General features: G+C 43.8%; 3 protein-coding genes across 3 annotated transcripts in view; 2 read left to right on the plus strand and 1 right to left on the minus strand.

Annotated features, from left to right (window-relative positions):
• The window catches only part of Pex16 (peroxin 16), a 178869-nt gene extending 101615 nt beyond the window's left edge, over positions 1 to 77254 (plus strand). The window contains exons 5-7 of the mRNA XM_068389898.1: positions 4741 to 4898; positions 5761 to 5864; positions 76878 to 77254. Coding sequence (XP_068245999.1) covers positions 4741 to 4898; positions 5761 to 5864; positions 76878 to 77118 — 503 coding nt within the window. The 3' untranslated portion in view covers positions 77119 to 77254. The remainder of the gene's footprint in view (positions 1 to 4740; positions 4899 to 5760; positions 5865 to 76877) is intronic.
• Positions 77255 to 91853: 14599 nt separating this feature from the next.
• pch2 (pachytene checkpoint 2 protein) lies at positions 91854 to 242534 on the minus strand. Its single transcript, XM_068389899.1, has 9 exons — positions 242398 to 242534; positions 228201 to 228366; positions 203783 to 203968; positions 174405 to 174510; positions 145588 to 145709; positions 118489 to 118682; positions 112137 to 112290; positions 93407 to 93519; positions 91854 to 92572 (listed from the first exon to the last, which is right to left on the minus strand). The coding sequence occupies exons 1-9, from the start codon at positions 242457 to 242459 to the stop codon at positions 92413 to 92415; spliced, it is 1263 nt and encodes a 420-aa protein (XP_068246000.1). The 5' UTR covers positions 242460 to 242534; the 3' UTR covers positions 91854 to 92412.
• A 14737-nt stretch (positions 242535 to 257271) lies between these two features.
• LOC137655770 (serine/threonine-protein phosphatase 6 regulatory ankyrin repeat subunit B-like) overlaps positions 257272 to 263269 on the plus strand; it is a 226132-nt gene continuing 220134 nt past the window's right edge. Inside the window, exon 1 of the mRNA XM_068389900.1 lies at positions 257272 to 258199. Coding sequence (XP_068246001.1) covers positions 257540 to 258199 — 660 coding nt within the window. The 5' untranslated portion in view covers positions 257272 to 257539. The remainder of the gene's footprint in view (positions 258200 to 263269) is intronic.

The following is a 263269-nucleotide window of genomic DNA, read 5'->3' on the forward strand; positions in this document are numbered from 1 at the left end:
CACTCAACAAGTTCATGGAAAACAGCAAGTTCAGGATGTTAACCCTTCAACACATGAGGACCCTGTTACCCAAAGGGGCGTTCAGTCTCGATAGACCTGGCAGATGCTTACTGGTACCTTCCAGTCAGTCGCCCCCTCTCCTCCTACCTAGGATTCAAGTTACAGAAGAAAAAGTATGTCTTCAAAGCCATGCCCTTCGGACTAAACATAGCCCCAAGGATCTTCACGAAACTTGCAGACGCAGTCGTGTAACAACTACGCCTAAAATGTGTTCAGGTAGCAGCGTACCTGGACAACTGGCTGGTGTGGGCAGCATCCGGAACGGCTTGTCTGCAAGCATTCAAGAAAGTGATCTAGTTCCTAGAACATCTGGGATTCAAGATAAACTTCAAGAAGTCCCAACTCTCTCCAGCTCAAGAGTTTCAATGGCTGGGAATCCATTGGAACCTGAGGTCACACCGCCTCTCCATTCCCTCAGGGAAGAGGAGGGAGATCGCAGGATCTGTCAAGAGACTACTGAAATCTGACAGGATCTCAAGACGCCAACAGGAAAGAGTACTGGGCTCTCTCCAGTTCCCAGCAGTAACAGACCCAGTGCTAAGAGCACAGTTGAAAGATGCGTCAGGAGTCGAGAAGATACGCATCAAACGCTCGAAGAGATCTAAAAAGACCGATACCGACTTTACTACGATCACTTCTCAAGCCGTGGTCGAAGGCCAAGAGCTTAACGAGGACCGAGAGAAACTTGGGAGAGCACCTAGCTTTAATGCTACGTTCAAAGGAATAACGGACTGTAGTAGTACAGGGAGGGGGTCCACCGGGTACCTTGATAACGGATCCCCTTCGTTCACCACTTCCCCCTCAAAGAGTAAAATCTATTCGGGGTGAAAATTGCTATGTGTCGTATCAAAAAATACGTCCCCTGATATTTTGCGATATCCTTAAAGATATATTAAGGATACTCGCGCCAGGAGTTAGAATTCTGGAGACCTATGGTTAATTCTCTGGGAGTATCACTGTAGCAAAATATCCCTCAGAAAGCTACCTTAAGGAACCTTCCATCAGGACGACATGGCTGAGCCCCCCAAAAATTTAGAAAAGATTAGATTTAAATTTTTGAAAAATTAAGGAAGCTAAGCTCAGGTAAGTGTTGCAACACTTAGTGTAAGGAAGTGTTAATACTGTACGTGTACAATCCAATTCTCTCCTCCCCTTCCCTCCTCCCTCCTCCTCCGCATACACCGCTGTTAGTCACTACATTCTGTCTTGAAGGTAAGAACTCCATAAAAAGCCACATTTTATTGCAGATCACAGTCCAGCAATTATTTATGTCATTTTATGTGTATGCAAAGTATTATAGCAATTAAAAACATGTTTTTTCATTGTTACATCATGGATTTGGGTAGTTTTTAAAAGGGCGGGCACAGATTAAATTTTTTTCAGTTATTTTATATCAGAAAAATTGACTTGGGACAGAAGTGCATTGACCTAAGAACTCGGTCCTGGAAGGCATTACGCTTGTATGTCAAGGTATTATTGTAAAAGGTTTCAAGAAATGCATAAAAATTTAAAGAGAAACTAAGACAATTTGCTATCATTAAAAAAAAATTGTAGTACTTTACATGGTAATAAGAAAACTAATAGGATGAAATAAAATTGTAGTAGCCTATTGGAAACATCTCTGCCTCACAATCTTCTGGATGGGGTTCAAGGCATACTCAAGTCTGATAGTTTCTACTAGCGTCTGTAACTTGCCATCCTCTGTTACTAGTCCACTGCAGAACAAAGGCCTTAGACATGGCCCTCCACTCACGTTTGTTTATGGTCTTTCAATGCCAGTTTATACCCACAAATTTTCTTAGTTCGTCAATTCACAGTCATCCCTTTCTTACCCAGCTGCTTCTGTAATCTCTAGGGACCCATTCTGTTATTCCTAATGTCCATCTAGCAGCATCTATTATCTGTCATTCTCATTTTGTGTCCTGCCCATGTTCATTTCTTTTTCTTACATGTTAAAATATCCTCGTTTCCTCACGTATCCATGTTGCTCTTTTTATGTCTCATAGTGTTAATCCCATCATTATTATTTCCATAGCTCTTTGAGTTGTAACTAGCTTGTGTTCTAAGGCTTTAGTAAGGCTCCAAGTTTCTTATGCATAAGGTAATACTGTCAGGACCATGTCATTAAATACTCTTCTATCTAGAAAAAGTGGTACTTTACTCTTCATAATCTCATTTTGTTCTCCAAAAGCTCTCCATCCCATGGTTATCCTACTTATAATTTCACTATCGTGTCCTGGAGAAACGCTTACTGTCTCTCTTTTGTATAATCATTAACAATCTCTAGAGGCTGGTCCACAATCACTATTTGTTGTCTCTGCATTTTCATTGAACATTATCTTAGTTTTACTCATATTCATTTTCAATTCTACATTTCTGCTTTCTCTTTTCAAATCTACTATAATCTTTTGCAATTCCTCCCATGGTTCACCAAATAGAATAATGTCCTTTGCTGATTATCTGGTCAGTCTTTAGGGCATTGCCACTGTCCCTTCCCTCTGCCATTTGCTGATTATCTGGTCAATCTTTAGGGCATTGCCACTGTCCCTTCCCTCTGCCATTTGCTGATTATCTGGTCAGTCTTTAGGGCATTGCCACTGTCCCTTCCCTCTGCCATTTTCTGATTATCTGGTCAGTCTTTGGGGCATTGCCACTGTCCCTTCCCTCTGCCATTTTCTGATTATCTGGTCAGTCTTTGGGGCATTGCCACTGTCCCTTCCCTCTGCCATTTGCTGATTACCTGGTCAGTCTTTGGGGCATTGTCACTGTCCCTTCCCTCTGCCATTTGTTGATTATCTGGTCAGTCTTTAGGGCATTGCCACTGTCCCTTCCCTCTGCCATTTGCTGATTATCTGGTCAGTCTTTAGGGCATTGCCACTGTCCCTTCCCTCTGCCATTTGCTGATTATCTGGTCAGTCTTTAGGGCATTGCCACTGTCCCTTCCCTCTGCCATTTGCTGATTATCTGGTCAGTCTTTAGGGCATTGCCACTGTCCCTTCCCTCTGCCATTTGCTGATTATCTGGTCAGTCTTTAGGGCATTGCCACTGTCCCTTCCCTCTGCCATTTGCTGATTATCTGGTCAGTCTTTAGGGCATTGCCACTGTCCCTTCCCTCTGCCATTTGCTGATTATCTGGTCAGTCTTTAGGGCATTGCCACTGTCCCTTCCCTCTGCCATTTGCTGATTATCTGGTCAGTCTTTAGGGCATTGCCACTGTCCCTTCCCTCTGCCATTTGCTGATTATCTGGTCAGTCTTTAGGGCATTGCCACTGTCCCTTCCCTCTGCCATTTTCTGATTATCTGGTCAGTCTTTAGGGCATTGCCACTGTCCCTTCCCTCTGCCATTTGCTGATTATCTGGTCAGTCTTTAGGGCATTGCCACTGTCCCTTCCCTCTGCCATTTGCTGATTATCTGGTCAGTCTTTAGGGCATTGCCACTGTCCCTTCCCTCTGCCATTTGCTGATTATCTGGTCAGTCTTTAGGGCATTGCCACTGTCCCTTCCCTCTGCCATTTGCTGATTATCTGGTCAGTCTTTAGGGCATTGCCACTGTCCCTTCCCTCTGCCATTTGCTGATTATCTGGTCAGTCTTTAGGGCATTGCCACTGTCCCTTCCCTCTGCCATTTGCTGATTATCTGGTCAGTCTTTAGGGCATTGCCACTGTCCCTTCCCTCTGCCATTTGCTGATTATCTGGTCAGTCTTAGGGCATTGCCACTGTCCCTTCCCTCTGCCATTTTCTGATTATCTGGTCAGTCTTTAGGGCATTGCCACTGTCCCTTCCCTCTGCCATTTTCTGATTATCTGGTCAGTCTTTAGGGCATTGCCACTGTCCCTTCCCTCTGCCATTTTCTGATTATCTGGTCAGTCTTTAGGGCATTGCCACTGTCCCTTCCCTCTGCCATTTTCTGATTATCTGGTCAGTCTTTAGGGTATTGCCACTGTCCCTTCCCTCTGCCATTTTCTGATTATCTGGTCAGTCTTTAGGGCATTGCCACTGTCCCTTCCCTCTGCCATTTTCTGATTATCTGGTCAGTCTTTAGGGCATTGCCACTGTCCCTTCCCTCTGCCATTTGCTGATTATCTGGTCAGTTTTTGGGGCATTGTCACTGTCCCTTCCCTCTGCCATTTGTTGATTATCTGGTCAGTCTTTAGGGCATTGCCACTGTCCCTTCCCTCTGCCATTTTCTGATTATCTGGTCAGTCTTTAGGGCATTGCCACTGTCCCTTCCCTCTGCAATTTTCTGATTATCTGGTCAGTTTTTGGGGCATTGTCACTGTCCCTTCCCTCTGCCATTTGTTGATTATCTGGTCAGTCTTTAGGGCATTGCCACTGTCCCTTCCCTCTGCCATTCATGAGTAACCATTATGATGATATTGAATCTTTCATGGTAGAGGATGGCTCATTCTCCATGGATATGTTGTCTGGTAATTAAGATGGAGACTTGGATTTATATGCATTCACTAGTTTTTAATTGATTTTATAGTTATAGTTCAACCAGTAAAATGTACTGTGCAGTTAATTTAGAATTTGTGGCACTGATGATACACTTTATATCATATAGACTCTTTAGAAAAGAAATACATACTGAAGTTGGCTATAAATTGATTACAATTTTTGTTTAAGATGTAGATTTATATATTCTACCAATAGATTTTATGAAATTAATTTTACTTGCAGAAGTAATTAGATTACCTCAGTCTGGACGCTTCATGAGGACGTTAGCTGGAGCTCCACCTAGTCACCAACGAACGTTTACACCTCCAAAACCACCTAACAATAATGAAAATGAACCTTCATCAGTGTTGGTAGTTTCTCAAAAGCATCTAATCGCAGAGGTGAAATTATTATTTTGTCTTCTTAATTACTTTATGCATTGATAATTTCCATAGATTAGCAACTATAAAGTGTTCAGTATACTGGTAGCTATTAGCTGTAAGTGTTCCAAGATAACTCCTTACTTTATTCAATATTCTTTGATCTGCTGGTAATGGTAAAAGTACTTTACTGTATTCATCCAAAACTGAGGTCACTGCTTTTATATTTATAACTTTTGGTAATCACTAATTGCCCTACTTCTTTTATGTAAAATAAACGAATCTTGGTGAGCAAGAGGAGACTTGAAGGTAAGCACTTATTTTGATGGAAAGGTTTGCATGGAAAAATTAACTTCACATTAAAAAACATAATTTATTTCATGACAAAGCCAATATTCATAATTAGCCTGACACTATTTTTATGGTAAACCCTCAGTACATTATAACAAACCTTTATACAGTGAATTTTGGATAATATTGTTCTTACCATTATACCACATAATAACTACTGTACAAAATCAATCACTCTAAAAGATTTTATTGTAATGGCAACAAAGAAGAATATTACAAAGATATCCAATCCTTGTATTGTGCTCAACTGTAGGACAGTGAAATTTAAAGGTGCTGGAATGTGAGAAGGATCACATACTAGTAAGCTGCATTACAGTGTTTGAATTCTGTTCCACCAGGATTGTTGAAGGAAGTTATTTAGAAAAAGGCATACATTTTTGTTTGTAATTTGATTTCACAGTATTTATAAAATTGTGCCTTGTATCCATGAAACAAATTCTGTTAAAACTTTATTACTGTTTCATATGTTTTCCATGCATTGAAAGTTACAGTGGATAGCTTTCATTGACAAATAATTCTGTTTGTATTATAGGTGATTCATATATTACGACCATTAAGCCATCTCAGCAGTCTCTATGTATTTGGTAAGCAATCTTGGACCCCATGGCTACTATCTCTTGGATTGGACTTAGCAAGGTTAGTAGTGGGATTTAGTTACAGTTTTTATTATAAATCTTGGGTTCCCATCACAATATATGAATAAATTACTGTATTATTTTACTATTAACTAACTTCATTTATTTTACCAAATCAGGAGTTATGGTTTGTAACAGAATGATCAAATTAGTTTTGAAAAAGTGAAGAAATTGAAACCTTTCCTGAAGAAGGTACAGCTGTATTTATCCCTTAAAAAGGGACTATTTAAAACCTCTTGAAAGGTCCTCTTCTCAGTTTAAGAGTTAATTTGCCCATCTTAACTTTGGCCTCTCCCTTCCATGATCGATCCATCTTCGCAAACATGATCCTTTTCTTTTTGCATAACATGACTAAACCACTGTAGTCTTTTTTGCTCAACCTGTGATAATTCTAGTGTTCTTATAATAAAAAAATTCAAGATAATTTACACAATCATCTAAACATCCTCATCTCTGCTACTTCCATTTCTTGGTCTTTCACCTTCATTATATTTTCTGCGTAAACCATTTCTGACTTAACTTCTGTAATTCATCCAAGGACTTTGCATTATTTGGTTTATTTCTCTTTCTTGTTATATTAGATCCTGAGTATTTAAAGGTCCCAACCCTCTTGATATCAAAGCCCAACTTTATTGTGCCCAGTAATCCTTTTCCCATTAGTAAATATTCTGTCCTTGACCTGCTTAGCTTTAGGCCTTGATGTACAAGTGCTTGTCTCCAATTTTCTGGCTTCAACTGAATTTCTTCTTTAGTCAAGTCTATCAAAGCAATGTCATCAGCAGACTGCGCTCTACAAGGGACCTTGTCTCCGGCATCCGTCATGAGATCAAAGATTGTGGGAGCAAGAGCCAATTCTTATTGTAGACTGACTGACCCTTGTTCTAAATTTTCTTGTATCTATAATAGAGCTTATTATTATGGCTGCCTTTGCATGCATTTCTAGAATCGTTTTAACATCTTGCTTGATGGTACACTTGGGCACACTATTCTATCTAATTTCTCTTCCTCATGTTTTGTTAAAGTTTTTATGGTTTATATAGGGGATATTTATTTTAATACTCTTAAAATATTTATTTTTTCCTTGTTTTCTTTCCTTACTGCTATAAGCCTCTGGGCTTATAGCATCTTGCTTTTCCAACTAGGGTTGTAGCTTAGCAATTAATAATAATAATAATACTACTGTATTCAGAAATACCCCTCTCTAATGTACATGTTGCCTTGAGACCTGGACAGATTCTTTTTTTAAAGGTTAGTAAATTAATAAATACCATTGTTCTCCACCATCTATAATTCAAAAATAGCATCTACTCTATACCTTTCCCTGGCATGGACCATTAGGCAGTTCATTCTGCTATGCAAAATTTGTTCTTGGCAATAGATCTTGCATATCATGTCCCACAGTATATCAATCTCTTCACTTCCCAAACATAACTGTACTTTGACTGGCACGCCAATAGATCGTAAAGAGTTGTTGTTGATGCGCACCATAGTGAATATAGGAATGTAATATCTGGTGTCCCTCAGGGTAGTGTTCTTGGTCCATTACTTTTCATACTATATACAAATGACTTGTAGTTTGGCCTAGAAAAAAAAGTTTGTTGCATATGAAGATGATGCTACACTCTTTGCACCAATTCCATCTGCTGAATGTAGGTCTGGGGTTGCTCAATCCCTTAATAGAAATCTAACTAAAATTAGTGCATGGTGCAAATTATGGGGCATGAAGTTGAATCCTAACAAAACTCAAAGTATAATTGTAAGTAGGTCAAGGACAGTGGCTCCTAAACATCCGGATCTTGGCATTGATGATGTTCCTTTAACTGTTTATGACTAAAAATTTTAGGTGTGATTTTCAACAGCTAATTCACTTTAGAGAAACACATCACGTCTTTGTCTTCTTCAATTGAAGAAAAAATGGCTTACTGAAAAAGTCTTTTAAGATTTTCAGTGATCAATCTACTGTATTCTGAAGTGTTTTAATTCTTTCATTCTACATTGGTTCGAGTATTGTTCTCCTGTCAGGTCTTTAGCTGCTGATTCTCATATCAGTTTGTTGGACAGGAACTTACATTCTATTAAATTTCTTAGTCCCGATCTAGATATCTCTGACACTGTCGTTCAATTAGTTTGTTATGCATGTTGCATAAGATTTTTCATAATTCTAATCATCCTTTACATTGAAATCTTCCCTGACAGTTCCTGTTCATAATACTAGGCTTGCAATTATATTAATAGTCAGGCCTTCTCCATCGAGGTTCAATACTACATGAAGTTTTATTCCAGCTGTGGCCTACTTTTGGAATTATCTTATTAATTATTATCATTACTAGCTAAGCTACAACCCTAGTTGGAAAAGCAGGATGCTATAAGCCCAGGGGCTCCAACAGGGAAAATAGCTCCGTGAGGAAAGGAAATAAGAAAAATTTAAGATTTTAAGAACAGTAACTAACATCAAAATAAATATCTCCTATATAATCGGGTATTATTATTATTATTACTAGCCAAGCTACAACCCTAGTTGGAAAAGCAAGATGCTAAAGCCCAAGGGCTCCAATAGGGAAAAATAGCCCAGCGAGGAAAGGAAATAAGGAAATAAATAAATGATGAGAATAAATTAACAATAAATCATTCTAAAAACAGTAACGTCAAAACAGATAACGGATTTTGAGCGAAGCGAGAAATCTATTTTTGGGTGAGACAGCCATGTTGTCCTGATGGAAGGTTCCTTCAGTAGCTTCCTAAGGGTATATATGATTACAGTAGATATTCCCAGAGAATTAAACTAAAGGTTTCACAGAATTCTAACTTCTGGCGCGAGTACCCTTAAGGTTTCCCTTTAGGATATCGTATAATAACAGGGGACGTATACTTGACACGCCACATAGCTATCTGCACCCCACATAGCGTTTACGCTTCGAGGGGGAAGTTGGTGATAAGATATGGGAGGAGCCGTTACAAAGTTATCCTCCTCCGTTACTGTTATGGTACTCGGATGACGTCATAAACACCACCATCTTGGCTGAAGTCATAACCGCCCGCATCCTCATTCCTTCTGGCGTCGAGGCCAGCCCCCATGATACAGCAAGATTGGGAAAGAGAAAAGGGCGGGTCCATCAGGAAGACATGGCTATCTCACCCAAAAATAGATTTTTCGCACTGATTTTTGGGCTCAGGCCATTTTGTCCTGATGGAAGTGTACCAGAGAATCAATGTATCGTGGATATTTACCTCAGTAGTGCCTTCGACTTCTAGACAATATTCCTTTGGTCTAATGACCCCAGAGACCTTGTGACATTACCGGTATATGTCACCTCAGATAAACATGTACTATGTTACCGCTTCCGGCAGGGATGAGTCCTATTGGACTTATGGAAAGTCTCGAATTTACTTGATAAAGAAACTCACCCAGCATTAGGAAGTACCTGCCGGTCCCAGAGCGAGGTAGAAGATAATGTAAGTATAATGTGTTGGAACAAATTACCTTAGTCTAGATGAGTTTGGTTAAATGGATGAACCATAGTATTTCATTGTTCAGATAATTGTATACAGTATGGAGGGATATTAAAAAATCTCAAACAGTATTTTATTACAATATTAGGGCGAAATAAGACGCAAGAGTACAGCAAATTCTTTTATTTGGGCATAAATAAGAATTAGCATACATAAAATAAATAGATGTAAATTGTAATGGAATGCAAATTAGTTACATAGACTTAGGACATTAATAGAAATAGATGTGGTATCTGAAAAGGAAAACTTGCCATCACACACGTTAATTCCATAGGAATTATAAAGTCTTTCTTGAATGTCTTATATACACTTCATGTGTAGAACATGTGGCACAAGTGTTTTAGTCTATGTGACTTCACCTTAGTAGAAGAACATTCGTAGTGTCACTCGGTGGCACTATTTTCACTATGTTGCACACTAGGGTCAACACAGACACCCTTAGAGTTAGAGTCCCATATAACTCACTGTTCATCGCAGCACTAACCAGCAGGTTTTAACACACTACCTGCAGCTACCATGAAGCGTTTCAACTCTTGCACCTGCTTCGCATAGTGTTTGAAGAACACTCTTGAAGACTTCCAGCCCGTGAATGATCGAAGACTTTCGAAGTCCATCGACTGGAAGAAATTCAGGGAAGAGGCGACTTTCCTGGGATCGTGACCTGCGGGTGTACTGTCAGGATCCGCTCTGCGAATAAAGTAGGTGATCCTCGCCCTTAGTTGTTTAAGTGGCAAGTCAGAACCTGATGTTTCTCCTTTAAAAAGCTGTCCTCCACCGAAGTCCGAAGTTCTTCGAAGATAGACCTTTAAGCTCTCCACTGGGCACTGGGAGTTATCTTCCTTCAGAGGGCAGATTTTCCAGGGACCCCACCTTTTGGTGGGCAGCTCATTCTTAGCGAGAAACGTTGGGCCAGGAAAGAGGGTGAGCTCTCCTGTTTTTGCGAACTGGATCTGGCCTTCTTCCCCTGATAATGCCACAATTTCACTGACTCTGGCCTCTGAGGCTAGAACAAATAAGAAAATAACTTTTTGACTGAAATCTTTCAGAGGGCAAGTTTCATTGTCCAAATTTGTGGCAAAATGGAGCACCCTGTCAAGAGACCAGGAGATGGGTCTCGGAGGGGGTGCGGGTCGGAGTCTAGCACATGCCTTTGGCAACTTGTTAAAAATGTCACTAGACAGGTCTATCTGGAAGGCATATAGTAAGGGTCTTGTCAGGGCCGATTTGCAGGTGGAAATCGTGTTGGCTGCCAAGCCTTGTCCATGAAGATGAATGAAGAAGGACAAACAGAAATCCATTGATATTTCCTTAGGATTTCTGGCCTTGACAAAGGCCACCCATTTCTTCCAAGATGACTCGTATTGCCTTCTGGTAGATTTTATTTTATATTCCTATAAGAAGTCTAAGCTCTCCTTTGAGATCCCAAACCTCTTCTTGACGGCTAGGGAGAGAAAATCATGAGATGAAGGTCTCGGGTTTTCTTTGATGAAGCGAAGACAGTCGACTTCTGGACTTGTTGGGTTAGAACTGGGTCCGACAGGGGAATTAGCTTGGGTTGTAACTCCAGGATCAATGGGAACCAGTTGCTCCGGGGCCACTTGGGAGCCACTAGGGCCGCTATTCCTTGGAAGGATCTCAGTTTGGTGAGGACCTTTAGCAGAAGGTTGGGTGGAGGGAACAGGTAAATCTTGGTCCATCTGTTCCAATCCAGGGGCATGGCGTCCACCGCTTCCGCTCTGGGGTCCTCGTATGGGGCCACGTAGCGAGGAAGTTTCTTGTTGTCGCTCGTTGCGAAGAGGTTGATCTGCAGTTCTGGGACCTCTTGGGAGATGAAGGAGAATGAGTCTGCATCTAGGGACCATTCTGACTCTATCGGGGCTGTCCTGGATAGAGCATCCGCCGTCACGTTGCGGAATCCTTGTAGATGAACTGCTGAGAGGTGCCATCTTTTCTTCTCCGCCAGGCGGAAGATGGGCAGCAAACCTTGGTTGAGTTTGGGTGATCTTGAGCCCTGACGGTTGAGACATCTGACCACGACGTCGCTGTCCAGTGTCAGTCAAATGTGGACTGACGGATGTGGGGACAGCCTCTTCAGGGTGAGGACTGCCATGGTCTCCAAGATATTGATGTGAAACGTCTTGAATAGGGGAGACCATGTTCCTTGAACTTGACGTTGATGGGAGTGACCCCCCCCATCCTTCTAGCGATGCGTCCATATGGATAACGACCGAGGGAGGCGGAAATTGAAGAGGTACCGATCTTTTCAGATTTTTTGCCTCCGACCACGGCTTGTGGAGTGAGCGTAGCCGGGTCGGCAGAGGTCTCTTGAGATCTCTTCGAGCGTTTGATGCGTATCTTCTCCAGACTCCCGATGCATCTTTTAGCTGTGCTCTTAGCACTGGGTCTGTCACTGAAGCAAACTGAAGGGAGCTGAGCACCTGTTCCTGTTGTCGTCTTGAAATCCGTTTGGATTTGAGAAGTCTCTTGACAGATCTTGCTATTTCCTTCCTCTTCTTTAGAGGAATGGAAAGACGGTGTGACTGAAGGTCTCAATGGATACCTAGCCATTGGAACTTCTGAGCTGGAGAAAGTCAAGACTTTTTGGTGTTGATCTTGAAGCCCATATGTTCCAAGAATTGGATCACCTTTGTGGAAGCTTGCAGGCATTCTTCCTCTGATGCTGCCCACACCAGCCAATCGTCCAGGTAAGCCATCATCCTGGACGCCTTTTAGGCGTAGTTGTTGAACGATCGTCTCTGCGAGCTTCGTGAATATCCTTGGGGCTATGCTTAGCCCGAAGGGCATGGCTCTGAAGGCGTACTGTCTTCTTTGAAGCCTGAATCCTAGGTAGGAGGAGGTCTGGCGATTCATTGGAATGTGCCTGTAGGCATCCGCCATGTCTATCAAGACTGTGTATGCCTTTTGAGGCAGCAGGGCTCTTATGTGCTGAAGAGTCAGCATGTTGAACTTGTCGCTCACTATGAACTTGTTGAGAGGGGAAAAGTCCAGAATGACTCTGAGTTTGTCGGAGTCCTTCTTGGGAACACAGAATAGTCTTCCTTGGAACCTGATGGAATTTACCCTCTTGATCACCTTCTTGTTCAAGAGTTCTTGGACATATTCTTCCAGAACGGGGGTGGAGTGTTGGAAGAATTGGTGGAAAGCTGGTGATGGTGTTTCCCAGCTCCATCCTAGTCCGTTCTTGATGATGCTATGAGCCCAGGGATCGAAGGTCCAACGATCCTGGAAGAGGCGAAGTCTTCCTCCCACCAGAAGCATCTCATTGCTTCTGGTTGCCCGAGGGTTTACCACCTCGGCCGCTTGCTCCCTTTCCTCCTCTCCCTCTGGAGGGACGTCGGGAGGAGTCTCTGCCGGTGCCTCTACCTCTGGGACAAAAGGTAGTCGACTGGCTCTCGTAGGCGGGCGTGAAGGCTTGTGACTGAGTCACCACCGGCTAGGGTACCAGTTGGAAGGTTCGTTGGGGCTGAGCCACCAACTGGGGAGCAGCGGTTGCCGGAAGCTGATGTTTAGCCTGACGCTGCTGTGGTCTTGGCTTGTTGGATTTCTTCTTTGGTTGGGGGCCCTCATCCTGAGAAGATTTTCTTTTGCCTGACATGCCCCACTTTTGGAGAAGGTCCGATTCTCCGTGGCGGCCTTGTCGACGATCCCTTTCACGAGATCATTGGGAAAGAGATCTTTCATCCAGATATTGGAGGAAATCAGCTTCCTTGGCTCGTGTTTTACGGTGGCATTCACAAACATGAACTCTCTGAAGGCTCTGTGCCCTGACAAAGCTATAGAAGTCTTTCGTCAGGGTAGCGAGGTGGGTCTTGGTCAAGACCATGTAGACGCCTGGGGTCCGCTGTTCCTCAGCCATTGTCTCCATGAGCACCTGGAGGGAAAGGGAGGCGGCCAGCCTCTCTTTCGTGTCCTGCTCCCGACGAAGAAGATATTCGGAGAGCTTCGGGAGGTTCTCACTGAACTGACGTCCAGCGATGTCGGCCTCCAACTTTCCCACAGAAAAAGTTAACTGGATGTCCTTCCAGTTCTTAACGTCGGGGGTAGGGCGAGGGAGAGGGGCCTACATTCCTCCAATGTAGGACAGGGTTTCCCTTCCTCCACCGCCTTTTAACACCGCTAGAAGGGACTTCTTTGTGAAGGAGAAGACCATGGTGTTTGGAGCAAGAAAAGATGGGTGTTTCTTGCTCAGACCCGGCACCTTGGAGTTGGTGTAGCCCTTGTCCTTCAAACAACGGGCTAGCAGAGATTGAGCCTTCGCGTGGTCAAACACAATGACCTCCTTTGGCTCGGTTTCCTCCTTGGAAACAGGTTCAGACTTGAGGCGAATGTAGCAGTCCGGGTACGCCTCAAAGCTAGGCCAGAATTCCATCTCTTTAAGGGGGACAGCACCTAGCTTGTCGTTCACGAAGATCCTGCCACTTGTGATAGGCATGTGCTCGGCATGCCTCCAAGGGTTCGTCACGGAGCAGGTTGGAAGGTCCTTCCCATTGATCTTCCTCTGAGGTTGCTTCGTCAAACGGAGGATCTCTTTTTTGAAGTCCTCGTCCCTCTTGCGGAGCCTCTCCTCGAGGACCGCTATCATGGCCTGGAAGTTGTCCATGGAGTCGTCCCTCTTGTGGGCATAGGAGTGGACGATGTAGAGGGGACTTGTTCCGAGATGACTACGGAAGCGATAGAGGGTGCAGGGGCGCCTTCTTCTTCGGAGTCAGGAGCCTCTGTAGGTTCCTCTTCTTGACCCTCGGCCATCAGGGTCCTCTCGGTGGTGTCCGACACTTCTGACATCCTCTCATCATCATCGAGATGGATGTCCTGGAGTGCGTCCGAAACGTCAGGGTCGACCGTCTGCTGGACGCAGGTGATCTCCGGTTTGGGGATGACGGCATCCACAGATGCCTTAGGGAAGAGCATAGCTCTCATCTTCTCACTGGGGAGATAGCTCCCCGTGGCGTTCTTCTGGAAACCACGCATCCACTTGCGTAGTTTCTCACGAGGGATGTCCCTTGACTCCGCCGACTGGGGAGCCTCGAACGCCTCGTTGAGCAGGTCCTTGCAGACAGTGCACACCGGCAGGTCCCAGTACCTCAGAGATCCCTGGGTGACGGAGCAGCTGGCGTGGGTTCGGCACGCCAGGTGGCCGTAGAAGTCACGGCGCCGAACGCTGCAGAAAGCTCTCTCACACCGGATGTACTCCTCCTGTAAAGAAGAAAGGGGTACATGAGTATATGGAAGTCTATAATGATGGACTTATAGTAATATTAGATTAGTCTTAAAGTAATATTAGATTAGTCTTAAAGTAATCTCAATTACAGTATAAGATTCCTTTCCTAGTGTAAGCTTAGGATAGGTAAGCTGGAAATGAAGCAGGAAAGACACATACTTGTAAATCCCGCCCAGCCAATTGCCGCGACCTTACACCAATACCAACTCTAGGGCTTTCATTGGGAGAAGCCCGAAGGAGGAAGCTATCCAGTAGGGATAGAGAAGCATAGCTAGTGTTTCCTCCGAGGTGTTAGCAGTGGTGAAAGGGAGAGAGCTGAGATCATTCAGCATAGGGAAAAGGGGAAATAATTATCCCCAATTCGAATAGGTCCCGGCAAGGGACTGCGCATGGATGCACAGAGTATGCTAGAAAATATCTACTGTATTGCATAACTATACACCATAGTTTTCTGTCTAGGGTATGTACTATACCACAGATGTACTGGCTACCGTGTACAGCCATACAACAGACACTGCCGGCAGGGTTAGAGAAAGGTGACAGCCCACCGTCGTAATATGAATTAGGTGGGGCCGGCAGCCTGCCGACACGTCGGAGGCACACCGGGCACCAGCGGGTCTCCGATTGAGGGTAACCCCTTCCAGCCATCAGTCTATGTGGCGGGGAAAAGGAGATGACCTCAGGAATGATGGAAGATTGCCGACATGTCGGCAGGCAACCGGCTGTAGGTACTCCTTCCCTGACATCAATCTTTGAGACTGGGAGGAGACCTAGGCTACGCTGTCGGCTGTTGCCTGCAGAGTTGTGTGCCGGTGGACTGGCACTTGATAGAGAGAGAGAAAGCATAGAGGAAGGGAGAGGGAGGGGCGGCAGCTCACTACCCCAACCTCGCCTTCCTCGAGAAGGAGGGTTCAAATGGAAGGAAGAGTGTGATCAGGCTTCCATCCAGCTGCAACTCAGCTGGCGGTCAGCTAGGGTTGCGGGTGGTGGTCCAAGGGAGGACCGAAGAACACTCAGATAGCAGGGAGGTCTCCCGCCGGCAGACCGACCTGTCGTACTCTATCCCATAGTTCAACTATGTGCAGGAAGCTAAGCAGCTCGGACTAGCAGGCGAAAGGACCAGGCCGACCCCACAACCTGCCGGCACTCGTTCGAGTTGTAGGACGGTGGACAGAGGTGTGATGGCTAGGCCATCACCAAAGGACAGAGGGGGAGGGAAAAGGGTTCTGAGAAGGAGTGTGGGGGTCGGTGTGAGCCTTCCCCGACATCGTAAAGGGGATTCTGTTTCAGTACTGGTGCCATCCCAGGTATAGGAAGAGTTCATTCTCCAGCCTAGGGTGGGTTAGTACAGTAAAAGAATGGCATGGTCGTGCCGTCCTAAAATATAAAGAAACAGAATCCTAGGGTCTGCCTAACCTAGGCTAGGGAAAGCATATCCCCTAGCCCGGAGAAGGCAGGCGTAGGACAAGTCACTAGGCCACAGGGAGGAAGGGTCATAACCCTACCAGGTGTGGCCTAGGGCGGAGGGCAGAGGCCCCCCCCCCCCTGTTGCCATCCAGCGGAGACCCAAAGGAGAGTTCATTCACCTAAAGGGGTAGCTGGGGGCAAACGACTGATACTCTGAGGTTCTGACCCTAACTCAAAGCTCATGAACTATGGCTTCTGGACAGGGAAAGAAAATCCTAGCCTAACCTCACTTGAGTACATTCAAGATAAGGAGGACTAGGATGTAGCCTAGGCTACCTCAGAGGGAGGAGAGATTACCTTAGGCAAAGGTAACCGGGGAGGTGTGAAAGTATACAAAAGCCCCTAAGCCGTAGGTTAGGGGCAAAGGAATCGACTACCAAGATCATCAAAACTCCTTGTATACTTTCGAGAAGGAGAAAAACCCATGTGCAATCACTGAATCTTATATGTATAAATGCCTAATATCTTCATTTAATAACACCAGGAACACTTATTATATCATGCATGAAAGTAAACTAAAATGCCTAGGCTATCGAGCCTAGGGGACTGAGCTAGCATCTCTAACGTCATAAATTCGGCTACCTACACTCGCCGAAATTAAAGAATACTATCGGCATAATATAACTAATTCCTAGCAATGAAGACTAAATAACTAATACTGATAATTAGTTAAGAAACCGGGATGGTTGTTCTGGCTAACTAAATAAAGGATGTGAAGTGAACATCAGTGTCAGGGATGCCTCCAGTTAGGCAACAGCTCTGCCACAAAACTCAGTATTTAAAGATAAAAAGGCGTTAATTTACGGCCAGAGCTGATTTATACAATATAAGAATATGGTACTCAACTTTCCAGAGGCAGAAGAAGCTGAAGATTGCAACATGCTGGCAGTAAATAGCTAACAACTGGGAAAAAACACCTGGTCATAGACGCTACTAGAGAAGGAATGAGGACGCGGGCGGTTATGACGTCAGCCAAGATGGTGGCATTTACGACGTCATCCGAGTACCATAACAGTAACGGAGGAGGATAACTTTGTAACGGCTCCTCCCATATCTTGCCACCAACTTCCCCCTGGAAGCGTAAACGCTATGTGGGGTGCAGATAGCTATGTGGCGTGTCAAGTATACGTCCCGTTATTATACGATACTGTATCCTAAAGGGAAACCTTAAGGGTACTTGCACCAGAAGTTAGAATTCTGTGAAACCTTTAGTTTAATTCTCTGGGAATATCTACTGTATTCATATATACCCTCAGGAAGCTACTGAAGGAACCTTCCATAAGGACGACATGGCCTGAGCCCAAATATGTCCTATATAAACTATTAACAACGTCAAAAACAGATATGTCATATATAAACTATAAAAAGACTTGTCAGCCTGGTCAACATAAAAACATTTGCTCCAACTTTGAACTTTTGAAGTTCTACTGATTCAACTACCCGATTAGGAAGATCATTCCACAACTTGGTAACAGCTGGAATAAAACTTCTAGAATACTGTGTAGTATTGAGCCTCATGATGGAGAAGGCCTGGCTATTAGAATTAACTGCCTGACTAGTATTAGTTGAATCGATAGAACTTCAAAAGTTCAAAATTTCAGCAAATGTTTTTATGTAGAACAGGCTGACATGAGTCTTTTTATAGTTTATTTATGTGATATCTGTTTACTGTTTCCAAAATATTTTATTTTAATTATTCATTACTTCTCAGATCATTTAGTTATTTCCTTATTTTCTTTCCTCGCTGGGCTTTTTTCCCCTGTTGGAGCCTTTAGGTTTATAGCATCTTGCTTTTTCAACTAGGGTTGTAGCTTAGCTAATAATAATAATAATAATAATTAATAATGCCTTCTCCTCTTTTTTATAAGTAATCTGGTCACTTCTTTTTTACTGATATCTGTAACTAATATCACTTGTGGGTTACCATATTGTTCTTTGAGGGTTTTCTTCATTTAATAAGTTTTCAGAATATTCCTTCCTTCTTTGACAAAATATGACACTACACATCGGAAGTTTAAATTTTTTTAGTAAATGACCAAGGTTCATCTATTAGTTGAAGTCTAGCTTTGAAAATAATCAATAAAGAAATTGTCATATTTTTTACTATATAAACTTTGTTTCTTATAAAATTTTTAGATATTTGATTAAAACTTTTATTACAATGAGGAAGCCCTATTAGACAGAAATTTCAACTTCTTTACTTTTTAAACTTTGTGCTTGTTATAAGATTTGTGAATATTTCATTAAACTTTTCATTTCAATTCAAGAGCGAATCATTATTGCCAGCCCTATTAGTCAGAAATTCATACTGAGTGGTCTGATGTAACCTATTGCTGTAATATTAAGCTTAGTACCTCCAACTTACTTGCTTAACCTCCATTTATTTACCTAATTACCAAAGGCTTTAATGATTGCATCCAGCTATTTCTGGGAAGTCTAAAAATGAACATTATATATTTAAGAAAAATAAATTTGTTTCGACGCTACAAACCTTACGCTACTTATTAAGCATTATCTTTTGGTGAAGCTGGAAGACTAGCCATTAAGAATTTTAAGTGAGGTAGCAACTACCCAACCCACTAGTTAGCCGGGGTGTTGCCAGCTACCCCTCTCACTCACACACCATTGTATTTGAGCCACTTTTTCTATTGGCTTTTAGTTGAACGGACATGTCCGCTCTGTGCTTCCTCTAAAGACATGGCCATTGATTGTTTTTCAGATACTTTTCCTTTTCAGGTGTGCGTGTTCCTTCTGCATCCTCATGCCTACTTTTCCAGGGCCAGAGGGCCACTCTTGCGGTACCTTCATGTCCTTGGTCGAGACTGACCCCCATTCGTTGTGTCTGACCTGCAGGGGACTCTGCTATGACCAGAGTGACACCTGTGAAGAGTGTAGGGAGTGGTCTGCCTCCCAGTGGGAGAGATTTGGGCATTGGCACAAGAAGAAGTCCAGTAGGGATTCTTTGTCTTTGGGGTCTTCCTCAAGGGCGAAGAAACTTCGGACATCTTCCTTGACCTCCAGGTCTCTTCCCGAAGCTCCTGCTCGCTCCACCTCTTCCGAGGGGCAGTGGAGTAGGAGCGTAGACCAACTAACCCCAGGGCAACCTTGGGGTTCAGGGGACATTGCTGTTTACCCCCTGCACTCGGACGAGTTGCTCACTTTCTGATATATTGCAGGTTTGTCTGTCACTGGGTGTTGCAGGGCGTCCTTCCAAGGATGTTCTGGTAGAACTTCTGCAGAGGGGGCCCAGAGGAACCCTCTGGGTCTCCGGTGTCCTTCGAAGTAAAAGTCCTTTCTCCATCAGGTGCAGGGATTGACGCTCTTACTGTCTGCGAGGCCCACCTCTCGCCTTGTGCTCCTGCTAGTCCTATGTGCCGACAAGACCAGCGTGTCCCCTCGCCTCCCCAACGCTGACCTTCCACTAGCAAAGAAGTCTCCCACATTCCTAGGATCTCTTCATCCTCATGGCGTGCCCGGACGTTCGCCCTCGCCTTCTGTCAGACAAAGCTCCAGTTCTAGAGACAGACGATCTTCTTGCCATTCTCCTGCTCATGATCGTCACTCTTAGTGATTGTCATTTGCCTGCTCGTGATCGTCATTCCCCTGCTGGGTGCTCAACCTCTGCTCGCTGCTCTCCACTTTGTGATCACTCATTTTCTTGTGATCTCAGCTCCCTAGCGCACTCCTTTACAGCTTGTCATTCGTCATCGTACAGGCCTCCAGCTCCTTCGCCTAGACGGTCTCCTGCTGGACAACACTCTCCAGCCCAATGCTTGCCAGTGCACCACTTTCCATCTGGTCACGCTCCAGCTCACTACTTGGCAGCACGACGATCTCCTGTTTGCCACACGTTGATCTTTGGGCTAGCATCACATCACTTGCCGATCGCCTACGTGTTGCTTACCAACGCGCTGCCACTTGCGTCTCGCGCTCGCCTGTTCATCGATCTCCAGTTCGCCAGGCGTTGATCTTTGGGCAAGCATTTCATCACTTGCCGATCGCCGACGCGCTGCCGCTGAGGTCTCGCGCACGCCTGTTCGTCGATCTCCAGCGTGTGATAGTCATTCTCCAACTCGTTGGAGGTTTCCGAGACCTACCCTCCATTCTCTAGCGCGCTCACTATCTCCTGCGCATGATTGGCGCACATAAATCTGATGTTTCCATGAATGCTTCCCATTTTTTCACACTGATTTCACGCACTCTCGGGAGCAGTCAAGGGACAAGCCAAGTACAAGCCTTTCAGCAGTCTTGGAGCTGTCTACACCTCGTTAGGCCTCGCCACCTCGCCAGTAAGAGGTGGCCGTCCGGTTCCCTTCCCTGAAGGGTTCAGGGAACCTCCAAATAAGTTTGCTGAGGTTCTCATCACCCATGATTGCCCCAAGAAGACCTGCAGATTCCTGTACAGATTGAGAAAGGTAAGCAATTGACCTGGTTCAACATCTTGATCAAGACTGTCAGGCAGGTGGTTGTGGACACAACCCAGCAAGGGCAGAAGTCTGTGCCCCCAACACAACCTCCTAGGCAGAAGTCGGAAATGGCTTCTACCCCTAGGATCCCCTTCGAGAAGTCTGTGTCCTTCTCCTCCTATTATGCTTTTCCAACGGACCCTAGGAGGAGACCTGTCTCTTGCATGGCCCCCAGATCCCCACATGTTCGTCTCTCCCATCAGGAGACCCTGTGAATCTGTGAGTGGGGGTGCCAAATTTCAGCAAGACTTCTCTTGCCTGCAACTAACTTTGATCCTGTATATGGGACCTAACGACCACCTAAGGCCAGTGCTGCTCTGCCCTGGTAGAAGGGATTGACAGCAGTAAGAAAGACATTCTCGCAGATTGCTGGCTCCTCTACTCGCTTTGAGCAGGCTCGTCCTCCAAACTCCTCCCACCTCCCTTAATCCAGCAGAGAAGATATTATGAGGTCATGGACAAGCCCCTTCCATATTTGCCTCTTGATTCTTCCGTATAAGCCCTCTCAAGGGAGGTTCTGTTCAAGAAGCTTTCTGGGCTCTCTGCCTCGTTTTTGGTGTCTGAGATCATGAACATGCAGAAGGTGGCAAAGTTTGCCTCGCAGGCTTCTTCATGGTTTGATCTGTGGTTGGGATTAGTGGGCCTCTGTGTTAGAACCCAGGATTGGTTCCAAGGAACCTACAAGGAGGTCCATGGAAACCTTTTTCTTGTCGAGCACTTGCACCTTGGAATTCCTCTCCCACCAGGTTGTTAACCTATGGGCGAACGCAATTCTGAGGAGGGGGATGTCATGATTGAAAGGTTTCACAGGCAGGTCTCCAAGGCTGAGATAACAAAGCTTAGAAACTCCACCCTTGACGGCTTAGCGCTCTGTAAGCTGGGAGAGGTTGAGCAGGATGCCCACCAAGGACTCCCTTCTCCATAAGGCCCCACCACCTACCAGGAAACAGCCGCAATCCACCAGACCCTTGACCAGCAGAACAGCAGGGTCGTCTAAGAAAGTGTCGAAACATCCCTTTCCTGCCAAAGATCCAAAGGACTCCAAACCATCCAGAGGAGGTAAGGATGGTGAGGGAAGTGGCAGAGGCAGCTCCCGCTAGGGAGGGCAATCCTGTCCCCCTACCAGTGGGGGATGCTCGCAATGGTGCTGGCAGAGGTGGCTGCAGGACGGTGCCAATTCTTGGAAAGTCTCTGTAATTTGCTTAGGGTATTGCATCCCTTTCATTCAATCTCTCACTCCACTGATTACGGATCCATTTCCATCGAGCTCCTACGCAAAGTGATCTTCAAAGGAGTTGGCCCTCTGGGCCAAAGTCCAGACCATGTTAGAGAAGGACGCTCTCCAAGAGGTCCTCGATAGCTACCCAGGCTTCTTCAGTCAACTCTTTCTTGTGAAAAGTCGTCTGGAGGCTGGAGACCAGTCATTGATCTCTCAGCTCTGAACATGTTTGTTCTTCAGACGTCGTTCAGGATGGAGACAGCAAGCACAATCATACAAGAGGCAAGACCACAGTACTTTCATGTGCATGCTGGATCTCAAAGGCACATACTTCCAGATCCCAATCCATCCATCTTCTAGGAAGTATCTTCAGATCATACATGAAAACAGGCAATACCAGTTCAAGGTGCTGTGCTTTGGTCTTTCCACGGCACCCCAGGTCTTTACGAGGGTGCTTGCCCTAATGTCATTTTGGGCTCACAGGATCAGCATTCATCTCCCAAGATACTTCAATGACTGGCTGATTCTAGCAGATTCGGTGGCAACCCTTCTTCAACATCGAGACAGACTGCTTGTGATAGACCTCGAGAAGTCACCCGTGCTCCCCTCTCAAAGACTGGTATACCTAAGTATGATTAGAGACACCAACTTACAAAAAGTATTTTTATCAGATGACAGAGTTTGCAAGCCTGTTCCTCATACGAGAACTTCCCGCCCAAAAGTGGTTGTCTCTTAGGTCACCTAGCATCCCATATCTGTCCAGTGCCCACGGCCTCCTCGGATTTTGATCTCTTAAGTAACAGCTGAAATCCAGGAGGAGCAAACATACCTGCTCTCCGGATACGTTAGTTCGTATGGGATAGGAGCAACTGACGGATAAGTGGTGGATGACAGAAGAGAACCTCTGCAGAGGGACAGACTTTATATCTACACAGATGTATCAAAAGAAGGGTTAGGGGCCCACATGCACCACACGACTTCAGGGCTATGGTCCTAGTCCGAAAGGTACCAGTACATAAATCTCTTAGAGATGAGGGCAGCCTTTCTAGCCCTAGAGATTAGGGCAGCCTTTCTAGCCTTCCAACATTTCCTGGTTTCAGTGTCTCTATCAGCTCGCTTCATTCCGGGCAAGAGGAATGTGCTCGCGCACAATCTAAGCAGAGCAACTCAGATAGTGGACTCTGAATGATCTTTGAATCATCTGATAGCCAACAGTCCTGACTTTGTGGGGTTCCCCAACTGTAGATCTGCTCCTGACGTCCCTGAACTTCAGGCTCCTGCTCTACTGTTCCCCAGTCCAGGCTCTCTGGCAAGATATATTTCAACAATGGTGGGACAACATCAATGTGTATGCTTTTCCCCCGTTCTATCTGATGCGAAGGGTGTTCAACGAGACCAGAGCATCCAACAACCTCACCATGACGCTCATGGCATCACGCAGAGTGGTTCCTGGACATTCTGCAGCTACTGAGAGAACTTCCTTCATGACAAGATTTGCTCAGACAACCACACACAAACATCTACCATAAGGCAGTAGCTTCTCTTCAACTTCATGCTAGGAGTTTATCCAGCATCTCCTCTTACAGAGAGGCTTTTCACAAGTTGCGAGGAGGATGTCTGGATACCTATGAAGATCCTTGGCCTCAGTCTAAGTGAACTATCTTCTATGGTTGGTTTCGTGGAAGGAGTATCTCTCCCCTTGATGCCAGAAGTAGTGGAGTTCCTTTTACAATAATACCTTGAGATACGAGCATCCCAACATACGAGAAAATTGAGATACGAGGAGAGCTCCGAGTAAATTTTTGTCCTGAGATACGAGGAAAAATTTGAGATACGAGTTAGTTCCCTATGCGGCCGCCAGGTGGCCGAGTGTGCGAGAGGCTGCTCACCAGGACAGCATTGCTTGGTCTTTCCCGTTGGATCTTCGTCGCGTAAAGTTATCTCCGAGCTTCGGCCGTGGTGTTTGCTTTTTCATGTGTTTTTTTGCATTAATCAGTGCATAATTAATCAAATAAGTAATGGGTCCAAAGCAAGCTATTGCAAACAAGGGTAGTGAAAAGAAAAAGCGTAAGATGACAATGTAGATGAAGCATAAAATAATTGAAAAACACGAGAGTGGCGTAAGAGTGACTGAGCTAGCCCACCAATATGAGAGAAGTACATCGACTAAATGTACCATCCTCAAGCAGAAGGACGCTATAAAGAGCACCAAGCCTTCCAAAAGAGTGACCATCCTTTGCAAGCTGCGTAGTGATATTCACGATGGGATGGAGAGGCTCCTTTTATTATGGATAAATGAGAAACAGTTGGCGGGAGATAGCGTGACTGTCTCGGTCACGCTATCTCCCGCCAACTGTTTCTCCTTTATCCATAATAAAAGGAGCCTCATCTGTGAAAAGGCCAGCAGAATCTATGATGACTTGAAAGGGAAGCAAGCAGCCGAGAGAGGGGAGACTTCGACGCCAGCAGAAACCTTCAAAGCCAGCCGTGACTGGCTGGATAATTAAAAAAACAGACTACGATACTCGGTTGTGAGGCATGGGGAAGCAGCAAATTCCGACTCGAAAGCCGCGGCGGAGTTCGTCACAACCTTTGCCTCGGTTATCGCCCGACATGGCTTCATCCCCCAACAAGTCTTCAACTGTGATGAAACTGGCATTTTTTGGAAGATGCCCAGGAGGACTTTCATCACGGCAGAGAAGAGATTACCGGGCCATAAACCCATGAAGGACCGGTTAACTCTAGCCGTGTGTGCCAATGCCAGCGGTGACTGTAAGGTCAAGCCACTGCTGGTGTACCACTCTGAAAACCCACATGCTTTCAAGAGCCAAAGGATCTCTAAAGAAAAACTGCAAGTGATGTGGCTCGCTATTATTATTATTATTATTATTATTATTATTACTAGCCAAGCTACAATCCCACTTGGAAAAGCAAGATGCTATAAGCCCAAGGGCTCCAATAGGGAAAAATAGCCCAGTGAGGAAAGGAAATAATGATATAAATAAATGATGAGAACAAGTTAACAATAAATCATTCTAAAACAGTAACGTCAAAACAGATATGTCCTATATAAACTATTAACAACGTCAAAAACAGATATGTCATATATAAACTATAAAAAGACTCATGTCAGCCTGGTCAACATAAAAACATTTGCTCCAACTTTGAACTTTTGAAGTTCTACTGATTCAACTACCCGATTAGGAAGATCATTCCACAACTTGGTAACAGCTGGAATAAAACTTCTAGAATACTGTGTAGTATTGAGCCTCATGATAGGGAAGACCTGGCTATTAGAATTAACTGCCTGCCTAGTATTACGAACAGGATAGAATTGTCCAGGGAGATCTGAATGTAAAGGATGGTCAGAGTTATGAAAAATCTTATGCAACATGCATAATGAACTAATTGAACGACAGTGCCAAAGATTAATATCTAGATCAGGAATAAGAAATTTAATAGACTGTAAGTTTCTGTCCAACAAATTAAGATGAGAATCAGCAGCTGAACACCAGACAGGAGAACAATACTCAAAACAGGTAGAATGAAAGAATTAAAACACTTCTTCAGAATAGATTGATCACCGAAAATCTTAAAAGACTTTCTCAATAAGCCAATTTTTTGTGCAATTGAAGAAGACACAGACCTAATGTGTTTCTCAAAAGTAAATTTGCTGTCGAGAATCACACCTAAAATTTTAAAAGTCATACAAATTTAAAGAAACATTATCAATACTGAGATCCGGATGTTGAGGAGCCACCGCCTTGACCTGCTTACATCATACTTTGAGTTTTGTTAGGAATCAACTTCATACCCCATAATTTGCACCGTGCACTAATTTTAGCTAAATCTCTATTAAGGGATTCACCAACCACAGATCTACATTCAGGGGATGGAATTGATGCAAAGAGAATAGCATCATCTGCATATGCAACAAGCTTGTTTTCTAGGCCAAACCACATGTCATGTGTATATAGTATGAAAAGTAATGGGCCAAGAACACTCCCCTATGGAACACCGCTTATCAAATTCATATACTCACTGTGGTGTCCATCAACAACAACTCTTTGAGATCTATTACTTAAAAAATCAATAATAATGCTAAGAAACAACCCACCCACTCCTAACTGTTTGAGTTGGAAAATAAGGGCCTCATGATTAACACGGTCAAAGGCAGCACTAAAATCAAGGCCAATCATACGAACTTCCTGACCACAATCAAGGGATTTCTGTACAGCATTGGAGATTGTAAGAAGGGCATCACATGCTCCAAGGCCTTTACGAAAACCAAATTGCAAACTAGGGAATAGATGATTACCTTCATCAAACCTATTAAGACGTTTTGCCAGAAGACGCTCAAAAACTTTAGATAATATGGGAGTAATGGAAATCGGGCAGTAATCAGTGGGACTTGAGCTACCACAAACACATTTAAATAGAGGAGTAACATTACCAATCCTCCAAAAGGGCTAAAAGCTCCTCTTTTTGCTAACTTGCGCAAAATAACAGATAACTTTGGAGCTAAGAAATCTGCTTTCTTTATAAAAAACAATGGAAAAATACCATTTGGGTCTACACCTCCATAAGCATCAAGCTCCATCAATAGAGCTTTAATTTCACGAGATCGAAAAGCTAACCTAGTTAGTTTAACCTCAGGAAAACATGAATGAGGAAGTTGAAGTTTTTCATTACTCTGTTTACTGTCAAAAACATCAGCCAAAAGGGTTGCCTTTTCCTTTGGATAGTGAGAGACTAAGCTATCTGGTTTAAGTAAAGGAGGAACTGTTGCATCTACACCAAAGAGTGCAGATTTAAGGGTAGACCACCATTTATGTCCCTGAGTTGTACCAGAAAGGGTTTCTTTTATGGTTAAATTGTACTCCTTTTCAGTTGAGGCATAAACTCTCTGAGCAAAAGCTCGAAGCTGAGTATAGTTATTCCAGGTCAAATCTGATCTGTTACCCTTCCAAAGATGATAGGCCTCCTGCTTCTCCAAATAAGCACATCTACAATCATCATTGAACCATGGTTTATCCTTCACTCGGTACCTTAGCACACGAGAAGGGATACGCTTATCAATTATGTTGACTATATTCTCATTCAAAGGGACAACAGGATCTACACTACTATATAATCGTGACCAATTCAAGCACAAAAGATCATGCCAAATCCCATTCCAGTCTGCTTGGGATTTCATATAAATTTTACAAGAGTATGATATATCAGGGACAGGCTGCTCAGTCTTCACTACTAATGAAATTAAGGCATGATCAGATGTCCCGACTGGAGAACCAACCTTACTAGTTATAACGCCAGGGGAGTCAGTGTATACGAGGTCCAAGCATTTACCAGACCTGTGGGTAGCTTCATTTATGATTTGCTCACAGCCTGATTCAGAGGCAAAGTCTAAAGCTCTTAGGCCATGGCGATCGGTAGGAGAGATAGAACTTAACCACTCCCTATGGTGAGCATTAAAATCACCAACAAATACAAAAGAAGCCTTTCTATCATCTTCTTGTATCTTAGCCATTATGGTAAGAAGACAATCGAAGATAGAATCATCCATGTCTGGATTCTGGTAGATCAAACACAAATAAAAGTTGTTATGCCTGCCACAAACTTTTATTACCTGAGTCTCATGACATCCACATTGATAGCAGGACTTATGAGAAGCAGGGTACTCAGTCCTAATATACACAGCCATTCCCCTGGCCCTAGGGATGGCATCACGTTTCAACATTATTGGCTTCTTAAAACCAGTTATAAGGAGCTCAGATGAGTGCCTCACACAACTGTAAGGTCTTGAATATTTGCATGAAGACCACGAATATTACAATACAGAAGACGACATTGATGAAATCTAGGACGTACTGGTCCGAGATTTCTCTCAATGTCTCCAGACAGCATAAGAATTAATAGAAATAAAAAAAAGAGACATCTTGATTAACAAGAATTTTAACAAAAACAATATGTACTGAATTATAAATAAAATGATTGATGAAACCCCATAGACTTTGGTAAAAAGTCGGAAAAACTGGTCAACATGGAGGAGCCGATAAACCATGCAAGGCTAAATACCCTCCAGGATAGCCACTTCAACTGAAGGGAGGACAGTAAGGATGGTTTTGAGAAGAGAAAGAATCAGAAAAGGAAAAGACAACCTCTTGATAAACCACCAGGCATCCATGGCCCTTCTATTAAGCCTGCCCAACTCGCCACTTCAAAAAAACAAGAGGAAGAAAAAAAAAAATAATAAGATAGAATAGTGTGCCCGAGTGTACCCTCAAGCAAGAGAACTCTAACGCAAGACAGTGGAAGACCGTGGTACAGAGGCTATGGCACTACCCGAGACTAGAGAACAATGGTTTAATTTTGGAGTGTCCTTCTCCTAGAAGAGCTGCTTACCATAGCTAAAGAGTCTCTTCTACCCTTACCAAGAGGAAAGTACACTGAACAATTGCAGTACAGTAATTAACCCCTTTGGTGAAGAAGTGTTTAGTATCTCATTTTTGTCAGGTATATGAGGAAAGGCGAGAATATGTAGAGAATAGGCCAGACTATTCTGTGTAAATGTAGGCAAAGAAAAAATAAGCCGTAACCAGAGAGAGGGATCCAATGCATTACTGTCTGGCCAGTCAAAGGATCCAATACCTCTCTAGTGGTAGTATTTCAACGGGCGGCTGGTGCCCTGGCCAACCTATTACCTATAAAATGCTAATGCTAAGGCTTGGGTTACCCAGCATTTCTTCACAGAATGGGTTAATCTGTGCTTTGGTCTGGCAGTCAAAAAATATTTGACCATGAAAAACCTGCCAATGAAATGTCTCCTGGTTCTTGCCAATGCCCCTGGTCACTCTCCTGGTCTCAAAGAGGACATTCTTGATGAGTTCAGGTTCATCAAGCTCCTTCATCTCCCGCCCAACACCACACCACTCCTACAGCCCATGGACCAACAAGTTATTTCTAACTTCAAAAAACTGTACATGAAGCATTTATTCAAGAAATGCTTCGATGTCACAGACAACACCAATCTGACCCTTCGTGAATTTTGGAAGGAACATTTCAATATTGTTTATTGCTTAAAAATTATTGACGATGCATGGCAGGGTATCACAAGACAAACTCTTTATTCAGCATGGAAGAAATTGTGGTCAGCTTCCGTCACTGAAAGGGACTTTGAAGGGTTTGATACGACAGACCCTGATGACCCCGAACCTATTGTGATAGATGGAATCGTGTCTCTTGGAAAGTCCATGGGGCTGGAGGTAGACGAGGCAGACGTGAAAACGTTGTCGAGGAGTATCAGGAAGAGCTCACGACAAAGGAATTGATAGAGCTTCAGGAGATGCAACATTCAGAGGTGTTGCAGGAGCTCAGTAGTGAGGAGGAGGTGGAAGACGAGGGCTGCCTTTCTACTGCAGAAATCAAAGACATGTTAGTGGCAGGAGTTTTCTAATTTCATGGAAAAGAGGCACATGGACAAGTTGGCGTGTGGTCGTGCGTTAGCCTATTGTGACAACACTTGCGTGCGTCATTTTCACAACATTTTGAAGGGGAGACAAAAGCAAACACCCCTAGATAAGTTCCTTTTAAAAAGGCCATCAAAAAGTGCAGGTGAAAGCGAGGCAAAAAGAACCAAGCCGGAAGAAGAAAAGTAAAAAAATAAAAATGAAAACAAAATTAGAATTAAGTTTAGTGTAACATAAGATTAACATTTTATTTTTAAGTGTGTACAGTAAGCTAATTTCATTTAAGTTAGATTTAAAGTTAAGGTTATGTTACGTAGTGTTACAAAAGTGTTGTGTACCGAACGTGTTGCCGTCAAGTCTCTTTCCTTCCTGTCCTCTTTCCCTCCTCCTCCTCCGCACACACCACCATTAGCCGCTACCGTCTGTTTCGAAGGTAAGAACTCCATAATAATGTTACATTTCATTGAGCATCATAACCAGTTCATAGCTATTTGTTATTTTGTTAGCGTAGAAAGTTGATTACAATTAAAAAAGGGATTTTGACGAAGGAAAAATCTATTTCTGGGCGAGAGACCTGTGCCGCCCAGTGAAATACTCCTAGAGCACTATTTCTAAGGAATATAACTGCTATATATTACCAGAGAAAAAAAGCATAGGAATGCCAGGTTGAACCCAGCTCGCTCACCTATATAAGGTGTCGGTATAAAATACTGGGGCGTGATAATTCACAACCAGAGGTCTCGCACTATTTAGATATCTCCTCTTCAAAATCCCCGCCACAGCGAGGTGCCGTTCAACACTACTACCACTAACCCAACCCACGCCAGTGACGTCACTCCTCATAGCACCCAAGGTTTGGGGCCCATGTTGGGAGGGAAGTCAAGGGAGGGTTCACTGGGCGGCACAGGTCTCTCGCCCAGAAATAGATTTTTCCTTCGTCAAAATCCCTTTTCTGGGCTCCGACCTGTGCCGCGCAGTGAAATAGTACCAGAGAAATGGTCCCAAATCTTGGAACAATACCTGAGGAAGTAAAATAAAATCCAAAATAACAGGTAAGAGGATAGCAAGACATAGTTGATTAAGGTTCACTATGTTCAGGAGGAATCACATTCCCTGCTGCCACTGTAGCAAATATAAGGCTTCCAGAGGTTTTAAGCAGTGGCGTTTAAATACTGTTGGAGACTTCCGGCCTATATATTTAGTAAGTCCAGTGAAGTTCATAGTAATTAACTGAGGTAGCTACAGCTCATATATCATGGACGTGAGGGAGTGATGTGGGAATGATTCTAGGTAGCCCGTTAATGAAATGCAGAATCTTCTGTCTGAGTCCTTTCAGGATGATGGTTCTTCACCTTCTCTAATGGGTAAGGGCCCCGAGGACTGAACGGGAGATATGTTTAAGTAGGCTTCCAGAGTGTTTACTGGACATAAAGATGGGTCCTGCGGAAGTGGGACAATCTTCCAGGGGAACCGTCTGTCCTGGGGGTCCTCATTTTCGCTAAAAATCTTTTGTCAGGGGAAAGGAGTACTTCCCCTGACGAGAGAAATTCAATATGACCTGGATCTCTAGACAAGGCTGAAAGTTCTGATATTCTGGCGCCAGAAGTCAGGTTCATTAAGAACAAGGATTTCCTAACCAATGGAATATAATGGCAAGTCTCGTTAAGAGTGTCTGAAGCCAACTTAAGTACGTCATTCAGAAACCAGGAAACTGAGCTAGGGTGAGTTGATGGTTTCAATCTGGCGCAGGTTCTCGGGATGGATGAGAATTATGAATCTGTAAGGGCAATATTAAAGCCAATTGTAAAACCTTCAAGGCTGACTTAATTTGTGGTAATAGTACAAGTCGCTAAGTCTGATTCAAATAAAATTCTGAAGAAGGTTACTCTCAGATTCATAGTCATCGTCTCAACCTTTGAGTCCCTTAAAAACTGGCAAGTTTCATAACAGCCGAATCATACTGTCGAAGGGTGGATCCCCTCTTATCTGATTCTAAAAATAACGTATTTGGGGATCAATATCTGCACCTCTTGAGCTGCAAATTTCATAAAGTCCAGAAAGGTAGGGCATTCTGAATTTGAGGAAGCTAACACACAGCGAGTTGTACTGCTTGTGTTAGTATTGGATTGGGGATCTGTCGAGGTGGAGACCCAGTTCCACCAGAAGGGGAAACCCGTTGTGCTTGGGCCAGATGGGGACTACTAGAGCAACTTGGCCTTTGAAAGTCCTGAACTTGTCTAACACTTTCATCGACAGATTTATTGGTGGGAATAGGTAAATTCTCTCCCAAGTGTTCCAGACTAATGATAGTGTGTCTGTGGCGTAAGCCCGAGGATCCGGGCTGGGAGCTACGTAGCACTCCAGTTGTAGTTGGACTTTGTTGCAAACAGATCTATCTGGAGATCCGGAACCTGAGAAAGAATCCAACTGAAGGACATTGGGTCTAGTGACCACTCCGACTCCAGCGGAGTTGTCCTCGAAAGTGCGTCCGCCACTATCTATCTAGAAGAAACCTGATATGTTGGTTTTTGGCTGGAGCCGGTTGCTTAAGGTCAAAAATACCGCCATGGCCTCTAAAACATTGATATGAAGTTGGCGGAATATTGTCGACCATAGTCCCAGGACTTTCGTGTACTGAGAGTACCCCCCCCCCCCCCCCGCCTGTTAGGGAGGCGTCTGTGTAAATGACGAGCTTGGGGGTGGATATTGTAAGGAAACGGATTTGCCAGATTTTGACCTTTGTCCATGGTTGAAGTCTTTTCTTCAGAATTGGTTGGAGTCGAGCCCTTTGTCTCGATATTACTCGTTTTCCTGGAGCACCATACTCGGCTTATATCTTTCAGTCTGGCCTTCAGTAGTATATCTGTTACTGAGGCAAACTGGAGGGCACCCAGGATTCTCTCTTGATTTCTTCTGGAAGACAATTTGTCTTTGAGAAAACGTATTGTGTTTTGCTATATCGTTCCTCTTGGCTGTTGGGAGACAGAGTGTGGGAGCATAGAACCCATTGAATCCTAACCATGAAACTTGTCCTCGGGACCAAACGAGATTTCTCGAAGTTGATTTGGAACCAAAACTGTTGTAAGAGATTATCACTCTGTAGTTGCTGTGAGGCAGTTTGCCTAGTTGAAGCCTAGAAACGGACGAAAATGCCTTGCTTTCGGAACATGATAGCAAACGTCTGCAAGATCCATAGGGGAGGTGACGGCCCCACAGAGAAGCAAGGTCCGCACCTGAGAGATGGTCAGCATGTGAAACTTGTCGCATTAAATGTAAGAATTCAGAAGCGACAGGTCTAGGATTACTCTTTTTATTCTGAGTCTTTCTTTGGCCCGCTGAACAAGTGATCCTGAAATTACAAACGATTTACTTTCTTTATTGCTTCCTTTTGCAATAAATCGTTTTCATATAAGACTAGCTCTTCCGTTGGATGTTGATGAAAACTGGTTGGTGGAGGGGGCCATTCTATCCAACTCCACCCCAGACCTTTGGAAATTATACTGAAAGCCCAAATGTTGAACGTTCAACGGTTCCGGAAGATGTAAAGTCCTACCCCTACCTGAGAACTCCCAATGATTTGCTGCGGATTTACCTCCTCGGCCTCGAGAGTAGCTGTTGCGAAAAGTTCCTCTCGAGCTAGCGCCTCTGGGGCGCTGGTAACCCTGGAAAGCACCCTGAGTTTCAAAGGTGGGCCTAAGGGCTGGGGAAGTAGCATAGGAGGTAGTTGCTACTTGGGACTGAGGAACCAGCACGTATTGCTGTTGGGGTTGACCCTTCGAAGTGAAAGGTTGACTCCCTTGTGCCACCGGGATGGTTTGAACCACCTGTTGGGACTGCCGGTTTGGAAGGAATGGAAAGATCTCAGACTCTTTCTACCTCGAGATTGGTTGCTGGCCGGTTCGAACTTGTGCTTGGGGACTAAGCCCATCGAACCTTGAGGCTCTGATTGACCCTAGCAGCTCCAGACTGGGGCTTTAATGAGCTTGTTAGGCTCATGTCTGATAGTGGCCTCAGACAAGACATGCCTACAGCAACGACGTCTGGCCGCAAAGAAGTCGTAGGAATCAGACAGTAAGGTTTGAAGTAATGACTTCGTCAAGACCTTAAAAGGTGGTGGTTCTTCATACATTAAAGAGGTCTTTTCTGCCATTGTAGCCGAGTTGATATGTCTACTCAGGCGCATACAGGCTTCGAGCTCGAGGCATATCAGAGATTCCGGAAGCCTGGGTAGCCACTCACTGAACTGAATGGGAGCACAGTCAGCGCTTAATATACCCGATGTGAAGGTCGCCGGGGCGTTAGTCCAGCAATCGTGATCCCCCAGGGACAGGAGGGAGGTCGGATGCGTTTCCTTCAGCTGCGGTAACGGCTTGTCCTCGTTTATTGCCTGCTGAGCAAGGTCCGATATCTTAGTGACACACGGAGTAGGGGTTTACTCCTCCACTAGAAACATCGTGTACGGGCTCTTGTGAGGTGTTAACGTAGTGTTAACACACTCCCACTCGTTTAAGGGCCGGACCCAGGTGGACTGAGCCTGCCCCTTTGGGTACATTTTGGTTTCTTTGGGGACCTTGTCAAACCTTACGAGTGTCTCCTCGGTAAGGCATGCGAAACCAGAGAGAGGGAACTGTAGACCCGGCGGGTAGAATTCAAAATCTTCTACAGTCCGGGTGCCAAACCCTTCGATGGTTAACATACCATCTTTGAAGGGAGAGCGCAAGGCCCCCTTCCACGGATTGCTTTCGATGAATTCCGGGAGCTTAGAGGCATCCGGGATGATATATTGTGCTGTTGAGGTAGCCCATAACAAATGAGACCCTGTAAGAGGCTATCTGGTTTAGCACTCTCTCTTCCCCCTAATGGGCAATAATTCCATTCAATTGTCAAGTTCACAGAGGCACCAGGAATCTTCCATCCTATAATTCGTGGTGACTCGGTATGTGACACGAGGTTTGAGCCAGTGAGCTACAGAGGTCCGTAATTTATATATATATGTATATATATGGATAAATATCAGCACAACATCGTGTTCAAATAGAAATAAATTTCTACCTCATCCCTGGGATCGGTCGCTGGCCTCTTCTAATGAAAGGTCAGGTTGAAACTAACCATGCCACGAGAGGCCATGCATCAATCTGGAAAGGGTTGCCGGATCGAAGGGAGCTTCCGGGGTCGTAGGTTTCAGGCCGGGCTTCGCTCTCGACCCAAGAGAAGTCTTAACTGGTTTGGTGATTTGGAAGACCTGTGAGTCTTTGGTAGGGCTGGCAGGTAGCTTTAACTTTAGGGACAACAGGACGTGGCCCGACATCAGCCACGTGCTTCCTTGAAAACCCTAAAAGGAAGAGACACAGGGTCTCTTTGCCCTGACACTCCAGGCAAACCCGCCAACCCAGATCTAAAGAGTCGCCAAGGTAGAAGAGACTGCGAACTCCGAAAGAGGGTATATCGTTACTAATGAACAAGGTAACTCCGTTGGGAATGTAAAATAAATAGATCGAGAATAAATGTTTAAATCGATCAATCACAAAGGAAATAAAATGAAAATCCCAAAATAATATATCCGAAGTTATAATTATAGATAGTAACGACAGGGGCACCTACAGTGTCCCATAGTAGGGTAGTAACCCAAAAAGATCCGGGTGTTCCGAATTCTTAAAATAGACCGGTATGAAACCGGGACAAAAGGCTATGAACAAAATTTCGGACCGGTATAATAACCGGGGAGAAAACTTTCATAAATTAACTGACATTGTCAAAATAATTCCATAAAAGGTGAAGATTATCAATGAAATAATATTGTCATAGCGCGAAATATACTATCCCGTCGGTACTGGGGAAGTATAGAATAACATAAAGATACATAAGTATCCCATAGCAGGTCAGTAACCTAAAGAGATCCGGATGCTCCGAATTCTTGAATTAGACCAATATGAAATCGGGACAAAAGACTATGAACAAAATTCAGATCGGTACAGTAACCGGGGAAAAACTTATCATAAATTACTGACTTTGTTAAAACAATTCCATAATAAGTTAAGGTTATCAATGAAAAAATATTGTCATAGCGAGAAATATACTATCCCGTTACTACTTGGGAAGTATAGAATAAAATAAAGATACGTGAGTGTCCCATAATAGGTTAGTAACCTAAAAGGATCCGGGTGTTCCGGGTTCTTAAAGTAGACCGATATGAAACCGGGACAAAAGGCTATGAACAACTCTAGGACCGGTTTAGTAACCGGGGAAAAACTTATAAATAAACTGACATTGTTAAAACAATCCCGTAATAAGTTAAGGTTATCAATGAAATAATATTGTCATAGCTTGAAATACACTATCCCGTCGCTACTTGGGAAGTATAGAATAAAATACAGATACGTGAGTATCCCATAATAGGTTAATAACCTAAAAAGATCCGGGTGTTCCGGATTCTTAAAATAGACCGATATGAAATCGGGACAAAAGGCTATGAACAAAATTTCGAACCGGTATAGTAACCGGGGAAAAAATTATAAAAATTAACAGACATTGTTGAAACAATTCCGTAATAAGTTAAGATTATCAATGAAATAATATTGTCATAGCGAGGAATATACCATCCCGTCATTACCAGGGAGGTATAAAATAAAAAGGGATGAAAAAGGATGCAAAAACAGTGATGAATAAATATAATCAAAACTAGTTCCGGGGCCGGGGAACAGGGTTGGTAAAGTAAACTTAAAGTAACTCAAAGTAACTTAAAGTAAACTTAAAGTAACCGAAGATACATCCTTAAAATACATAAATAGAAAACTCCAGTTATGATCTAAAACTAATGTCTGTAATTGAATAGGGCTCCCGGAGGGAGGATATTAATCAAAACTGTGTCAGTGTCAACAGATCTTGTATTTAAGAGCCCGAAGGCTCCGATGTCTGATGACGATGGGTACCACGGGAGAGCGCGGGGGGAGCCAATGGAACCCCCACTACCCAACCGGAGGTACCGGGACGAAGGTAATGATTCATGTAGAATATAATATAATGATATGGGATATTAATAAGTCCTATGCGGACGATAATAGCAGGAGGTACCGTAGGTGGGGACACTCCTAATATAAGTGCTCATTCTTACAACCATAGCTAAAAGCAAAATTTACACCAAGGTGCAGTCATACCGACTAATCACGTGTGATAGTCCCCGGTGGTCCCGGCCCTCCCCCTCCCCCGACCGATGGCCAATCGGGGCGACGGGAGGGGGGGAGACGAAACCGCCCGGTATGAATGAATGAGACTAAGTCACACCCCGTGGGTACACTCAGTCCTCAATATGTCGGAACGTTGAGGGAAGACTGAGGAACAAGCATACTTGACCCGTATGTCATAACCAACAACCATCGAGTGAGAGGATGGGTGTACACTGGAGGAGGGGGGGATGGAATAGCCTCCCCAACCTGTGGGGGGGGGGGGGGGGGTATGGTACCGGGGAATCACCAGTGCGTAGTGGTAGACAGGGCTACCAACTGGAGATCCCCTCAACATGACATGAAAATCCCAAAAATATGATCATAACGGAGTAAAGCAATAAATATAATATCAATGCACAAATACATAAAAATAATTAATGAATTAAAAGCGAAATCACGTAAGTAAGGTTAGGCATGCAGAAATAATATGGCGAGAGAGGGACTCGGGCGAGTGGTAAGGGAGGAGCATGACGCCATCAGCAGATGGAAAGCAGGGGTACCAACCTAGTTACTGAAGCGGTAGATCGAACAGTAAAAACAACAAAATACGCGAGAGTCCCACTCGAACCAAATGTAAAACTAGGTGGAGCGTAATAAAACTAAAAGGTTTAATAATAATAAGTGAGATGGTCGTCTTCCTAGAACTAGCGAAACAATCTCAAAGGTGACGCAATCCACCAACATGCACGAATGCAGGCATACCAACATAACCTACTCCTTGATGAAACGCTAACACTGATATCATAGGATAACTTAAAATTAATGCTAGATGAAAGCATAAAGATGGTGTACTATATAAATGTAAGGAAAAAACTCCTAAAAGTTCGAACAAATATTAATGACGGACGAACTAACGAGAAAAAGGGCAGAGCCGAACCATGAACGGTAAGAACGGGGACGCCGTTCATATATAAACACTTCTCAATTAATAAAAACAGAGGTTACACTGCCCAATCTCGCTAAAACTCATGGATAAAGTACTTAACTTCGATGGGGTATCATGGGAATCGGCCATCGATTATAAAATAATGATAAATCCAAGGGTAAACACAAGAAAAAAACATGTTGGACTTAATAACAACAAGTGCTATAAAGGAGTGACGTCACTGGCGTGGGTTGGGTTAGTGGTAGTAGTGTTGAACGGCACCTCGCTGTGGCGGGGATTTTGAAGAGGAGATATCTAAATAGTGCGAGACCTCTGGTTGTGAATTATCATGCCCCAGTATTTTATACCGACACCTTATATAGGTGAGCGAGCTGGGTTCAACCTGGCATTCCTATGCTTTTTTTCTCTGGTAATATATAGCAGTTATATTCCTTAGAAATAGTGCTCTAGGAGTATTTCACTGCGCGGCACAGGTCGGAGCCCAGAAACTTGTTTTTCCACTGTAATATACTGTACTATTATTAGGGTTTTTTTCAGAAGGTAGGAATGGATTAATTTTTTTTTAGTTATAGGAAAAATTCATGAGATACAAGCAAATTTATATACGAGCTCAGTCCAGGAACGGATTAAACTCTTATCTCAAGGTATTACTGTATACCTTCGGGAGGAAAAGCTTCTATCTGTCTAGGTGCTGAAAGGCTAGTGCTCAGCCTTAAGCCTTGCCTTTAGACTGAAAGGAGTTTATCTTTCCTATTCGTTGGAGTTGTCTCTCCTTATACAAAGTTATGAGCTCACTTGCCCTCAGTCGGAAGTTAGACCTCCTTCTTGGAACTTGGCTTGCGTCTTCCAGTCTCTTAAAGGGTGCTCCCTACGAACCATTACACCAGGCAACAGATCACCAAGTCACTTTGAAGACGGTGTTCTTACTCGCGTTGGCTCCGACCAAAAAAGTCAGCGAGATTCATGGTCTACCCTATGACATCGCCAATTCAAGGGGATGGGGGGAAGTGACACTTCAGCCACGTCCCTGAGTTTATTGCTAAGACTCAAAATCCGGGAGTAGCGGATCCTAGATTCGGGCCCTTTTGGATTGCAAGTCTTCGCTCTGTAACCAACTATCCAGATAAGTTGCTACTTTGTCCTGTGAGGAGTTTGAGGTACAGTAGGTCCTCGGGTTACGACGGTCCCGACTTACGCGGTTTCGCCGTTACGAACGCGCCCCATAAAAATATAAAAATAATATTAAGCGTCGTTCCGTCTTACACCGTTAGCGTCGTAAGCGACGTAAACAATTGCGAACTAGTTTCTAGCGCGCGGTGGATGAATACGCTTTGCGGTGGTTGTGGGCGAGGAAGACGGCGTCGCTCAGTTCCACTCATACGCCATTTTTGGTTGTGATTGCCTGTTCTTTCTCTCACGTGTTTGATCGTTTTTTTGAACTTTTTGCCCTTCATTATGGCTCCAAAGCGCAAGGCAGATTCTTCTGATGGTAGTGCATCGAAGAAAAGGAAGGCCATCACCATGGAAGTGATATTAGACATTATTAAGCGGTCTAAAAACGGTGAAACGCCAACGAACATTGGCCGATCGCTTGGCCTTAGCCGTTCGACCGTGGCTACTATCCTTAAAGATAAGGAGCGCATTGTTGAACACGTAAAAGGATCTGCTCCAATGAAAGCAACAGTGATAACGAAACAGCGTAGTGGTTTAATTATCGAAATGGAAAGGTTATTAGTGCTTTGGTTGGAAGATCAAAATCAACGGCGTATTCCAGTGAGCTTAATGGTTATTCATGAGAAGGCTAAAAGGTTGTTTGAAGCGTTGAAAAAAGAAAGGGGGGGGGGGGAGAAAGTGAAAGTGAAGAGTTTTCGGCTAGTAGGGGTTGGTTTATGCGATTTAAGGCTCGGGCCAACTACCATAATCTTAAAGTGCAAGGTGAAGCTGCTAGTGGGGATGAGAAAGCAGCAAGTGAATTTCCTAAAGCGTTGGCTGAGATAATTAGGGAGGGGGGTTATTCTGCTTATCAGGTGTTCAATGCGGATGAGACAGGTTTATTCTGGAAGCGCATGCCTAACCACACGTACATAGCAAAGGAGGAGAAGTCAGCACCCGGTCATAAAGCAGGCAAGGAGAGGCTAACTTTGCTTCTTGGGGGAAATGCTGCTGGCGACTTCAAACTGAAGCCCATGCTGGTCTATCAGGCTGAAAATCCAAGGGCACTCAAGGGAATTTGGAAGAGTCAACTCCCAGTCATTTGGAAGGCAAATAAGAAGGCATGGGTGACACTTGCAGTGTTTGAAGACTGGTTTATCAACCATTTTGTACCTAGTGTGGAGCGGTATTGCGCCCAAAAGGGTATCCCCTTTAAGGTGTTGCTATTGCTGGACAATGCCCCTGGACACCCTGCCCAGCTGGGAGACTTTCACCCTAATGTGAAGGTGGTTTACCTTCCACCTAATACCACGGCCCTTTTACAGCCTATGGACCAGGGAGTGATTGCTTCATTCAAGGCCTACTACCTCCGAAGAACAATTGCTATGGCATTACAGGCAACTGAAACGAAGAAGGACTTGACTCTGAAGGACTTTTGGAAGTCCTACAACATCCTTGATGCTATTAAGAACATTGCTGATTCCTGGGAGGAGGTGAAGGTTACAAACATGAATGGTGTTTGGAGGAAGCTATGTCCTCAATTTGTTAATGATTTTCATGGGTTTGAGGACACAGTTGACCATGTTATCAAGAACATTGTTGCCCTGAGTAAGGAAACCGATTTGGAGATGGAGGTTGATGATGTTACGGAGCTGCTAGAATCTCATGGAGAGGAGTTATCTGCTGGGGACTTGATACAACTGGAGAAGCAGATCATAGAGGAAGAGGAAGAAGCCCCCACCCCAGACCCTAAGGCTTTCACAAGGCAGGGCTTGTCAAAAGGTTTTGCCGAGATACAACAAGCATTGGCAACTTTCGAGGCTCAAGATCCCAACATGGACAGGTTCACCAGGGTTTCCAGAGGTGTCATGGACTTACTGCAGTGTTATAAGGAGATTTTGGATGAGAAGAGGATCCTCTCTGTCCAGTCTAACCTGGAGCGGTATTTTAAGAAAGTAGAGAGAACTGCACCCTCTACATCAGCTGCCTCTACTACTCCAGATTTGCCTGCAACAGAGCCTCTACCATCAACCTCAGCTGCCTCTATTGCTACAGAGCCTCTGCCATCAACCTCAGCTGCCTCTGCTTCTCCAGCTTCTCCACCACCTCTTGTAGGCTCTTCACCTCCAGACTCGCCTGCCCCAGCTTCTCCAGCATCTTCTGTCTCACTTCCAGAGAATCCTGATTCACCTGCCCCAGTTTCTCCAGCATCTTCTGCACCTTCCTCTCCACAATAAACCAGTCTCTCCGTCCCTTGCAACATCCCTTCCAGTGTGCAAGCCAACCATAGGAATAAGGTAAGGAATTGTTCTCTTTTTTTTTTTATTGATATTTACTTTAATTCATGTGGTAAGGAATTGTTTTCTTTTTTTTTATTGATATTTACTTCAATTCATGTGGTAAGGAATTGTTTTCTTTTTTTATTGATATTTACTTTAATTCATGTGGTAAGGAATTGTTTTCTTTTTTTTTATTGATATTTACTTTAATTCATGTGGTAAGGAATTGTTTTCTTTTTTTATTGATATTTACTTTAATTCATGTGGTAAGGAATTGTTTTCTTTTTTTTTTATTGATATTTACTTTAATTCATGTGGTAAGGAATTGTTTTCTTTTTTTATTGATATTTACTTTAATTCATGTGGTAAGGAATTGTTTTCTTTTTTTATTGATATTTACTTTAATTCATGTGGTAAAGAATTGTTTTCTCTTTTTCTAATATTGTTTTTATGTCATTTGATACATTTTATTATAGTACAGTATACAGTAATACTTTACAGTACAGTACAGTACGTATATTTATGGTGTTCCGACTTACACGGAAATTCGGGTTACACCGCGTCTTAAGAACGGATCAGCGTCGTAACCCGAGGACCCCCTGTATTACCTTAAATGCATTGCAGCAGCTCATTCTCAATTGTCAGCATGTGGAAGGTCAAGAGGAGGGTCACAAAGAACACCATCTCAGCCTGGATTCGCAGGGTTATTGACCATGCAGTGAATCCCGACCCTCCTCCTGCTCGTCGACCTAGAGCTCATGAAGCCAGGGTCATAAGTGCGTCCATGGCATTTAAATGTTATTACAGTATGACGCAGGTATTACAAACGGGTGTGTGGAAGTGTTAAATGACCTTCACCACCTACTATCTGCAGTATGTGACTCACAGGAGAATGTGGACATTCTCCATGGGTCCTGTGATAGCTGCACAAAAATTTGTTTAGAATCCCGCAGGCTCCTTGATGGATAAGTGGCAAATGGTTGAGGGCATAGGTTACCTGGGATTAGTCTGGGATGAATGTGTAACAATGACTGGTGCTTTTTTTTTTTTTTTTTTATCTTTCCCTCTATTAGGGAACAGCACCATAGGTACTCTGCACGCTGGCCTCACCTATCTGCAGGTAATGACCATTTCCGTGTGTAACTTAGAATAGATTTAATACTTGTCCATGTCCCCAATACTCCTAGCTAGGTGGGTATTGGGAAATGTCTGTGTGATATCACTATTTCTATTTAAATCTAAATATTCTTACCTAGACAGTAACATTGCTAGTTTTTTCCACATGCACACAGGTTGTTCAGGCCACTATCCGTGCATTGCACTACATTGTAGCCAGGTGTCAGGGATTTCTCAGTACAGGCCAAGCCTGTACGAGAAAACCCAGGCAGGGTCAATAGCCAAGGCCATGTTCAAACTTCCTTTCTCGTAATGGGCGAGTCATCCCTAATAAATAGTGTAAGGTTTATAGTGTTGGAAGAAATGACAAATTTTAAACATAAGACTTACCCGGTAGTTATATATATAGCTTACGTCCCCGACGTCAGCGGCAGAAAATTCGAAACTCGCGCCAATCACCGATTGGATAGCCAGTGTACCACCCCTGCGCCCTAGCGAGGTACCTAGGAACCATTCCAGGAACCCCCATATATTCCCTGCCGTGCTAGCGGCAAGATGTTGGATTTTTCACTCGCTGTAACCTGTATATTACAGTTATTTTGGTGATGTACAATTTATTTTTAACCTTCGCTGGTTGGATTTTATTTTTACTGAGTGTTAGTGCTTTAACTAAGTTTGTATCTTAACAGAGGTAGGAATGGGAGTTTTTTCCCCTTACTGTAAAACTAACGAACCTACTCTTTTAATATGGTGGCGGAGATCGTTCCACCATCTCTATGACGTCACAATCGTGTGACGTAAGCAACATAGTACTACGTAATATGTTGCATAATTATTTTCTTTGCCTTTTCTTGTAAAGAATGAAAAGGAAGTCTAATAATAAGTATTTAACTTTTAATATAAAAAGATTATATTAATTTTTAAGAAAATATTTGTCTTTTTAGTATTCGTTATTTAAATCATCGATACTATTTTCAAAGATTAAATAGAACTAGCGTATAGTTAATTTTCGCTGCGTAGTCCTCATGAAAATACGATGCAGTTCAAACAATTCTTGATATCGTTTATTTTCTTTCAATGTTGGGATTCTAGTATTATTCGTATATTCACATATATGCTCCAATTGTAAAGTGTAGCAATCCACTATTTTGGAAACCCTTAAGATTTAAGAGTTGTTTACATATATATATACGTTATTGCGATATCTGTTCATTTTAATAATAACATCACTATTTTTGGGAACCTTTAAGAATTAAGGGTTGTTTACATTTATATATATGTTTTTCCTATATCTGTTCTCTGTTCATTTGAATCATATAACATGTAACTTTCCCGGTAGTTGTATATAACTACCGGGTGAGTATGTATAACATTTATCTTTACCGGTAGTTATATGTAACTACCGGGTAAGTGTATTCAAACATTTATTTACAATGAAAATATCAGGGTAATATTTTGTTACAATTTTATATAGCAAGAACTAGAAATGAATTTGCATTCTCATTCAAGCCCTTGGCAGTAGAGAAAGATCTATCACAACGGGCAGGACTAGTTTTGGTCTTTTCTGTAAGAGTTTAAAAGTGCAAGTTTCAGTGCTAAATTAGTGCAGTGAATTTATTCAGCACAGTGGACGTTTTTCCTAGCCTTAGACCTCTTCCAAGCTCCCCAACCCCTGGGAGAAGGAATGTCGATCGGCCAAAGGAAACGAGAGGCATTAGCTCACGAGCAGACGTCCTCTTGAGCGTTCCCGTTGACATTCCCAAGAATGCTTGCCCTTGCCATAGGAAAGCAAAGAGCGTTGGATGTTAAGCTACTAACATTGCTGTTAGAGTCTTGCATTGCATCACATTTGCTGATAATAGCAATACTATAATGCTTATGAACCAACATAGACACGGTTTTTATTCCAGAGCGCCAGTCGGCCATGAGAACCCTCTGATGAACCGAACGCGCCGAGTGACGTAATGAAGATCATTTTACGCTCGGCGCTAAGTCTTTCAGGACAATCGGCGCCTCGTCTATCAGAACGGTCTGCGCCACGTCTTTCAGGACGTTCGGTGCCACGTCTTTCAGGACGCTCGGCGCCACGTCTTTCAGGACAATTGGCGCCTCGTCTTTCAGAAAGCTCGGCGCCACGTCTTTCAGGACGTTCGGCGCCACATCTTTCAGGTCGCTCGGCGCCACATCTTAAAGGACGATCGGCGCCTAGTCTATCAGGATGCTCGGCACCTCGTCTTTCAGGACGTTCGGCGCCACGTCTTACAAGATCTTTGTCAGTAGAAGACATTGGTGATCACTTTTCTCCTGTTGAATTTGAGATTCTCAGAAGGAGAAGATCCTTATTCCTTTTGTCCTTCAGTTGATTTAGAAACTCATGAAAGTTTTTATGATTAGTTTCCAAATTATTTTATGCCTGTTGAATCATGTTTGCCACCCTCTGAATTTACACGTGGTCATAAATGAAGCTTTAAGGATGATAGGAGACTGTAGATAGAGTCTCGGAAGGACCAAGGAGAGACAGCTTTCTTTTTTCCTCTGAATTGCCTGGCCTCTAGATCTTGTATCTGGGGTACTAGATTATTTTTATTATTGTCTCTAGCCAAACTACAACACTAGTTGAAAAAGTAAGATGCTTTTAGCCCAAGGGCTCCAATAGGTAAAAATAGCCTAGTGAGGAAAGGAAATAAGGAGTTAAATAAATTATGAGGATAATTTAACCATAAATCATTCTTAAAACAGTAACAACGTCATAACAACGTCTAAAACAGATATGTCATATAGGGTGGAGGTCTAGCCACGTTAAGGTCGAGGACCTTGTGGCAGCCCCACAGAGACTGTTACAGCCCTCTGGGTGGATTGCTGAGTCTCTCAAGGAATTCAGGTAAATGAGGCATATAAACCCATGAAGCCAGCTTCCTTATCAGGTATTCCGGGATAGCAAGGGTGGAGGTCTAACCACGTTAAGGTCGAGGACCTTGTGGCAGCCCCACAGAGATTTTTACAGCCCCCTGGGTGGATCACTGAGTCTCTTAAGGATTCCAGACAATGGGGCAGGATAACTTTGAGGTCCGTGCTATTCCTAAAGGATGGATGCGAAATCTTTTTCCTAGTGAAACCTCCTTTGTTAGTATCTCTGATAAGACCTCTCTGCAAAACAATCTTTGCAACATCAAATGTCTCTCTTTTGGGAGAGGGAGGCTTTTATCCGGTCCTGGATGTAACTGCTCTCAATGCCTTCGTTCAGAAGTCAAAGTTCTCCATGGAGACATTGAAATCATGAACTATTTAAAGTCTCATGTCAGCCTGGTCACAAGGCGAAGCAGAGTATGACTGTTTTCGCCTTCAGGCAGTAGAGCCAGACTACATAACTTCTGGCAATCTTGGGAGAAGAGGGGAGCAGACCTTTGGTCAGTACATCTTCTGAAGGAGGACTACAATTTCTTTTCATAGGGAAACCTCCTTTAGTTTTAGCTCCATAAATCTCTCTCCCAGATCTAGAGAGGAGTTTAAGAGGCAGGCTTTGCAATTAAACTTTTGCTAATGTAGCAGAATACTGCACTTAAGAGACATCAGATCCTCCCTGTATCTGGATGATTGACTTACCAGAGCTCTTTCTTACGATCTTCATGAAGGATTTTCAGATAACTTTGAACCTTTCAGAAGAATTGCGTATTCCTGTCATCAAGACGAGTCTCTTCTGACACCAGGACGCTTAGCACCACGTCTTATAGGACGTTCGGCGTCACACCTTCCAGGATGTTCGGCGCCACGTCTCACAGGACGCTCGGCTCCACGTCTTACAGGAAGCTCGGCTCCACGTCTTACAGGATGCTCGGAGCCTCGTCTTACAGGAAGCTCGGCGCCACGTCTTACAGGACGCTCGGCACCTCGTCTTTCAGGACGCTCGGCACCACGTCTTTCAGGACGCTCGGCACCACGTCTTTCAGGACGCTCGGCGCCACGTTTTACAGGAAGCTCGGCGCCACGTCTTACAGGACGCTCGGCGCCCTGTCTTTCAGGACACTCGACGTCGGAGATCTAGAAGGAGGCATGACATTAAACATGAGAACCTCGGACTTCGTGGTGACACTAGTCGAATCGAATGTCGAGATCAAGGACGTCTTAGTTCCGATCTCTTTGATCACAAAAGTTTTTTGTCGAGCGTCTAGCCTTAGTACAACGCAGCGACATAGGCGGTGATCTGGGTTTCCTTGACGCCAGGAGTCAGGACCTTAATAGATGTATCCTGATAAACACAACGTCACTAGTTCCGTTAGATCTTCTGACACCATCACAGAAAATACTTTATTTAAGGATGGTGATTCAGAGTCAAGTTTATTCTCTCCATTTCAACCTCAATCATTTTGGGACAAGGAGAAGTTCTTGAGTTGATATGCATCTCTTTTAGGATGCCATAAGAAGTTTCCTTCAGTGGTGGTTCGATCCAGTCAAACTTCCAGAAGGTCACTCCTTTTGAACAGAGGATCTTAGACCTTGTGCTGTGTCCTTCACCTCGGATTCGGGGTGGGACCAACACTAGACAGTGTGAAGCTTTGGGACTTTGGACAGAGGATCAGAGGAGCTTCCTCATCACCCAAAAGAACTGTTGGCAGTCCAGTTGGCTCTCAAAAAGTTTTGAAGGATCAGTTTGGAACAAAGTGGTGCAGGTCTATGCCGATCACACCACAGATTTGGCTTTCATTGCCAAGCAAGACGGAACCCACTCGAGGTTCCTTTACGGGACTGAGAGGAGTCTTCTCATCTGGGCTTAGGAGAATGTTTTCCTTCTAACAAGGTTCTTTAAAAGAGAAGAACTTATGGCAGAACAGTCTCAGCTGGAGAATGGACACTCCATCGAGAAATCTGCAAGAATCTGTGGCGACTTAGGTGTCGTTCTTGTATAGTCCTATTCGTGATTTAACAGACAAAGAGACTAGAAACTTACTGCTCTCCAGTGCCAGATCTCGAAGCAGTCCACATAGACGCTTTCCTGTTAGTCTGGTCCAATCTGGATGTGTACGTTTTCCTCGTTCTATTTCCTTTACAAAGTGACACAAAACTTTGTGTCGCACGAAGGGACCAGGTGACCTTAGTGGCCGCCTTTTGGCCCTCAAGAGGATGGTTCACAGAGATACTGGAATGGATGGTGGACTCTCCTAGAAGTCTTCCATTAAGAATAGTTTTACTCAAACAACCTCTCGTGGAAAGTTACCTTTCTAGTCTCCAAGCTCTTCTTCTAGCTACCTTCAACCTTTTGAAACCTCACAGGAATAGAGGTTTTCGAAAGAGGCAGCTAAGTGTTTTACAAGAGCAATAAGAACTTCTACCATCAGGATTTATCAATCCAAATGGGAGGCTTTAGAGAATGGTGCAGAGTCAACTCTGTTTTCTCTTCCAGTATCTCTACAACTCAGATTGCTGACTTCCTGTTTTACCTTAGAAGGAAGCTCATTTGTTCATCCTCTTCCATTAAGGGATACAGGTGTGTGTTAGCGACTGTTGTCAGACACAGTATCTTGGACCTTTCGATTGATGAAGTCCTACAGGAATTTCTCAACTTGTTTGTAACATCAAACAACCAGGATTCACCAGCTTGGATCCTGGACTCAATCCTGAAGTTCCTTATGAGTGACAAACTTGAGCACTTGCTTTCATCTTCATTTTAAGGACCTCTCGATGAAAACTATTTTTCTTGTTAGTCTTGTGACATCTAAAAGAATCAGTTAATAAATACGTTTTAGTAAAACGTTGGCTTTCGAGATAACGAAGCTATCTGCTCATTGCAGTTAGGTTTTCTCGCCAGGAAAGACCGCCTTTCTCAACCTTGACCTAAGGCTTTTGAGTTTCCGAATTTTTCGGATATGGTTGGCGAGGAGTTGGAGAGAGTCCTGTGTCCAGTAAGAACCCTGAAGTTCTACCCAGGCAGTATGAAGGGTTGCGAGGCAAGTCGAAAGCTCTTTGGTGCTCGATTGAGAAGCCCTCGTTTTTCAGATGTCAAGAATGTCCTTCCATTCTTCATCAGACTCTTATAAGAGAGGCTCATACACATTACAGTGAGACTGGCCTGAAGTTTCTAAGGTCAAGACGCATGAGGTTAGTACTATAACAACTTGAATGACCTTCAAGCAGAATATATTGTTGTGGAGCATTATGGACACAACCTTTTGGGGGAATAAATCTGTGTTCACTTCACACTATTTTAATCGTGTCCAGACTCTTTATGAGGACTGCTACATTGTGGGACCATTCGTGATAGCGAGTGCAGTAGTGGGTGAAGGATCCACCACTATGTTCCCATAATCCCAATAACCTTTTCTTCTCTTGGAACTTTTATTTGTTTTTATGGTTGTTTGTGGAGACTGTGTCAGTTTTCCAAAATCATTGATTTTAGTCAGGTGGTCAATTTTGTTCCTTGAAGAGCGCCCGGAACTGGTTATTGGAGGAGGTTCTGTCATAATGAGGTATATACACCGGTTTGACAGTCCCTAGGGATCTTCAGCCCCCTGGGAGGATCGCTGGATCTCATAAGGCTAGCAGACATAATGAGACAGAAAATCATTGAAGTCAGCTTCCTTATCAGGTACGAACCCTTAAGTTTGTTTTAATAACTCTTGAGAAAAATTCCAGATATACTAGCTATCTCTAACCCTCCACCAAAGGTGTTAATTGAGAAAAATTCCAGATATACTAGCTGTCTCTAACCCTCCACCAAAGGTGTTAATCAGCTATATATATAACTACCGGGTAAGTCTTATGTTTAAAAATGGTATTTTCATTATAAAATAAATTTTTGAACATACTTACCCGGTAGTTATATATAATTAAAGTCCCACCCTCCTCCCCTCTAAGAGACTAGAGGCATGGAATATATGAGGGTTTCTGGAATGGTTCCTAGGTACCTCGCTAGGGCGCAGGGGTGGTACACCTGGCTATCCAATCGGTGATTGGCGCGAGTTTCGAATTTTCTGCCGTTGACGTCGGGGACGTAAGCTATATATGTAACTACCGGATAAGTATGTTCAAAAATTTATTTTATAATGAAAATACCATTTTGAAAGTAATTTGTATTTTTCCTAACGATACAAAGCTGTAGCTATTTATACAAATTGTTCTGCCATCACCTGTCCCCCATAGTAAGTCCTGCCTTCAATCACAAGCTCAAATACACTGGTGTGTTAGTGAAAGGGGTAGCTAGCATCAACGCCTTTGCTCGAAAGGTATTGTCCTGAACTTGTGTTTAAATATGGCTTGTAAGATCCTGCTAAGTACCTAATAACCATTGGCAGGGCGAAGGGAAATAGCCCCGGGGATTTACGCGCATCTGAGGTGAATATTGTTGACTCACATGTTTTCTTTATAGTCAGAAATTAGGTTTCATCAAAGGGCTATCTCTGAAGGTTTTTGTCATTTTTTTAGTGTTCCTGAAATAGCCAATTGCATATTGTCAGATGAAACCTCATTTCTGACTCCAAAAAAAAAACACAAAAGAACCCCCACTAGCCCTCACTAAGCCCTCCGCTAACTAGAAGGTTGGGTAGTTGCCACATCGCTTAAAAGTCTTCATGGCTAGTCTTCCAGCTTTGCCATAAGGTAATCCCTAATAAATAGCTACAGGTTTTTATTGTTAGGAAAAATACAAATTACTTTAAAATTCATCATTTTACAGCACTGAATAGAACTTACATATGTAATTTTTTACTAGGAAAAAATATTTTCATCCTGTTAAAATTCAGCTGTACTTCAGATACAGTGACTTCATTTGTCATGTGATGTATTTAGAAATTCATGAATCCATCAGTATAATTCATAGAAATTGTGTAAAATAACAAATTTGGAAATAATTTTTATCTTCCTAACATACAAACCTGGAGCTATTTATAGGTTACAGTATTACTTTCGGCAATGCTGAAAACCAGCCAAGACAATTTTAGTGAGGGATAATTACCCCATCCGCTATTTAGCAGGAGGGGGTTGGGGTAGACTGGCTACCCTGCTCACTCACACCTGTCGGTTGAGTAACCACTTTTGCTTTTTGGCAGGACTTCTAGGGGGATAGGGTGGCGGGCCAATTTGTATAAATAGCTCCAGGTTTGTATGTTAGGAAAAATACAAATTATTTCCAAATTTGTTATTTGTTCCGACACAGATAAGGGATTTTGACGTAGGAAAAATCTATTTCTGGGCGAGGGACCTGTGCCGCCCAGTGAATAAGCTCCTGTTAGCACTTATTCTTAGGTAATTTACTGCTAAATATACCAGAGAAAAAATGTAAAGGAGTGCTAGGTTAACTAGCTCGCTCACCTATTGGTGTCGGTATAAAATTGGGCGTATAATCCAGAGGTCCCGCACTATTTAGATTCATCCACGACAAAGACCCCAATAGAGGAGAGCCGTTCAACCTCACTCGGCACCAGCAACTCTGCATCCGCTCAGAACCCAACTCCTTAGCACCCAAAGTTTGGGGACTCCAAGGGAGAGGAGCTGGGAGGGTTCACTGGGCGGCACAGGTCCCTCGCCCAGAAATAGATTTTTCCTACGTCAAAATCCCTTTTCTGGGCTTGAACCTGTGCCGGCCAGTGAATATATACAAGAGAAATGTCACCAAACTTGCAAAATAAAGGAAAAACATAAACATAAGGGAAATACAAGTTGCTTTAATCAGAGATGAGTGCCAAAAACAGCTATAAGGGTATCTTAAAAAGAACATAAATCCACTTGGTAGAACAATTGACCAAAAAAGGTAAGGTATAATAATGCCGTGAGTGATGATATATACAGATACTCAGGAGTCAAAAATTTACAAATATAATAATAGTAATCAGGTGCGAAACCAACGAATACAAATAGGGTATAAATGAGGCAGGTAAGGGGGAGAGATAAAATAACAAGGAATTAACATATGAGTTACTTGGGGGTAACTACGCTCCCTGCAGCTACTGTAGGAAATTTAAGGGCTTCCAAATGTTTAAGGTAGTGTTTCTTGAACACTGAGGGTGACTTCCACCCTGTATACCTGGAAAGATCCGTAAAATTCATGTGGTGAAAAAAGTTCACCGAAGTAGCAACCGCTCTGATATCATGTGCAAGAGGAAAAGAGTCAGGGCTAGCTTGTTTAATAAAATACAAAATTTGTTGCCTGATCCCTTTAATGGTAATGGTACCGCCTTGTTCTCTAACGAATAGAGGCCCCGAGGAGTTAGAGGAGGTCCGGGATAAATAAGACCTAAGATTAGTAACAGGGCACAGAGACGGATCTTGCGTGAGGGGAACAATTTTCCAGGAGGACCATCTGTTCTGAGGGTCTTCGTTCTTAGCTAAAAAAAATTTGTTAGGTGAAAGAAGGACCTCTCCCGAAGGAAGGAACTCAATATGACCCGGGTCCCTTGACAAAGCTGCCAGTTCAGAAATTCTTGCCCCGGAAGCCAAACTCACCAGGAAAAGTGTTTTCCTGAGAAGGGGAATGTAATCACAAGAACTGTTAATGGTATCAGAAGCCAATTTGAGTACATCATTAAGGAACCAGGTAACCGGGGTAGGACGAGTAACCGGTTTCAGTCTGGCACAGGCTTTCGGAATTGAAGCTAACACAGAGTCGGTTAAGTCTATGTTAAAACCCACTAGGAATATCTTTTTCAAGGCAGATTTAATAGTGGTGATAGTATTGGCTGCCAGACCTGATTCTAATAAAGTTCTAAAGAAAGTGACTGTAAGGTTCAAGTTCATACAGTGTACGTCTGAGTCTATCAAAAATTTAGCCAACTTTTTAACCGCAGAATCATATTGGCGGATGGTGGAATCCCGTTTATCTGATTCTAGGAACAGGGTGTTTTGAGGATCGATATTGGCACCATGCATGGCCGCAAACTTCATGGAGTCCATAAAGTTAGGGCGCTCTGAATGTTTGAGAAAGCGTACTATCTGAGACAGAACCGGATTGGGTATCGGGTGAGGATATAGTCTCAACTCTCGCAGGAGAGGATACCAGTTGCTCTTGGGCCAGTTGGGTGCGACCAAGGCTACTTGTCCCTTGAAGGATCTCAGTTTGTCTAGGACTTTCAGTAAAAGATTCACCGGGGGAAAGAGATAAATCCTTTCCCAGATGTCCCAATTCTGTGACATGGCGTCTGTGGCGTAAGCCTGAGGGTCTAGATTGGGAGCCACATATACTCTCAATTTGTGGTTGGACTCCGTGGCGAAGAGGTCCACTTGGAGACCGGGAACCCGAGAGAGAATCCACCGGAATGACTTTAGATCGAGTGACCATTCCGATTCTAAAGGGGAGGTCCGGGACAAGGCGTCTGCCACTACGTTCCGGACTCCCGCCAGGTGGACAGCTGAAAGATGCCAACGGTTCGAGGCTGCTAGGGAGAATATGGCTACTAGAACATGGTTCAGAGGCCCTGATTTTGACCCGCCTCTGTTGAGGCAGCGAACCACCACTTCGCTGTCGAGGACCAGACGAAGGTGTTGTCTCTTGGGTAGAGCGAGACGTTTCAGGGTTAGAAGAACTGCCATGGCCTCCAGCACATTGATGTGAAATTGGCGGAATAAGGGAGACCAAAGACCTTGAACTTTCCTGAGCTGAGAATAGCCGCCCCAACCTGATAGGGATGCGTCCGTGTGAATGATTAACTTCGGAGGCGGAAATCGAAGGGGAACTGACTTTGACAGATTGTTGGCTCTTGTCCAAGGAAGAAGTCTTTCCCGTAGAATGGGAGGAAGGCGGACTTTCCTGTCCCGGAGCTTCCGGTTCGCCCTCGAACGCCAGACACGATTGATATCTTTCAATTTTGCCTTCAGAAGTAGATCCGTCACTGAGGCAAATTGAAGGGACCCCAGAATCTTCTCTTGGAGTCGTCTGGAACTTACTTTGTCTTTGAGAAAGCGTTTGGTGTTCCTTGCAATCTCTAACCTCTTGGGTTTGGGAAGACACAGAGTATGAGATATAAGATCCCATTGCAGGCCGAGCCATTGGAACTTTGATTTCGGAAGAAGACGGGACTTCTTGAAGTTGATCTGGAAGCCTAGAGATTGAAGATATTGGATGACTCTGTGAGTGGCTTTTAGGCAATTTTGGGAGGTGTCTGACCAAATGAGCCAGTCGTCCAGATAGGCTACTACTTGAATCCCTTGATTTCTGAGTTCCTGAACAGCGACTTCTGCTAACTTTGTGAAGATCCTTGGGGCGATGTTGAGCCCGAAAGGCATCACCTTGAAGGAGTAATTTTTGTCCCCTAGGCGGAAGCCTAGATACGGACGGAAGTGTCTCGCTATCGGGACGTGATAATAGGCGTCTGTAAGATCGATAGAGGTGGTGACGGCCCCACGGGGAAGTAAGGTCCGCACCTGCGAGACGGTAAGCATTCGAAACTTGTCGCATTGAATGGACAAGTTGAGAAGGGATAGGTCTAGAATCACTCTTCTCTTGTCTGAATCCTTCTTCGGGACACTGAACAGCCGACCCTGAAACTTCTGGTGTTTCGTTTCTTGTATGGCGTTCTTTCGTAACAGATCCTGGACAAATTCGACTAGGTCCGGAGTGGAATGTTGATGAAATTTGTTCGGAGGAGGAGGCCCTTGAATCCAACTCCACCCCAGTCCCTTGGAGATGATACTGAAAGCCCAGGGACTGAACCCCCATTTGTTGCGGAAGACATAAAGCCTCCCCCCTACCTGCTGCACCTCAGTATTGGCTTGAGGAGTTGCCTCCACGTCCGCCTCGGAAGTTCTTTCCCTTGCGAAAGAATCTTCCTCTACCTCTGTTCTGGTTTGAACCACGGTGGTAGCCTCTACCTCTGTTATAACTCTGGGAAGAGCTATGAGCCTCATAAGACTGGTTAAAGGCAGGAGAAGTGGTGGAGGCACCGGAAAGCTGGCTCTTAGGGAGCAGAACGGTGACATAGTCGTCCGAAGGAGCCTGAGAGGTGGAAGGCTGTGCAGGAGCAACGGGAGATGGAGGAAGAGGCAGTCGGAACTTGGACGAACTACTCTGCTGTTGCCTGAACTGGGTGGAGGTATACGGGCGGAGCTTCTTCCTACCCCGGGCTTGGTAATTTGCGGGGTCATATTTCCGTTTAGGAGTCAAACCCCAACGGGCTTTAAGGCTCTGATTGACTCTAGTGGCTTCTGCCAAGACTTCCTCTACAAGATCCTCAGGGAAGAGATTTGAACCCCAGCAGGAGGACCGGATAAGCTTATTAGGCTCGTGCCTAATAGTCGCCTCAGCCAGGACGTGTTTGCGACACCTACGTTTAGCAATAGCGAAGTCATAAAGGTCGTAGTATAATGACTGCAACGTAGCCTTATTGAGAGACTTAAAGATACTCTCAGTATCATACGTTAAGGCTATCGACTCCGTGGACGTGGCCAAGTTCAGAGTACGGCCAACACGTAGGCGGGAATCATACTCCTGTTTAATGAGGGATTCCGGGAGACGGGGAAGCCGCTCACTAAACATAACTGAAGCACAGTCCGCTGATAGCTTGCCAGAGTTAAAAGTGGTATGGACATTGTCCCAACACTCAATGCCAGAAGGAAGAAGGAGGGAGATCGGATCCACCTCTCGGATGGGAGGCAAGGGCTTCTCCTCCAGAGCATATTGGAAAGCAAGCTCTGCTACCTTATTGACGCATGGAGTCACGGTGTTTCTGTCCATTAAGAACATTGTGAAGGAGCTCTTATAAGGCGTCAACATGGTGTTGGTGCAACCAATGTCATTCAGGAACCTAGCCCAAACAGATTGGGCTTGTTCTTTTGGGAAGATGACAGTCTCTTTGGGGACCTTATCTAACCGAACCAGAGCTTCCTCGGTAAGCCTGGCATAACCATGAAATGGAAATGCCAGACCAGGAGGAAAGAATTCAAAGTCCTCTAGAGGACGAGTGCCAAGACCTTCCAAAGTTAACATTCCGTCTGAGAACGGGGAATGAAGAGCCATGCGCCAATGATTATTCTTGGTAAACGGCGGGAGCTTAGAGGCATCCGGGATGAGAGAGCTTTGGACTCGCTCCGGAGCACCTTGCTCTAATGCCCCAAGTCTCTGACCGATGTTAGAGAACATCGTGTCCATCTTGGCCTGCATTTCCGACACCAACTTAGCTTGCATCTCCGACACAATGCGAAGCATGGCTGATTCGGAAAGGCCCGGGCTAGGAGCAGGAGTGGTGGATTGTACTCCCAGGTCGTGAGACTTAGAGGAGGAGCCAGAAGCCTTAGATGACGGGTTTGTATTCAGCTTAGAACTATGGGAAGCCTTGTGGGGCTTACTAGCTTTTGGCAAAGTCCTAGATATAGACTTATCTTTGGGGGGAACCGGGTGTGATCGGTGAGACGAATCACGGTCCCCAGAAAGACCATGGAAAGAAGAGAGATCAGATGAAGAAGAAAGAGCGGGGCTGAGGATAGGAATCTCAGCGCCGGTAACACCTGCCTCACTTACCACCCTACCTGCATCCGGATCATCCAACAACATAGGTTCGACGTCCAAGTTCATGGAGGCAACATTGTCTTCCAGATCTCCGGGGGCATCCAACGGATCTTGTTCCTGGTCTATGAATCCCGCAATAGTGGCATCAATGTGGGCAATGATGGGTGCCGCAACATGCCTAGCCACAGCGGCTGAAGACTTGGCGTTAGGGTAGATCATGGCACAGTAGTCTTCAGACAGGATGTAAGGCTGTTTAGTTTTGACGTTTCGGGCAAATCCCCTAACCCACACTTTCAGTGTGGCCCGAGCCGCAGTCTTCTGCTCCGGGGATGCCTGAAATAATAGTGGGAATTATAAAAAGGAAGATTCCCGGTGGTCCTTCAAGGCCATAGAAATCTTACTAAATAGTGTATATATACCAAAAAAGGTAAAATAATTAGAAAGGCAACATAGCCAACGGGACTCACCGAATCAGATCCAAGGGTGGTGATGAGGTCAAAACAGACCATACAGTTATCAGGGTGCCAGACCACTATGTCCTCCAGCTGAACTCCGCAGAGGGCGTGAGACCTACATACGGTATGGCCACAAGGCTGATGAAGAACAGCCGCACAGGCCGTCGTCTGACAATGCACCATCTATAAAAAGAATAGTATATGAGAAACTGTAATTCTCTTAAGTAGGGGCGGACCCGGGCCTTAACATAAGTCTAACTTAAGACTAGAGCTTAACTGTAATACTCTTAAGTAGGGGCGGGTCCGGAGGACCTGGGCCTAAACATAAGTCTAACTTAAGACTAGAGCTTAACTGTAATACTCTTAAGTAGGGGCGGGTCCGGAGGACCCGGGCCTAAACATAAGTCTAACTTAAGACTAGAGCTTAACTGTAATACTCTTAAGTAGGGGCGGGTCCGGAGGACCCGGGCCTAAACATAAGTCTAACTTAAGACTAGAGTATAGCTATCCATTCCGGTCGAGGCGGGATCATAAAAAAGGATGCAACAACAAAGAATTAAGACACATGGTGTCTGATTTCCCGGAGCGAGGTTAAGCCCCGGGCCGGGAAATAAAGGTATATCCATAAACCAATACATATAGGAACTCCGGGATAGTGATCTGTCATATATAATCCTATATAATCATAGGAACTGTTATAAATTAATAGGGGGGGCGGAACTGTAGATAAGAACCGCCAACCGAACCCGGAGGGTTTCGTATAACATAATAAAATTGTGATAGGTGAATATAAAATAGGGTGCACCGGGATCCTACTCTGTTGAAAGGTGGCCAACCCGTCTAGACAGAGACGAAACCGCCGGGACACCCGGAGGACAAAGTCCATAAACACTGAACTACCCCCTCTAAAAGGAGGGAAGGCAACGGTCCCCTAGGAGAGGGGGGAGAGAAGCCTAGCCACCAACCTAGCGAGAGGGGGAGCTTGGGGGAGGATCACGTGATACGGAGCAGCAGGGCTACCAACTGACGATCCCCAAACACTACCAAAACAGATCATACGGAGTAATAAGCACAAATATTCATTATAAAAGTAATAGCGTTGAAAAATATATGAATATACACATAAAAAATTAGGGCAAGGTATGCAACATAAATAAATCCCAAAGGACAGCAACCTGATGGCTTAAATAATAAAAATTGCCGCCCAGTAACGAAGGTCGGCAAGCCATCTACGATACGTAACTGATATCGGCCCTAAATATGAACCACAAGGGTTCTAAACGCTAAATAATGAATATCCACAATAAAACATATAAAAATTTAATTAATAATAAAAATAATACACTTAGTAACACCGTGAGTGAAACTAAAAGCTCTCAGAAACTAAAAGCTCTCAGAAACTAAAAGCTCTCAAAACAGGAGTACCAACTGTAAGCGGAATCAAGCAAGATCGATATGATCGAAGAGAATAAACTCCTATAATTTAAATATTAAACAATCTAGATTGCTCAAAACACAGCAAAACATAGCTTGGTACTCAACTTAGACGGTGTCTCCTGGGAAACCGATGAAGAAGCCATAATCCAGTGGAAAATAAGCAAAATACGAGAGCACAAAAAAAGCGGGTTACAACACAGGCGTGCTAAAAAAGGAGTTGGGTTCTGAGCGGATGCAGAGTTGCTGGTGCCGAGTGAGGTTGAACGGCTCTCCTCTATTGGGGTCTTTGTCGTGGATGAATCTAAATAGTGCGGGACCTCTGGATTATACGCCCAATTTTATACCGACACCAATAGGTGAGCGAGCTAGTTAACCTAGCACTCCTTTACATTTTTTCTCTGGTATATTTAGCAGTAAATTACCTAAGAATAAGTGCTAACAGGAGCTTATTCACTGGCCGGCACAGGTTCAAGCCCAGAAACAAACCTTTGCTATTTATGGGTGACTTACTCTTAGGAGGGAGGAAGTTCTACCAACTGGCCTTGGTCATGACCCGGGGTTCCCTCTAATTGATCTTTGATCTAATTAGTAGGAACCCTACCCTCGCTAAAATCAAAGTATTTTCAAGGTAACTCAATGATAAGGGCCTGCATTAGCTTGTGTGAGAGAGACTCGTGGCTTGACTTTATGTAGGAACTCAAGGATAAGCATAAGTTCTAGACATATCCAATACCCTCCCTCACGAGGTATTGGTGATGTAATAAAGTATTTATTCATACTCAGGATGCACAGGGAAAATGAATCTTACCTGCAGAGGGGTGAGGTCAGCTATGCTTCGGTCTTGCGGAGCTGTTTACCCAGGGGGGGAGAAGGTGAAAGAAAGAAGGGAGCCAGACATTCTTTTCATTCACCCCAGACTAACCCGGGTAACCTCAGCCCTCAACCCTCTGCTACTTTTCTATCAAGGAGCTTTAGGCATTAGATCACTTGTTGTGCGGCCACCACAGGACCAATGGAAAAGTTTTCCATGCTCCTGTAGGTTACGTCTTTCAGGTGGTGGGCTGTGAAGGTCGCTTGACGCTTCCACATGCCTGCTTGCAATACCTGTGCCATGGAAAAATTCTTCTTGAACGCTAGAGACGTTGCAATGCCTCTGACTTCATGAGCTCTGGGTCGGTTGGACAGAGGAGGGTCTGGATATAGAGCGTATTCGATTACTTTCCTTATTCAGGAGGAAATAGTATTCCTTGTGACCCTCCTCTTGACCTTCCTCGTGCTGACAAAAAGTGCTTGTACACGGGGGCGAGCTTTTGCTGTTCTACTTAAGTAACACCTCAGACTCCTTACTGGACATAATAACAGTTGGTCTGGATATTCGGTTACAGAACAAAGACTCTCTATCCGAAATGGGCCGAACCTGGAGTCTGGCACACCCGAATTTTGAGTCTTAGCTGTAAACTCAGGGACGTAGTTGGGGATTACTTCCCCCCATCTCCTAGAGTGGGAGACATCAGCAGATAGATCATGAAGTTTGCTGACTCTTAGCCGAAGCCAGAGCAAGCAGGAACACCGTCTTCCACGTGAGGTAGCAATCGGAGGCCTGGCATAGTGGTTCATAGGGGAAGCCCTACAGAGACCTGAGGACCCGAACCACGTTCCAAGGGGGAGGTCTTAGCTCTGCCTGGGGACAAGTAAGCTCGTAACTACGTTGTAGTGGTTTGCGGACAGTGGCCAGAAGTAGCACCCAAACTGCCTAGTGTCCGAATGCCGACTACAACCCAACGTTCACTACACAAAAAATATACGACAGTGGAATACCCAAAAATCTAGATAACAGGTCAAGAGAACGGAGCACTGGGCACCACCCCTTGATTTATACTGGGCAAAGAGACTCAGCTAGAATCTTACTTCCTTCTTAACTTCCCTTTCATTGGGCTAGCTGGATAGAAGGACAATATAAGAACATTAGGTGAAAGGGACAAATTGTTTGTACTGATAACAGGACACAGAGTGGGAAAAAATTATGATGAATAACTTACTAGAAAGATTTAAAAAAACAACTGCTACTAAGGAAAAAATAATGGCTAAGAAGGGGACACCATGGTGAAAGGTTATGGAATTAAATTCTGTCTTTATAAAAACATGAAAAATATTTATTTGAAAAAGAAAAAAACTGTTAGGATTACATTAACATTGTTTTGTCAATTCAAATAAACAATCAGAGGCAAAATGAACATCCCTTCACACTCCAGCCTGAGGATAACAAGATAAAAAAAAGATTTAAATAAAAAAAAAATAAAAAGAACTAGTCACATGCTGGACAATCACAAGTTTTCCTTTAACTATACTAAATCAACCATCTACAAGAAAATACTGTACTGCAATAATTTTCCCTAAATCTATACTGTCCGTATCAATATCTAGTCTACCATTAGGCTGCAAAATTTCTTAAAAATTTGTGGCTTCTGAACAGTATGGCCGCATACAATGCTGTCCGGGTCTCTGTGGGCTTGGGCTTCTGATAGCAATGTCTAGAAAATCTCCAATTGTAAACCTGCACTGTGATAAGGTTTCATTGTCATCAAAACTTTTCTGACCAACAACAATAGTGTCTACATCTCTCATTCTTGGAAGGGGTTTTTATAATTCTGGAACAATTCAGACTAAACTCGAACACAGTCACTCTCCTCCTAACATCTGAATTCACTTCCCAGGCCTACGACCAGATATGCCATTTCAATAGCTCCTGTGAACCATTAATGTTTATGACACAATCTTATATAACAAGATTCTTCCTCGTTACTTCACACATTGAACCTGTTTTTACATTCTTCCTATATGTCAGAGACTAAAATTTTTACAATCCTCAGTGATACACAGTATGCTATGTTTATTCTACACCCATGAAAATGGATAAGAGGCTAGAACAGTTCTAATAATCTAATGAGGCCCCTCTTCATTGCAAAGTCACACACCCACAAAAAAAATCACAAATTTTAAATAATTTGTATTTTTCCTAATATACTTACCTCGAACTACTTTCTTAGGAGTACCTGGGATCTCCTCCCATCCGTTTTCTGTGAGGGCTAACCTCAGGCGGATAGATACGTGCCCTGAGGCTAAGCCCGGGTCAGGGAGCGTGCTAGCTTGAGTCTCGACCCTCAGTAAGTTCTTGGTAGTTTAGTTACCTAAAGGGTCAGTAAGGCACTCGGGGAAGGAAGGGCGGGCCATTACCCGAAAGTAGTTCGAGGCAAGTATGTTAGGAAAAATACAAATTACTTAAAATTTGTGATTTGTTCCAACACGAGGTACTTCCCTCGAACTACTTTCTTAGGAGACTTACACTTTAGGAGGTGGGAGTGTCCTTCTCGAACCATAGGCCTAGCTAAGCAGGATGAATGGAACCTAGATAGGGGGCTAGGTTCAGAGCTGATCAGAAAACGAAACATAGGAGAAACTACACAAAGAGCTCATGTTAGTGTCTAAGTAACTCACCTGTGCAAGAATTCTTCGGATACATGTCCTCTCGATGATTACGTGTCTTGAGAGCTGGCTCAGGGTCTACCCGAGTCTATCCTAGAGCGGAATAGGGAAGGGGGGAGGAAGAGCAAGGGTTTAGGGAAACGAACCTGTGTCTCTTGGTCTTACTACCCACGATTGTACCTGGGGCTATGTCGTTAAATTGCTTGGAACGCGGAGATGACTGTTCCTATTGAGAACTTGTCTAGGGACTTCCTCGAGCATTCCTTCAGATAGTGAGCCGTGAATGTAGATTGGTTAGCCCAGGTGCCTGCATTTAGGATCTGGCCCACTGCCATGTTCTTCTCGAAAGCTAAGGAGGTACTTAGACCCCTAATGTCTTGGGGCTTGGACTTACCCGGGAGGGGAACGCCCGCACTACTATAGGCCCTGATAATTACCTGTCTCAGCCAGAAGGAGATAGTGTTCTTCGAGACCGGCTTTTTCACTGGACCTGTGGAGACGAAAAGGCTCTTGATACGAGGGCGGAGTCTAGCAGTCCTCTCCAGGTATTTCCTTATGGCTCTGATAGGACACAACTGTAAGTCCTTCGGGTTGTCTGAACGAGGAATTGCTGGTATTGAGAAGCCCTCAAACCTGGGATCCCAAACTGCTGGATTCTGGGTCTTGGCCACAAAAGCCGGGAGGAACTTGAAGGAAACTTCACGCCAGCCCTTCGAGTGTGAGACCTCGAAAGACAGTCCATGAATCTCGCCCACCCTTTTTGCTGAGGCCAACGCTAGCAGAAAAACAGTCTTGAGGGTGAGATCCCTGTCCACGATGTCTTTCAGGAGTTCGAACGGGGGTTCACTTAACATCTTCAGGACCCTCGCCACATCCCACTGCGGCACTCTGACGGCTTGAGGGGGGCATGCTTGCTCGAAGTCTTGATGAGCATCGAGATATGTCTCGAGGCACCCAGGTCGATGCCCTTCAGGAGGAAGACCTGGCCTAAGGCCGCACGGACTCCCTTGATGGCTGGAATAGACATACCGACTACGTCCCTGAGGTGTACCAGGAAATCCGCAATATCAGGAATGGAGGCCCTCAGAGGCTTGATGTTCCTGGAGGAGCACCACTTCATGAAAGTGGCCCATTTGGCTTGATATACTGCTGCCGATGAACGCCTCAGATATCCAGACATCCTTTCTGCCGTTCCTGCTGAATAGCCCTCCTTCCTCAGGAGACGCTCGATAACCTCCACGCGTGAAGGCGGAGGGACCGAAGGTTCTCGTGGAACCTTTGGAAGTGGGGCTGTCGGAGAAGGTCCAGTCTGTCCGGGAGTGGCCACGGCGGAAGGCACGCTAGTTCTTTTAGGTCCGCAAACCACTCTCTCTCCGTCCACCAGGGCGCTACCAAAGACATCCTTAGGTTGTGGGCCCTCCTTACCCTGTTGAGCACTTGTCTGAGCATCGCGAACGGGGGAAGGCGTATACGTCTAGGTTGTCCCAAGGATGTTGGAAGGCGTCCTCTAATGCCGCTTTTGGGTCTGGGACAGGAGAACAGAATACGGGGAGTTGTGCATTCAGTCTTGTTGCGAAGAGATCCATCACTGGCGAGCCCCATTTCTGGATGATGAGCTTGGCTACCTCTGGGTGCAGGGACCACTCGGTTCCTACCACTTGTCCCATCCTGCTGAGGCCGTCGGCCAGGACGTTCTTCTTTCCTGGAATGAACCTTGCTGCGATGGTGATCTGCTCTGAATCGGCCCACTCCAGAAGTTCCAACGTGGGATCGCACAACTCCCTCGATTTCAGTCCTCCCTGCTTCTTTATGTAAGCCACCACCGTGGCGTTGTCGCACATCAGTGCCATGGTGTTTCCCCGGAGCAGATTCACGAACTGCAGGCAAGCCCTTCGAACTGCCCTCAACTCTAGGACGTTTATGTGCTGGGCCTTTTTTGCCTCCGTCCAACTGCCCTCAACTCTAGGACGTTTATGTGCTGGGCCTTTTCTGCCTCCGTCCAACTGCCTCTTGCTGACTTTCTGAGGAGATGGGCACCCCACCCCTCCTTGGACGCCTCTGTGAACAGGAGCATCTCGGGGGGGATCGGCTGCGAAGGGCATCCCCTTGAGGGTGTTCTTTCGGTCTTGCCACCATTCCAGGACTTCCTTCGTTTCCGGGAGAACAGAAACCACCTTGTGGGGGGACTCTCTCTGGTTCCACAGTCCCTTCAGATTCCATTGGACGTTTCTGAGTTTGATCCTCCCTTGGAGAACCAGTTTCTCCAATGATACGAGGTGGCCTATTAACCTCTGTCAGTCTTTCGCCCTCCTGGGCTGTCCCCCTATGAATGGGCGGAGGATCTGGTCCAAGTTGTCCAGCCTCTCCGCCGACGGAAAAGCTCTTACCAAACGGGAATCTAGAACCATCCCGAGGTAGGTCATCCTGGTGGAGGGTGACAGATGAGACTTCTCCAGGTTGATGGTGATGCCCAGAATCCTGCAGAACTGCAGTAGTTCCGCGCCTTGTTCCCTCAGTGCTTCCTCTGAGGATGAAAGCAGCAACCAGTCGTCCAGGTAACGAATCAGGCGGATGCCCCGTTCGTGCGCCCAAACTGAGACTGTTGCAAAGACCCTCGTGAAGACCTGAGGTGCTGTGGACAGTCCGAAGCAGAGGGACTTGAACTGCAATGTCTGGGCACCCCATTTCACCCGAAGGTACTTCCTGCTGGAGGGGTGAACTGGAATTTGGAAATATGCGTCCTTGAGGTCTATGGACATCATGAAGTCCCCTTCCCTCAAGGATTCCAGGACCGACTTCGGGGTGCCCATCTTGAAGTCGGTCTTGCACACAAACTTGTTGAGGGCTGAGAGGTCTATGACCGGTCTCCAGCCTCCCGTTGCCTTCTCCACCAGGAAGAGCCGACAGTAGAAGCCCGGGCTTGGTTCCTGTACCGTTTCCATTGCTCCTTTCGCAAGCATCGCTGAGACTTCCTCTTGCAAGGCTGTGTTCTTCAAGGGGTCCTTGGGAGCTAACCACTCCGCCCGAAGGTCTGGAATTAAGAGGCGGGGGTTCTGCTAGGAATGGTAACTGTACCCTTCCTTTAACGCTGTTACTGTCCACGTGTCTGCCCCGTGGTTCTTCCATGCTTGCCAAAAACGTCTGAGGCATCCCCCCACCTGAGGCTTGGGCAGGAGTAGGGGGCCTCTCCCCTTATCTCCTTCTGGAGGATCGACCTGTACGTCCTCTACTTGCGGCCGAGTAGGAGGTCCTGAAGGAGGCCAGGGCTGATGCTGCTCCCCTACGGGAGGGCTGCGAAAACTGCGACCAAGGAGCTGCTGGGACATCTCTCCTGGGCTGGCTAGGCGAGGCCCGAGGAGGAGGAGGGACATCAGATGGAGGTCTTCTGTAGATGGGTCTCCGTAGTGACTGGGATCTAGGTTCACCCACGTCTTTACGCTTTTGGACCTTCTCCATAATTTCTTCCGCCGCCTTCAGGGGGAAGAGAGTGTCGTCCCACAGAGGCAGGCTCCTCAAAGATCTCGCTTCCCTGTCCGGAATCTTTCTGGACAGCTTATTCAGGACAGTGTCCCGCCTTCTAAGAACCCAGTTGGCTGAAAGGGCTAGGGACTGGTATGATAAGAACTTCAGAGCTCTACCACCCGAGATAATTAACTCCTTCAGTAGAGCCTGATTCCCCGGGACAGAGAGGTCGTAGGAGGACTGGATTCCTACGAGGGCGGACGCCCACCAGTCCAGCCAGGAGGAGACGTTAGCCAGGTCCTTAGCCATCTCCTCCATCATCGTCGCCTCCGACTGAGAGAAGCAGACTGGGGCAGACGAGGCTCTGTCTTCTGGGGCCCCTTGGCCTAATACTTCGAGGGAAGGCTCCATCTTGCAGGCCCCAGGTCGCTGTCCCTCTGGGAGGTAAAACTTGCTCTGGGACCTCATTCCCTGGAGCAACTTTGAGGAACTCTGTGATTTAGGGGCCTATGCATTGTTCGCCACTATCTTGTTGACATGAGCTCTATCGAGCCTCACGTCTCTGGCTACCGGAAGCGCCAACGAAGGCCTCTGCTGGACGGGGTCCTCCATTAGCCTATTGAGGCTGGAGCGCCAGGCATCTCCGGCGGAGGGTTCGGGCTCTTCTATCCTGTGGTGTCTCCTGATGAGCCATATCACCCTCCTGTACGCCGAGTCCTCCGCTGCTACGCCCTCTACATTGTTGTCCGCGTCCTCTGTCTGGCGGCCTGTCTCTCTAGACGGAGCTCCGCCGACGGGTGCCTCCGTGTAGGGTTCCTGACGTAGGACGGGTATTGCCGTGGCGGCGCGGGCCTCCGTCCTAGGTCTGTCCTTTGTTGTGGAGGACCATGCTTCCGTGGGCTTGCCCGACGGAGGAAGCCGTCTCTCCTTTTCTAGGGGCTGAGGCGCTACTTTGGAGGGCGAGACGAGGCTGCCCGACCGAAGGGGCGACTCCCTCCGCTGGGCGGAGTGAGTCGGGACCTTCGCGGTCTTACGCCTGTCCGCTGAGGTCAGCGAGGCCGAGTCCTTCCGTGGTTCGAGCTTGTGGCTGGCGGTGAACCTTTCAGGAGACCTGTTTCTAGGGCGCCAACGCGAAGTGCTCGGGACCGAAGTAAGGTCCAAGAGCTTACTGCGGGGAATGACCACCCTATCTTCACCTGGAGATCCGCTCCTCCTAAATTTCCTCCTGCGGGACCTGGATCGTCTTCTTCCGTGGTGAGAGCTGGAGCGTGAGCGAGAACGGGAAGGCCTTTTCCGGGACCTCTCACACGTCCGACGGTGTTTCTTCCGGGCTTCACCTTTCGAGGAATTTGAGGCCCCTGCTACCGATGAATCCGAAGACCCTGCGTACCCCGTCCGTGGGGCAGGGGTGTGGAGCGCCGGTGACTGAACGACTTGATGGACCACGGAGGGCGTAGGCTGCAGAAACTCGTCCGGTAATGAAGCTGACGGCACTGGGGGAGAGCGTGGCCGCTCTACGTTGGGGAACCATATGCCAAGGCCTTCCTCCAACCTCAAGGGAGACCTGTAGGGCATCCTCGGAGGTATCCATTCGCGGGGGTCTGACGTCGGTGAATTTTCCTTCCCGGGGTCGCCTTCAGCTGCTGAGAAACCTGAAAAACATGCCCATGATGCAGGTGAAGAGGCAGGGACATTTTTACTCCACATGGGGTCATCTGAAGAGACGTGACCCGCGAGCACTGAGGCAGCGTCTCTAGGACCCCCACTAAACTCACCTTCAGGACCCCACTTGCCTGGAATGAAGCTGCTACCCCACTATCATGAAGAACAGACACCTGGGGAAGAGCCACTGGCTTCTTCCCCGCAACGAACTTACCTCGTCCCCTACTCTGGGTAGGGGAAGGTGGTAGAGAAACTCTTTCTGAAGCCTCTCCTGGTGACGTCAAGGGAGAAGAGGTGCTAGCTTTCTTGGGCGACCTCTTGGAAGACTTCTTTTTAGTACCGAATCGTACCCACTGCACCTCATTCCACGATTCGCACTCTGGACACGTGTCCGACGGGGAACACACTCTGCCCCTGCACGACGAGCACAAAGAGTGAGGGTCTACCTCCGGCTTGGACAGGAACGCACCACACGACTTCCCGGCCATAGGCCCAGGACACTAGCAATATACTAGCAATACACTAGCAATACACCGCAAGACACAGGAACGTAGCGGGAAAGGATAAGGAAGCACGAGGTTAACACGTGAGAACGCGGAAACACAAAGGGAAAGCACAGGGTTAACACGCGAGACCGTGGGGGCACAAAGGGAAACCACAGAGATACCACGTGGGGACCACACGGGACACAAAGGGTCGCACTGAGATTAAGGAGAGCGTCGAGATGATATCGCGACGCGACCAGAGAACTTACTGAGGGTCGAGACCCAAGCTAGCATGCTCCCTGACCCGGGCTTAGCCTCAGGGCACGTATCTATCCGCCTGAGGTTAGCCCTCACAGAAAACGGAAGTAGGGTAAACTACACAAAACTCTGGTCGGATGGGAGGAGATCCCAGGTACTCCTAAGAAAGTAGTTCGAGGTAAGTACCTCGTGTTGGAACAAAATAAGATTCAGTATAAGTTTTCTTCCACATAAAAGATACTACTCCCCATGCAAACCTGCTTGTAAGTCTTCACCAGGCTGACTAGCAACATAAACAGGTGCAGGATGATGCAGTACCCTTCCAATTATTTTTTCAATTACCAAATTCTAGTTGCCTCTTCAAACCCTACAGGGAGTAGGGCGTGCTGCAAAAAAAAAAAAATATTGTTAGACAAGTTGTAGGACCAAAAATATAACAGATAACACATATGTAATGAAAAAGTGAAAAAGTTGTATTTTTCTTAACTATATTATTAATTTTTCCACAATGTATGAGCAAAGAAAAGTTCCAACGAGGAGGAAATATCGACTCCTTTCAGTCTAAAGGGAAGACTCAAGGCTGAGCGATAGCCTTTGACTGCCGAGACCGAGAGAAGCATTTCTTCCCGAAGGTATAGGCCTACAAGAAACTCTGTTATAGTTGGAACAGAGGCATCGAGGGGACAGATACCCCTTCCACGACACTAACCACAGAAAACTGACCACTTCGCCTGGTAGACTGCTTCTGTGGATCTCCTGAGGTGTCCAGCAATTCTTTTCGCAACCGGTTGCGAAAAGCCTCTCTGTGTGAGGAGGTGCTGGATAGTCTCCAGGCGTGAAGTCGAACCGAAGCTACGGCTTTGTGGAAGATGTTGGCATGTGGTTGTTTGAGGAGGTCGTGCTGTGGAGGGAACTCCCTCGGGATCTCTGTGAGGAGATGCAGAAGGTCCGGAAACCATTCTGCGTGATGCCATAGCAGAGCTATGAGGGTCATTTGAAAATTGTTGCTTGCTCGTACCTGGTTGAGGACTTTTCTTATAAGACAGAACGGGGGAAACGCGTAAGCGTCCAGGTTTATCCACCGTTGTTGGAAAGCATCTTGCCAAAGAGCTTGGGATCCGGGAATGGGGAGCAGTACAACGAGAGCCTGAAATTCAGGGCCGTTGCGAACAGATCCACAGTCGGGGAACCCCACAAAGTCAAGATTTTGTTGGCTGTCAGAGGATTCAAAGACCACTCGGTGCCAACTATCTGAGTCTCTCTGCTCAGCTTATCTGCTAGCACATTCCACTTGCCTGGAATGAAGCGAGCTGATAGTCACTGAGTTGTCCTCTGCCCATCTGAGTATCTCTACTGCAAGTTGGCACAGCTGCTGCGAAAAGGTACCGCCTTGTTTGCTTAGATAAGCTACTGCCGTGGTGTTGTCGCTCATCAACACCACGGAGTGCCCCACCAGGACCTGATGGAACTTTTTGAGGGCCAGAAAGGCTGCCCTCATCTCTAAGAGATTTAAGTTCTGGTACCTTTCTGATTCGAACCATTGGCCGGAGATGTAATGGTGCAGCACGTAAACCCCCACCCTTCTTTTGACGCATCCGAAAAAAAGCATAAATTCCAGGGGAGAGACAAGAAAATCGATCCCTTTGCAGAGGGTTCGGGCTCTTCTATCCTGTGGTGTCTCCTGATGAGCCATATCACCCTCCTGTACGCCGAGTCCTCCGCTGCTACGCCCTCTACATTGTCGTCCGCGTCCTCTGTCTGGCGGCCTGTCTCTCTAGACGGAGCTCCGCCGACGGGTGCCTCCGTGTAGGGTTCCTGACGTAGGACGGGTATTGCCGTGGCGGCGCGGGCCTCCGTCCTAGGTCTGTCCTTTGTTGTGGAGGACCATGCTTCCGTGGGCTTGCCCGACGGAGGAAGCCGTCTCTCCTTTTCTAGGGGCTGAGGCGCTACTTTGGAGGGCGAGACGAGGCTGCCCGACCGAAGGGGCGACTCCCTCCGCTGGGCGGAGTGAGTCGGGACCTTCGCGGTCTTACGCCTGTCCGCTGAGGTCAGCGAGGCCGAGTCCTTCCGTGGTTCGAGCTTGTGGCTGGCGGTGAACCTTTCAGGAGACCTGTTTCTAGGGCGCCAACGCGAAGTGCTCGGGACCGAAGTAAGGTCCAAGAGCTTACTGCGGGGAATGACCACCCTATCTTCACCTGGAGATCCGCTCCTCCTAAATTTCCTCCTGCGGAACCTGGATCGTCTTCTTCCGTGGTGAGAGCTGGAGCGTGAGCGAGAACGGGAAGGCCTTTTCCGGGACCTCTCACACGTCCGACGGTGTTTCTTCCGGGCTTCACCTTTCGAGGAATTTGAGGCCCCTGCTACCGATGAATCCGAAGACCCTGCGTACCCCGTCCGTGGGGCAGGGGTGTGGAGCGCCGGTGACTGAACGACTTGATGGACCACGGAGGGCGTAGGCTGCAGAAACTCGTCCGGTAATGAAGCTGACGGCACTGGGGGAGAGCGTGGCCGCTCTACGTTGGGGAACCATATGCCAAGGCCTTCCTCCAACCTCAAGGGAGACCTGTAGGGCATCCTCGGAGGTATCCATTCGCGGGGGTCTGACGTCGGTGAATTTTCCTTCCCGGGGTCGCCTTCAGCTGCTGAGAAACCTGAAAAACATGCCCATGATGCAGGTGAAGAGGCAGGGACATTTTTACTCCACATGGGGTCATCTGAAGAGACGTGACCCGCGAGCACTGAGGCAGCGTCTCTAGGACCCCCACTAAACTCACCTTCAGGACCCCACTTGCCTGGAATGAAGCTGCTACCCCACTATCATGAAGAACAGACACCTGGGGAAGAGCCACTGGCTTCTTCCCCGCAACGAACTTACCTCGTCCCCTACTCTGGGTAGGGGAAGGTGGTAGAGAAACTCTTTCTGAAGCCTCTCCTGGTGACGTCAAGGGAGAAGAGGTGCTAGCTTTCTTGGGCGACCTCTTGGAAGACTTCTTTTTAGTACCGAATCGTACCCACTGCACCTCATTCCACGATTCGCACTCTGGACACGTGTCCGACGGGGAACACACTCTGCCCCTGCACGACGAGCACAAAGAGTGAGGGTCTACCTCCGGCTTGGACAGGAACGCACCACACGACTTCCCGGCCATAGGCCCAGGACACTAGCAATATACTAGCAATACACTAGCAATACACCGCAAGACACAGGAACGTAGCGGGAAAGGATAAGGAAGCACGAGGTTAACACGTGAGAACGCGGAAACACAAAGGGAAAGCACAGGGTTAACACGCGAGACCGTGGGGGCACAAAGGGAAACCACAGAGATACCACGTGGGGACCACACGGGACACAAAGGGTCGCACTGAGATTAAGGAGAGCGTCGAGATGATATCGCGACGCGACCAGAGAACTTACTGAGGGTCGAGACCCAAGCTAGCATGCTCCCTGACCCGGGCTTAGCCTCAGGGCACGTATCTATCCGCCTGAGGTTAGCCCTCACAGAAAACGGAAGTAGGGTAAACTACACAAAACTCTGGTCGGATGGGAGGAGATCCCAGGTACTCCTAAGAAAGTAGTTCGAGGTAAGTACCTCGTGTTGGAACAAAATAAGATTCAGTATAAGTTTTCTTCCACATAAAAGATACTACTCCCCATGCAAACCTGCTTGTAAGTCTTCACCAGGCTGACTAGCAACATAAACAGGTGCAGGATGATGCAGTACCCTTCCAATTATTTTTTCAATTACCAAATTCTAGTTGCCTCTTCAAACCCTACAGGGAGTAGGGCGTGCTGCAAAAAAAAAAAAATATTGTTAGACAAGTTGTAGGACCAAAAATATAACAGATAACACATATGTAATGAAAAAGTGAAAAAGTTGTATTTTTTCTTAACTATATTATTAATTTTTCCACAATGTATGAGCAAAGAAAAGTTCCAACGAGGAGGAAATATCGACTCCTTTCAGTCTAAAGGGAAGACTCAAGGCTGAGCGATAGCCTTTGACTGCCGAGACCGAGAGAAGCATTTCTTCCCGAAGGTATAGGCCTACAAGAAACTCTGTTATAGTTGGAACAGAGGCATCGAGGGGACAGATACCCCTTCCACGACACTAACCACAGAAAACTGACCACTTCGCCTGGTAGACTGCTTCTGTGGATCTCCTGAGGTGTCCAGCAATTCTTTTCGCAACCGGTTGCGAAAAGCCTCTCTGTGTGAGGAGGTGCTGGATAGTCTCCAGGCGTGAAGTCGAACCGAAGCTACGGCTTTGTGGAAGATGTTGGCATGTGGTTGTTTGAGGAGGTCGTGCTGTGGAGGGAACTCCCTCGGGATCTCTGTGAGGAGATGCAGAAGGTCCGGAAACCATTCTGCGTGATGCCATAGCAGTGCTATGAGGGTCATTTGAAAATTGTTGCTTGCTCGTACCTGGTTGAGGACTTTTCTTATAAGACAGAACGGGGGAAACGCGTAAGCGTCCAGGTTTATCCACCGTTGTTGGAAAGCATCTTGCCAGAGCTTGGGATCCGGGAATGGGGAGCAGTACAACGAGAGCCTGAAATTCAGGGCCGTTGCGAACAGATCCACAGTCGGGGAACCCCACAAAGTCAAGATTTTGTTGGCTGTCAGAGGATTCAAAGACCACTCGGTGCCAACTATCTGAGTCTCTCTGCTCAGCTTATCTGCTAGCACATTCCACTTGCCTGGAATGAAGCGAGCTGATAGTCACTGAGTTGTCCTCTGCCCATCTGAGTATCTCTACTGCAAGTTGGCACAGCTGCTGCGAAAAGGTACCGCCTTGTTTGCTTAGATAAGCTACTGCCGTGGTGTTGTCGCTCATCAACACCACGGAGTGCCCCACCAGGACCTGATGGAACTTTTTGAGGGCCAGAAAGGCTGCCCTCATCTCTAAGAGATTTATGTTCTGGTACCTTTCTGATTCGAACCATTGGCCGGAGATGTAATGGTGCAGCACGTAAACCCCCACCCTTCTTTTGACGCATCCGAAAAAAAGCATAAATTCCAGGGGAGAGACAAGAAAATCGATCCCTTTGCAGAGGTTCGGCTCCGCCAGCCACCACCTGAGGTCTGACTGTTCCTCTAGCCCTATGCAGACTAAGTGATCCCGGGAATCGGATTGTTGGTTCTAATGGGATTTTAGTCGCCACTGGAGAGATCTCATCCTGAGGCGACTGTTGGGGACCAGTTGAAGAGAGGTGGCAGGGAAGACGAAGCTAATACTGCGCCGGGAGGGCTTCCCAACTGAGGAAGACCTGTGCTATCTCCCTCAGTTTCTGGATCCTTTCGTCTGATGGAAACGCTTTGTGCCTTAGGGTGTCTAATTGCATGCCTAGGTTTACCAGTTCTTGAGAGGGGAGCAGGTGAGACTTCTCGAGATTTACCACGATCCCCAGATCCTGGCAAAACCTTAGTAGCTCGTCTCGGTGGCGGAGAAGGGCCGCCTCCGAGTCTGCCAGAATCAGCCAGTCGTCCAAGTATCTTAGGAGACGGATGCCGACTCTGTGAGCCCGAGATGATACTAGGGCAAATACTCGTGAATACCTGGGGTATTGCTGAACTGTTAATGCTTCCGATTGAACATGAATCTCAGATACTTCCTGGAAGACGTGTGAATTGGGATCTGGAAGTATGCGTCCTTTATATCTAGAGTGCACATGAAGTCATGGGGTCTTATCGCTTGTCTGACTGTGTCGGCCGTCTCTATCCTGAAAGGTGTCTGTTCGACAAACCTGTTCAGGGCCGAGAGGTCGATGACTGGTCTCCAGACGCCTATTTCACACAAAAGAGTCAACTGTAAAAGCCTGGGGACCTGTCGAGGACCTCCTGGAGAGCGTCCTTCTCCAACATGGACTGGACTTCTGCCCTGAGGACAAACTCCTGTACGGATTCCTTCGCACAGGAGTTCGATGGAATCGGCACTCGAGTCAGTGGAGGTGGAGGTGGAGAGCGTGTGAACGGGATATGATACCTTTAACGAATTGCTTCGACCGTCCAGGGTTTGGCCCCGTGGTGAAGCCACCTCTGCCAGCGTCTTTGCAGGCCCCCCCACAGGTGGGCAAATGGGAGGATTGCCTGTTCTATTGGGACCAGCCTTGGCCGGATCCCTTCTTACCCTTTCCTCCACGAAAGGACTTTTTGCTGTGAAAGGCCTGCTTCGCACCCTTTTCACCCTGCTGTTTTGGGTCTCTAGCCCTTTTCGGTTGCGGGTTTTGCTGTTCTTTCCGCTGTGGTTGAGAGGGGTAAGGTCTAGCTGTTAAGACCTTTTGGAGGAGGGAGTCCTGGCTGGACTTCCTCCACCTCTCTGCCACCTTCTCGACATCCTCGCGATGGAACAAAGAATTGCCCTCGAAAGGAGCATTTCTCAGTCTTGCTACTTCGGCCTGAGGGAGATGTCTATGGAACTTGCCTATAACGGCATCTCTCCTCTTCAGGATAGTGTTGGCCCAAAGGTTCACTACCTGATGGGAGAGGAACTCGATGGCCCGAGTGCCAGACAGTAATTAAGTCTCCAAAGGCTTCTGGAGCACTCCCGAGACAGGTCCTTAGACCGCATCAGTTGTCCTAAGGATCCTAACCAGAAGTCTAGCCACGAAGTAGTCTGCATGGCGTACTTCGCCACCTTCTCCTGGTTCAGGATTTCGGAGGCCGGAAAGGAGACTGTGGCCTTCGAGAGTGCCTCTATAGAGTGGTCGAGAGGCAGCGTTGGAAGAGATTCCCCCGAGGATCTCTCAGTACCTCATCTGAAACACATACGTAGGAGGTAATAGCTTGGAGGACGAGCTGGAGCGGAGAGAGGAGGTGGACCCAGTTGCCTGGGACACTACCTTTTGTTTGCCACTCATCAACCCCATTGACCAGGGCAAAGCTGCACTGGTCCTCTGAGGTTTCTGAGTGCCGTACAACTGGTCAAGGACCGTTTCTTTTCCATTTAGAGGGGCTGCCAATGGATCTGGTAGTCCATTGATGGAATGGATGCAGGCTAGGACCTGCCAGAAGGCATGTTCCGACTCCTTCCTCTCATCCTCCGTAAGCTTAGGGCTAGCGGCTGCTAGCAGAGCGTCGTCCTCGAGATCGCTCTGCCCTTCCACGTCCGAGCTCTCATCCATAGGAGCCCGGAGTGGGTCGAAGTCGTCAACTGGATAGACTAGGGATAGGGAGACTGCCGAGGAGGTGTTCATTTCCGGCTGCCTGGGAGGCAGTGAGGAAGGAAGCCTGGCCGAGGATTTTGGGACGGTGAACAAATCCTTCAGTTCCCTCCCACGAGGGCGGAGGTCCTCTGTTCCCAAGGGCCTAGAGGGCTCTGTCGGCTTACGGGTGGAATGTAAGTCCGTTGCCATATGGGGTGAGTCCCGTCCGGTCGCAGGTCGTGCCTCCTTAGGCACTACTGTATCTCGACCGGTGAGGGACGGAAGGAGTCTCCATAGGAAGTAACCCTATCCTCCTTGGGAGCGAAGGACGAATCCTTTTCCTTTTCCCCTTTGGTCTGGCCTGTGGCGTCTCGAACTGCAGGGGGCTACCATGAGGTTCATGCCTAATCTCCTCCAGAGGTCTTTTGCGAGGGGATGACTGTCTCCCCTTGCCAGAAGGACCCGCCTGTGTGGAATCTTTCGAACTCCTCCTAGGATCAGAAGGAGGAGAGGACCCTGGGAAGAGAGGAGGCGATAAAGGTATCCTAGGTGTGTCACCTAAGGACTGGGAGCGGGGAACGACTCCTTTCATGGTTTGGTGCATTACATTGAATAAGGCGCTAAGCCACGAGGGTCATGTGCTCCCGAGGAACTAAGGGAGAGTTCCTTAGGAAGGCACTGCTCCTTGGGTTTAGGAACCTAGGGAGGTTTCCTAACCCTCTTGTCTGAGGGAGGCTTCCCTACAGGCAAGATCGGCACAAGCCTACCTTTAGGGATAGGATCTGGGCTCGGTCACGCAGGTGACTGTTGTCTCTGTTGAGGCCTAAGAGGCTTGAGAGACTCAATGTGACCGCCAAGATAGTCGCGCGCTCGTTCGGCGAACTCTTGGTAGGCGGAAGGGTGCTCGTGCATGTGCCCTTCCTGAATGCGCGCATAAGGTTGTTCGCACGTGCCCTTCCTGATTGCGCGCACCTTTTTCGTGCTTGTCGCGCGCATAAGGTTATTCCCGCGCATGGCGCACAACAGGTTGTTTGATTGCATGCGAGCAACAGAATGTTTGCGCATATGGCGCGCCATAGGATGAACCCGCGCCCCATGTTCACCATTTTGTTTGCGTGCGACAAGCTAGTCGTGCGCGCGATAGCTCTCAGGTTGGTGAGAGAACACACTGCTACACTCACCCGAAAGTTCACGATAGCTTGTGTTGTGTGAGCGCGAACAATCATCACAACGAGAGTTTTAAAACTCTGTCTAAAAAGAATGACTATGGTCATGAGAACCCGAAAGGTCAGCGTGAACTGTGTTGCGCGAATCCGAATGATTAACGCAACGAGAAACTGAAGTTTCTCTGTCATGAGACCCCGGAGGGTCAACGTGACTAAGGGTATGAGTGATCAAAGGCCCAACGTAGCCTGTGTTGCGAGACCCTGAAGAGTCAGCGCAACGAGAAACCGAAGTTTCCCAGTCACGAAACACCGAAGTGTTAGCGTGACTAAAGTTACGAGAGCCCAAGAGTTCAGCGTAACTCAGGTTATGAGACCCCGAAGGGTTAACGTAACGAGGAACCGAGGTTCCTCTGTCATGAGACCCCGAAGGGTCAGCGTGACTGACGGTATGAGAACCCGGAGGTTCAACGTTACCATTGTTACGAGAGCCCGAGGGTTCAGCGTAACAGAAACCCGAAGGTTTCAAGTCGCAAGAGCCCGAAGGTTCAGCGCGACTGAGACCCGAAGGACTCCTGCTGTCAGGAGAACCCGCAGGATCAACATGACGAGAGCCTGAAGGCTCACGATCACGCCAGCTCAAAGCGTGATCGTCACGAGACCCCGAAGGGTCAACGTGAGGAGAACCATCAGGTTCAAAAAGACGTCTCCTCACAGCCCGAGGAGGAGAACGTCCGGGGTGGAGAGGGGTCACCCACCTCTCCACTCTACGAACCTCCGGAGAGGAACGTTCAACAGACTCTGCCCGAGGGGGAGACTGATCAAGGTCTACAGATAATTCCTCCGCAGGGGAGGAGAGTACACCCGAAGGAGAACTACGCTTATAACAAGGTTCTCTTTCCGCCCCTGGAGGAGAACCAAAAGCGTAAGGAGATTGCCGATGTAAAGAGACGATCTTTTCTCGCGAACGAGAGATATGTTCCCTGAAGGGGAAGCTTGCCTTGGAGAGAGCCCTGCCACCGCCCCTGGTGGGTTAGCTAACTCCTCGGCGTCGGAACCAGACTCTCGGCCTGACCGACGGGCAACAGCGCCTGCGCCCACAAGAGGAGGATCAACAACAGCGCCTGCGCCCACAAGAGGAGGATCAACCTCCGCAGAGGAAGGAGATGACCGCCTTCTCTCTGCTCCCCTTTGAAGGAGTTCGAGGAGAACTTCCTTCCAGCAATGCCACAAAGACCCAAGGTCTGGAAAGGAACAGGCGCTCCCTGGGGGAAGAGAAGGAGCCGACTCACTAGGGGAGCCGCCACCTTCGCCTATCCCGCAGGGTTCACCTGGAGTCACAAGCCCTGCACTACTGCTCGACTGTCCCCCGGAAGGGCCTGGTCGAGAATTAGCTTCGGGTAGAGATTTGGGCGTAGAGGAAGCAGAAGCCCGCGATTTCTTTGATTTCGAGGAAGACCCCGTTAGCGAAGATTCGCGTTTAGATTATTTCTTCTTCTTATGCGCAAACCTCTCCCAATGGGAGGCAGGCCACTCCCTACACTCAGCAAGCCGGGCATAAAGGGTGTGGGTCCGTCTCCACGGACGACATGAAGGTACCGTAGCGGCGGCCTTCAATACCTGGACATGTCCGCATAGCGGGACAATAACCAAACACACACCGATACAGACAAAAGAAAAAGGAATAGTAATAAAGTCAAGGCAGTTTATTTAACGGGAGAGAGAGACGGTACGTCCGCACTCTACCGACCCAAAAGTAAAAGTGGTTACTCAACCAACAGGTGTGAGTGAGCGAGGTAGCCAGTCTACCCCAACCCCCTCCCGCTAAGTAGCGGATGGTGTAATTATCCCTCACTAAAATTGTCTTGACTGGTTTTCAGTGTTGCCGAAAGTAATACCCTATAAATAGCGAAGGTTTGTATCTGTGTCGGAACAAGTACTGTTTTAGTTTTATATAGAAATTTTAATCAAAACAAATTTTGTATTAATTCTCTTATTTTGCTTTTATTCACAGCCTGAAGTTGTATGATGACACCAAACTAACAAAACTAGAGAAGGCTGAAATTATTCATAGAAGAATTGGCCTTGTGTACTATCTTGTACGTTCTCCAGCATTCCACAGTGTTACACACAAGCGAATTGAACGCTTTTTGTCATCTGTTGGCAATAGAATTCCTTTAGCTCGGACAGTTTGCCAGCCAATTCTTGAGTACATTCCTGAATGGCAAAAGATATATGCATATACTTGGAGTTAGGAAATATATTTACAATAAATATTTGTTGACAGATGAATATATTCTTAGTTATTTTAATCTTTGGGCCAGTTTTAGCTTTAAAAATAAGTTGATTACTTTGTAACGTAACTGTCGGAATAAATTGCCAAAGTTAGTACTTTATTGTATTTATTTTTTCCTAAATATTTTAGGGCATCACAAATAGTCTATCAGCGTGAATGGCAAATGTCTTGTTACAACATACAAAAGTATAATTCATACAAAATCAAATTTATAGTTTTTTTTTATAAACAAAATCCTTCATTGGCAGTTCATACAAAAACAAACCCATAGTTTTAAAAGTATAATTCATACAAAAGCAAATTTATAGTATCACAAAATCCATCATTGGCAGTTCATACAATAACAAACCTATAGTTTTAAAAGCAGTAAAAATAAAATTCCGATTCTAAATAGGAAATAAGCAAAATGGATTAATCCACCTTAAATTTGGGATACTCAAACTCCTTTGAAGCTTTTGATTTCTTCGTTCTGCTTATTCCCAAGTACATTTGTGAAACTGTGTACTTTTGGCCCACAGTGTCATTCTTTTTCAGTCTTCACTCAATGGTGATGTTTGGTTGCCTTTTCATGAAGTTGATGTTTGGTTGCCTTTTCATGATGAAGTTTTTAGCCAAATATTCTGCATGTCTCTGATGCTTATACTGTACAGTCTTATCAAGCCCCTTTTACTTAGGTATTATCCAATATCTGCACAACCTGAGCTAGTAGACACAAAAATTAAGATAAATAAGATTTGAGTTTGATCTTTTGGAGAGGTGGTTTGAAAAGGGGATCCCCTTTCTTACATTTATCATATAATATCACAAGACTGTTCAAACTTTGTTTTTCAATATTAAACTTACCCGGTGATCATATAGCTGCCAGCTCTGCTGCCCGACAGAAAAAACCTACGGACGGAATACGCCAGCGATCGCTATACAGGTGGGGGTGTACATCAACAGCGCCATCTGTCGAGCAGGTACTCAAGTACTCGATGTCAACACAGAACCAATTTTCTCTCTGTCGTGCCACCGGCAAGACCTACTAAATACGCTCTTGTTTTCTGGATTGATTTTCACATTATTTGGTGAAGTATTCATTTCTGGTTATTAGCTATCGCTGTGCAGAAGTTATCTTCAATACTTCCTTGCATTCTTTTGTTAGATTTTGGATTATTTGTTGACGACTTGGATAGATTTTGAATTCCCCCCTTTGACTAATTCAAGATGTCTGACCCTTCTCAAGTCCCCAAGTACAGGAAGTGTAGCGCTAGGGACTGTTCAAGGCGTCTTCCGAAGGCCTCTATCGATCCGCACACCATTTGTTCCAATTGTAGGGGTAAAGCCTGTCAATTGGAAGATCGATGTGAGGAATGCGTTGGGCTTTCGGAATTCGATTTTCAAGAATTCCTTAAATATGCACGTAGGCTAGAGAAGGATAGGATCAGGAGGAGTTCGTCTCGCTCAATTGATTTTTCCTCTCCCCATGCCCCACAACCTATTCCTTCCCCTGTAGTGGTTGCACCCGACCCCCCTGCTAGCTCTCATCAACCTTCAATGGCAGATATGATGCGTGCCATTCAGGCTCTAGGTGAGAGAGTCGAGTCATTGGCGAATGACCGCAATCAACTCATGGCTGACGTCAGGGAGTTGAAAGGTAAAAGTGCAGTGGGAAGTGAAGTGAGTGTCAGTGCAGTGAAAAGTGTCAGTGTTACGCATGAGGGTGCGTCTGTTCGTGCCTGTCGTCCTCCCAGTCCGGGACCTCTTGCAAGCTCCCAAGCCCAGGGGAGAAGCAATGTCGTACGACCAAAGGGTTCGACAGGCTTTAATCAGCGGACAGACGTTCCCTCCGTGGTTTCGGACGTATCTTTCCTAGATCGTCCCACCCACAAGAAGACGAGTGAGCCCATTTATTCCTCGTCTGCGGAAGAGGTTTCTCGACAGAAACGATGGACCAAGGTCTCACGGCCTCTTAAACGTAAGGTCCCTTCCGAGCAAGTCCAACGGCCCAGGTGTAGCCACTGGGTCAGTTCGGACTCGCTGCAGTCCTCCGACGACTGCACACCTCCTAAGAGAGGCAAAGTGGTACCGCAACAGGCAGTAACTCCGTCTGTTGCCGCACCCGCTGTTGTAGACCCTAAGTCACAACAGGCAGTAGCTCCGTCTATTGCCGCACCCGCTGTTGTAGACCCTAAGTGGTCTTTGCTGCAGTCTATGCAGATTCAGTTAGCTGCTGTTATGCAGGAGTTTCGTGCGGAGAAGGTTGACGCTGCACCCGTTAGCCTACAACCTACCACGGTTGTGCGCCCAGCAGACGCTGAGGCTGCCTGCTCCCACACTCCAGCTGTTAGAGCTCCTCCACCCATGCGCAGTCGACCCTGCCAGACGCATGCTGACGTTCACAGACGCACGGAACCCTCCGTTGCCGTTCGTGAGCTACCACAACAACAGGAGGGTGGAGTTAAGCTGCCGTGTTTTGACGCGGTGCGTCAGCCTCCGCAACCCATGGTGGTCTCCGCTACCCTTCCACAGTCGGAAGTAGACGCTTTGCGCACCCACTCAGCTATGGTTGTTGCCAGTTCTCAGACTGACCAACAGCGGCATGACGTTGGGTCCAGTGCAGCCACGCATGCACCCGTGCTGCCGGACTCAGCCGTCCAGCCTTTACCTACTCCGTTGCCTCTTCCTCCTCAACATTCAGACGATGCACCATCTGATGATGACGAAGCTGCACATCTTGACGACCAACACTCGGACATCGACGAACCCAAGACCACGCCTCCCTCCTTAGACTTTAGGAAAGTGCTTGTGCTGTTCAAGGATTTATATCCGGATCAGTTTGTGTCTGCAGCACCACGCTCGCCTCCCTCTGAGTTCGCTTTAGGCATGCAGTCAGCAGCACCTGCCTTTACGAAGCTCGTACTCGCTCGCTCGTCCAAGAGAGCTTTAAGGGTACTGGGAGAGTGGTTGCAGTCCAAAAAGCAACTTGGGAAGACATCCTTCATGTTTCCCCCGGCCAAGCTTGCTTCCAGATCTAGCGTCTGGTACGCCACGGGAGAAGTTCTCGGCTTGGGAGTTCCTGCCTCTGCCCAGGGCGACTTCTCAAGTCTGGTAGACTCTCCCCGCAGGCTGGCTATGGGACGCTCCAAGATTTGCTGGACTCCTTCGGATATGGACCATCTTATGAAGGGAGTTTTCCGTGCATTCGAAGTCTTTAACTTCTTGGACTGGTGTTTGGGAGCGTTGAGCAGGAAGACCTCCCCTTCTGATAAGGAAACTTCCATGCTCATTATGTCCTGCATGGACAAAGCCATACGGGATGGTTCTAGTGAGCTTGCGGCTTCTTTCGTGTCCGGGGTTCTCAAGAAGCGGGATCACCTTTGCTCCTTCTTGTCAGCTGGAGTCACCCCATGTCAAAAGTCGGAGCTTATGTTTGCTCCCCTCTCGAAGTGTCTCTTCCCTGAAGAGTTGATCAAGGAGATTGCCGCCTCCTTGATCCAGAAAGACACTCATGACCTGGTGGCGTCATCCGCACGCAAAGCCACCCCTTTGCCCTCCGTGCCTAGACCCAGGATGGACACTCCAGCGTCAAGGTTCATTCCGCCCTTTCGTGGCAGAGCCTCCAGCAGAGGAGGTGCTCGTGCCGGAAGTCAACGTGGGAGCAAGAAGAAGGGTTCCAAGTCCTCTAGAGGCAGAGTCTGACTGCCACCTCCTTCAGACAGCAGTGGGAGCCAGGCTCAAGAACTACTGGCAGGCCTGGGAGAACAGGGGCGCAGACGCACAGTCTGTGAAGTTACTCAGGGAGGGGTACAGAATTCCATTCTTGCGCAACCCCCCTCTAGCAACAACTCCCATCGACCTCTCTCCCAGGTACAGAGAGGAGGACAAGAGACAAGCTTTACAGCAAGAGGTGTCTCTCTTACTACAAAAGGGAGCGGTAGTCATAGTCCGGGACCATCAATCCCTGGGCTTCTACAACCGCCTCTTCTTAGTGCCGAAAAAGACAGGAGGGTGGAGACCGGTGCTAGACGTCAGTGCTCTGAATGTCTTTGTCACAAAGCAGACGTTCACCATGGAGACGACAAAGTCGGTTCTAGCATCGGTCAGGAAGGAAGACTGGATGGTCTCGTTAGACCTAAAGGACGCTTACTTTCACGTCCCCATCCACCCAGATTCCCAACCTTTTCTAAGGTTCGTTTTCGGGAAGGTTGTATACCAGTTCCAAGCCCTGTGCTTTGGCCTAAGCACGGCACCTCTAGTTTTTACCAAACTGATGAGGAATATTGCCAAGTTCCTGCATTTAGCAAACATCAGAGCCTCCCTCTATTTGGACGACTGGCTTTTAAGAGCTGCGTCAAGTCGTCGCTGTCTGGAGAATCTACAGTGGACTCTAGATCTGACCAAGGAATTGGGTCTCCTGGTCAATATGGAAAAGTCCCAACTCGTCCCATCCCAAACTATAGTTTACCTAGGAATGGAGATTCAGAGTCAAGCTTTTCGGGCTTTTCCGTCGGCCCCCAGAATCAGTCAAGCCCAAGATTGCATCCAGTCCATGCTGAAGAAGGACCGATGTTCAGTCAGACAGTGGATGAGTCTGATAGGGACGCTTTCATCACTGGACCAGTTCATCGCGTTAGGGAGACTCCACCTCCGCCCCCTTCAATTTCACTTAGCTGCTCACTGGAGAAAGGACAAGACGCTAGAAGCGGTCTCGATTCCTATTTCCGAGAAGATGAAGTCTTCACTGACTTGGTGGAAGAACAACATTCTCCTCAGGGAGGGTCTGCCACTGGCTGTTCAGACCCCCGACCACCTTCTCTTCTCGGACGCATCGGACACGGGCTGGGGTGCGACATTGGACGGTCGGGAATGCTCGGGCACGTGGAATGCGGATCAAAGAACGTTGCACATCAACTGCAAGGAGCTACTGGCAGTTCATCTGGCCTTGAGAAGCTTCAAGTCCCTCCTTCTAGGCAAGGTGGTGGAGGTGAACTCCGACAACACCACAGCCTTGGCGTACATCTCCAAGCAAGGAGGGACTCATTCGATGACGTTGTACGAGATCGCAAGGGACCTCCTCACCTGGTCAAGAGATCGAAACGTATCCCTAGTAACGAGGTTCATTCAAGGCGACATGAATGTCATGGCAGACCGCCTCAGCCGGAAGGGTCAAATCATCCCAACAGAGTGGATCCTTCACAAGAATGTTTGCAACAGACTATGGGCCTTATGGGGTCAGCCTACCATAGATCTGTTCGCAACCTCGATGACCAAGAGGCTCCCAATTTATTGCTCACCGATTCCGGACCCAGCAGCAGTTCACATAGATGCCTTTCTTCTGGATTGGTCCCATCTAGACCTTTATGCGTTCCCCCCGTTCAAGATCGTCAACAGAGTACTGCAGAAGTTCGCCTCTCACGAAGGGACAAGGTTGACGTTGGTTGCTCCCCTCTGGCCCGCGAGAGAATGGTTCACCGAGGTACTGCAATGGCTAGTAGACGTTCCCAGAACACTTCCTCTAAGAGTGGACCTTCTGCGTCAGCCGCATGTAAAGAAGGTACACCCAAGCCTCCACGCTCTTCGTCTGACTGCCTTCAGACTATCGAAAGACTCTCGAGAGCTAGAGGCTTTTCGAAGGAGGCAGCCAGAGCGATTGCTAGAGCAAGGAGGACATCCACTCTCAAAGTCTACCAGTCGAAGTGGGAAGTCTTCCGAAGCTGGTGCAAGTCGAAATCAGTATCCTCAACCAGTACCTCTGTAACTCAGATAGCTGACTTCCTTTTATACCTAAGGAAGGTAAGATCCCTTTCAGCTCCCACGATCAAAGGTTACAGAAGCATGTTGGCAGCAGTCTTCCGTCACAGAGGCTTAGATCTTTCCAACAACAAAGATCTACAGGACCTCCTTAAGTCTTTTGAGACCTCGAAGGAGCGTCGGTTGGCCACACCAGGTTGGAACTTAGACGTGGTACTAAGGTTCCTTATGTCAGCAAGGTTCGAACCACTTCAATCAGCCTCTTTTAAAGATCTCACTTTGAAGACTCTTTTCCTCGTCTGCTTAACAACAGCTAAAAGAGTCAGTGAGATACACGCCTTCAGCAGGAACATTGGATTTACATCTGAAACGGCTACATGTTCCTTACAGCTTGGTTTTTTAGCCAAAAACGAACTTCCTTCTCGTCCTTGGCCCAAATCGTTCGATATTCCAAGCCTTGCTAATTTGGTTGGAAATGAACAAGAAAGAGTACTATGCCCTGTAAGAGCTCTTAAGTACTATTTGAGACGTACTAAACCATTACGTGGTCAGTCAGAAGCTTTATGGTGCGCCATTAAGAAACCATCTTTACCTATGTCGAAGAATGCAGTTTCTTATTATATCAGACTTTTGATTCGAGAAGCTCATTCCCATCTGAATGAGGAGGACCATGCTTTGCTGAAGGTAAGGACACATGAAGTTAGAGCTGTCGCAACTTCAGTGGCCTTCAAACAAAACAGATCTCTGCAGAGTGTAATGGATGCAACCTATTGGAGAAGCAAATCAGTGTTCGCATCATTTTACCTTAAAGATGTCCAGTCTCTTTACGAGAACTGCTACACCCTGGGACCATTCGTAGCAGCGAGTGCAGTAGTGGGTGAGGGCTCAACCACTACATTCCCATAATCCCATAACCTTTATAATCTTTCTCTTGAAATGCTTTTTATTGTTTTTTTTTTTTTTTTTGGGTTGTCCGGAAGGCTAAGAAGCCTTTCGCATCCTGGTTGATTGGCGGGTGGTCGAATTCTTTCTTGAGAAGCGCCTAGATTAGAGGTTTTGATGAGGTCCTTTAGTATGGGTTGCAGCCCTTCATACTTCAGCTCCTAGGAGTCGCTCAGTATCCTGTGAGGATCGCGAGGCTCAGTAAGGAAGACGTACTTAAAAAGGCAGAGTAATTGTTCAAGTCGACTTCCTTACCAGGTACTTATTAATTTTATGTTTGTTATTTTGAATAACTGCTAAAATGAAATACGGAATACTTAGCTCTTAATGTTAACATATATGCTGGTCTCTACCCACCCCCCTGGATGTGAATCAGCTATATGATCACCGGGTAAGTTTAATATTGAAAAATGTTATTTTCATTAGTAAAATAAATTTTTGAATATACTTACCCGGTGATCATAAATTAAAGGACCCACCCTTCCTCCCCAATAGAGACCCAGTGGACCGAGGAGAAAATTGGTTCTGTGTTGACATCGAGTACTTGAGTACCTGCTCGACAGATGGCGCTGTTGATGTACACCCCCACCTGTATAGCGATCGCTGGCGTATTCCGTCCGTAGGTTTTTTCTGTCGGGCAGCAGAGCTGACAGCTATATGATCACCGGGTAAGTATATTCAAAAATTTATTTTACTAATGAAAATAACATTTTGCTTTCTTCTTTTTCAAAGTTTTCACTTTTAATTCAAGTCTAGCAAATAACATAAAGAGCCAGTTTCTAACTAGTTTCAAAAGGTCACTGGGTTATATTTCAACTTTCACAGGTCTCAGTTTACAGGTCAAGATTATAACAACTTTACAGAAATATGACAATTTGTCCTAATTTGTATTTTTCCTATCCATACAAACCCGTAATCATTTAATATAGGAATTCGCTTCAGCTCAGCTGAAACAGCCGCAGAGAAAGAAAACCAGGCAGTTGTGCTGATAGGTTGGCTGTCGGTAAGCTCTGCCCGTATCCACCCCCACCCCGCTTTCCTCCTTCAAATGCTTTAGGCTCAATGTGCAACATGAGAGGGGTGGTAGAGGTGGGCATTTATATTAAATGATTACGGGTTTGTATAGCTAGGAAAAATACAATTTAGGACAAATTGTCATTTGTTCTGACGCGATATACAAACCTCGTAATCATTTAATATAGGAAGACTCACTGGTTGGTGGGAGGTCTGCCTTTGCTGCTTGTGGACAGCTAACTGCCCGGATATAGACATGGTCTGGAATGAGAGCAGAGGACTAAGTCCACCTACCCCTGTCTCTTGACCCGACATCATGATGGTGGGTTCTGAGAGACTGGGAGCCGCCGCTCGATGTATAAGAGCATCGCGTGACCAGAGAGCGTGAACGTAAGAGACACTCGACCCTAGAGTCACAGTGACTGGATGAAACTCCAAAAGGCAAAGGGTTTATACATCCACCGTCTTCCTTGCCTAGCAGAAGACGGGGGGAGAATACTTGTCAACAAACTCTAGCAATCTTACCTGGGAAGACTTTTCTTGATGTATGGAACTCCAAGAGAGGAGACAGAGAAAAAGGCAGATCATCTGCAGACTGCTTTCACACATCCTAACATACCATAAAATCAAGACAAGAGACTTCCCTGTCCCGGAGGAACTGGAGAGTCAGACAATAGCTTGAGCCGCTACCACAGGGCCAAGAACAAAGGTGTCCAAGGACTTGTGTGTAAACTCCCTCAAGTAAAAGGCCGTAAAGGTGGTCTGGCGTTTCCAAATGCCAGCCTTCAGCACTTGGCCCACTGCAAGATTTCTTTTGAAAGCGAGTGTGGGGGAAATGCCCCTGATCTTGTGAGCTTTAACCCTCGCTAGTGCTTGGACTCTTGAGGAAGTCTCATACGCCTTGCGGATGGTTTCACAGATCCAGAAGGATATCATGTTCCTCGACACCTCCCTTTTGGCTCTGCCGGTGCTAACGAAGAATTGTCGACATTCAGGTCTGAGATGCCAAGTTCGTTTAAGATAGTGCTGGACACACCTGACGGGACAGAGAAGCCTCTCACCTGAACCGCCACATCCGGTAAGGAAGGAATAGTTAAAGCCTCGAACCTGGGATCGTGGATTGCTGGGTTTTGAGTCTTGGCCACAAACTCTGGCACAAAACTCAAGGAGATCTCCTTCCAACCGTCTGCGAGAGTGACATTACAAGAGAGGCCGTGTAACTCCCCGACTTCTTCGCCGATGCTAAGGCAAGCAGAAAAAACAGTCTTAAAGGTCAAGTGCCTATTTGAGGCACGACTCAAGGGTTCATACGGAGCACGAGTAAGAGACCCGAGAACTAAGATGACATCCCACTGGGGAACTCGAAGTTCCCTCGGGGGACACGACTGATCGAAGCTCTCAATGAGAATAGAAATCCCCAGGGCATTGGAGATATCTATCCCCTTCAGACGGAACACCATTGCAAAGGCAGACCTGTACCCTTTAATGGCAGAAACTAAATAGAGCTTATCTCTGCGATCTGATTCAGAGAGGCTCTGACTGGAGAGATACCCCTTCCACTACACCAATCACAGAAGACCAACCACTTCCCCTAGTAGACTGAGGAGGAGGATCTTCTAAGGTACCCTGACATCTTTCTGGCAGCGAGTAGCGAAAAGCTTTGCATTCTGAGGAGATGCTGGATTGTCTCCACGCGTGAAGTTTGAGTGACTGCACCGCCTGGTGGTACCTGTTCGACAAGGGTTGCCAAAGGAGATTGGGCCAGTGTGGTAGCCCTCTCGGTGCCTCGACCAGGAGCGACAACAGATCGGGAAACCACTCCATGTGTGGCCATAGTGGAGCAATAGAGTCATCCCGAGTCCTGGAGCTACTAGGACCCATGTCAGGACTGCGCGAAGCAAGCAAAGGGGGGGGGGGGGGAACCTGTAGCAATCCAGTAGATCCAAAGGATGTTGCAGTGCGTCCTCGAACGCAGCCGCAGGATCTGGTACTGGAGGGCAAAACGCGGGAAGCTTGGCATTGTGCCATGTTGCGAAAGGTTGATGCATGGTTCTCCCCTGAGGTCGAGTTCTTGACTCGCAACCCAAGGGTGAAAAGACCATTCTGCCCCTATTACCTGGTTTCTGCGACTTGGGGCGTCTGCCAGAACATTTCTCTTGCCTGGAATGTACTGGCTGACAAGGTAACGTGTTGACTCTGGCCACTGAAACACCTGCCTCGTCAACTGCTGCAAGGGACATGAGAGCATGCCTCCTTGCTTGTTGACGTACCCGACCACGGACGTGTTGTCGCTCATCAGCACTACCGAGTGCTCTCTCAAACGGGCCTGGAAATGAAAGTGCTCTCGAGGCTGCCATCATTTACAGCACGTTGATGTGCAGGTGTTTCTTCTCTTCCAACCACACACCTGACACGACCAAGTCATCCAGGTGTGCACCCCAACCTTCCGTGTACGCGTCTGTGAACAGACGGAATTGAGGTGGAGGAGGGTTTATGAGAAAACCCTCTCATGAGGTTCTCCTCGTTTAGCCACCAAAGGAGATCCTCCCTTACCTTGCGTTCCGTGAGGACCGGACGAGAGGGAGGATCGGTGGCTGCCGGCCACTGGTCCTTCAGACACCACTGAAAGGAGCGGAAATGGATCCGCCCGTAGTAACAAGCTTCTCCAGCGAGGAGAGGTGACCTAGAAGAGCTTGCCACTAGAGGGCTGGAATGCCGAGTTGATCAGCATCCCATATACTTCACCTTCTACTTGGGAATGAGGTTCGACTTCTCGCAGTTCACCACGATCCCCAGACCTTGACAAACTGCCAGAAGCGAGTCTCGTTCCTGAATGAACTGCTCCTGCGAGGGAGCGAGAATCAGCCAGTCGTCAAGGTACATCAGTAGGCGGATGCCCCTCGAGTGGGCCCAAGCTGCTACCGTCATTAACAGTCGCGTGAACACTTGGAGAGCAGTGCACAGTCCGAAGCATAGGACTATGAACTGGTACACCGTGCCCTGGAAGGTGAATCGGAGGTACTTTCTAGACGACCGATGAACTGTTACTTGAAAGTACGCGTCCTTCAAGTCTATCGAAAGCATGAAGTTGTACTGCCTGATGGCTAACAGCACAGTGCGAACTGTTAGCATCTTGAACGCAGTTTGCTGAACAAACTTGTTCAATGGTAAAAGGTTGATGATAGGTCTCCAACCTCCTAGTGACTAATCGTGTACAACTTCTAGCGCATCCTTCTCTAACATTTCCTGGACCTCCGCCTCCAAGGCCAGAGCCTTTGGAGATGTTGGAGCGTATGTGTGGAACACTATTGGAATGGAGGATTGGGGGGGGGGGGCGATGAAGCATGAATAGGAGCTTGTTCCCTTCGCGAAGGGTTGACACTACCTATTCCTCGGCCCCAAGGTGCTGCCACATCGCCCAATGGCGCGATAGGCATCCCCCTATCCTCAGCAGCATGGGAAGGGAAAAGCCAATCTCAGCATACAGTATCCCTTTCCCTTGCCTGCCCCTGTTCTTTCCCCGACGTGGGGGAGCTCCTGAGAGAGGCTGAAAGGTCTGTCTGGGGGCATTACCCTTCTGAACAGGAGCAGGTCTCGGCTGCAGAGGAGCAGCAGGAGCATGACCAATGGTACCCTTGCTACTTCCCGTGGGCTTGGCCTGACTCGGCCTGGCTGCGGACGGTTTTGCGGGACCAGGTCCCTTGAAACTCACAGCCTACGCCTGGTAGATAATTGAGTCCTTAGAGTCGAGGGGCCATTTATCCCGTGCGGCCCTTACCTCCTCTGGTGGAAAGAGAGAAGTTGCAGCTCTAAAAGTAGTGTTCCTGAGTGCCAGGGCCTCTCCTGAACCAACCTGTCTCGCCAAACGAGCAGCTACTGCCTCGCATATTTTGAGGATCAGATTAGCATACTGGGTAGCAAGCTGGTCCAAGAGAAAAGCAACAGCTTTCCCACCAAACAAAGCCAGGTTTCTGTACTGCTCCATGTGTTCGGGGGTAGCGAGCTTGGTGTCCTGCGTGAACACTGTGGCCGTACCACACCAGTGGTCAAGCCACGAAGCAGCCTTGACAGCAGCTACAGAGATGGACTCCTTAGTTGAAATCTCAGAGGCCGAGAAGGCCACTCTCTGAGATTTAAAGCTCTCGACCGAGGAACCCCCAGCAAGCACTCCGACCGCGGGGTCGAGAGGGAGAGGACAAGACACAGGTGGCTTGTTCGAACCTTTGCTCCTGAGCGAGTCACTAGGTCCTGCGATCTGGTCACTCACTCGGGCCAATGCTTGAGCAGCCTGTCTCAACCAGGATAGTGTGAAGGGCCGTGAACTGCCTTCGGGAGATCCCCATAGGTCATAGGATCTCCAAGGCTGTACAGTTATCTTAGACACTACCTCAGGAGGAACCCTGAGGCCGTTAATCTCATGCATGGGGTTAATGACCTCTAGGAACGGCGACTCCACCTTGGGATCTTCAGTCTCCACGGCCATTTAAGTGGCTGATCTCTCGGTCCCGCTACATCCGTAGGTGTAGGGGAAGCGACATGCTGCACGGGTGATGACATCCCCCACGAATACCCAAGCTCTGGTCCTAGGTGCCGAACCAGGCGTGTATTCAGGAGTCAAGAAGGACCCCGGCAGGGTTCATCCCCGATGGAATGCATCAAGGTTCTAACTGCGACCGATTGCGTGACTTGTCACTGCGAGCCTCACGAAGTTCCCGAAGAAGCTCAAGCGCGAGCGGGGTTGCTGGGAACTGCGGTGCTCACACCAGAAGGTGTAGTCATGCGAGTGGTGTTCACGGCCTCACTTGTTACATGGGCAGAAAGCATGGGGGTTGGCTGCATCTCGCACGGCTGGTATGCGCGAGAGCTAGCCTGGTCGTGCACGACCGGCCCCTGGTCGCGGGCTGAGCCGCGAGGTGGCTCCATGCCAGGCCCGAGTCGTGCGGGTCGAGTGCGCAGCTGTCTGGCCTTGCTCCCTGCTCACGTGACACATGAGTTGCTGAGTCGGTCCGCGTGGCTACCCCCGTGGAGGTAGTCGTGCGAACCGCGGATTCTTCACGAGAGACCACAGCTGAGATTTCTCGTGCCGAAGCCAAGACTCTCCTTTCCCCGCTCAAGAGTGGTTCAATTCGAGTCTGAGCAGTAGATCGGGGGCCCGAGGAACCCGTCACCATGCTCTGGGAGACGATACCTACGCCCTCGAGCGCATTTGTCGTGCAGGGAGGCCTTGCGCGAGATTCGCCGTGAACAATCCCACTAGTGCGGGGAACACGGGAATCTTGCACATCGCCCTCATTCTCCAGAGGAGAAGAGGTGTCTCGGGGCGCCATATCCCTTCGACTGTGACTTGCCTTCCCGGTCCTCTTCGCTTTCCTCTTCCCCTTCCTCTTTCCCCTGGGGGAGAAGAGTCAGAGTCAGAAGATGAAGACAAAGAGGAGGAGGAACTAGAAGAGGAATACCGCCCACGTTTCCTCTTTTTGTGCCCCCTGCGAGATACTGGAACGTTGGTCGAGGCAACAGCAGACGACACCGGACGAGGATGAACAACCTGAGCCATGTATGTACTGTAGGAAGAACCGTGGTCAGTGAACATAGTGAACCTTAAAAACATATTGTATTAGCAGGAGTTTGGCAGATTTTAATTTTAACTGCTTATCAGCCGGAGATTTGGCAGATTTTAATTTTAACTGCTTATCAGCCGGAGATTTGGCAGATTTTAATTTTAACTGCTTATCAGCCGGAGATTTGGCAGATTTTAATTTTAACTGACTTAAGGGCAAAGCTGTAAAGGGTTTGCCATCAGTCGTTAAAGAAATCTCGGTGATTAAAAACCTTACTCTTCCTTGTTTTAACAGGGAGTCCTGCAATTATTTTACCCTTGGAAAAGGTTTGCATTTTGCCAGGAACAAATGCTTTATCAGGTACATAGTCAACAACAACAGGGGCATCAGTGAACATGGGAGTCGATAAAGTTACAACCCAGGGTTGCCAGGTTTCCTAAGTGAGAAAAGTCTAACTTTGATCAACTGCAGCTTTAAGAAGTTAAAAAAGGCCCAAGGAATAGCCTTTAAGGCCAACCTTTTATGATATTGCTAAAGGCTAACCAATTTCAAATAAATAAAAGGCCAAATTTTATGTCTTTAGCAGTAAAAGGCTAACCTGGCAACCCTGTTACAAACTCAATAACATTCATGTGTTCATCAACAATCGTATCATTCAAATGACGTTGTTGAAGCTCGTCCGCCATATTTAAACGGCGTCTTAACAAATTTAAGTCAAGCTTACCTAATAATACGAGACGCCCAAAATTCCCCTTCTTAACAGGTAACGTGTCGTCATCGGTATCAGACTGTCCAACAACCTGTCGGGAGTCTCTCGGGATCGCTGAAATAGCGGGAGCGCTAAGGTCAACCACTCCCCCGGCGAAACCCCAGAAAACCCCAACAGGCTGTGAATCCGGGCTTCCCAAAATGGCGGCCAGGATTCACACTACAGCAAAGAGAACCTTGAGAACAAGGTTTTCTCCTGCATGTTGGGCAGAGCGTGTGCGGGTCTACAGAAGGTGACGAAAGCCACCCACTGCAACGCCCGCCATGGCCTGCACAACATCGCATTTTAAAGAGTAACTTTCTCCTTCATAACAATGACCAATCACTAGTACACAAGCACAAGAGAAGGCAAAGGGCTGCAGTGTAGAGAGCGGAGAGTAGCACAACTATCCACATTGAGCCGAAGCGAGTGAATGAGGAAAGTGGGCTAGCGGTGGGGGGGGGGAAGCTCCGCCCCATACCGCCAGCCAACCAATCAGCACAACTGCCTGGTTTTCTTTCTTTTCGGCTGTTTCAGCTGAGCTGAAGCGAATTCCTATATCAAATGATTACGAGGTTTGTATATCGCGTTGGAACAAACCTCATGTTAAGTTGGTAATTAGTTTGAAGAGAAACTACCTAGACACCATTTAAAACACTTGTAAGCAATTCCATATCATCATTAATACTGTACAATAAATTGTTTGACAATTTATCTTTTATCTTTTTAATACATTTATACCTTTTAATAGTCAAGTAAAAAAAAGGAAAATGGCATTACATTTTCCCATCTCTATATAACGAACAACTTGAAATGATTTGACGTGAAACAACTTAACAAAAGATGGTTGTAATCGTAATGAAAATTGCAAGAATCAAGATCCTTAGAAATTAACTTTAATGAATAAAATGTTTGATAAAAATATTTCCATTCTTCAGTTTAACTACACATTTTTTAATATTCTAAATTCTACAATAAAAATAGAAAACTTACTAACATACTTTCCTTCACATTATAAATAACTTGTCTACATCCTATATTGCAATTAAGAAATAAATAAAAATGTACATTATATCCTATTAAGACCATCATGAATAAAATATCTACATTTCTCAGGGTGAGGTAAAGTATTCAGTCAATCTTATATAATCCTATTGTATAATTACAAAGACATGAAACAAAAATACTGTACAGAACTAAAAATATTTTCTATTAAAAAAATATAATAAAATTCTCTAAAACATATACTCAGGCTATTTTACTTCCCTAGAGCTTTCCGGTCTTGTGTTTCCTTTAAAACTGCTTTCTGCATTGCAACAAGAAAGTGTTCATGTGACATTTGGTCTGAAGTTGCAAAAAGTGCTTGTGCTAAAAAGGGAATTTTTCGTAATGCTCTACCACTGAAGCCTTGACTCATCCTGAAAGAAAAAGTTTGTATTGCATAACTGGGGCTTTGATTTCACCAACACACTTGAGTGACTACTGTATATATACAGTAGTATTTTCCATTTATTATTACATTATGTTGTAATAACTACTTAATTTACAGGTATTAACATTTAGTTTAGGTATATTAAATGGTTCAAATGTATTTCTCTGTACAGTATTTCGTTATGGTTATACTGTAACTTTATAATGAGACAATGTGGTGTTTTGTAGGGTTTGGAACAAAATAGGCAATTTGCATGTAAAATGTGACAACACGAAAAAATCACTTTACGAAAGCCACACCAGAACAAATTAATTTTATGTTATGAGGCATTACTGTATATGTATTTATATAAAATGGTAAAAGTAATGTTTTATGGGCATGCACTGGGAGACCACTATACTTGAACTGAGTGTACAATACAGCAACAACCTTTGTTTGAATGGTGTTATGCAGCTGACAAGTGTTCAAAATGTACGCACACCAATTTGCTTGTACTGAGAAACATTCAATTACCAAAGTTCCAATGTAATTCTTCAAAATATCATTAAAACTAAACTCTGGTACTAGCTTTGGGGACAACACAGTTATTAAGAGAAAAAACACCTTAGACACAGGAATAGACAATTTTTGGTAGGTGCTGTGTAGTCTTCAAGCCTCTTCTGGCTCCCTAGAGTTGTAAAGGAAAGGGCATAATTGAGGTCAAAAGAATAAAACATGTTTCATAAATCCAACAGGTAATTAGTTAAGATTTAAATCAGTGGAACCTACTATAATTAATTACCCAAAGCTAATAGTAAAGATAATAGAATAAGCTACTTACTCGGCTATCTTCCACAAACATATTGATAATTTTGTTGCATCATTTTCAATCATATTGGACACTTGGAGTTCTTGAAGTGTGAATATTTTCTCCTTATCCATAATAATACCAGTCTGAAAACAATGAGGTCAAATCAGGTATACATTATATTGTCTTTAATTATGCAATTGTCTGAAAAATTCACATATGACAGCTTCATAGGGTAAGTCCATATAAAAAATATTGTAATATTTAGAAATGTGAATCTTGATTTTGTTCGAGCTTGCATAAAAGATTTTAATTCAGATCCAACAACATTCCTGCATTATTTTTAATAATCACAGAAAATAGCATGAGAAAGTACATTTATAAATCACAGAGATAAAAAAATAAACACAAAATTGTAAAGCTAATATTAACTCTAAACAGAATCTCCATTACAAACCATCAGCTCTTAGATTATTGTATTGAGGACTCTAGGCTGATACAATTTCACTTGCAGGGTTTTTTTCCTTTGCAAGAATGTTGAAGGAGTGTCTTCATGTATATCTTTCACTATATGAGTAACATCCCATTGTAAATAATTTTTTTGGCTCAAGTTATGTCGTCCTGATGGAAGGTTCCTTTAGGCAGCTTTCTAAGAGATATTTGGCTACAGTGATACTCCCAGAGAATTGATCATAGGTCTCCAGAATTCTAACTCCTGGTGCGATCATCCTTAAAATTTCTCTTAAGGATATCGCATAATATCAGGGGACGTATATCTTGATACGACACATGGCAATCTTCACCCCGAATAGCGTTTTCGCTTCGAGGGGGAAGAGTGGCGAAACTGAAGGGGAGCCGTTATCAAGGTTACCCTTCCTCCCATACTATTACAAGGCTCCAAGATGGCGCTCATTCCTTTTTCTGTAGTGATTTCGCACGGGGGTTTTTCCTGTTATCTAACGTTCTTGATCGTTCTTTAGAGGATTTATTATGCATTCTCCAGCATCTTCTGCCTCTGGAAAGTTGAGTATTTAATATTTACAGTGTATAATTTTTAGCTCCTGCTTCACAGTGAAATTAGTATAATTTAATGTGTTTTATGGAGCGTGGCCGGTCATCGGAGGCACCACCTTGGGCGCTGTAGTTCATCACGCATGCTTTATTTAGTCAGCAGAACGATATTCCCGGTTTTTTAGCTTTAATGAATTATAGCTATTTAGGCACAATTATACAAGTGAAGATATGACTATGCATCCAATTTTCCTCTTCCTCTTATGTCGATCGTATACGTTAGAGTTTTGGCGATATAGGTAGCCGAGATCTCGCCCCGCGCTAATCAACCTAGCCTAGGCGCTTTAGTATACTTTCATACATTATCCGCGTTTACCCTCATGTATCGTTTTATCAATTCAACAGGAGATAGCATATCTCCTAGAATTAATTATATAACTCAATACTCGTCTCCTGTGGAGATTTAAAGGTAATCCCTCCTTCCCTCTGAGGATGATTGTTATGGTTTGATTGAAGAATACAAACAATGTTCCAAGTAATAAAGCCAAGGAAATTCACTGTAGCTAACATGCAAAATGGTTTTTAATACCTCCAAATGTCTTGCAATTTTTGAGGCAAAATAATCAAACTGTGATAATAATTTACTTCACTGTAAATCTCTTCTGCATATGTCGAGCCTTCTTATATTTAAAGCTCTTCAGTCTTTCACAAAAGCTAGTTTCTTTGATGAAGCCCCACAAAATGTTACTAGCCACCTAACCTTCCTCTTGACCCTCGGCCTTTAACTACTTCCTCTCAAATGAACCTGCATCCCAGCAACTAAGTTTAAGGTAAATGGCAATTTTGTTTTGTTATATGAAATGAGGCTATTTTAAGTGTTCATCACAAGGCAGATTATATAATTATTGATTATATTTGTTATTCTTTAAAATGACTAAAATGCTTTTAGAGTTCTTGAAGGTTAGTGATAATTATACAGTACATATTCATATCCAAGTTATTTATACTAGTTGTATGGTGTTTGCCATAATTCTTAGGCATCACATTTGCTTTCCCCTAAAAAAAAAACAAGGTATAGAACCAATAAACGGATTTTGAAGCGAAGAGAAAAATCTATTTTTGGGTGAGATGGCCATGTCATCCTGATGGAAGGTTCCTTTAGGCAGCTTTCTAAGGGATATTTGGCTACAGTGATACTCCCAGAGAATTGACCATAGGTCTCCAGAATTCTAACTCCTGGCGCGAATATCCTTAAAATTTCTCTTAAGGGTATCGCATAATATCGGGACGTATATCTTGATACGACACATGGCAATCTTCACCCTGAATAGCATTTTCGCTTCGAGGGGGAAGAGTGGCGAAACTGAAGGGGAGCCGTTATCAAGGTTACCCTTCCTCCCATACTATTAAAAGGCTACAAGATGGCACTCATTCCTTGTAGCATTGAGCATGGGGTTACAGATATAGTAGTTTCGGGAGGGATCTTGCCTAAGCCTTTACTATAGAAAAGGTGGGAGGGTCCTTTTTACCTCATACTTGGGATCGAACGCTGGCTCCTTCTAATGAGGTAGAAATTTATTTCTATTTAAACACGATATTGTGTTGATATTTATCCATATTGACTCATTACGGGTAATTTGAATGAATTACTACCAATTGTGTCACGTGGTGGGCCGGGAAGTCGGATAAAACTCGCTGGTAAGAGACTGATGTCTTGCCAGGTAAATCCTTAACAGCTGGGTAGCGTTAGGTTCCGATTTCTTTTGTGGCCTCTCGTGGCATGGTTGGTTTCGACCTGGCCTTTCATTAGAAGGGGTCAGCGTTCGATCCCAAGTATGAGGTAGAAATTTATTTATATATATATATATTTATATATATATATATATATATATATATATATATATATATATATATATATATATATATATATATATATATATATATATATATATAAAGACAGGCCGGCTTGGGAGCTTCTGTTAGCCTAGTCCTAGATAGGTAATGGAACTAGACCCTCAAGGGGGATCTCTTCTCTTGCCACCTAAGCAGTTGCCTTGTTTCTGGTAATCAGCTTCCTCCTCTTGGGCTATATCTCTCTGGCCATGGGGTCTAGGCTCCTCTGCTCGGTCAGAATCTCCCTGGCTTGAGTGATTACCACATTGCCATACTTTCCAGACCTGCTAGCTTGAGTGTTGCTAGCTCTAGATGTGAGTAGGCTAGGGCTCTCTCCCTCCTTTATTTAGAAGAGAGCGTTCCTCTAGCCGCGTTAGCTGTCGCCTTAAACTAGTCGGGTGTGTCTATATCCTTCCCTTCATATCTGGGGAACATTATCCTCTAATATTAATTGATTAGATACCTCCTAGTTGTAAGGATTTTCATCGAATTTGCGAATTCTTTGTATCCTGGCTGTTTTGACAGCTCTCATTATCTTAAATGGGCAAAAACCCATTCATCGTTGAATCTAATGTTAACAACTAGGCAAGTGGTAGTCATCTCTACTAGCAGCCTCCTATTGGTCTGTACCTTCCCTATTACCCGTTGACTTGTTCCCTATGGGATTGTCTACTAGTTGCTGACTTAGCAATGCCGTTGCCGCGTTGTGTCGACATACCTACCGGGTAAAGAAAAATTAGACAATAAATCCTCGGTGGCTAGAATTAACTGCTGCCTTAGGCACAGCTGCTGCCGCATTAGGTACAGCTGACGTCGCCTTAGGTAGAATGGTATCTGATTATGCCACCTTAAGTTGTCTGATCAACCGATTTTAGGGGAAAAAGTGTTCTATTGGTAAGAATCTTTTTCTTTCTCCTATTCTACCACACTTTAGGCATTCACATAGAATTCTGAGCTTTTTGTTTTGATCTTCCATTGTAGAATTAGGAAGAAATTTTTGAACAAAATTTGAAAAATTTTAATAAATTCTTTGTGTGAAAATATAAAATATTTTTTGGTCTGTCGATAACGTACTAATTGAAAATTTTCTTTCTTCACAGGTTGCTGATGACTCTGAGTGTGCGACAGTAACCTGCACCAGGAGGGTTAAGTTGCCTTGCGGTCATAAGACCTGCAGGAAACACGCGGACTACCAGGTTTCCAAAGGTTCCTTTGCTATCTGGGAAACTACTAACTGCAGTATATTCAAGGACCTGATTCATACTACCAATGCTTCTCAAGATGAGAAAGCAGGCCAGAAGACCATCACATTGGGAGAGGGGATTTCACAAGAGCTCTCAACGAGGCACCCCCTATCTTCCTTCAATGGAAATGAAGGATCTATACCCCAAGGCTGATATAATCGTGGTGTATGGTCACCACTGGATCCGGCAGATCATGATGCCCAGGACGCACTTAAGGAAATGAATCTGGATGCCGATAACATGACGACAACCTCTTCCATTTCGTATGAAAGAGAAAGGATCTTGTTGACAACGGAAGCCTCGGATGACTCACTTGACAGTCAGTAGGTAAGTACTGTACCTAGTACTTCTTCATATCCCTGTCCCTATATCTGCTACACCTGCCTCTACTTCGACTCTTCTTCAAACTCCGACTACCCCCTTGTTCCCTGAACATTTGGAGTTTATGGCATCTATGAAGGCATTCATAGAAAACATTCATTCTGAGCATAAAAGAGCATAAGCATCCTTAAAAGCAAAGATTGAGGTGTTTCAACAGGCACCGAAGTCCAAGGCTCCACCAGTATCAAGTCTTCCAGGCTGTTCGGCGAAGAACCCTTGGCGCCATGCAGAACATATGGTTCTGAGTAAGGGATACCTTTACATTGGCGAAGGCACAGGCTCTAAATCAGTTTCGGATTTACAGTTTTATCCCTCTATCAAGAATTATCCTTAAGGTTGAATTCCGAGGCATCCATTAGAGATAATACAATCCCCAAGAAAACGATCATCTTGGAACATATAATAAGGCTCAAACCCTGTTGGTGAAGGAGCTCAAGACAGCTGAGTTTACCAACACTCATAATTCCGCTTGAGGCAGGAAGTAGGCGACTTTTGTAGCTCCAAAAGACGCTGTCTTCCCTTTGGCATTGAAAAGTTTAGAGGTTGTTACAAAGGCAGTAGTGGGAGGTAGACCTATGCCAGTGCTAGAGGAATGCAAACCAGGCCCTCCCTTATGACTCCGACAGTTGGGAAGATGTCCAATACACCTTTACAGTTGGAAAACTGGATAGAGATATCGGAGGCAAGCAGTTTAATGAGAGACTGCCCAGAATTCCTACTAAAAGCGGAACTGGAGGCCAAAGAAAGACTGGCTGCTTCTTTGTCGCACCAGTCTTATCTTGAGATGTTGATTGGGAACTACTCAAAGTCTGACCTCTTCCCAGTTCTGGTGAAAACCCATTTGGCTACCTTCCATCGGGATCTCTATGTGTTCCTTTTAGCCAGAAGAGACTGCAGAGAGCATGTCCTAGCAGCAGCAACTATTAGGCATGAACCTAAAAAGTTGATCGACTCTAACATCTGGGGGAAAGATCTGTTTCCCCAAAAGGTGGTTAAAGAAGTCATGGACCGGCAGCTGAGAAGAACTATAGCCTTATGCAGAAATGGGGTAGGTCCTCAAGGAGGAAATTAATCCCCAGGGAAGGACCTCAACCTAAAGTCAAGAAGCCTAGGAGACCCTTTAAAGGCATGAAAACTTCTACTGCCACGACTACCACAGTTGCCACTATACCAAAGATGGCGTACACAGTTCCCCAGCATTACACGACACAGTCCCCAGCATTCAACCTCATCTATGAACAGACCACAATACCATTTCACCCTATTGGAGCTCAAAGGAAAAGTCTGGAAGAGGTGGCAATCTAGGGGCTGAGGAAATAGAGGCAGGTTGCATAAAGGAGCAGGTCCTTCAAAACTACAATGAGGAGACTCCAGTAAGGGGAAGACTCTATCACTTCAAGGATCAATGGAAATTCCATCCTTGGGCACACAGCATAGTCTCAAAAGGACTAGGCTGGAAATGGAGACAGAAACCACCACGGTTCAAGAGGTTCTTCCAACCCACAACCCCTTTCTTGTAAGAATATGTGCAGGATCTTCTCCAGAAGGGAGTTATCCATTGCACAAAATCCATGAACTTATAAGGACGCCTATTCTGAGTGCCGAAAAAAAGATTCAAATTATAATGGAATTGTCCCCTCTAAACAAATTCATTCAGAACGACAAGTTCCAGATGCTAACTATTTTGCAAATACGGACCCTACAACCTCAGGGGGCTTACACAATCTCCATAGATCTTACCGATGCTTATGAGCATCTAACGATAAGTCGGCACTTCTCCCCCTACCTTGGTTTCAGACTGGCAAGAAAGGCCTACGTATTCAAAGCTATGCTCTTCAGGCTCAGCATAGCTCCTAGTATCTTTAAAAACTAGTCAAGACCATTGTTTAACAACTCGGGAACAAAGTTCTTCAAGTGGTGGTATACCTCGACGACTGGTTACTTTGGGCTGCGACGAAGTTGGAATGTCTTCTGGCAGCTCTAGAAGTTATGAAATTTCTACAGTCCCTGGGCTTCCAAATAAACCTTGAAAAGTCAAGGCTATCTCCAGTTCAAGAATTCCAGTGGTTAGGTCTGCACTGGAATCTGAAGTCACATACCCTTTCTCTACCTCAGGTTTCAGACAGGCAAGAAAGACTTACATTTTCAGAGCTATGCCCTTCAGGCTCAATATAACTTCCAGGATTTTCACAAAGCTAATTAAGGCCATCGTCCAACAATTACGGAACAGAGGCCTCCAGGTAGGGCAAGAGGAAGGAAATAGCAAGTTCGGTCAGGTGTTTGCTCCAGTCGAAGACGATCACCAGATGTTATCAGGAAAGAGTCTTGGGCTTGCTACAATTTACAGCAGTTACAAACCCAATCTTAAATCTTTGCCACAAAGCCCCAGCTTTACTGTGCAAATAGCTCAAGCCGTGGTCCACTGCCAAGAGCTTGTCGACACACGTCCCTCTTCGGTTTCCTCCTCTGTCAGTGACAATCCACATGGATGCCTTGGAACGGGGTTAGGGGGGTCATACACCCACTAAGAAGATACAGGGCTAGTGGTCAATCACAATTCAACAATTCCATATCAACATTCTGGAAGCCATGGCAGTGTATCTTTCTCTGAATTGACTGAACCCGAAGAAAAAATTACACATCAAGTTAGTTCTCAACAGCAAGATAGTCCATTGCATCAACAGACATGCTTTGAGCTCTCCACAGATCAATCGCGTAATATTGGCCATTCTCACTTTGTCAAAGCAGAAATTTGCATCTCTCTGCGGTTCACATAGAAGGGGTTCGCAATGTGACGGAAGACGCCCTGTCATGATTCAAGCCTCTGGAAACAGAAAGGTCCCTGGATGAAAAATCATTCTATTTCATTCTGGAGGAAGTCCCAGAACTGCAAGTAGGTCTCTTTGCGACGAGCTTCAACAAGAAGCTTCTACGGTATGTAGCACCAAATTTAGATCCGGAAGCAGAGGGGATAGATGCAATGTCACTGGATTGCAACGAGTTGGCTCACATTTACCTTTCTCCACCATTCAATCTCCTTTTAAGGTCCTGGACAAAGGGGACAGCAGCATTAGTAGCCCCAACTTGACCCAAGAACAATTGGTACCCTCTTCTTCTTGAACTCAAACCTCACCAGATTCCTTTGCCCATACCAATGCTGTCCAAGGATGTTCAACAGGAGACTGTCATTGCTTCCTCTTGGATAATGAAGAAGCTTCAGCTCATGATTTTCTCATCCTAGCTGCTGAAAGAAAATACAGAGTTTTGAAGGAAAGGATTGATTTTATAGAATACAAGTCCTCTACTACAAAAAGACAATACTTGTCCTCTTGGAAGACGTGGGTGGAGTTTGTTAAGAAACATAAGCCCACTTCAATTACAATGTACTTCTGTTTATCATTCTTTATTACACTACATGAACAAGATTTGGCCTCTACAACTATTTCCTCATGTAAATCTGCCCTAGCCAGACATATCGCTTACGCTTGTGATATAGAAATTAACAGTGAACTGTTCAATAAGATCTGAAGTCTTGTGCTAAACTGAAACCAAATGCTGCTCTCAAAACTATCTCATGGTCTTTGGACAAAGTCTTGCACTTAGCCTCCTCAATAGATAACTACTTTGTCTCTTTAAGGAATCTTACTCAAAAATCAATCTTTTTACTAGCTATGGCTTCTGGTGCTAAAGTCAGCAAGATTGTGGCACTATCAAGGGATAATAGCGAATTGAATTCTCAGAATCAGGAGAAGTTAATTTATATCCAGATCCTGCATTCCTGGCTAAAACTAAACTCCAAACAAAATGTTGAGGGCCTTGGAAGATCATCCCCCTAAAAGAGGATCCTTCTCTGGCCCTTTGGAATGTCTTAAAGCTTACCTGTCAAAGAGTGAGGCCTTTAAAGGCTGACAATGTTTTAAAAGAAAGACAACAGGATCTAATATCTTTTTGAGACAGCTAAAGTTCAAACACACCTATTTTATCAGAAGGGCTGACCCACATAGTATGCCATCAGGTCATGATCCTAGGAAAGTTGACTCTTCCTTAAACCTCTTCCAGTATATATCCTTCAAAGGCTTACAAGCTTACACGGGATGGAAATCTTCAAGAGTGTTTATCAAACATTACTTTCAACAATTGGAAGAAATTAAACACTTTGTTGTGGCAGCTGGTGGTGTGATTAAACCAACTTCTTAGTGATGTGAATGGACTCTTATGGCCTGTACGTATAATATGGGACTTTTAAAGCATGCATAGTACAGCTTGAATTTTCTTCTAATTTGCAGTGTGTGATAAACTATCTTTATATTGAAAAGTCAAAAGGTGATATTTTTTCTTTTATCATATGGAATATTATTTTATTCTATACGATCTTACTGCCATAAACATCTCTTGTTTTAAGCACAACAAATATAAATATTGTTGCACCAATTTTGTTACATTTATGTACATACATACATACACCAAGGCACTTCCCCCAATTTTGGGGGGTAGCCAACATCAAACAAATGAAACAGAAAAGAGGACCTCTCCTCTCTACGTTCCTCCAAGCCTGACTAGGGACTCAACCAAGTTTGGCTGGTACTGCTAGGGGTGCCACAGCCCACCCTCCCCCGTTATCCACCAAAGATGAAGCTTCATAACGCTGAATCTCCTACTGCTCCTACCTCTGCGGTCTTCCAAGGCACCGGAGGAAGCAGCAGAGCCTACCGGAACTGTGGCACAATCGCTCGCCATTCATTCCTATTTCTAGCACGCTCTCTTGCCTCTCTCACATCTATCCTCCTATCACCCAGAGCTTCCTTCACTCCATCCATCCACCCAAACCTTGGCCTTCCTCTTGTACTTCTCCCATCAACTGCATTCATCACCTTTTTTAGCAGACAGCCATTTTCCACTCACTCAACATGGCCAAACCACCTCAACACATTCATATCCACTCTAGCTGCTAACTCATTTCTTACACCCGTTCTCACCCTCACTACTTCGTTCCTAACCCTATCTACTCGAAATACACCAGCCATACTCCTTAGACATTTCGACATTCAATTTCTGTCTCTCCATCACTTTCATTCCCCACAACTCCGATCCATACATCACAGTTTCTACAATCACTTTCTCATACAGAATTCTCTTTACATTCATGCCCAACACTCTATTTTTTACTACTCCCTTAACTGCCCCCAACACTTTGCATCCTTCATTCACTCTCTGACGTACATCTGCTTCCACTCCACCATTTGCTATAACAACATACCCCAAGTACTTAAACTGATCCACCTCCTCAAGTAACTCTCCATTAAACATGACATTCAACCTTGCACCACCTTTCCTTCTCGTACATCTCATAACCTTACTCTTACCCACATTAACTCTCAACTTCCTTCTCTCACACACCCTTCCAAATTCTGTCACTAATCGGCCAAGCTTCTCTTCCGCGTCTGCAACCAGTACAGTATCATCCGCAAACAACAACTGATTTACCTCCCATTCATGGTCGTTCTCGTCTACCAGTTTCAATCCTCGTCCAAGCACTCGAGCATTCACCTCTCTCACCATTCCATCAACATACAAGTTAAACAATCACGGCGACATCACATCCCTGTCTCAGCCCCACTCTCACCGGAAACTAATCGCTCACTTCATTTCCTATCCTAACACATGCTCTACTACCTTTGTAAAAACTTTTCACTGCTTGCAACAACCTTCCACCAACTCCATATAACCTCATCACATTCCACATTGCTTCCATATCAACTCTATCATACGCTTTCTCCAGATCCATAAACGCAACATACGTCTCCTTACTTTTGGCTAAATATTTCTCGCATATCTGCCTAACTGTAAAAATCTCATTCATACAACCCCTACCTCTTCTAAAACCACCCTGTACTTCTAAGATTGCATTCTCTGTTTTATCCTTAATCTTTTTGACATAGGAAAAATCTATTTTTGGGCGAGATAGCCATGTCATCCTAATGGACCCGTCAGTTACTTTTCATCCCCTCCCAATTCCCAGTGTGAGGCCATGCTTTTTACGATGGCTGCTGCTGAAATGGAGAACCAGTGAACATGTTTACAGTAACACACTGGGATCGGAGTTGTAACGGCTCTCCCAAGTATCCAATCCTATCCCATATCCTTCAAGACAAGGTTAACTTTATTCAGGGAAGGATAGTTGTGGTTGTTTTAAACACGTCCCTGTTACATACACGATATCTTTTGGGATATTCACTCCAGGGGTTAGAACCCTGTGATACCACAACAGGTAAAATTCTATGGAATATCACTCGCAGTAAATATCTCAAGTAAAAGTGCCTAGAGGAACTTCCATCAAGACGACATGGCTATCTCACCCAAAAATAGATTTTTCTGTCATGAATAATGGATAATACCGTCAACTTTGGCAACCTTTAGTCACTCACTATAAGACAATTTTATCTTTTCTATCCCTTTTAAATATATTTTACGTGCCTTCCATCATAACCCCATTATGCTTGGAATCACTAGCACTACCCTTCTAAGGATCCATGATTAACTTACAGTACAAAAATAATCCCTAAAAATACGGCATAAAGTAAAGCATGCATATGATCACAGCACAGGCAAAAATGACAAATTGGGAAGTAATTAATTTTTTTTATTTTTCCTAACCATACAAACTTGAGCTCTTTACTATGGAAATATTGTTCTGGCACAGCTGGAAATTAGCCATAAATTTTTTACGTTAGGTAAATACCCCGCTGCTAGTTAATGAGGGGAGTAGACCAACCACTCTGCTCACACTCTGAGCTAGTCTGTTCATCCACTTCTGATTGCAAGCAGGACTTTGTAGGGAGATAGGTGATGGGAGGCCAAGTAGGAATAAAGAGCTCAGGTTTGTATGGTAGGAAAAATACAAATTACTTCCAAATTTGTCATTTGTTTCTACACAAATGCAAACCATTCACTCTTTACAATGAAGACTCACCCTTAGATGGGTGGAAGTCCAAAAACCCAACTGGCTAGGAACTTGACCTAGGGTACAACACTGAGCTAATACGAGCTTGAGAGGGGTACCCTTGTCACCTTCTGAACTCTAGGTATGTAAAGTACAATTGTCGATGGGCTCAGCACTATGACTTGGACAAGTAAAGTTATTGGAAAGTGTAACAATACTTTTACTAATCCTAAACATTGTCCGTCTCCCCCTCGCACTGAGGAACAGGGACATAAATAATATTTAACATATTTCAGGCTGCACAAGGAAAATGGGCATTACCTGCAGTTGGAAGAAGGACGAAAAGGCCAGTCATTCTGTCCACTCATCCCAGACTAACACCAGGTAATGTCTGCGACTTGTCCTATAAGGACACTGAGGTGGCTTACAACCCTGATTGTGCTGACACCAAAAGACCTATTGAAAATGTATCCAGGCTTCTGTGAGTTACGTCTTGCAGGTAGTGGTCCAAAGGTGTTTTGACGCTTCTAGACACCCGCTTATAGTATCTGCACCATAGATTAGTTTCTTTTAAAAACTGAGAACTAACGGCCCCAACATCGTGAGGTCTGGGTCTGCAATCTCTTGGGGGCAAGTCAGGATTCAACGCTCATTCAATGACCAGGCTAATCTAAGCTAAGATCATGTTTTTAGTAACTCTCCGTGTCCCTGCCCATGCTTACAAATAGCTGTTTTATGTGCTGGCGAGCTCAGAAGTTTATTTGAGATAGCATCTCAGCATTCTCACAGGACATGGTAACAATTGATCAGGATCATCAGTTACATGACAGAGACTCAAAATCCGGAAGGTCCCAAATCTAGGGTCCACTGGGTCTTAGCAATTAATTCAGGTACGAAGTTGAGCATTAACTGCCCCATCCCATTGAATGGACTATGTCATAGGAAAGACCATAAAATTCACTGACCTGTTAGGCCAAAACCAATGAGAGGGGGTAAACTGTCTTAAAGGTTAAGTCACAATCTGAGGACTGACACACCAGTTTGTAAGACTCTCCTTTCAGGGATTGTAGTACACTCACTATTGTCCAAGGTGGTGGTCTAAAATACCGACTGAGGGTATGTAAGCTTAAAACTTGGTATGAGGAGAGACAATTCCTGTTGAGGAGGAAATGTTGACTCCATTCAGATTAAAAACAGGCTCAAGGATGAGCAGTAGCCTTTCACCACCAAAACCAAGCAGTTTTCCTCCCTGAGGTACAGTAAGAATTCCACGACACCAATCGCAGAAGATAGTCCACTTCACCTGGTAGACGGCAATAGATGACTTACAGAGGTATCCAGACATTCTTTTTGCCACTGCTTGCAAAAAGCCTCTCTGCAAGAGCATATGCTGAATTACCTCCGGGTGTGATGTCATAGGAAAGTGACTGCCTCGTGGTATATTGCTGCGTGACCTTGTTTCAGGAGGTTGGGAAGGAGATGAGGTTCTCTCGGTACCTATGAGTAGAATTACTATTATTACTATTACTACTAGCTAAGCTACAACCCTAGGTGGAAAAGCATGATGCTATAAGCCCAGGGGCTCCAACAGGGAAAAGTAGCCCAGTGAGGGAAGGAAACAAGGAAAAAGAAAATATCTTAGGAACACCACCACCAAAATAAATATTTCCTATATAAACTATAAAAACTTTAACAAAACAAGAGGAAGAGAAATAAGACAGAATAGTGTGCCCGAGTGTACCCTCAAGCAAGAAAACTCTAACCCAAGAGTGGTAAACCATGGTACAGAGGCTATAGCAATACCCAAGACTAGAGAACAATGGTTTGATTTTGGAGTGTCCTTCTCCTAGAATAGCTGCTTACCATAGCTAAAGAGTCTCTTCTACCCTTACCAAGAGGAAAGTAGCCACTGAACAGTTACAGTGCAGTAGTTAACCCCTTGGATGAAAAGGAATTATTTGGTAATGTCAGTGTTGTCAGGTGTATGAGGACAGATGAGAATTTGTAAGGAATAGGCCAGACTATTTGGCATATGTGTAGGCAAAGGAAAAATGAACCGTAACCAGACAGAAGGGTGCATGTAGTACTGTCTGGCCAGTCAAAGGACCTCATAACTCTCTAGAAGGTCAAGTACCATTCTGCTTGCATGCCCCTACCATGTTGATAGGTCTCATCATCAGAGACAGAAAGGGGGAGAAAGCGTAGACGTCTAGGTTGTCCTATGTATGTTGAAAGGCTTCTTGTAGAGCTGCCGGGAGATTTGGTACTGGCGAGTAGTACACTCGAAGTTTCCGGTTCAGAGACGTCGCAAACAGATCTATCATCAGCGAATCCCACAAAGTTGACACTTTGTTGGCTATCTGGGGAACCAAAGACCACTTGGAGCTTACTATCTGAATCTTCCTGCTAAGTTTGTTGGCAAGGATGTTTTTCTTGCCTGGAATGAAACAAGCTGACAGGGCAATCAAGTTGTCTTCCATCCATCTTAGGATTTCCACAGTCAGATGGCATAGCTGCTGTGAAAAAGTACCTCTTTGCAAGATTAGATAAGCCACTACCATCGTGATGTCGCTCAGTAACACCATGGAGTGTCCTGTTGAAAGTGCTTGAGGGCCATAAACACTGCCCTCATTTCAAGGAGATTTATGTAACACTGCTGATCGGAATTGGACTACAATCTGGAGGTCTTATAGAGCAACAGGTGAGCCTTTCACCCTCCTTTTGATGTACAGTGAACCCTCGCTACTTCGCGGTTCGACCATCGCGGATTCACCACTTCGCGGATTTTTTCCATAACCCATATATATACAGTAATATATATATATATATATATGTATGCATGTATTTATGTATATATATAGGTATGTATATGTGTATACATATAAATATATATATATATATACACACACACACACATATATATATATATATATATATATATATATATATATATATATATATATATATATATATATATATATATATATATATATAAATATATATATATATATATATATATATATATATATATATATATATATATCTATATATCTAAAGTAGGAAGATGTGATGTAGTTCTAAGGGAAAAGTATGGGAAATATGTCTGGGTAATAAGCAAAGCTCTACCTCCAGTTTGTTTCTACATTATGATCAGAGATAAATGTAAACAAAACATTGGTTGCCATTTTTTATCGTGCTTTTTAGCATGTTTAGGAAATGCATGATATAAAATAACCTTTAATATTTGTGCCTGTTTTAGTTTAGGGTACTGTAGTACATGCATTAAGTGTTCTGTACATTAAAGGGTAGTTTGTTAACAGTACTACGTACAAGGGAAGGTTTTAAAAGTCTGAATATACATGTTGAATAAATAGGTAAATATGGTGTCACTACTTCGCGGATTTTCACCTATCGCGGCCGCGACTGGAACCTATCTACCGCGATAAACGAGGGTTCACTGATCTATGAAGAGCATCAAATATGGAGGAGGAGAGAGATCTACTCCTGAGTAGGATGGTGTCATCTACCTACCAACCCAGGTCTCTCTTCTGCTCTAAAGCTACCAGGACTCAGTGTCAGGAGGACCCCTGTGCAGAGACCAATGGGTTTTCAGTTGCCACTGGAGAGAACGAGTGTGGAGACAGCCGTTGGGGACCAGACGTTCCAAGGAAGTCAGGTGCCTAACAAGCATAGCCACAGGTGTGCTTGTAGCGAATCTCACTTAAAGAAGAGACATGCCATTCCCTTTACTCTCTCTACTCTGTTTCAGGAAGGAAAGACCTTGCATAATTATGTGTTTCTATTTACATCCTGAAATAAACCAGGTTTTGAGATGGTTGCAGAGAGGACTTCTCATGATTTATCCAAAACGATAAAAGCCTGTCTCAGTGTAGGAGAACTGTCTCTACCTAGTCTGCTTGAATCAGCCAGTTGTCTAAGTAGTGCAACAGATAAAACGCCGTTGGCATGAGCCCCGGTTGAAACTAGAGTAAACACTCGTGAACACTTGAGGTGCTGTTGACAGGCCGAAACACATGACCTTGAATGGGTATATCTTCTCATAAAGGATTAATCTTAGGTACTTCCTTGATGATGGGTGGATTGGGATCTAGAGTATAGATCTTGAGATCCAGTGATCCAGTCTGACTTACCGCATCTTCCTTCTCCATCTTGAATGGGTTTGCGAAGAGGTCGATGACTGGTCTCCAGACGCTTTCTCTTCAAGAAAGAGTTGACTGTAGAAGCCTGAGTCTGGGGATGAGTCTAAGACCTTCTCCAACATGGTTTAGACTTCCTCCTGAAGGTTGAGGTCCTTCGCTGACCCAAGGAACACGACGTCACAGGATGAAAAGTCAATGGGGGGAGAGAGATAATGCGTGAAACGTGGTACCCCGTGTGGAGGACAGGAGACTGTCCAAGGTTTGGCCCTGTAGAACTCCCACCTCTGCTGACTGTGCTTCAGACACCCTCCCACCGGTGGACAGGCAGGAAGAATTCAGTTCCCCTCTGTCCCTAGCAGCTTTGCCATGAGAGGGCTGCTTAGAGACTTGCTTCTTAGTGGTGGACTACTTAAAAGCTGCTGACCTTTTCGTATGTCCTTATCGGTTGACGTGGGATGATCTCAGTGCGGAAGAATAAGGACGAGATGTTAGTACCCTATTGAGGAGGGAGTCATGATTTGCCTTCCTCATGCACTCCGCCACTGCATTGATGTCTGCCGAGTTAAACAAGGACAAAACCTCCACTGAAGAGTTACGTACCTTGAGTATTTCTCTCTTCGGTACCTGCCTGTGGCATTTTGAGGTGACAGACTCATGTCTACTCAAAATCCAGTTTGTCTACTAGTTGGCTAGGTTACAGGCAAGGACTTCGACAGCCCTCACTCTGGAAAGCAAGGTACTCATTGCCTTCTGCTTATCTGGGTTTTCCAAATCCTCATTGGTAATACGAATGCCTACCAAGCCCGACCCGTAGTTGATCCATGAAGCGGCTTGCAAAGAAGCCTTTGCTACTTACTCCATGTTTGCAGACTCTGCCGCCGAGAAAAGAACTGATTTTGCTGCCAATTTATCAAGAGTGATATAGTTTATCAGAGCCAGAATTGCCAGTTCTAAGAGCAAAGGAGAAAGATCATCGTCCAAGCTCTCCAAAATCTTGTAATACTGTATTTCCTCTGTCGAACAAACGGAGGAGGAGGAAATATATTAAATGATTGTCCTGCTCAAAGAGAGTTTGATGTCCCATCTACTTTGGAAAATTTTCTTCCTGGCTCCTTTCCCCATCCTAGACCAGGGTAACTCAATCCTAATCTTGCCAGTTCTGGGGGCCTGACAGGAGTCACGGACTATCTTTTCCCTCGGGGAAGAATAGGAAGGATTGCTCAGATTGTTGATTTTCCTTATGCAACCTAAGATCTGCATGAAGGAATGGTCTGGCTCTCTTTGCTCTGCGTCCGTAGCCTTAGGGCTAGCAGCCATTGGCAGCACTCCATCACAATGGTCTGAGATGTCATCTTGCGATTCATCCAAATGTGAACTCACACCCATAGGAGCCTGGGCTGAGTCAGGCTCATCAATTGGATCCTTGCATGGGCCTGAGACCTAGAGGGAAGGTTCTGTGCCACCTGTAACACCGAGGCTGAAACCAAACTAAAAATGCCTTTCCGTTGACCTAAACCCGCAAGATCTTTTGAGGTCCAGTTCTTTGGAAGGGTCTTCCAATCCTTCCCTTCCATGGGCTTGGCTGAGGAGGAGGCAAGAAGAGATGGACCCTTCTTCCAAGGGACTTCCAAGGGTCGCGAGGCCTGGGAGGAGCCGGCTGATTCGGTTGCCACATATTCTACCGGGGACAGCCAGCAACTGTCTATGAATGAGGTCTCCAAGCAAACCCCTACTGGTCTTTGGGTGATGGGTATCACCTTGGAGAGGAGGCATCTCTTGCTTGTGAGCTCTTCTCTTAGTTGGTTTAATTGGGATAATACCAAGCTTTTCCCAAATAAAATCTTGCCAGTACTCCGATCCTGAGATCCACAGGTAGACCAGAGCTCCCAGGTGAACCCAACACCACAAGAGTGATACGGATTGGCCTAGCCATGTCCTGGGATTGTAGAACTGGAATTTGCTCGCTAACTGTCTGTTTCACCGCGTGAATGAGCTCTTTCAATCTTTAAAGCATGGCATGTCCTTCGCGAATGAAGGAACTGCCGCAGGAACTCCAATGGGAATGCATTCATCAACGCTCCGATGACAAGCAGATACTTTTCTTGGCAAGTGAATCGAAGTATGTGCGCGCTACTGGAGTAACACGCAGACCTTCGTCAGCGGGAGGAGCTCACCCGCCCATCTAGCCAGCACTGATGCACAAGACTCTCTTGCCCAACTAGGGCCTGTTCATCTGCAAGCCATAGTATTGTGGACAGTGGTGCGAACACTCGTCAGGGAACCTGCAGGAGGTTGATGAGGTGCCTTACTCACCTACTTGATGAGGTGCGTTCTCGGATAGAAACGAGCATGGCAGAGGGAGCTTGTCTTTGAACACACGCTGCCATCGTGCACAAAAGTCAAACCAAACTGGCTCTATTCCATTGGGAGTAGAGACCTGGGGCAATAACCCCAAAGGGTCATGTCTCATGAGACTCGTTGTGCCCTGGGGCATGATGACGAAAGGCAGCAACTGCAAGCAGTCAACAGGCATCACCATCTGAGTGGTCCGAAGAACTGGAGAAGCACAGTTAAGTCTAATGCTTGCTTACGAGAAACTCAAGGGGGAGACCACTCAAGAGAAGATGCCCTTTCGTATTGGCAATTAGGGCGATCTTCCCTGTAGGTGGAGGAGCAGCAAATACGTATTTCTCCTTCTGAGGGAACTCAGCATGCTGAGCAAGCTCAGGTGGCATGCTTACACTAGGGAGACCTCAAGCCTGGCCGGGACTTCGAGGAGACCCTGCCAAGCAACTCCTCAGGATAAAAGTGGATAAACAGACTAGCAGGGTGAGTGAGAGGAGTGGTTGGTCTACTCCAAGCTAACTAGCGGTGGGTTGTTTACCTTGCATAGAAAGTTTGTTTTCTAGCCATACCACAACAATTTGTAGAAACAAATGTAAATGGTATCAACTTTGTTTTAAGTGAAAATCAGTAACAACATTGCAGCATGGCATAATGTTGAATGTAATGATGTTTACTTGACTGAAATTTACTCAATAGAAGTGAAATAAAGGCAAATTAGATTTTATCAAAAGGTCAATCAACTATATGCATGAATTTAATAGATTTATACTTGATATCTCTACACTTACCCTTTCAAGTTCTCCTATACACGAGTGGTAAATCTGGTAAATAGCAGCATGTGATGGTGGTCCAATATACTGTTTAATATCAGCTCTGTCAACAAAGGCTAAGTCAACTGATGTTGATAAATTAGAAGTGGTCAGAATAAGGACATTGGGGAACCTGAAATAAAGAAAATAATGCAACTAAACACAGTTCATGCCATAAACTGCCCTAACTCTCTCATAAAATCTTTTTAACAACCATATATTTATGAATAAAAAATGACAGTACAACTTCTACTGTACGTTATTGTAATCCCTTCATTATTAACAACTTTACCTGAGAATTAGCTTGAAAAAAGTGTTTTGTCAATATATAAATTAATCACAAAAGACATTATGGTATGCAAAAATTAGTGTGAAGAAACAAACGTAAACTACTCACTACAGTATTAGTATGGTACTGCATTTGTTTCAAACAGAAATATTTAGACAAAAAATAAAAAATAAATAAAAACAATTAAAATGAGCTTCGGAAGATGCCATCGATCACAAAAGCTTTTGAAAGGACACACAAAATACAATTAAGCATTTGATATATTTACTAAAATGACCTTGTATATAACTTATTTAATCAAAATGTAAACAAAACTGATTTTTTCCTAAGCAGATGACATTCCCCTTCAAAAAGAACAAATACCTATTACTGTACCATACCTTTGAAAAATGCTTAAATCAAATAAATTTAAAGTATGCCTTTCTCCTAAAAGTTTTTATTTTAGATAATAAAAATGGAATTTTTATTATAAAAAGAAATTTTATTGCATACTTACCGAACAATTATACAGTTGTAGGTTCCCTACGAATGGCAGACAATAGATTCAAAACTACCGCGGTGGCGCCGCCATCGCTGATGTAGGTGACATCATCTCCCTCCACTCGAGGGAGCTACAGGTACAACTTTCCAGGTAACATCAATTTGTTCTGCCCAGCATTCCACCTGTGGGGAGGAGCGAGGGCTTTGATTCATAATTGTTCGGTAAGTATGCAATAAAATTTCATTTTATAATAAAAATTCAATTTTTATTGCAGTGGCTTACCAAAAAATTATACTGCTGATTACCCATTGCAAGGATGGGGGGCTGTGGATGTAAGTTTTACTTCAAGAATAACGTATGATTCTTGAAAATAAAGTATACCCAAAAGCACTGTTAGTGCCTGTTGTACCTTATCTTGTAAGAGAGCTACTGCAGGAGAATACTGCCTCTGGTCGGTGCTCATCTTACATAGTAGAAGGCTTGGAATATGACCAATGGGTGCCTCTACATGGAGTGGAAGATCCTTGTAGTCATTCACCGCTGACTCAACGAAGATACAAGAAAAATATTGCCCTTGCCCTGGGTTAAGACCAAAAATAACCAGCATGAAAAAACTGTCACCTACACCGAAATAAAAACCTTTACCCACAAAAACTAACACTAAAATGATTGGTGAGTACTCCAGGTACATTGTACCCCCAGACTTCCTTTTAACTCATCAACCTTGGTACAAGGCGAAACATAGGCTAACAGAGGGAGCAACCCCCTATGTCGTTCCTCCAAACACCATGCCAGCTACCGAAAGTGGACCGAGACACTTACAATCTTCAAACACTATCTCGATTTCTTTCAAATAATGCGTAGCAAACACATTTTTAGACCTCCAAAAGGTATTTTGCAGGTTAGCGGATAGCGACAAGTTGTGTCGAAAAGCGAGAGAAGTCACTACCGCTCGAACTTCGTGCGCTTTCACTCTCATTAAAGGAAACACTGCTTCGTTGGCTTGAGAATGTGATTCTACAATTAACTCTCTCAGAAAACTCTGTTCTGCGGAGGTAATATTTTAATGCACGCACGGGACATGTCGTTCTTCTTCTTCCTGGCCTATCAAGTCTGTCAGGTTTTTGAGAACAAAGTTTCATGGCCACGGATTAGAAAAGTTGCGCGAATAATGTACATGCGACGAATCGCAACATTATTTTCGAAAGAATTTGGATCGTTGACTAACTGTAATATTTTCTTGAATGAGAGCGAACATGTTCTCAAACAAAATATACTGTACAGTTAGAGACAATTATTCCCCCCTTGGTTTAATCCTCTTTATGTGAGGGGCTAACCAGTGTTCATTACACAGAAACGGATGTCTGGTTACCTGTGGGCGGAGTTTGAAACGTTTGTGAACGTAATGAAAAGTTGCCCACGCTGTTGCTATCGTTCTTTCAACGTCAGCTAGCAACGTTCATTCGGGACTACTTGTTCGAAACAATAACCCTGTAAGGATACAATAAAAGGTCTCGGAAGCCTATCGTGTAAAAGGCAAGTCGTTATACCCAGGGTACAATGACGGGGGAGGTTGCCTCCATCAAACGGTAGAACTGAGTTTAAGACAATAACCTCGCGGTTTTGTCTTGTCTAGAGCGCATGCTCCAGGACGGCCTACAGCCTTCATGAAGTTTAAACAACACCCATTGAAGTACTGTAAAAACTTCTCAGGAATGTCTCCCGAAAAGGATGAAGTCTCGTATGTGGGAGTTTGCTTCAAGAATGCCAGACATAATTGCCATCGACCGCTTACCCGAAGGGGTTGCCATCGAACGCTTTCTCGCTAGTGAGAAAAATACCATCTAAATCAGGCAAGGCCTGCCAAGGAAATGAACTGGAATGTAAAGAATTTTTTATTCCTCGCTCATTTCCGTCTGCTAACCAAACCACTCGAAGTGGGAAGGTGGAGGAAAGATGACGGTGGTTTGTTAAAAAACAAAAGGATCGGTGCTGGCGAAACCAGACTAGCTGATATAGTAATCAGCTGGGAGTGTAGGGTGACGTAACAAATCACACCTTGGGAAGACCCATCCCGTGGGGGGGGGGGGGGGGTCGACCATCGAGTTTTCAGAAAACTCTGGATCGCGAAAACCGAGAGATTCAGATGAGAACCTAGGGGTTCAGAATCTATTTGTGAATACCTTCCTCACGACCTTACGGGATGTTGTGCCGAGAACCCACAGGCACTCTGTCGCTGATTCCCGACGGAATTTTCAGGAATTGTGTTACGTGGCCAGGACCCAAAGGAACTGGGTCATAGTTACCTGTAGCGATTCATAAACCCTTAGGCAGCAGGCATCCCTCTGTCGTCAGAGTAAAACTCTTGATGACGATGGGCATGCGCGTACAATTCACGGGACGAGAGTTCAAAAACTCTGTCATGAGAGTAAAACCCTTGTGCACTCATGAACACTTCGCGCAACGAGAGTTAAAAAAAACTCTGTCATAAGAGTTTTTTGCGCACTTCAACTGATTGCGTGTGCCTAGTTGTTCGTGCATACCAAGTTGGTCGTGCGCGCCACATAAATTCCATAGTCTAGGCAGACCTTCGCAACGAGAGTCCATTCTAACGGCAGTACTTGAAGAAGGCAACTTAGTCCGTCCGCCAACACGTTCATTTTCCCTTGAACAAATCGAGGGATCAGCGTAACCTGACCAGGAGGTGTAACCACTTTCCCAGAGGAGTCAATGCTCGCTTAAATACTTGCGGTGCTGTCGAGAGGTCGAAGCAAAGAGCTCGAAACTGGTAGGTCTTGCCCATGAACATAAACCGAAAGTATTTCCAAGAGTCCTGGTGAATTAGAATGTGGAACATTGGATAGAGGCGGAAGGTCTTTGAAAGGAATGGAGTAACCGAACCGGAGAACTTGGGTCACCCAGGGCTCTGCCTCTCTGTGACTCCATTCCCCTCAAAAAAGGCTCAATCTGCCCCCTATCGGAGCATTAAGGATTGAAAAATCACTTGGATAATTTCGTGTCGGGTTTGGTCGAGGACTTGGTTGGGTGTCGTAATTCGATCGAGGCCTGACGAACGGTCTAGCCCTACCCCCTCGAAAGGGTTTCTTCTGCAAGGGTGATTCCGAGGCGGTAGTCGTCACAGTCGAGGGTTTAACCCGCTTGGAAGACTGGGCAAGCAAGTCATTAGTAGACTTCTTTTCCAGCGCGGACAGAATCTTGGCCACTATTTCTTCGGGAAACAGATGATCCTTGTCGAGAGGAGAAAACAAAGGTGCGGACTTCTGAGGCGCAGCGACTCCTTTCGAAACAAAAGACCACCAGAGCTGTCTTTTCTTGAGAGTCCCAAATGCAAAGAGAGAGGCCAGCTCATCGCAACCATCCCGAACTGATTTGTCGGCACATGACAAAACCCCAAGCCAGTCCGATGCCAGGTCTTCCTGAAGAGTAAGGCAATCCTCTATTTTTGTAGCGGGGGCTCCGATCGTCCAGTCCAAGAAACTCATAATATCTCAAATCTTGAAAATATTGTTTACCAAATGGTCCAACTCGGGAGATGTAAAGAATATTTTAGCTGCTGCAAACGTGGACCTTCTAGTTGCATCCACCAAGCCAGAGAAGTCCCCCTGGGAGGAGGCAAAAACTCCCATAGAGGGGGCTTCTCCGGTTACGTAGAACCTATACCTCTTCTTAATAAGCTTCGATGGAAGATAGGCGAAAGTTGCTTTCCAGAGTTCTCTCTTGACCTTCAACCAATCTTCTATATCACGAAGCGAATGTTTAGCAGCCTTGGAAAGAACGAGCTTCGGGAGAAAACGATCGAAATTCTTCCTTCTCATCAGGAAGATGGAAGCAGGCAACCTGAGAGCAGCTGCTACGAAGTAATCTGGGTACATGTCGAGAAGGTAGCATAAAAGTTTTGAATAACTCGAGAGAGGGATAGAGTCCGCTTCTAAGTTGTCCTCGTCATCCGAAGAGATAGGCGACAGAGACGGTTCTTAATTCGACTCATTATTCTTCGTACATTGTTTATTTTCTTTCATCCAGTTCATCAGCTCTTGCAACTGTCGACGTAACAAGAATTAGATTCTCGTCTTCTTGAGTTGAAGTCGAAGCAACTGTGGTCGTGGATTTCGACACGATCGCCACCGGAGGTCTCGCGCCAGTCGAATTATCAGTCGCATGCAAAGTCGAAGGAAAAGTTTCGACAGCTCGATGAATCAAAGACCTTGACGAACTCAGAATCGGTCGCTCCACAACCGAGTCGAAGGCAGCTGTCGCTGTCGTAAGAATACGAGGCGAAGTCCATGTAGCTACGCTACACGACGGGCGAGAGGTATCTACTTCTCTGTTCCTCTTCACAGGGGGCGGAGATAGCACCTCTTCAGTCGAACGTCTCTTCAACGGACGTGAGACTGAAGAATCCCGCCACTTACGACGTCTAACCGGCGATGAATCACTCGACTCTGTCGATAACTGATTACCAAACGACACACCTTCCAATGGTGTTTAGTCGAATCCTGCTGTCGCACCACAGGATCGACGGAGGAAGCGACTGTCTGTGGGCAAACCACGACAGTCTCCCTTGGACCTCCGGTATGTCTTCTCCCCGAGGCGGGGGAGCGGGACAGTGACCTTCGGCTAGGAGAACTATCGGGACAAACAGCCACCCCCTCAGATTGCACTGCACTGACACTTTTCACTTTACTAGAAGTCTTTTCTATGAAAGACTTTACAGATAAACCTAACTGCATCACCGTATTAGCTAATACATCAAATTTCTTTTCAAATTTAGACTCGAGGCTGGCAATGGTGTCAGGAGAAAATCCACGGTAAGTTAGCAAAGGAGTTACAGGAGCAGGAATAGGAGGACTCAAGATCGGAGACATGATAAGAGGAGAAGGAGAAGGAATAGGAGCAGGAGCTTCGATAGAAGAAGCCAAAGAAGCTAAACTAGTCTTACTTTCAGCTCTGAGAGCCGCCTTCCTCTTCCTATCCTTAATTATCTTCCCCGAGTGAGAAACAAAAACTTTCCACTGTTGTTCACTCCAATCCTTGCATTCATCACAAGTAGATTCTCTGGAGCACTCACAACCCCTACATTTAATGCACTTAGTGTGCGAATCATAAATTGATTTAACTAACCTAGTTTTGCACCCCCCGCCGCAAAACCTAACTACTGAAGGACTAGAGTCCGACATGATGGTAAGACCACAAAATTGCAGAAAAGAAATTCAGCTTCAATCCTACAAACACGGAGTTGAATACTTCACCAATATTGGAGAGATAATACTTCCCAACAAATGAAGAGAAAAGTCTGCACCGACCTCCGATGTTCACCGGAAGCCGGCAAAGAACGAATTGATGTTACCTGGAAAGTTGTACCTGTAGCTCCCTCGAGTGGAGGGAGATGACGTCACCTACATCAGCGATGGGGGTGCCACCACGGTAGTTTTGAATCTATTGTCTGCCATTCGTAGGGAACCTACAGCTGTATAATTGTTTGGTAAGCCACTGCAAGAAAAAGATTAATTTTGAAAATGCATAGTACAAACAGTACTTACTTTTTTATCTGGTCTAGCTGTGTCAAAACGGCATTAACTACACGAATAGCATCACTTGGGTCTCCATTGGATCCTCCCGACTGTCTTGCCAAAGTTAAACTCTCTACCTCATCAATGAGAAGAATCACTAGTGCATCCGGATCTTCAACTAATTCTGTAATTCGAGTGAACATCTTCTGGACTAGTTTTCCACTCTGCAATTGATATCAGTGTCTTATTTTATGCACAGACAAGAAATAATCTAATAAGATTATATTCCTATACATTCCAAAAATTAAATGTCATAAAGATCTTACAAGAGAAGAAATACCAGGAATAAGAATGTGTATACAGGTTTTGCAAATTTATCATAATCAATGTGGTTCCCATGTTAATTATCTAAAAATATACAACAGGTGGAATAAACATCATCAACTTTACACCCCTAAGGATCTAGTACTGTACTACCCGAAAAATTGTAATCATCTCAGTTAAATTGTACCTTATACTGTAATATCTCCTAAATACAAAGGTAGATCTTTTTTTCCTTTTAATCTCACAAGAACATCACCTTTTCTTTATATGATGTATAACAATAGATACTCTTATACAAATACCAAGACTGCATGAACAGCAAGTAAAATTGTTTTCTTTTATAGGATAATTTTTTTTCTAATTCTGATTGTAGAAATAAGAATCATGTCTTCCATTAACTTCACTTATGTCAATTCTGTATCATTTATCTATTAGAATTCATAAAATTTTTCTAAGGGAAGATTTTACCATATAAGAAAATGGAACAAAAAAGTATAAGAACAATTTCTTTGCAAAGATCAACTGGTTACAGTTTTAGTGGCTTGTGTTCTTGCCTACCATTTCTCCCTCTTCAGTCTTCTTTGTCTATTAATTCCCAGTTGCCTTGCCCCATAAGGATATAATGGAAGTGCACATCATCTATGGTGTTTTATAGTAACCAGCAGTGTACGTGCTTCAGTGTATGAAGTTGACTCATTTCTATTAAAAAAAAAAAAAAAAAAAAAAAACCATGAAATCACGAACTATAGTTAATGGGTTCTTTAACTGGCCAGATAGTATTACATTGGATTCCTCTCTCTTTAAGGTTCTTTTACCCTTTGCCTACACATACACTGAATAGTCTGGCCTATTCACACATTCTCCTCTTTCCACATACACCTGACGACCCAAAGATAACCGAAAAATTTTCTTCACTCAAGGGTTTAACTACTGCACTGTAATTGCTCAGTGGCTACTTTCCACTTAGTAAGGGTGGATGAGAATCTTTAACTATGGCAAGCAGCTCTCCTAAGAGATGGACACTCCAAAATCAAACCATTGTTCTCTAGTCTCGGGTAGTACCATAACCTCTGTACCATGGTCTTTCACTATCTTGGGTTGGTGTTCTCTTGCCTGAGGGTACACTCAGCACTCTATTCTTTCTATCAGTTTCCTTCCTTTCTTCACTGGGTAATTTCTGTGTTGCAACCCTTGGGCTTAAAGCATCCTGCTTTTCCATCTAGGGATGTAGCTTAATAATAGTAATAATAATAATAATAATAATAATAATAATAATAGTATGGAGGAAAGGGGGATTTTGTGAAAAACAGGCAGTTGAAAATTATATGGGGTTTGGTTCATCTGGCTGAGTCACACACACTAAAGGAGCTTGATAAGTAAGGGAAAGAGATTCAACATAGTAATTTAACCTGAAACTACCTTAAGGGGACCGTCCGCTATGTATTTTTTTTCTAATAGTTCAAAATACACAATTTCTATATGTTTAGGCATATATATTACCTTCATCATACAAAAATTTCAAGTCATTTGATCAAGAATTTTTGATTTACAGTATTAGCAAAAATCATGATTTTAAACAAAATTTAGTTACATTTTTCTTAACTAATATGACACCAATTGTATTGAAAATCGTAACATCAAAACTTCTTTATAAACCATATAATTCTGATTGACAGTTTTGATTATCCTTTTTCTTTTTTTAATTATTTTCTTCTTAATTTTCTTTGTCTTGATGCAAAATAATCATGAAAAAAAGGAAAATAAAAATTCTGTCTCACAAAATTGTGGGATTTTTATTCCTCTTTCCAATATCTTTCTCTCTAAAACTGAACAATTAATGACTGAGAAAAATGTACCAACATACAAACAGGTATGTTTTTGAGTTAAAAGCTCCCAAAGATTTGCTATTAAATTTTTGCTTTTTTTTAGAAAAAAAACAAAATAACATTATTATTATAACCTTACTTTGTACTTTTATTGTTTATTCCTTCATGAAGGCTCCCTAAAAGAGGTATTTAAACCCCAAGTTTACTAATACACTTGATGTGAGGGTGCCATCAGCTGCCAGTGGCCTCTCATCATTGCCAGAGTTTTAGTTAGAATGTTCCAGCCTTGTACTTATCACATTTCCCTCTCTTCTTGGTTCTTTTTTGTTGCTTTCTGGTTGCTTTTTGTTCTTTCTTTGGCCTTAGGTAACATCGACTTTGCTATAAAGTTCACGAGGACTTTGTGAAAACACAATGTACATACGAACTGCAAGTAAACAAACACGTGCATCATAACTTCTTTATGTCTTTAGAAACTCTGGCTGGTCTTCTCGCAGATCGTACTTTGCGTTCACCTACCCTCTCTGCCAGATGTACGAGATTTCGAAACATGAGTGAAAAAATCACTGTATATATACAAAAATAAACATGGAAAGACGTTTCTGTTAAACTCAGTCATGCAGACGACGCAGTTAGGATGACGTCATCATTTTACTGTCTTTTTAAAAAGGCCTAAATGAATAAAGGCAATTCAACTATTAGACCATACTCATGGACAGTTTTATGGATACTATACCTCCATGTGGTATCATATGCTTCATCAAGATCAAAGAACACTGTTACGTGATGTTTTTTAGAGGCAAATGACTTGCAAATGAATGACTCTAAATGAACAAGTGCATCCAGTGTAAAGTGCATTTTCTGAAACCCCCACTGAACTGGAGATAAAATACCCCTCTTTTCCAGTATCCATACTAGCCTTGCATTGACCATTTTTCCATGATTTTACACAAACAACGTGTCAGTGCAATTGGTCGGTAGCTTGCAGCTAAAACTTTGTCCTTTCCAAGTTTTAAAAAAGCTAAAATAATGGCCAGTTCCAAAACTGATGGGAAACTGTGGTTTTGCCATATTCGTTTCATAATACTACTGTACTGATAAAAACTTGAGTGTTACTACACACTTGCTTTATCATTGCATAAGGAATTTCATCTAGGCCTGGGACTGTATCATTGCATAATGAAAATGCAGTTAAATTCTCTCTCTGTAAATGGGAGATTGTATGTAACATCTTTATTTGATATGAAGTTGAGTCTTTTCTTCTTCTTTACATCTATACAGGTAGCCTGGAGAGTGTTCTGACTTTTGGGATACTCTCAAAATGATCAGCAAGTGAATTCCTCACTACTATAGGATCAGTAATACACACCTTTTACCGTTTCATTTTTAACAAATGCCAGTTTATTCAGTCAATCGCTAAAACTCTAAGCCACAATTCATAACAACTAAGACAATGTTCATAATTCAGTAACAGTATAATATTTAAAGAAACATTGTTTTATTAGAAACAAAACAATAATAAAAATTTTTAACATTTCCAAAATAAATCGACCATCAGCACTACGGGCAAACAATCCTAACAAATCTTGAACAGTGTGCATTACTGTAGGGAAATTATCCCTCTATGGTGAAATAATTTATTACAACAGTAAAACAAATGCATATTTCAAAGTCAATGTTTAATAATGAAAAAACAAGGCATTTTTTCATCATTATTCTAGCTAAATCCCATCTTGTACCTTCTTCTCAAAGTATAATTGATTCTTTAAGTACCCTTTTTAAACCAATTATCATAGTTTACACTATCTCAGCTTATACTGTACAAGGGGACATTTTACCTGGGACCTAAAGACATGGCTCAGCGTATGAGGAATTGACATTTCTTATGAGTTACTTTGGGATTTTGGTTGCAATTAGTGCACTTTGTAATTGAAAGGCAGGGTCCATGCTCAGGATCAGAACAATTACCACAGATCTTAATGTTTTTACCTACCCTAGATGGATGCCCAAATTTGAAGCACTTGTAATACTGCAAAGGCTTCTGTCAGTAAAGGCGAACTGGCATTCTCTCATTTTTTATATATACATGAGAGGGTACATCATGGTTTTCAAATGTTAAAATAATCATGTAGGTTCTGGGATTCTTATAAACCTTCAATATTTCCTTAGGACACATATCCAAGATTTCACACTCACTAAAATCATTAAGATCTTTGTTAAAAATTACTCCTCTTCCATAACTAAAATTCAACTGTGGCTTGATATCTACCATTAAATATTTTTCCATCTATATATTACTTAGCATAAAACACTGCGTTCTAGATTTGGCAGGAATTAAGATGGATTTCTTGCCAAATCCAGAAATGTCTCCATGTTCTATATTGCCTACTTTATTTTACATTAGTTTGCTAAATTCAAAATAATTAGTCTTCTACCTTCAAGGTTGCAATAAGCCACACTGGTAGATTAGGCTTTCCTTCTGATATACAGTTTATTTTTGTGTCCATAAATTTGGTGTGATACAGTCACTTGGGCAATATATATCAAGATTCCCAGGAGCAGCATTGCATAATGCTCCAGTAATCACATGATTATCAATTTTTAATTTAGAAATTTCAGAAATTGCTTTAAAGGCTTCTTCATCATCATTAAAGCAGATTCATGCTTACCATTTTCCATCTTCTTCCTTGAAATTTATCCTCATTGATTGATTGATTATGAGTTATCTGGCATCCGGACATCGAAGGTCACTGATGCCAATATCATTAGTTATAAATAAATGGTAGTTCAGTTTAAAACAATAAAAGCAAAAACATCCTTATAACAGTTAGATAGCTTTCAGAAGACCTGCTTCTGAAAAAAATTAAAAAATACCACTAGTACGATACGACACAAAATGTCCAAGAATTTTGACATGGATGAATCTACCATCCTCACCTCGAGCCTGAAACTGATGTCGATTTCTTTCAGGAATATAGTTAGGGCATTTGATCAACAAATGTCTCACTGTCAAGGGTACCAAACTGTCGCCGCAATATGGTTGGTGTTGGCCATTTAGCAGAAACTCATCTGTCAATCGATTGTGACCAATGCAGAAACGACAAAGAGACATCTCCCACTTTTGGGGAATCATGTTATACCTCCTGGGAGATATGAAATTAGTTACCGGCATTTCTCTCATTTTATTTCCAGCTAGACTATCCTAGGGCTGTTGGCAATTATTATAAAACAATTTCTTGATGGTAGGTAGGAAATCATTACAGGGAATGGGATACCTTCTTGGTAACACCTCGGATGCAGCATTCTTTGTCAGTAAATCTGCCTTCTCATTCCTTTAAACGACACACCTACATGTGCTGGAACTACTGTTATACCTCTCAGTCCAATAATAAAAAGCCATTCTAAAATCTTCATAACTAAAGGGTCACTAGAATTAAAAACTTCTAAAGCTTGTAGGACACTCCTTACACCACTAAAAATGGTAAATTTACCCTCCTTCTCCAACGCTATTTTCTCAATAGCGGCTAGTATGCCATACAGTTTGGCAGTAAACATGGAAGCTGTTAGAGGAAGTGCACCTCTACAATTAAAACCATTACTATGTACTCCAAATCCAACGCCAGCATCAGATTTGGAGCCATCAGTATATATAAAAGTTGATTCCTTATGGAAAGATTACTGGTGCTTTGGTCAGAAGATCAAAATCAACGGCTTATTCTGGTGAACCTTAGGGTGAAAAGATTGTTTGAAGCGTTGAAAAAGAAAGGGGGGGGGGGGTAGAAAGTGAAAAGTGAAAAGTTTTTGGTTAGTAGGGGTTGCTTTATACGATTTAAGGCTTGGGCCAATTACCAACATCCCTTCCACTGTGCAAGCCAACCATAGGAATAACGTAAGGAATTGTTCTCTTTTTTATTAATATTTACTTTATTTCATGCGGTAAGGAATTGTTTTCTCTCTTTCTAATACTTTGTGTATATCATTTGTTACATTTTATTATAGTACAATACTTTACAGTACAGTACATTACGTATTGAGTAATTTATTTATGATGCTCCGACTTACACAGAAATTCGGGTTACACCGCGCCGTAAGAACGGATTAACGTCGTAAGTCAAGGGCCCCCTGTATATGAAAATTATGATAGATTATAACACATTGGTGCTTATGTAATACTATATTAACTATATATAGTAGATGTTTTGAATTAGTTAAGAAATAGTATACAGTAGAGAATACGCTGTTATTGATTCGTATGTGCATCAGCTGATCTGATCACGGCACCCAAAATACTTAGATCGATAAAATACACCCAAAATTTAAAACAGAAGTACACTAATGTTTTATTAAAGCACAATTAACTACACTATTTAAATAATCGTAATTTTCCAGAATGCAATAATGTTATCAAGAAATTTAAGTTTTTAGTTTATAAAATAAGCTGTATTTCTGTTTAAGAAAGTATAGATAACACACTGCGCAAGAAAGCACATAAGAAGTCGCGTCATACTTCAAGAAAACGAGTAGCGGTGTAGGCTACGAGTCGTCTGAACGAAAACACAGAAAACTTACGGAAGTACAGTTAAGCTGTACTGTAGTAATATTACTGTACATATATTACAGTACTGTACACTACAGTATCAGTGAGTATTAGGTCACAGTACAGTATTACTAGATAGGAACAACTTTTGTTATACAGAACAGTAAAGGGATGATGATGACTCGGTAAAACTTTACCTTAGCACAATACTGTACAGTAACCTTACTGTGTCCATACGTATTGTACATGTGTGCAAATGTACTATACACTGTACATATGATTACAAACTGTTGTAGAAACCAAATTAAAACAATATTAGACAAAATTTACTGTGTTATTCATCAGCTTGGGCACTCGCTCATGGCAAGGGACAGTGACTTTTTAGGTTAGGAGTTAACCCACCCTAGTGCAGTATTTATTTGAAAAAATTCCCTTTTTATCGCTGTGTCTGTAACCTAACTATCACGAAGAAGGAGGCCTGACTATACTGTACTATTTTTCTTATTTCAAGTGCAACTTAACAATCAACAATTACTTTTTTCATTTATGGTTGTGATCAGCTGATCTCAAGACTATCAAGAATAACAAAGAATAAATTTTTGGCTCATTCAGTATAAATTACTAATGAAAATTACATCAGCACATATTTGTTATAGAATATCATAGTTTTCATACATTTCGTTTATCATCATCATCATCTCCTATGCCTATTAACGTAGTATCTCTAGTTATCATAGAATACTCTGTCTGTCTGTCTCTCTCTCTCATGAGGTTGACATAGCTTTTATGACTTGTTAAGAGTCCTGGCCAACTAAAATACCCAGTTGCTGCTTCTTGGTAATACTCCGTAGTACCTAAGAGTCTGGCTGTTCCTGGATGTCCGGAAATCCCACTAATTGTTAGCCTTCTGCAGTCAATCCTGGAGAGAAAACCGGCTTCTGTCTTGTGCTACTCAGTTGGGAGCTACGGCACGTTAGGGATGGCCCAACTTTGAGGAGACTTAACTGTTGGTTTAGGAGCACTTAAGGGAGGTTAGGGAAAGAACAGATGGAAAGTCACCCATGATTAAGAGGATGGAGAAACAGGTGGGTAACTATCAACACACGCACCCCCCCCCCCCCTTTTTACACTAGGTCACAAAGCTAATAATTATAGAAATTATTAGCCAAGATTTTCAAACAGATGCTTTAGACAATATAACAGATTAAAGATGAGGGAGAAACTAAAGTTAAAGCACAAATATGCAAAATGCCAAATAAACAAATGGCGCGTTGACTTCAAAGAAGGGTGCACTTCTAACCTGCACCATAATAGTGTATGTTTGTTCTCTCAAAAAGAACACGAAATAGAGAAATTGAAAAATGAAAACCAAGAACTAAGAAAACAATGGAAAGAGATCATGTCAAAGTTCCAACAGTTAGAAATAAGAAATAAAGAAGTTGTAGATGATGATGTAGAAAATGGGATTAGTATCCAAAAATACAAAATAAGGTAAAGTCAAGGACATAACCTAGAAAGGAAATAATAAAAAACAGAGAGTTCATGAAACCCACTAGAGGAAGGATAGCTAAGGCCAAGAAAACTAAACAATAGCCTAGAAATATAACTAACACAAAAAACAGATTCTTCCCCCTAGCAGAGAAAGAGGAAGATGAGACGTTGTTAATTGGAGACTCTATGGTAAAGGACCAAGGGGAGTACTTCGGACTCAAAATGAGTGCCAGTGCACAGAAGATAGAAGTGGTCAGTAAAACTATAACAGAGAACAAGAAGACCACTGTTATTGTACAGGCAACTGAAAATGACTTATTCCTAAGAAAGGATACTGCTGGCCAAACAGAACCTTTGGTTAAACAGCTAGAAAAAAAACTGTTGAAACGGCTAGAAACAAGACCAACAATACTATAGTTACAGGTATTCTCCCAAGACTCAATGTCAGCCACTTCACCCTCAGTAAGGCCATAAGGATAAACGAAAGGCTAAAGTCTACATTACAAAAGAAGAAAGTGAAATTTATAGATCTTTGGGATACTTTCTATGGCAAAAGAAAATTATACAGAAGAGATGGAATACACTTTCGTAAAGAAGGCAGGAGAGTATATGGAAATCAACTTAATGTCAACTTGTACAATTACTTAGATACAGTAGACCAAGAACAAACTAGACCTTTAGAAAATCATCCAACAACAATTAAAAGAAATTTGGCAGAAAACTTGGATAGTGCAGATGAAAGTAAAAGTAAAACACTAGTAAAGCAGGGAAACTAGCAGAGTCATAAAGGAAGAGAAAAAAGATAGAAAATGGCCTCAGAGTGGCACAATTCAGTGCTCAGTCAGTTAGAAACAAATTGGAAAACTTCAGGGCAATGATAGCTAGTGAGGAACTATGACATATGCATAACCGAGACCTGGATTCAAGAAAAAACAAAGGATTTTACCGGAATTTCAGGTTCCAGGCTTTTCAAGGATTGCCTTACTAAAAAAGGTGGAGGGATAATGCTCTATATTAAAAATCCCTTAAACCCCATAGAAATTAAATTAGAATCCGAATGTGAAGTAACAATTGTAAACATCAACACCATAAGAAAAAACATGTGCATACTAGTAATATACAGACCAACACATCAAACACAAGAACAGGACAAAGAGCTGTATAGGCACCTTGGACAAGATGTTAACAATAAGCTAGCTGTCCTAAAGGGAGACTTCAATGCAGCAGTAAACTGGGACACTATGAATTCTACATCAAACACAGAGGGACATAGACTACTAAAATTTTTCAACAATGAATTCCTTCATCAGTGGGATGATAAAGCAACCAGGGGAAACATCATACTAGAACTTGTGCTAACAACAGAAGAAAATTTAGTATCCAGTGTTTCAGTAGACAAAAATATTGGCAAAAGGGACCACAGAATAGCTAGGTTTCAGGTAAATATTCCTCATTTAAAACATTTAAAAAATACTAAAATTATAAAATAGCTAGATTACAGATGTAACTGGATAAAACTGAAGGAATACACCAAGAATTTAGAATACGACGAAACAGGGAACATCAATACACAATGGTAATCCTTTGTAGAAATATATAAAGAAAAGATTTAAATGTATACCACAAAAAAATTTTAGCCAATGGAACTCCGCAACCTAAGTGGTTCAACAGAGAAGTAGCCAATGCAATAAGAAGTAGAGACAGGAAACATGAATCAATGGGTCCCCCGCCTTCAATTCATGAAATTTCTGAGCACAAGAAGAAGAAAGTAGATAACTGGTTAGAATGGCCAAGATCAATGAAAAGAAAAGTGGCTTCAGCTAGTAAAGAAAACCCAAAAGAATTTTTTGCTTATGTACATACATACATATACCAAAGGCACTTCCCCCAATTTTGGGGGGTAGCTGACATCAACAAGAAACAAACAAAAAAGGGGACCTCTACTCTCTACGTTCCTCCAGCCTAACCAGGGACTCAGCCGAGTTCAGCTGGTACTGCTAGGGTGCCACTCCTCTAAATTACCAGTTTCTCTTACTCTCACCTCGTCATATGCCATTTTCAACCTTTCCTGATATTTACTTTTTACCCCCGGTTTTATTAGCTCTTCAATCCTCACTACCTCCCTTTTACATCCACCTACTCTATTCCCCCACTCTTTTGCTACAACTAATTTTCCTTCCACCAAAAAATGATCAGACATACCGTTAGCTTATGTAAACAGTAGAAAACCAATTAAAAACACATTAGCACATTAAGAGACTCAGAGGGTAATCTTATAACCAATGACTTGGAAAAGCTGAACTGATGAATGCATATTTCACAATTATATTCACTAAGGAAGAATTAACGCCCCTCCTTGAACCATCTATCAATATAAAGGGCTTCAACCATTTAAACAGAATCACTTTCACAATGGATGATGTCAAAAAGAAAATAAAAGGACTCGTTAAGTCTAAGGCCCCAGGTTCAGATGATAATCATCCAAGAGATATTATAGAACTAGAAGAGATAACCCCACACTTTTACAAAATGTTCCGAAAGACAGCCAACAAAAGAAAGGCACCACAAGGATGGAAACTAGGCAATGTTCCTCCAATCTACAAGAAGGTGCCGAAGGAAGAACCTGGCAACTACAGACCAGTGTGTCTAACTTCAGTGCCTTGTATAGAATTTTTAATATATATCTGTGTGTGTATGTGTGTGTGTGTGTGTGTGTGTGTGTGTGGAAACTAGGCAATGATCCTCCAATCTACAAGAAAGGGCCAAAAGAAGAACCTGGCAACTACAGACCAGTGTGTCTAACTTCAGTGCCTTGCAAAATTTTTAAATCAATTATAGTAGATTCAATAGTAGAGTGTACAGAGAAAAACAATCTTCTGATAGACAGACAACATGGTTTTAGACAAGAGATCACGTGTGACACATCTTTTGGAATTTTTCCACGTTTAGCATTTATGACAAAAGCGGGGCAATAGAAATCATATACATAGACTTTCAAAAGGCTTTTGACAAAGTTCCTCATAAAAAATTAATGGTCAAAATTAGAGCACTAAGCATCATTGACGAGCCAGCGGAATGGATCGAAGATTGGATTACAAACAGAAAACAGAGTTGTAATCAATGGAGAAGCTTCAGAGTGAGGAGCTGTTACAAGGACCTGTCCTTGGACCATTGCTATTTCTGATCTACATTAACGACATAGATTTACAATTAACTAGTAGAATAGCCAAATTTGCTGACGATACTAAACTAGGCAGAAATGCCGTGAACCCAGAAGACATAGAGGCCTTAAGAGAGGCTCTAATGAAGCTAGGAGAATGGTCTAGAAAATGGCAAATGCCTTTCAACTGTGGGAAATGTAAAGTCATGCACATAGTTTATAATAACCCGCAATCAGATTACTCACTGCTGGTTAATGAACAATAAAATGTGGACTAGGAGGAAGATCTTGGTATTATTATCAGCAAGGATTTGAAGTTCACCAAACAGAGCATAAAAGCTGAAAAGAAAGAACAAAAACTAATAGGTTACATAAAGAGACAATTCAAATATTGAAACAAAGACACTGTACTACCGTTGTACACATCACTAGGAAGACCCCATCCAGAATACGGAGTTCAATCTGGGCCCTAAGTAGTCGGAAGGATATAGATAGACAGGAAGCATTACAAGCTAGAGCCACCAAACTAGTCCAGACATTAAGGCAATTTGGATATAGACGGAGGATGGAACATTTGAACTTATTTGATCTACAAACCCAACAATTTAGGGGACAGTTAATAGAGGCATTCAAAATTCTTAAAGGAACAACAAATATAGATTACAACAATCTATTCACCCTTAGCACAAATCAGTCCAGAGGTAACAGTTACAAACTGGAATTGATATGATACAACACCACTCAATGTGGCAATTTTTTTACATACAAAATCACAAATACCTGTACTTGGAATAAACTTCCAGCAGATGTAATAAACAGTAACACGGTAAACAAGCTCAATAATAAGTAGATAAGATCATAAGAACTCTAAATGCTTAAACTAAATTGTTCTACCAAAGAATGGACTAAAAAGTGTTTGCTACATCCAAAATCCTAGTAACACACACACACACACACACACACACACACTCTCTCTCTCTCTCTCTCTCTCTCTCTCTCTCTCTCTCTCTCTCTCTCTCAAACTTTTAATTTCCATAAACTTATGTTCGATCGTAGGCTGGGATTAAAATGTTATTCAATTTTGTCAGCTGATTAGACAGCATAACATATATGTACTGAAAAATATCTAAAATAATCCTGGTTTTCAATATTATCTGAACTTCATTTATTAATTTTTTTATTTCTCTATTATTAATTCATGCTGTATTTTAACAACAGAAACTACAGTTTTCACAGTAATTGCAAGTTTTCATGAGAAAACGTAGGCCAGCATGGATTCAGATTCAGATTGGTTCCTCCTGTTAAACAAATAACGTTAAGTTTCGTTTACCTCACCCGCGACAAATTCTTGAAACTTAATAATAATTTAATCAACCGTACAAACGTCCTCATTAGTTTCAAACTTGAAACCATTAAGAGTACGTAGAACGTGATCAGCAAGGCAGTTTTTCAGAAGGGCTACTTATGTTTCACGAGTTTGTTCCCCGAGTCTCGTCAGTATAATGTAAGATTCCCACCTTTGCTTAAATAGGTTTCCAGCTGTCCACAAGGATGGATCCCAGCATGAATTGTTGTGGAGGTTTGATTCCAGGTAACCGAGAAGGTGATGGTGGTTCAGTATCAGACATGTTGAGTCAGAGTGAGCAACAACTGAGCAATAATCTAGAAGCACAAGGTCTGATTCAGGAGAACTTGTGCAGATAACTATGCAGAACATTCAGAAGCTTCCACAAAACAATTTCGGAAGGTTGGAGACGAGATTTGAAGCTCTTTTAACCACTGTCACCATGTTTCGTTCTTGGAAGACATGTAAAATTATCCTTAGGCTAACATTGTTTACTCTCTTTAATTACCCCAACCCACCAAAAGAGGGTTCAAAGTAAAAACTTAAAGATGCTGCCATCTAGCATATACATCACATAACAACAAGGGCAATGGAGAATGTCTACAAGTTCCTGTGGTTCATGTCTTGCAGGTAGTGTGTGGGTGTTAAAGTTCCTTTGATGCTTCCACAAACCAGCTTGTAGGACCTGTGTCACAGAGTAGTTCTTCTTGCTCGCTAGGGACGTACTTATGCCCCTAAGGTCATGAGCTCTAGGTCTCCTCGTCTGAGGATAAGGAAGAGATCATGATCTTGGTTATCCTTCTCTTGCCTTTCCCCGTGCTGACGAAGAGTGCTGCCACTCGAGGGCGAACTTCTGCAGTTCTTTTGAGGTAGCACCTCAAGCTCCTCACTGAAAAAGGACTCCCAATTCAGAAGGGCTTGAATCTGGGATCTGTTGCTGCTGGATTTTGGGTCTGGAGACACACTCAGGGACGAAGTCAAGTATTACCTGTAATCAACCTTGAAATGGGAGACGTCGATGTCGTATGAAATGGAGTGTTGTTCATTAATTCTTCTGGCCGGGGTCAGGGCGAGCAGGAACGTCATCCCAGTGTCAAGTAAAGAACTGATGCTCATTACAAGATTGCAATAAGCTGACAATGTTCCACGTAGGTACTCTAACCTCCGGCTAAGGGCAGGTATGTTGGAGAGACTGCAAATCTGTCTTGTGCAAGATTATTGTCTACAATTTATATAGTAAATGATGTATCTTTACCTTTGTTAGTTTTTGTAATATTACGTCAATAAAGTAATAATAATACTCCTAGGAATACCAGATCTGTGTTGGCTGAAGGTTTGACTTCTCAAGATTTTTCTCCGATCCTTAGATTCTGGCAGATCTCAAGAAGACTGACTCGGTGATAGAGAAGGGATGAACCCGAGTCTGTTCGAATTAGGCTAGTCGTCCAAGTGTCCTGACAGACAAATATTGCTCCTGTGAGTCCATAGAACAGAAATGGAAGAGGTGCGATTAAGTCGAAAAACCGCATCTACAACTGGTAATACCAGTAGTATAGGATGATTCTCTAGATTCTTCCTTGAAGACAGAGTAACTGGTATCTGGCAGAGAGCCTCCCTATTTCAGTGTATGAAGTCCTCGGGTCTCACTCACTGCTCATCCGACCAAGCCTGTCAACTCTATCCTGAACGAGGTTTGTTGAACAAACTTGTTCTGGATGGAGAGGTTGATAACTGGAGTCCAGCTTATGGGGGACTTTCTACAAGAAAGTTAACTACAGAAGCTCGGAAATTCTGATGAAAAATGTAATGATGCATTGATGACGTAAAGGCTGATTTGGATGTCCGAACGGATGTTGGAAGTTGTGTAGATAGTAGAGGCCAGCCATTGCACCTCTACAGGTGGATGGGTCTGTGATGATGGGCATTTATTTGTGGCCAAACTGTGGATACTCTACCCCTGTTGTCAAATTCGGTCACTGGGTGGGGTTTGCTAACGACACTTGTTCACTTAAGCCCTTTCAGGATAAAAAAAAAAAAAAAACTCTTCGATCAACTTGGATTACCTCTCACGAGCTGGAATCCCATGAAAACCAATCCTCAATACCCCCACAAGAGTTTCGTGAGAGGCCCTGTGTGATGCAGCATTAGGATTTGCTACAGGGTTCGAAGGAGTCCTGCTGGTTGGACGAATCATGTTCGTTGGACGAGGCATGGTTGAAGAACGATGAGTATTCCTAACTCAAAGGAGAGATATCACAGTCCCGTGAGGTAAACCTAATTCAGAGACGAGAAATGTGTTATCCCTACATACAAATGGCCGAAGCTTCGGACATCGCATTACCTCCGCTGGGTGAACTAACTTAGGTTGAGGGAGAGCATCGTTGGCAGTAAGCTGATGACCCTGACCAAGGTCAAGCTCTGGGTTGGTCGTGCTTAGCCTTCCCGAAGGAGAACCCCAAGATAGAGAGTCGAAGTTGCTTTGCACAAGACCTGAGGGAGCCTGGTACAATGGAGACATAACAAGGTATAAAGGGGAAAGGATCCTACAAATCTGTTTTCTATAGTTGAAATACGTAAGCATGATTAAACTCAATCCCCTAGAAAAATTGGGGATGAAAAAGAATAACAAGGAGATCACAATGAATTGGAACCCGAAACCATGTAAGGAATACGATGTCCTCTCTACTCATGGAGAGATAGAAGAAATAATCCCAAAGGATTATGTTTCTCAAGTCTCATTCAGAATCATAGGGGATGCTGGCAGGAGGAAGTGATCGGAACACCTCTATTGCGGCAATCGCTGTGTAGACCTATTCTTTACTTTCCTCGGGAAGTCCAGCAGCGTATGGGCAAGAACGCATGAGCGACTGACGTAGATCTTGTCATTCAAGTATATAATATAAAGAAATCGACTTGTAAGGTAACCCTATAACAAAACAAGTGACCACAAAATGGTTAGACAGGGAGAAGATAAGGCGACTGATCGCTAATGCCCGCTAGTAGTAGTAGTAGTAGAAGTAATAATATTAGTAGTGGTCGAATGAACATTCATGAATGCTGACGAAAACCAGTGAGCCGATGAAAAAGTTTGCGCATCCACATGCGCGGGCCGTTTATTCATCTTCATGACCTCTTGTTGTCGGGTCGAGAGCTGAAGCTTATACGAAGAAGTTCTAGTAGGAAGTATGCATCGGGAATCTATTCCCACTGTACTTGTGTGAAACAAGTTCTGAGTGGCGAGTGAGGTACAATCAGCCCTCTTTTTATGCAAGTTCACCCTACGCGTTTTCACTTGAAGGCGACAGAGAACCACAATACCTATTAAATAAATAATCACATATTTGGAATGAAAAAAACCTCGGGGCGCGATGATTTCAAATAGCCCACACTCCTTTGGGCGTGTTTCACGCCACTTGCCTCTCCATCCACGCAGCTCGTCCCACTGTTCGCTGTACAGTAAAGTACACTGTATATCCCTTTACAATGGTAAAGAAATGCACTTAACTGTATCCAATAATAATGTATGTAATATCAAAATTTTAGAGAGAGAGAGAGAGAGAGAGAGAGAGGAGAGAGAGAGAGAGAGAGAGAGAGAGAGAGAGAGAGAGAGAGAGAGAGAGAGAGAGAGAGAATCAGTTGGTGGACAAATTGAATGCCGTGTTTTTGTCTGTTTCTTTACAAGAAGTAATTATTACTAAGATATTTGTTTTTAGTTTATAAAACAAGTTACATTTCTATTTAAGAAAAGTATAAAAGTAAAAAATTTGTGCATTTTTATAATGTTTATATATTAGGTCATTGAGGAATATGTAAACATACTATCTACTGCCATCTCTTGGCAAAAATGTAAACAATCCTAGTTTACAAAACGAATGTTTTTGGTGACGAAGTTGTAATACTGTAAAGATAAAATCCAGTTTCTTTAAAAGAAACAATTATTTTGAAGATATTCATGCTTTAGTTTATAGAATAAGCTGTATTTCTATTTAAAAAATTACAAAAGTAAAACAATTTGCAAGTTCTAATAAAGTATATACATTCATCATTGACGAATATGTAAACCATCTACTGCCAACTCCTGGCAAAAAATTTAAACAATCATTGTTTTGCAAAACAAATGTTTTTTGTAACGGAAGTTGTAATACTGTAAAGATAAAATTCATTCTTATTTCTATTTTACTCAAACACACAACTACAGTATATGATTAAACTGAGCATATTTTGTTGTTAGGTCAAACCTTCCACGAACAGGAAAGGCGGTCCCCGAGAAGGGCAGGAACATGCTTCACACTTTGCATTCCTTCAGTTGGTTGCCATCGCAGACTGACTGATTGATTTAAAGTTTTCAGGCATCCTGACATCTAAGGTCATTGATGCCGATATCATTTAGTTTATGTATATAAAAAAAAGGAATATTCAATTAAAAACATAAAAGTTGAATGTCATAAAAGTTAAATAGTTTTCAAAAGACCTGCATCTGAAATAAATCTAAAAATTCCACTTGCATAGTAGGACACATCATGTCCATGAATCTTGGCAAGGATGAACCTGCCACCCTCACCTCAAGCCTCAAACAAATATCTATTCCTTAAGTAATTATAATTAGGGCATTCGGTCAACAAATGCCTCACTGTTAGAGGTACTAAACAGTCGTCACAATACGGTTGGTGTTGGCCCTTCAGCAGAAACTAGTGTGTCAACCGAGTGTGACCAATACGGAGACGACAAAGAGACGTCTCCCATTTTCGAGGCATCATGTTATACCTCCGAGGAGATATGATATTTGTTACCTCTCTCATTTTATTGCCATCTAGGCTATCCCAGTGCTGTTGCCATTTATTGCAGAGCAATTTCTTGATGATAGGTAGGAAATCATTACAGGGAATGGGATACCTTCTAGGCAGCAAATCGGATGCAGCATTCTTTGCCAGTGAATCTGCCTTCTCATTCCCAGACACACCTACATGTGCTGGAACCCAACAAAATCGAACTGTTGTACCTCTCCGTCCAATGATAAAAAGCCTTTCTAAAATCTTTAAAACTAGAGGGTTATTAGAACTAAAAACTTCTATACCTTCAAGGAAACCCCTTGCATCACTAAAAATTGTAAAATTACCCTCCTTCTCCAACGCTATTTTCTCAATAGCGGTTAATATGCCATTCAGTTCGGCAGTAAATATGGAAGCGGTTAGAGGAAGTGCACCTCTACAATTAAAACCATTACTATCTACTCCAAATCCGACGCCAGCATCAGATTTGGAGCCATCAGTATATATAAAAGCTGATCCTCTATGTTCTTCAACATGTTCCATAAAAAGAGACCTGGCTTCTAGGTCTGTCATATTCTTCTTAACTCCAATAAAGTATTTACAAAAAGATATCTCTGGTAATTTCCATGGAGGCGTTGATGATGCCTTGAATGGAAGTACAGTAGGGTCCCGAATTATGCGAGAATTTGGTGGATCAATGACCTCGTATAAATGGAAAATAGCATACTGTATTTCGAAACACACAACTAAGAGAAATAATTCCATTGGGGCCATGGCAACCAGCAACTTGCCTATTCAAACGTGTTTACTACCCATTTCCAGTACTTTCTATGTATTATACTATATTTTCTATAACATCAAATTGTTCTTGTAAATAAATCAAACATTTAATATACTTTAAAGTTCTAATAACTTGAAAAAAGGTTAAAATCATAACCAGGATGGGTGTAAACACCGTATATTTCCCGTTATAACATGACCCAAAATACAGACAAATTCTAATGTTTGTCATATCGATTGTATAAGACAACTGGTGAATAGCAAAACAATCACTCTATAGACTAGCTTTTGTTGAATCATTGAAAATCCAGAATTATCAAAACAAAGGCGATTTTATACCATGCGTTTCCTAAACACGCCAAAAAGCATAATAAAAAACGACAACCAATATTTTGTTTACATATATCTCTGATCATAACGAAGAAACAGACGCATTTACACATGTGTAAAGGTTAGTTTTTGCATCAACAACAATCTTACCAAGTATTGATTATTTGTTGGTTTTGTTATTACCAATGTTCTACTTAATTTTTCTTAGAACTTCCAAATAAATGAAATGAATGCCATTTATGTAAGGTTTTTCTTTATGACGCCGCCTGAAACGGAAACCTTCCATTAGTTCACTGTACGCTCCATCTTCGATCATAATAAACAAACGAAGGCATTAAACACGCAGGATCAAAGTGATAAATAATGATATTAAAAGCGTTTAGTAAATATGTTATTACAAATATTATTTACCGTATCTATATAAATTCCTACATGCGTGGCAAAGCAGGAAAACTTTTTTTTTTTTTTCTTTTTGCGTGTAATCAACAATAAGAAACTGCCGCTAATGACAGAAGGATAATTTACGATAATTCTAAATTGTTACGAAAGATAATTGTCCATTTCATATCCAAAATACTTTTCCTAACTTCAGTTATAAGTCAACTTGTACCCACCTCAATTATGGAACCGTCAGAAAAAAAATAAAAGGAGAAGAAAGTACTAGGCCGTGTTTTAAAGTCATCGAACAATTAAGTTACCGTTATAACGTTCGATGTGACAGAGATGGTGTGAGTTTGGAGAAAGTAAGGAAAATTGAATCATTATTGATTTTTAATATAATTAATACTTTGTGAAGCCACAGAGATTTCATTTGTTAGAGAGATAGAGGTAAAAAATGAGAGGTAGCGAAAGGTAGCCTAGCTAAAGAGAGAGAGAGAGAGAGAGAGAGAGAGAGAGAGAGAGAGAGAGAGAGAGAGAGTGTGTGTGTGTTTTAAAAGTACTAAACAAAAAATATGATAGATTAAAACACATTGGTGCTTATGTAATATTAACTAACTGTATAGATGGTTTGAATAAGTTAAGAAATGGTATAAACAATACTTTGTTCCTGTATTCGTACACGCATATTCATGAGAGCAGCAGCTAGACATCAGCTGATCTGATCACAGCCAAAAGTTAAACAAAAAGAAATCAGCAATACTCGATTTTTAAAACACACCCGAAATTCAAAAAACAAATGCACAAGTTTTCTTAAAGCGCAATTAACTATTTAAAGAGTAGCAATTTTCTAGAATAAAATGATGTTTCCTAGAAAATTGTGGTTTGTTGACGAAATCGGATACCGTATTTTAAGCTATGATTGAAATGGATGAATACACAGAATAATTTTTTCGTTTTGTATTTAATTGACACTAAAAGAAAACCAATTTTAGTTTCTTCATCTATTTGTAAGTATTATATAACACGAGAGAGAGAGAGAGAGAGAGAGAGAGAGAGAGAGAGAGAGAGAGAGAGAGAGAGAGAGAGAGAGAGAGAGAGAGAGAGAGAGAGAGATGAATCAGCTGTTGTAATCGAATGCCATTTTTTTGTTTCGTGTACCTCCTGAAGCGAGGAATTGATCGTCACAACTAACAATAGTCCTGTTAATTTCATTCTTAAACTCAGCTTGCCATATGTGAACTAAGGTTCTATTTCTTAGAGAGAGAGAGAGAGAGAGAGAGAGAGAGAGAGAGAGAGAGAGAGAGAGAGAGAGAGAGAGAGAGATTTATAATTATACCATGTACTCTACAAAACTAATCTTTGCAAATCAAATGTATACTGTTTAAAATATGACAAAATGCTGCCGACTCATTACCGAAGTTTAGGCTATTCACTGCCATTAAACGAACGCAGTCTACGCGCGAAAACCTTGAACGCCCGAAGGGAAAAATATGACAAATTCGTAGGTAATTTGTATTTTTCCTAACTATACAAACCTTAGCTATTTAATATGGGTAATTACTTTCGGCGTAGCTGAAATGATGAGCCATTATAATTTTAACGAGGGTTTACTACCCCACCGCTGGTTAGCGGGGGGGGAGGGGGGTAGCTTGCTACCTTCCCCCCTCACACACCTGTGATTGAGTTCACTTTGCTAGAGGTAGGACTTCACGGGAGATAGGGCTGGCAAGCAAGTTTGATTAAATAGCTAAGGTTTGTATAGTTAGGAAAAATACAAATTACCTACGAATTTGTCATTTGTTCCGTAACTGAAATACAAACCACGCTATTTAATATGGGTGACTCACCCCTTAGGGAGGGTGGTAAGTCCCGGCCAGTACTGGCTTTTGGCTTTGCCGGGGGACTCAGTATCTGAGTGTGTCAGTACTCAACGATAAGGAGTCCCTGCACCTCGCTAGAACCTTGCTGTGCAAGGGCTGGGGCCTACGTAAGCTGTGTGTGAAGGTATGAAGTGTGAACAGTCCTAGGTAGTTGACATAGTCCTTTAGATGGCAACTTTAGGCTAGGACTATCCCAATACCACCTCGTCAGGGTATGGGGACATGACAGTATTAACTTAATACTAGGAGCACAAGGAAACATGGTTTACCTGCAGTGGTTCGAGGTCAGCCGTGCAGAGAACCCAGGATGCTGCTTTCCCCAAGAGAGGGGAGGATGAAGAAAAGAATAAGGGCCAGACAAACCTTTTCATTCATGCAGACTAAGACCGGGTAACAATGTCCTCAACCTTCTGCTACTTGTCCATTAAGGAGCCTGAGGTTTTAAACCAGCTGTTGTGCAGCCATCACAGGGCCGATAGAGAACTTATCGAGCCTCCTGTGTGTCACGTCTTGCAGGTAGTGGGTTGTAAAGGTCGTCTGACGCTTTCACATTCCCGCTTGTAGAAGCTGCGTCACTGAAAAAGTTCTTCTTGAAGGCCAGGGACGTAGCTACGCCCCTGACATCATGCGCTCTAAGGCGACATGACGGAGGAGGGTCAGGATTCAGGGACAGATCACCCTACGAAACCATGCCGAGATAGTATTCTTGGTGACCCTCCTCTTTGTTCTCCCAGTGCTCACAAACAAAGCTTGCACTTGGGGACGAACTGCAGCCGTTCTTTGAGATATAACCTCAGACTCCTTACTGGACACAGTAGGGGATGGTCTGGGTCATCTGTTACAGAACGAAGACTCGAAATCCGGAAAGAGTCGAATCGAGGATCCGGCACTCCCGGATTCTGTGTCTTAGCCACAAACTCAAGAGACAAATCTGAATGTTACCTCCCCCCATCCCCTTGCATGGGCGATGTCATATGAGAGACCATGAAGTTCACTGACTCGCTTGACCGAGGCCAAAGCTAGAAGGAACACCGCCTTCCAAGTTAGGTGGCGATCTGAAGCCTGGCGTAATGGTTCGTAGGGAGGTCTCTTAAGAGGCCTGAGAACTCGAACCACGCTCCATGGAGGAGGTCTCACTTCCAACTGAGGGTAGGTAAGTTTCATATCTTCGTATGAGTAGGGAAAGTTCCAGCGAGGAACTTAAGGCTGAGCGACAGCCTTTCATTGCCGAGACTGAAAGGCGCATTCTTCCCGCAAATATACGAAGAACTCTGCTATTGCTGGAATAGTGGTATCGAGTGGAAAGATACCCCTTCCACGACTCCAACCACAGAAAACTCGCCACTTTGCCTGGTAGACCCCTGCGGATGACCTACGCAGGTGTCCAGACATCCCGGTCGCAACTTGTTGCGACAATCCTCTCTCAGTGAGGAGATGCTGGATAGTCTCCAGGCGTGAAGTAGAAACGAAGCTACGGCTTTGTGAAAGATGTTGGTTGTTTAAGTCGCTTGTGTCGCAGAGGGAGTTCTCCCGGAAGTTCCGTTAGGAGTTGCGGAAGGTCCGGAAACCATTCCGCGTGATGCCATAGCATAGCTATAAAGGGTCATCGAAAGATTGACCGATATTCTGGTCTTGTTGAGCACCCTTCTCATAAGACAGAACGGGGGAAAAGCGTACACGTCGTTGCTGTCCCACTGTTGTTGGAAGGCATCTTGCCAAAGTGCCTTGGGATCCGGGACTGGGAGGCAATACAGTGGGAGCTTGAAGTTCAGCGCTGTAGCGAACAGATCCACAGTCGGGTAACCCCACAAAGTCCTTACTTTGTTGGCTACTGAGTTATCCAAGGACCACTCGGTACTCATTATCTGAGACGCTCTGCTCAGACTGTCAGCGAGCACATTCCCTTTGTCTGTAATGAAGCGAGCCAATAGAGGAATCGAGTGGACTTCGGTCTATCTCAGTATCTCTACTGAGAGATGGGATAGCTGCTTTGAAAAGGTACCTCCTTGCTTGTTGATGTAAGCCACTACTGTTGTGTTGTAGCTCATCACACCACAGAGTGATCCGCCAGTTATTGTTGGAACTGTTGAAGGGCCAGGAAGACGGCCTTCATCTCTAGCAGATTTATATGGAGGCACTTTTCCAATTCTGACCACAGGCCTGAGGTCCTGTGGTGCAGAACGTGCCCCCCACCCCTTTCCTTTGAGGTGTTCGAAAACAGCATCCAATCCGGGGGAAGGACGAGAAGATTCATTCTTCTTTGTAGGTTCTCGCCTGTCACCCACCATTGGTGGTTCGTCCGTTCCGCAGGATCCATAGGGATCATGATGTCCAGGGAATCGCAACCTTGATTCCACCAGGACCTGAGCCGCCACTGGAGAGACCTCATCCTGAGGCGACCGTTGAGAACTAGACGAGCCAAGGGTGAAAGGTGACCGAGGAGACGTAACCACGATTGGGTTGGAAGCTCTTCTCGTCTGAGGAAAGGGCTTGCGACTCTTCTCAGTCTTGCTATCCTGTCATCTGATGGAAAGGCTTTGTGGAGATTGGTGTCTACAATCATGCCTAGGTGAACCAGTCTTTGATTGGGCAGCAGAGAGGACTTCTCGAGACTTACCATGATCCTTAGTTCCTGGCAAAGTCCTAGAAGTTTGCCTCGGTGTCAAAGAGGGAATGACTCCAAGTCTGCTGGGATCAGGCTGTCATCCAGATAATGGAGGAGACGGAACCAATCCTGAGTGCCCACAATGATATTAGGGTGAACACACTGGTGAAACCCTGTGGTGCTGTGGAGAGACCGAAACACGGCACCTTGAACTGGTACTCCTTGTTGTCTATGCTGAATCCTAAGTACTTCCTTGAAGACGGATGGACTGGGATCTGGAAGTACGCGTCCTTCAGATCCAGTATACATAAGTCCTGCAGTTTTACTGCAAGACTGACTGTGTCTGCAGTCTCCATGCTGACCGGAGCTGGCTTTAATCTGGGCCTCTGCCCACAGAGCTCGCCCCCTTGCTGATCCCATGGCAAGGGTGCTAAATGACACCGGATTCGTCCTCAGGGGAGGTAGCGATGTTGTGAACAGGACGCGATATCCCTGACTGATTACGGAAATCGTCCAGGAAAACGGCCCTGAGTTGCTGCAACCTGTCTACGCAACCTTGTAGGAATCCCGCCACTGGTGGACATGCAGAGGAACTGCCAATTCTAACGTTTGCGGCCTCGGCTGCTCCGTCTAGGATTCTTCCCTCCCCTGGGGGACTTCTTGCCTTTCTTGTCCTTGACCGGAAAGGGCTTAGACTCCACTGTCTTAGCTGCCGTTGTTTTGGTGGGACGTGACTGTTGAGGTGCTGGAGGTTTATAGGGGTTGAATGTCAAAGCCCTATATAGGAGGGAGTCTTGGTGACTTCCTACACCTCTCAGCCGCCTGCTTCACGTCCTTAGGCTCAAACAGGTTCATTCCCATAACGAAAGAATGACTGAGCCTATATATTTTGGTGTTAGGGGACTCCTGGTATTGTCTTGGAGTCCTTTGACTCCCTCCTGGGAGGGATGCAGGACTCCAACAACGACGGAGGCAGGCTCTTCTCCACCCTCATTCGAGAAGACTTTACCGCGCGAGTTGGGGTTTCCCTCAATGGAGTGATTGGGGAACGTCTCACCTCCCGTGACTCTCCTGAGGGCGGGAAATCTTCGTCCAAAGGTGAGGGAGAAAAGTCTGAAGGAGGAGAGTACCTGCCTCAAAGACTTACAAGGAGACAGCTACGTCCTCGGAGAAGTTACCTCATCCGAAACTCCTCTTTTCCTCTTCGGGGGAGTAGATGCAAACCAGGCTGCCGGCTGACGGCTGCGCTGTCAGACACTCCCTCTGGAGAGGAAGTCGTCTGTAAAAAGAAAAGGAAAGCATGTCCCTGGACCTTTCTGAAACCCTCCCCCCTACTGGCAAGCGCGCTCCTCCCCCACTGACATTCACGGGAGAAGGGGGAGGGCGGAGTAACTGTAATAAAAACAGAATCATAATTATCTAAATCATCTAAGAATGTTCACTAATAGTGAGAACCGCTGACCCCCCGAAGGGAAGTGATCCCCATGGAGAAAGCTGAAAAGTTAAAAAAATACAATTAGATTTCATTAAAAATAATTGAGACAGATAAACGGAATAGCAACCCAAACTGCAGCGGGAAAGGAACTTCCGTAATAGTACGCAGTAGTAGTAAGGGGTGAACGACCTCGAGAAGAGAGAGACCGTCGTCAATCTAAACTCCCACATTCCCTTCGCTGAGAATCCAAGTTCCCCGTAGGAAAGGATTAACAGCGAAGATAATAGATGAATGAAGAAAGTCCAGCGATGACGATTCCCTACGGCGGCCGAGTTAACGGAAAAGCCGAAGGAAAGACCAATGGACCAAGAGGGAGAGGAAGTACCCCATGACGTGGAACCGTGGTGGCCTTGCACTATGCAAGTGTCGTTGTCGTACATCACACACACAGCACAAACACTGAAAAGAAAACTTACTACATTTCTATACACAAATATATACATAAACATAAAGAATGTTTATATATATATATATTACAAGTATAAGAAAAAGTAAGTAAAATGACAAAAAGCATTAATGGCTCTCAAAGAGGCGAGGGTGAGAGCGGACACGTCCGACTACCACCCGAGCCGATAGCAAAGTGGACTCAATCACAGGTGTGTGTGTGAGGGGGCTAACCCCCGCTAACCAGCGGTGGGGTAGTAAACCCTCGTTAAAATTCTAATGGCTCGTCATTTCAGCTACGCCGAAAGTAATTACCCATATCAAATAGCGTGGTTTGTATTTCAGTTATGGAATAAAAAGCTTTTATATATACTGTACTAAACAAAATGAATGCTTTAACATACCATCATTTACACTACCATTAAAATTATCGAAAGGTTGGAGAAAGATAAAGATTGCCGAGAACGTAACCACAATTCTGTTTACATTTTGTCAGCTGGACTCGCACAGTTAACAGTTGATTTCATTGTTGATGTGGAATTTTATCCTTAAATAGGCTATTTATTATGAAATTATGTTAATAAGATGTAATATTAATATTGTTTTATAACATTTATTATAAATCACCGTATTTAGGGCTACCAATATACTTAAAAAGACAATAGATATGATACATTTTGTAGTGCTTGACTAGCAGACTTTGAACAGCTTCGCAGATACAGAAAATTTATTTTTGAAAAATAGCGATCACATAAAAGGGGAAACGTATAATTCGAACACGCATAATTTGGGACCATACTGTACCTTACTTCTAATTATATCCAGACTGTTTAATAATTGTTTCACCCGAAAGCCATAGGGCTGAGGAGATTTTGGGTGCAACTCAAAGTATGTTGGGTGCCTTACAAGGCTTGCAGTCTGAAAGGCTAAAGAATTAGGGAGTTTGCAATCTAAACCAATATATACCGAATAATGGAAAACATTCGGTAATGGTCCAGAGGCAACTCTCCAGCATCAACAAGGAGACTTGAGATAGGTGAGGTTCTAAACACTCCTGTGGACAATCTAATACCAGCATGATGTACTGAATCTAATATCTTTAATCGGCTTGGGGTGGCTTTGCCATCGCAGAATGAGGGAATTGTCGTCATTGTAGAGGAGCAAGACTGCCTTTGTGCTGTCGAACTAACAGGGAGTGAGCAACATCTACTTCATACTGTGAAGGTGTATCCACACGAAGAACAACACCCCTGTGGAAGAGGACCGAGCCGCTGCGCTGGGGTAAGCTGGGGAGTCCTCCAACCTAAGGGTTGTCTGATGTCAAAGGGGAAAAGATCGTAAGGGAAAGGTTTCTCCGCCCTCGAAGAAAACCCCGAACTACACTAAACTAAAAGAACAAATTAGTGAAAGGCCAATGAAAAAAAAAAGGTTGGGCCGTAGAGAGAGACAAACGTCCACTCTCCAACGGGACAAAAGTAAAAGTGACAATAGAACACAGTTGTGTGTTTGAGCTGGGTAGTTAGTACTAACCCGTCCCCCCAATCTCGCTAAAAGCCTTATGGCTAAACTTCCAGCTTCACTGAAAGTATATATCCAATAAAGAGAGAAAGGGTTTGTACTTGGTGTCGGAACTGAATATTGTACTGGACAGTATTATTTGAAGTAGGTTAACTAAAATGGTGGATGCCTATTATAACTACTTTTGCCTCTGGAAGAAGTATTCAGAATGGAATTTGTTCTCTAGTTTAGATATAAATGAATGCAATAAAAACAAAGTAAAAATCCTTCTTACTGCCAACAATAAAGTCAATTCCTTACATACCTCTGAGAACCATTTGGAAAACAGTGAATGTGAATTAATTTCTAGTATCTGTGAATATTTATATTGCTTGCTCAATCTGATGCTTAACTTCTGTGCTAATGCCTTGCAAAGGGATGTCTTTCCTGAAATTTTCATTCCAAGTTTAAAATTCATTCTACAAATATAAGTAAATAAATGTACAAAAAATACAGATTCAAAATTAAGAGACTGATTTGTGTATCAAATGGGTAGTGTGAAATTATGATATAAATGAAACAAACAAAGAGCAATAACATTTAAATCAAAACCAAATAATGCACACATACATAACAGTCTACCCCTGGTGAGAGATTTCCCCTACATACCTTGATATGACAAAATTTGAAGTAATTTGTATTTTTCATAACGATGCAAACCTGTAGCTATTTATATGGTTTATCTTTTGGTGAAGCTGGAAGACTAGCCATAAAAACTTTAAAGCGAGGTGGAACTACCCTAGTGCTAGTTAACGGGGTGGGGGTAGGCTGGACAGCTAGCCACCCCGCTCACACACACACACCTACGTTGTTTCATCACTTTTTATTGTAGGTAGGACTTCTTGGGGAACAGGGGATGGCGGACCAATTTATATAAATAGCTACGAGTTTGTATCATTAGGAAAAATATAATTACTTCTAAATTTGCTATTTCTTCCGAAACTAAATACAAAACCTCGCTATTTACAGGGATTGACTTACTCCTTCGGAGAGTGGAAATCCAAACCAACTGGCTAGTATTTGACCTAGGGTTTTCCCTACACATGCTCCGCACATAACAGGGAGAAACCGTGACACCTCGCTAAACAATTCGTGCAAAGCATAATTAGCAGCCTGAGCAATCTGTGTGAATGTGTGATACTAGCAGTGTGACTAGTCTAGGTAAAAATCTTAGAAACTTAGCAATCTTACAATTAACCACAAACGTTACTCAATCCCACCTCGCCAGGGAGTATGGGGACATAATAAGTAAATCTCTATACCAGGTTACACGAATGGTTCTATCTGCAGACAGTGGAGGCCAGCTTTGCAAATTGATTGATTGATTTGGGGTTTTCTGGCATCCTGACATCTAAGGTCATTAATGACAATATCATTTATTGTAAATAAAGAATAAAAGAATATTCAATTAAAACCATAAAAGTAAAGATGTCATTTTAAAAGTTAAATAGCTTTCAGAAGACCTGCTTCTATAATAAAGCTAAAAATACCACTAGCATGGTACGACACATCATGTCCAAGAATCTTGGTAAGGATGAACCTGCCATCCTCACCTCAAGCCACAAACAGATATCTATTTCTTTCGCTACTAAGTAGGGCATTCAGTCAAAAAAATGCCTCACTGTCAAGGGTACCAAATAGTTATCACAATATCACTGGTATTGGCCAGTACAGTAGAGTCAAACCTCTAGCTATGAAAGAATCGGCTTAAGAAATTTCCACTTCACAAAAGGAGATGCGAAGAATTTTACAACTCAGATCACGAAAAATGTTTCGGATAATGAAAGGTGGTACGGAGCTGGAGCCCGACCGTAAATTCGCTACCATCCTCCAGCGTTCCCATTGGTTATCTCCCTACTCGGATGCTAGTTACCACCATGAGATCCTGCTCTCCTATTGGTCGGCATATACTGTACTGTATACCATCCTGCATCTACGCATCAGCGTTCCTAAGTCTTCTCGTTCCGGCAACGGTATCGTACGCATTGACTTAGTGTTTGTGATTTTGCTTTTGTAACAATTTCACAGTATGTACTGTTTGAATTCATAGTTTCTACTTTTGAGGTGAGGATTATTATTATTATTATTATTATTATCATTATCATTATTACTATTTTTTCTTTTTTAATTTACTAAAATCCATTATTTGCTCAGTATGGCTTGGAATGATCCTATGATCCTAATATCTCCGTTGATGGTCTTTAGTAGGAAATTTAGTATATTTGGTTTTGAAACCGCTGGATACAAAAATGATAGCGACCTTGCTAATGATATTGATAACCTTGTGAATTTCGGGGAAAGAAATAAGATTACTGGACAATTTCATTTTGTGATATGTAAAACTTGTAATGGCCCTCTTTTTGGTCATATTGGTACAGAAGATGATTGTGCTAAGACAAGAGCTAAGAAATTCAAGGATAAGGAAGTGAAGATTTTAATGGACCATTTCAGAAATTTTACCTGTTTCAAGAACAAGACGCCCACAAATTGTCGAATGTCTTAACAAAGGCTTCGGCCGCTTTCATGTCCGAGCTTGCAGCCTCCCCATGACGCACCACGGAATGAATGCCTGAGCATCTTAAATTTTTCAAACCACCCACGAGAAGCCTTGAACTCCAGGGGTTCCTGCTCCTGCGTCGGCTTTGGCCTGAGCATGCACGAGATCACCGAAAATGGCGCTGGCTTTCTATTTGGCCATATTCCTTCACAATCCCGCTTAACCACATGCCACCCTCATATTTCTTTATCATTTCCATCTTCATCTCCATGGAAAGCATCATCCTCTTCTTTCCTTTGACATCAGCCACTTTCTTAGGACCCATGGCTAATGATGTAACGTAATATCACACACGATACAGTACTGTACAATTGTTACGAAAGCAAATTCACAAACACTAAGTCATTGCGTATGATACAGCTGCCGAAATGAAAAGACGTAGGGTCGCCAATGCGTAAATGTATAACGGGATACAGTACAGTAGATGCTGACCAATAGGAGAGCAGGATCTCATGGTGGTAACTAACATCCAAGTAGGGAGATAACCAATGAGAGCGCAGGAGGATGGTAGCGAGTTTACGGGCTGTCGGGGAGCGAATTTTAAAATCAGTCTCGGACACGATCGGGCTCTCGCACTGTACCTCCGTTCGTTGTCCGAAACATTTTTCGTAATGCGAGTCGTAAAATTCTTTGCATCTCGTTTCGCAGAGTGAAAATTTCAGTAAGCAGATTCTTTCATATCGAGAGATTTGGCTGTACTGTACTCTATTTTGATATTTTGCCGTCCGTTTTGACTGTAGCATTGAGGAAGCCTCTGGAACAGCTGTGATGAAATATCACTTAAAAATGATGGTTCAGAAGAAAAATTCAAGTGACTAAGATTCCTGTCAAAATAACATTTGAATTTAGCCCAAATATATACACTTATGTTGGTCTTTATCATACTTATGTAGGTTGAATATTTAGAGGATTGATTCCTATGAGGCTCTGCATGGAGATATTTGTCTCTCCTGGTTTTGAAGACCTGAATTTTCTCATTGTATTTTTTTCCTTTTTTTTTTTAATATAAAAGGGAAGGGTGAAATGATGTTTAGTGAAATGTCTGGTAGAGTGTCTGGGATTGAGAGGGGAAGAGCAAGAGAGGTGTGGATTTATTGCAGAGTGAATGGATGACAGGTAAAGTAGTGGAATAGAAGGAGATATCATCTAGGTTAATGTGGGTAAGGGTTAGGTTGGGTAGGGAATGTTGGGCTTTTGTCAGTGTGTATGGGCCAGGTTGTGAGAAAAGTGAAGAAGAGCGGAATGAGTTCTGGAATGAATTAACTTGGTGTGTAGAAGGACTGGGTAGAAGGAATTATGTAGTCATGGGTGACTTAAATGGTAGAGTGGGTGCTGGAGAGGTAGAAGGTGTCATTGGGAAGTATGGCGTACTGTACAAGGTGAAAATGAGAGTGGTGAGAGACTGGTAGATATGTGTTGAGCAAGATATGGTGATAAGTTCTAGCTTTTTCAAAAAGAAAGATAAAAACAAGTATACATGGGTAAGAGTGGCAAATGGAAGAGTGGTAGAAAGGGCATTATTGGATTATGTGTTGATAACTAAAAGAATGTTTGGAAGATTGAAAGACGTGCACGTGTTTAGGGGTATGGCTAACGGTATGTCTGATCATTTTTTGGTGGAAGGAAAATTAGTTGTAGCAAAAGAGTGGGGGAATAGAGTAGGTGGATGTAAAAGGGAGCTAGTGAGGGTTGAAGACCTAATAAAACCTGGGGTAAAAAGTAAATATCAGGAAAGGTTGAAAATGGCATATGACGAAGTGAAAGTAAGAGAAACTGGTAATTTAGAGGAGGAGTGGAAGTTAGTAAAAGAAAATTTTGTTGGGATTGCAAGTGATGTGTGTGGCAAGAAGTTTGTTGGAAGCAGCATGAGGAAGGGCAGTGAATGGTGGAATGAAGGAGTGAAGGTAAAAGTGGAAGAGAAAAAGAGGGCTTTTGAAGAATGGCTGCAGAGTAATAGTGTAGAGAAGTATTAAAAATATAAAGAGAAAAATGTGGAAGTAAAGCGCAAGGTAAGTGAGGAAAAAGAAGGAGGCTGACCTGAGGAGGGGTCAGGGATTGGGTCATTCATATGAAGAGAATAAGAAGAAGTTTTGGAAAGAAGTGAATAGAGTAAGGAAGGCTGGCTCAAGAATTGAAGAGACAGTGAAAGATGGAAATGGAAGGTTGTTAAAAGGAGAGGAGGCAAGGAAAAGGTGGGCGGAATATTTGGAAAGTTTACTGAATGTTGAGGATAATAGGGAGGCAGATATAATTGCTGTTGCAGGTGTTGAGGTGCCGGTGATGGGAGATGAGAAAGAAAGAGAGATTACAAGAGAGGAAGTGAGGAGAGCACTAGATGAAACGAGAGTAGGAAAAGCATCTGGTATGGAAGGTGTGAGAGCTGAGATGTTGAAGGAAGGGGGAGTGACTGTACTTGAATGATTGGTGACATTGTTTAATATGTGTTTTGTGTTGTCAATGGTACCAGTAGATTGGGTTTGAGCATGTATTGTATCACTATATAAGGGTAAGGGAGATGTGCATGAGTGTTGTAATTCAAGGGGTATTAGTTTGTCAAGTGTAGTTGGAAAAGTTTATGGTAGAATACTGATTAATAGCATTAAGGATAAAAAAGAGAATGCAATCTTAGAAGTACAGGGTGGTTTTAGAAGAGGTAGGGGTTGTATGAATCAGATTTTTACAGCTAGGCAGATATGCGAGAAATATTTTGCAAAAGGTAAGGAGGTGTATGTTGCGTTTATGGATCTGGGGAAAGCGTATGATAGAGTTGATAGGGAAGCAATGTGGAATGTGATGAGGTTATATGGAGTTGGTGGAAGGTTGTTGCAAGCAGTGAAAAGTTTCTACAAAAGTAGTAAAGCATGTGTTAGGATAGGAAATGAAGTGACCGATTGGTTTCCGGTCAGAGTGGGGCTGAGACAGGGATGTGTGATGTCGCCATGGTTGTTTAACTTGTATGTTGATGGAATGGTGATGTATGGATCGGAGTTGTGGGGATTGAAAGTGACAGAGAGACAGAAATTGAATGTGTTTGAGATGAAGTGTCTAAGGAGTATGGCTGGTGTATCTCGAGTAGATAGGGTTAGGAACGAAGTGGTGATGGTGAAAACGGGTGTAAGAAATGAGTTAGCAGCTAGAGTGGATATGAATGTGCTGAGGTGGTTTGGCCATGTTGAGAGAATGGAAAATGGCTGTCTGCTAAAGAAGGTGATGAATGCAAGAGTTGATGGGAGAAGTACAAGAGGAAGGCCAAGGTTTGGGTGCGTGGATGGATGGAGTGAAGAAAGCTCTGGGTGATAGGAGGATAGATGTGAGAGATGTAAGAGAGCACGCTAGAAATAGGAATGAATGGCGAGCGATTGTGATACAGTTCAGGTAGGCCCTGCTGCTTCCTCCGGTGCCTTAAATGATCGCAGAGGTAGCAGCAGTAGGGGATTCAGCGTTATGAAGCTTCATCTGTGGTGGATAACGGGGGAGGGTGGCCTGTGGCACCCTAGCAGTACCAGCCGAACTCGGTTGAGTCCCTTGTCAGGCTGGGAGGAACGTAGAGAGGAGAGGTCCCCTTTTTTGTTTCATTTGTTTGATGTCGGCTACTCCCCAACATTGGGGAAGTGCCTTGGTATATACAGTATATGTATGTATTTTTGTAAACAGTGTTTCTTTCACCCACATAATCTGTCCACTTCTCAGCCACCAATTTAGTGATTGTTTTATATGCTTGTAATGTCATTTTTTTCTCCTATAGTTCTTAAAGTTTACTTAAGCTTGAAGAGATTCTACCTAAAGAAAATAAAGCAATTTATTATGGATTGCTGATTTTCCCCAGAATTAAATCAAGTCATACTACCTGGTTATTCAGGAAGCTCAAGGCAAGAAAAGATAATATGATATTTTGATTATAAAATAAATTTTTGAATATACTTACCCGGTGAATATATAATAGCTGACGTCTCGGACGGCTCGATAGATACCAAAAACTCGCGAGCGATCGCCATGAAGGTTGCGGGTGTGACCACCAACGCCGACTATCGGCCAGATACCGCATATACTTGTCAAGTTCTCCAGTTCTTCTCAGTCTGCTGGGTCTCTATCGGGGAGGAAGGGAGGGCCTTTAATTTATATATTCACCGGGTAAGTATATTCAAAAATTTATTTTATAATCAAAATATCATTTTTAGATATTAAACTTAGCCGGTGAATATATAATAGCTGATTCACACCCATGGTGGTGGGTAGAGACCAGTATTAATCCAATAAAGGCGTATATGCTCATGAGTTTTTGACAATTATATCATAAAAAAAACCCACTTAAATATAGGTACCTGGTAAGGAAGCTGACTCTGACGATTACTCTGCCTTATTAGTCCGCTTTCCTCATGAAGCCCAGCCATCCTCTCAGGATGCTGAAAGACTCCCAGGAGCTGTTATATCCAGGGCGACCACCCATACAACAGGACCTCATCAATACCCTTAATCTGGGCGCTCTCAAGAAACGACATTTGACCACCCGCCAAATCAAAAAGGATGCGAAAGACTTCCCAGTCTTCCGTACAACCCAAGACAAGATTAAAAACATTTCAAGAGAAGATTAAAAGGATATTGGGATTAAGGGAATGTAGTGGTAGAACCCTCACCCACTACTGCACTCGCTGCAACGAATGGACCCAGGGTGTAGCAGTCCTCATAAAGAGTCTGGACGTCTTTTAAGTAAAATGAAGCGAACACCGACTTGCTCCTCCAAAAGGTCGCGTCCATAATACTTCGCAGAGACCTGTTTTGCTTAAAAGCCACGGAAGTTGCTATCGCTCTCACTTCGTGCGTCTTGACCTTAAGTAAACAACGATCTTTCTCACTTAAATGAGAATGTGCCTCCCGGATTAAAAATCTAATAAAGTACGATAAAGCATTTTTAGACATAGGCAATGAGGGCTTCTTAACGGAGCACCATAAGGCCTCAGACCCACCTCGTAAAGGCCTAGTACGAGCTAAATAAAACTTAAGAGCTCTAACTGGGCACAGTACTCTTTCAACCTCGTTGCCTACGATTTCTGACAGGCAAGGTATATCAAAAGATTTAGGCCAAGGACGAGATGGCAGTTCATTCTTGGCCAAAAAACCAAGTTGAAGCGAACATGTGGCTTTATCTGTAGAGAAGCCGATGTTTTTACTAAAGGCATGGATCTCACTGACCCTTTTAGCCGAAGCCAAGCACACCAAAAAAAGCGTCTTTAGGGTGAGATCCTTCAGGGAGGCTGAATGCAATGGCTCAAACCTGTCGGACATTAGGAACCTTAGGACCACGTCTAAGTTCCAGGCAGGAGTTGACATACGACGCTCCTTAGAGGTCTCGAAGGACTTAAGGAGATCTTGGAGATCTTTATTATTGGACAGATCCAAGCCTCTATGTCTGAACACAGAAGCCAACATGCTCCTGTAGCCCTTAATAGTGGGAGCAGAGAGGGAGTGAACATTTCTCAGATGCAGGAGAAAGTCTGCAATTTGGGCTACAGAGGTACAGGAAGAGGAAATGGATGATGACTTGCACCAATCTCTAAAGACCTCCAACTTCGACTGGTAGACCTTGATAGTAGATGATCTCCTAGCCCTCGCGATCGCTCTGGCTGCCTCCTTCGAAAATCCTCGAGCTCTCGAGTGTCTTTCGATAGTCTGAAGGCAGTCAGACGAAGCGCGGGGAGGCTTTGATGAAGACTCCTTACGTGGGGCTGCCGTAAGAGATCCATCCTTAAAGGTAGACTCCTTGGAACATCTACCAGCCATTGAAGTACCTCTGTGAACCACTCTCTCGCGGGCCAGAGGGGAGCAACCAACGTCAACCTTGTCCCTTCGTGAGAGGCGAACTTCTGCAGAACCCTGTTGATGATCTTGAACGGCGGGAATGCGTACGCGTCCAGGTGAGACCAGTCCAGCAGAAAGGCATCTATGTGGGCCGCCTCTGGATCTGGGACTGGAGAGCAATAGGTCGGGAGCCTTTTGGTCAAAGAGGTCGCAAAGAGGTCTATTGTGGGCTGACCCCAAGTCATCCAAAGACTCTTGCACACGTCCTTGTGGAGGGTCCATTCTGTGGGGATCACCTGACCTCTCCGACTGAGACAGTCCGCCAAGACGTTCAATTTCCCCTGGACGAACCTTGTCAACAGTGAGATGCCTCGATCTTTTGACCAGATGAGGAGGTCCCTTGCGATGACGAACAGTGTGTGGGAGTGAGTGCCTCCTTGCTTGGAGATGTACGCCAAGGCTGTGGTGTTGTCCGCATTCACTTCTACCACTTTGTTTCGGAGAAGACTCTCGAAACTCGTCAAGGCCAAGTGAACAGCCAACAGCTCCTTGCAGTTGATGTGCAGGCTCCTCTGATCCGACGTCCAAAGACCTGAACATTCCAGACCGTCCAGAGTCGCTCCCCAACCCAAATCCGACGCGTCTGAGAATAACACGTGGTTTGGGTTCTTGACCGCCAGGGACAGACCCTCTCGAAGACTTATGTTGCTGTCCCACCAGTTCAGGCACGTCTTTACTGGCTCGGAGATCGGGATTGAAACAGTTTCCAAAGTCTTGCCCTTGTCCCAATGGGAGTCTAGATGGAACTGGAGAGGGCGAAGGTGAAGTCTCCCTAGCGAGATAAATTGTTCCAGGGATGACAGAGTCCCTAGGAGGCTCATCCAACTTCTCACTGAGCAACGGTCTTTTCTCAGCATGAGGCGGACTTTGAGCAAGGCTTGATCTATCCTGGTGGCAGACGGAAAAGCCCGAAAAGCTAGACTGCGAATCTCCATCCCCAAATAGAGAATCGTTTGGGAGGGATTCAGCTGAGACTTCTCTAAGTTCACTAACAGTCCCAACTCCTTTGCAAGATCCAACGTCCATTGAAGGTCCTGCAGACAGCGATGACGGGACGACGCTCTGAGCAGCCAGTCGTCCAGGTACAGGGAGGCTCGAATCCCCGACAAATGAAGAAATTTTGCCACATTTCTCATGAGCCTCGTAAAAACAAGAGGAGCAGGGCTGAGGCCGAAGCACAGTGCTCGGAATTGGTACACCACATTCCTGTATACAAACCTCAGATACGGTTGAGAATCCGGGTGTATAGGAATGTGGAAGTACGCATCCTGCAGGTCGAGAGAGACCATCCAGTCTCCCTCTCTGACCGCTGCTAGGACGGACTTCGTGGTCTCCATCGTAAATTTTGTTTTGACAACAAAAACGTTGAGCGCACTGACATCCAGCACTGGCCTCCAACCTCCTGTATGCTTTGGGACTAGGAAGAGACGGTTGTAAAATCCCGGTGATTGAAGGTCCGAGACTTTCACCACCGCTCCCTTCTCTAGTAACTGAGACACCTGCAGTTGTAGTGCCTGTCTCCTTGACTCCTCTCGATACCTGGGAGAGAGGTCTATAGGAACTGTTACCAGAGGAGGCCTCCGTACAAAAGGTATTTTGTATCCCTCCTTGAGCAACAACACAGACTCTCGGTCTGCACCCCTCTTCTCCCAGGCCTGCCAGAAGTTGTTCAGTCTGGCCCCTACCGCTGTCTGAGGACGTGGGCAGTCAGACTCTACCACGGGAGGACTTGGATCCTCTCCTCTTGCCTCTTTTACTGTCGGCACGAGCGCCTCCCTTACTGGGGGCTCTGCCACGAAAGGGCGGGATAAACCTAGTAGCTGGGGTATCGAGCTTGGGTCTTACGACATAAGACGATGAAGGAGCAGCCTTGCGCGCCGACGTAGCCATCAGGTCTTGGGTATCCTTCTGCACCAGAGAAGCCGCAATATCCTTGATCAACTGCTGAGGAAACAAGGCAGATGACAACGGGGCAAAGAGAAGCTCCGACCTTTGGCAGGGAGTTACTCCTGCCGAAAGGAACGAGCAAAGAGTCTCCCTCTTCTTAAGGACTCCTGCCGTAAAGGTAGCGGCAAGCTCATTAGAGCCATCACGGATAGCTTTGTCCATGCAGGACATAATAAGCACGGAAACATCACGGTCGGCCGAAGAGATCTTCCTGCTCAAAGCTCCCAGCGACCAATCCAAAAAGTTAAAAACTTCGAAGGCTCTGTAAACCCATTTGAGGAGATGATCAAGGTCCGAAGAGGACCAGTAAACTTTAGAGCGTCTCATGGCCAGGCGACGGGGAGAGTCTACGAGGCTTGAGAAGTCTCCCTGGGCAGAGGCAGGAACTCCCAAGCCGAGAACTTCTCCCGTGTCATACCAGACGCTCACTCTAGAAGCCAGTTTAAAAGGGGGGAAAGCAAAGGCTGTCTTCCCCAAACTCCTCCTGGTGATCAACCAGTCGCCTAGCAAACGCAAAGCTCTCTTAGAAGAGCGAGAGAGCACTAGCTTAGTAAACGACGGCGTCGAAGTAGCTAGGCCTAGCGTAAACTCTGACGGAGGCGAACGAGGAGCAGCAGTTACAAAATGGTCAGGAAACAGATCCTTAAAAATCAGCATGATCTTTTTAAAGTCCATAGAGGGCTGAGCAGCTTTAGGCTCCTCTCCGTCTGACAAAGTCCCCAAAGGAATATCAGTTGGAGGGGGATCAGCGACTTCCTCATCTGACGGAACCTCGTCCGACAACTGCCGAGTCTCATGAAAAGGAGAGACCTGCCGCGGCGGCAACGCTTGACAGGCAATGTCAACAAGAAAAGGAGCAGCAGTAGCAGCAGAGGAAGCGACGTCACGCCGCTGCTGAAAGGACTGAAATCCTTGTGACTGATCAACAACAACAGCTGAAGTTGATTGACGCTCGACGTCACGTCGGAACTGCCTTGACTGCATAGACTGAGCAGGCAAAACAACCTCCGACTGCGGTGACTGACGCTCAACGTCACGTCGAGGCAACGGAGCCGGACGGCGAACGTCAGTGCGGGGCTGCGGCGGCAGCAGCTGAACGTCAGTACGAGACTGAAGCAAGGGAGGATCCACGTCACGTGACTGACGTGAAAAAACACTGACATCACGTTTCAAAGTACTAGAAACGTCAGCACTAACGTCAAACGGACGAGTAAACACTCGTTTGGGCGGCTGACGGCCAGTCTCGATCAGCGTAATGGCGACTCGAAAGCAAAGGATCATCGCGAACCTGCTCAACGTCATACTCTTCCATAAGGGAGGCAAGCTTAGACTGCATGTCCCGCAGGACAACCCACTTCGGATCAATGGGAATCGGAACGGGCCGTGACGTCGGTAACGTCTGCGTTGGCAAAACATTGCCTCTACCGCGACCCTCGGACCCCGTGTTACGCTTGCGCTTAATAGGCGAACAGTCTTCCGACGACTGCAAAAGGTCAGAGCTGTCCCAATGGCTACAGCCAGGACGCTGGACCTGTCCTGAAGGGACTGACTTTCGCTTCAAGGGTCTAGAAACCTTGCGCCAAGGTTTCTTGTGCGATAAGTCTTCGGAGGACGAGGAGAACACAGTCTCACCCGTCTTATGGTAAGGGCGATCTTGACGAGAAACGTCCGATACCAAAGAGGGAACGTCTGTACGTTGGTTAACGCCTCTCGTCCCCTTAAGTCCTACGACATTACTTCTCCCTGGTGCAGGGGAGCCTGAAAGAGGTCTCGGACTAGGGGAGCGACAAGCACGAACAGACGAACCCTCGGTCGCAACACTAAATACACTTTGCGCACTTATCACTTTATCACTACGATTTTCTGTTTTACCACTCTGACACTTCAACAACTTAACATCTGACATGAGTTGGTTACGGTCCGATGCTAAGGACTCAACTTTTTCGCCTAAAGCTTGAATTGCAAGAAACATATCCCGCATGGACGGTTCATGAGTGCTAGTAGGGGGTTCAGGAACAACTACTACAGGGGAAGGATTAGGTTCAGGGGCATGGGAGGAGGAAAATTCCAAAGACCTAGAGGAGCTTCTCCTCACCCTATCTCTCTCCAGCTTATGAGTATATTTGTCATATTCAAGCCAGTCGAATTCCGACAAGACCACGCACTCATCACACCGATCTCCTAATTGGCAGGATTTACCCCGGCAATTAGAACAAACGGTATGTGGGTCGATAGAGGCCTTGGGAAGACGTTTGTTGCAATCCCTCGCACACTTGCGAAATTTAGGTCCAGGGATAGGAGAAGGGTCAGCCATATTGAACAATCAGAGAAAATCCAAGTCAAAACCAAAGTCATCAACAATAAACACTAGCCAAAAAAAAAGGGTTTCAAGAGTTTAATTGAAGAAAAAACACCCGTCACAGCGAAAGCTCAAAAACAACCAAAATAAAGTACTTCACCAAAAAGGACGAAAACTCAAGGTCATCAGCGAGCGGAACCAACTTGTCGACAAGACCGACAGAGAAGAACTGGAGAACTTGACAAGTATATGCGGTATCTGGCCGATAGTCGGCGCTGGTGGTCACACCCGCAACCTTCATGGCGATCGCTCGCGAGTTTTTGGTATCTGTCGAGCCGTCCGAGACGTCAGCTATTATATATTCACCGGCTAAGTTTAATATTTAAAAAAGAAAATTTCAGGTTCTAGCTGGCACCCCTTGCCCAATATAAAAAAGAAATTGTGGGGTGATGCCTTGTGCCCAGTTCTCTTGATTGTTTACCTTTGGCCTAGATTTCTGGGCATTCCACCGTTTTATCTTTTTGTGTAGTGAACGTTGGCGTGTGGTTGGCATTCGGACACTAGGCAGTCTGTATGATGCATCTGACCACAGTCTGCAAACCACTACAGCGTCAACAAGGAGGCTTGGAATAGGCAAAGTTCTAAAGACTCCAGTGGCCAATCTGATACCATTATGGTATATAGAATCTAAAATCTTCAGTCAACTTGGGGTGGCTGAGGAGTACTGTATATTTTACACCCATAACTAATTTTCTTTAAAATTAGAGCCTTGATTAACTTTAAAATATTTTTGCAGTCTGGCCCCCATGATGTATGGGATAAAACTTTTAAAAGATTCAGAGCCTCAGGACACTTTACTTTTAAAGCTTTCAAGTGAGGGACCCATGTAAGCCTACAATCAAATATCAATCCCAAAAATCTAATTTCACTTGCACACAGGATACGTTGACCTTTGATGTACATATCCGGGTGTGGGTGTACTCCCCAAATACGACAGAAATGGACATTAACAGTTTTGCCTGTTGAAAACTTAAATCAGTTCATTGAACTATTTTGTCGATTAAGAGTTGTAATTTTCTCTCAACCATTGCCATTCTAGCTCCAAAAATAATACAGAGATCATCTACAAATAGTGTTGAGAGAATATCTTTAGGAATGACAGAGGATATCCCATTAATGGCTAATGCAAATAGGGTTACACTTAGCACACTTTACTGAGGACCTCCCTCTTCCTGACATTTCCTCTTTGACAGAGTTTCATCAACTCTAACTTGAAAAAAATCTATGTGAAATGTTATTTTCATTATAAAGTAAATTTTTGAACATACTTACCTGGTAATTATATATATATAGCTTACGTCCCTAACGTCACGGCAGAAAATTCAAAACTTGCGCCAATCGCCGATTGGATAGCCAGGTGTACTACCTGTGCGCCCTAGCGAGGTACCTTGGAACCATCCCCTGTTTCCTTATATCTTCTATGCCTCTAGTCTCTAGAGGGGAGGGTGGGAATTTAATTATATATAACTACCAGGTATGTATGTTCAAAAATTTATTTTATAATGAAAATAACATTTTTAAACATAAAACTTACCTGGTAGTTATATATATAGCTGATTAACAACTTTGGTGGAGGGTTAGAGACAGCCATTATAGTTGGAATTCTGCTTAAGAGTTAAATAAAAAACAAGCTTAAGGGTTCGTACCTGATTATGTCCGCTTTCCTTATGAGATCCAGCGATCCTCTAAGGGGGCTGAAGATCTCTAGGAGCTGTCAAACCGGTGAACACACCTCTCTGTGACAGAGCCTCCTCTAATACCCAGTTCCGGGCTCTCTCAAGGAACAAAATTGACCACCTGATCAATCAATGATTGCGGAAGACTGTCGCAATCTCCACAAGACAACCATAAAAACAAATTTAAGTTCCAAGAGAAGAAAAGGTATTAGGATTATGGGAATGTAGTGGTGGATCCTTCCCCCACAACTGTACTCGCTGCTACGAACGGTCCCAGAGAGTACCGGTCCTCATATAGAGTCTGGACACTTTTCAAATAGTGTGAGGCAAACACAGATTTGCTCCTCCAAAAGGTTGTGTCCATAATGCTTTGCAACGAACGATTTTGTTAGAAGGCCACTGAGGTTGCTACATCTCTCACTTCGTGAGTCTTGACCTTTAAAAGTCTAAAGTCTGTCTCACTGCAATGTGTATGAGCCTCTCTAATTAAAAGTCTGATGAAGAATGACAGGGCATTCTTAGACATCTTCAAGGAGGGTTTCTTGACCGAGCACCACAGGCCTTCCGACTTGCCTCTCAACTCCTTCGTTCTGTCCAGGTAGAACTTAAGGGCCCTTACTGGACACAGGACTCTCTCTAACTCATCGCCAACCACATCCGAAAGATTCGGAATCTCAAAAGCCTTAGGCCAAGGTTGAGAAGGGCGCTCATTCTTGGAGAGAAAACCCAACTGCAATGAGCAGATAGCTTTGTTATCCCAAAAACCAAAGTTTTTACTGAACGCATGGATTTCACTAACTCTCTTGGCTGTTGCCAGACTAATCAAGGGTTTTCATCGTGAGGTCCTTCAGAGATGTAGAGTGCAAGGGTTCAAACCTGTCACTCATAAGGAACTTCAGGACTATATCCAGATTCCAAGCTGGTGAATCCTGGAGATGTTGCTTCGATGTCTCAAAAGATTTAAGAAGTTCCTGTATGTCTTTATTATTTGAAAGATCCAAATCTCTGTGCCTGAATACAGTTGCCAACATGCTCCTGTATCCCTTGATAGTAGATGAAGAAAAATTGCGCTTCCTTCGCAGGAATAAAAGGAAGTCAGCAATCTGAGTTACAGAGGTACTGGAAGAGGAAACAGAGTTGACTCTGCACCATTCTCTGAAAACCTCCCACTTGGATTGATAGACTCTGATGGTCGAAGACCTTCTTGCTATTGCATCGCTCTAGCTGCCTCCTTCGAAAACCTCTAGCTCTTGTGAGTTTTTTGATAGTCTGAAGGCAGTTAGCTGAAGATTTTGGAGACTTTGATGGTGCCTTTCCAAGTGGGGCTGTTTGAGTAAATCTACTCTCAATGGAAGGCTTCTGGGAGTGTCCACCATCCATTCCAGTACCTCTGTGAACCATTCCCTTGAGGGCCAGATGGGGGCTACTAGGGTCATTCTGGTCCCTTCGCTTGACACAAACTTTTGTAGCACCTTGTAAAGGATCTTGAAAGGTGGAAAAACGTACACGTCTAGATTGGACCAATCTAGCAGGAACGCGTCCGTGTGTGCTGCTTCGAGATCTGGCACTCGGGAGCAATACGTCTCTGGACTTTTGGTCTTTGAAGTCGCGCAAGGCCGACCCCAAAGTCTCCACAGACTCTTGCAAACTTCTAGATGGAGTGTCCATTCTGTGGGTAGGACTTGACCTCTCCTGCTGAGACCATCTGCCAAAACATTCTTCTCTCCTTGGATGAACCTTGTAATCAGAATTACATTTCTTTCCTTTGACCAGATGAGCAGATTCCTCGCCGTCTCGTAAAGGGAAATCGAGTGAGTTCCTCCTTGCTTGGCAATGTAAGCCAATGCTGTGGTGTTGTCGCCATTGACTTGCACTACCTTGTTCCAGACTGACCCTTCGAAGCTTTCTAGGGCCAATAGGACTGCTAACAGCTCCTTTTGGTTTATGTGGAAGGACTTTTGAGCCTCCGTCCACAACCACGATACTTCCAGCTTTCCCAGTGATGCTCCCTACCCCGAGTCCGAGGCGTCGGAACACAACACAAGGTCTGGGTTCTTCAGATCTAATGGGTAACCTCCTTGAAACTTGACTGGATCGTTCCACCACTGAAGGAAACTTCTTATTGACTCTGTGACTGGAATACACATCGTCTCCAAATCCTTCTTCCTGTTCCAGTGAGAATTGAGGTGAAACTGGTGAGGTCGAAGATTCAGTCTTCCTAGAGAGACAAAGTGTTCCAACGAGAAGAGGGTTCCTAACAGACTCATCCACTTCCTCGCAGAACACTTCTACTCTCCTAGAAACGATTGTACTTTCAAGATGGCTTGCTCCGTCCTTAAGGGAGACGGAAAAGCCCGAAAAACTCGACTCCGAATCACCATCCCTAAATAGAGTATCTCTTGTGATGGTGTCAGAAGAGATTTGTCCTTGTTGACCAGAAGACTCAATTCTTCTGTCAACTTTAATGTTACCTGAAGATCCTTCAGGCAGAGATCGTGAGAGCGAGCTCTGAGAAGCCAATCGTTTAAGTACAGAGAGGGTCTGATGCCTCTTGAGTGGAGAATCCTTGCTACATTGAGCATAAGTTTCGTAAAAATTTGAGGGGCGGTGCTGAGGCCGAAACACAGGGCTCGAAACTGAAAAACATTTCCCTGGAATACAAACCTCAGATAATGCTTGAAGCTTGGATGAATAGGGATGTAGAAATAAGCGTCCTGGAGGTCTAGTGAGACCATCCAGTTGCCCTTTCTTACTGCTGCAAGAACTGACTTCGACATCTCCATCAAGAACTTTGTCTTTTGGATAAATGTGTTGAGAACACTTACGTCCAGAACTGGACGCCATCCCCCCCGAGTTCTTGGGAACCAGGAATAGGCGGTTGTAAAACCCTGGTGACTGCAAGTCCTGCACCCTCTCTATAGCCACCTTCTCCAACAAGAGAGACACTTGAAGCTGTAATGATTGCCTCTTTAACTCCTCTCTGTACCTGGGAGAGAGATCCACTGGGGTTAAAATCAAAGGAAGTTGCTTATAAAAGGGATCTTGTAACCCTCCTTTAGAAGTTGGACTGACAAAAGGTCTGCACCCCTCATCTCCCACGCCTGCCAGAAGGTGTGTAGTCTGGCTCCTACTGCCTGAAGGTGAAAGCAGTCAGACTCTGCTTCGCCCTGTCCTAGATCCTCTCCTCTTTGCTCCCCTTCCATCTGGTCTAGAGTTACCCCTGCTGGAAGACCTCCCTCGAAAGGGCTGGGAAAACTTAGGGAAAGGTGTATCATCTTTAGGCTTGCGGCTAGAAAAGGAAGATGGTAAGACTTTTCTTACCGTCTTAGAGACTAGGTCTTGGGTGGCCTTCTGAGTCAAAGCAGAAGAAATCTCTAATAAGATCCTGCGGAAAAAGAGATGAAGACAGCGGAGCAAACAGTAATTTAGATTTCTGGAAGGGAGTAACCCCTAGCGACAGAAATGAACACATCTGGGCTCTCTTCTTAAGGATGCCTGCTGTAAAAATCGCTGCCAACTCATTCGAACCGTCTTGTAATGCCTTATCCATGCAGGACATGACATGGATTAAACTACAAGAGTCCCCTTCTTTAAGTGCAGCAACCTTCTTGCCCAAGGCCCCCAGAGTCCAATCGAGGAAGTTAAAAACCTCGAAGGTTCTGAAGACACCTTTGAGCAGATGGTCCAACTCTGAAGTAGACCAGAGAATCTTGGTCTTCCTCATGGCCAATCTACGGGGAGAGTCTACCAGGCTTGAGAAATCTCCCTGGGCAGAGGCAGGAACTCCCAAGCCGAGAACTTCTCCTGTATCGTACCATATACTGGACCTAGTTGCTAATCTAGTTGGGGGAAACGTGAAGGCTGCTTTCCCTTGGTCCTTTTGGATTCCATCCAGTCTCCCATCAACTTAAGAGCTCTTTTCGACGAACGAGACAGAACCATTCTAGTAAACAGAGACTACTTCTTCATTTTCCCAAGCGTGAATTCCGATGGAGGCGAACCTGGAGCAACGGGAACAAAAGACTCTGGGAACTCATCATTGAATACTTTCACAAGTTTCTTTAAGTCCACTGAAGGGCGAAAAGATTTAGAGTCTTCTCCTTCAGATAACTCCTCAAAAGGTTCGACAGGAGGAAGAACATCAACTTCTTCCTCTGATAAGGTTCCTTGACGCTCTGCGAAACGCTCGCGGTCCACGCGATCACAGCTAAAGAGTTCTAGATCTTGCTCAACGTCCTGTTTGGGTGCTCACTGCTCGACAACGCGTCCTGGAGGACGCTCGACCTTCCGCCTTGTTGGACGCTCAACGTCCTGGATCGAAGGACACTCGACTTCACGACTAGAAGGACGCTCAACGTCACGCTTAGCTAAAGGAGGACGCTCGACGCCTCGCTCTGGAGGACGCTCGACATCGTGTCTTGCTGGCCACTCAAAAGCACTTCCTGTATGATGTTCACTATCACTCCTAATAGGATGTTCGGCACCTTGCTTTGAAGGACGCTCGACTTCCTGGAAGGCTGGATGTTCAACGTCGCCTGTTGTAGGGCGTTTAACGTCTCGTTCACCAGGACGCTGGACGCTACGCGCCGTCGAACGCTCAACGCGTCTAGATACTTGCCGTTCGTCTACAAGAGTCTCGCGACTCGCCGCCTTGCGCCGCTTGGCGTCCAGAGCGGAAGCTTCCGTAGCTTGGTAGCTTTGCATAAAGGACGAAAGCTTTTGCTGCATCTCTTACAACATATTAAGATTTGGGTCTACTAGCGAAACAGGTGACGATACGTTAATCTCAGGCTCGCTCTCTACACCGCTCAAAGACCGCTTAGAGCGTCCAGAGGGTGAGGGCCAATCTGATGGTGGAGGAGGACCATGAACCGAGGTAATGCCCAGTTCAGACAACTGCCCAACAACTGGACGATTATTTACAGAATCTAACGTCCTAGCAGGACGCTTGGCAGGCGAGCTCTCTTTGGTGGAAGGAAAGCGCTCTGGGCTGCTCCAATGGCTACAACCTGGACCTTGTGATATCCTGGAAGGACACTGGTTGCCATTATCAAACTTCCTCTCAAGAGGTCTGGACGCTTGACGCCAGCCTCTTTTAGGAACAGCGTCATTCGAGGATGAATAAAACACCTTAACCTCACCTTTCCTATGGTGAGGGCGAACGTCCTGGGAAACGTCAACAGGAACGCTCGAGGGGACGTCTGTTCGGGAGCTAAAACCTTTCGTATCCTTTCATCTTTCGACATTCCTTCTCCCAGGTGTTGGGGAGCTTGGAAGACGTCTAGGACTAGGAGAACGACAAGCCCGAGCAGGCGCACCCTCCACAGCACTAAAATCACTCACTGCACTTCTCGCACTTTCACTTTTAAGCTGCTTAACGTCGGACATTAATTGCATCCTATCTGCAGCAATAGATTCAACCTTCACGCCCAACACCTGAATAGCCAACATCATGTCTTTAAGTGTAGGCTCATTAGCGGTAATCGTAGTGGGATCAGGAACTACCACTACAGGGGAAGGAATAGGTTCAGTGAAATGAGAAGAGGAAAATTCTCTTGAAGAGCGAGAAGAACTACGCCTCAACTTATCTCTTTCTAATCTTCGCGTATAGCGATCGAATTCTAGCCACTCATGCTCAGATAATAGAAGGCATTCGTCACACCTATCATCCAGCTCACAAACCTTACCTCTACATTTAACACAGAGCAAATGAGGATCAATGGAGGCCTTAGCCAAACGGGTCTTACACCCACTCACACACACTCTAAGAGTTAAAGGGCCATTTTGAAAAATTGTTAGAGATCAAAACAAGCATGGGTCAAAATATCAATATCCAAACATAAATCAAGAGTATCCAATAGAAAATCCAATCAAGCGAGAGTCAAAAACCAAATTATTGTACTTCACCAAAGGGACAGCAATAATATCAGGAAAAAAGCGAGGGAATATCCAATAATTTTGCCGCTATCGGTGGCAGGGAAGATATGAGTGAACAGGGGATGGTTCCAAGGTACCCCGCTAGGGCGCACAGGTAGTACACCTGGCTATCCAATCGGCGAGAGTTTTGAATTTTCTGCCGTGACGTCAGGGACGTAAGCTATATATATAACTACCAGGTAAGTTTTATGTTTAAAAACAAATGATTGAATGAACAATGGTAGCTCTCCTTTCAATCCTAAATTATGAATGGTTTTTAGTATACCATATCTCCATGTAGTATCATATGCCTTTTTGAGGTTTGAAAAGACTGTTATAAGGTGCTGTTTTGAACCAAAGGGTTCACAAATAGAGGCCTCAAGTCATACCAACACATCAGTCGTTGAATTCCTTTTTCTAAATCCACACTGGATAGGTAATAAAATAACTTTCTTCTCCAGATACCACATCAGTTTTGCATTGACCATCTTCTCCATGATCTTACATAAACAACATGTCAATGCAATTGGTCCATAGTTTGCTGCTAAATACTTATTCTTACTGGGTTTTAGAAAGACTAAAATAATGGCTAGTTCCCAAATATTTGGATAACTATGATCTTGCCATATTCTGTTAATAATGCTTAAAATAAATAACTTGGTATTAACATGTACATGTTTAATCATTGCATATGGAATTCCATCAGGACAAGGGGCTGTACCGTTGCAATTAGCAAGTGCAGAATCAAATTCCCGTAATAGGATTATTATAAGATTCCTTCTTTTCTATTGTAAAATTTAGCATTTTCCATTCTTCATTGCTTCTATGCTGGTGACCGGGAGCTACTTTACACTTGCTTGATACATTACAGAAATGATCAGCCAATGCATTGTTAACCTCAGTTGCTCGAGTCACATACTGACCATTCACCTTTAACACTGGTGGTGGGTTGGAGGTGAATTTGTCGGCTATCTTTCTTATTTTCTTCCACACAGAAGATGGTGGTGTTCTACTGTTAATGGAGGAAACAAAAGACATCCAAGACAGTCACCTAGCTTCTTTCATGGCACAGCAGAACTGTGCTTTACATTTTTTTTATATATTAAATTCTCCTCTGTACAGCATCTATGCAATCTAGCCATATTTTCTTGTAATTTTCTGTAGAGCAGTTAATTCTGAAGACCATCGGATGACTGGTTGCCGTTTGAATAACCCTGTGGTTTTGGGCATGAAATTGACCCCTACTGTATAGTGTGTTTCATTTAGTAAATCTATGGCATCATTAACACTTTCAAGCTGTTCTGCATTCCCTTCGATTTTGCTTAGCTTCCAAAATATATCCCAGTCCGCTTTGTCAAGGTTCCATTGTGGCGATCTCTGTAAAGGTGGACCATTGTTGGTGTTTATAATGATTTTTGCATGATTACTAATATGCCAATCATTTAATGTTCTTCAATACAGTTAGAGCTTGCAATTGATAGGTCAATGCATGACAAGGTACCTTCCTGAACATGAAAGTGTGTGGGCTCTCCTGTATTAACTCCACAACTGATGAAATAATATTACCCCTTGCATATGCAAAAACATCGCACCATAAAGGATGTCTACTATTCAAATCACCTAGTAAAACAAAGGTTGAGGGAGTTGTTGAATCACATCTAATAAATTACCATAAGAGATGCAAACATTTGAAGGCAAGTAAAGAGAGCAGATTGTGTATTTTCTGCCTATATCCAGCTGTACAACCACTGCCTGCAGAGGAGTATACATAGACAAAGATATTTGGGGAACATCTCCATTTACGTATATAAGACTTCCCCCAGGGCTCCCTGCTTGTTGATCATATGGTGTCCTATAACTAACATACCCTCGAGGACAAGGAGTATTAGCATTAAGCTTTCAAGCTTACTCTCCTGTAGGCATGCAACTATAGGGGAGTGCTCATGAATAAGGAGCTTAAGTTCTCTGTATTTTTCCCATAAACCATGACAATTCCACTGCAGAATGGAGGAAAAAACTATGGTTTATTTTTTGGAAGACACCTTGGATGAAGTCTTTCCATTGGCAATTTTTAATCCAATACTATTCCCCAGTGGTTTCTCTAGAGGTCTTGATATATTGGGTTATGTCTTTGTCTCCTTTTGAATTATTTGTTGAGGGAATGGTGGACCTCAACTTGAATTTCCGATTTATTTAAGTTGTCTTCGAGGTGATTAGAAACATTAGCAGACTAGACGTCAAATTTATTTGAAGTCATAACTTTAATGTTTCTCATGGAAGGGGGCGAGGGAGATGGAGGTCTCTCTCTTTATCGATAAAAAGGTCGTGTGTTACCAGGTTTTTGCACCTTCCCCACTATAAATGCAGCGGGTAAATTGGTTTCAAGTGAAAACTCCATCAAATCAGGCAAGGACATGGCCCAAGAGAGGTTTGTATTATCATTCAGAATGGGAGTAGATTGTTTTTTATCTTTCTGATCTTCACGTATCAAGTTTTGATTTTCTACACCTGGATATAATTTTGCAATTGGACTTTCATCTTCTTTAACTACTTTCATATCTTTCTTTATGTTGGAGGTGAGGATACTATTTTTGTCAGTGTTTTGGCAAGTTTTTTTTGAAAACCAGTGAAGAGGGTTGTCCTGGCCTTATCTACTTTTCAAGAGCTCTTTTACAAGCCTCTTTAAAAGTAACACTTTCCATGGTCCTAATGGCCAGAATTTCTTTTTTTCAAAAAATAAAATTGACACAGCTTTTAGATGTAGCTGGGTGTGCTTCCCCACAGTGAATACAATTTGAATTTTCTGTGCATGCTCCATGACTACTTTTTCCACAGTTGGCACAAACAGCTGGCTTATTATTTATTTTTCCTTGCACTTTTGGCTTAAACAGCCATACATTTGGCAATAAAATTGCATTGGTGAAGAGATGTATGGTTTTACCTTTAACTTTAACCAAACAGCTTTAATAAAATTGGGTAGCTTACATTGATCAAAAATTAAAACGAAGATAGCTGGAGGAACAATATTCTCCAACTCTCTTTCTCATAGTAACTGCTTTTACTACTCCTTGACTTTTCAGTTCATCTTCAATTTCTTTTTCCTCTATCTCTAGTAACTCTGGAGCATATATCACACTCCTACTCTGGTTAAAAATGTGGTGAGAAAAGCATTTGAAATTATGACCATCCAAAGTTGAAAGTGCTTTCAATCTTTCACTTTGTATGGGGGATAGTTTCTCTATCAAGAGACTTCCATTTTCCAGGGGAAGAGTGTTGGCTTTAAAAATTTTCACATTTTCATGTCTTCCACTTGCAAATTCTAGAATAAAAAATGTTTCATAATTCGGTATTTCATATAGACCAGGTAATATTTCATCTTTTCTAAATATTTCTGTTTTGCAGATATCTCTTATTCTCTCTCTCTTTCTCTACAAGGCATGAGTAGGGTTCTAATGTCACAATATTAGAAGCGGAGTTGGAATTGTCAATATCGAGGTCCATGTTTGTATTTTCGAGGTTATTACCAGAGGGGTTGGTTTCCAAGGAATAAGCAAGCCGGTTATCCACCTCTTATCCGACGATGTCAGTCCCCCTATCCCATGTGGATCAACATAAGAAGAGGTTTCAGCAGGGACCAGTCCTTTATTTAAGAGGGGCTGTCTCTCTTTAGGTGGGCATACACTGGTCAATGTGGGTAGTTACCCCTCCCACCGACGACTCCAATGCCTTGCATCACCCATTACCAGCAAATAAGGGATGACTTAAAACCAGAACACTGGAGCCCGACACAGACTAAGTATGCACCCAATGGGATCTGCCAGAAGGGGATGGCATCTAAATTTGAAGTACAGTATATAAAAAACTGGTCAATGTTCCTATAATGGTCATCAACAAAATTCAGATAGAGCAAGAAAAGAAAAATTAAAATAAAGAAGACTCATAGAGGTCCAGTCTTAGTCAGGTCTCTCAGAACTGGCCTTAGTGGTATGGTTGAACCTGCCAGGATGGATAATCATCCCACCACCATTGCCCAACTCATCACTGAGATTCTCAAGCAAAGTGCTAGACCATCGTAAGGGCCATCTTTACAGAGTATCGAAGGTGGTATTACCTAGCAGGGCAAAGATGAAAGAAAGAGCCAGTCATTCTTTGTATTTCATTCCAGACTTAACTATGGTCAGACTCTGTCCTCCCCCCTCTGCTACTTGTCCATCAAGGAGCTTGAGGTGTTATAAACCATTTATTGTGTAGCCATCACAGGGACGATAGAGAACGTCTCCATGTTACTGTAGATCACGTCTCGCAGGAAGTGGGCACTGAAGGTCATTTGACGCTTTCCCACGCCCCCTGACAAGGCCTGCGTCACAGAGTAGTTTTCATAAACAGTAGGGGCATACTCCTGCTTCTAACGGTATGAGCTGTAGGTCTCCTTTATGAGGAGGATTCGCATTCAATACTTGGCCCGTGACCTTACGAATCCAAGCCGAGCACGTGTTCTTGGTAATCCATCTCTTGACCTTTCCCAGGCTGATGAAGTGTGCTGACACTCGGGGGCAAGCTCCTGTACTTCCCTTGAAGTAGTACCTCAAATTCTTCCCTGGCATAGTAATCCGAAGAGCTCTGGGGTCTGAGCTGCCAGGAATAAGGTTTAGTATTACCTGGCCCATCGCCATGAATGAGAGATGATGAAGGCGTCCCATGGGGTATGCCGAGTCTCTTGGCTGAAACCAACACAAGCAAAAGACGAAAACCTGTACTCGAGGTCAGGCGAAGATCTGCTGCTTGGAGTCCTGGGTCATAGGGGGCACCCTTGGGGACCGAAAGAAGTGAATCATGGCCCGTGGAGGTTCCCCTTCCGAATAAGGGCAGGAAGGCCCGAAACTCAGCATGAAGAGAGGGGATGCCAACGTAAATGCTAATTCCATTCGGTCTGATGGCGAGGCTCAAGCACGAGCGGTGGCCCTTCATTGCTGAGACCGAGAGCAACTTTCCTTTCGAAGGTAAACAATTAACTCCACTATTACAGGAATAGTTACCTCGAGGGGAGAGATAATCTTTCCTTGACCCTAATCACAGAAAACAGTCCACTTGACTTTGAAAAACTGAAGTCAAAAAATTTATGCGGGTATCCTGGCATCCTCTCCACAAGTTGTCGCGGAAAGGAGACTCTCTGAGAGAGGAGGAGCTGGATAATCTCCAGGCATGAAGTCGCAGCAAAGCTACAGCTTTGTGAAAGATGTTCACTGTAAGAGTAGATTGTGTCGGGGGGGAAGTTCTCTTGGGATCTCCGGTGAGAGTTGCAGACGAGTCAGCTGGGCAAGCCAAGTCTTCTAGCAAGACGAGACTGTTGACGTCGTGGCGTGTTCACCTGTTCCGAAGAGCGATGGCGAGGAATGGACAACTCCAACTCCTCCCAGAAGATTCTCCTGATGGGGAGACCTACCAGTGAAGGAAGTCTTTCCCGAGGACGAGAAAGAAAGAGACCAACATCTGCTGCTGCTGTTGGAAGAGGGAGCCTCCCTCGGAAGGGGAGCGAACGAATCCAATTTCTGCTGGAGGAATCCCCTGCAGGGAGAGACCAAACAGGTGAAGGAAGTCATTCTTGCGCCTGGGAAAAACAACCAATCATCTGCTTCCGCTGTAGGCGTTTCTTTCCAAAAGTTGGAAGATTGTATCTCAAGGAGATTTAATGACGGTACCATTCGGGATCTGACCAGAGTCCTGAGGATGAGTGGTACAGCATGGCTCTTCCCCCCCCCCCCTTTCTTTGATGCATGTGAAGAGAGTGTCAAATACGGGGAAAGGAAAACAAGGAGGTTGACTTGTCAGATGAGACTCTCTTCTGTCAACCTTCTCCTCAGGCCCATATCCTGCCGGGTCTCGTAGGGAATCAGAGAAAAGAAGATCTTTGTGCTGATACACCTGGGTTTCAGCTGCCCCTGAAGTGGTTGGATTCTACAGAAACCGATGTGGGCTTGAATAACCAGAGTGAAAACAGTGACATATAAGACGTAACCACTACTGGTTAAAAAAGCATCTTGAAGAAGGAAGAGCTATCCTCGTCGATCTGCGGGAAAAGTCTGACCATCATGTTCAGGTTATTGTCCATGTAAATAGAAATGTTAATGTTCTCAGTCTCACTCATGAACAACCTGACTGCTCATTTTGTAGTGAGTAGGATTTTGAGTTATGATATAAGACATTTTTATTTGCAAGATATTTGACAGAATGAGATTCAGTTTTATTATGCTTGTCATTTGTGTCAAGCTAGTGTGAAATCCAATCAGTCTTATCTGAAAACCTCTCTAATGTGCATTTCTGCATTTGGTGCATTATTTTGCCATGTCCTTAAAAATGATGTTAAACCAAAGTTAAAAAGAGGCATAGGTTAAATATTACTTGTAATTTTTGTAGCTGTTAAGAAAAAACCTTCAAGTAATCATTGTAATGATTTTTATTGATATTTTGTGATTGTCAACTCAGTAAATTTTGAAGTTTCACTTAAAGTTTGTAATATAAAATTGTATTTTATTTTCATTAAAATGAAAAAAATTATATTTGTAATCTTGTATGATAAGATTTTTCTATTTGTATTTGTGAAAATTTGTTGGTTAATGACCCCCAACCTTTCGCTAGGCAGGGGGATTTGTTATATCTACGTTAAATTTATGTATATTGTCTGATAAAAGTTGTGAAAAGGGCTTATTTTCTTATATATGATGAAAAAAATAATATAATTAATGCATTCATGTGTGTTGATGTAAAAATAAAACAATTTATGACTAATATATCGTTGTGTTCTGGGAAGAAAGTTCTAGGTACTGCTTCAGTGCCAGCTGTATGATGGATGTGAGTTATACAAGATGATTCTAGAGTGGGTCCGTGGTGTGGCGTCATGTTGCATAATGCTTCTCCTGGGCGATTCTTGTCCGTCATGAACATTCAGGAGTATTGGTCCCTCGTATATAAAGGTGGGCGACAAGTGAAAGAGAGGAGACCTGACCAAACACTACTTGTGAGTGGAGACATTTCATCTACAGCCACTGTGACCTGGAATTTGTTATTGAACTTACGATTTATCTTGAAGGTACTGGAATTTTTTATTGAACTTATAACGACTTATCTTGAAGATAAAGAAGTTCAAAAATTCATCTGCTCAATACCAGAAGCTGTGTTCCTTCATATCAACTTTTTATATCTTAAACTAAGCAATGTCATCTGTCCCTTGCTTCATAGAAGTTTGAGAAGTTAACTCAAGAACTACTTCTTCGTAAGAACTTATGTAAATTACTAAATAGTTTTGGTGTGCCATGAGTATTTGGTGGATCTTGTATAATACTGTTAATACTTATTTTAAATCTTAAATAGTTATATTTTATGTATCCTGGCTATCATTTTTGTTTGCTGTTAATGTTTTGCTATTGTTTGATAAACCTTTTGAGTGATTTTGCATAATCTACGTCGTGTACAATAGTTAAACGTAACACCTGGGTTGTTCGCAGACCTTCAACCGTGAGAGGAACTTGCCCACCCATCTCACTCAAGTGGATGGATGCACAACACTGCACATGACTTCTCTGTGAGACTAAGGTCTTTGCAAACATGGGATGAAGCTAAGTACTCATGCCTGTCATATCCCCCACAGCGGGTTGGCGAGTAGCTTTATGCCCTCCACTCACAAAGAGATGAATAAGACTGCGACGAGCATGTAGAACTGCAGGTACTCCCTTGTAAGAGGTAGAAATCCTGTGACGCAGGTCCCAAAGGGCTTGGACTCACTAAACTCCATTAGTTTTATTGTGCTCAACGGGCATGAAGTGGGCAATAACCCCAAAGGGTTATAGGCTACATAACTTGTAGATGGAAGAGGCGGCGACCGCAAGTAGTCGGCAGACATCACCATCTGCGTAAAGTGGATAGATGACCAACACTTGGAGGCGAACTTCTGAGCAGCACACACTGCTTCCTGTCAAGAAGCTCCAGTAGAAGGTCGGCATTGAGCGCTGACTGTGAAACGTAGCCAAAGCTAGTTTCGGGGTTCACCCCAACTGGAAAACCCTGAGGGGACCCAGTCTGCAAGGTTCCTATGCCGGAGCTGCAGGAATTAAGAGGGCAGAAGCAAAGCGCTGCAGCTAAAGGCACGAAAACTTTGTCAGTGCATTACCTCCAGAGTCTCAGAGGAGAAGACCGTAGTTAACCCGTGGATCCCATGAGCAGTCCTGCTGTGCCTCTAACTGTAGTACTCTCAAAAGCCAATCCTTAAATGGGGAGACCCGAATGCCCTAAGGAAGGCAGCAGTTGCCGCAAGTAGCTACAAGAGACTCCTCCGATGGAGGGGCCCCCTGCTTCATCAGAAGCAAGTGTCTGCACCTAGGGAAGTCTGGGGGTCAAGGACATTGTTCTACTTGTTCGTCCTCCATAGGAGGTTAAACAAGTAAACACAACCTAAAGTCAAAAGCCAGTTTATTAAAGAGTAACGGGAGAGAGAGACAAAACGTCTATTTACACCCAAGCCAAAATAAAAAGTAACGAATTGTTACTTGTGCGAGTGCGATTGGAGTGACATGTCTACCACCCGCTCGCCCCGCTAACTGCGATGGGTAGTTACACCTTGCTTAAAAGTCTTGTGGCTGGTTTCAGATGTTGCTGAAATATATCTCCACTTAAATAGCAAAAGGGTTTTTATATAGTACCGGAACAAATTTTTTCCTTTTTTTTGAATAACTTTTATTGCTTATAAAAAACAAAATACAAAAACCAAAAGACTTTACCTGTTCCAGGGGGACCATGCAAAAGGACAACTTTATTCCATGTTATAATGCTGCTTTTCAATCCTTTCTTTGAAAAAAGAAGTGATGTTTTCACAAACCTCAATAGCTGAAAAAAGACACCAATCTGTATAAAAAATCTATTAACAAACAAAAGAGCCCCCAAAAATTTATCTATTCTATAATTTAGCATCTTGAATGAGCTAAAAGGCAGCCAGGCAATACAATGGCATATGTTTGGATAAGCATTTCTTCAATGTACATGAAACATTGAGATAAATATCACAGCCACACCTGTGCACGCATGATTCTCATACATAGGAGTCACAAATCTCATACATTAAAAGATATCTTAGAACCATGATTTTTGCGTAGCAGGGTTGAAACAGACAATGACATTTGACCATTTCAATGAGTCCCCATTGTATTTTGTGTATCTCAACATTTCCAAACATTATCCTAACTATACAAACCTGGAGCTCTTTACAGTAGAGATATATTTCAGGAATAGCTGGAACTAACTGTTGAAACTTTTGTGAGGTGTAACTACCTACCACTAGTTAGCAGAGCAGGATAGCGGGGGTAGACCAACCACCCGGCTCACACCTGCACTGGTAACAAAGCATCACTTTGCAATTGTGGCAGGACTTCCTGGGGTAAGGTGATAGTGGGACCAGTTTGTGTAGGAAAAAACTAATCATTCCAAGTTTGGCATTTGTTCCGACACTATATGCAAACCCTTACGCAGACTGTCCTGAGGTGAAACTATGATCTTCCTACAAGCTTTTGAAGGGCACCCTGACACCTCCTCACCCTTGCAGGACGACGCCCTGGCCAATCCATGCTAGATGTAAAATTTTGCAATATGACTTGACTAGGTAAGCATAAATTTGTAACTAAACTCCTCATTTAACCTAGACATTGTAGTGGTTTGCAGACTGTGGCCAAAGGTAGCACCCGAACTGCCTAGTGTCCGAATACCGACTACACTCCAACGTTCACTACACAAAAAGGTAAAAAGGTGGAATACCCAAAAATCTAGGTAACGGGTCAAGAGAACGGAGCACTGGGCACCATCCCTTGATTTATACTGGGCAAGAGGACTCCTAAAAATACAATTGATTTTACATAAACAAGATGTCAATGCAATAGGTCGATAGTTTGCTGCTAAAAACTTGTCCTTACCAGGTTTTAAAAAGGCTAAAATAATGGCTAGTTCCCAAACACTTGGGTAACTATGATCATGCCATATTCTATTAACCCTTTTACCCTCAACGCTATTTGGAACTTTCTACCCCTTAACCCCCAGGCATTTTTTTTTTCAAGCACATTTTGCGATATATTTTTTCAAATTGCTCTAACAGCCTTAATTTTTGTCATAGAGAGGTCAGGTTGGTCTCATTATTTTGGAAAATGTCCGAAGTTCCTCATAAAGTTATCGAAAATATGCAAAAAAAAAAATGTAAAAAACAATTTTTTGCAAGGACATACCAGTACATCCATGGGGTAAAGGAATGAGTGTTGTGAAACGTACCAGTACGTCCATTGGGGGTAAAATGGTTAATAATGCTTAAAATAAATAACTTAGTATTAAAATGTACCTGTTTAATCATTGCATATGGAATTCCATTGGGTCCAGGGGCTGTATCGTTATAAGTAGCAAGAGCGGAATCAAGTTCTCTATCAGTAAAAGGAAAATTATACGATTCTTCCCTTCCTGTTGCAAAATTTAAAAATTTCCTCTCTTCGATGCTCCTATACTAGTGACCAGGAGCTGCTACACGCTTGCATGATACATTTGAAAAATGATCAGCCAGGGCATTGCTAACATCATTGACTTCAGTCACATACTGACCGTTCACTTTCAACACTGGTGGTGGGTTTCGGGTAAATTTGCCTACAATAATTTTTATTTTCCTCCATACAGAAGATGGTGGTGTTCTACTGTTAATGGAGGAAACAAAAGACACCCAAGACTAGTGTCTAGCTTTTTTCATGGCACAACGGAACTGTGCTCTACACTTATTGTATGTAATCAAATTTTCATCAGTACGGCGTCTTCTCAATCTAGTCAGAGATTTTCTGGTGGCTCTGAGCAAGACTGTTAATTCTGAAGACCCTGCCATGACTGATCGTTGTTTAAATAATCCTGTGGTTATGGGAATCGAATTGATTCCTGCTGTATGGGAGAGTTCCATTCAGTAGGTCTATGGTATCATCAATACTTTCAAACTGCTCTGCACTCCTTTCGATTTCACTTAGCTCACAAAATTTAACATAGTCTGCCTTGGCAAGATTTCACTGTGGTGATCTTTGTAAAGGCAGACCCTTGTTGGTGTTTATAATGATTGGGGCATGATCACTGGTATGCCAATCATCTAATGTCCTCCAATCAAAATCAAGAAGGCAGTTAGAGCTTGCAATTGAAAGGTCAATGCATGACAAGGTACCCGTCTGAACATGGAAGTGCGTGGTCTCTCCTGTATTAAGGAGTCCGGCATCCTCATTCTCCACAATTGATGAGATAATATTGGCCCTTGCGTTTGCCAAAACATCACCCCATAAAGGATGTCTACCATTCATATCTCCCAGTAAGAGAAAAGGTTGAGGGAGTTGTTGAATGACCTTTACTAAATCATCATATAAAATATTATCATTTGGAGGTAAGTACAGAAAGCATATTGTATATTTTCTCCCTACTGCCTGCAGGGGTATGCAAATAGACAAAGGTATTTGGGGAACATCTCGATGAACGTACATCAGACTTCCGCCATGGTTCCTGCTTGTTAATTATATGGTGTTCTATAGCTAACATACTCTTGAGGACTAGGAGTGTTAGCATCAAGCTTATTTTTCTGTAGACATACAATTATGGGGGAATGTTCATGAATTAGGAGCTTAAACTCTTCATATTTGGCCCTTAAACCCTGAAAATTCCATTGCAAAATGGGGGAGAAAAATCAAAAATTTTAAATAATTTTTATTTTTCCTAACATACTTACCGAGAACTACTTTCTTAGGAGTTACCTGTAACCTCCTCTCTACCGACCAGAGTTTTGTGTAGGGTACCCTCTACCCCGCTTTCTATGGAGGCCTACCCCCGGCATTAAAGAATGTGCCCCGAGGGTAGGCTTATTGTTAGGTCAAGGGCCGCCCGGGTCAACAGCTCCAGTAAGTTCTATTGAAATAGCACAATGCTTGCAAGGGAAGAGAGGCACTCGGGGAAGGAAGGGAGGGCCATTACCCGAAAGTAGTTCTCGGTAAGTATGTTAGGAAAAATAAAAATTACTTAAAATTTTTGATTTGTTCCAACACGAATACTTACCTCGAACTACTCTCTTAGGAGACTTACACTTTAGGAGGCGGGAGTGCTATTCTGACCCCCTGACCCGGTAAGCGGAGGCCAAGAGGCCTAGGAATAACGGTACATACTAGAAAACGGATGAGAGGGTAACTACACAAAGAGCTCACGTTAGTGTCTAAGTACTCACCCTTTGAAAAACTTCTTCTGATGTTGCATCCAGTAGCGTAGTCGTGAAGAATGTGTTATCCAATGGTACAAGTTGGTACTCCCCGATGAGGCTAGGAAGCAACTGGGTAGGATGGAAGGAAAACGCACCTGTGTCTCCCGGTTGCTATCCGTGATTGAGCCTGGGGCTTTTACCGTTACACCACTTGGAGGGCGGAGATGACTGTTCCAATGGAGAACCCGTCTAAGGACTTCCTCGAGTAGTCCTTGAGGTAATGGGCAGTGAAGGTTGACTGGTTCGACCAAGTACCTGCTCGAAGGATCTGACCTACTGCCATGTTTTTCTCAAAGGTTAAGGACGTGCTCAGGCCTCTGATGTCATGAGGCCTGGGGGTGCCTGGCACTGCTATGCCTTCCTCCTTGTAGGCTCTGGCAATAACTTGTCTCAACCAGAAGGAAATGGTGTTCTTGGACACTTGCTTCTTAGTAATACCCGTGGATACGAAGAGGCTCTTGATGCCTGGGCGGAGATGAGCCGTTCTCTCAAGGTATTTTCTAATGGCCCGTACAGGGCATAATTTCAAATCCTCTGAATTACCCGTCCTAGGGATGGCAGGTATTGAAAAACCTTCGAACCTCGGATCCCAGACTGCTGGGTTCTGGGTCTTAGCCACAAAAGAAGGGACGAACTTGAAGGATACTTCTTTCCACCCCTTCGAATGAGAAACGTCATATGACAGCCCATGGATCTCACCTACTCTCTTAGCGGACGCCAAGGCCAGCAAGAAGACGGCCTTGAGAGTGAGATCCCTGTCCACGATATCTTTCAAAGGTTCAAAGGGGGGGCCACACAACATCTTCAGGACCTTGGCTAAGTCCCACTGGGGGACCCTACAGGCCTGTGGGGGGCAGGACTGCTCGAAGGTTTTGACAAGCATCGCTATGTGCCTAGAGGCCCCCAGGTCGATGCCCTTCAGGAGGAAGACTTGGCCTAAGGCGGCCCGAACCCCTTTTATGGCTGGGATTGACATTCCCATCTTGTCTCTGAGAAACACCAGAAAATCTGCTATGTCTGGGACAGAGGCCTTAAGAGGCTTAATGTGCCTCTCAGAGCACCACTTCGTGAAGGAGGCCCACTTAGCCTGGTAGACCGCGGCTGAAGACTTTCTCAGGTATAACGACATTCTCTTAGCAGTGGATGAAGAATATCCTTCTTTCTTCAGGAGCCGCTCGATAGTCTCCAGGCGTGAAGACGTAGGGAGAGTGGGTTGTCGTGGAGCCTGAGAAAATGAGGTTGATGCAGAAGGTCTGACCTGTCGGGCAGAGGCCACGGTGGTTGACTCGCCAGGTCTTTTAGGTCCGCGAACCACTCTCTCTCCGGCCACCAGGGCGCTACCAAAGTCATCTTTAGGTTTCGGGCTGTCCTTACTCTGTTGAGCCCCTGCCTTATCAACGTGAAAGGGGGAAAAGCGTTCACGTCTAGATTGTCCCACTTGTGCTGAAAGGCGTCTTCTAAGGCTGCTTTCAGGTCTGGTACAGGAGAACAATATACGGGGAGTTGGGCGTTGAGTTTTGTTGCAAAGAGGTCCATCACCGGGGAACCCCAACATTGGATGATGAGCTTGGCTACTTCTGGAAGGAGGGACCATTCTGTCCCTACTATCTGGCCCATTCTGCTGAGACCGTCGGCCAGTACGTTTTTCTTCCCGGGAATGAACCTCGCTAACAACACCACTTGGTTCTCTTCTACCCAATCTAGAATTTTTATGGTGAGATCGCACAACTCCTTCGACTTCAAGCCTCCTTGCTTCTTTATGTATGCTACTACCGTGGCGTTGTCGCACATCAACGCCACGGTGTTTCCCTTTAGAAGATCTGCGAAGTGTAGGCAAGCCTTCTGGACTGCTTTCAACTCCAGGACATTGATGTGAAGTTCCTTTTCCCCGTCCAACCAGGTCCCTCGTGCTGTTTCGTCGAGGAGATGGGCTCCCCACCCTTGGTTGGAGGCGTCTGTGAACAGTAGTAACTCGGGGGGGTCGCTCGCGAAGGGCATCCCCTTGAGTGAGTTCAACTGGCAATGCCACCATTCCTGGGAGGGTCTCGTGTTTGGTAGAACTGGGATTAGAACCTGTTGTGAGTCCAGTTGGCACCAGAGGTTCTTCAGGTTCCATTGTACAGCTCTGAGCCTTACCCTCCCTTGGGGAACTAGTTTCTCCAATGAGACCAGGTGACCTATCAGTTTCTGCCAGTCTTTCGCTCTCCTGGGACGCCCCGACAGGAACGGCCGAATGATTTTCACGAGGTTGTTTATTCTGTCTCCCGAAGGGAAGGCTTTTCCCAGAATGGTATCTAACGTCATTCCCAAGTAGGTCATTCTGGTGGATGGGGATAGGTTTGATTTCTCCGGGTTGATTACGATGCCCAGATCCTTGCAAAACTGGAGGAGTTTCATCCCTTGTTCCTCCAAGAGGTCCTTCGAGGAGGAAAGAAGCAACCAGTCGTCCAGGTATCGGATGAGGCGAATGCCTCGTTCGTGAGCCCACACTGAGACAGTCGTGAAGACATTTGTGAACACCTGGGGTGCTGTTGACAATCCGAAGCAAAGGGTCTTGAATTGCAGGATCTGGGAACCCCATTTCACCCGGAGAAACTTTCGACTCGAGGGGTGGACCGGAATTTGGAAGTAGGCGTCCTTGAGGTCTATGGTCATCATGTAATCTTTCTCCCTCTAGGACAGCAGGACTGACTTCGGAGCGTCCATTTTGAAGTCTGTCTTCTTGATGAACTTGTTGAGAGCCGACAGATCTATAACCGGTCTCCACCCCCCGTCGCTTTTTCTACTAGGAACAGACGACTGTAGAAACCTGGGCCTGGGAGAAGAATTTCTTCCATGACGCCCTTCTCTAACATGGAGGACACCTCTTGAAGGGCGGTCTTCTTCAACGGGTCTTTGGGGGCCAGCCATTCCGCCCGGCTGGCCGGGATAAGAGGGGGTGGTTCTGCAAAGAACGGTAGTCTGTAGCCCTCCTTTAGTACGGACACTGTCCAAGGCTCCGCTCCGTGAGCCTTCCATGCTTGCCAATGTAGTCTGAGGCATCCCCCAACCCGAGGCTTGGGCGGGGATAGGGGGCCTCCCACTCTATCTCCTTCTGGAGGGGCGGCCTGAACGGCCTCTCCTAGAGGCAGAGTAACCTGTTCTGAAGGAGCTTGAGGATGCTGGAGCTCCCCTACGGGGGGGCTGAGGCGCTGAGGACCAGGAGGAAGAGGGAGCCTCTCTCCTCGCCGTGCTGGGAGAGGCCTGGGCCGTCGCGGCACTATCTGAGACGGACCTCTTGTAGGGCGGTCTCCTAGAAGGCGTAGGCCTGGGGGTGTTAGAATCTTTCCTCTTCGAGACCTTCTCCATGATGGTCTCTAGTTCTTTCAGGGGAAACAAGGACTCCCCCCACAAGGGTAGGCTCCTCATGGCCCGCGCTTCCCTGTCTGGAACCTTCCGGGACACCTTAGCCGGTACGGTGTCTCTTTTGCGGAGTACCCAGTTAGCTGTCAAGGCGAGCGACTGGTACGTTAAAAACTTTAAGGTTTTACCCCCGGAGGTAATAAGTTCCCTCAGGAGGCTCTGCTGATCAGGGTCCGCGGGGTCGAACGAGGCTTGTACTCCTACTAAGGTGGAAGCCCACCAGTCCAGCCAAGAGGAGACGTTCACCAGATCCCTTGACATCTCTTCCATCATGGAGGCCTCCGATGGAGAGAAACAAACTGGGGCCGAAGAGGCTCTATCCTCTGAGACGCCCTGACCCAGGATGTCAATGGAAGATTCCACTTTACAGGGGCCTGGGCGACGCCCCTCTGGCACATATACTTTGCCCTGAGTCTTGAGGCCCTGAAGCAATTTTGAGGAACTCTGGGTTTTGGGGGCCTCGGCATTACTAGCCACCACTTTGTCCACATACTCCTGCCCTAGGACCAGATCTCGGGCTAGAGGAAGCGCTAGAGACGTCTTAGGCTGGGTAGGGGTCTGCATTATCCGTAACAGGTTTGACCTCCAGAAGTCTTCGTCCGTAGCTGCAGGTTCCTCAATCTTATGGTGCCTCCTGATAAGGCCAATCACCCTCCAATAGGCCGAGTCCTCCGTTGGGGTACCCTCCCTCCCGTCAGCCGAGGTCTCGGCTTGAGACCGGGGAGCTGGGTTGCCGGGCACACCGACCGGACGTCCAGTTCTAGGAGCCAGGGGTGCCGTCCTACCGAGGTACTGGACTTCATCGGCGGGGACGTCCGCACCAGGGGCCTGGGTTAACGCAGGCATCGCCGACTCAGCGGGGACTCGCGTCCGCTCAAGGGCTCTGGGTGACGAGGACGCGGTTCCCATGGGCTGACCCGACAGCGGGAACCGTTCCTTCCGACCCGAAGGCCGCACCAGCTGGGCTGGTTCGGCCAGGCTGCCCGAAAAGAAGCGCGTTTCCCCCCGCTGGGCAGGGTGAACCGGAGGCTTCGAAGACTTACGCCTACCTGTAGAGTCCTTCCTGCGAGCTTGGTTGCGAGGGTCAAGGCCGTGTTTGGAGGAAGGTATCCTTGGCGAGAACTCTCTGGACCGGCGGTCCGGGGAACAAAGTACTCTTGACTCCCGGGGTACGAAGACCCAGTCGCCATCAGGAGACCTACTCCTCCTGTACTTACGCCCTGGGGAGCGGGAGCGCTTCCTACTGTACCTGGAGCGCGACCTAGAACGGGAACGCCTGCTCCTGGACCGCTCTCTCCGACGACGATGTTTTCTCCTGGCTTCTTCCCCCGACGAGTAATAATCTTCTGACGAACCCGACGACACTGAACTTATCGTATGGCGGGCAGTAGCGGGGACTGCGGGGGACTTCTTAACCCATTGAGTGCCCGAGGTCGACGGTTGAAGGAAATCTTCGGGGACTTCCGTGAGAGGGGCCGGGAACGATCCATGGCGCTCCATGCTAGGAAGCCAGGGGTCCAGGCCCTCTTCCATTCGTAAGGGGGACCTACCTGGTGTCTTCGGAAGCTTCCAACCGAAGGCATCATTACCCGTAGACCGTAACTTATTTTGGTTGTCGCCACCTACCGAAGACCCTGAAGCACAGGCCCACGAGGGCGGCGAAGACACAGACACTGCGTTACTACCCCACAAGGGGTCATCGGAGGACACGTGCCCCCCAGGCACAAGGGCCGACTCTCCGGACGCACTACTGGGTTCTTCACTAGCCCTAGAAGGACCCGCAACCGCCACTGCACTTTCACTAGACTCTTGGGGAAGACCGCTTTGTTCCTTCTCCACGACAGACTTACCTCGGCCCCTACTCTGTGTAGGGGACGGCGAAACAGAGGCCCCGTCGGACCGCTCACTGGGTGATGGTAGCGGCGAAGTAACGCTAGCTTTTCTGGGGGAACGTTTCGCTGATTTTCTCTTTTTAGTACTGTAACGTACCCACTGGATATCACTCCAACCTACACACTCGGGGCACGTATCTGCTGACGAACAAACCCTTCCCCTACATGAGGAGCAAAGGGAGTGAGGGTCCACTTCAGGCTTGGAGAGGAACGCTCCACACGATTTACCGGCTCTAGGCCCAGGACAACGGCGGATTTGCTCCATAATGCACACACGCAAGACACAAGCACGAAGGGAATCAAGGAATACACTGGGTAAGCACAAGGGAGGAACGTGAACACACAGGAACACCCGGGAACAGTACACAGGAAACACAAGTTACCACGCGGGGAACACGTGGGACACTCAGAACGCACAAAAGGATCGATAGAGAACGAGGGCGACGTGTTGACACGTCGCGACCAGAGAACTTACTGGAGCTGTTGACCCGGGCGGACCTCGACCTAACGATAAGCCTACCCTCGGGGCACATTCTTTAATGCCGGGGGTAGGCCTCCATAGAAAGCGGGGTAGAGGGTACCCTACACAAAACTCTGGTCGGTAGAGAGGAGGTTACAGGTAACTCCTAAGAAAGTAGTTCGAGGTAAGTATTCGTGTTGGAACAACTATGGATTACAGTATTACTGGAAGACATCTTGGATGAGGTCTTCCCATTAGCATTTTCTAATCTAACATTATTATCTGTAGGTTTCTTCAGAGATGGTCTAGATATGTTGGGTTTTACGTTTGTGTTTTTCTTTGTGTCCTTTTGATCTATTTGTTGAGGCGGATATGGACCTCAACTTGAATTTCTGATTTATTCAGTTTACCTTCAGGCTCATTTGAAACATCAACAGACAAAACATCAAATTTATTTGATGTCATAACTTTAATGTTTCTAATGGAGGAAGGAGAGAGAGATGGAGGTCTCTCTCTTTTACAATTAATAGATGGTGGGATTCTAGGTTTTTGCACTTTCCCCACTACAGGTGCATCACGTAAATTGGTCTTAAGTGGAACCTCCATCAGATCAGGCATGGACATGGCCTGAGAGAGGTTTGTACTAGTTTTTGTAATGGGGGACGAAGACTACAGAAAGGGCACAAAATGAGGTTTCCTGTAATATTACTAGACCTACTGCCGAGTGTTAAGACACATGCTTACACTTGGACTGACAAAGTGCCATTTCAGTTATGTACTGGATTACAGGACAGTTCCATGGTGCTTCTGGATCATCAGCGACAAAACCCTCAGCGTCAGGCATATGAGCTTTGACTTCCATCTTATGACAACAGATCATCGAAATACATAAAAAAATTTTGGGCTCAAGCCATGTTGTCCTGATGGATGTTCCTCAATGGCTGCTATCTACTTGAGATATTTCTGCAAGTGATATACCAGAGAGTTTTACTTATAGAGGTATCACAGATTTCTAACATCCGGAGCAAATATCCCGAGAGGTATCGTGTATACACCAGGGAGGAGTTTAAAACAAGCCACGACTATCCTTCCTCGAATAATTAACCTTGTCTCAAAAGATATGGGATACGATTGGATACGTGGGCGAGAGAGCTGTTTCAACTCACAATCCCAAAGTGTTACAACTAACACGTTTCCTGTAAACCCATTCCTTTTTGCATACGCCATCCTGACAGTTGTTTGAAAATTTTTGTGTATTTTCGTAGCTTTTTGAGTGATTTTGGGATCATGGATGCTTCGGCTTCTTTCTCATTTATTAAGCTGAGTAGCCTTTTCTTGTGTTGGAGAATTTCGCGTCTCCACCCTGTTTTTATTCGATGTGCATGCTTTTTATTGCCTGTGGCTGGCACATGGTCAGCGCCATCCCTCGTGTATCAAAATTGCTCAGAAATGCTGATTTATTTTGTCATTTTATTATAAGAATGTGTTTTATATTCTTCTTTTACAATTGTGGTATGATTATGGGGTATCCCCCTTTATTACTAGCATTTGCATGTGCATATTTTATCAGTCTTGACTTAGGCTAACTCTACCCTGTCCAGCAGCCATGACTAGTGAATATGTACTCGTGCACCATCCCATTCTTTCACCTAACCTTACTGGTTTCGTCAGGCTGCCCATCCTCCCATACTATTGATGGGTCATGGAGCTGCAGTCCTGAAGGTCCTTCTGGGAGTATTGGATAGTTTTACATTTGTCCTAAGACAACTGTCTTCAGTTTCCACTTAGCCTGCATGTGTGACCAGGCGGAAAGGGTCTTGGGAACTTGTTCCCTGTGTCTACTTCTTGACTATCCATTGGAACTGCCTACCCCTGTTCTAGTGTTGACAGGTAGGCCTCCCTTTGTGCTGCCTTACCCATTCTTAGGCTTCTCTTAGTTTTTGGTAGGCTAACGGCTAGTTGTGAGGACTTGTCCTCTGTGCCTTCTTATTGCAGACCCTTTAGAACGCCATTCTCGTTCTAATGCTACAGTTAGGCCTTACTGTCCTGCCGCCTCGCCAATTTCTTGAGTCTCCCACCGCCCCCTTGTGCCTGCTGGTGCATCTACCTGTTGTGGAACCTTGTTCCCTTCCCAGTCCAGTTCCCTGGCAGGTGAAGTACCCTTCATTGCTATTTATGGATGGGATAGCTTGTAGGCTATCCAGTCTAGCCCTAGGTGGATGAGATTTTATTCCTTCCTTGATTAATTCTCTCTGTCGCCTAAGAGATGTGTGGTCTCGCTGCCCATTCCCCTTCCTGGTTAGGCCATACCCTTACTGTCCTAGGAACTACAATTCCTTTCATTTAGTTTTCTTACCCTAACATTTGAGTTTTCCCTCACCTGCTATGTGGGCTCAGCTTACCTGCACAATATTTCCTATGGCCCAACCCTATCCAAGCAGAGAGCTGGTAATCCTTGGGATTCTCCTCTGCCGCCTTAGTAGTTGCCTGATCTATGGCTGCAGCTTTTCATCCTGGGCTATGTACCTCTTGGCGTAGAGTCCTGACTACTTTGCCTGATTAGTCTATCTTGGCAGAAGTGTTGCCCTCTGTCCCTGCTTCCGGTCTTGTCAGCTTGAGTTCTTCTAGCATTGGATGTGAGTTGGCTATGAGGGCATCCCCTCTGCTGTCTTACCTGCAGCCTTAGGCTGGTCATCTACACCTCCTTCCGCTCTTCCATATCTGAGAAACATTATCCTCTGAAGTTGGTCGATTGGATTCCGCCTGGTTGTCTGGATACCCTTTGAATTTTCAATTCTTGTCATCCTGGCCATCTTGTACGGTTCTCATTATCTTAGAGGCTAAACCACTCCCTCTTTCTATGAGTTAATGATAATGACCAGGTCTTGGCAGGCTTCCTTATTTACTGCCTTTCATTCCTGTCCTTTTCCCCCGATTGTGGACTCTTCCTTATAGGATCTTCCCCTCTCTCCTTGTAGACTGGACAATGCCTCAGCCGCGTTATGTTGACATGCCTAGGGTATTGAAAGGTCCGGTTCTGCTGACACTGTTGCTAGGAATAGCTGCCGCCTTAGACACGGCTGCTGCCGCTTCGATGGGCAGTTGTTGCTGGCTTAGGCAGAATGATAAGTGAATTTGCCACCTTAGGTTGTCTAATAGCCCGACTTTGGAGGTACAGTACTGGTGTTCCTCTGATGTGACTCTTACTCCATATTTCTACCACACTGTCATTGATAGTTATTCATGAATCTCTAATGATTTCTGAGCTGTTTGGCATGAGTCTCCATTATTTTGTAGACTTAGCCATGATGCTGTTTGGAAGGAATTTTTATTCTAGAAATATTTTTTAGCATATTTCTTCTGTATATTTTATATATATACTTAGTCTGAGATTGAAAACTTTTTAATGATTTGTACTTATCGAAATATTTCCTTCCTTACAGGTTGCTGATGAAATAGAGTGTTCGACGGTAACCTGTACCAGGCAGGTCAAGTTGCCCTGTAGCCAGAAGACTTGCCGGAAACATGCGGATTGTCATATTTCCAAAGGGTCTCTTGCAATTTGGGAACCTACCAACTGCCAGGTTTGCAAGGACCTAATAGACACTGGCTTCCACGCCACCGAAATCTCCCAGGATGTGAAAGGCCGGAGTCAGAAGACCATTCGCCATCGAGTTAGAGGCTTCCAGAAGAGCTCTCAACAAGGTGCCCCTTATCTTCCTTCAATGGAACTTAAGGACCTCCTCTTTCCCAAGGCCGAGGTGACCGCTGTTTTTGGTCAAAAGTTACCGATGGTTCAACTCCCGCCAGTACCATTGGGTCATGCAGATGATGAAGTTAGGGACGCTCTACAAGGGATGAGCTTAGACGCCGACAATATGTCGACAACTTCTTCTGTGACGTCAGAGAGGGAGAGGATCCTGCTGACCACAGAAGCCTCTGATGAGTCACTGGATGTGCATCAGGTGAGAACGGTTCCCCGTACTTCTTCAGCTCATTACCCAATCCCTGTATCTGAGGCCCCATTATCTACTTTGACCAATGTTCTTATACCAGATAAACCTTTGTTTCCTGGTCAAATGAAGTTTATGGCATCCATGAAGGCTTTCATGGGAAATTTACATGCCCTTGATCGACAGTTATCCTTACTATTATGTAAGGCTTAACTCGGAAGCGTACATTAGGGATGATATGATCCCTAACGAAAAGATCATCCTTGAACACAGCAAGGCTTAGTCCCTTTTGGTTAAAGAGCTAAAAACAGCCAAATTCTCTAATACCCAAGTTTCTACTTTTGGCAGGAAGGATACTGTCTTTCCCTTTGCCTATAAAACTTTAGAGCTGTGAAGAAAGTAGTAGTGGAGGGTACACCCATTTCCTTATTCCTTTCTTATGACTCGGACAGTTGGGAAGATGTTCAACACACTTTTACTGTTGAAAAACTAGATAAGAACATCGGGGGCAAGAAATTTAATGAAACGCTGCCTAGAATTCCCAAATCCCTATTGAAGGAAGAACTGGATTCTAAAGAAAGACTAACTGCATCTTTATCCTTCCAATCCTATTTGGAGAAGCTATTCCAAATCTGATCTATTCCCAGATTTGACAAAAAGTCACCTGACTACTTTCCACAGAGATCTCCATGCTTTCTTCTTAGCCAGAAGAGCATGTAGAGAACATGTCCTAGCCACAGCAACTGTCAGGCATGAGTCTAAGAAGTTGATTGACTCTAACATCTGGGGGAAAGACCTCTTCCCCAAGAAATTAGTTAAGGAAATCATGGACAGAGCAGCTCAGGAGAATAAGAGCCTTATACAAAAGTGGGGTATCTCCTCTAAACGGAAATTTACTCCCAAAGAAGTACAACTCAAGGGCAAGAAACCTAGAAGACACTTTAAAGGAAGGAAATCCTTTCCTGTCACAACAGCCTCAGTTTCTGCAATCCACCAGACGGTGTACACAATTCCCCAGCAGTATGTATCACAGTCTCCATTCTTCAACACTATGTATGATGTATGAGAAAGCCACCACAACTTTTCTCCCGGTCAGAGCTCAAGAAGAGTGCTAGTGGCAGAGGAATGTCTGGAAGGGGCGGTCAGTCTAGAGGCCGAGGAAGTAAAGTCAAAATGGTTAAAGAAGCAGGTTCTTCACAACAATGAGGGGGATGACTTTACCTTTTCAGGGATTGATGGGAGGTTGATCCCAGGGCTCCCAGCATATTCTCCGAGGGAATAGGCTGGAAATGGAGACAAAAACCACCCTGGTTCAAGAGGTTCTTCCAACTCACAACCCCATTCTTGGAGGATTATGTACAAGATCTTCTCCGGAAGGGAGTCATCCGCTGCACAAAATCCATGAACTTTCAAGGGCTGCTAGTCTGCCTGACCAAGAAAGATTTGAACACTCTTCGAACTATTCTGGACTTTTCCCATCTAAACAAATTCATTCTGAACAACAGGTTCCAGATGCTGACTACCTCGCAAATATGGACCCAACTACCCCACAGGGCATACACCAACTCCATAGATCTTACAAACCTATTGGCATCTTCCAATAGGTCGGCTCTTCTCCCCCTACCTTGGTTTCAAACTGGCAAGAAAGGCCTACGTATTCAGAGCTATGTCCTTCGGGCTCAGTATAGCTCCAACGATTTTCAAGAACCTGGTCGAGGCCATTACCTAACATTTACGGAACAGAGGCCTCCAGGTGATGCTATACATGGATGACTAGTTAGTCTGGGCTGCAACAAAGTCAGAATGTCTTCTGATAGCTCAAGAAGTCATGAAATTCCTAGTCTCTGGGCTTTCAAATCAACCTCGAAAAGTCCAGGCTGCCTCCAGCTCAGGAATTCTGGTGGCTAGGACTTCACTGGAATCTAAAGTCACACACCCTCTCTCTACCGCAAGGCAAGAGAAAGGAAATCGCACGATCTGTCAGGTGCCTATTTTGTTCAAGAATACTCACCAGGCGGCAACAGGGAAGAATCTTGGGTTCACTGCAGTTTGCTGCCATGACAGACCCAATCTTGAAAGCAAGACTCAAAGATGCCAACCGAGTCTTGAGAAAAACATCAAATTGTCAGAGAGATCTTTTCCCTACAACCCCGGTCTTACTGCGAAAGCAGCCTATGCCGTGGTCCACTGCCAAGAGTTTATCGACTCATGTCCCTCTATCAAATTAGTCATCGACAACAGGACGATAGTCTACTGTGTCAATGGACAGGGTTCCAGGTCTCCTCAGATCAACCATGTGATTCTAGCCATCCTCACTTTAGCAAAGCGGAAGAATTGGCATCTCTCAGCAGTTCACCTAGAAGGGATTCGCAATGTGACAGTAGACGCCCTGTCAAGATCAAAGCCTCTAGAAACGGAATGGTCTCTGGACACAAAATCATTCTGACTCATCCTAGAGAAGTCCCAAAACTGCAAATAGATCTCTTTGCAATGAGCTTCAACAAGAAGCTTCCCCATTATATAGCACCAAACTTACATCCAGAAGCGATAGGAACAGATGCGGTGTCCCTGGATTGGAACCAGTGGTCTCACATTTACCTATTTCCAGCATTCAACCTCTTAATAAAAGACCTGAACAAGCAGCAGACTTTCAAGGGAACAGTGGCTCTAGTGGCTCCCAAGTGGCCCAAGAGCAATTGTATCCTCTTGTTCTGGAGCTCAAACCTCTATAGGTCCCTCTACCATCTCCAGTGCTGTCCCAGGATGTTCGACAGACGACTGTCTTCGCTTCCTCTTGGATAACGAAAACCCTTCGCTCATGATTTTCTCGCCCTAGCGGCTCAAAGAAAGTTCAGAGTTGCAAAGGAGAGAATCAACTTCATAGAAGAGTACAAGTCCAATACCACGAAACAACAATACTTATCTTCCTGGAAAAAAATGGGTTGCTTTTGTAAAAAGTCACCAGCCCTCTTCTATGACAATGGACTTCTGTATTTCTTTCTTTATTGCCTTACATAATCAAAGTCTGGCCTCTACAACTATCGCCTCATGTAAGTCGGCACTAACTAGACCCTTTGCTTATGCTTTTGATAAACTCAATAGCCAGCTGTTCAATAAGATCCCAAGGGCTTGTGCTAAATTGGAACCTAATGCTCCTCCCAAGGCTATTTCATGGTCATTGGATAAAGTCTTGCACTTCACCTCCTTCATAGATAACGAGACTACCTCGCTGAGGGATCTTACTCAAAAAGTCGATATTTTTGCTTGCTAAGGCTTCTAGTGCTTGAGTCAGCGAGATTGTTGCACTTTCAAGGGATGATGGCCACATTGAATTCTTGGCATTGAGGGAGGTAAATCTTTACCCAGATCCTGCATTCTTGGCAAAAAAAACTTCCCACAAAACATTGGCGGGCCTGGAAGATTGCTCCACTACAGGAGGATTCTTCTCTATGCCCCGTGAAATGCCTTAAGGCCTACCTGTTTTAGAGTCGGGCCTTTAAGGGCTTTCAACAGGATCTAATGTTTCTGAAACCAATAAGGTCCAAACTCACCTATTTCATCAGAAGGGCTGACCCTGATAGTATACCATCAGGTCATGACCCTGGGAAAGTTGCCTCTTCCTTAAACTTTCTACAATCCATGTCCTTTGAAGGCTTACAAGTTACAAAGGATATAAATCTTCAAGAGTGTTCAAACATTACCTATGTTAGTTGGAAGATATCAAACACTTTGTGTGATTAAACCAGCTTCTTAAGTGTTGTGCATAGACTCATATGGACTCTATATTGGGACTTCTAAGTCTGCATTGTGCAAGGGGAATAATGTTCTTATCAATGTACTATTTCATAACTGTAAAGAGTCAAAGGTGATATTTTCCTCTTATGAGTGTTACTATTCTACTACTCTGTTACATAATTTTTGGGTTCAAAAACTTTGGTTTTCTGAACATATTTAATGTAGATAATGTTACATTTATGAATCTTTGGAAACAATAAGAGATTACTGTTTTTTTGCAAATTATTTCATTGAACCTACTGTTTAAAATGAAAGCAGTGTACCTCCAAATTTTTAACCTCCGTTTATAGACTTTAGTCTGCTTGACTACTGGAGACAAACATCTTATTCACAATGAGTGGGACTGTGCTATCAAATTACCTTGCTCCTACTTATTTTACAAACATATCGCTTGTGTTCATAGCTTGGTATCATAGTTACCAATGCTAGGGGAAGTTTGATTATGTCTATGAGGAGCTAAAGGGTTAAAACTCTCCTGGCCACAACTGAGAATAATAATTCTCTAGTACACTTCCATCAGGACGTCATGGCTTGAGCCCAAAAAACGAATTTTCACATAGGAAAAATCTATTTTTGGGTGAGATAGCCATGTCGTCCTGATGGCCTGACCGTTACTTTTCATCCCCTCCCAATTCTCAGTGTGAGGTCTTGCGTCATGCGATGGCTGCTCCTGTAATGGTTTTACAGGAAACGTGTTAGTTGTAGCACACTGGGATCGGGAGTTATAACGGCTCTCTCGCCCACGTATCCAATCCTACCCCATATCCTTCGAGACAAGGTCAACTCTATTCGGGGAAGGATAGCCGTGGCTTGTTTTAAACACGTCCCTGGTGTATACATGATATCTCTCAGGATATTCGCTCTGGAGGTTAAATCTCCATGATACCTCTACAGGTAAAATTCTCTAGTATATCACTCGCAGAGATATCCCAAGTAGAAAGTGGCCATTGAGAAACTTCCATCAGGATAACATGGCTATCTCACTTAAAAATAGATATTTCCTATGATAAAATCCATTTTCATTCATAATATACATTCAACATCCACAATTAATTTCCGTAAAGGAAAGCTGGCCCAACAATCCTTTCATACATTCTCATCATTTGACCACCACAGACAATTCAACTCTCTTTCCAATCTTTGAAATGTATCCTATTACCTTTCTAGCTTTTATACACTTGTTCTGTGCCTCACACCCCCCAATTCTACCATCATTGATTTTATTCACTTATATGATTTGTTTCCATTCTTCCATCATTCATATTAACATTCATTGCCAAATTTTCCCGGTTTCCACTTACCTCCATAACCAGTCCCTCTGAAGGAATTGCATGGCAGCAAGGGGAAAAAATTTATAATTTAGGTTTCTATTCTGAGGTTGTAAAGTTGACACTTCTGAATTAATGGCATTTAAGTTTTCAAACCTATAATTCAAGGAAATAACAGGTACTGTAATAGTAAATGATACATTTGTATAAACGCCTAGTTTGCAAGTTACAGTTAACGTAAATACTAGACATTTTATACAATTTGTATTTTTCCTAGCTATACAAACCTGAGTAATTTATATGGGGTAAATATATATCATATTTTCTATGACTGGCCAATCAAATATTTGGTTGATTGCATCACGAATTGTTGCTGGGTAAACAGTGCATGCACAAGCAGCAAGAGTACACTCGCTCACATCTCTTTATAACCCTCCTCTGATCAAAGATGTGTGAAGCGGTTGATGGGCAACCTTCTATAAATGACTCAGATTTGTATAGCTAGGAAAAATACAAATTATATAAAATTTGTAGTTTATTCATATGCAGATACAAACTTCTGGGTCATTTATATGGCGAGTCTTTCTTAGGAGGGAGGAAGTCTCCGTGAAGTTAAGATGTATACCCTTCCTCTCTGGAAGATCTAATTACTAAAAGAAATAGCAAGAGATCAATGTGAATCATTAAAGGACAGTGTGGCAGATTCATAAAGAGGCAAGGCCAAACTTCTAATTCTCCTCAGGAGTAAATTCTTTGTGAAGTTGAGAGTTATACCCTTCTCTGATAAAATTACTATAAATAATAAATGATCAAAATACAACCGCCAGAGAACAAAGTAGCCGGCTCATTCCAATACCAAAGAGGGAAACTTCGCTATGGGTGAGGCGGTATGAACATCAAGTACAGTATTACATTATGAAAAAAAAATTTTTTTAGTATATCATCAAATACTAAAGAAATTGAGGCACACTTGCATTAGGGTGAATACCCAAGGTAGGCTTCAAGTCCAATAAAGATCATTGTTCACCTTAGAGTTCCTTCTAGCAAATAATGTCGAGAATAATTATGTCTAAGTATAGAACCAATACATGTCCCACGAGAGCAGACAGTTCAGTCATTTGTAATGCTGCCACTATAATGCCTATTGAGAGGATGTCCAAAGGCTTTAATGTACCACTTTTAAGGTAAATGTCCAAAGGTAATGTTTACCTTCCATCCTCTAGCTTAAGGACTTGTAATACTGAGTAGTTTCGCGGAATGCTGAAGTTGCAGCAAGCCCACATGTATCATGTGCTCGAGGGGGGAGACCTAGTGACGCTTCCCCTGAGGATGTATAGGTTCTTATGATAGCTTCTCTCAGAGAAAGACGGTGTTTCTGAACACATTCTTTTGGAGCAGCCAAAACTTGCAAACAAAGTGGTTTTGGGCACTAGTAATATCGAATGGTTTTACGGAATGCTAAGGTTGCAGCAAGACCGCATAAATCACATGCATAAAGGGGGAAGGGGTCCCTAGCAATGATTACCCTGAGGATGCATAGGTTCTTCTGATAGTCTTAATTACTCAGAGATAGTGTTACCAACTACTTTCTTCCGGAGTGGCCATAACTCATGAACAAAAAGGGAGTTTTCCAGCTATTTGTTCTATCAGAAAAAAACTTGCAGTGCTCTGCGGGACAAAATAATTAATTGTTCACGTGATTAGGACCCACTTTGAGAGACAATACTGTGAAAGCGGTAACCTGAGACCATTTCCATTCGAAGTCTGGATTTGTTCATAGAACCAGTAATGGGAAAGGTGTTAGATCCACTAATGCCATGTGATTGAGGCGGGGTCCCTGGCAACCCTTCCCCTGAAGATAGTGAGTTTTTATGTTAGGCCTTAACCAAGAGTGTTCAGGATGAAAAATTTCACTTCTGGTCTGAGGGTACCAACAGAGGGGAATGGGCAGAGAGATTAAATCACTGTTCATCCATGGATTTCTTGAGGGGCAAGATCATGAAAAATTCCAAATGATATTCACCGGATCTGGTTTTCGTTATCAAAATGAGATTAGGAAAACCCCAGAAAATATATTTTCTGAATTGGGTTTCTGGGAAAAAAGGACCCTGTAAGTAGGCTTGATTTACTTGGCTGGTAATGAAGTGAAGTTGAAGGAAAAAAGTAGTCAGATCCTTGAATTAAGCCCTTCTGTCTGGGCTTGTGAAGATTATCTTAGGAAATAGTAAATCTCTTCTTCCCAACTCAACAGTAGGGGGGTGGGGGGGGGGAGTTATTCGGACGAGACAGATCCGCTCCCCAGAAACCTTGATAACACACATCGATAGTTATTCCAGGGAGGGGGGGAGGGGGAGTTCTGGTTATCTCAAACAAGGACCTGCTTCAAGATCTAGAACTAGATATGAACTTCCAAGATTGAAACAGGATCTGTTTTTCAAAATTTCCAAACATTCATTAACCAAGGAGATGCAGTCTTGGAAAGCTCCTCACACCAAATACAGTAATCCCTAGCAAGAGTTCTATTTGACCTGAACAGTCCTTGTTTATTGACCAACTCTTACAACGGAAGATACCAGTTAGATTCCCATGTGTCATGTCAAGCAATCTCATTGCAACTAGTCTAGGAGTCATTGCGCAGCAATATTTATTCTGTCCAAAGTCTTCTCGGGTTTATCGTGAGAAGTTCCAGACCCGATGACCGTTTCTTATGCATAAGAAGTTGTAGTGTCCATCTGACTCCTTCAATCTCCTGGTCTTATATTTCTGAGACAAGGGAGGAGGATGTCAGCCATTCCATAGAATTGGTTGAAAATGGTGGCTAACAAGAAATCTGACAAAATTAAATGATTCATGACAGGAAAACTTTTAAGGCCAAGCTTAGTTAGGAGATATGGAGGACTTAACTCACCTAGTCACATCTGGTTAAAACTCACAGATAGTCATGACCGCTCCTACTTGGCAATGACATAATTCTGCGGGGGGAATATCTGGTCTAGGCTTTTTTGTTAACGCCAAGCTTTCAGACAGGAGTAAAGGCGTATGTTACCGCACTAAAAGACTTTATCCACAAACTGACTTCTTGTCTTTTCCGGAGAGGCTTTCTAGCATCGCTAGACTCTGATGCAAGTACCGAAGTCCTGAATAACAGATGGAGAGGCAAGACAGGAAGTCAACTTCGACTTCACAGTTGAACTTTTATTCTTAAGACGTCTTGTACCCAGGGACATGGGAAGCCAAGGTTCTTCTGACTGGGGTTCTGCTTACAGTTCTTATAGTTTTCTGATGCTAAACACCACTCACACCGAGGATACTCTTATATCTAGCGGTTACATCACTTCTCAAGAAGGGTAAATATTTTCCCAGAGAAATGAGGTTCTGTCATCCAAAATCTGGTTTACGGGATGATCATTCTTTCTGAAAACAGAAAAGGGGCCAGTTTATGGTCAGTTATCCCAGTGACTAGATGGGGCTGGCTCCATTCCACACTCTAGGAAAAAAAAGGGCCCATACATCCATAACCTAATTTTACTGTCATAATCTTGAGTCTAGACAGGGGAATAGGTTTGAAAAAGTAGTCTGTTTCTCGATAAGTAGCATCTTATAGCTCTTCCTTGAAGTAGGCTTGGTAAGGGCTTGCGGTTGGTACCTCACCAGCGGTTTGGGTAACCAATGACAGGGAAAAATTATTCCCTACAGTATTTACTATACCAACAACAAAATAAAAAGGAGGTTGGGAGATCCAAAAGAAATCCCACCTTCTACTTTAAGGCTGAGTGAACTGGAAACTGGAACTAGGTTCTTCCCCTACACACAGCCACTATTAGAATACTCTTGAGGAAGGGGAGAGTCTAACACCAGGAGCAGAAGGACATAAATGTTCACCTGAACACAAAGTTAGTGGAGGTGTATCTAGAATAACCATGGTAGGGAAGGAAATAAAAAGGGAGACCTATATATATGCATATATATATATATATATATATATATATATATATATATATATATATATATATATATATATATATATATATATATATATATATATACTGTAGAACTACAGAACTACAAGGAGGCCTGCGAACAACACCTCGCAGACCCCGTGGGTCAGGCCACTGTTGAGCACCACTGGACCACCCTCAGAAACGCCATGGCCCGTGCCGCGGAGGAAACACTAGGCTACACCACCAAGAAACGGCAGGATTGGTTTGATGAGAATGATGCTACCATCTCTCTTCTCATTGAAACCAAACGACAAGCACGCCTGACTTTGGAAAACCAACCAACAGCAGCTAACAAATGTGCTCACAAGGTGGCTGAAGCTGATTGCCAAAGAGGGATCCGTGAAGCCCAGAACACCTGGTGGCAAAGAAAAGCTGCAGAAATACAGAGTTTCGCTGACCAACGTGACCTGCGCAGCTTCTATGCAGCAACAAAGGAAATATTCGGTCCCACACGGTCATCAGTGGGCAGCCTGAAGGACGCGGATGGGGCCACGACCATCACCGACAGCGAGAGCATCCTGGCCAGGTGGAGGTCTCACTTTGAGAACCTCCTCAATGACCAAGCAGACGCCCCAGACGATCTCCTGCGAATGACCCCGCAGCATCCCGTCCGTCACTGGATGGCACTACCACTCTCCATCCATGACTTCAACAAGGCCCTGCAGCGCATGAAGCCCGGCAAAGCCCCAGGGCCAGACAACATCCCGTTGGAGCTCCTCACTCACGGTGGCCCCGTTTGAGGAACCGTTTGATGCTCCTTATACTGAAAATATGGGAGACCAAGACCGTCCCCAGTGACTTCCGCGATGCAAACATCGTTACCATCTTCAAGAAGGGAGACAGGGAGAACTGTAACAAGTACCGGGGAATATCACTACTAAGCATCGCGAGTAAGATTTTCGCTCGGATTCTCCTTGACCGCCTCCTTATTCTCGCAGAAGATGTCCTGCCAGAGTCCCAGTGCGGCTTTCGACCTTCCTGCGGGACCATAGACATGATCTTCTGTGCGCGACAACTACAAGAGAAGAGCCTCGAACAACAACAGCCCATAATATTCATCTTCTGGGATTTGAAAAAGGCCTTCGACAAAGTACCTCGACCTGCCATGTGGGCTGTCCTCAAAAGATATGGCTGCCTACCCGATTTTGTCAAGCTGGTGCGTGCCCTCCATGACGGAATGGTTGGGAGAGTCTGCCACCAGAACTCTCTTTCAGACCCATTCCCCATCAACGGCGGCCTGAAGCAGGGCTGTATTCTGGCCCCAACGTGTTTCTCGCTATACACCGCAGCAATTCTCAACGAGATTCCCCCAGACACACCCTCAGTCGACCTACGTTTCCGCATGGATGGAGGCGCTTCCAACCTCGCCAGACTCCGCGCCAGAACCAAGACCACCTTGTGTGCAGTGCGAGAACTGCAGTATGCTGACGACAATGCCACCCCAGGTCAGACGGCAGAGGACCTGCAGTCGTTAGCTGATGCATACAACTCTGCCTACGAACGTTTTGGGATGCAAGTCAACACAGATAAAACCAAGACCCTCGTCCAACATCCACCAGGACTGATGCTCCCAAACTTCAATATCACATTGAATGACCATCCATTAGAACAGGTGGACCAGTTCTCCTACCTAGGGAGCATCCTAACATCAGCTCCCACAAGCAAAAAGGACGTGGAGAACAGGATCAGGGCAACCCACTCTGCCTTTGGCCGACTCAACTGCCGCGTATTTAACAACCACGCACTGACAATGACCACCAAAATAATGGTGTTCAGGGCAGTAGTCCTCTCCACGCTCCTGTATGCATGTGAAACATGGACGCTATATAGAAACGATATTAAAATTCTAGAACGCTTCCAACAAATGAAACTGAGGCAGATCTTGAAAATCCCCTGGGAGAGCCACACCACCAACATTGAAGTCTTAGAACGTGCCTCGCTGACCAGCGTGGAGGCCACCATCATCCACCACCGCCTCCGCTGGATAGGACACGTGCATAGGATGGATCCATCTAGGCTCCCAAAGAAAATATTCTACGGAGAACTGACCCAGGGCACCAGACCACGAGGAGCCCCGAAAATGCGCTATAAAGATCAACTAAAGCGCACCCTGGCTCTAACTGACATCGATCCTTCCTCATGGGAAGAAACAGCCAGGGACAGGAAAACCTGGAGAAGTACAGTACACCATGGCACCGTGGACTTCGAGGAGAGGAGACAAAATGAGGAGGCTAGGAGGAGAAGAAGGAGAGAGCGATTAGAACAGCCCCGCCCACCACCTACCCTCCCTTGTGAACACTGTCCGCGACTCTTCCACCACAGACTAGGACTTAACAGCCACATCAGGCATAAGCATCCACCCCATAGATAGGAGGCTGATGGCTAACGACAGAACCCAATACTCGGACACGAGTGGGTGCCGACGACGACGACGATATATATATATATATATATATATATATATATATATATATATATATATACATATATATATATATTCATCAGCATATTCTCCTACGCCTATTGATGCAAAGGGCCTCGGTTAGATTTCGCCAGTCGTCTCTATCTTCAGCTTTTAATTCAATACTTCTCCATTCATCATCATATACTTTGCACTTCATAGTCATCCTTCATGTAGGTCTTAGTCTTCCAACTATTCTAGTGCCTTGTGGAGTCCAGCTGAACGTTTAATGAACTAATTTCTCTTGGAGAGTGGGAAGAGCATGCCCAAACCACCTCCATCTGCCCCTCATCATGATCTCATCCACATATGGCACTCAAGTAATCTCTCTTATAGTTTCATTTCTAATCCTGTCCTGCCATTTAACTCCAAATATCCTTCCAAGGGCTTTTTTCTCAAATCTACTTAATATTTTGGAGATTGTTTCATTGTCACACCATGGCTCATGTCCATAGAGTAATATTGATCTCCCTAAACTGAAATATAGTCTGATTTTTATATGTAATTTCAGGCGATTTGATTTCCAAATTTTACTTAACCTAGCCATTGTCAGATTATTGCTTTTTTCAATCTTTCACTAAAATCTAATTCTAAAGACCGTGTTAGAGATCATAGTTCCTAAATACTTAAAGGATTCTACCTCATTAATCCTTTCTCCTTCCAATGATATTTCATCTTCCATTGCATACTCCATTCTCGTCATCTCTGTCTTTCTTCTATTTATCTTCAGCCCAACCTCGTGTGATATTTCATGCATTCTGGTAAGCAAGCATTGCAAATCCTGTGGTGCTCTGCTAAGAAGGACAGCATCATCAGCATACTCTAGGTCCGCTAAATTCACATCACCAATTCAGTCCAATCCTTCTTCCCCTTCTCTTGACTGTTCTACGCATTACAAAATCCATGAGGAGGATATACAACATAGGTGACAACACATTCCCTTGCAGTACTCCGCTGTTCACTAGAAATTCATTTGATAAGACTCTATTAACATTAACTATGCACTCGCTATGCTCATGAACAGACAATCATATTTACATATATAAGAGGAATTCCATAATAATGCAGGACTTGCCATAAAATTGGCCGGTGCACACTATCAAAGGCTTTATAATAGTCCACAAATGCCATCAAAAGGGGATTTCTATATTCTATGCATTGCTATACATGTCTCAAAATGAAAATTCGGTCAGTGCAAGTTCTACCTTTTTTAAATCCTGCTTGTTCATCTCTCAGCTTTTCATCAATCTTTCTCTCCAGTCTCTTTAAAATAAGCATACTATGATGTAAGTGTTATGCCTCTGTAATTATTGCAATCAGTCAGGCCTCCATTTTTTGCTATTTTCACAAACACTCCTAACTCCCATTCATCAGATTTTGCCTCTTCATGCCACATTCTACAAAATAATCTTGTAAGTAGTCTGGGAGTCACTTCACTTTCTGCCAGTATCATCTCGGCAGTTATTCCATCGCATCCCAGGGATTTCTATCTCTTTAGTTTTTTTAGGATAGCTTCGACTTCAAACACACTAAATTCATTCATGGGCACATCAAGGTCTTCATCAGCTTCTAGTATATCAATCAAAATATTTCCTTCATATCTCCTCACTAAAGTGTTCCATCCAATGTTGTCTATCTTCATCTTCTGTTGCTATAACAAAACCATCTCTCTTTTTGATGGGTATATGCTTCTTCTTCTTTGCCCCAGTCAAGATTTCATTAATAATTCTATGAGCAATTCTTAAGCTACAGTCACTTCCTGAATTCATAGCTTTGTCAGCCTCATCTGCTTTACTGTCTAAATATTCTCTCCAGTTATTCCTGGCTTTTCTTTAAACCTCACTGTCAATACTGCAATACTTAGCATGATCTACCTTGTAATTTTCATTACTTCCTCGAAAACTTTCAACAATCAATTCCTGTCTTTGTCTTTTTATAGTATCCTTAATATCATTTGATATCCATGGCTTTCTCCTTGTAACCGCAAGTCCTAAGACTTCACTACCAACTGACTGATATATGTTCTTAATATCACACCATTCTTCATTAATTGGTTGTTCTTCGTCTCTTAAAGTTTCTAAGACTGCAAATCGATTCCTACATTCAATTATAAATATTTCTTTGTGCTCTTCTTCTAAAAGCTTTTAATATACATATCAAATCTTCATATTTCTTTAGGCATTATTAGAAATTCTTTGAATCATTACTCAATGTTTCGATTATGGGAATAGTAACTAATATTATTCGGTAACGCATTGAAAGGAAATCACTTGATATGTCACTCGACTTCCAACTAAAGTATGACCCCATCAGACTTCTTTTCTTAAATTATGGTAAGTAGCCCTATTCTCATAACTGTTACAGACCACTGAAACATTTGCTATCATTACTTGATATATCAATGATGGGAATAATGAAATTACTCAGCAACACAGCGAAAGGAAATCATTCGGTTGCCAGAGTGCCTTCCGCCAAAAATATGACGTCACAGGCCATGTGACGTGAACTCGACAAAGAATGACTTACGAAATATGTAAAACCCTCTTCTTTTTTCTTGCAGGAAATGAAAGAAAATACTGACTTACCAAGCAAAAGTATTTCATCTTTATAAAGTAAAAGAAAATCTATTATTTCCAATGAAATATTTATCCTGTTAGTGTACTTTTATTAGATAAGATTGATCTATTATTAGAGATGAGATAAAAGTAGTGTAAAATCAAATTTACGCTAATTAGTACGCATAACAACCAATACAGACCCACGAAATACTTTGTATCACTACTTAATACTAATACTAATTGTTAGCTTATTGGAAAGAAATCACTCGATACCCGCTATCTTTCCGCCGGAAAGAACATGTAACCAGACATATGATATGACCTTGACAGATATTAAAATTTCCTAATGTATTTTCATTGAAAATGGATACAGTATATTATCAATAAAAGAAAAGATTAACTAACCAAGATAAATCAGTTCATTTTTATACAAGAAAATAGATTATTTCCAAGGTAATAATTGTCCTATTAGTGAACTATTTTTGACATACAGTACTTGTGATGTCATCATAATGGAAAAAGAGGTCGTAAAGTCGAAGTTTAAAGTCGCATAGGTCGTGGAACTAGGCTAGTCAAATTCTCTAGGAACAGTAATGGGTTCTGAAAGGCCTCGGAGGGTGCAAATAAATTTCTCTGCTCAGACAAGGCTAGAGGAGGTAACTCTGGGAACCTGTTGGCTTTAAGAGAATTCTCAGTGGATGAAACCTGCATGTTAAATAGGTTTACAGTCTCTTTAGTTTGTCTTGAGAGTTTTAGTCCGTATTTGAATTCAGTATTCCATGCTTGCCTCTGAATCCAGTCTGCTGGTTTTTCCTTAGTGGCAGGTTTCTCTAGGGGGAGACTGTCATATTCTCTAGGTGATAAATGACGCTCCTAATCCATATAACTTGAGGCGTCTCTGAAATAGACATAGAGGTTCCAAGTGGGTTTACACTTGTTGAGTCAGTGCCAAGGCTCACAGCGTGAGCACCTGTAGGATTGATAATAGTCCTCTTGTCAACGATGTAAGGATTACCTAATTCATATCGAACATCCTTCCTTTCTCAAGTCGTAAACACATTGAGGCGAGATAAGGAGGCGGAGAGAGGGCTGGGGAAACTTTTTCCCAGCTCGACATGTGGAGCCGAAATATGGGTTTCCTTTCCCAGATTTGGTCTATTACAAGCTAAAGATTTGCCGACTAGAAGGCCTCTGTGTCGTCTTCAATTCGGGCCTTGTGATTGGTTCTTAATAAGGTTGACTCTTAAGTCAGAAAGGAGTTCTGTTATAGACCTAGGGAAGGCGATTTCTTTCCCATCTTTACCTCTCAAGATTCGTGATGGGGAATCCCCTGAACAGACTATCATTCTATGCTCATCATTCATGTCTATGGGGCTACAGTTTGGGTAACCACCCAGACTTTTTTAGAGAGGATGTCTCAACCTTGATGTGTTGCGGAGAAAAGTTTACATACATAAAACTAGCATATGATCTGTCCTTGCGGGGAAGACCCTGGGATGAGTTGTAAGCTTGTCTTGTGCGTGAAGAATTTTCTCAATGCGCAGAAATGTTGGCGTGTGTGATGACGTTATCACACGCTGAGATGGAGGTACATAGAGCTTTGCCTGGACGAATGATGATACTATCTGAATCCTATCAAGTGGTAGATTCCGTGATTATCCTACTCAACTTCTCTACTTAAGTAAGGAAGGAGAGAGAAAGTTAAAAGGATGCATAGTTTTGGGAAGCTTTGTGGTGTGGACACAGCTGAAGCAGTCCTACCACCCTCATCATAAGCCTCTACAGATCTAAGACTCTGTAGAGGTCACCTAAGTTTAGAGCCCGCATAGTTATAATGCAAACCTAGTTTGTGAGAAAGTGTTGGGAATTGAAAACTTTCCTCTTTCAATATGGTTGCCTTATGACTCAAGGGGAAAGCTGTCTCAACTGTTTACCCAGCAATGAAGCATGTTGCAATCAACCAAATTTTTGATTGGCCGGTTGTAGAACACATGATTTGTAGTTACCCCTTATAAATGACTCAGAAGTTTGTATCTGCATACGAATAAGAAAATATTTTGTACATACGTGCTCTTTTACTGGTGTATCAAATACGAGATTCTCCCACAGGTCTTCAAATTCAAGAGCTGGCAACATCCAATGAGTGGCAGCAGGAATCTCTTCCTCACTCTCCTCCAGTTCCTCAATACTAGGACCACATTCTTCCAACTTATAAACATAATATTCTATTTCCACTGACGTCGTCTCCACATGCTAGAGAAAAATCATACATAATTATCAATTACTGAATATTATCACAAATCATTCTAAATAAAAGATATATTACAAGATATGCAAGGAAAGTGTTTTGGTCAAATTCAAATATTATATTGTTTAATTAAAGAACAAAGAAATACAATACCAAATGTTATGAGCTATGCTACTGCCATAAGGCACAAGTATAATAAAACATTTGATTGTGGACTTATGATCAAAGGAATCCTCTTAAAATTTAAATCTTTATATGTACAACCAGCCATATAATGTATTCATGGTATGACACAATGAAATATGACAAATTCGTATATAATTTGTATTTTTCCTAACTATACAAACCTTAGCTATATAATATGGGTAATTACTTTCGGCGTAGCTGAAATGAAGAGCCATTAGATTTTTAACAAGGGTTTACTACTCCACCGCTAGTTAGCGGGGGGTAGGGAGGGGTAGCTTGCTACACCCCCCCCCCCCCCCCCCCGCCCTCACACACACCTGTGATTTAGCTCACTTTGCTTAGAGGTAGGACTTTCACGGGGGACAGGGCTGGCGGGCAAGTTTGATTAAATAGCTAAGGTTTGTATAGTTAGGCAAAATACAAATTATCTACGAATTTGTCATTTGTTCCGTAACTGAAATACAAACCACGCTATTTAATATGAGTGACTCACCCCTTAGGAAGGGTGGTAAGTCCCGGCTAAGTCCCGGCCATTACTGGCTTTGGCTTTTGCCAGGGGACTCAATATTTGAGTGTGTAAGTACTCAGTAATAAGGAGTTCCTGCACCTCACTAGCGTCTTGCTGTTCAAGTGCTGCGGCCTACATAAGCTGTGTGTGAAGGTATGCAGTGTGACACGTCCTAGGAAGTTGACCTGGAGTTCTTTAGATGGAACTCAAGGCTAGGACTTTCCCAATACCACCTCGTCAGGGTATGGGGACATGACAGTGTTAATTTAATACTAGGAACACAAGGAAGCATGGTTTACCTGCAGTGGTTTGAGGTCAGCTATGCAGAGAACCCAGGATGCTGCTTTCCCCAAGAAAGGGGAATTTGAAGAAAAGAATAAGGGCCAGACAAACCTTTTCATTCATGCAGACTAAGACCGCGTAACAATGCCCTCAACCTTCTGCTACTTGTCCATTAAGGAGCCTGAGGTTTAGACCAGCTGTTGTGCAGCCACCATAGGGCCGATAGAGAACGTATCGAGTCTCCTGTGTGTCACGTCTTGCAGGTAGTGGGCTGTGAAGGTCGTCTGACGCTTCCACACCCAAGCTTGCAGGACCTGCGTCACTGAATAGTTCTTCTTGAAGGCCAGGGACGTAGCTACGCCCCTGACATCATGTGCTCTAGGGCGACGTGATGGAGGAGGGTCAGGATTCAAGGATAGATGTATTACCTTGCGAATCCAGGCCGAGATGGTATTCTTGGTGACCCTCCTCTTCGTCTTCCCAGTGCTCACAAACAAAGCTTGCACCTGGGGACGAACTGCAGCCGTTCTCTTAAGATAAAGCCTCAGACTCCTTACTGGGCACAGTAGGAGATGGTCTGGGTCATCTGTTACAGAACGAAGACTCGAAACCTGGAAAGAGTCAAACCGAGGGTACGGCACTCCTGGATTCTGAGTCTTGGCAACAAACTCAGGGACGAACCTGACCGTTACCTCGCCCCCATCCCCTTGAATGGGCGACGTCGTATGAGAGACCATGAAGTTCGCTGACTCGCTTGGCCGAGGCCAAAGCTAGCAGGAACACCGTCTTCCAAGTAAGGTGGCGATCTGAAGCCTGGCGTAATGGTTCGAAGGGAGGTCTCTTAAGAGACCTGAGAACTTGAACCACGTTCCATGGAGGAGGTCTCACTTCCGACTGAGGGCAGGTAAGTTCATAACTCCGTATGAGTAGGGAAAGTTCCAGCGAGGAAGAAATGTCCACTCCTTAGAGCCTGAAGACTAGACTTAAGGCTGAGCGATAGCCTTTCACTGTCGAGACTGAAAGGCGCATTTCCTCCCGCAAATACACGAAGAACTCCGCTATTGCTGGAATAGTGGCATCGAGTGGAGAGATACTCCTTCCACGACACCAACCACAGAAGACTCGCCACTTCGCCTGGTAGACACCTGCGGATGACCTACGCAGGTGTCCAGACATCCTGTTCGCAACTTGCTGCAAAAATCCTCTCTCAGTGAGGAGATGCTGGATAGTCTCCAGGCGTGAAGTCGAAGCGAAGCTCCGGCTTTGTGATAGATGTTGGCGTGTGGTTGTTTGAGTAGCTCGTGTCGTGGAGGGAGTTCGCTCGGGAGCTCCGTTAGGAGTTGCAGAAGGTCCGGAAACCATTCTGCGTGATGCCATAGCGGAGCTATTAGGGTCATCGAGAGATTGACCAATATTCTGGTCTTGTTGAGCACCCTCCTCATCAGACAGAACGGGGGAAAGGCGTAGACATCGATGTTGTCCCACCGTTGTTGGAAGGCATCTTGCCAGAGAGCCTTGGGATCCGGGACTGGGGAGCAGTACAGCGGAAGTTTGAAGTTCAGCGCTGTAGCAAACAGATCCACAGTCGGGAAACCCCACTAAGTCAGGACTTTGTTGGCTACTTGACGATCCAAAGACCACTTGGTACTCACTATCTGCGTTGCTCTGCTCAGACTGTCGGCGAGCACATTCCTCTTGCCTGGAATGAAGCGAGCCGAAAGTGCAATCGAGTGGACTTCGGTCCATCTCAGTATCTCTACTACGAGATGGGATAGCTGTTCTGAAAAGGTACCTCCCTGCTTGTTGATATAAGCCACTACTGTGGTGTTGTCGCTCATCACCACCACAGAGTGGCCCGCCAGGTATTGTTGGAACTGTTGAAGAGCCAGGAATACGGCCCTCATCTCTAGCAGGTTTATGTGGAGGTACTTTTCTGATTCTGACCACAGGCCTGAGGTCCTGTGGTTCAGAACGTGAGCCCCCAGCCGGATCGGCTGGAGGAAGCTAGCTCAGAGAGCTGGCCTTCGACCTTGTCTCTGGCACTCTTAACCCCCTGTGACCAGGGCAAAGCCGCACTAGCCCTCGAGGGCTTCTGAGTACCATAGACTCGGTCCAAGACCGTGTCCTTGCCCTCACGAGGAGGAATCTCTGGATCCAAAAACCGATTGAGACTCCTCATGAGGGTCAGAACTTGCCAGAATGCATGTTCTGACTCCTGTAGCTCTCCTCCTGAAGGGCTAGCAGCAAATTCTCCTGTCCCCCGAGGCTCTTCCTGGGGGGACTCGCGGATGTTCTCCGAGGGCTTGGCTGGCTCCTGTCTAGTCCTTGATGAAGACTTAGGCAAAGTCTTCGAGTCCTTCTGCTCCCTCCTGGGAGGGATACAAGACTCCAGCAGTGATGGTGGAAGACTTCTCAACCCCTACCTGAGAAGACTTCTCGGGGAGAGGTGGGGTTTCCCCTATTGGTGCGATGGGGGAATGACCCGCCTCACCTGACTCCCCAGAGGACGGGAAATCCTCGTCCGCAGGGGAGAGGGAGAAAGTCTGGAGGGGAGAGGGAGCCTTCCTCAAGGACTTCCGAGGAGACAGTTTCACCCTTGGAGAAGTTATATACCACGGAAGGAACTCCTTTCTTCCTCTTCAGGGGAGACGAAGCCGCCACTGTTTTGTGACCCAGTTCAGAGAATACAGGCTTAAAAGCCTGCACGAGAGCTCTGACAATGGTACCAAACCAGGCTGCTGACTGACAGTCGCGCTGTCAGTCAGTCCCTCTGGAGGGAAGGGGATCGTTCGATCCCTAGGAGTGACCAAACGAGGGTTCGCCTGCAAAGATGCTGAAACAGAAGAAGAGTCCTTGGACCTATCGGGAAACCTCCCCTCCTCCGACGAGCGCGCTGTTCTGCACTTGCGGGGTGGTGAACGAGACGATGATGACCTGTCCGCGCAATGTCCTGCGGCCTCACGTGTGGGTTCGCGCCTATGATCGCTCTGGGAATCGCGCTGGTGGTTGCGCAATGGGCCCTGCCCTGGGTCGCGCGCGGGAATATGTTCATGGGCATGTGCGAGAGCGAGGGCACGCGGGCGAGTGAGGGCGCGCGGGCGAGCGATGGCGCGTGGCGGCTTGAACAGGTGATGACAGGTGGAGCGCAGGAGGCTGGATGAGCGCTCGCGCGCGCGAAGGCAATTGTTCGCGTTAGGATCTTGCCGAAGGGCCCATGAGGGCGAAAACGTTGGGCGCTCGCGCAGGAGAAATATCTCTAGCGCGCAGCGTGTGTATCTAGCTGAACCAGTGGGCGAGGGCGCGCTTGCGCAACCTTGTGGGCACGCGATGGTGCACAGGCTGGCAAGCTGGAGCAACTGGAACTTCGCCCAGATCCGGAGATCGTGGGCGTGCCTGGCGCGCAGGAGGCTGGATGAGCGCTCGCGCGCGCGAAGGCAATTGTTCGCGTTAGGATCTTGCCGAAGGGCCCGTGAGGGCGAAAACGTTGGGCGCTCGCGCAGGAGAAATATCTCTAGCGCGCAGCGTGTGTATCTAGCTGAACCAGTGGGCGAGGGCGCGCTTGCGCAACCTTGTGGGCACGCGATGGTGCACAGGCTGGCAAGCTGGAGCAACTGGAACTTCGCCCAGATCCGGAGATCGTGGGCGTGCCTGGCGCGCAGGAGATAATGGGCGCACATCAGGATGCGGGTGCACAGAAGTGCGCTGTTGGTTTGGAGAGCGCTGAAGTCCTGGTGAGCGCCTGTGCGCTAACTCAGGAGACTCCAGGGCTGTGCGCAGGTGAGCGCTGGCGCGCTATGACAGCAGTTGTGCGCGTGTGCGCAGTCACGCGTTGAGGCATTGGAGAGCGCTGGAGGTCCGGTGAGCGCCTGTGCGCTATCTCTGGAACCTCCTTTGTGCGCTGACGCGCAAGAGAGCGCTTATGCGTAGGAGAGCGCTTATGCGTAGGAGAGCGCTGTTGCGCTAAAACAGGAACCAGTGGAGAGCGCTTGCGCGCAGGTGAGCGCTGGCCCGCTATTGCAGGAACTATTGCAGGGGCGCGCCGGCGCGCAGGGGAACCCTGGCGCGTAATGGCAGGATCAACAGCAAGTGCGCGCACGCAGGTGAGCGCTGGCACGCTAAGACAGGAACTTCTGCTGCAGGTCGTTGGCGCGCAGGGAGTACCTGGCGCTTAAGGGACTGAGACACACAGGGTGCGATGGCGCCCACAGCGCATCGGCAGCCAGGAATGGCGACGGCAAGTCAGCAGGTCTGGAGGGTGGAAGGTCGGCGTGTCCTGTGTAAGGACGACCTTCCACCGAAGGAGATCGCAAACGATCTCCGGAGAGGTCCAAGGAGGTAGCTGGCAGGATCGGTGAACGACGATGAGGTTCTTCTGCGGAGGATTGCGAAGATGACGAGCCGAAGAGGTGCCTCCTAACACCCTTGTGAGGTGAAGGAAGACCTCTACGGCGCAGAGGATGGCGAGCTTTCCGCCTTATACGCCTTGTGGGGGCCATAGGGTCAGCAAGCTGACCATCAGCAGTCCTCCGAAGTGGAGTCTCTATGAGTGAACCCCCCCGGGGGGGAGAATCACCGGCAGGAGAGACCATAGGACTTAGTTCCTCCCTCGAAGGATGTTCGGAGGGAGAAACTAAGCCTTCAGCTACCACAGCAACATCAGGAGCAGAGGTTGGAGATAACACATCAGAAGCCTCTGTCACAACAACGTCGATGATAGACAGAGGATCGATCTCTGCTACCGTCGGCGATTGTTTGACAGCTGCTCCCAACTTGATCATGTCAAACAGAGCTTCCTTGGAGGGCGAACCCTGTAGCCCCAAGGAAGCCCAAAGCTGTAATAAATCATTATTATTCACAGTCAAAGAAATATCCTCCTCCGGGGGAGGAGGAGGAGCTGCCTCGCTATGGGAGGCAACTCCCTCTCCCACACCCAGGGATCGGTCAACAGAACTACGGTCTACGCTACCACTCGCCGGCTTCTCGGGAGAAACCGATCGAGTGGGAACTCGGGAGGAGGTTTGGGCAACGGAGGAAGAGTCCTTGGGATTTTCTCTTTTCAAAGAAACCTTTGAAGGAGAAATATCCCGTTTGGACTTCTTCCGGCGCCGAGAAAACCTCTCCCACTGGGAGGCAGACCACTCCCTTCACTCACCACATACGTTAACACTATCACACCTTTGGCCCCTACAATGAGGACATAAGGTGTGGGGATCCGTGTCTTCCGCCGACATAAATGTGCCACAAGGGCGGTCAGGTAAACCAGGACACTTACGCATGATGGCAGACCAACTTCACAAACACTCTGGAAAAAGAAAAAGCAAAGAAAGATTAATAATGGCTGATCAACAAAAGCGAGGGTGAAAGCGGACACGTCAGATCGTCACCCGAGCCGATAGCAAAGTGAGCTAAATCACAGGTGTGTGTGAGGGGGGGGGGGTGTAGCAAGCTACCCCTCCCTACCCCCCGCTAACTAGCGGTGGAGTAGTAAACCCTCGTTAAAATTCTAATGGCTCGTCATTTCAGCGACGCCAAAAGTAATTACCCATATTAAATAGCGTGGTTTGTATTTCAGTTACGGAACAACTTGAATATGAAGGATGTCAGCTTGTGAAAGGGGACAAATTCGGAAGTAATTTGTATTTGTCCTAACGATAAAAACCTTTAGCTATTTGAAGGGGGTATTACTTTCAGCAAAGCTAAAAGGGCAAGTCATTAAATTTTAGCGAGGGTTAACTACCCCTCCCGCTAGTTAGTGGGGGGGGGGGTAGTTAGCTAACCCCTTCACTCACACACCTGTGACTATACTTCACTTTACTTGGAGGTAGGACTTCAAAGGGGACAGGGTTGGTGGGTAAGATTGTACAGATAGCTAAAGGTTTGTATCGTTAGGAAAAATACAAATTACTTCCAAATTTATCATTTGTTCCATAACTGGAATACAAACCAATGCCATCTATAGGGGTGACACACCCATTAGGAGGGTGGACATCCCTACCAATATGGTTTATTGGCTTTACCCAGGGTTCCTTATTATATATGTTACTACACAAATAAGGAAACCCTAACACCTCGCTAAACCATGCTAAGCATGGTCTGAGGCCTACACAAGGTGTGTGTTTAAGTTACTAGCAGTGTGACTGTCAAGGTACAGTCATACCTCTTCACGAGAGAGTCTGCTTACAAAATTTTCAAGCTGCGAAACGAGATGCGAATATTTTCATGACTCACTTTACGTAAAATGTTTCATCTTAAGAAAAGAGATTTGCCAGCCGGGCCAAGAATAAAATAGTTCCCAATAAAAATGGGTTTAAACAATAGAAAATGTAGCTGTAGTCCATACCAGGGGTAACTATAATAGTACAGTACATATAGTACTGTATATTTTGTATATGTACAGCATTGTACTATATGTATTGTATTATTTTCCATTTATTATTACATTATGTTCTATTAACTACTTAATTTACAGGTATTAACAGTTACTTTAGGTATATTGAATGGTTCAAAAGTATTTGGCTGTACAGTATTTCATTGTGGTTATGTAGCTTTATTATAAGATTTAATGTGGTGATTTGTAGGGTTTGGAACGAATTAGGCAATTTGAACGTGAAATGTGACTCACAACACGAAAAAATCACTTTACGAAAGCCACTACAGAGAGATATAATTTTGTGTTGTGAGGCATTACTGTATAGGTCATTCCGAGTCTTAGGAATTAACCGTGTTGACCAAGACATTAACAATACCACCTCGCCATGGTACGGGGACGTAACAGTATTGATAAAATACTACGTTACACAAGGGAGCAATGGTTTACCTGCAGTGGTTGAAGCCAGCTTATGCAGAGGACCCAGGATGGTGATTTCCCCTAAAGAGGGAGCGTGAAAAAAGGAAAGAGGCCGTCATTCCTTTTCATTTACTCAAGACTAAAACCGGGTAACCAATGCCCTAAACCTTCTGCTACTTGTCCAATAAGATGAGCTTGAGGATTAAACCAGCTGTTGTGCAGTCACCGCAGGACTGATAGAGAACGTATCAAGTTTCCTTTGGGTCACATCTTGCAGGGAATGAGTTTTTAAAGACGTTTGATGTTTGCACGCTCCCGCTTGTAGAACCTGCATCACAGAGTAGATTCTTTTGAAGGCCAGGGACGTAGTTATGTCCATGACATAGTGTGCTCTGAATTGACATATTGGAGGAGGATTTGGATTCAGTGTATGGTCAATAACCCTGCGAATCCAAGCTGAGATGGCGCTTTCGTGATCCTCCTTTTATTACTCTCAGTGCTGACGAAGAACGAAGGACACAGGAATAAGCTGCGGCTGTCCTCTTGAGGTAAAGCCTCAAACTCCTCACTGGACATAATAATAGAGGATCTGGATCGATGGTTACAGAGCGGAGACTCGTTATCTGGAAGGAATCGAACCTAGGATCCGATATCCCCGGATTCTGAGTTTTGGCAACAAACTCAGGGACGAAGCTGATGCTTACTTCTCCCCATCCCCTTGAATGGGCAATGTCATATGATGAGAGACCATGAAGTTCATTGACTCGTTTAGCCGAAGCCTAGGTGAGTAGGAGCACCGTCTTCCATGTAAAGTGGCGATCTGTTGCCTGGTGTAATGGTTCATAGGGAGGCCTTTTTAGAGGCCAAAGAACCTGAACCTCGTTCCAAGGAGAAGGTCTCATTTCAGACTGATAACAAGGAGGTTTGTAACTGTATGAGGAGGGAAGTTCTAGCGATGAGGAAATGTCTACTCCTTTCAGTTTAAAGGCAAGACTCAAGGCTGAACGATAGTCTTTTAATGCTGAAACTGAAAGGGGCATTTACTCCCACAATTACATAAGGCACTCCACTATTGCTGGAATAGTGGCATCAGGTGGAGAGATACCCCTTCCACGACACCAACCACAGAAGACGTTCCACTTCACCTGGTAGACTGATGCTGATGATCTTTGCAGATATCCAGATATCCTCTTCGCAACTTGTTGCAAAGATCCTCTCTGAGTGAGGAGATGCTGGATAGTCTCCAGGCGTGAAGACGTAGCGAAGCTACTCTTTTGTGGAAAATGTTGGCATGTGGCTGTATGAGTAGATCGTGTCGTAGAGAAAGATCTCTTGGAAGTTTTGACAGGAGCTGCAGAAGGTCTGGAAACCATTCTGCATGATGCCATAGTGGAGCTATGAGAGTCATTGAGAGGTTGACCGATTTTCTGGCCTTGTTCAGTATTCTTCTCATCACACAGAACGGGGGAAAGGCGTAAACACCAATGTTGTCCCATCGTTGCTGGAATGCATCTTGCCAGAGAGCCTTGGGGTTCGGGACTGGGGAGCAGTATAACGGGAGCCTGATGTTCAGGGACGTTGCGAACAGATCCACAGTCCTAGAACCCCACAAAGTTAGGACTTTGTTGGCTACTAGATGATCCAAAGGCCATTCAGTACCCACTGACTGAGTTGCTTTGCTCAGGTTGTCGGGGAGCAAATTCCTTTTCCCGGGAATAAAGCGAGCTGATAGTGAAACCGAGTGGACTTCTGTCCATTTCAGTATCTCTACTGCCAGATGGGATAGGGGCTGCGAAACAGTACCTCCTTGCTTGTTGATGTATGCCACTACTATGGAGTTGTCGCTCATTACCACTACCGAGTGACACGCCAGGAACTGATAGAACCTTTGAAGAGCCAGGTAGATGGCCTTCCTCTCTTAAGATATTTTTGTGAAGGTACTTTTCGAACTCTGACCAAAGGCCTGAGGTCGAGTCAAGCGGTACGCGAGCCCTCCCCCTTGTTTTTTTTTTTTTTTTTTGCATCAGAAAACAGCATCAAGTCCGGGGAGAGGACAAGAAGATCGACACCCTTCAGGAGATTCTCGTCTGCCACCCACCACTCGAGGTTCGTCCGATCCTCTGGTCCCCTGGGGATCAGAATGTCCGGGGAACCAAAGGTCTGATTCCAGTTGGACTTTAGCTGTCATTGGAGAACTCGTATCCTGAGGCGGCCGTTGAGAGCTAGCCGAACCAGAGGTGATGGATGTCTGAGAAGACATACTGTAGTCACCTCTGGGCTGAGAGCTCTTCTCGTCTGAGAAAAGGTCTCGCGACCTTCCTCAGCCTCATTGCCCTGTCGCCTGATGGGAAGGCTTTGTGGAGGTTGGTGTCTGTTATCGTTTCAATGTAAACCAGTCTTTGAGTGGGAAGTAGGAATGACTTCTCGAGGTTTATCATGAGCCCTAGATCTTGGCAAAACCTCTGAAGTTTGTCTCAGTGCTGACGAAGGGTTGCCACTGAGTCTGCTAAACTCAGCCAGTTGTCCAGGAAACGTAGGAGGCGGATGCCGCTTCTATGAGCCCAGGATGACACTAAGGCGAACACTCTCATAAAGACCTGGGGTGCTGTGGAGACCGCAGCACAGCACCTTGAACTGCTATTTCTTGTTGTCTAGACTGAATCTAAGATATAGTACTTCCTTGAGGATGGGTGGTTTGGGGTCTGGAAGTATGAGTCCTTTAGGTCCAGCGTGCACATGAAGACCTGTGGTCTTATCGATTGTGTAACCTTCTCCAACATGGTGCCGACTTCGGCCTAAAGGGCCAGCTCCTTTGCGGATCCCTTCGCATACGAGCTCATTGATGCTGGAGTCTTGGAGTCTTGACCAGTGGAGAAAGAGATGAGTGAACGGGACGCAATACCCTGAACGTATCATGGAGATTGGCCGGGGTTTGGTCCCAAGCTAATTTTCTCTCCACAGGATTACTTGGAGCCTTTCTTGTCTTTGGCAGGAAAGGGCATTTTTGGACACCTTATTGTCCATCACTGCAGTCCTGCTTTGTTGTTCCCAGAGACTAGATGTGGACTGCTTGAATCTTTCTGCAGGATTTGTAGTCCTCGATAAGGACTTTTTAAAGAGTCCCTAGACTCTTTACTTGAAGAGAAAGTCCTAGTACTGAAGGTCTAGGTGTTACAGCCTTCTGTTTGTCACCTTTATAGGAAAGGATGGAATCCTCCCTGGGTTTCAAGACTACTCTGCGATCTCTTGGGACTTCCTCAATGAACGAAGGCTGGAAAGAGTCGGATAAGGACTTTTCCCTGAGAGAAAACTCGGTCTGAACTGTTAAAGAAGTGGGCAAGGCAAAGCTTGACCTTACCTTGGATGCCCTGACAGGGATGATGTTGTTCCTTAGAACGGCGAAGTTCTGGCGAACGTTGACAATAGTCAAGGGCTGGTTTTTGTGGCTGCTGTGCAGTCAGAGAGAGCGCTATAGTCGTCACCTGTCGACGAACTGCTGATGGAGACTGCCGATCGCCTAGCGATTGTTTAGTGGATCAGCGCAATGTCGAACGGCGAGCAGCGAGGAGGGTTTTGTTTGCCTTTCAATCTTTCTGGGGAACGACGGACAGAGGGTGACTGCTGACGTGTTGAAGGCTGCTTGCTGGTAGGCTGCCAAGTGGCAAACTGCTGGGGAACAGCAAGCTGTCAGTGATTCTGCAATCAGTGAGCCAAAGATGAGCGACCGGAAGGGTTGGAACTAGCTGGAGAGTCATGAACCGGAGTTCATTGACGATCAGGTGGCGAGGAGTTGGTTTAAAGAGTCCCGTAAGGGTGGCGAACGACAAGACCGAGGAGAGTCTCAGGTCACAGGCGAAAGGTGATCCGCGAGATGCCTATTGGCGATCTGTAATCGGCGAGCTGGAGATAGTCGATTGGCAAAAGCACAAGCAGACAATCGGTGATTGGCATGGTGATCAGCGATCGTTTAACTTGTGATTGGCGATCGCTGAGCTTGCAACCACTGGCTAGGTGGACTGGCGATCAATGAGCTGCCGATCTGCGTGCTGACAAATGGAGTGCCACAAAATAGGAGACCTGGGGGATGATCAGATAAGCTGAGGAATAGCAGTATGGTTCGACGATCGACTGGTTCGACTATCAGAGAGTTGGCGATCAGTGAGCTAGCAATTGGAGATCAGCAATCGAAAAGCCAGCGATGGGCGAGCCAGCAATCAGAGATTGGTGAGCTAGAAATCGGCGATTTGTGAGGTGACTATTGGGGATAGGCGATTGGCGAGCTGACTATTGAGAATCAGCGATTGGCGCTCTAGCGATCAGCAGCTGACAATTGGTTATCGGCTGGAGATCAGCAAACAGTAAGTCTGGGGGTCGATGATCGGAGAAAGACGAGCTAGCAATCGGAAAGTTGACGATCTGGGATCGGCAGGAGATCGGCGATCTGCGAGCTGGTGATTGCTATCGGAGAGCTGGAGATCAGCGATCGGAGAGACTGGAGGTCGACGATCGGAGAAAGAGGAGCTGAATAAGGTTGGGGATCGGCGAGCAGCTATTCGGCGAAAAGCAGAACGATGATCTGGACATAGGATGTGCCCTTTGGAAGAGCGAATATCCCCAGGAAAAGGCTCACGAATGAGACCCTCGACAGTGCGTCACAAACCGGGGTTTGTTGACGAACAGGCGAAGTTTGGGAACCAGTAGAATCAAGACGAGAAGGCTCCTCCAAAGAGGAGAGCAGCAGTGGCGAGGCTGAACAGCCAAAGAGGCATCTTTTCGCCGAAAGTGAAGGAGCACTTCTAAAGCGAAGCGGCGGAGGAGTATGGTGGGGTCAATGACCACGGTGACGAAACCCTGAAGGGACCGGAGGATCAGAGAGCTGATCAGCAGCAGCAGGCCTCCGAAGAAGAGTCTCTATGAGTGGCCTTTCTCGCGAACGATGTGGGAAAATGTATAGAAAACAAAAATTATTTTTTCATTTATTATTTAATTTCCTTTTTATTGTTTAGGTTCTATTTGCACAATCGATTTATTAATTTCTTGATAGTTTTGTACTGTTTAATGTGATTATCTACAGTCCATCACTAAAAATTCTTCTTTTTATTGCAGAGTAATGGTGCTCTGCACCAAGCGGGGATCATATGCTAGAAATTTGTAATAAGATGAAGATTGTCAAAAAAAAGGAGGGGCACTCGGATAAATTATCTGAATTCAAGAATCCTGTATTGAAGCCTATTAAAGATAGGCAGCGAAAGCGATTAGGACTCCCCTCTGCTTCTGATGCCCTTTGAATTTCAATCCAGTTGTCATGCAAGGTATCAGTGCTTAAATTAGAAAAAACTGAATATCATGCCAACGACAGGGCACTGTAGAAGAATTTGAAAGTGCTAGGTGAGGGCAAGAAATTGCTTTTGAGCGAAGCGAAAAATCCATTTTTGGGTGTGATAGCCATGTCGTCCTGATGGAAGGTTCCTATAAGTAGCTTTCTAAGGGATATTTGGCTACAGAGATATTCCCAGAGAATTAACCTTTAGGTCTCCAGAATTCTAACTCCCGGCGCGAATATCCTTAAAATTTCTCTTAGGAATATCGCATAATATCAGGGGACGTATATCTTGATACGACACATAGCAATCTCCACCCTGAATAGCGTTTTCGTTTCGAGGGGGAAGAGTAGCAAAAATAGAAGGGAGTCGTTATCAAGGTTACCCTTCCTCCCGTACTACTATTGAGTATCTAGATGGCGCTGTATCCAAGATGGCGCTCATTCCTTGTAGCATTGAGCATGGTGGTGCAGATATAGTAATTTCGGGAGGGATCCTGCCAAGGCCTTTTCTATAGAAAAGGAGGGCGGGTCCATCAGGACGACATGGCTATCTCACCCAAAAATAGATTTTTCGCTTCGCTCAAAATCCGTTTTTTGGGCTCAGGCCATGTCGTCCTGATGGAAGGTTCCTTTAAGTAGCTTCCTAGGGTATATTTGACTACAGTGATATTCCCAGAGAATTTACCTTAAGGTCTCCAGAATTCTAACTCCTGGCGCGAAAGTCCTTAAAGTTTCCCTTTAAGGATATCGTATAATATCAGAGGACGTATTCTTAACACGCCACATAGCAATCTTCACCCCGAATAGTGTTTACGCTTCGAGGGGGAAAGTGGCAAAAAACGAAGGGGAGCCGTTATTAAGGTACCCAACCTCCGTTACTATTTGAGTATCTAGATGGCGCCATCGTCGCCGCCATGTTTACTCCTTTATCTGTAGCAATCTCGCTCGGTGATTTTCCGGGTTGCTCTCTTGTTACTTGGATTATTTTGGAATTATCATGCAATCTCCAGCCTCTTCTGCCACTGGAAAGTTGATTATTTGATCTTTACATTGTATAAATTCTAGCTCTTGCCTCTCAGTGAAATTAAATCAAATTAAATTAACTTATGGAAGAGCTGTTGCCTGAACCAGAAGCATCATGGGCGCTGTCGTTCGTAACGCATGAGTTATTTAGTTAGCCAGAACGACTTTTCCGGTATAAATAGCATAAATAATAATAGCTATTTAGTCTTCATTGCTAGGAGTTATTTATATTATGCTAATAGTATTTGTAATAATTTCGGAGATTTAGGTAACCGAACCTTGCTTACACTAGGCTTCCTAGCCTAGGCGTTTCAGTTTACTTTCATGCATGATATAATAGACATTCCTAGTGTTATTAAATTTTAAATGAAGCTATTTAGGCAATTTATACACGTAAGATATATTGATTGCATAATAATTTCCTCTTCTAAGATAGTATACGAGAGAGTTTCAGTGATTTAGGTAGTCGATTCTCGCTGCCACTGGGCTACTATAGTCTGTCCAGAATGTCATGAAACATAAGAGTAGGTTTCCGACGTTGCCGCTTTGCGTCAATTTCATTCATTAAATCTCACTTAAGGCGAAAAAACAGTGTAGATTTAGCATACACTTTGCCACATCTCTCTCTGTCTCAGGTCAGGAAGGTTAAGTACCTTATCACTTTGGTTCTGATACCCAAGCGTGACTGTTTAAGATGGAAGGCTCCCCACGACAGCAATTAAGTGCTCAGACGCGAGAAGTCATATTCAATGTCCATGAGTACTTCAAAAGGGAGAAAGAAGACAAAACTGTTATGCATGGCTTTGACAAGGCAGTACAACGTACATTGGATGCAACTAAGCAGTGCAGAAGTACGATATATCGCATTTGTAAGGAAGGAAAAGACAGCTTAGAAGAAAATGAAGCACCCGTTTTTAACGTAAAGAAAAGGAAAAGACCACCAACTGTAACTAACATCAATAGATTTGATCAGCGCGTTTTACGAAGGACAGTTCTCGGTTATTATGTCAGAAAAGAAATTCCAACGCTGGATAGCATTCTACTTGAAGTCAAAGAAAATATTGGATTTAGTGGATGCAGAGAATCTTTACGTAAGATACTTAAAGAAATTGGATTTAAATACGGAAGAGTTAACGGGCGGAAATTTCTACTGGAGAGAAGTGATATTGCAAGTGCCAGGACCAAGTTCCTACTTGAAATGAAAAATATTAGGGGTATAGGAAAAATGTCTGTTATATTTCTGGATGAAACCTGGATTAATCAGAATTATAGTCACCAAGTGTTGGATGGATGAAAGTTCGACAGGAGCAACTGGAATAAACCCACCAAGCGGGAAAGGGAGTAGAATTATCATTTTGCATGCTGGATCTGAGCAAGGATTCATGCCAAATGCACAGTTGGTATTCCAAGCGAAGAACGACGGTGACTATCACCACCAAATGAATCACATTGTATTCGAAAAATGGCTTCGAGAGCAGCTCATACCCAATATACGACAACAGTCCGTCATAATTATGGACAACGCATCATACCATTCAGTGCAAAGTGACAAACCTCCTACCATGGCAAGCACAAAGGGAGCGATCCAAGACTGGTTAAGAAATAAAGGTGAAAATCCCCCAGAATATCTGACGAAGTGTGAATTGCTTGAAATGGTGAAAGCAGTGAAACATGGAAATGCTCCAAAATATGTCATCGACAAAATAGCTTTGGAAAAAGGTCACAGGGTCGTAAGGCTGTCACCTTATCACTGCCATTATAGTGCAATTGAACTCATTTGGGCGCAGGTTAAAAACTATGTAGCCAAAAGGAATACATTTAAAATGGCAGATCTAACATCTTTGCTGCAAGTGGCACTGTCATGCGTGACAACAGATAATTGGAAAAATGCCGTTAATCATGTTGAAGACATCATTATAAAAGACACAGAGAATGATGTTGCTGTGAATCAGTTAGTTGATTCATTTGTTATAGAAGTAACTTCATCTGATGAAGAATAGTATAGAACACATTAATACTGAAAAACACTGGAGGATTATCTTGATTTAATTTAATGAAAACTTCTGTTTTATTTTGTTGTTTAGTTTTATCCTGTGACGGTAAACAACACATATTTTTGTAAACAATTTATTTTATGGGAAAAATCTTTATCGATTTCACTGCATACATTTGTTTTACTCCTTGTTTCTATGTTAGAGGTTTCATCCTCATATGAGAATTTACTTCCTGTTAACCAAGACAATTTTATTTTTATACTAAAACAGTGCCTTATTTTAAAGATAATGTCTATTAATTTTATCGTTTCATTATCCTAAAATCCAAGAAATTGTTTTAATGGAGAAAAGTATTTTAAGAAATATTTGATGTTTGGCACATTCATCAATTCTACAACAAATATGGTAAGAGAGAGAGAGAGAGAGAGAGAGAGAGAGAGAGAGAGAGAGAGAGAGAGAGAGAGAGAGAGAGAGAGAGAGAGAGATGCCAGGCTACAGATATCTTCAAGAACTTCCTGCTGGCGGGATGGACGGGGATTTGGAAGTAGGCGTCCTTGAGATCCAGGGATATAATGAAGTCCCCTTCCCTCAAGGCGGCCAACACTGTCTTCGCAGTGTCCATCTTGAAGTCGGTTTTCGCCACAAACTTGTTGAGGGCCGACAGGTCTATTACTGGCCTCCAACCCCCTGTCGCCTTCTCCACCAGGAAGAGCCTGCTGTAGAACCCCGGGCCGGGATCTTCGACTACTGTAGTTCCAACGCTCCCTTGGAGATCATGGACGACACTTGCTCCTGCAACGCCGCCCGTTTCAAGGGGTCCTTGGGTATCAACCACTCCGCCTGAAGGGCTAGAATGAGAGGGAGAGGTTCTGCTAAGAAGGGTAGTCTGTAACCTTCCCTCAGGATTGTCACTGTCCAGGGATCCGCACCGTAATCCCGCCATGCTTGCCAAGAGTGTTTGAGGCATCCCCCTACTTGAGGCTCCTGTAGGAGTAGTGGGCCTCGCCTCCTATCTCCTTCTGGAGGAGCGGCCGGACCGACCTCTTCTTGAGTTTCCGAAGGACGGTCTAAAGTTTGACTGAGGTGCTGTGGTACCTCTACGGGGGGGCTGTGTTGCTTGCAGCCAAGGATCCGAAGAAGCCTCTCTTCTAGGTTGGGCCGGGGATGAACGGGGAAGGGTGAGGGGCGTCCACGGAGGGTCTCCTGTGTGGTGGGCGTCTCATGGGGGGAGGTCTATGTTCTCCCACGTCTTTCATTTTTCTCACCCTTTCCATCATCTCTTCCACTTTCTTGAGGGGGAAGATTGCCTCGTCCCAGACCGAGGAATTTCTCAACCTTCTCGCCTCCCGGTCAGGGAGTTTCCTCACCAATTTGCTGAGGATTGTATCTCTTTTCCTCAGGACCCAATTAGTAGCCTGGGAGAGAGATTGGTATGATAAAAACTTTAGGGCTTTGCCCCCTGAGCTAATCAGCTCTTTCAATAAGCCTTGGTTCTTTGTTAGGGACAGATCATGAGAAGACTGAAAGCCTACCAACGTGCAGGCCCACCAGTCTAACCAGGAGGACACGTAAACCAAGTCCTGGGCCATGTCCTCCATCATGGAGGTCTCTGAAGGGGAAAAACACACCGGGGCCGTGGTTCAACGTGGTAATGGCTGTCTCCACTGCGCGGGGTCCTCCCCGACGACCTTCAGGTAAGTAGAATCTCTTCTGCGTCCTTAGCCCCGGGAGCAGCTTCAAGGAACTTTGACTCCTAGGGGCGTCTGCCAGGCCGTCCAAGAATTTGTCTATATGCTCCATACCCAGCTTGACGTCAGGAGCTAAGGGTAGAGCTAAGGAGGGCTTCTGTTGTATTGGATTCTCCACCAGCCTGCTGAGTCCGGAGAGCCAGGTCTGTTCCGTGATGGGCTTGGGTTCATCCAGCCGATGGTGCCACATTATGAAGGCCAACGCCTTTCGATAGGAGGAGATGTCATCCGATGAGCACTCTCCTCCCTCTACCAGGGCCTCCGTCACCAGTCCCTCCGCACGAGTATCATCGGTGACGGTAACGTTGGACGGGCCTGCCCGTGTCACAGGCGGACCCGCAGAGGCGAAGGTATCCGTCATGGGATTACCTTGCCCTGCGGGGTTTCTCGCATCTGTGGGGTTATCCCTGGCCGTAGGGCGCCCTTGGAGCTTAATGAAGTCAGCCAAGGAGCCCACGGCTGGCGCCAAGCCTTCCACCTGATGGAGCGCCTCCCTCCGCAGAGAAGATGTAGCGGAGGCCTTCGTAGACTTAGGCGTGTCACAGGGGGCTTGGAAAGACCTCCCTTGGTGGGGTTCTGGTCTGTAGGAGAAGAAGGCGGGGTGAGACGGTGAAGAAGAGGCTCTAGGGAGCCACCCGGAAGCGGCCGCGGCTGCGGTGACCTTAAACAGCTCGCTCCGGGGCACCGTGATGTTCACCTAATCTTTCGACTTACTCCTTTTAGCCTTCTTCTTAGATGGTCTGGACTCCTCCTTATTCTGTCTTGAACGGGAGCGGGACTTCTTCTTTTTCCGGGACGTCTCACACTTCTTCCTTGAGGACTTGGTTTCGTCCTCCGATGACGATGAATCCGAGGACGAGGATGACGACGAGGAGGAGAGGGAATCATCCGAACCGCCTGAGACGTCCAATTCAGCAGGGGGGACTCCATGACGAATTTCTGGTGCCGCGGGCCGCAGGAAGACGGGCGGGAGCATCGACGAGGGCGCCGGGGGGGACCGAGGTACCTTCTTCCGGGCAAACCAATGGTCAAACTCCTCCTCTAGCCTGAAGGGTGACCTGCAGGGTATTCTAGGGAGATCCCAAACGGCGGGGTCCGAATTAGACGAATTACCTTTCACGGCGTCCCCCCCAGCGGCCGAAGTACCTGAAACACATACCCAAGATGCTGGGGAAGAGGTAGTACCCGACTTCTCCCACAGAGGGTCTTCAGTAGAGACGGGCCCTGCGGGCACCAGGACCTCATCTCCCACACACACTCCCGCACCTCCCTCAGGCCCCTCACATGCCTGTATCACACCAGAAACTTCCCCCACAGATAATTCAGACTCCTGGGGAAGGACAATGGGCCGATTCCCCGCAACGGACTTACCTCGTCCCCTACTCTGGGTAGGGGAAGATGGAAGGGAGCCACGTTCCGACGAGGCATCTGGAGACACCAAAGAAGAAAACGCGTTAGCTTTCTTGGGCGATTTCTTGGCTAACTTCTTCTTCTTTGTTCCATAAAGGACCCACTGGATCTCGCCCCAGGACTCGCACTCCGAACACGTGGTGGTAGGGGAGCATACCTTGCCCCTACATGACGAACACAGCGAGTGGGGGTCAACCTCGGGCTTCGAAAGGAAAGCCCCACAAGACTTACCGGCCACAGGCCCAGGGCAACGGCGGGGATGCTCCATAATGAAACACTAACACACCAAGAGACACAGGGACACAGAGGAAAGGGTAAGGATAAGGACACGGGGACCACGTGGTGGACACAAAGGGTCGCACTGGGTAAGAGAGAGCGCAGCGAGATGTGAATCACATCGCGACCAGAAACTTACTGAGGAACACGACCTGAGCTAGCACGCTCTCCGACCCCGGGTCACCTCAGGGCGCGTATCACTCCGCCTGAGGTCACCCATAGAAAATGGGAATAGGGTAAACTACAAAAAATTCTGGTCAGTTGGGAAAGAGTTACCAGTAACTCCTAAGAAAGTAGTTCTAGGTAAGTACTCTGTGTTGGAACAAATAAAGATTTGTATGAGCATTATTTATTTATTCCCTTTTTTATCTGCATATTAACATGAGAACAACTGAAATAACTTTGTTCTTACATATATAAAAACCTTTTCTGCTTATGCATACCTTGTTTCTACACGGATACAAACTTTTCTGTTTTTGCATACAGCTAACCCTGTATGCCTTGGATGCTTTAGTGGCTTATATAAACCTTTCTTCGTATTAGGAATACAAACTCCGACTGATTAGGTATACAGCATGACCTGTATGCTTTTTATTGCTAGGTTTGTTCATATGGAATATGCAAACCTCAAGACTTCCTGAGTCTGGTATGACTCTTCCCTGCAGGGGCAGGAAGCACTAACATAGTCCATGATTAGAAGTAATGACGTATAACAGTAACGTCATATGTCTCTAAGGTCTGAGCGACCAAGGAAATATTGTTTTGAGGTTAAGGCACAATTGGAAATCCACAGATACATTAATGCTCTAGTAACCTTCCATCAGGACGACATGGCCTGAGCCCAAAAAACGGATTTTGAGCGAAGCGAAAAATCTATTTTTGGGTGAGATAACCATGTCGTCCCGATGGACCCGCCCTCCGTTTTTATAAAAGGCCTTGGCAGGATCCCTCCCGAAACTACTGTATCTGTAGCACCTTGCTCAACGCTACAAGGAAAAAACACGGCGGCGAAGATGGCGCCATCTAGATACTCAAATAGTAACGAAGGAAGGGTACCTTAATAACGGCTCCCCTTCATTTTTTGCCACTTTCCTCCTCGAAGCGTAAACACTATTCGGGGCAAAGATTGCTATGGGGCGTGTTAAGAATACGTCCTCTGATATTATGCGATATCCTTAAAGGGAAACTTTAAGGATATTCGCGCCAGGAGTTAGAATTCTGAAGACCTTAAGGTAAATTCTCTGGGAATATCACTGTAGTCAAATATACCCTAGGAAGCTACTTAAAGGAGCCTTCCATCAGGACGACATGGCTATCTCACCCAAAAATAGATTTTTCGCTTCGCTCAAAATCCGTTTTTTGGGCTCAAGCCAGAGAATTACTAGAAAGTACTGTATCTGTGGATTTTCATCATTGCCTTAACCTTGGGACAATTTTTCTATGGTCATCCGGACTATTGATACAAACGACATTACCGTTATCCGTCATTACCACTAATCATGATTCCCCTGCAGCGGCGGCCGAGTTACACAGAAGGCCATCCGCCAACGGGATGACCAATGTCCAGGGAAGAAAGGTCGGAAGGGAAGCCATACAAACACTGTCACAAAAACAGTAATATTCATTATAAAGAAAACTTAAAATATATATCCTGTATATATAAAAACGTGAATGCTTTCATATATATATATATATATATATATATATATATATATATATATATATATATATATATATATATATATATATATATATGAGTATATTATATATATATATATATATATATATATATAGAAGAAAATATAAGTTAAAAAGACAAAGATTAATGACAGTCAAAAAATGGGCGAGGAAGAGCGGCAAGAGCCCCCCCCCCAAAAAAAAAGGGGGGGGGGGAGTAGAATCACAGGGTGATAGCTAACTATCCCCTAACCCCCCCCCCCCTAACGAATAAGGGTTTGAGTGAAAAAAAACTATAGATGGTTGTATATTAGGAAAAATGCCTATTAATTTCAAAATTGTCAATGTTAGTATATTATATATATATATATATATATATATATATATATATATATATATATATATATATATATATATATATATATATATATATAGAAGAAAATATAAGTTAAAAAGACAAAGATTAATGAGTCAAAAAATAGGCAAGGAAGAGCGGCAAGAGCCCCCCCCCCAAAAAAAAAGGGGGGGAGTAGAATCACAGGGTGATAGCTAACTATCCCCTAACCCCCCCCCCCCTAATGAATAAGGGTTTGTGTGAAAAAAACTATAAATGGTTGTATATTAGGAAAAATGCCTATTAATTTCAAAATTGTCAATGTTAGTATATTATATATATATATATATATATATATATATATATATATATATATATATATATATATATATATATATATTATAGAAGAAAATATAAGTTAAAAAGACAAAGATTAATCACAGTCAAAAAATAGGCGAGGAAGAGCGGCAAGAGGCCCCCCCCAAAAAAAAGGGGGGGAGTAGAATCACAGGGTGATAGCTAACTATCCCCCTACCCCCCACCCCTAATGAATAAGGGTTTGTGTAGAAAAACTATAAATGTTTGTATATGAGGAAAAATGCCTATTAATTTCAAAATTGTCAATGTTAGTTATTTCTCATAGTATTTTTGTCAAGTCTCAAACTCCCCCACCCCAAAAAATAACTTAATCTGTTTTTGTTTCTCTTAAGAGGTAATTGCAACAATACCCTACCCATAGTAGAAAGGCAGGTAGACGTGTGAGAGAATAGCTGTTAAAAGCATTTGAATACGGAAGTAACAATGCCAACTAGCACTAGAGTAATATTCCATAATCCTGCGCCTGTTTACTTCACTGGTCAGACTATAAACTGGCTGTCCAAGTGATATGTGATGAACCCAAATCTTGTTGAGAGTAGCAGTACCCTGAACACAGTGTCAGATCATATGCTAGATATTTATTGTAGGGTGATATCCTTTCTGATTGAAAGTGTTTACCTACTGACTGTACTCTTGTATCAATCCAAGCTGCACTTTATTAAACACAAGTAAACACGATCAAGAGACATATACTTTACATATAGGAGTGTAATTTATAATGTGAAAAAAACTTGGAGAGATTTGACTTCTGTGGAACGTCTGTGTTGTTCAGTATAGTGTACGAAGAATATGAAATAAATGTACAATTGCCTTTGACCTCCATTTGAAGCATTATGCAGGCATTTAAATTTTCATATTGAAAGAAACTCCCAAGTGTCACTACATTAGACAGGAATGAAAATTATTGTGAACTAGCCTGGCTGTGATGAAATAATGCTCGAGAAGAATCTGTATTCTTCCCGTGAGTTTGAAGGAGGAGGAGGACATTTCTATGCTGCACACACTTATGTACTAAGGTTGTTGAACTTTTGTAAGTTCATTTCTATATTGTCCAGTAGCTTGCATTTGCATATAATTAATCATTTCTAAATTATTCCTGGTAGTGAGTACAGAGCATTATATTGTTAGGGGACAGTCCAATGTGTGGCCATTTTTTTTGAGAGGGGGGGCGGTTATTCAAACCCTTTTTTTTAATCTTGTTATTGTGAGGCTGGAGTGTAAAAGGATACTAGTTTTTTTTTTTTTTTGCAATAGAAATTTTCTTATTGATGCACTGAACTTTACTTCTTTATTTTGTAATAAACTGTATTTTTTTTTTGTTAAGCCTCTTTCAATATATTCTTTTTCCCACACCGCATCCTGTTACCAGCCTAGAAATAACTACATCTGTTTTCCCTTTCTCTTAATATTCTTAAAGTTTACTTAAGCTTAAAGAGAAGTTACCTAAAGAAGCTAGAGCTATTCATTATTTCTGCAGATTTTTGCAAAGCTACATCAACAGTCATACCACCTATTTACTCAGCAAGTACAAGGCAAGAAGAGATAATAGGGAAATTTAAGGTTCTAGCTGGGTCCCCTTACCCAGTATAAAAAATCAAGGGGTGGTGCCTAGTGCCCAGTTCTCTTGACTGTTTACTTCTTGCCCAAGTTTCTGGGTATTGCACTGTTTTATCTTTTTGTGTAGTGAACGCTGGTGTGTGGTCGGCATATGCACACTAAGCACTCTGCGTGCTACATCTGGCCACAGTCTGCAAACCACTACAATGCTAACTAGTGGGATGGGTAGTTAACCCTCACTAAAATCTAATGGCTCATCCTTTCAGCTTCGTCAAAAATAATAACCCCTATAAATAGCATAGGTTTGTATTCCAGTTACAGAACAACTAGATTTTATAACTCATGCAATGAAGTCAATTCCTGGCAAATTTGAATAACACGTTATGATTTGGAGAAGATGCAGCTAACAACAAAGGAATATTCTGTTCATATACAAAAAATTAACTTCATATGACATTGGAATTCATACATTCTAGCTGGGATTGTCTTCAAGTGAGTTCAGGGTTATATATAGGCAAAAGACAAGCAATATCAAACATGTTAGTAGCAATATCAATTAATCAAAGAACAAAAAATCAAAGAGACTACAGATTGTCAATTTTAGTGTTGCATACACAATTTTGAGTAAATTGTTTTGAAACAACTTTCAAATTTGTCAGCTTTACCTGAATATGCACTATAAAAAGCAGGTCTGTTCAACATATCAAAGGTACAGAGAATGTCAAGGACTTAAAAGAAAAGAAGTTCATATTACCTTAATTTCAGAAGTAGCATCAAGTTCACATATTTTGACATGAATTATATGTTCTGCTATATGGGTCTTCATCTTATCTTTTGGAAGGAAACTCTCAGTTCTAAGCATTGGCATTGTCTTTATAACATTTTTAACTTCCTCGATAATAGATGTTTTGTCCTGAACACTGAAAGAAAGATAATTAAAGAAACTTAAAGTACATTGTAATTCCACCCAATATGCTGAAACAATCAAATCATGACAAAATCTAAGTAATATGACAAATTTGAAATTAATTTGTATCTTCTCTAACAATACAAACCTGTTGCCATTTATAGAAATTATCTTTTGGCAAAGCTGGAAGACTAGCCATAAAGACTTTAAAGCGATGTGAAAACAAAGTTTAGGAAAAATACAAATTATTTCTAGATTTATTTCTTATTTTTATTGTTTAGGTGTTATCTGTACAAAGTTTTATCTTTATTTGATATATATATATATATATATATATATATATATATATATATATATATATATATATAAATATAATATATATATATATATATATATATATATATATATATATATATATATATATATATATATAAGAAAATGTAAGTTAAAAGACAAAAATTAATGGCAGTCCAGAATAGGCGAGGAGGAAGAACGGATACAACCGGTCTCCATCCGAGCCAAAAGTAAAGTGAGCTAAATCACTGGTCTGTGAGTTGGAGTGGTAGCAAGCTAGCCCCCTACCCCCCCGCTAACTAGCGGTGTGGGTAGTTAACCCTCGCTAAATTTTAATGGCTCTTCATTTCAGCTTCACAGAAAGTAATACCCCTAAATAAATAGTGTACTGTAATTTGTATTACAGTTACGGAACAAAGGCTTTTCTGGGTCGACCTGTGTCGCCCGGTGAAAAGGTCCTTCTTGTCACTTTTCTGATATAAATAACTTCCAAATAAACCAGAGAAACTTAAAGCATGGAATGCAGAGGTTACAACCCTCGCGCGAACACCCTTAGGGCGTCGTGTATAAAGATAGGGCGTGTGAAAACCACTAGTCACAGGTCGTCTTCCATTTAGAGAATTCCTTCGTCAATATAAGGGATGAGCCGCTACAGCGGCACTAACCAAACCAACCTGAACCACTACACTGACGCCTCGACCCTAGCGCCATCTGACATCCTTCTTTTGGACTCGTGTCGCGACGCTACCATTCTTTTTGTGTGTGCCTTTTTCGTTGCTTTTTGGATTACTTCGACATGGCTGAAGCTCTCCTTCCACCTGCACCAATGTTAAGTACCATAGTTTGTTTTGGCATTATTTTTAGCCCGGGTTTGTACGCCTTATTTACGTTTTACGTGTGTTTTAGTGCGACCGGCTTGATGCCGTACCGCGTCTTCTACGCGTTCCTACCTCACTCTTTGTTTACATGCCCTCGGGTACTTTACATCATGCTAGGTTCTTTTATTAATCTTATGATAGATTAAATGGCCTTGAGCCCTTGTTTTAGAACACTTTTTTACTATTAGGTACTTAATGAGTCGCTTCCGAGTCCATGTTGTTGCGTTAGCGAAGAATAGCGTTCGGCGTTTTATTACAGTTTATTACCCTACCCTAGGTAGGCTCTTCTGACTTGCAACGAGGTTACTTTTCGTGCTTTACATTCAGTTTTGGACTTGCTCGTCATTTCTATTATAGAATTCCGTTTATCAGAGGGTGTCTTTTCATTGCCCTTTTCGTCTATTCTTCGTTAACTTTAATTTTGAGTTCTATGTACTACTACGGACAGATATGTGTTACATGTGTTTTTCATTTTTAAGGTTCGTGTTTTTATTACTAGATCGAGCTTAGTAACCTTACGAGTGAGAGAGGCTGGAGTTTCCCCACTTTTCAATTTTATATTACTGTTATCGAATATTTTCCTCTCAAGAAGCTGGCTTCTCCCCCTCTCTCATCTCTTTTTGGGATTATTCATTAACATTTTCTTCGATAGGTTACTTGCTATTTCTAGTAGGCTTGTGTTTAATTAATTTACTTTAGACCCTGTCGTGTTAGAGTCTCCATATTTTAGGTTAGTTCCTTATGGCCTGCTCTCGAGCCGCCAACCATGTTCCCCCTCCCCCTCATGGTCCCACCCTACCTCCCCGCTCCGACCTGGGCATTTTGGCTCCGGACCCTGTCTACCCCGGAGCTCCGCCATGGTTTTCCGTTATTGTACTTGAGCTGGGAACACATTACTTACCTATTTTACTCCGGTGCTCACCTTCGACTGGGAATACCTCCCCTCGATGGCCTTCAGCACCTTTGACTCCGGGCTCCGGCCCCTTCACACGACAAAACCTAATGTTATTCTCCGACCCCCGCCCCCTTGTAACTCCGGTATACTACCTACCGGAGATCATTTAACCGGAGATCCTTTTTATATCAAGGGCCACATCCCCCCGGAACTCCGGCGCACTACAGAGCATTCCATTTTTACGACACTATGCCTAAATTCATTGTAGTTCAAACAGTAATTACTTAGGAGCTCCGGTACATCTCCCCGGAACTCCGGCGCACTACGGAGCATTCCAATTTTACGACACTATGCCTAAATTCACCGTAGTTCAAACAGTAATTACTTAGGAGCTCCGGTTCCTTATGAATACCCCGAACCTACTAAACACATTCATATAGACTCTACCACTCTCCCCCTCCCTTGGCCTTAACTCTTTTAGTGTTATGCATGCCAACCTTCTCTCTTACCTTTTAGGTTAAGTTCGAGCGTTTAAGGGAGTTGGTGTACTTATATATTCTTCTATATTACAGAAAGTCCGCTGTGCCTCCAAGGGTTGCCCGGCGACGTTTTCGGATCCGGTGGGCCACGACGTCTGCCGGTCCCACCGCCCGGAAAGTAGGCCAGACCCCTTATATCAGGGGTGGCCAACCTATGGCGCATGCGCCAACATTGGCGCATTGCACGATTACAAGTGGCGCACTATACCCCATAGATAATAAAAGAAAAAAAAACTTGCCTGCTCATATAAAAATACAGTATTATCAATGCATATTCAAAGTGTCAGCAAAGTAAGTACACACACACACACACACACACACATATATATATATATATATATATATATATATCAAATGGTTATATGTATAACCGTCAAATATGTCTATATCACCATACTTAGAGGATTGAAAGGGGGTTAAAGTTTGTGTGGCGCATCTGAATTAGAAGGGAACAAAAATTGGTGCATGAGAAACAAAAGGTTGGCCACCCCTGCCTTATATGGTCTGGTTCCCAGAGTCCTGTTCTCTCTGCTATGAGCTCTCCTCCATCCTCCTCAATGATGAGGTAAGATTTCTCAATATTACCATTCATATACTTGTTATTTTTAGTTTTTGGGAATTCTTCGTTCATGGACGAGTAATATGTTTTTCTTAACCTGAGTCTGTTACTTCACTTATTCCTATCAAGTTCGTTTTAACTCTACCCCCCCCCCTCTTTCAGGCTGACGAGGAGTCCCTCAAGGCGGCCAAAGCCAGCCTCCGGACCTGGGTCTCGGGGTTCGGCAGAAACGCCCCTCAAGGCTGCCCTTACATGTTGGACATGGCCTCCCGGCTTTTGCCAGGATCCCCCTCGGCCGCCGTACCCAACGACCTCGCTACACCGCTCCTCAAGGCTATTGGAACGGCTTTACCCGCCCCGGAGGAGCACCAACTTTCCGGCGACGTTTCGGCGCTAGATATCCACTGCGAGCCGATGGATGAGCAGGTAAGTGGTGTAGAGGATCTGGCAGACTCTTTTCTTTCCCCTTTCCCTTCTACTTCCTCTTCCTTCCTGGGCTTTGACAAGCCCTCAGCTTCACCTTGGGATGGGTCCTTATCGGTCCGCCCCAAGGTTAAGCCACTTAAGAAACCAAAGACCAAACTCCGCACGTCATTTACGCCGCCAGCCTTGTCCCCGGTCCTCGGACCTTCCACATCCGCCGACATCCCAGTAATGTAAAAAACCCCTCCTCCTTCTAAAGGATAAGAGGGGTAAGTCCGCTTAAGCCAAGGGTTCAGCTCCGGTTAGCCAGTCTGACCCCTATCCGGCTGCTCTTATGTCAATGGTTCAAGAGATGGTGGACACATGGCTAGAGAAACACTCATCCTTAATGACGGAGCTTAAGGATATGGTCGCTGGCCTTATATGTTCCGGATCTCACCCAGCTCCGACCGTAGGCCCTGACACCTCTAAGCTACCGCCGTTCGATAAGAACAACCCTTGGCGGTTTGCTCGGCATGCTCCGTACCTGGATGGCACCTTGACTCTTGAGGGATTAGGTACCCGCCCTTTAGAGGACTTGGAGTTCTACCCCCCTGACCTCCAGTTTCCTTTTAACGAGTTCGTTCGCCTGAGGGAACATGCACTCATCAGGATGGACAAGGTTCCTAAGGAAACAGTGATTTTCCCATAAGAACAAGCTCAAGCTGTCTGGGCTCGTACCCTTTCAGAATGGTGCTGCACTAATTCGAAGTTAACCCCTCATAAAGGTGCTTATACAATCTTTACCTCACCCCCGGATGTTCCTGCTCCTCTCGCTGACAAAGTATCGGAGTTAACCGCTCAAGTCATTAAGGATGGCCTCCCTATGCCAACCCTTAAGGAGACGGACCCCACCTCTCTCCTTATGCCAGCTCCAAGCGACTTTTGGCGGGATGCTCCGACGACCTTCACGGTCGGTAAACTCGACCCAGACTGTGCCTCCTCCCTCTTTTCAGAGAGACTTCCTAAGCTCCCGGATTACTTACTGAAAACGGAGTTTGAGACAAGGAATAGGCTAGCGAGATCCCTTAACTCTCTTGCATCCTAAGAATTGATAGCCTCCCTTTATGGCGAAGAAGCGATCTTTCGGGTACTGGCGAAGGGTCTCCTGCAGACTTATCAGATAGACCTGCATGATTTCTGGACAGCGAGAAACAAACTGCAGGAAACATGTTCTGGCGGAGGCTTCTATTAGGCACGAGCCTAATAGGCTCATTAACTCTTCCTGTTGGGTTAAGTCTCTTTTCCCACAAGAAGAAGTGAATAAAGTCCTCCAGGACGCAGCCAGGGCTAACTAGAATCTACAAGTCAGGTGGGGCCTCTCTAGCAAACGCAAGTTTGAACCTGTTATGAGGCAGCAATTCACCAAAAAGAAGAAGAGATTCTATTCTCCCCACAAACCTGGTCGTGGCCAACATCGCGAATCTCCGGTTCCACAGACTTCGACCCCGTCTACCTCCAAGTTCACCCCTCCCCAACAGATCGTGTTTGTTCCGGCTCCTCAAGGTACCCAACCTGCTCCCATGGCTACATGGATGACCTCCCCAGCATTCAATCAAGCTTTTGAAGCCTCAGGATCCTTTCGAGGATACCCTAGGCAGCCCGGAAGCAACAGGGCTAGAGGTCAGTTCCGTCAACGAGGCGGACCTAGAGCCAGAGGTTCAGGAAGAGGTTGAGGAGCGAAATTTAACCCAAATCAGTGAGACGGACCGGGTAGGAGGGAGACTATACCGGTTTCAAGACCAATGGACCTCCAGTCCTAGGGCCCACAGTATAGTCTCCAAAGGTCTGGGCTGGAAGTGGTCACAAGTGGTCACAAGGTTCTCCACCTCTAACAGTAACCTTCTTTCAGAAGTTCACTCCACTTCTGGAAGAGTACACAAAAGATCTCCTGAAGAAGAAGGCCATAAAGAGAATACGGAAATTGAAATTTCAAGGACGCCTGTTCACGGTTCCGAAAAAGAATTCAACCACCTTGAGAGTAGTTCTGGACCTGTCCAAACTGAATTCCTACATTCTCTGCGACAGGTTCCGTATGCTGACTGTCTCCCAGGTACGGACCTTACTTCCCCGTGGGGCCATCACCACCTCTATCGATCTTACCGACGCCTATTATCATGTCCCAGTGGCAAGGAACTTCTCTCCCTACCTAGGCTTCCGCCTAGGCAAGAAGTCCTACGCGTTCAAAGTGATGCCATTCCGCCTCAACATTGCCCCCAGGATATTCACGAAGTTGGGGGAGACGGTGTTAGAACAGCTACGGAGCCAGGGAATTATGTTGATAGCTTACCTGGACGACTGGCTCATTTGGGCACAAACAGTTCAGGAATGCCACAATGCTACAGCCAACTTAAAGAAATCACGCCTACAACCCGCAAGTCAATTTGAATGGCTAGGTATTCACTGGGACCTCACAGATCACAAACTATCTCTTCCTCCCAAAAAAGTCAAAGAGATAGCATCAAAAACAAAACGGTTCATCCAGAACAAACAGGTGTCAAGACGAGCCTTGGAAAGAGTTCTCGGCCTACTACAGTTCGCCTCAGTAACAGACGTCTTACTAAAAGCCAAACTCAAAGACATCAATCGAGTTTGGAAGAAGAGAGTAACAATTCGACTAAGGGACAAAATCTCAACGATCCCCTCAATATTAATAAAGAGACTCCGGCCATGGTCAAAACCAGAGAATCTATCCAAATCAGTTCCTCTGCAGTTTCCCCCCCCTCAAGTGACGATTCACACAGACGCGTCTCTCAGTGGCTGGTGGGGCTACTCCCAACAACAGATGGTTCAGGGATCATGGTCCCCCACTATGAAACAATTCCACATAAACGTGTTGGAAGCCATGGCAGTTTTTCTAACCTTAAAACGGTTATCCCATCCAAAGACAACTCATGTCAGGATAGTCTCAGACAGCTCAGCGGTGGTACACTGCATAAACAGAGGCGGATCAAAATCTCCCAACCTGACTCAGATCCTGGTAATGATTTTCACCTTGGCAAAGAAAGGAACTGGTTCCTGTTAGCCACACACCTGGCAGGAGTCCAGAACGTTATAACGGACGCCTTATCCAGGACAAAACCACTGGAATCGGAATGGTCTCTGGACATGAATTCCTTCCGGTGGATATCCAGACTAGTTCCGGGTCTCTAAGTAGACTTGTTTGCGACTCACCTCAACCGCAAACTTCCTTGCTATGTAGCCCCCAACCTGGACCCTCAGGCTTATGCCACAGACGCATTAACCCAGGACTGGAACTGTTGGAAGAAGATTTACCTATTCTCTCCGGTGAATCTTCTAATGAAAGTATTACCCAAACTCTGCTCCTTCAAAGGAGCCGCTTTGGTGACTCCCAACTGGCCAAAGAGCAACTGGTTTCCGCTCCTTCTAGAGCTGAAGCTTCGCCCCTTCCGGATTCCACACCCCAAGTTGACACAAGTTGTCCAAACTCAGACTGTGTCAGATTCCTCAAGAATAGCACAAACCCTAACTTTGTAGATTTCATGAAATTTGCAGCCCACAAGGATGCAAATATCGACCCGGACAATGTCCTCTTTATAGAATCAGACAAAAGGGACTCAACGCTCAGGCAATATGACTCAGCTGTTAAGAAACTAGCAGAATTTCTTAAGAATTCAGACGATACCCTAATGACCCCTAACTTGGCCATTTCGTTTTTTAGGTCCCTGTTTGACAAGGGCCTAGCCGCTAGTACTATCACTACTATTAAATCAGCCCTGAAAAAGATTTTTCAAGTGGGCTTCCATATTAACCTGGCAGATTCATATTTTTCATCTATTCCAAAAGCCTGTGCTAGGCTTAGACCTTCTGTTCATCCACAAAAGGTCTCATGGTTTTTAAACAATGTCTTAAAACTAGCATCAGACACCGATAACGAATCCTGCTCCTACATTTCGCTTCTTAGGAAGACCCTGTTTCTTACAGCCATGGCCTCCGGTGCCAGAATTTCAGAATTAGCAGCTCTCTCCCGTAATCCTGAAAACCTAGATTTCCTTCCGTCAGGAGAAGTCCTACTCTCCCCAGATAGAGCTTTCCTAGCTAAAAATGAGGACCCTCAAAATAGACGGTCCCCTTGGAAGATTATCCCTCTTCCACTTGATGCTTCTGTGTCCAGTAGTGACTCTTCGGGCCTTTTTAGCTAGAACTGCTTCACGCTCATCTGGTCCCTTGTTTGTCAGGGAACAAGGAGGTACTATCTCCATCCAAGGTATTAGACAGCAAATACTTTACTTCATCAAGCAGGCTAACCCGGAATCCTTTCCACATGCACATGATATCCGAGCAGTAGCAACCTCCATCAATTATTTCCAAAATATGGATTTTGATGAACTTAAAAAGTATACAGGTTGGAAATCTCCTATGGTTTTTAAACATCACTATTTAAAGAACTTACAGGCCTTAAAATTTCCTACTATTGCAGCTGGGAGTGTCATCTCCCCAGAGTAATCTCTTACCTTTCTTCCTTTTTCGTCCGACTCTCTTCCTTCTCCCTCCTACCTGCCACTCTCACCACGATGCCTTTCACCTCGGTGGATTAGATTTCGCCCCATATCTCTCGTTATGTCATTGTTGCATTGTTATTTTTGGTTGTTTACCTTTTGAGATGTATATAGCCTTGTCCTCAGGTATTCATACCATTTATTGCCATTTTATTTTATGATTCAGATTGCGATTATGCTGTATTACTTTGCTTTGTTCCATTCATAGCATTATTACTATTTTCATACTTAAGGTTTTTGAGATTTGTGATTGTTGTGTTACATTTCTTTATTTAATATAGTAACCTCCACACGTACATGACGTTTTTAATTTTCCTTTTTTGATACTTATGGGCTTGGAAGGCATTCTCTTGTATATTTTCACCGGGCGACACAGGTCGACCCAGAAAAGGGATTTTGACGAAGGAAAAATCTATTTCTGGGGAAGAGACCTGTGTCGCCCGGTGAAACCCTTCCCTGTTTTTCCCTTCCCTTTCCTTTCCAAGCCATTAATCATACAGAAGGATGTCAGATGGCGCTAGGGTCGGGGCGTCGGTGGAGTGGTTCAGGTTGGTTTGGTTAGTGCCACTGAAGCGGCTCATCCCTTATATTGACGAAGGAATTCTCTAAATGGAAGACGACCTGTGAATAGTGGTTTTCACACGCCCTATCTTTATACACGACGCCCTAAGGGTGTTCGCGCGAGGGTTGTAACCTCTGCATTCCATGCTTTAAGTTTCTCTGGCATATTTGGAAGTTATTTATATCAGAAAAATGACAAGAAGGACCTTTTCACCGGGCGACACAGGTCTCTCCCCAGAAATAGATTTTTCCTTCGTCAAAATCCCTTTTTAATGATTGGATGACAAGAGAGAACAGGCAAAAATAAAATAAAACACTAAATATCAGTCTCTGTAGCCTGCTGGTGGGTTCAGACGGCCTCTTCTTCGGGATACCAGCATCAGTAGACCATCGTCAGCTATCCCTGTGTTTACGTCTTGTGACTGCAGGATGCCACCCCGTTCGTGGCATCAGGGGGTTTGACTGCTGTTTGCAGTCTTCCTGGACCGCGTTTAGTGTGTCTTGCCCTGGCTTCCTCTGTCTTGTTTTGGGGAGGTATGCGAGGTCGTCGCCCTTGTTGCACTTGAAGGAAGTCGTCTTTGGTGTGCGCCGGTTTTAACCTGTCCACTGATATCCAATCTTCCGTCACGTCACCGTGATTTTGAAGGCCTTTTCCGTCCTCTCTAGGACGCGGTAGGGCCCCTTGTATGGCCGAGTCAGTGGAGGGCGGTGGGCGTCCTGCCTTATAAAGACGTATGGGCAGGTGTTCAGGGCAGTTGGTCGGTAGTGCTTGGTTCTGTCCCTGTACGTTTTGCGGCAGGGCACGAATTTCCCTACTTTTTCATGTAAACAGGCAAGCTGACGTCGTCGTAGCCCGGCCCGCCGGGGAAAAATTTGCCTGGAACAACGAGCGTTTCACCATACACCTTCTCGGCTGGGGAGGCGTCGCCGTCGAACCTTGAGGCTGTGCGGAGGTTGAGGACCCATGGTAGTAGCTGGACCCAGTGTTCGTCTGTAAACCTGGCCATTAATGCTGCCGTCATGCAACGATGGCTTCTTTCGACCATGCCGTTTGCTGCTGGGTTGTAGGCGGTCATGCAGTGTAGATTAGTTCCCATTAGGCGGGCGAGGGACGCCCATGGGTCCGAGATGAAGGCGGGTCCCCTGTCGGTCGTCACGTCGGGCACCCAAAAACAACTGACCCAGCTAGAGAAGAGAGCTTGAGCACATGCGTTTGTGGATGATTCAGCCATAGGTGTCGCCTCCAAGCATCTCGTTGATCGATGGATGAAGGTCAGTAGGTATCGGGCGCCTCCTGAAGGCGGTAGGGGACCTACCACATCTATGTGGATATGGCCGAATTGTTGTCTGGGTTGCGGGCAGGTGCCGAATCCGGGTTTGGCACGCTGTGCACGTCCGTCTTTCCTGATGCCTGGCCATATGAATTTTTTCGTCATTAGCTTGATGGTGGTCCTCATTGATGGGTGGGAGAGGCTGTGGACGACGTAGAATATCACCCGTCACCTTGATGATGGTATAGAAGGTTGGGGACGGCCCGTACTTGTGTCGCACAGTAGTTTGGGGCCGTTAGGAGTTATTTCGACGTCTTCCCACTGCAAGGACATCGGAGAGGCTCTTGCGCCCGTCGTTACGGGGTCAGTTGATTGCTTGCGAGTGATGTCGTTGTAGTTTACCCCCATGTGGATGGAGTTGATGTTTATCCGTTACAGGGCATCAGCCACCAGGTTCTTGTTCCCTGGCACCTAGGTGATGGTGCAGCCGAATTCAGATATGGCTGCCAGGTGACGTTGCTGTCGGGCTGACCAGGCATCCCCGGGCTTGGTAAAGGAGTGGATCAGTGGTTGGTGGTCCATCTGGATGGTGAACGAAGTCCCCTCTAGCAGATACTTGAAATGCCTTACAACAAGATATACCGTCAAGAGTTCGCGGTCGAACGTGCTGTATCGTGTCTCGAGCGGCTTCAATTTCTCACTGAAGAAGGCTAGAGATTGTGGTACGTTGATCACATCTACTACAAGACGGCACCACAGGCTGTGTTGCTGGCGTCAGTGGTCAACTGGAGAGGGGCCTTGAGGTCCTGATAGGACAAGGTTATGGCTCCGCAGAGGGCAACCTTTGTTCACTCAAAGGCCTCTTGTTGAGGAGGACCCCATTGCAGTTTCTTTGGACTCCCTTTCGGACAGCCGAGCAGGGGAGTCATGATACCCGCGATGTTGGGGAAGAACCTCCTACAATAATTTGCCATGCCGATGAACTGTAGACCTCTCATGGTGGTTGGGGTAGGGAACTCACTGACCACGTTGACCTTCAATGTCAAAGGGCGCACCCTCTCCTTTGACAATTCATGTCCCAGGAATTCTATCTTCTCGGCCCTGAAAGTGCATTTGTCAAAACGCACTATGAGGCCGTTTTCTTGTAGTCGTTTCAAAACTGTTCTTACGTGCTGAAAATTTTCGTCCTGGGACTTGGAGAACACCTGGATGTCGTCAACATGTACAGCGCAGAAAGGTAGGTCCCCCAAGATGTTGTCCATTAGGCGCTGAAAAGTTGCCCCCGGCGTTTCTGAGACCGAACGTTGATTATGCAAAAACGTACAATCCGATTGGGGTTATTATGGCTGTCTTGGCAACGTTGTCGGGATGTACAGGACCTGGAAGTATGATTTCAGGAGGTCTATTTTAGTAAAAATTGTAGCCCCGTGGAGGGTCCCAGTGAGGTCCTGCATGTTGGGCAGGGGGTAGTAGTCAGGTGTTGTAACCAGATTCAGCAGACATCTGTAGTCCATGCAAGGTCTCCAGCTGCCGATGGGTTTCTTGACCATGTGTAGCGGTGAGGCCCATGGGCTGGATGCCTTTTTACACACTCCCATTCGCTCCATCTCGAGGAAAGTATGTTTGGCATCCTGTAGTTTTTGTGGAGGCAGACGTCTGAATCTGGAGTGAGTTGGTGGGCCCATCATAGTTATGTGGTGACATATCCCAAGCTTGGCGGGAATTCCCTCAATTGTCATAGTTCAGGCTTGAAGACTTCGGGGAACTCCTGCAAGAGGCGGTTGTACTTGCTGTGTGTGACAGAGCATACGCGGGGAATACTGGGCCCGTAGGAGAGTCGGTGGGACCGATAGGTCACTTGGTTGACAAGTCGTTTGCAACGCACGTCTACTAGCAGACCATGGTGGGCGAGAAAATCAGCGCCCAGGAGTGGTGTCTTGATGTCGGCAATCAGGAAAGATCAGCTGAACTCTTGGCCCCTGAATGATAACTTCAGCGTTCTCGTCCTGTAATAGGGGATGGGGCTGCCATTCGCGGTAACCAGTGCGGTCCTGTTGTCTGACAGGCGGCCGTTATCGTGCTTCATATGCGGGAACGTAGAGACTGAAGCGCAGGTATCCACTAGGAACCATCTCCCTGAGTTTGCGTCGTGGATGTAGAAACCCATGGGATCGAAGTTCAAAAGTTCCGTGGTTGCTTGTAGACATGGTCGCCTAATTAGTTTTTGGGAAAAGAGCATGGCCAGGCACATTTTACCACTCTTTTCCCCCATGTGCAGTGGTAGTAGCACAATCTTGATTTGTCGGAGGTTTGTTGTTTATTTTCTTCTCGGTGCTGTTCATGCTGGTAGCGACGCGGTGGGGGGGTGTCGTTGTTGGTGAGGTCTCCTGCCGTAGACCGCATGGACCCCTGCCTCCTCTGTCACGGAGTTGATCGAGGCGGTGGCGCCGTATCTGGAGGCTAGGAGCGCCAGGTGGACCTTGTCTGCTTTTTCTACCAAAGAGGGCATGTCCAGGTCTTCGGCGCCTTCTAACTGGGCGCGGAAATTCTTTGGGAGTCTATGCAGGAATATTTCTCGCCGCTAGCTGCTGTCCAACTCGTCCAGCTGCAGCAGGTCCAGGAGCTCGTCCCAGGCCTCCGATGGAAGATTGTCGTTGAGGGGGGTTAACATCAGGTTGAGGGCGCGCTGGGCCCTCAGGGTTGCGGGGAGGCCGTAGACTTTTGAGTTTATTTTTCAGGTCGGTGTAACGTAGAGCTCCCGGTCTCTGCCTCAACCAAGACGATATTTTCTTGAAAGTGTCTGCCGAGAGCATCACCTTTACCATGTCGGCCATCCTTGCCTCATCTGTCACGTTTGCGAGCCTGAAGTGTGTCTCGGCCCTCTGGAACCATACCGTGGCTGCGTCGGGTGTGAAAGGAGGCAGTTGTAACTTGTGGCCCGTCACCACCTGCGTGATTTGAGTTACGATCACGATGTGCCCCTCGGCTGCAAGGGGCGTAGAACTATCGACGTCTGAGTCTGCCATTCTCCTCATGTTCCGAAATTCACTCTTGAGCCGTATTTAGTCCGTCAACGGAGAGAGGTTTTCCGAGCAGTCAAGTTATCGTTAATGCCGTGGTAAATTGCAAGGAAGAATGCCAGAACACTCGTTATTTCGCCCTGTAGTAAGTCCGTTAGTGGCGTTTTTTTGAGTGTGGAGTCGCGAGCCCAAACAATTCTTTCGAGGTTGCCGTGTCAAGTCCATTAAGGGAAATTCCATGGGTCACGTGATTGACATAGAGGTGTGAGGACGGATATGTAGCAAGGCCCTCTGGGGCAAGTGACTGGAAGCCTTTGCATATCAGAGGCCAGTTCCTTCCCTGTGGATTAAAAATGGACATCAACTAACCTTAACTTTCCCACTAGCCTAACCTACAAACCATGGCCTTACCTACTTACCTAACGGGGAGCTGATGGCCCCCTGCGACACCCCTTACACTGCCGTATTCTAATCATACATACAGGTGGCCGCTATCATACATACCCCTCGGGTGACTGACCGTCCCAGACAGGTAAAATATGCTGGGCATTTGCGTTTCTTTAAGTGAACATATTTACAAATAGCAAGGCCCAGTATTAACACACAATGATGAATGATTCATAAATAAAAAGAAGAGATGATTCTGCACACGATGATATAAATAACGTTTACAATGAAATAACAGGAAAATATATATTGGTGAAAAATGGGAATTTGTAGAGAAAAAAAAAAGCTGTAGGCCATTGTCCTTACACAAGCTTCATAATATCGTATTTCAGGAAAAGATAAAAATTTTCCCCTTAAAGAAAATCAATTTAACAATAAGAAAGTTTACACCTATCCCGACCAACTACGTACACACACAAAAAAACAAGAAAATACATTTGATAAAATACACTTTATTAAGTTTACGGAGGCAAAATGAGAAAGGGTAAATTAAGAGATGTTTAGCTGTATCGCGGAGCCTATAACTAATGTACATCTAGGATTATCATCAGAGGCATTAAACCTAATTTAGACTATATATGAACTTGTGTTAGCGTACCTTCGCCTTTTTTGCAGTATCTCCACATTCAAAACCGACTTTGATGAAGGTAAATTTTCCATTTTTGTTCGAGCTTACTTTGCAAAGTTCAAATTCATGCGGGTTACAGATTAGACAAGTCAACAACACAGGTGACAAGTGAGCTATTGGACTTGGGGGGGGGGAGCCAGAGAGTGTCGTTCTCTGCTTTATATTTTGAGAGTTCAAGGTCGTCAACATCTAAAATCCGTTCTGATAAAAATTATATAACAATTAAATAATTCATCTAATCATAATTCCCAAATTTTCCAACACTCGTGTGTAAATAAATAAAAAAATCTACCCATAAGGCTTATAATTATCATAATTTTACTATAAGAAACGCTGCATACTTACAAGGCTTAACAAAGCAAAAATATATAATATGATAATCTAATAATTTATCTAATCACAATTCACAAATTTTCTAACCCTCGTGTGTAAATTAATATAAAAATCTACCCATATCGCTTATAATTACCATAATTTCACTATAAGAAACGCTTCATACTTACAAGACTTAACAAAGCAAAAATATATAAAGATGGAGAGTCTATTAAACGTAAGTTTCCATATCAGTAGGATATCTATGGATATTAAAAAAGTACTATAGTATAAACTAAACCCTAGCAAAATATACCTAAGAATATTATAAGTAATGGAATAATTAACAAAGAGGGTATGGGGGATTTTAAAGATTAAAAGGAAGGGGATTTAATGATGCTATATACAAAGACAACAGGGATATATAGATATGCGAAAAATACAGTACCGAACATTTATTTTTGTGCCCTAAAAAGGACAGCTAATGAATTTAGACGTAAGCTTAGGTATGCTAAAAAAATCTTAACAGAGATCTGGCTACTTTTATAGGTAGGGCAATGCGTATGAAAGAAGAATTTAAGAAGTCCAAACTGACCACAATAGGTTGTCATAAAATTATGATAGCAGGGTGTTATCCTATCTGATTTCAAAGTAGAATGGGATAAAAGTTAAGATTGAGAATCTCATTATTAATCTATTTAAGGCACAGGTAATACAATCTTAATTACAGTAATAAGAATAGGCTTAGAAGTTTTGCACCTATCTATAAAGCAATAGAGTGCCCGCAAACTTATTTTGCGGAGTGAGCAATAAGGAACCAGGAACCAGGACGAAGAATCCACATATATTAGATACGGAAGGCAGTATCCCTAAAAGGGAAAACTAGACTTGTTGTAGTATGCATGATTGTCAGGGGAACATGGAAGCGAAGGGAAAGAAAGAAACGTAGTGATACGAGCAGAGTTAGAGAAAAAATCGAAGTGGAGAAAGATAAAGTCAAAATTATAATGGGGGATTTTAATAGTCATTTGTGATTCTTTGATATCAAGAGATGAATGGAAATGGGAATAGAATACTAGAGATGATAAATAATAAAATCTTAATACTATTGAATATCGATGAGAAATGTAAAGGAACGAATACCTGGAAGAGAGGCAACCAACAGAACGTTATATACTCAGCGATGGTAAATGAAACAATGCTTTATTTTACTTTAAGGACAGTTTTTTTTTCAGGTCCTGTACAGCAGGGGAACCTTAATCTCTACAGGACTTCCATACTCGTTTTATCATGTTCGTTCGAAAGCACTCAACATTTCACATTACGTATTGCTCGTTTACTGTTAAATTGTCACCATCGAAGCACTCAATCAATAAGAGAGTCCTCAGTTTCCCCTTGAAAGCCTTAATATTTTCAATGACCTTAGATGTCAGAATGCCAGAAAACTTTAAATTGATTAATCATTCGGATGTCTCATGGGAGCTTATTGTATGGTCCCGAAGCCGCATACTTAAAAGTTCTAGAGCCTACAGGAGACATATAACTAGGTTCCAATAGTTTGAAACCATCTGTATTCACATTTACTCACTGTTATAAGAGCTTGTAAGGTAGTCAACACACACAGCTGCCAAGAAGCGCTGGTTATCGTGATCGTAAGGAATGTTGATAGCATCATTAATTTTCTTTGTGACTTCTTCAATAAATACAGCAGGAGAGGAGTTTGATATATTATTACTATTATTATTATTACTTGCTGAGCTACAACCCTAGTTGGAAAAGCAGGATGCTATAAGCCCAGGGGCCCCAACAGGGAAAATAGCTCAGTGAGGAAAGGAAAAAAGGAAAAATAAAATATTTCAAGAATAGCAATAGCATTAAAATAACTATTTCCTTTATAAACTATAAAAAACTTTAACAAAACAAGAGAAAGAGAAATTAGATAGAATAGCATGCCCAAATGTACCTTCAAGCGAGAGAACTCTAACCCAAGATAGTGGAAGACCATGGTACAGAGGCTATGGCACTACCCAAGACTAGAGAACAGTGGTTTGATTTTGGAGTGTCCTTCTCCTAGAAGAGCTGCTTACCATAGCTAAAGAGTCTCTTCTACCCTTACCAAGAGGAAAGTAGCCACTGAACAATTACAGTGCAGTAGTTAACCAATTAGGTGAAGAAAATTTGTTTGGTAATCTCATTGTTGTCAGGTGTATGAGGAGAGAGGAGAATCTGTAGAATATGTCAGACTATTCGGTGTCTGTGTAGGGAAAGGGAAAGTGAATCGTAACCAGAGATAAAGATCCAATGTAGTACAGTCTGGCCAGTCAAAGGACACCATAACTCTCTAGTGGTAGTATCTCAACGGGTGGCTGGTGCCCTGGCCAACCTACTACCTAGAAATATATGTCTAAAGTTTATTTTCTTTACTACTGCATGTTTCTGCAGAGGTAGTCTGATCGTAATAAATTTGTGTATTGGGGGAAATCGTCCATTTCTCTTCTATATTTATGTCAGATATAATGTTATTCATTTCATCACTCAAAACTAGCTGTAATGTAATCCCAGTTAAAGAAGTTGCACTTACGACATTATTCACCAATTGACATGATTCCAATAACTCACTAGATGAATGAAGATTTGATGCGACATCCACCCAAAGATTGAAGTCTCCATAAACAATTAATTCATTTTTCTCTATGATAATCATCTCAATGATCAATTTGTTCACTGAATTCTCCAAAGAAGATACTGGCATTTGTTCTCGGAGGTTTTGTAAACTGTTACAATGCATTTTTTTTTTTGTGTGTGTATTAAGTTTATTTCTATATATTCAAAAGTTGTTACACTAGTTCTTTTTAACATTTTGAGATTTGAGTAACCTTTATGAATGAAGAGCCCAACACCTCCACCAGACCTACCATCTCTCGTAATATGAAGAGTGTGTGTGGTGGGTGTCATTTTAGTGATCTTAGCCTTGTCAAAGTTAGTTAACCATGTTTCAAATAATGCTAGTATGTCCAAATATTTCCCGTCTATCAATTCTCGTATTTAAGTAGTTTTATTAATGAAAGTGATGGAGAGACAGAAATTGAATGTGTTTGAGATGAAGTGTCTGAGGAGTATGGCTGGTGTATCTCGAGTAGATAGGGTTAGGAACGAAGTGGTGAGGGTGAGAACGGGTGTAAGAAATGAGTTAGCGGCTAGAGTGGATATGAATGTGTTGAGGTGGTTTGGCCATGTTGAGAGAATGGAAAATGGCTGTCTGCTAAAGAAGGTGATGAATGCAAGAGTTGATGGGAGAAGTACAAGAGGAAGGCCAAGGTTTGGGTGGATGGATGGTGTGAAGAAAGCTCTGGGTGATAGGAGGATAGATGTGAGAGAGGCAAGAGAGCGTGCTAGAAATAGGAATGAATGGCGAGCGATTGTGACGCAGTTCCGGTAGGCCCTGCTGCTTCCTCCGGTGCCTTAGATGACCGCGGAGGTAGCAGCAGTAGGGGACTCAGCAGTATGAAGCTTCATCTGTGGTGGAAATGTGGGAGGTTGGGCTGTGGCACCCTAGCAGTACCAGCTGAACTCGGCTGAGTCCCTGGTTAGGCTGGAGGAACGTAGAGAGTAGAGGTCCCCTTTTTGTTTTGTTTCTTGTTGTTGTCGGCTACCCCCCAAAATTGGGGGAAGTGCCTTTGGTATATGTATGTATGTATGTATTAATGATAATCTAGGCCTACATCAAGTTACATCAAAATTATTATCCACAGATTGTATATTTACATAGCCACAGTTTGTGACGTCCTTGGTATCCATGATCAGTATTTTCTGCTAGTCTTTTCAATTCCAAGTCATAAGTTTTGCAATCTTTTGAATTTACTATGAAGTCATTTAGTTTGTTTAACTTTGTGCTGTTAATACAATTTGAACGAATTACTCTCCTTGGTGGAATGATTTCCTGAACATTTCCTGCAGACTTTATCATCATTCTTAGACTTAGAATCTTTTTCAAGATGTCCACACCACTGACAGTGGTAGCAGGTGATCACATGGTATCTATCACGTATGTTATAAGTACCCCATCGTAACATAACGTTGTCCCCATAATCATGAATAGCCCTCCGAACTTCAGGATCCCATTTCAGCACATAGAAGGTAGTCCCACCCGCAGCATTTTCCTTCAGTACTACACTTATCTTCACTTCTATATTTTGGATTTGGTCCAGGCAACGATTTCTTTGAATCAAGGCATTTACTACTTCATCTTCATCATTGTAAACATTGCATATCATTATTTTTAGTCTTAATTTTCCAATTTTTATCGTCTCAGTGTTGCTAACCATTGTCTGAATTTTGTTTGCTGCTTCCTCTCTGATCCTCTCATTTGCAAAGTTTACAACAACATTTCCATTTGAGGTTGACCTCGTATTAAGTATTGGAATGTCTGTAAGTGCATTATTATTATTATTATTATTATCACTTGCTTAGCCACAGCCCTAGTTGGAAAAGCAGGATGCTATAAGCTCGGGGGCTCCAACAGGGAAAATAGCCTTGTGAGGAAAAGAAGCAAGGGAAAATAGAATATTTTAAGAACATTAGTAACATTGTAATAAATATTTCCTATATAAACTACAAAAAACTTTAACAAAAAAAAAGAGGAAGAGAAATAAGATAAAATAGTGTGCCAGAGTGCACCCTCAAACTCTAATCCAAGATAGTGGAAGACAGAGGCTAAGCACTACCCTGGACTAGAGAATAATGGTTTGATTTTGGAGTGTCCTTCTCCTAGAAGAACAGCTTACCATAGCTTGAGTCTCTTCTACCCTTACCAAGAGGAAAATGGCCACTGAACAATTATCACGCAGTAGTTAACCCCTTAAGAGGAGAAGAATTGTTTTGTAATTTCAATGTTGCCAGGTGTATGAAGACAGAGGAGAATATGTAAAGAATAGGCCAGCCTATTCGGTGTATGTGTGGGGAAAGGGAAATGAGCCGTAACCAGAGAGAAGGATACAAAGTTGTACTGTCTGGCCAGTCAAAGGACCCCATAACTCTTTAGCGGTATTGGTGGACTTCTTCCAGGTAGCGGGAAAGACCTTTCTTGTTGTCGCCAACCGCCTCTCTGGCTGGTCTGTGGTCGTTCTTTACAAGGGTGACCCCACTGCCTCCTTCAACCATATGGCACTTTTGCCGCTACTTCAAAGAGGTAGGTGTTACCTTGCACCTACGCACAGATGGAGGACCCCAGTTTACTAACAACGAGTTGGCTGACTCCACAGAGCGTTGGGTTGTACACCACATTACTTCATCGCCACACTAGCCGCAGTCTAATGGACATGCTGGGGATGCTGTCAAAGCCATCAAACACTTGTTTTTCAAAACAGCTCCTCCAGGAAACATTGACTGCGAGGCTTTTTTCAATCTTCATAATCTTCTGCCGACTCTCAGCTCTGACTCTTATGAAAATCCACCACAAGGGAATTCTTCAACAGCACGCTACTGTTGGAGTATCAATTAAAATAGATGAATTTACACAGAAAAAAGCCATACAAATGTTCAATCTGTAGCAAAGATTTCAGTAGTTTACATTGATAATACACCTGTCTTGTCTCCTATTTATAAAGCAAAATGCTGTTTTGCAACAAAATAAAACTTTTTAGGGTAAAGTTTGAACTCAGTTTTCCTATAATATCCTTGTCAAATATGACAAACAATAAAGCTTTGCAAACAATATGCAATTATTTTATTTTCAACAGATTATTCAAGACTTTTTTTTAAGACTTGTAAATCTTTTGCACACATCCTGCTACCTTACCTTTACTTTACCTATTCTGTAACTAACCTCTTCTCTCACTACCAACCATTATATCTACCACTTACATCTCTCATAATCCATCTAACTTTCATTTCTCGATCTTTCTGGTTTCAATATCTATTTAATATTATAATGATACTCACATAATTTTAACTTTCTCTTCTTATAAATACTATTGATCTTGGTTACCAGTTTATGTAGTGTGTTTTGGTTATCCCCAGTTATTGTAGATTTATCGACCAGTCCACATCACATTTACAACTCCTTTTTATATTCTACAACTTCACACCTAAATCCTGTGTCTTTTTCTCTGACCTCTCGCATACCTTCAGCAATCAAGACATAACAAGCCTTGTTTCAGATCCCTTTTACACCATACTTGTCACCCTCCGACCTATGTTACTCTAAGCCCTGTCCACACGATCGAGCATGCCCGACGGGCAAACAGTGATACCAGACCACGATAGTTAGTAAGAATGAGGGTTAATGACGTCAGAAGCGGGAAAACTACAGACAGGGATCTGGCATCATACAGTGTTGCTAGATCCCTGCCTTAAGTTTTCTCACTTCTGACGTCATCAACCCTCATTTTCACTAACTATTGTGGTCTGGTATCGCTGTTTGCCTGTCGGGCATGCTCGATCGTGTGGACAGGGCTTAAACACACTTTGCTTGCATCATAAAATTCTTCAATCGGTTTTAGCAACCTACCATCTATACTATACACTCTAAAGCCCCTCTCTACTGCCTCCTTATCGATTCTACTACAGTTTTTTTTTTCTTGGTCTATGTATATCACTTGCAGGTTTTTCTCTTTGCTTTCAACTTTCTCATACACTAATTCCATAAAGTTTATCAGAGCAGTCTAAACCTACATTGCCATTCCTCTATCCCAATACCTGTCACCTGCCTTAAGGTTAGGTTGGATATACATTCTCTGGTATACTAAGCAACATTAATCCCTAATAATTCTTACATTTGCCTTTATCAAATTCACTTTTATACAACAGAAATGTTCCTCTCATCTATCATATTTTTGTGTCAGCATATTGTAAATGTCTCTACCTGGTAATCTGTTGAGCGGGGGTTATAGACCTGCTGAAGCTCGATAGTTTCTATTGGCGTCAGCAACCTCACCATCTTTGAGAACTAAGGATTGGGCTTTGGGGTATCCTTGGTCCTAGCTTGCTGGAGAGGGTTCTTTGGAGCTGATCATATATATACATGGTCAGTCTCTAGGACATTATCATGTCCCTTGCTTTTGCCCTTCATGAGCGACCTTTAAACCTTGCAAAACTACTCGGTTATACTATAACCACCAAACTGCAGCATTTTACATATACTCTCATAAACATGCCTACCATAATTTCGTGGATTCTGACATCTAATGGCAGTCTATCGGTTAGTTCATTGATTAAAAAAGGTTGTGAAATTAAAAGATTTACTTGCAGTTAATTCGTCTGCTGGTCAGTTTCTACCTATTCTTCCATCGCTTTTATTTTTAATATTTGGTCCAATCTTTTATGGCTGATGACGAGAGCTTAGTAAACTCTCTAAACATGCCATGAATATATTACAGTTTTAAGAGATGAAATATAGTGGTCTAGGTCTCAATAATAATAATAATAAAAATAATGAAATAAAATAATAATAATAAAATAAAATAATAATAATAAAATAAAATAATAAAAAATAAAAACAAAAAATAAAAAAATTGAATAAAATGATGAAAATAATAGTAATAAAAATAAAAATATTTGATAAAAATAATAAAAATAAGAATGAAAATAATAATAATAATAATAATAATAATAATAATAATAATAATAATAATAATAATAATAATAATAATAATAATAATAATAATATGAACGAACAAATATTTTTATAGTGCTCTCTACAGGTCAACTACTTGATAAAAATAAAGAAAAATAAACGAAAAAGAAAGCTACTGTTAGTACTAATATGATATACCGTATATTGAAATTATTCGTGTTAATTTGTGAAGGTATCTGTATTAGTTCAAATTCGATACACAGATTTAATAGACTATTACTGCCTCAAAACCCACTCAAGCTGGATAGTTTCTAGTAGTGTCATTACCTGGTCTTCCCTGGTCGTAGTTTGGGTACTTTGGCAAAACGTCTTAATAGGTTTGCTGAAGGTAATCGTCTATTCCCTAGTTTGCAATTTGGTTTTCGTAAAGGCCTTGGAGCATGTGATGCCCTTCTTATAATCTCCAATGTTGTACAGAAATGCATTGATTGTGGTCAGGAAATTTGTATGATTGGCCTGTATTTTAGTGCTGCATTTGACCGTGTTAATCATGAGGCCCTTGTTTTCAAACTGAAACAGTTGGGAGTGGGTGGGTCGATTTTTAGCATTATTATTGATTTTTTTAAGTAATAGATCTCAAAGAGTTGTTGTTGATGGGCACCATAGTTAGTATAGGAATGTGATATCCGGTGTTCCACAGGGTAGTGTTCTTGGACCATTACTCTTCATACTATATACATATGACATATGGTTTGGCCTAGAAAACAAGCTTGTTGCTTATGCAGATGATGCTACTCTCTTTGCATCAATTCCATCCCTTGAATGTAGATCTGGGGTTGGTGAATCCCTTAATAGAGATTTAGCTAAAATTAATGCATGGTGCAAATTACGGGGTGTGAAGTTGAATCCTAACAAAACTCAAAGTATGATTGTAAGTAGGTCAAGGACGGTGGCTCCTCAACATCCGGACCTGTATTGATAATATTTCTTTAAATTTGTATGACTTGAAATTTTAGTTGTGATTCTCGACAGCAAATTTCCTTTTGAGAAACACATTAGGTCTGTGTCTTCTTCAATTGCACAAAAAAAAGGCTTATTGAGAAAGTCTTTTCAAGATTTTCGGTGATCAATCTATTCTAAAGAAGTGTTTTAATTCTTTCATTCTACCTTGTTTCGAGTATTGTTCTCCTGTCTGGTCTTCAGCTGCCGATTCTCATCTTAATTTGTTGGATAGAAACTTGCGGTCTATTAAATTTCTTATTCCTGATCTAGATATTAATCTTTGGCGCAGTCGTTCAATCCGTTCATTATGCATGTTGCATAAGATTTTTCATAACTCTGACCATTCTCTACATTCAGATCTCCCTGGACTAAATTTTTGAGCATGTAGACAATTTTATGTTACTTTTAGCGTAGAAATAAATAGGAATTTCACAATACTTAATTAGCTTAACCCATTAAAATTTACAGCAATACATAGCTTTTATGTTTAATTATTATAAAGAGAAGGAAAAATGTTGGTCGAACTGGATAGGAACAAAACATTCCGAGAGATAACTCCAAAGTGACAATGACACCATCACTGAAGAGGTGATGCAGAGCCTCTCGAATCCACTGCTGATTAGCCTCACCATTATCTATTCTGAAAACCGTAAATAAATAATTTGTAAATTTTATCGAAATATCAGCAAGATATGGGTAGGAAAGCCTTAAAAAAATTATACCCGGTATATAAAGCTAGACCGATGTCAAATGGGAAGTTGTGAAGTGAAAAGGGCCTTTACAAAAATAAACAATCTAACTCCGCAATATTTCCGGACAACATATTAATAAACGAAGGGCAATATTATTGGTAGGTAAGAAACACAGGCTAATCTAAATTGTTACCGTGACTCTTAACCCAAATATAGGTATAAATTTTCTAGCCCTTAGAATATAAAAAAAAAACCGGATTGAGATCTGGACTTTAAACCAAGTGAAACATGGCAATTCACCTTTTATAATAATTAAGAAACAGATTAGCTAAGGACTTCACTTTTGGTGGGTCGAGAGCAAAATGGAAACCTTAAGCAAATTTGTTATGTAAGTAAATGCGTCTTAAATCACCAGATAGATACCGCATCTCACATTCAGGGTGACATACCTCAAGCACATCCATTCCAGCGAATATTGCAAAGAAAGCCATGTATGATGATAACAGGTGATTCATGAAGTCGGTGGATGATTTCCAGACAGGAGCTGTCCGCGGACTATGGTTCGTTCACAATGTCCTCATTGTTTCATGTCGTCCAAACCAGCACGATGACGAAAAGGAATAAGGACATATATAACCCCAATATAATTCGAGGAGAGTAGGAAGCTCTTCGTCTTTACCAGACTGTACCTTCCTTTCTAATGTCGGTCGTTAATTCAGAACTTCAGTTTTTGACTCTGCCTTCCGAAAGTTTACTGAGAAAATGAGTAGGCAGCAGTACGATTGTTCAAAACAAACAAGTGGTTTTCCCACTATAAACAGAGGCAAACATGTCACCTGAACAGATAGGTATTTACATAATTAACACTATAATTTGACATGGGAAAATATTAAAGAAACTCAGTTTAAAAATTCCAAATATCAGATTTTTAACCTGAAACCCTAAGACACTAACTCAAAAGATACTTTCATTAACACTCTCTGGTCAATTCTATCATGTTCGTAATAATAGGCAGGCAAGTAATTCTAATAGCCAGGCCTTCTCCATCATAAGGCTCAATACTATACAGTACTCTAGAAGTTTTATTTCAGCTGTTACTAAGTTGTGGAATGATCTTCCTAATCGGGTAGTTGAATCAGTAGAACTTCAATAGTTCAAAGTTGGAACAAATGTTCTTATGTTGACCAGGCTGACATGAGTATTGTTATAGTTTATATACGACATATGTTTTTGACGTTGTTAATAGTTTATATATGACATATCTATCTTGACATTGTTACTGTTTTTAGAATGATTTATTGTTAATTTGTTCTCATCATTTATTTATTTCCTTATTTCCTTTTCTCACTGGGCTATTTTTCCCTATTGGAGCCCTTGGGCTTATAGCATCTTGCTTTTCCAACTAGGGTTGTAGCTTGGCTAGTAATGATAATAATAATGATAATAAGTATAGAGTCTATGGTCAGTCTCGAGGACATTGTCCTGCCCACTACATCTGACATTCATGAGTGACCTTTAAACATTTAGGCCTAAATGAAGTTTGACACTGGTTATCACTTGCTCAGTTTAAGCGTAGTCTAAAATGTAATATTGGTTATACGAAATATAACATTTTTTCCCTATTTTGATAAATATGTTGATGTGCAAAGTTTCAGGTAAAGTGAAATAAAATTAAGTTTGATGTTGCTCTTTATATATATATATATATATATATATATATATATATATATATATATATATATAATATATATATATATATATGTATATATATATATATATATATATATATATATATATATATATATATATATATACATATATAAATATATATGTATATATATACATATATATTAATATATATATATATATATATATATATGTGTGTATATTAATATATATATATATATATATATATATATATATATATATATATATATATATATATATATAAATATATATATATGCAGCCGTTCCTAGTCCACTGCATAACAAAGGCCTCAAACATGTCCTTCCATTTAGTTTGTCAATCCATCGTGATCTCTTCCTTACCTTGCTTCTTTTGCTGTCTCAAGGGACCCATTCTGTTATTCTTTTTGTCCATCTATTATATGTTATTCTCATTATATGTCTGCCCATGTCCATTTCTTTTTCTTATATGAAGTTCGAATATCCTCTACTTTATTTTGTTTTGTTAACCATGTTTCTCTTTTTCTATCCCATCATTATTCTTTTCATATCCCTTTGAACTGTAACTTGCTTATGTTCTAAGGCTTTAGTAGGCTCCAAGTTTCTGATGCACAAGTTGATACTGGTAAAACCATCGGATTAAATACTTTTCTTTTTAGAGAAAGTGATATTTTACTTTTCCTAATATCGTTTTGTTTATGAAAAGCTCTCCATCCCATGCTTATCTTTCTTTTAATTTCGTTCTCGTGTCCTGGGGAAACAATTATTCTCCACCCTAAGGACGTATATTCATTAAGAGTTATGTACAAATCTCTAGAGATTGTTGCTCTAAAGATTCGTACATAACTCTTAATTTGTTGTCTTTCAGCATTTTCATTGATCATTATTCTAGTTTTACTCATATATATATATATATATATATATATATATATATATATATATATATATATATATATATACATATATATATATATATATATGTATATATATATATATATATATATATATATATATATATATATATATATATATATATACAGATAGATAGATAGATACGATGAATAACTACTGAGATGATATTGGCCGAAAATGAAAGGACTCCCGGGACAATTACAAGATTATTTTGTAGAATGTCTCGTGAAGAGGCAAAACCTGAAGAATGGGAGCTAGGACTGTTGGTGAATATGGCAAAAAAAAAAGGGAGATACGACTGATTCCAATAATTACAGAGGCATCACACTTACGTCAGTTGTCATGAAAATGTAGTATTGTCATTCTAAAGAGACTAGAGAGAAAGATTGAAGAAAAGCCGAGAAATGAACAAGCAGGATTTCGAAAAGGTAAAAGTTGCTCTGACCAAATGTGTAGAATATAGAAATCCACTTTTGATGGCATTTGTGGACTATGAAAAAGCCTTTGATAGTGTGTATCGGCCAATTTTGTGGAGAGTCCCGCGTTATTATGGAGTTTCTCTTAAATATGTAAATTTGATTAAGTCTGTTCATGAGCATAGCAAGTGCAAAGTTGAATTTAATAGAATTTTATCAAATTAATTTCTAGTGAACAGTGGAGTATGTTGCTTACCCTACTCGTGGATTTTTTAATGCATAGGACAATTGGGGATAGTGAAGAAGGATTGGACTGAACTGATAATAGGAAATAAGCTGACCTAAAGTATGCTGATGATGCTGTCCTGATTAGCAGAATACCACACGACTTGCAAAGCTTGCTTACCAAAATACAAGAAATATCACACGAGGTTGGGTTAAAGATAGATAGAAAAAAGACAGAAATGATGAGAACGGAACATGCAATGAAAGATGAAATATCATTGGATGGAGTCAGGGTTAATTAGGTGCAATTATTTAAACATTTAGGAAATTTGATCTCTAATACAGGATCTTTAGAATTTGAGTTTAATGAAAGATTAAAAAAAGAAAACAGACAATGGCTAGGTTAAGTAAAATTTGGAAATGAAATCGCCCAAAATTACAAATAAAGATCAGGCTATATATTTAGTAAGATCGGTGTTACTCTTTGAACGTGGGCCGTGGTATAACAATGAAACAATATCCAACAGATTTTACAGATTAGAGAACAAAGCCGTTAGAAGAATATTGGGAGTTGAATGGCTGGACAGGATTAGAAATGAAACTATAAGAGAGATTACTCGAGTGCCATGTGTGGATGAGATCCTGGTGAGGGGTATATGGTTTGGGCATGCTTTTAGCACTCCGCAGGAGAGATTAGTTCACCAAACCTTCAACTGGGCTCCACAAGGCACTAGAAGAGTTGGAAGACCCAGGCCTATATGGCTGAAGACTATTGAACGTAAAGTAGGAGATGAGATAATGAATGGAGAAGTATTGATTTAAAAGCTCAAGATAGAGACAACTGACGAAATCTAACCGAGGCCCTTTGCGTCAATAGGTGTAGGAGGAGATGATGATGATGATACATACATACATACATACACACATTTATATATATATATATATATATATATATATATATATATATATATATATATTTACTACTGTATACATATAAATGAATATATAATTTTCTCTGGTCAATTATACTTGCAAAAATGTAGCAGTTTGTCTAAAATATTTCACCTGATAATTTCATCTCTTTAATGACTAAATTACTCTTAAATAACTTTTATGGTTATGACTCCAAAGCTTTAGACTGTAATAGAGGCAAGATTATTAGATTTTGAAATTATTATCATTTGTCCCTTACATTTTGTTTAGTTAATGGCAGTGATAATTGCTAACCATTCCTCGGCCTCTAAGATATCAAATGAACGTATATTCTGAGTTGAAGGATATAGTAGATACTGTATTTGTCAACGCAATATACCAACAATAGAAGAAGTGACATAGTCTGTATTTGCGTTACATTCGTGACTATATCGTCGTCTTCTTCTTCTTCATCCTTTTCTTCTTTTTTGGGGAATTAGGGTGGAATCCTTCAAAGTATTCATGATAGCTCTTTATTATGTTACTACTTTTGTTTTTGATGTTCCTTAGGCTTTGCTTTTTGGGTTTAAATTAATTCCATTTGCATTCCCAATTGCTAGTTAGCATACCATATTATTATTATTATTATTATTATTATTATTATTATTATTATTATTATAATTATTATTATTATTATTATTATTATTATTATTAGCTAAGCTATAACCGTAGTTAAAAAAGCAAGATGCTATAAGCCCATGGGCTCCAGTAGGGAAAAAAAGCCCCAGCGAAGAAATGAAATATGAAAATGAATAAATTACTCATGAAAAGTAATAAATAAAAAATCTATCATATAAAAACTATGAAGAGAAGAGAGACTTGTGTAAGCCTGCTCAACATGAAATCATATAATGAGAGAGAGAGAGAGAGAGAGAGAGAGAGAGAGAGAGAGAGAGAGAGAGAGAGAGAGCGTACGTTTGTTTGTTCGTGTGGAAGGTGGGCTTACCTGTATATGAGAGGTAGCCTGGTTGAACTTGAGGGGAAGGGGGTGGACGAAGAGGGCCAGGCTGGCGTGGTTTAAATCTGACCTCGCAGTTAGTCGTCTGATCGCGTGGTCGATGGACTGTTCCAAGTTTCTACTTGTGTTGGGGGACAGTTTATAAGGAAAGCCTAGGGCATTTCAGTGGAGAATGTAATGCATTCATAGGTTAACAGTTAAGATCAGTGGAAACATGGTTAGATTTTAAGGTATACTCTCGAAGAGATAGTGTGCTAGACAGTGTCCCTCAGGTTCCCACCGTGAACTCTGAAAAACTCTACCATCGTCGGTAAGAAGAGTTCGCTACGGTGGCATCGGTTCAAAGTGGCGGTCAGGTCACAAGATGTCCGATGACCCAAGGTACCCCGGTCCCCCGGACCGGGGAGGAGGTAGAAATGGCAGGAGCTATGGCAACCGGGTTTTTGACTCCAATAACATGCGATATAACCAACAGCTTGGTAGGTCAACGGGGGACATACCCAACGGTGTCAATGGATATATGCCCAGAGATAATGGGAATCGGAGGGGTATGTACCCGGACCAGTATCAAAGAATGGGCAGGGGACAACCGCCCCCACAGTATGGCAACCCGATGGATATGAACAATTTCGCAGGCCTTCCGCTATCAAATCAGCCCCCGTCCATGGGTGCAAGAAGTGGGCGCCGAGGAAGTGTAGGGGGCAGAAGGAATAGCCTAGACAATGGGCGTCGTGGAAGCGTGGACGTCGGGCGGGGAGGGACTGGAATAGGCCACAGGAGGAATAGTTTTGACAACGGAGAGCAGGATAAAAATTCCGACGGGAATGCGTCGACGGACGCTTACGCCGCGGATGTCGAGGACGCCGACGACGCCATCGAGAAACAGAAACGAAGGGTTCTGACTCTGGCTGCTAAGAATGACTGGGCGGCGGTTGACCACGCCCTCAAGCAACTGGAAAAGCAAGCGCCTTCATCTCACTCGAAGGAATCGCCGTATCACCCGCTCAAAGATCTCGCCGATGAGGTTGGTCCAATTGCTTATTCTTTTAGGATTTCGTCCAATAAAATTCATACAACAAATTTAGCTTAGATTTTATTGTATTGTCAAAACGATTTATGCAATAGATTTGGCCCAGACTGTATAAGAAATTTAATTCACAAAATACATTTTCCAATTGGTCAAATTTCTTGTTATTCTATGATTTCATCCACTAAAATTCATACAATATATTAGTTTACAATATATTGTAAATAAGATTCATACAACACATTTGGTTTAGAATGTATGTCGTGGAGTTATTCACAAAATACATTTTCACATGAGTTTTTTGGCACAATCACCCTTCTGTGGTAAGTATTCATTTAGACTGAATTTATAAAGGAACAAATATCTGCAATTTTATTTCGACTTCAAACAAACCACTTATGTCATGAGTACATACCCTGCTTTATTATTTAGAAAAATAAATCCAGGTTCCCCTAAAAAAAAGAATTGCAAAATGCGACTTAACATTGCATAATTACCGGATATTTGTGAAATACTATTTGAAGTGTCAGTTCTTATCGTAAAATTTGCAAAATTCGTTTCTGATGTTACTTATTAATTTAGAAGGTACTACTGTAAAACTGTAAATTAAATGATCATTAAGTAATATTTGAATTTCCAGACACCTAGATTTTGAAGACTCGAGAGTTCACGTTTATTATATACCAAAAACATTAATTCTATTGTAAAATAAATTTGGTTATGGAAATAGGGAAGGATAGAAATCTTTCCTCCAAGGATTTTATCGTTTGTCAGTTTTAATAAGCTATCAGTATTAATCATCTGCCAGTTTCAGTCATTTTCTAGAGTTAATCAGCTATCAGTGTTAATCATCTGCCAGTGTTAATCAGTCGTCGTTTTTCACAAATACTAGATTTTTAACATCAGGAACATTTCAAATGGATGAATGCAAGGACAAGAGTTTTTGGTATCCATGCGACCTGCAAATAATGTAAGAAAACTCTTGATATTTTGTATATCAAAATAGATATGATAATTGTGATTCAAAAGTAGTTGAGAGAATATGATGTCCGATGGCTTTGAATATATATTAGGAAAATTACTTCAGTTTTGCTTACGCCAAATCAACGATTGTTTTTGTTTACGCCAAATCATGGCTTTTCTTTTTCAAGAACAAAACACAAAGTTGTTGTTAACGAGTGAGAACTAATCCAGAATCAGTGTCTTAGTTTCTTTTCAAGAACATTGTGCGATCACAGGCACAAACAGCGTATCTATCAGGATAAATTCGATGTATATAGACTGTGGAAATAAAAATTGGAGTTAGAAGAATGCCGGGTAGAGAGTAGAAACGGGCAAAAAACCTTTTGAAAATGAAATGGAGTAGGCGATAGAAAGATTGGGACAAAACAAATGTTCCCCATTAACGAATTTGTACTAATATTTATGACAACTGTGGTGTGTTTGGTAATTGTGATAAAAGATAAAATATAATCCAACCTCATCTACGAAAATAATTATTGTAGAAAAAATTGGACAATGTGTGGTATTTGTTCAAACTGATGCTGATTTAAAGATACTCAGGCATTTATACATAGATACAGTTCATTATTCATAATTCCAAAATAAAGGTCAATGTATATGCAAGCTAAGATAAAATGAAACAACAGATGAGAAATTATTTATCTGGTTTCCTCAGTGAAGACTCCGTAGGTTAATGGAAGGTTTACGCGAAATTACGAGATATTCCTCTTCTTCTTTAGATCACATGACAAGCTACGAAAGACGTCAGCTAATTTTTTTTTCGTCAGAAAAAATCCCTTTTATATATATATATATATATATATATATATATATAAACATATATATATATATATATATATATATATATAAACATATATATATATATATATATATATATATAAACATATATATATATATATATATATATATATGTGTGTGTGTGTGTGTGTGTGAGTGTGTATACTCTCTCTCTCTCTCTCTCTCTCTCTCTCTCTCTCTCTCTCTCTCTCTCTCTCTCTCTCTCTCTTCTTGTCCACCTGAAGTGTCTTTACCAAAGAGTAGTTATGAATATAGAATACTAAATGTTTTAAGAAGAAAGTAACAGATAAAGAATACTGTAACTGCAAACACTACAGAGTATAGAGCAGCATTCCACTTTATATTTTTGGCTATCTTTAGGAAGACTTAATTTTTAGTATCACTATTTACCACTGGGCAAATAGCAAAACATTTCGGTCGAGAGTGAGGGAGAAAAAAAAAAGCAAGTCTATAATGAGAATCTAAACCTGGAGACAGATTTTACAATTCCTAAAATATTATCATAAAAAAATAAGACAATTTATTGAGATTCTTGGGAAGTTTCCTTCAACGAAAATTTAAATGCTATTGGGATTTTGAGGACATTTTGGTATCAAGAAACTACTGGCTTCACGACGTTTTCAAGATCAAAGTTTCCGTATAAAGTCAAATTAAAGAAATACTTATTTCTTTAGATTGATGCATTACGCATTATTTTCCTATAAAGAGAGCAGGAAGTTAAAATCGATAATTCATCTAGTTTGGCTCATTTCAGTAAGCAGACGAACGATCAGTTTATGGTTTATCAAAAGGCAGGGGTTTACCGACAAGGTCAATGAAGGCAAATTAAAGTGTGCATATCGACAAAAAGCTAAATTTACCGATACCTCTTGATTCGACTGACTATGCAATGTAGTATTTAAAAATTGAATTCTTATATACGCAAAAAGTATCACATTAAAGAAATATCGTCGAAGGATCATCTTCCAGTTTTAACTCTTCAGGAAAAAACAACGCAAGACGATTATCCTCTTCCTCCGACTTTAAAGCGTTTGGCACCAGTCGATTCCACATTTATCCTCTGAGTTTTACTATTTACTTTTTGTGATATTGACCCATTGACCCAGAAGACCACTGACTTACAAGGTCACATTTTCCTGAATGAAGGGTCAGTACTCACGTTATAGATGATCAAGTTCACCCTGCGATTGCATAATGTTTAAATATCTGGTGCTACTTTTGATTTGACATTAGCCAGTAAATGACTAAATATTTGCCGCTACTTTTTATTTGATATTAGGAGTGAAATTGTCTAAATAGCTGGTTCTACTTTTAATATGATATTAGATAGGAAATTGTCTAAATAGCTGGTGCTAATTTTTTATTTGATATTAGCTAGGAAATTGACTAAATAGCTGATGCTGCTTTTGATTTGGCATTAGCTGGGAAATTATCTAAATAGTTGGTACTACTTTTGATTTCATATTAGTTGAGAAATTGCCCAAATAGCTGGTACAACTTTTTATTAGATATCAGCTGGGAAATTGCCTAAACAGCTGGTACAACTTTTTATTTGATATTAGCTGTGAAACTGTCTAAATATCTGGTGCTACTTTTGATTTGATGTTAGGAGTGAAATTGTCTAAATAGATGGTGCTACTTTTGATTCGAATTAGTAGGGAATTTGTCTAAATAGCTAGGGTTTCTTTTGATATGATATTAGTTGAGAAATTGTCTAAATAGCTGGTGCTACTTTTGATTTGGTATTGGCTGGGAAATTGTCTAAATATCTCGCACGTTATTTGATGCTATTAAGAAAATTTCCAAGGTAATATCAAATCAGAAGTAGCACCATATATTTAGACAAATTCCCACCTAATACCAAATAAAAGTAGCACCAGATATTTAGTCAGCTTCCCAGCTAAAATCAAATCACAAGTAGCACCAGATTTTTTAACAATTTCATAGCTAATATCAAATAAAAGTAGCGCTAGATATTTAGACAAATTCCCAGCTAATATAAAATCAAAAGTAGCACCAGCTATTTAGACAGCTTCACAGCTGATATCAAATCAAAACTAGTACAAGCTATTTAAACAATTTACTAGGTAATACCATATCAAAGATAGCACTAGCTTTTTAGACAAATTCCCAGCTAATTCAAATCAAAAGTAGCACCAGCTATTTAGACAATTTCTATGCTAATATCAGATCATAAGTAGCACTAGATATTGTCTAAACACCTGAAGCTGTTTTGGGTATGGTACTAGACTGGTAATTTTCTAATCATCTCAAGATTACTTTAGATATGGCATTACCTTGTAAATTGTCAAAATATCTAGTATTACTTTAGATAAGGTAATAGCTGTGAAATTGCTTAAATATCTGCGGCTACTTTTCATAAGGTAATAGCTGTGATATTGTCTAACTGTCTGCGGGTACTTTTGCTATGATAACAGCTGTAAAATTGTCTAACTATATCTCGCTACTTTTGATATGATAATAGCTGTGAAATTGTCTAAATATCTGCAGCTACGTTTGATAAGGTAATAGCTGTGAAATTGTCTAAATATCTGCGACTACTTTTGATATGGTAATAGCTGTGAAATTGTCTAAATATCTGCAGCTACATTTCATATGATATATTATCTGTGATATTGTCTGAATATCTGCTGGTACTTTTAATATAACAACTGTGAAATTGCCTAAATATATTTCTCTACTTTTGATACGATAATATCTGTGAAATTATCTAAACATCTGCAGCTACTTTTGATATGGTAATAGCTATGAAATTGTCTAAACATCTGCTGCTACTTTTCATATGATGATAACTGTGAAATTGTCTAAATATCTGTGGCTACTTTTGATATGGAGATAGCTTTGAAATTTTCTGATCATCTGCGTCTACTTTTGATCTGGTAATAGTTTTGAAATTGTCTAAATATCTGGGCTACTTTTGATATGATAATAGCTGTGAAATTGTCTAAATATCTGCAGTTACTCTTAATATGATAATAGCTGTAAAATTGTGTAAATATCGGTGGCTACTTTTATATGGTATTAGCTGTAGGATTGTCTAAATATCTGAGGCCACTTCTAATATGATAATAGCTGGGAAATTGTCTAAATATCTGGGGGTACTTTTGATATGGTAATAGTTGTGAAATTGTCTAAATATCTGCAGTTACTCTTAATATGATAATAGCTGTGAAATTCTGTAAATATTTGTGGTTACTTTCATATGATATTAGCCGTAAGATTGTC

This window comes from Palaemon carinicauda, chromosome 16 (assembly GCF_036898095.1).
Source record: "Palaemon carinicauda isolate YSFRI2023 chromosome 16, ASM3689809v2, whole genome shotgun sequence".
Taxonomy (NCBI): Eukaryota; Metazoa; Arthropoda; class Malacostraca; order Decapoda; family Palaemonidae; genus Palaemon; species Palaemon carinicauda.

Coding starts and splice junctions, on each gene's coding strand:
- pch2 (XM_068389899.1), bottom strand. CDS start 242,459: ATGGAAAATTTACCTTCATCAAAGTCGGTTTTGAATGTGGAGATACTG. Junction 174,511..203,782: donor ATACACCAGTAAAAGAGCAC/GTATGTACAAAA, acceptor GTCTTTTTTCAG/CTATTGAGGTTTGTGAAAAC. Junction 92,573..93,406: donor TGTTTGTGGAAGATAGCCGA/GTAAGTAGCTTA, acceptor TTTTTCTTTCAG/GATGAGTCAAGGCTTCAGTG.